Source organism: Rhinolophus hipposideros, assembly GCF_964194185.1.
Source record: "Rhinolophus hipposideros genome assembly, chromosome: 10".
Taxonomy (NCBI): domain Eukaryota; kingdom Metazoa; phylum Chordata; class Mammalia; order Chiroptera; family Rhinolophidae; genus Rhinolophus; species Rhinolophus hipposideros.
The window spans coordinates 41,825,285-42,072,259 of record NC_138056.1 but is presented as its reverse complement, the minus strand read 5'-3'; the positions used below and the strand labels follow the sequence as shown (position 1 = coordinate 42,072,259).

The following is a 246,975-nucleotide window of genomic DNA, read 5'->3' as shown; positions in this document are numbered from 1 at the left end:
AGAAAGAAAGAAAGCCTGGGTCCTTCCTCCTTTGAACAGTGAGAGATTCGAATCTCATAAGCCCATGTACATATGGAGGAACTCTCACCCAGAACTTACACCTTAATCACAGTCAAAAAAAAAAAAAAAGCAAACCCAAGCCTCTGAAAGTGTGAGGTTGCATAAAATCCAGATAATTACTAAACATGTTTTGAAAAATATTTTGTAACTTTATAAGTCACCTCTACCTTTATTGAGTATTGCTATATAATGATACCCATAATGGAAAAACTGGGAAATAAAAACAAATTCGTATTGTATAAAATGCAATGATATATACAATGCATGTAATAAATCCCTTATTTTTATCATAAAGAAAAAAGTATACAATTTTTATTAATAAATCAGTTTCTTTTCCTTTGCTTAATATATATTCAACAAATATTTTTAAGGGATACACTGCTTGGAACCAGAAAGTCCATAACCCATCCTCACCTCAGAATTTAGAAAGCCCAAAATGAATCATTTATTTATGGCTCCCCTTCTGCACCCCCCCCCCCATTTTCTCTGATCCGTGTAAGCTAACATGTACAAAACCTCCTCCCTGACGCTGCCTGAGCCTGATAACAGCATAGCAATTCAGGCCTTAGATTAGGGCCCTGCTACCCCAATTTCAACCAGCACTTCTGAAAGGAAGACGTACCTGGGTCTAAAAATCCCTGAGCCAATGGCGTTTGTCCACTAAAAAAACTCAGGAAGTAGGAGCTTCCCAACCTTCTCCTTTCAAACTCGGCCTACCCGGGGGCCAAAGGGAAACGCAGTGGTGCCACACGGTGTTAAGCAGATGTGAGGACCCTCATCTGGCCTGATATACTATGTAGGCAAAGAGGCTGGAACAGCCCCCTAACCTTCCCATCTGTACATTCTTACCTTGGCTCTAAGTAGAGCCTCTGAAGACAAGATAGGACCAAGGCTGGATTCCAAGCTAATAACTGGTTAATTGTCCTCTTTCACCTGTTGACCCCTTTCAAGGCCAAGCTCCTGCCCCACCTCTTCTAAGCATCCTCCTCGGGATTCCTAGAGCGCTCTCCATCTCATCACACAAGGTCTTGATATCTGGCCAGTTTCCTTCCCCCAAAGCAATCCATGTTAACAATGCCTTGTTTCCAGAGATCAGCAGGGCACTTCCTCCACCAAGACTGGGATCAACTTGACTCCACCCAACAGAACCTGCCCTCCCCCCAGCTCACAGTACAACATTCAGGAAAGATCAGCTGATGAACCTACAGGTTCTCAAAACCCTTCCTCTCCAAGGTTCAATGAAGAGTTCATCATGTGCAAACTGAAATCAATTCCACGGATCACAGAGAAAACCGTAAGCTTCACAATAGGGGCTTTCATAAGACTAGAAACACAAATATAGAGAGTGACACACCCACAGCTTTCCCTGTACAGTGATCCATCTCTACAAAAGGAGTCACACACACTTTGCTTTCCCATGTCGTACTGTCCCACCAGACCTCAAAACCTTGCTCATTAACAGCATTGGGCTCCTCATGTCTCTCAATGACGTAGGCTCCCAAAATTGGTTAAAAATCACACATCATGTTTCAGCCACCATGACTCATAGTAACAAAGAAGCCCCAAGAAGAATCAGCATCAAGTAGCATCTGATGCCCCGTGGCAGGGGAAAATATAAAGTGGGGCAACAGGAGGAACAAATTGCGGATAACATCCATAAGTAGTGCAATTTTCCCCAAAACGGCATCAGCACATGCATGTACTTGTATATGTGTATCTATGTACATGCCTGTTGGAACTTCTTTATATGTGAGTGAGCATATGTGTATAGGAGTGATCGTGTATGTGTATGTGCTTATATATATTAGAGGTATGCTTGTGTATTTGCATGTAAATAATCGCATGTGTGTAGTGTGTGTGTGTGTCTGAGGAAGCTGAGAAGGGTAGGGTAGCTAGACCAGATAACCAGAAGGGAAACTTTGACTCTTGACAAACCCAAGAGTGACTCACTGGTGGTCCCTTCTGTCCCCCACACCCACCCCCTGCCTATTTCCCTAGGTTGAGAGCCTTTTCAGAGTCTGGGTGGATGGTCTTACGTGTGCTGCATCCAACGCTCTTCCATTAGACTGTGAACACAGTGGTTTCGCTATTCCCATAAACTTGAGGGCCAAAAGCTTCCTGGGAAAGGCCAGATGGTCTAGTGAGGGAAAGTGAAAGGCCCTTGGAGCAGATCCCAAAAGGAAGATATATATATAACTGTGGCTGAGCTCGCAAAGATTTTTTTGGGGTTGATGGAATTGTTATATATCTTCATTGTGGTGGTGGTTACACAATTGTTTATGTTTGTCAAAACTCACAGAACCACACTGAAAAGAGAGAATTTTACTATATATAAATTGTACCTTAACAAAAAATGGAGAAAGATCTATTCAATTAATAATGGAATATTTTAGTATTTTTCCCCTGACCGTAAACAAAAACAGAGTCATTCTATCAATTTTCTAGGTTATACCAATCTGCCTTTAGTATGACAGGTAGGAAAAAAAAACACGCAAGAATTATTACATAGAGAAAAATTAATATGTAATTGTTGAAATGATTAAACTTATAATAATGAATTTGACCAAATAAAACAGCACAAGACTTTTAGCACATTAAGAATCAGCTGTAATCAAAATAAACTGAATTCTAAAGTTCAGAGCATTATGTCCTAGACTGTATTTGTGGAATACTTTGCTTTATTCATACATAAGATGTTCTGCTTTTAAGAGTATAGTTTAATGTACTCTGTGACAAGGAAGAGAATTCATTGGGTCAGTAGTAAGTGTAGAGATTACAAAATGATTATTAATAATTGTTATTAAATACAATATATTCACAATAGCCATTAACCTTTTGGCAAATATTGATGAAACGGTTTGGTTGTTTTCTATGAGTCTGAATAAAGGTTTATGAAATTTCAGGAAGAAGAGGAAGAGGAGGAAGAAAACTGCAGTTGCTCACTCATGGGGATTGAGAAGGAGCCTGGTATAGGAACCAGGAAACCGGAGTTAGAATCCTAACTCTGCAGTTTACTCAGATGATGTGACCTCAGGGGAGTCCCTCCTCTCTCAAGTCTTTGGCTTACCCACATCTACAAAGAAGGGCTGGGGTTTCCAATAGCAGCATCTTTAAGAGTCCTTCTATTGTTTTCCTACCCTGGGAATCCCATGATTAGAAAGATGAAACAAACTGCACTTATAGTCAGTTTTCCCATTTTTTATTCTACATTAAGCTGATGTTCAGACCTTTTAATTAGCACAAGATATCTGGAACACAAAGAGTTAATACAATTCCAGTCAAAAGAAAAAATAAAGATTTTTGTTTCTTTCTTTTTTTTAAGCCTGTATAGACTTCTCCTGGGTAAAAATATTTGTCAAATGTTGGAACTGGCCAAAAGCCCCCATCACAATAATCTTCATGGGTTGCCAGGTACAAGACAATATAAAGTGAAGAACTACTGGTTTTGATTCTCAACTGAATGCCTCTGAAGCTGGGATTCAAATGTGTGGCTGGGTCACCCTTTGGCCTGCCACCTCCACTCCTGCCTGTTGCTCACTAAGTTTGCTAAGCTCAGGTTGTGAGTTATCAGCATTTGTGCCACTGACCTTGGGGACCCTGAGGGTAACAGCCAGAGCTGCCACTCACATTTATACAGATTGAGCATTGTCCAAGACACACCGTCTTTGTAGTCATTATTAATTTACATAGTTATTGTGACAGTTTTCCAATAGATGGCAGTAAAGTATCTTAAGACAGGGGAACCTTTTTCTGGGGCACCCAAAATCACAATATGTGGCAACGTGGGGCTGCAATTTCTCTGCATTGCCCAATGTGGTGTTGGTAAACAGCAGCACACAAGAAGTATAACAGGGTTTCACAGAACTAGGAAGTCAACACCAGTTGTGCTCTCTCTCTCATACACAGCTTCTTTCTGTCCCTTTGCTTCCTCCTCCTTCACTTTCCATCCTCACTCATCTACATACTGGATATAGCACAGTATACTGACAAGTCAAGAAGACCCTGAAAGAAAGAAAAATCTTTATATTTTAGTACCTTTAATGGCACTTCCCTTCCCTCCCCCCTCCACCCCCCCCTGGTTTTTGAACAAGGAGCTCTGCATTTCCATCTTGCACTGAGCCCTGCAAATTATGCAGCTGGTCCTAATTATTCTTTTCTTTATTGCAGAGGCTGGAAAGCTACAAACTCTAAAAACTAGAGTTCTGCATGCAAAATAGGTCCCATAAATTAGATGCACTTGCAAGAAATCTGAACGGAAAAGAGAAACAGGCAATTTTCCTGCTTCTTTTGGCAGTGTTCCATGGGCAGGTAGGGTTGTAGAGATGCCAAGGGTCCATCTCCATCCACCCTTGTGGATGATGTGATGGAGTTGCAGTGGCAAAAGTAGCAGGCTCTTGGGGCAGCCGGATGGCTGGCTCAGTTGCTTAGAGTGTGAACTCTGAACAGCAGGATTGCCGGTTCTGTTCTTACATGGGCCAGTGAGCTGTGCTAGATTGAAGACAATGAGCTGCCACTAAGCTCCCGGAGGGATGGCCTGATGGCTCAGTTGGTTAGAGCGCCAGTTCTCAACAACAAGACAAGGTTGCTGGTTCAATTCCTGCATGGGATGGTGGGCTGCGCCCCCTGCAACGAAAGATTGAAAAGGGCAACTGGACTTGGAGCTGAGCTGTGCCCTTCACTAGATTGAAGTCCAACGACTTGGAGCTGATGGCCCTGGAAAAATATAGTTCCCCAATATTTCCCAATAAAAAAAAATTGAAAAAAGTATCAGGCTCTTTCTTCCAGGATCTAAGAAGCAGCAAGGGGTGCTGCCGAGGTTTCAGTCCTGCCTTGAGCTCTGAATCAGCTATAGTGGTGAGTTCTTCAACACAATTACTGCCATAGGAGTCATTCTTGGATCTGCAGTCTAAAGCCTGTTCCTCCAAACTTTCCAGTGATTTTGTAAAATCTAAAATTCCCAATGTGAAGTTCACTTTTTCTTCTTAAAGTATCTAGAATATAGTTGCTTGATAGCCAACTCCAAAACGTTACACATTCTAAAGAAATGTACCTCTACCATAATATCCTTAATAATGATGAAACCACGCTAAAACACGTGGTCAATTTTTAAAAATACAATACAGAATTTGTAAGTATATATTTATTCATTAAACACTTTCTTTACTTAAAACAAACAAGCCTGGAGTAGTTTCTTTGACTACACTGATCCATGCTAGACTGTCCCAACTCAGATGCCAGACTTGATGTTCAGAGCATTTTCAACAGCACTTCTTTTTCAAAGCAGTAATTTGAAAACTTTGGACTCCAATCTGCTCAGGACCTTCTGACAGTTTCAGATCCAGACTTTCACCACTAAATAGAGAAGCTCCCAGGCCCAACTCCCCCACACCCCCCACCCCCGAAATTGCTTCTCTCTGAGTAATCTCTCTTCCCTCTAACTGCACTTCAGCCACTTTCTTACCACCCACTGCCCACCTCCTAGGGACTTTTAGTTTCTGTACCCCTCCAGTGGGATGGGACCTCATCATCAATCTTCCTTCTCATCAGCATAGGTCCTGCCCTCAAAGAGCTAATGGTTAATTAAGAGAGGCTGAAGAGTAAATAAATCTAACAATACTGAGAGCTTTTTAATTCCTTGAGCCGCTGTACAAAAACTTCTGCACAGAGGAGGCCACCTTGTGGTGTAAGGCTGAGATTCCAAAGATTATCTGTTAAGATGGTAGATCCTATTAACTGGTGTGCCATTTGTTTGTGTCCAGCAATTTAGCTAAAGCCTCATTTTAGTTTTCATTCTGCTAGTTTTTAAAAAATTAAATGTAATGAAATTATGTCAACTTCAAATAAGATAGTTTTATCTTTCCCTTCTCAACTTTACACCTAATATTTCTTTCTCTTTCCTTATAGCATCTTACCAAGATCTTCAGTACCAACCATGTCATATAGTAGCAATGATAGAGGGAACTTAATAACGATTAAGTTCCCAGTCTTAAAGAGAATGCATCTCAAATCTTCCATTAAGAATGACATTTGCTCTAGGGTTTTGGTAAACAATATATCAAAACAAAGAAATTTATATAGGTGTCATGCAGGGTGTCACGCGGGGTCTCTGGTCCTGCTCCCCGCATAAGAACTCAGGACATGGTGAGGTCAAAAAGGAACACCCACGGAGCCATAGATAGGGGAGTCATACCACTATACTCTTGCTGGCGGCTGGGTTGGAGACACAGGAAGCAGGAGCCACACAATCTGCAATCCATACTCAGCCGCTTGCTAGCTTAGCCACAGCAGTTATATCAGTGGCTATTGGCTAACCGGTAACAGCTGATGGCCAACTAGTCACAGCTGCTGACCATCTACTACCTGAGTGAGCACCTTTCCACAATGCCCAGAGCCTGTAAACTATACTCCTGGCTCTGTCTCCACAACATGTATTGAGCTTTATCAAAAGTTTTCCTGCATCTATCAAGATGATTTTCTCCTCTTAATGTGGAGAGATTACATTGATACATTTTTGATTTTTAACCACCCCTAAGTCTGGAGATAAATTCTGCAAGTATTCTTGATGTATTTTCTAATGTGAGATGGATTTAGATATATTTTAGGATTTTTGTATTAGTGTTCATAAATGGAATAATTTTCTTTTACTGCATTATTCTCATCAGGTTTTAGAATCAAAGTTATGTTAGACTCATACAATGAACTGGTGGGATTTCTCTCTAGAAAACTTTGCATATGATAGGAATAAACTGTTCCTTGAAAGTTTGTTAGAACTTATCTGAAAAACACCTGGGCTTTGAGAGGCACCGGCCTTTGCAATTCCTTTAATTTTGGTCTACATGTTTTGTTTTTTCTTGTGCCACTTGGAGCATTGTATATTTTTTGTTTTTCTAGGAATTTATCCATTTCTAGTTTTTCCAATATACTTTTTTTTAAATTAAATTTATTGGGGTGACAATTGTTAGTAAATTTACATAGATTTCAGGTGTACAATTCTGTATTACATCGTCTATAAATCCCATTGTGTGTTCACCACCCAGAGTCAGTTCTCCTTCCATCACCATATATTTGATCCCCTTTACCCTCATCACCCACCCCCCAATATACTTTTAACTCAGTAGTATTAAAAATTTCCTGTTGTGTAGCCATTTTTCCTTCTTCAGTCTGCATTTGCACATTTTCTCTTTTTGCCTTGATCAATCTCGCCAAATGTCCTTTTCAAAGGACCAACTTTTATTAATCTTATCTATTGCTGTTTTGTTCATTAATTTCTACTGTTCATTTTTTTCAGGGGCTTTGTTGCTCTAGTTCTAACATACTTGTCATTTTTTAAAATTAAACTATTTAGAGATAATTGTACATTTATATGTAGTTGTAAGAAATAATAGAGAGATGTCACTTTGCACCGAGTTTGCTCCAAAGGCAAGATCTTGGAAAGCACAATATCACAACCAGGCTTTTGACGTTGGTAGTCAAAGTACAGAAAAGTTCTATCATCACAAGGATCCCATATGTGGCCCTTTAGTAGCTACAATTTCTGTCCTACACCCACCTCTTCCTTAACATCTGATCTCTATTCCATGTCCATAATTTTCATCATTTCTAGAATGCTAAAGAAATGAATAATACAGGAGTGGCCGATGGCTCAGTTGGTTAGAGTGCGAGCTCTCCGGTTCAATTCCAGCATGAGATGGTGGGCTGCCCCTTCCCCCCCTCCCACAACCCCCAGGCCACTAAAGATTGAAAATGGCGTCTTGGAGCTGAGCTGCGCCCTCCACAACTAGATTGAAAGACAACTTGGAGCTGATGGGCCCTGGAGAAACACACATTTCCTCAACATTCCCCAATAAATAAAGTTTTTTAAAAAAAAAAAATCATGTTAGGGATGCATCTTACTTAATGAGGAAACACTGAAGAAATTTCAGTAAAGGTCAGGAACAAGGCAAGGATGCTTTCTATGTTAAAAAAAGGAATCATACAGTATAGAACGTGATTTTCTCATTCAGTATAATCCACTGGAGAGTCCTCCAGGTGTTGCATGAATCAATTCATTCCTTTTTATTGCTGAACAGTATTCCATGGTATGGATGTACCACAGTTAAACAATTGACCCCTTGAAGAACATCTAGATTGTTTTCAGTTTGGGGCTACTTTAAATAAAGTTGTTATAAACAGGTTTTTTTGTGAACAGTCTTCATTCACTTCTCTGGGATAAACACCCAGGAGTGCAATTGCTGGGTCATATAGTAGTTGCATACTTTGTTTTAAAAAGAAACCACCAAACTGTTTTCTGGATTGGCTGTACCATTTAACATCCCCATCAGCAATACATGAACGAGTGATCCAGTTTCTCCACATCCTTGCCAGTATTTGGTGTTGTCACTACTTTCTAGTTAGCTACTCAGATAGGTGTGTAGGGATATCTCATTGTGGTTTTACTTTGCTGGTCTCTTATAGGTAATGATGTTGAACATCTTTTCACGTGCTTTGTCATCTATATATTCTTTTTGGTGAAATGTTTGTTCATATATTTTGCAACAAAATATATTTGTAAAATATAGAAAATCCATTTTCTAGCTGGATTTTGTTTGAGAATTTTTATACATTCTAGATACCAGGCCTGTGTCGGGTATGTGGTAGGCAAATATTTTCTCCCACTCTGTAGCTTGTTTTGTCATCCTCTTAGATCTTTTGCAAACATTGTAAATTCTGAAGTACAATTTATCTATTCCCTGTTTTATGGATCATACTTTCGGTGTCAAGTATTAATTGCTCCAGCACAATTTGTTTAAAAGACTCTCTTTTCTCCATTGAATTGCTTTTGCAACTTTGTCAAAAACCAGTTGGATATATTCATGTGGGTCTCTTTCTAATGTTTCTATCCTATTTCATTGATCTATATATTGATCCCTCTGCCAATACCACTGCCTTGATTACTATAGCTATATCAGTCTTGAAATCTAGAAGTGATTCCTCTCACTTTATTCTACTTTTTTGAGATTATTTTAGCTATCCTAGTTCCTTTGCATTTCCATATAAACATAATCTTGTCTATATCTCCAAAAATATCTTGCTGGGATATTGATGGGAATTGCATTCAACCTGTAGCTCTAATTGCATAAACCTATAAACCTACAAAGTATTTGATAAGGTGGATAATTGACAGAATTTATATGTATGGCTTCTGGCTAGACAAAAATAGGGGAAAAAATTTCAACCTACATGTAAGGCTTAAGAGATTTTGTATCTCAGGTAAGAAAGCAAAAAAAAAAATCAGAATATTGAAACTGCAATAAAATCCACCTTCTACACATGTAAACTACAATCAGTGAACGATAACTTACACACCAGAAAAGCTTTGGCCCTTTTGATCGAGTCTACCCATTTTCAAAAAGCCAAAGAGAATTTTAAAAAGATTCCTTTATAGAGAAATTACTATATATGAAAAACTTAGGCGTTTACCAGTACTTACTTACCTCTACAATTTAAATTGCTTTAAGGTTCTCGAAAGCCAACTATAAAAATTAAAGGTTTTTAAAATTTTCTTTGTTCTTAGAGGTGAAAATGTACATCAGAATTTCAAGAGAATATATTTTTATTCAATGAAAGGTTTTAGTATTAGTACAAATACTATATACCATGAAATAAATCCCAAGTACTACATTTAAGTTTTTTTATTCTTATTACATTTCAGTTTGTATTTATTGTCTTAGAAATATTACATTCAAGGTAACAGCTCCAGAGAGGGTCCATTAACTGAGAAGGGAACAGTCCCACTTAGTGTGTGACCTTCCTAGTTAGCCTGCAGGCATCCCCACTCACTACACATACTTCCTCTCTTGTGGTTATTGTCTTAAAGATGTGGCTAAACCTTGACTCTATATCTGGCATCAGGCCAAGTCTGTGAATCCATGAATATAGATAGGTCACCAATTGCATTTAGGGTACAGCCCACTGAACGGTTATTTATTGACAGTCGATGATGAATTTGGAAAGACTGGCCATTCTCTTGGGAAAAGAAAATATAACCCACCTTGACTGACAGTTACAGTTTTCTAACAGAAAAAAATAACCAGCAAAGGGAAAGAATCAATGATAAGAATAGGGAAAATACTCTGAGAATAGAGTTAAGTACAATGTATACACACTGGAGTAAATAGTGAGGCTTCTCGGAGCGGCCAGTTAGCTCAGTTGGTTAGAGCGCGGTGCTCATAACACCAAGGTTGCCGGTTCCATCCCCGCATGGGCCACTGTGAGCTGCGCCCTCCACAACTAGACTGAAACAACTACTTGACTTGGAGCTGATGGGTCCTGGAAAAACACACTTAAAACTAAAGTTTAAAAAAAAAAATAGTGAGGCTTCTCCTGAGTCCAAACTCTTACTTTTATTTTTAAAAGTCTGGTAAAAATTTATTCAATTACATTTTATACAGTAATAGTTAGTGAACTTTGTCCAAAAGGTTATGTTTTAAGTTCATTTGTAAAAATAACAAAAGCTTTATCACTCAGTCTCTGGTCAATAAGAAAGGAAGGAAACCTTGCTAGAAATAACAATAAATAATTTCACACAAAAGGCCAGATGACATAAGAATAGTCTATTACTCAATATATTTTCTTTGTATTTACAGTAAATCCATTTGTTAATACTGTGATAGAAAAAATAATAAATCAGTCCACATTACGTAGTAGAAACAGGCTTTGAGGATGATCATACCTCTCACAATAAAAACATACAAGGATTTTCCCCACAGATGAAGTACTTTTCAACATAACAATGTTGGGTAAAGGTAAAATTGACAGGGTACTTTACGTTAGGAAAGTTATGTCCAAGAGTCAAGCATATACCATTAAGTAGCAGCAAAACGCTGTTTCGTTTTTCCAGGACTATTTAAACAGAGTAGTTATCATGTGAGAAGTTAATTATACTTTGAGTTATAAAAAGTGAAAACACTAAATTGGGAAACTGCATTAATCAAAAGCAGCTCCAAACAAAAAAGCCATCAACAGAAATGAAAAAATGAAACAAGGCATTCTTGTAAGTGTATCATGCAAAGGATAATTACATAATACATACTTTAATGACCAGACTAATAAATAAATGAGGTAAATTTTACAGTCATTGAACAAATAAACTATATTTAACTACTTAAATGTTGCGCTGTCACTGTTTCTGTTTCAAAATATAAAGTAATATTAAATCTAACATCTAAAAACTACATACTTTGAATGTTTGCTTTCTTGATCCCCTTTTGAGATAGTAGAGGGGAACTGTGTAACAAAATATTTCTGAATATAAATTATCACCAATATGATACAATTATCATGTAATCACCATTTTGTATATGCACAGTGGAAATACTGTGAAAACTAGAAAAAAAATGAAAATAGACTGGTCAGAATTTTAAATTTCAGACTAATCCATGATATAATCTAGAACAGCAAAAAACAATAATAAAATTCACTAAATAAATATAACTTGATATCCTTCCCAAATTCAGTAGTCCACTAAGATGCAACTTCTAAACAAATCCATTACCACAAAGAGAAAAAGAGGAAAAAGATGTAAATATCTTTTGAGCTTTAGTTTTAAGTTTATGCTATGAAAGAAGGCCAGTATTAGCCAGAACCACAATATTATTTATAAAAATCTAGAATCTTTGCTTTTGTATATCTATTTTAGTTATTAGTAAGAGATGAGAGAAAAATATTAAAATATCAAGTCAAGGGTAAGTATCTAGAGCCAGTTCATGAATATATTAAATTGAATGAATCAACTAGGTCAAGAATTTCTTACCATGCCGTTACTAATTATCTATAGCTACCCTTGGAATAGTAATTTACAAGATGGCTACCATAACTACTGACAGCATTTTCCAGAGTATATCAATTTTCATTCTCATTTTCTTCTGTCCCTTGACACTTAAATGCGTTATTTTAACTGTCTCATAGGAAATTTTATTTTACATATCCCTTGTTTCAATTACTAAAGAGGTGATTTTAACACATAAACCCGCCAATCCTGAGATGATGATGATGATAGGAAAACTAAAAGCCAGATGATTTTTTCACACAAATTTCTGTTTTAGTTTTTTTTGGAAGATGGCTGGGAGGATAGAGAGAAGAGCCAAAATCATTAGAACAAATACTGAGTTCCAGGAAACAGCTTCCCCTGCTGTTGTAAGCTGGTACAGTGTTGTTCCTGCCTTGATCGCTACAAAAGAGGGAGGTGCGACACCTAAAAATAAAAACAGTAAGAATCATCAATTGTTTTTTGTAATTAAAATTTTCTGCATGTAAAAAAAATATTTTAAGAGTATAGCAATCTCCATTTTGGAAATTTTTAATTTCATTTAAAGCCCCCCAAGTTAATATTTGCATATAAAGAATTACATATTTCATAATCACTTCTTAAGGATAATGGATTTAAAAACCCAAGAAAAGTTCCCAGGAAATTATTTTATTTGTTGGTGCAAAAGTAACTGCGGTTTAAAAGGTTAAAAATAATTGTAAAAACTGCAATTATTTTTGTACCAACTTAATATAACATTTATCAAGAGCCGTAAAAAAAAAAGAATATGCTCTGATCCAGCAATTTCAACTTTAGAAAATAATAGTAAGTATGAGCAAAGATCTAGTCTCAAGAATGTTCATCAAATCATTACAGTAATAAAAATCTGGAAATAATCCAAATGTGCAAAAATAAGACTGAGTAAATTGTCTTCATTCCTGGTAGAAGATACTTAAAAATGAAGTGATAGGTGATACTCAGAAACGGAAAGATACTCCAAATATGAGTAAAAGAATATTTTAAACAGAAGCACATACAAAATGATCACATTTCATTAAAAACCAGAACAAACTGAAAAAAAATGCTTTACCCAAAGCTGAAATTAACTAAATCTCTAGGTATTTCATCTGTAAAAAGTGGACAAAAATTCTCTTCTCATTCTATGAATGCTAACATTATTTTATAAAATCCAAAATTACCCCAATGAGATTTTTAAGTTTGCCAATGAATTTTTCAAAAAGTAACAACAAAAAAATTGATTTTGAATACTTTTCAAAAAGATCTATTCTCACAAGTATTAACTTAAATTTCAATATAACAGACACTCACTATATGAAAAATCTGCTAAACAATTCAACTTAAATCTGAAAGAGCAGAATACTCTTACTAAAGAACCATCAGAATTCATAAAATATATAAATGAATCTTTATGTCCACTGATTAATTTCAAAATTAAATGTCAGCTCCTTGAAAGCAAGAACATTTGTTAATCCTTGTTTCCCCCATACTTTTGGTACTGCCCGTAATAAATAATGGTTTCAATAAAGTGAAAATAGAATCAACTCTCTGAAGTTCAAGAAAATTAAACTGAAAATTAAAGTTTGATATTTCAGTACTTGATTAGAAAACAAAGGACAAAACTATTCAAAAACGGCACCTTGATTTTATTTCCCCCTCTCCACTGAAGGAGAGAATGGAGTTTTAAAATGCTGCTTAATCCTTCACGATTAAAAAAAATATCCAGTAGAGTGCTCTTCTTTAAAAGAAGTAACACAAAAATCAACACAGTCCAACAAACATTTCTGAGCATCTATTTATGCAGGCCAGGCTGTGTCATGGTCCTGGCACGTCTGTAAAGAGTGTGAATTCTAGCCTAGCTGGACATTGGTAGTTATGTACACAATGAGTTCTAACACAGCATAAACCAGGGGCCTTACCTAGAAAAGTGCCAATAAAAAAAACTTTCAAAGGTACATTTATTACAGGAGATGTAATGTTAATAAACCAGTTAGGCAGAAATGGTGTTATTCTCAAAAATATAATGTAGTTAATGAGATGTTCTCTATGACGTTCAACCTGTCATAAAAAAGAAAAGAATTAGGATCAAGATGTAGTCAATCTTGAAAATAAATGCTTAATACAAAATACTTCATTTCAAATTCTCCTCTTTAATAGTTCAGAGTTTATCCATTAGAAATGATCAAAAGAGGAGCTTGAAAATTATAATGAACTACTTATCAAGTGCTCATTACCAGAGCTAAATAACATGGAATGAGACGGTTTTTTTAAATTGTGCTTCTAGCTTAACTTTACACTACTAAAGATGGTTCTCCATTAGCCTATGAGTACATAATGATGGCTCAACAATGACAATTTAAACATAAAATGGCAAATTTAAACTTATGACTAGATATAAAATATATATCAAGTAACCAACATTTTAATGCCTTTAACTTCCTACAATGTAAAGGGCTAGGATAACACATCAATATACCTAGTCTCCAATTTTTTTAAAATTCAGGTAATCTTTATTTCATGTTATTATAATATCACATGAGTGAATTCATTCATTATTGATAAATGTGATTAAACAAGTATATGGAAATATTTAATCAATTAAATATAAGCAATGGTTCCAGTTAACATTTCTTTGAATAACTAATCAGCTCAATTACAGAAAACAGCTATTCCAAAGAAAAGTTACGTGTAAAATGATCTTAATATTCATCACATACGTGGTAAAGTGCGAAGAGCGCTAACCTACAGTCTAGATCTTGCTTTACAAGTAAATGTGATTTGGGGCCAAATGTTTCATTTCTGTTAAAGTCCTAGTCAGTAAAACAAAGAGGTAAGGCTAAGATCTCTAAAATTCCTCCAAGATTTAACAGTGTTTCTTTTGATTCTTTATTAAAATAGGATTTTCTAAGCAATGTGTGTTGGACTTTTCTGTGTAACAGTGCTTATTTTTATTATTGCTAGTCTTCACAGTAATCCTAAATGAAGATAACATTGTTCCCTCCGATGAAATGCTTTATTAAAGGAGCGGGCTGATACGAGTTCTTCAGTGACCCGCTGACAGCATAACTGCATCAACACAAAACAGGTGAGGCGTCGAAATATGTGGATTCCTTTACATTGACATTTTGACTTCTCTGCTCTGATTGATCTTAGTAGGAATGAAGATTTATAATTACTGTCATAGGTACAAAAACTTTGTATTTGAAATTATTAACCTTCATTATTTGCCTACCGCTTGATTTTGTTTTGGCCAAAAGATCATTTTTATTAAAGCCCTGAGTCTGAGTTAATTTATGTAGAACTATACATTAACCTCCCAATTAGCCAAAGAATTACATTAAATAATTAAAAACTACATGTTTACCTGCTGTGACCATTTTACTGCTTTCTCTGTTAGGTATTTGTACACAACTGGCCTCCCAACTAAATACGAGAGCATGTAGCAAAATGAGGCACCGAGTCCAGAACACTAGAAAATAACAAGAAGCCATAAGCATTTTGTGTTTTTTCCATCTTATTCACATGAATGTATTCATTGAAGGAAAAGCTCAACTAGTTTACTTCTCTTGGGGCGTGGGGAGGATACTCTGCATGGCATCCCTTGCAGAGAACAAGAACCCATTGGATCTAGTCCTTTCTCAGACCAAATTATAACTAAAATGAGACCAGCTACAACAAACTGGCATGTGTGATTAAATTTAGTGACTATATCCAAATAGTTAATGTTAGCCTTTAGCCTAAGAATAAAACTTCAAGAGCCGATTTTGTTTTCAATTGATATGCTTGAAAATACCACCCCTAGCCCTGGAACTTAACTCATTTTGCCCACCAACACTCTTGGACTATTTTTACAAAACACAGTAAGGAAAGGTAAAAACAGAGCCTATGAATGCAATTAAGGCTATGATACCCCAATCCTAGGAAAAAACAAACCAACCATAACACCTCCTTATGAAGGGTCTTAGATATTACTTTAACATTAAATACCTCTTAAAACTAATGAGTTTATGCTTACATTGACTAGCAGGATTAGTAATGCCATCCTCCTCCTCATTCTGATTAAAGTATGATTTTTTTTTTCTAGTCTCCCAATTTTACTTTATATACTTACCAAACAAACAAGAAATAAGGCCAGTGGAAAGGGATAAAGAAACCCTGAGAGTATACTGAGGAATATGGAGCCTGGAATAGCAAATGTTTGCAAGCTGTTAACTTTTAAGTTAAGGATTAAAACATAATTAAGTGGAATTTTTAAAAAACAAATCCAACATTTCAGGAAAAAAGTATCAGTACATAAATTAGCATGTTAAGATTATATCCATATTTCAGTATTAAATAAAATTATAGTCAAAAATTTAAAAATATGACTCCTTGGTTGTAATGCCTTTAACTCTAAATTCAACATTTACTAACACGTACCAGATACAGAGGAATTCAGCCAAAAAAACCAGGAATTAGGAATGGGAAGAAAAAAAGAAGACACAGAAGAAAAAGTTCTTCAGTAACCTTTTAAATAATATGCTTCTCAAATGCATCGCATTTACTCCCCAATGTTTTCAGGAAACATGATTTCTGTGGAAATCTAGGTACATATAAGGTATAATAATTACTTATTTCTAATTTAACTTATCGACATTTGCCTCAATTCACTAATTTAAAGAATGGCTTAAAAATACAGTAAAAATCACAAATCTTATTTTGAAAACAATTGTTTTCAACTTTTCTCTAGTTGCTAGTTTTGTCTTGGAGCCAAAACTAAGCAACATGATTTACTTACAAGTCAGACTGAGTGAACTCCCTCAACATCTCTCCTTCCTACTTTAAAATTTCTATCTTCATCCATTAAATCTCCTTTTTTCTCTAGTTCCCACTTTACTCGTATTTTCATGTCAGTTTTCTTCCTCCTGGGTTCTTTCTCCAACTTCTTGCTCTTTCACGGGATCTGTCCTGTATAAAACCACTCAGATGTCCATAAACGAAAGAAAATCTAGGCTTTCCTTGACAGAGGTGTAGCTGTCTCCTTGCTACCCAACCTACTGGTCCACTTCCTTACTGACATATCTTTGCAGCCTAAATTAACGACTTTTTCTCAAGTCATTTTTTAGTGACCCATGCATAGGATTAAACATCCTCTCTCATGAAACTTCCTTTTCCTCTACATTACAGATCATTCCTTCTCTAGTTTTTTCCTTCTCCTCAAATCTGGGGCCTCTCTAACACTCTGTTAGCCACACTCTCCCTTTCCTTTAATAAAGACAGCAATTTCCATGGCTTCAAGTATATGGCCATATATACCGATAACTGAAGTCTCTATCTCCCATTCAACATTTCCAGTCAAACAAACATCTCAAATAACCGTCTTTCCAGTCTCAAATTTTCCGTCTACTGCATACCTCCATTAAAAAATAATTAAAAATAAGCTTTATTAATTTATTACAGAGCTCTTCAGAACTTGATGGAAAGTTTGAAACACATATGAAAGTAGAGAAATTAGTATTATGTCCTATAAAGCCATACAGTTTCAACAATTAACACACAATCTTGGTTTGTCTGTATCTCTTATATTGGATTATTTTGAAGAAAACCCCACACATATCATTAAAAATACACAACTACTATCAAATATAGGTGATGGAAGGAGAACTGATTCTAGGTGGTGAACACACAATGGGATTTATAGATGATAAATTTGTTGAAGAAACCAGGTCATTTGTGGAATTTACCACTGTCTGAATTTTGCCTATTGTATCCCTTAGAATGGTTTAATACATTCCTCTTTTATTTTGTAGTATTAACAAAGCCATTTTTATCTCTGCATGAAAATGTAATTTGAGTTTAACTTTCTAGTTTTATTTAGATCTGTATTTCTTTTCTCTTACATAAAAAAAACTTGGTTCTTAATGTCACAAATACCTATTTGCTTTACATACTATTAAATATATCTTATATAAAATATATACAGTAGTATAGTTCTGAAACTTTTTATAGATTTAAGAATTTCAGAACAATATTACCAACAATGTAATAACTGACAATAGTTTGATTTCTTTCGTATTTATCCCAGAAGGGATGTACAGTCACATTATTGTTTTCAAGGTCATTTGAAATAATTCCTCTAGATAGTCACACCCCCAACAACTGAATATACTGTTAAATTCATCATTTAATTTTGCTTTAGATTTTTAAAAATTTTTGTTTAAAATTTACCATCTGAACCATTTTCAAGTGTACAGTTTGGTATTAGTTAAGTACCATCACATTGTTGTGCAATCTCCAGAACTCTTTTCATTGTGCAAAACTGAAACCCTATACTCTGAAATAACACTCCCCATTTCCTCCTCGTCATAGCCCCTGATAAGTATCCATTGACTTTCAGTCTCTATGAATTGGACTACTCTAGGTACCTCATACACACAGAATTATATGGCATGTCTTTTTGCAACTGGCTTATTTCACTTAACATGATGTCCTTAAGGTTCATCCGTGTTGTAGCATGCATTAGAATTTCCTTTTTTTTAAGGCTGAATAACATTCCATGGTATGTACATACCACATTTTATTTATTCATCCATTAAAAAACACTTGGGTTGCTTCCACCTTTTGGGTATTGTTGAGTAACACTGCTATGAACACGGGTATCTCTTCAAGACGCTGCTTTCAATTCTTTTGATTATATACCCAGAGATGGGATTGCCGAATCATATGAGAATTCTATTTTTCATTTTTTGCAAAGACATTATCTGTTTTCCACAGCCGTTGCACCATTTTACATTCCCATCAAGCATGCATAGGGGTTTCAATTTCTCCATATCCTCACCAAAACTCGTTATATTCTAGTTTTTTTATAGTACCCATCATAATGGGCATGAGGTTGCTTTCGTTTTAAGATTCCTGTTTCTCTTTTCATTTTAATTGGTTTTATAATTATGTGAAATATAAAGTCAAATTTACACAATAAAATAATTTAGAGAAGTTTCACTTTGATCCGTTTCATCTCTATCACTTAATAATATATCCTCGATATAACGCCTTAAGAGCACATATACTTCTCACCCTTTTTAACAGCTACACAGTACTCCAGTGTTTACATTTACTATGGTTTATTCAACCAGTCCGCTATTGATTGACATTTGGGTATAGATACTTCTATTTGAATATTTAAAACTCAGTATATCTTAAATCAAAGTAAATGTTAATCTCCTTTCCCAACCGCAAACACGGTCCTTTAGCTATTTCACTTTTTTCTAATAGGTCAAAAATACAAAGAACTTCCAAAAATAAAACTGGCATATTAACAATTGCTGAAGATAAGTGATGGGCACATAGGAGTTCATGATACGATTTTACTTTTGTGTATGTTTTAAACTTCCAATAGGAGAAATTTTTAAGTTACTCTTAAAATTTCTCAAACAGGAATTCTCAAACAGGAATGAGATGTGGTGACACTTTTACTGTCAAAAGTTCTCAATGACTACTCAATACCAAATGAATATTCTAAATTCCTTAGCGTGGTACTCGAAGTTCTCCATAATCTGAGTACAGTGCCTAGACAATCTTCCTAAAATTAATTCTAAATAAATAAATAAATAATAAAATTCTTAATCCTCCCCTGCCCACACCTTATACCCTACCTAAACTGGATTACTGATCACTTCCTAATCATGCCTGGTGCTTTTAAGCGCTGCTCTAGACTTGCTCTGTCTAGAATGCGCCATATTTCTACCCATAACTACCTATTATTCCAGATGGAAATAGTTCTGCTTTTGAATGCTCAAAACTAGATTTATACTTAGCATATAATTAGTATTTTTAAAAGCTGGTTAAATGAATACATGCAGGGATGAAGTAATTGTAATGTAAAAAGTGATTTCTATATAAGAGTTTGAAGCTAGGTATTATAAATGAAGGTCCTAGGACTGCACTGTTGAGTAAAGCCCACTAGCCACATGCAGCTGTGGAGACGATGAAATGTGCCTAGTCTGAACTGAGATGTGCTGTAAGTATAAAATACACACATTTCAAAGACTTACTATCAAAAAATAATGTAAATTACCTCAGTAATAATTTTTATGTTGATTACATGTTGAAGTAATATTTTTGATATGTTGGTTCAAGTAAAATGTATCATTAAAATGCATTTCAGGTGTTTTCTTTTTACTTTTTCAAATGTGCCAGCTAGAAAAGTTTTAAATTACACTTAGTTCATATTAAATTTCTATTAATCAGTGCTTTACTAGTTATATGCCCTAAGATAAAGTCTTTCTCGTTTTAAAAAAGTATCTTTTTAATACTCAACTTAAGATTCAAAAGTGTAAATAAAAAAAATCATAAAACATTAACAAATTATCTTATAAAAAATCTAAAACATGACGCAAAATCATTACAATTATTTAATTATTAAACAGTAATATGCAATAAAACCTTATGAATGGACACTAATCAATAATTTACAATTTTAAACCAAGTGTATTTTGTAACAATAAACCCATTCCTACACTTCCAACTCACTTTCTACAGGGCACTTTATTTTCTTCTACTAATTTGCAGGCAGATAGTAAGGTAATCAGGCTACAACATTACCTGATAGGTGGTCAATATTCATTTATGCTATCCGGCTGATTGACCCAATGGGTGGGCATTGCCTTTATTCCTCAGCCATATATCCCTCCCTAAACAGGGCAAAAAAAATGATTTTCTAAAGTAAATAGAAACTATATGCCATGTTCACAAAACGTTCATAAAAACTTTACAAAGCCAAATAAAAGAGATGAACCAAGTTTTTTTCTTATTTGGGGAAAATATTTTAATTTATGGTTAAAGAATATAAAGGGAAAATAACCTGTGAGCCTAATGCTAAAGATTTCATAGATAGGTGACAAAATGGAATAGGAAAAGGCAGCAGTTATGTATTTCTTAAACCAGTTTATATACAATTAAAACAGTTTATATACAAATAGCTGCCCCAAGTGACCTGTCAAAAGACAGGTGTATAATAATTATTCTCCAAATTTTCCCCAAATTTGAATTTTTCTAATAATACATAGGGAAGGTAATGACAAAGCACTTATCTACATAAAGTATGCTACCTAAGTAAAACTGTATGTCACCAGCTGAGTAAAAGAGCAATGTTTGTATTAACAGCAAAAGCTTTTGTAAATGTATTTGTCACTAAGATATATATATATGTACATATATATATATTCCAAAAGAAATCCAAGAAAAGAAAATGCTATTAAATTTTATGAGAAAAGGTTTTAGTTGAAAAGTCCAACAAATCAAAAGAAATTCTGGAAACAAAAAAGGGAAGCAAGCATAAAAATAGTATGAGAGAATTAACAAAGTAACTTGCTTTTTTAAAATAAAAGCTGGTTTTAAAAGGACAGTGATTACTGTTACAACATCAAAAATAATGTTTTTCATTAACTGAGATTTGGAAAATAGAATAAAAGATACAAAAAATCAGAAATTAAAGTCCACAAATTGGAAGATTAATTGCTAGTAGCACAAGCAGCTTGAAAATATTTAGAAAGAATAAAGTTATTTTCCTGACTAGTTAAAATACAACACATATGTTTATAAAACAAAGAAATAAGTACTTACGTACTATGGGAAAAAAATCCTTACTCTTTAAATGACTAATTATCCTCTTCGGATTTTTTTTTACAGAAAAAAAACAATTAAATGGAAGAAAAAATAATCACGAGGAGAAATGCATAATATAACGTGTAGAAAAGCAAAAACATTAAATACAAATTATATCTTCAAACCTAAGGAAATTTTTTTAAATTATGGTATGGTGACTAATTCAAAATAATTATTTAAATTAAGACAATCAATTAACTAATAAAATAATAAATAATTATCTCAAATACAAAGGAAAGGAAAATGTTTATAAGTAGAATGAGCAGAATACAATAAAACTGGTAATAAATATCCAGAAATAATAACTGAGTTGAAGAGATAGGATTAAAGATTATTTTACAATTTTTCAATATTCTATTTAATATCATTATACTGCATTAACAATTTTTTAAAGGAAAAAGTTATGTATAACTGAACAGATCTTTCACAAAAATCTTTTTCTTGAACAAAAGTAGAAAACATTTTTCAATTAAAAGGATACAAAATATATGTAGCAAAATATGCTACAAGTACTTGTACATAAAAGGTGTCCTTATATTTGGATAAAACTTTTCCTAGAGCCTTGGCATCATCCATATCTCTGGGAACCTTCATATTCACTCTTTCTTCTCTACAGAAATAAAATTAAAGTGAAAAATTTTAAATCAGAAATTTGCCAAGATATTTAACATTACAGTCAGTCAACTTCAAAACATGAAGTTTTATCCAAAATGATAGTGCCTTGATCTGTAATATGTTAAGTATAAATTCACAATTTTTAAGTTCAAAAGTCTAAAATTGTTTGTTTTTTAATGCTTTAATATAATTAATATAATATAGTGAAACATGTACTCTATATATGAAAACTCAGGATGACCCAAATTAAAACGATTAAAAGCATCTGTTTCAAGGTTAGTGTAAATTTTGAATTAAGAAATGAACCACTGATGTTAGCAATATTTAAAACGTATTTAACATTATTTTGGGTAATTTTCATGATAAGCTTAAGTCAACAGTCAATTACAACTGAAATTAAGTTAAAATTTTATTGAATTTACAGTTTACACCTTTTCTGCAATATTCCACTCGAAGTTCAGATAAAAACTTAAACACTGTCTATGTTGTACATCTGAAACTAATATAATATTGTATGTCAACTATAATTGAATAATAAATTTTTAAAAACTTAAACATTTCCCTTTCTATTGATTTTACTTTATATATAGTTTCTCGTTTGGAATGGAATGATTTCTTGCTCATAAAAACCTCACATAATCATCTTTGTATTTAATGTATATTGTGCCAATTTATTTACATGATAAAATTTAACTGACCTTGGACAATAATGACAGAATGCTGCTTAAGTCTTATAAAAATAGCAGGTAAATGGGTTTTCTCATCATAAATTTAAAAATTGAGAAAACTCTTTATAGGAGTGTGCATGCATGCATGCACACACACATACAACACAAATACAGAAAGAAATAAGCAGAATTATAAAAGGTTTATAATAGCGTATTATACATGTGATGTTATTCTTAGAACAGACTGGGACCAAAGACAATCTTAATCTACACTCTACATCCTTTCCCTCTTTTAAGTCAGCTTTTTATTTCTTACTGTCTGATCAAAACCAGAAAGAATCTAAAATTCAATCATACTAATATTAACATAATACAACATGCCATCCTCCCAAAGGCATTTATCTTGATGCAGAAATCAAAGTACTAGAATATAAACAGGTTTAACTATAAATTTTCAAGCATAAGAAATTGTTAATGAAAGGAATTTAGAGGAAACAGGAACTTCCTGATACCTAGACATAACATTTCAGCCATACATTACCACACCAGGCTGGCCCTGGTTGAAAGTCTAACTACATTTTAGTAGTCCGATACGTAATCCATGATTACACAAGGGTAATATTATTGTGGTTAAATAACCATGGGATATTTTGCGCTATTAAAGTATGTTTCAGGTCCATAATCTCTTCCCTAAAATTCAAGAAACTCTGAAAACCAACAGTTCTTTATAATTTGTCAGCAAAACTTAACCCACACTTACATAAAGTTCTTTATAGTCTTTTATGATGCAGGTTTCTCTGCAAAACTATTAATGTATTTGATTATGGGTTGCTGCCCCAGATCCTGCTGGAGGTACTACATAATGTTATTTTTCAAAAATGAAAAAACTCTTAATTCTGAAACTCATTTCAACCCCAAGGTTTTCGCTAATTGGGGATGTGTACTAGATATACAAGTCTTTTATAAGGTCCATTTTACTGTGAAAAGTACCTATTCAAGACTATATCATTTCCATAGGACAGGAAAGAGAAAAAGAGCTAAGAGACACAGATGTGGTAGGTGAGGAAATGAATAGAAGACAAAAATTGGTCACAAGGAAAAGTAGGAAGGGAGAACACAGGAATGGAAAAGGGAAAGCAGAGACCATCAGTGTTTTTCAAACTGCAGGTCAATACCTCTATGGACTGTAAAACACATTTACTTGGTCACTACTAGCATTAAAAAATAAAATGAGCTCTTCCCTTAAGCAGCCTGAGGTAACTCAAAAAATGGTTCGCTATTTGCCTGACCCAGAGAACCTCACAAAATCATGTAAATCAAGAGGCTCAAATCTTCATGTTCATTTTAAGAACACTCGTGAAACTGCCATCAAGGGTATGCATATCTGACAAGCCACCAAGTATCTAAAGGATGTCACGTCACAAAAGCAATGTGTGCCGTTCCGTCATTACAATGGTGGAGTTGGGAGACGTGCCCAGGCCAAACAGTGGGATTGGACACAGGGTCAGTGGCCCAAAAAGCGCGCAGAATTTTTACTGCACATGCTTAAAAATGCGGAGAGTAATGCTGAACTTAAGGGTTTAGATGTGGACTCTCTGGTCATTGAGCACAGGCAGGTGAGCAAAGCTCCCAAGATGCAGCGCAGACTTTACAGAGTTCATGGGTGGAAGAGGAGGTTGCACAGAAGAAAAAGATCACCCAGAAAAAATTGAAGAAACAAAAACTTATGGCCCAGGAGTAAATTTAACATCAATAAATGCTAATAAAACCATAAATAAATTAATTAATAAAATAAGATAAAATAAAATAATAGTTCAGAAAATATCAGAAACCACCATCAGTTTCACAAAACTTGAACTTAGTTTTGTATGTATATATACATGCAAGTGAAGGGGGAAGTGGAGAAAGGCATAGGCACATGTATGTAGATCATCAGAAAGATGAGGCCTTAACTGGGGGAGCAGAGCTAGGAAAACCCTGCACAGAAAATCAAGAGGCAGAGCTGGAGAAAAGTATTTAAATAACAGTATCAACATGGACTCGCTACAAGCCATGAGAGCTGATATACTACAATCAGCTCTGTTGCTTACAACAGTTCTGTTGCTTAAAATTAGTTTAACTTTTAATCCACTTTCATCTCTATAGATGTCTAGACTTTTGCAGTTTCTTTCAGCATACTTACTCACTAAGCTGAGGAAAATTTTTATATACCAAAAACATAACAAAAGCTGCAGATAAGAAAATGGACACCAATATAAGAAGCGACATTCTTGCTGACCCAGCTTCTACACAGGCTTTTTCTGAAAAGGAAAAACAAAAAAGCTATAATTAAGATAAATATAAAAGACGACAGTATTCCAAGCCAGCAAATAATTTCCTTAAAGGCTTTCCTCCCAAAAAAGTGTTCACACTCTGGCCAAAACACTGTGTCATTAAATTTTAAGTACAACTGTATTTGATGTTTATTAACTGGGCATAGTACTTTTCAGGGCTTTGTCCATTTTAGAAGCACGAAAAAGCAGAACACCAGAATCTCTATAGCTTTGGTTTGTTGAGAAGCCAAAAGGGGGAAAAAAGCATTACCTACTCTAACTGCTATCACTGATTTGCAGTTGTATGTATCTATATTGGGAGCTGACAGCACAAACAGAATGGCCTCTTAGGAAAAACGAGGCATCTGTTATGACTTCAACTGTCATAAGAACCCAAAGATTCGCTAATGCAACTGGTCAATGTTATACTTTCTCTTTACACCAAAGGCTTCAGAATATAGTTGAACCTCAAACGTTCTGGGTGGCTCTGTCTGTAATTCCAGGAATGGGAGAATTTGTTTGCCTTCCCTCACAAGGTAATTCTTAGTGTCATCTCAAAAATTACATGCGAGATAAAAGAAATGAGATCCAGGAAACAGCAAGCAGAAGAATGAGCAGGGCTGTTTCTCCCAGAAGCAGTCAATAGTGGGGAGGCCAGAATACCTTAATACCTAGTACTCATTGGGAAAGAGGAAGAAGTGGGCGGTTCAATTTGTGTTGCCTACATTTACCATTACCCCATGATAACACTCAGGGGATTTTAAAAATATATGTATACTATAATTAGGATTTATTATTTTTAGTTCTCTGAGAATGTTCTCTACCACTGTGCCCCAAACTACTGCCTATGTAACTTTTATATATGCTTTTATGAAGTATCCTAAAAAAAACTATAGGACTGTTCGTACTCTATTAATTTAGCAAATCATTCTTCATGAACATTCCTGAAGGTGTATTAGACAGGTGTCCTTGCCTGCTCTACTTACCGCTCCCCTTCTCTGGAAACTAGCACCTTTTCCATGCCCAAGCATCGCCCTCCCCAAAAACGGCACCAATCTCACTGGCCCTATTCTTACCATGAGATTCCAACACTGCCTCCCAAACATAGAAGGCTGACTCGCCCAAGGTTGGACATCTGATCCAAGTAGAAACAATTCATTATTGGCTAACCAAATTTTCTCTTCAGAATTTAAAGAAAAAGAGATACTGTTTTCAAGGAATAGTAAATCTTGAGGCTGCGGGTCAAGCAGTGAAGGTCACAGTCAATAACATAGCAAGCCAAAGACATGTGCCAGAAAATGTAAGAGGGGAGGTTGGAACAGAAACCCAGAGAGCAGAAATGGGAAAGTTAGCTAACTTACTCAATTTTTAAAATTTCCCACTTCCCTTGAAGCCTAGTGAGATTTCATTTCTTGTTCATAGATACCAGCGAGACAGTCTCTTACATTCTTAGAACTTCCTTTTTTTCTTTGTGCTGGTTTAAACTAATTTCCATTCCTTTTCAACCAAAAAGCCTTAACTTTCATTTTATCCCTTATCTCACTATGGCAATTTTATATACGTTACAACTGAATTAGTAAGATTTAGCTAAATTTTATGTTGAACATAGAGCAGCAGTAACTATCCAGCCCCTTCCTACTCAAAGCGTGTTCTGCAAACTACGTGAATCAGCAAGTATCACCAGTGAGCTTGTTAGAAATGCAGACACTAAGCCAGCATCCCAGACTTACTAAATCAGAACCTGCATTTTAATAAGATACCCAGGTGATTTACATGCACAGTAAAGCGTAAGAAGCAACAATCTGGTTCACCCTACCTATTTTATCAGATGAAAATTTACGTCCGCTGACGGCAGCGTTCAAGTTTACCCTATGTGCTCAAAATATTTTTCCGTCTACTGGGGAGTTCGAGTATACATGCATAAAGCAGTCAAAATATCAACTTTTTTTGTGTGTGGATTTTTGACACATTTTGAAAAAAAACACTTGAAATCAATTAAAGCAGTGAAAGGGTTAAAGTAAATAGAGGCCCAAAGGAGTTTGCACTATCTGTTAAAAAACATACCCTAAGCAACTGAATAGTGTTAAGTATATCTCCAAAGCATTTTACTATCCATTTACGATACATTCAATTTCTGCTGAAACACCAACTGCTAAATATATTAAATATAAATTATTCTTATCTGTTCATTGAAGCAGGTTTTCTGAGACACAATATTAAGTTTATCGCGTTCTAGTGTGTGAATAGTAAGGTTAAAAAAATTGTCTTTTCCAATTTTCTGTAATCTAAACATATTAATCAGCCTGATCTCCCAACTAGTCCCTATCATTTTATCTTTATGTTTCATCTTAATCTCAAAAACGACTTTTACTTCAAAAACCAAGTCACAAACAGAAACTTGCTTGCTCATATCATAGTTCTAAAATTTACTGCAGGAAGAAATGGGATCATAAAATAATACAAAAGATGCCTTCAATGGAATAATAAACTAGGCATCCCTGCCTCCTAATACTCTAGTTTATTAATTCACTAACGTATTTATATTCATGCTTTTTTGCAGAACAGAGACTTTAAACATCTGAGGTGGGTCAAATATGAAAACATCTCTGCAGAATCTTATGATAAATGCCGAATTGTCCACTATATTTCGCCCTGATTATATCAAATTCAATGCCTGTCTTGAAGACTCTTAATATACCATTATCTACTCACCCTAAAAAGAAAAAGGGTAATCAGCCAAAAGTTAACAAAAATTACAAGTGTGCACCAAAACCAATTCAACCAAAGAAACCCCTATTTAAACACAAACTGTTCTCACAAGGTTAAATCGTTATTTTCCTACTTTACTAAATAAAGAGGCACTCTACTAGAAAAGGAATAAGGGTAATACATAAATAGTGAGTATTTAGCACAGGTGTCTATGGATTGACATCAAAGCAAAGACATGTTAACACTGTGTGATGCCTATTAATTCTGGAGGCCTATTAATTCTTAACGGTATGCTACTTTTAAATCTATCTGGAATTAATTTGCCCAGCCCTCACTTTTCATTTGCCTGTTAGAATCAGGTCCAGGGCACAAAAAGTACTGATACAAATAATTTAATATTATGGGTATCTTTCAAACTCTTCAAAACCATTAACAACTTTGTTTTTTGTTTGTTTTTCAGCCTGTAAGTATTTATAGACACAGAATTTACCTTTAAGAATAAATGGCTGATATTTTTCTCCCTTTCTTGGAACTTCTCTTTAGGGTTTCTACTACGCAAGGTATGCACTCAAATGTAGAGTTGCATAGGACTGTCTGCTGGGCATCTGTTATGTACAAAATATTTTGCTCAATGTCTGTTCCCAAGAAGCTATATCCTCACAGAATGGTACAAAGGGGCTTCGAGTTTATAGGAAAACGAGATTCAGAGAGCAGGGGGAAATTTAGTTGAAGACTACAAGACAAGAGTTTACATCCTTCTAACCTGTATTGCAGATAAACATATTTTTGACACTTCAACAGATAACACAGTTCTCAAATTAAAAATTAAATAAGACATTTAGCATGCTGGCTCTAAAATTAAACGATAATATTTTTCTTCCCACTATGAATTCACCAGTCCTAAATAAGGGATCAGAGGGGAGAATGGTATCAAACATTTAACTGAACTATATAGAACACTATCTACCCTGAGAATTCTCTGAGTACACAGTCACTCTGAGTGCTACTTGTCGTCTCAGTTGGATGATGGAATATATACACTTAAAATTAATCCAGGTTAATTTTCTTCACTTTCTAAAATAAGGCAAACTTTTGTAAGCACTGTGTAACACACACAAAAAAAACACTGATAAGAATGCAATAAAACTACGTGATGTTCAATTATGAAGCTCTCTCACACAAACTGGTAAATAGGGAGTGTTGACTATTATGATTCAAAAATACTTCTTGAGTATAATTCTAATAAACCTAGAGGCTAGCATGTAATTCATTTAGTTCTAAACAGAGAGAAAAGGTAAAGATCTTGTTCTAACTATAACTCTACATCTAAGTGTGTAACATACAAATTTACAATGTGCCCTTTTCCAGCTGCATTAGACACATGTGTTATTTAGCCTTTAGAGCTACCTACACCAGTACTTTATACATTCATTAACCTCTAAATCTTCCATCATACTAACTCCCAATCTGAATTATCCCATTATCTACTTTTCCAACCCCCTCCCAGGCCAAAGGTACTGTTAGAGAAAGTCAGATCATCATGCTCCTTGGCCTACAACTAGTTCACATGTTTTTCCATCTTAAATTAAGATTATCACTGGCAAACAATAATCCTTTTACAACACTCTCCAAAAGGGCTATTTCAAGTCTCTTCAAGCTTTTAATTCTACCTTTCCCTACTTTCAACCAATGATTCTGCCTCCATACTTTATGAGCTCCCCAATCTATAACTCAAGGTCTGCTCACAAAATTATCTTCCGTTGTCCCTTTCCCTTATCTTTGCATTAAATGCAAGCACACTTCTGTCCAGATCTTGCTCTCAAAATTCTCCATTCACTCTGTATCTTCAATTATTTCCTCTTACAAGCGCCTTTTTTCTAACTTGTATCCGAAAAATCATAACTTAACCTTAATGCCCCTGCAGTAGTTCCCTGTTTCTCTTATTACTTTCACATCAAAACTTTTTGAAAAGCAAAATCTTCCTCTGCCTACAAGATCTTAGGAATGACTTTTAATGATCGTCTAGTCCACTCGTTTTCAACATTCAGTGTTTCCTAGGCCTATACTTGATCCCACCATAAAGGAAGCAAAAATACATTCCTCCTGAGGACATAACTTCACAGGGATTCTAACAAGTTTTTTAAGGTCTCAAAAACTGATTGCTGTATTGCTGGAAGTAAATTTTATTTCAAGGGCTTTCAAATTTTTTAATTATTACAATAAAAAGTGGCCGTATCGAGTATAAATTTAAACAGCTAAAAATAACTATAAAATACAAAGAATTAACCATTACACACACACACACACAGCATGTTTGTAAGTAGCAGAAGAAATAGCACTACCAATTTGATATAAAAGCTCATTCATTCTCTAAGGTTTATGCCCTGTAATTCTGTTACCATTCAACCCACACACACCCTCACTCATTATCATCTAACCACTTTCAGGCACCTCTCCCAGTTTGCTGAAGTCAGTCCAAGCTTACAGTAAACTTCTTAATAATCTTAAAAGATTCATCATGCATTTAGATGATCCACCCAGCCTCAAAGTTCTTATTGTTATTTCTATTCAACTTTAGCCACCCACTTCCAGGGGTATCCTAAGTTCTCACATCACCAGAGACTGCTCTACTGTGGACATTTTAAATCCCAATATGCCATTCCTTGATCACCTTTATTCTTTGATGAGCTTATCCCTTCCATTTCCTCCCCTCTGTTGGACTCCTCACTTCTCTTCCTTCCATGCCCTGCCTGGACTCTATGATGTATCATCTGAAGCAGCACCTTTGATTGGAATCCTTATTCTTTCCTTGTATCTAATCTAACCCAAAATCGGTGCTATAAGTTCACTTTCTTCAGTCCTACACGAAGATGGTTAAACACAAATAGAGAAAAATCATGAGAGATCCATCATAGAGATCCATGTCTTTGGGAAAACTGACTTAGCCTAATTCCTACTCCCTTTTCTAGGTGTAGGACATGAATCAGGCTGAGCCAATCAGGTTATTCATACCCTCTGACAACAGTGATAGGTTCAGGGACAAGCATTTGATCTGAGGCAATATAATCAGAGTGAATATCTAGACTTTTATTGGTAATGCTAGGAAAAAGTTTCTCAAAATTAACAAGGAAGCATTTACCTGGACCTTCAGGAGGAAACAACTTTAAGGTAAAGCTGACATCAAGTAAGCAAACCAAACAAAGAAATATGACCCTGATGACATCACTGAGCCCCTGGTTCCAGACTAAAGCCAGTGAGTCCCACTTAAGCTCTTGCCTATTTACTTCTATGAACCAATATACTTCCTTTCAGCACGGGTTTCAATTGTGTTTTCTACTGATTATAAGCAAAGGAATCCTGACACCTAATATGTGGGTTGAGACTGGCCTCAACCAATAGGTTGATACCTTGATGTCCAGTTGCCAATTTTAACCTTAGTTCCCAGTTATCAGTAATCAGAGCTTCTTTCTACTTCTTAGCCAGTGTCTTGCTCATAGCAGATCTTCAAAGAGTGTTTGTTGAACCAAATTAGCAAGGTAGGATCTAGAATAGGCATCTGAGAGGGATTAATTATCCAAGTTCGAACAATATTGTATTCTAAAAATAATAAAACCAAATTCAAGACAGTGTTTCTCACTTTTTTTTTTACTGCATTCCACAAGAAGCAATATATCATGATCTGGTACACACAAAATCTATATAACTGAAAAAAAAATTCAAAGAACAATACCTCCACTACATGGAAAGCTATTTTCTCTTCCATTTGAAAAAGAAGGGGAAGGGGGGGAGCTCATCATTACTAACCAAATTCACTTCACATTGCTCGCAAGAGTAATGACATATATGTTGAAAAATATAGTCCTAGGAGTGCCTTGCCCAAGTCTTCAAAGTGGTCCTCAGTCTATAAGGCTCAGTCAGATGTTAGACTCGAGATCAAAGTCATGGCAAAGAACCCAGTATATGTACCAAACACTGCATCAAGCATGGAAAATACTTCAAACATACACAGAATTATTTGTCAAAGTTATGTAGATATCTCAGTTAACAAAAATACAAATTCATTTAAAGTGTCATTACTATGTATTTCTCAATCAAGAGTTACTTAAATTTTTACCTATTCTCCAAAATCTTTCTTTTCTGAATGCCAAGTTAACATCTGCAACTATCAAAGACTGTTTTTCATAACCTGAAAAAAAGGTGGCTAAGTAGTTACTAATGACATCACATCACCAGCTAACTGATACCAGCAAGCAAATCAAACCCTCTTATGTAAAAGGTCCACAAAATCTTTTGTCTAAAGAGAGAATTTCTAACACTAATTAGAGAGAGACAGAGAGAAAATTAGAGAAGAAAAAGAAAGAACTGGGAATTACTAATAAAAAGGAAGGATCAAAAAACGTCCTTTGCTTAGCACTTTAATGCTCTCTATACTACGTATCACACCATTTTGACCAACTTTATCTCTTACTACGCACCACCCAACAAAAATTCTTCACTCCTGACAAGTTACTCTTTACTCACACATAAAAGATTCACACTAACCCTCAAGCCTACTGGTTACCCTGCCCGGAATCCCATTCCCTTCTCTTACCTAAAACCTATTTATCCAAACCCTGCTTGTCCATGACGGCATTCCTTCACATCTACTCCCTCTACCTTCCTATAGATTTGTAGTCCACAGAAGTCATTTGACAACATCATAAAAATAATTGTTGAATGTGTTGTGCATATGATAAAATAAGATAAACAATTTAAAAGCACTTTGGAGATTTCAAGTGTATTTTCTGAACAGCATTAGATTTTAAAAAAGAAAAACCAGTAATAAGTCAACTGACTGTTATCACAAATCAAATGACAATCTTTAGGGATGCCCTACCTGGTAAATACTTTTTCAGGAAACCCTCTCAGCAGTACCATCTTCACAACGTTCCTTTAATTTAGAGTGCATTTATATACATTGAGAACAAATTCATTACGGAGCTATTGAAGTTATTTGGCTCTACTGTCTATAAGTGGGAAAATACCCACATACATAAAGCTTAAAAAAACAAGTAAACCGAGACATTTTAAATTAATTGAAAATTAAATATCATTTTCAGTTAGACATTCTTTTTGCATTTAATGTTTTAAATGATTTGAAAAGTACTTCAGCTGAATGTTAAACTTATTATCTTTATACATATAAACGTTAAGTGCACAATACTTTATTGATGACTATAGTGTCAATGTTGCTTGACATTCTTAAAAGCCCTTCTCTTTACCCATCACTAGCGGTGGATCATACTAGTGTCAGTAAGCTGCAAACAACGTAACCGCCATTTGTTAGGATCTCCTCAAGTTAATGGGCTTTAACAGCATCTACAGAGCTTGATCGTTTCAACTGCTGAAGAGCAATGAAAAACTCTATGCCAAGATGGAATCAAAGTATTTAATTTCTAGATACACTTTTTTTAATTAAAATAATACTTAAAGCCCTGAGAAATGCCAGGATGATGTAGTGTGGAAAACGCTTTTAGAATAAGAGATCTTAGCTATAATAGTAATTGCTAACATTTATTTAGCTTTCACTTCATGTAAGCCAAGCATTACACTGAAACCTTTACATGAATTATTTCACGTAATCCACGCACCAAACTAAGTTGATACCATTACTATCATCATCCGCACCACACAGTTTAGACATTGAGCTTTAAAAGATAACAAGTCCAAAGTCATAAGTAAATGGTAAAGCAAGGCCTCAAACCCAAGTGTTCCTGCCACCTGGAAGTTGCACCTGGACGTAATTAAGTCTCTGCTCTTAACTACCTACTACTCGATTAATGGGGTTTTGTCACTTTGTGCAAGTCACATATCCGTTCTGGGTCTCAGTTTCCTCATCTACAAAAATAAAGCGAATGCTAAAGTTCCTCACAGCTCTGCCTAGCCTCGATATTATCAACTTCACAATCTCCCTGGGTGTCCACATGCCAGTGTCATTCCTTTTAACTGAATTCAACTGAAAAAACATTTACGACGCACTTACTTGGTGTCCGGCCTTGTGGTGGGCAGCGGCCCAAGCCCAGGTCCTCCACTCTCTCTGCTCCCTCCCCTGGGTGCCAACGGACGCCTTCCACCTTCCCCCCCCTCCCCACCCCCCCCACCCCGCAAACCCTCGGGACCTACTGGGGTCCTTCCCCCTCCGGAGCCCCTACCGACACACTCCCGCCTCTGGGCCAGGCCCAGGTCCGGACCCTAAATCCACTCACCCTTCAGGTGGTCCCCGCTGCCTGGCGCCGTGGGACTCTGCGTCCCCACTGCCCGGTCCCCCGCTGGGGTCGTACGGAGTGCCCCGGTCTGAGATCGTTCGGTAAGTCTACTTTTCGCCATGGCTGCTGCGGGGAATGAACAGGGAGAAGGGTGATGCTGCGCCACCTTAACAATTCCGCCTCTGGCTCCTTATAACACACAGGGGGCCACAGCTACAGCCACTTCCGGAGTGACCACCTCACCTGAGACGACCTCAGCCCCGCGATAACAGCGACGCTCGACTGGGACCTGCTCTGCGCATTAGCACTAGGCGCCGCCCCGCACCGCCCCGGAGCCTCGCGCGCTCGCGCCTGCGGAGTAAACACCAGACGAGTCAGGGTGCTGGCCCTGCCCATTCAGTGCCCTGCCCCGCCCCGCGCCTGAGAGGAGCATGCGCAGTCGCGGCTCTGGAGTCACCTGGTGTGACTCGCGGACCCAGACGTCTAATGCGCAGCTTTAATTATCCGGAAGTGAAGTTCCAGCGACTTCAAACCCTCTCTCCCGGTCGCCGGAAGTGCCCGCGAGTGATTAGTGGCGTTTCTCAGTGGGTGCTGATTCAGTGGACTCGGTTCTCCACCAATTCCACAAGCTACTGTCCTGAAATTGGAGGAGCTAAAGAATGCTGGGTCTGAAGAGGTTGGAAAACCTGAAACCTGAGCCGAGTCTCCACCGAGTTTTCGGAAACAGAGGCTCAAGGAGGAGCTATAACCCGTCAAGGTCATAGGGTGGCAGAAATGGGTTTAGAATCTGGTTTTCTTGTTCCCAAGCAAAAGCTTTCTTTTGTCATCACCCTGCAGCCCCTCACGAGTAAACCCAGATCTGCTCATTAGATTTGTCTTCGCTTTTTGCCAAGCCCAAACCTGCTCTTTTTTGACAATTAACATTTTCCATACCTATCTCAGAGCAGGATTCCGTTTACTCATTGGAGAGTTTACTGGAATTCCCTCTTGAAAGCTAGTTGGCAGTGTGTGTGAAAATACTGTTCCGGTCCAGTAATTACATTTCTTGGAAACTATTCCTTGGAAATAACAAGAGTTGCTCTGCATTAATAAATATAATGGTAAATGTGGAAGCAATCTATAAACCCAACACTAAAGAAAAATGTTTAAGTAAGTTATGGGAGATCCACTTAATGGAACTGTTTTATGTGTGTGTCCTCTGCCTACTTCTATTAAAGCCTTTGGGTGACCACTTTAAGAGGTAGTTCTGTTGTGGGAGGCTCGGTTCTTCTTGCCAATGCAGTGAAGAATCAAAAGTCAGCAAGCTGATGAGTATGCCAGCAGGGTTTATTAATGATACCTTCTCAGGAAAGAGAACCGGCCTAGCCAAGGTAGGGGAGAGAGGCCTAGGCCTCTGGTCCCCTAGTACCAACAACACAGTTTGCTGGGTGGGGTGAGGGCATTACATACTGATTTGACAGGAAACAGTGGTGCAATCTAAGATTTGTGGAGGTCTGTTGACTCATCTTGCCCCAGACCACCTCTTCTCATCTGTTGTAAAAACATATGCTGGGGCTGGAGGCAGTTAAAGCTATTTATGAGCTTTTTCTGTAGGCACTATGGACCCCTTCTCACTCCTCATCCATTTTCTGATTTCTACCTAACAGTTCTTCATTTTATTTCCTTCATAGTGGTTCTTAAAAGCAACAATTATTTGGGCCGGCCCGGTGGCTCAGGCCGTTGGAGCTCCATGCTCCTAACTCCGAAGGCTGCTGGTTCAGTTCCCACATGGGCCACCTCAACCACAAGGTTGCAGGTTCAACTCCTCGAGTCCCGCAAGGGATGGTGGGCAGCGCCCCTGCAACTAAAGATTGAACATGGCACCTTGAGCTAAGCTGCCACTGAGCTCCCGGATGGCTCAGTTGGTTGGAGTGCATTCTCTCAATCACAAGGTTGCCGGTTGACTCCCACAAGGGATGGTGGGCTGCGCCCCCTGCAACTAGCAACGGCAACTGGACCTGGAGCTGAGCTGCGCCCTCCACAACTAAGACTGAAAGGACAACAACCTGACTTGATAAAAAGTCCTGGAAGTACACACTATTCCTCAATAAAGTCCTGTTCCCCTTCCCCAATTAAAAAAAAAAATCTTTAAAAAAAATTGTCATGTTAGAATAAAGATAATTTAGATATTAAAAAAAGGAAAAAAAATAAAAGCAATAATTATTTGGATTATTTACTTGCTTATTGTATGCCTCTATCTCTAGAATGTAGGCTCTATGTTCATCATTGTATCTCCCAACAGTTAAGTGGGCATTCTATAAATTTGTTGAATAAATTTTCAACCATAGAAAATGATGTTTATGGAGATACGAACATTGTGGACAATGCTTATTCAAAAACAATTCCAAGAGATAATTATAAAAAACAAAAATATTGGAAGAAATAGACTCGTATAAGCAAATAAATTTATATATTTAGTATAGAGATGTTCCAGAGCAAGACATAAAACCATTTTTAAAACTTTGAAAAATAATATGTAGTAATATTAAAATTTTACTACACAGAAAAATTAAAAATGAAGCGTGACAAAAACACCAGAAAATAAACTCTAAAACTAAGAACAGACTGAGAAAAAATATTTGCTACACAAATAAGAATTACTACAAATCAATAAGAAAAGCACAATGCGAAATGAAAGTGGACAAAAGCTATTAATAGTCAATTCACAGAAGAAAAAGAATGATTTTTAAACGGATTAAAGGATGAGTGAGAATTAACAAAGGAAGAAAGCTTTTCTAAGGTTGGAAGCTACTGTTTATTTTTAAACAAGCTGCAAGCAAAGAGAAGGAGAATGGAAAGAAATGAGATGAAACAGATAAAACAAGGACCTTATGACAAAGTGTTAAAAGTTTGAATTTAACCCTCAAAGATACCCGAAACCATGGAAGAACTTTTAACTAGAGAGGGACATATATTAAGATTTGTATTTACAAAGCTTATTCTGACTGCCCACTGACAGAATTGGAGGAGTGCCACACTAGCAGCAGAAAGAGAAGCTAAGAGGTTATTGTAATAATCCTGGCTTGATCCAGGGTAGTAGACTGGAAGCAAAGAGATGACATCAGATATAAGATGATGTATGAGAAATAAACTATTTGAACATTTATTACTTTAATTACATAAGTACATAGTTATTCCAGAAAAATATTGAAAAAGCAAATTATAAGACAGAAAAACAAAAATCATCTTTAATACCACCATCCATAGATAATCATCATATTTGGGATTTATCCTTCTGGAATATTTGAAATGTTAAGGAAGTAGAATCTAGAAGACTAATGCCCTAATTAGACAAAGATACTAGTGAAAGCGAAGAGGCTAGGTGTTTAGAGAGTTCCTGGCTTAGGAGGCTGAAGGGAATACTTGCTGTGAGGACAGAGCCAGGAGAGCAGTTTCCAGGCTCTAGACCTCACGTGGAAAGGTGCTGGCTTGGGTAGTAGATGGCCATCAGCTGTAACCAGTTAGCCATTAGCCACTAACTGCCATGGCTACCTTAGGGGGTGGGTTGGTTGGCAGAGAAGTGGTTGGTGGATTGCGCATCGTGTGGAGCCTACTTCCTGTATCTCCAACCCAGCCACCAGCGAAACTATAGTGGCATGAACCCCAGATCCATGGCTCTGTTGGGTGTTCCTTTTTGGCCTCATCATATCCTGCATTCTTATGCGGGCAGCAGGACCAGCGACCCCGCATGATACTTGCATTTAAGAGATTATAGTAAGAGGAGTTGGATTGGAGGGAAAGACACTGAATTTCATTTTGGATATTCTCTAACTGTATGTACTTACTTCCTGACTTCTACCACCTTTTCTCAGCTGAAACTGCTCTCGTTAAGATCACCAGTGAGCTTCTTTTCATTGGATTTAGTGGTCAGTTTTTAATTATTGTTACCTCTCTGCATTGCTTAATACATTAACTATTCCCTCTTTCATGGTTTCCATGATAATTCTGACCAGTTAGTAAACCCCTTTGAAAGACACTCTTCTATTCCCCACCCCATAAATGCGGTATTCCTTCCAGAGATCCACTCTCTTCTCAGACAAACTTTTTCTAGGCAATCTTGGCCATGACTTCAATAATCACTTACACATACATAGATGACAAATGTTTCCCTCAAATACGAGAATGACACATAAAATTCAGTAGATGTTTCCTCCAGGGTGTACTACAAGCACCTTTTTAAACTAAAAATCTTTAATTCCCATAACTGAAGTCTTTTTTAAGTAAGGTTTTATTGAGCCAAAAATGCTAACCAAAAAGACCAGTCTTGGGGCATGGATTTAAACCACCAGCATCTGACTAGGTAGAAAAGACAACATGTCCACTATCCCAGTTTTGCAAGCATTTTTATACATCCAGTAGGGGGTAGGGGGATGAGGTAGTCTGAAAGAATTTACATGAACTATAGGCAAAGGGGTGGGAGAAGGTGAAGCTGGGCCAGCTCTGGGATAGCAGAATCCCATAAAGAAATGTCCTCATCTGTTGATTGGCTATGGGCAGTAGTTCGAAATGTCCACGTGTAATCTACAAGTGGTGGCTCCTGGAGTTACGTGGCGCCTGGATACAGTAATCTTTGGGAATAGCCACCTGGAAATTAATCTGAAGTTCCAACAGGCAAAACAGGAATGTGAGAAGACTTTTGTTAGCTGGTCAGCAGCCATTAACAGAGTAGCAGTTCTGCCTCTTTCTGTCACTCTCCACCACTCTAATTTAGAACATCTCAGGATTATTTTTCTTATCAACCTCAAACTCAGGACATCCAAATCTGAAAGCAATATCTTCTTACCTCCTAAATTTTATCCACTCCTTGTATTCACAATCTTGGGAAATGGCACCATCAGCTCCTCTCTTGCTCAAACCTTACACCTAAGAATTCTCATTTAACATTCATTAAATTCAACTTGTTGAATAAATGAATGAATGAATTCCTTCTTGTCTTCACACCCATATCCAAACACCGGGTCTAATCAGATCTCAATTTCCTTATCCTCCTCATTCAGATTTTATGATCTCTCTTCTCACTCACCTCTAAGCAGTTTTTCACATTACCACTAGAGTGGTTTCCGGGAGACAATCTTGAAGCCCTTCATGATTTGACACAGGCTCAAATGGTTTAGCTCACTCTGAAGCCAACATGAATAAACAAATAAATAAAAGAAACCATTCTGACCACACGTAGTACCCTTAGCGTGCCATACATACTCATTTGTGCTACTGTGCCTTTGTAATAGTTATCCCTGTGCCTTAAATGCCTTCTCCCCAGTGTTTTTGTATAATCAATTATTGCTTACCTTTGAAAATTTACCTTAAGGGTACCAGTCTTACTGGTACTTCCTCCCCTCTATTTTAGAAATTATCTGGTTATGTTTTAATTGTATACTTATCTGCCACCAGACTATAAGCACCCTTTAGTGATCTGGCACACTGCCTTTTCTCAATATGTTTTTGTACAATGAATGCCTTTCAGAATGCCTCTAAATGCATATGATCACTGGTTAAATATACAAGTCTGTCACTCAGCAGAAACAATCTGATGTTAAGAATACTGATACTTTTTGAAAAAAGAAGACTGAGGATGGTAGACCTGTACTAGCAGACATAAAAAATTTATAAAGCTATAATCATTGAAACGGGGATGTACCGAGGCAGGAAAAAAAGTAGGTAAACAAATGAGATCAAATAGACCCCTGTAATTATGGGGTTTAGTATATGATAAAGGTAGCATTTTAAATCAGAAAAAAAAGATAATAAATGCTACTGAGAAAATTGTCTAACTAATTTTTTAAGTCAGATTCCTGTCATATACTATATACAAAATTAATTATCAGATGATAATAAAACTTTAAAATTAACAAGCAAAGCTATGAAAGTACTAGAAGATAAAATAGAAAAAAATGTTTTTATTATCTTGAAGTAAAAAGACTTTTCTTAGCATAATGTATAGGGAAGCCTCTGATTTTACACTTGTGCAACCTTAAATCAGAGTTTAGCATTTTACCACACTCAAAAACAAATCCACTCTTCTAAACAATAATGAACAATGTAGAGTTTATGAATTGTTTGAAGAGAGACAGGGAGACAACTAATAAATTCCTTTAGATGTTTCTGTTCTTCCCTCTTATTGTCAGCTCCTTTTTTTTTTCTCTTTCTAATCCCTAGAGCAAACACAGTTTTTTTTCTACTTTTAATTCTGACTCACAGGCCCTGGAAACATAGCCTTTGGGCAATCATTGCAAAATATTTATCTAATAAAAGCTGAAAAGCCTTGTTGAGAATCTAAAATCAATATTGGAATAGAGAAGGCATATTCACAGCTCAACGTGGGAGTCCCCAAATCAAGAAATAGAACATTACCAAAACCCAGAAGACCCCATCCTTCCTTCCAATACACTATTCACCCTCCCCAAGAGAAACCACTAGGAAAACCTCTTAAGCTGTAATACAAAACCCAAAGCCAATTTGAGACTTTCCTGTCTAGCTGTGACAAAGTAATTGGTACCAGACCAGCCTTCCCACTGCAAACAACTAGAAAACTGGACAACATATCTGAAACAACTGTTTTCAGGTATTGAATAGTCAGTCAAGGACTGTCATCCTTGAGAGAAAGGATTAATAAATAAAGTGAGCCTCAAGAGCCTCATTGCTTTCTGCCTAGAGTCACTTTCTGGACCACAGCAAAGGGAGGGGTAGCCCAAAGGGAGCACAGAGGTGTTACTCAGCCAAGGAGAAAGGGGTTGGAGTTCAAGGCTATCAATTTGGCTGGAATTTGCAGGACAGTTTACCAGAGAAGAACAAAAAAGGCACTCTAGATAGTTGTATAGGAGTCTCCTTGGGTCTTTGGTTGAAAATCTGCACAAGCCAGGGTAAGACTATTTGAAGTGGAGCAAAGAATAAATGCTAGGGACATACCAAGTACTGGAAAGTTATAAACTGAATGGAGATTCCAGCATTTACAGGGGCCTGGAAGACATTAAATTTCCAATCAACCAGAGTGAAGAAAACTTGCTGGCTACGTTGGGTATTCAGAAAATACCCCAGAAAGACAAATCCTTAGTATTAGGGCTAATCTAACCCTAGAGGAAAGGCTGCTTTAGACACACACTAATAAAATATAAAACAAGATTCAAAAGGATTAATTTGATGCACAAATAAATTAACTGTGTGTCAGAACAAAGCTCAAAATTGATCAGAGCTCAATTTTTTAAAAAAGAAAATAAAATCAAGATGTTCTGTAGCATGAATCCACAATGCTCAACATGCACTCTAAACTAGTAGGCAATCAAAGAAGCCATAATCAGAAGAAAAAAAATCAATCAATAGAGGGAGACCTAGAAATAACTTTAAAAAAAAAGTGTGGGGACTAAAAAAAATAATACTTTTCCTTCCACCTTCTAAGTTCTTCTAGCTGGGCCAAATATCAAATTAACAAGGAGAAAATAAAAATTTTAATATGTATGCATGGGGAATTCACATAAGCATGAAAATTCCAAAAACAGTAAGGTAAAATTGGTTATATATGTTATTTTGGAAAAAAGAGAAGTGGGGAGGGACAGGATCTTAGATTTCAAAAGTGAGAAAGAGCGATTTACAGGTAATCGAGGAAGAGCAGAACACACTTGGGAAGTTAAATTTGGGGATGGGAGGTGTCTAGTAAACAAATTCCTCAGAATCTTCTGTCAGATGCTAAGGTGATTTTTCTAAGGTTCCCTTTGTGAAGCAGGTTTTTTTCCCCTCTGAATCTTTTAGGCAGGAAACGAGAGGGAGAGTCAAACTTTCTTTCTGAGTCTTTTTTAAATAACCAGCTTAAAAATCAGTATCCCAAAAGGCAAAACTTTTGGTCTCCTTCAAAAGCTATTATGAATAAAGGAAACCATGAACATAATAAGATGGCAAATAAGAAATAGCAATAAAAAATGTAACTCATAAAGCAGAACAAAATAGAAATTCTGGAACTGAAAAATACAATGTCTGAAATGAAAATTTTACTAGATGGGCTTAACAATAGATTAGACACTACAAAGAGGAAAAGGACGAGTTTAACACATGTCTACTTAATTTCAGAAAGAAAGAAGAGAAAAAATTAGGTTATTTGAAGTACTTGAAGAAATAATGGCAAAATTTTAAACTAGATTTGTTGAAAAAAATAAACCCAAAGATCAAAAAGTTAATTGAGCCCCAAGCAGGATAAACATAAACACACTTAGGCATATCATAATGATACTGACAGCCAAAAATAAACAGAAAAGTTTTGGAACAGCCATAGGGAGTTTAGGGGAAAAGATACATTTCATTCAGGGGAAGAACAATAACAACAAATATATATATATGTATATATGTATATATACATATATATACATACACATATATACATACACACACATATATGTATATATGTATATATATGTATATGCAAATAAGCAAAAAATGGAACTTTTTTTAAAGGCTTAAAGAAAAGAAACTGTGAACTGAGAGTTTTAAATTTAGCAGAAATATCTTCAGATATAAAGGTGAAATAAAGGCATTTCAGATAAACAAAAGCAGAGAGATTTGTTATCAGCAGATGTGGAATATACTCTTAAGATTATTGAAGGAAATGTAGATCTACAGAGGAATGAAGAGCACCCAAAATGGTAAATGTGGGTAACTATAAAATACTTTTTTCCTCATTATATAATTTTTAGAGGATAATTGATAATCATACATTATTGGTGGGAGTATTAATGGTACGACCACTCTGGGAAAAGGTTTGGCAGTTTCTTATAAAACTAAACAAACACCTACTTAATGACCCAGTAGTGCCATTGAATTTACCTACAAGGATTGAAAATACATGTTCTCAAATATGTAGTGATGGAAAGAGAACTGACTCTGGGTGGTGAACACACAATGTGATATATAGATGATATATTACAGAATTGTACACCTGAAATCTATGTAATTTTCCTAACAATTGTCACCCCAATAAACTTTAATTAAAAAACCATAACTGAACATTACCAATAAAGTGCTGGACCTCAAAAAAAAAAAAAAAGGGAAATACATATTCACAAAAATGACTTATCCAAATATATTCATAGCAGCTTTAGTGGCAATAGCTAAAAACTGGAAACAAGTGGTGGGAGAACAGCATCCCTGAAGTGGAGAAACCTGCCTGATGTAGGGTGTCAGAGCCCAGGCAGAATGAGGTGACTAGCTCAGCAGAGGGGCTTAAAACTCAAGCAGAGTGAGGAGAGAAAAGACACAGCCCAATGTGGGGTTTCAGGGCCCAAGCAAGGTATGTCAGAGGTCCACAAGACCACCCCCAGGTTCAATGATTGACTAGCAGGACTCAGTACATAGTTATATGCTCATGGCTATGATTCATTACAGCAAAATAATAGAAACCAAAATCAGCAAAGGGAAAGGCACATGGGACAAAGTCCAAAGGAAACCAGATAAAGGTTTCTAAGAGTTTTCTCCTGGAGGAATCACACAGAACGTACAGAATTCCTCCCAGCAACAAATTGTGACAACATGTGTGAAATGCTATCTACCAAGGAAGCTCAATGAGAGACTCGGTGCCCAAAGTTTTATTGGCAGCTGGTCATATAAGCACTCTATGCCTAACATGTACCAAAATTCTAAATTCCCAAAAGGAAAGCAGTCGTTCAACATAAATCATATGATTTACACAAACAGTTTGGGCAAGGTGGGCCATTCTTATCCGAATGGAAATGGTGGGAACCCTCCTGAAATCCAAGTTACAAGATGCCAGCCAAGGGCCAACCTTGCAAGCAAGCTCTTCTGAGGAGTCTCAGGCCTGCTATATTAACACTTTTCTGCACACCAGGTAACAAAGATATCCCTTTGGATGGGTTGATAGGTTGGCTGGTAAAGAAACATGCACGGTCAGGCAAGTTAAGAAAGTTTTTATTGTAAGAGACAAAGTCTATCAGGCAGAGCAAAAGATGGCTACAGCCCAGGCTGCATGTCTAAAGGAGACTTGCAGCCTGGAAGGAGGGGTAGAGGAGGGTTTTATAGGGGCAGTGCTGACAGGGTTGCATTGTTTGAACAGAAAATGCTGACTCCCTGTAAGCCAGTAGCTGTTTTGTGGCGTTTTCTGTTATCCCAAGTTTGGCTCTGTCTGCAGGTGCAGGCCAACGGACATTTTGTTGTTTTCTTGCAGACATGGCACTGTCTGTAAGTCAAGGTCTCTGAGACCTAACATTCAGAGACCTAACATGAAGTCAAGGTCTCTAACATTCAGAGACCTAACAGGGGTGGCTCAAAGTAGGTTTCAAAGCCAGAGGAGGGTAAAGAGTGTCCACACAGGGGGCAATGATGGCATTAGCCAAGAGTCAAAACTAGGTAAAAAGGGCATCTGTATAATGCAACCTGGTGCAAGGTATTGGAGTTCAAGTGGGATAAGGTGGGCATCTGCCTTCGAGAAAGGGTGCAGCAATAAAGGATTGCTTACAAACTGGTAGATTGATTAAAAAATAAGTAGTGGGGCAGACAGGTGACTCAGTTGGTTAGTGCGGGAGTTGTGGGCAACGGGGCTGCCAGTTTGATTCTCACATGGGCCAGTGAGCTGCACCCTCCACAACTAGAATAAAGTCAATGAGCTGCGGCTGAGCTCCTGGGTGGCCAGATGGCTCCGTTGGTTGGGGTGTGTGCTCTTATCCACAAGGTTGCCGGTTCAACTTGCGCAAGGGATGGTGGCCTGCGCCCCCCTGCAACTAACAATGGTGACTGGACCTGGAGCTGAGCTGCGCCCTCCACAACTAAGACTGAAAGGACAACTTGACTTGGATGGAGCTGATGAGTCCTGGGAAAAACACACTACTGTTACCCAATTAAAAAAAGTCCTGGAAATACACACTGTTCCCCAATAAAGTCCTCTTTAAAAAAAAGTAGTAATATTAGGGATAACGTAAACCCAGATTTTATTACCCTCATTAGAGTTAGAAACTTGAAAGAGAGAAAAGTAGAATGAAACTTGTGATATTGGATTGAAATTGAAAAAGTCAGTGTGAAATCATGGTTTTCAATAGATAGATAGGTAGGTAGGTAGATAGATAGATAGATGTTGGAAGGAATATAAATGTAAATGAGTGTGTCCACTAAAAGGGCTTGGGGTCAGTAACACCCCAAGAACAATGATATGTTTAGTGTCAAGATCTTGGTTCTAAATAATATTCTCCATTTCTTAGAAAAATGACTGATTACAGGTTGGTTGGAACATGGAAAAATACAAGATGAGTCTGGAACATCTTATGCAAGAAACAAGTGCTCAAAGAATGACATGAACATATCGAAAGGACTCAAGAGACAGATTGAAGAGGCTTCAATGGCAAAATCAGGTATAATTTGAGCTGCAAAATATATAATAATATTAAAGACTATAACCCATTGACTAAAATAATAAAATCATGAATCTGTATTTTTAAATCGATGAATAAAGTTTGATGAAAACAGAATATTTACATAGTTTCAAAATATCTATCATAAAATATTAATCAATTACACAAGGAAAAAGAGTAATTTTACATATATCAACAACTCACTCTCAAGTGGTTCAAGAAAACATTTCTGTGTACTACTGGCAACAATTCTGAAAGAAATACATACACAAGTCATTATAGTTAGAGATTCCACCACTTATCTCAGTAATTAATAAAATAAGTAGTTGTTATCTATCCAGCTGATTATGTATATTTGTTAAAATTCACAGAAAAGTACTGCAAAAAGTAAATTATTCTGCATGATTTTTAAAATAAAATAATAAAACTTACATAAGTAATAATGGGAGTAGCAAAGTAAATCAATAATCTAACTTTACACCTTAAGTAACTAGAAAAAGAACAGCAAACTAAACCCATAGCTAGCAGTAGGAAGGGAATAATAAAGAATAGATTGGAGACAAATACAATAGAGAATAGGAAAACAATAGAGAAAATCAACAAAACCAAAAGCCAGTTCTTTATAAAGATCGACAAAATTGACAAATCTTTAGCTAGATTGACTAAGATATAAAGTGAGAAAAATCAAGTAACTAAAATCAGAAAATAAAGTAGGACATAACTATAAAAATAAAAAGGAGCATAAGAGAATACTATGAACAATGTGCTTCAAGGAAAGAAACTGGATGGCAGGGAAACAGTGAGATGTTACATTTTGAATTTTGTCTTTTATACATGGATAATATATTTAACCAATAACAGCAAACTTGTGAGCATGAGAACAGATCAAAAGAAAAATAATAAAGTGCATATTATTTGAGCTGCACTTTCTAACATTTTTGTAATAAGCTTGTGTTAACTTCATAAGTGGAACAAAAGATTTTTGTTTTTAAATTTAACAGCATATCAAGTTTTACCTCTTCTTTGACTAGAGTAATTCAGTGAAAACAGCATCTTCTCCTTGACTGTGGGCAGGAACTGGAACTCCTAAGCGTTGCATTCCCAGGTGAGGAGACCAGTCTGAATTGGGAATGGAAAAGTTTAGAAACAGAAAAAGAGGACCAGTTTCTCAGGAAGCCAAAGAAGGAGGATGTTGTCCTAAAAATAGATTGGAATGTGATGGCTGGACTCAGGAATTCAGAACTAATTTTTAAGTCCCAGTGTTCAAGCAGCTGTCAGACAAGACAGGCCAGAAGCCAGTGGGATCAGGTCCCTGGAAGCCAGCTGGGGAAGCTGGAAAAAAGCAGGCTATGGATGTGGGGTCGGCAGGATTAGCACCTTTAAATACTGACCGGCATAGCAGTGAGTTCTGTCCCCATACTAGGTGGGGAAAGGCCTGGGCAAAGTTATAAGCCAGGTCAAACTCCCTGGATTGACATCACTCTTGGGCCAAAAGAACGCAGGGAGCTGAGGCTGCCTTTTCATTTGTGCTGGGTGGAGAGAGTGCTGGACAAAAATCCAAATAGTTCAAAGCTTTGCGGCTTGGCCTTCTGGCCTGTTTCTCTCAGTCCTGCTATTTATTTGCCCAGGCCAATACAAAGCCCTGGTCTCTAAAGAGTCAAGAGTAGCTGAACAAATCAGAATATCATAACTGTTTTTGTTTTAAAATTTTTGTAAAAGTTTATTTGAGGGCAGCTGGATGGCTCAGTTGGTTAGAGCCGGAGCTCTGAACAACAGGGTTACCAGTTGGATTCCCACATGGGCCAGTGAGCTGCACCCTCCACAACTAGATTGAAGACAATGAGCTGCCGCTGAGCTGTGGGTGGGGCAGCCAGATGGCTCAGTTGGTTAGAGTGCTTGAGCTCACAACAAGGCTGCGGGTTCAATTCCCACGTGGGATGGTGGGCTGCGCCCCCCTGCAACTAAAGTATGAAAACGGAGGCTGGACTTGGAGCTGAGCTGTGCTCTCCACAACTAAATTGAGGAACATTAACTGATGTGTCCTGGAAAAACACACTATTCACCAATAAAAATTCTTTTTTGAAAAATTGAAGAATATAATTCAAGTAATTGTGTTTAAGAAAAAAAAGTTTATTTGAGCCAAAACGACAACGTATGTCAGGGAGCAAGATCTCAAATGCCCCAGAGAATAACAGTTTTGCAGCTTCTTTTATGCATTTGAAATTAAGAAGGAAACAAGGAAGGTTACATGGAAGTGAGAGAAGCAAGGCAGGGATTGAATTATAGGATACTTAACAACAGAATATCATAACTCTTTTAAGTAAACCCTTTTATTTTAAAAAAATTATTTTTTTCCATAGGATACTTCATCAATCATCATTATATTATATGGAACATTTGTTTGGATTTTTTGGTTTTGTGTTGCCTCTGCAGTTGGAATGAAAGCTCTGTGAGGACAGGGGACTCTTTCTGCTTCATTCAAAGCTCAGAAGACTGCCTGGCACAAAAAATTGCTTGGAACATTTTTGTTGAGTTACAAAAAAAAATGTTGCCAAAAAATTGTTACAAAAAATTCAAATAGTAAAGATAAAAAAGTATAAATTGAGTCCTTGTCCCTATCTTCATCTAATTCTACTCCCCCAAGATAACCATGATAACATTTTTCTGTGTACAATATGAATCCTAGCACAATTTGTCTCCTTTATTTCTGTAGATCTTAAGCAGAACGCAGTGCCTGGCATAGAAGAAGTACTTGATAAAAACTAGTTAAAAATTCATTGAATGAGTTATAAGAAGTCTTGGGGTTGGGGGGGGCAGCTATAAAACAGTTCGCAGCTATAGGTTATTTCCTCAAACAAGTTAGAGTGAGTTCCTTGAGTTAGGCATTCATCTATACACCACAAGTATACATCACAACCAATTATTTATTAAGCACTTACTCAATGACCCAACCATATAATGAGGAGAGAAAATTGATTCTCCAGCCTGCTACACGACTTCGGGCTTCCTTGAATAAGACTTCTTGCCCTAGTAAACCAGCCCAATGCCTTCCTACCAAAGCGTGCTGGCCCCAAGGCAGAACTCCCAGAGGACATTCCCACAGGCCAACAGACACAGACACCCGTGCTCGTGCCCAGCATGTCTGGATGGAATGCTACCAAGTTAGAACCTCTGAGAGACAGAGATCTGTCAGCATCTCTGTGAGGATGTGGCAGGGGATTTGTCTGAGTGCCAGCTTCTCTGTGGAAAAGGCAGCCAAAGCCAGAAAAGTCAGCGACTCCGTCACACTGAAAATACAATCTTGAAACATTAAGCTGGAATTTGGCAACTTACAGCTGTCACACCACACTCGGTAAGTGAAATCACATTTTGTGCCAGACTTCCAAAGACATAATCACAGGAAAACTATTTTTATTGCCTTGATGCATGGTTAAAAGTAGTTTACCACAAATGTAAGAAAGTCTACCACAGGACCTCTGTTGAGAAGCATAAATACAGAAAGCAAAGTGGTTGTTTTCTATTTTACTTTAGGAAACATTTAGTTATAAATGAAGTGTCACACAAGCATAGAAATGTGACCGGGTGGATTCCTCAATAGTTAATAACTTTATTGAATCAATAAAATTAAATCAACTTTCCTAGAATTCACTTTTATTATAGAAAAACTTCTCAGTAGGCTGGGTACACTTTTAGGCTCCAATTTACCTTTATTTTCTTCTTGGCTTTTGCTTGTTTCCATACCAGGTATTTTACCTTCCAGAAGTTAACCAAAAATCTTCCAATCTTGCATTGTACTTACCATTCAGTTCTCTCGCTAAGTGTGGGGAATGGAGCGAGGGCCTCAATCTCAGTATTCAAACCATTAAAAGTGGCCAAATAAATCTTCAGACCCTTGCACCTGCTAGCCCTCTGGTTTGAGAGGCTCTTTTCCCGAATCTTTGAGTGGCTGCTTCATGTTTTAGTCAAAAGATTAGTCCTTCCAGACTATCCTATTTAATATTGCTCTCCTCCTCGCACTCTGTTTCATGACACTTAGTCTTATTTTCCTCACATCACGTCCTCTGAAATTGTATTATTATTTTGATTATGGTCTGTCTCCTTAGGTAAGACCTAAGCACCATGAAAGCAAGTATCTTGCTGCCTTAGTTACTACAGTATACCAGCACCTTGAACACAGCGCCTGATACACGGCAGGCTTTATATACACATTTATTTATAACTGAAGAGGCAAGTGATTAAGTGCTAGAGCTTTGGAGGAGTAATTTGTTTGAGGATTTAAAAAAGGATTTTTAATTTTCAGTGAATTACCTTCTTGCCAAAAAGAAAAATGAATGAGGATTATCATGTCCACTGCCAACTTCAAGTTGTGCCAAAAAAACACTTTATGGCCCTTATACTAGTGGTGAATTGATATAAAGTAAAAATATATGCTTGCATCAGAGAAAAAAAAATTAACATTAGCAAGCACAGCTATATCCTAAATGTTAAAACTATGACTTTGTTAATATTGCCTCTCTGAAGTCTTAACTAGAGTTTTTTTTTGTCACTGTGGAAATTAGTATGTAAGAAACAGCACCCTTTGAAATAATGGCAATTGATTTAGTTCCTCTTACCTTCACAATCTTCCTCTGTAAAATGGAATTAATAATCCTTTTTACATAGAACAGATAATGTGTACTAAGAACCTAGCTTTAGTAGATATTCAAAAAATATTATTTTGGGTTGTTGCTTTTTTTAAAGTACCTGAAATTCAGAAGTCCTTTGAGTAACATCCAACCCGTTCTCTGATCTCCGTCACCCACACTGCACTCTATTACACACCCTTCCCTAGGAGGTTATTCAGCAAGCAGGTGGGAAACAAGAGGGTTCTGATTGTATCTTGTCAGAACAACAACAAACTCAAGCATCATTTTCAGTCTCCTCTCCAGCATCAATTGTGCCTCAGTAATTAACACTAACGAGGTATCTAAACCGTGCGCATAAGGAGCCGGTGCACCCACCTGGGTGGAGGCTACCACTTCATTAGAGGCAGTAGTAGAGCAAAATGAACAAGAGTAGCAAATTTCAGAGACGCCTCCCCAACAAGAGGGAGCTAGCTACATAAGAAGAGCCCTGACTGTCTCATTCCTCTTCCTGAGCTCTTACTCAAAAACAGGGAAGGGGACAAGGTGTCCCAGGGCATGGCCCAGCCTCCACCTGCCCTCCAAGGTCTAGAGTGGGCGGAAGATTGAAAAAGTCATCCTGTCTCCTCCTGCGGTAAGGCTAGCTTGCATTGGAGAAATCAGAGAGCTTTGAACCAATCATGAGATTGCCATTTTAAACCAGACGGAACTGAGTTAGTAGTCAAATCATAGAATCTGCCCAGGGTGTCGTTAAAGTACCTAAGAGGGGGATTTACCATGTCACAGCTTAAAGTGGTAATCAAAAAAATAATAATAACACCTAATAATTACTGAGTGCTTACTATGTGCTTAGCCTGTCAAGAACTTTGCATATATTATCTTGTCTAATCCTCATAATAACCTTGTGAGGCAGGTCCATTACAACCTCAACCTCCACCGCACATAAGAGGGAACTAAGTTCATTTGCCCCATGCAGACTCCGGCAGTCCTTCTCCAGGAGCTTCCTGACCCATAGGATCTACTGCTTCTTATACCATGATAGGTTGAGATTTCTTTGTCAGCCAGTTACTCATGTATTTGGGACCCACCATATGTCAAGACCATATAATGCGTCAGTTTAGAGTTTTCTCTTCCACTTACGTAAAGAAGAAAATCTCTCAGGATATGAATTTCAAGAAATCTTAGCTTATTCAAAGCAGGCATTTTAAAGATAAGGCTTACTCGGGTTGTAGGATAAAGGCCAAATTCAGTCACCTACCAGGAAAAGTTAAGAATAGCAGAGAGGGCCTCTTCCCTATCTGCTATTGCACATCTCTCACTCCATTTTGAATAGCAAAGAATTTATATCTTTCAATTTATATCTAAAAGTATATAATATCTTTCTTAAGCTATGTGAACTCTTGTCAAAGATCTCTGCACTTCTTCCAGTTAGTTTTTTCTATGATTCAATTTAACAAATATCATTGAGCATGTGAACTATGCAGTGAGCACTGTTATGAAAGGTCCTTCCCTCAAGAATAATCACACTCTACCAGGAGAGAAAGGAAAACACATAACAAGCAATAACTCAACAGAGATTGTAGTACTTACTCTAGTGGCTCTATGCGAGCCACAAGGAGTGAATGCTTAGTCCTGACAGGAGGCTTCATGGAGGAATTAAGAATTGAGTTGGATTTTGATAGGTAAATAGGATTTAGATAGGACAAAAAAGGGGAAACGGCACTCCAGGGAAAAGAAAACCATAAGCAAATCATGGAGATATAAAAATGCATGACATGTCCTGGGAAAGAGATATTTAGCAAGGCTGAAAGGAGGAGGAGGAATGTAGGGTCAAGGCAGGATTTAGACAAGCAAGTGAGAATGGGAGCAAGGCTGAGGTAGGAATGGGGTACCAAGAAAAGGAGCCTAGGGGAGAGGAGAAGAGGTATTGGGAGAGGAAGGCTACAAGACTGGGCTGATGACTACAAGAGAGTATGGCTTACGAGAGGTTCAGTGTGGGAGTTACTGGTGGTTGAGGCTAAAAACTTTGAGACTAGATTAGGGAAAGGAGAAATTCATTTTGGGACGTTTTGCAGTGTTTTCAGATTATCTAGGGGGGATATTCACCAAGAGAGTATAAATTAGGACCTAAACCTCAGCAAAGGTTATGGTTATGAATAATTGTGGAGACAGAGCCCCAGAAAGCAGTTTCCAGGCTCTCGGCCTCATGTGGAGAGGTGCTGGCTCAGATAGTGGATGGCCGTCAGCTGTGGCTGGTTGGCCATCAGCTGTAGCCATTAAGCCATTGGTCACTGATATAACTGCCGCGGCTACGGAGGGGAGCTGAGGAGAGTGAAGGAGGAGACTGAAGGAGAGTAAGGAGAGTCGAGGACAGTTGGTCGGTTGGCAGCAAAGCGGACAGCAGATCGCACGTCGTGTAAACCCAGCCTTCAGTGAGACCATAGTGGTATGACTTCCCTACCTATGGCTCCGTGGGTGTTCCTTTTTGGCCTCACCATGTCCTGCGTTCTTATGTGGTGAGCGGGAACAGAGACCCCGCAGGCCGCCCCGCCGGACACCCTGCACGACAATAATAAATGAGGAAGTCATTGGCCTATGAGTGAGAGAGCAAATTGTGGTATTCAGCAAAAGAGATTCAGCAAAGAGGATACAGCAAAATGAAATGGCCAAGAACAAAATCTTAGAGGTAAAATGGAGAAAACAGTAAAGGATACTGAAAAACGGCTGTCAGAGAAGGAAAAGGAGAACTCATGGAGGGGAGAGCAAAGAGATTCAAGAAGGCAACAAGAGCCAATATGGCAAAAAAAAAAAAAAGCAAGAAGGAAGGAAGGAAGGAAGGAGAGAGAGAGAGAGAGAGAGAGAGAGAGAGAGAGAGAGAGAGAGAGAGAGAGAGAGAAAGAGAGAAAGAGAGAAAGAGAGAAAGAGAGAAAGAGAGAAAGAGAGAAAGAGAGAAAGAGAGAAAGAGAGAAAGAGAGAAAGAAAGAAAATTGAGTAAAAGTCACTGGGTTTGGCAATTAGAAATCAGTGACCTTTGCGAGGGAAGGTTCCGTATAGGAGAGATGTTTTCTCTACAGAAAGTACACAGCAAAGATTATCACTAATTTTCTTTCCTAGTTGTCTTAGTCATTGTCTTAGTAAGCTAGGGCTGCTGTAACAAAATACCCGTAGACTGAGCGGCTGAAACAACAGATATTTACTGCCCACAGTTTGGGAGTCTGGGAAGTCCAAGATTAGGTGCCTGCTGACTCTCCTGGTGAGAAATTTCTCCCTGGCTTTCAGACAGCTGCCTTCTTCCTGTGTCCTCACATGGCAGAGAAAAGGAGCTCTGATATCTCTTCTTCTTCCCCTTTTCCTTCTCCTTTTCCTTCTCCTTCTCCTTCTCCTTCTCCTTCTTCAATTAACCTCATCATGGGGGCCCCACCTTCATCACTTCATTTAAATATAATCACCTCCCAAAGGCCCCACCTCCAAATACCATCACATTAGGGATTGGGGCTTCACCATAAGTATTTGGGGGCTTGGAGGACACAAACATTTAGTCCATAACAGTCATGTTTCTTTTGGTTACAAACGAGAAATTCACTCCAAACTAGTGCAAAGAGAATTTATTTCTCCCAAAGTACTCAGGATACAAAAGGAAAGGAAACAGGACCTGGAAAACCATTAGGAACCGTGATCCTGATAGTTACCATCTCTCATCTTGATTTCTCTCTTCACAGTTGTTCTGGTATCCTCTTTGATGACTAGCTTTTTTTTCTTCATTTTATTGGGGAATATTGGGGAACAGTGGGTTTCTCCAGGGCCCATCAGCTCCAAGTCATTGTCCTTCAATCTAGTTGTGGAGGGCCCAGCTCAGCTCCAAGTCCAGTCGCCATTTTCAATCTTTAGTTGCAGGGGGCGCAGCCCACCATCCCATGTGGGAATTGAACCGGCAATCTTGTTGAGAGCGTGCGCTGTAACCGACTGAGCCATCCAGCTGTCCGATGACTAGCTTTTGATATTTTGACATGAATGTGACCAAATATGGCCAGTCGATAGCTTCCTGGAATTCACTTCCTCACTCAAGCATACAGATGCTGAAGTAAAATTTCACAAGTCCAGTTATAGTTCCTGATAGAGCCTGTATCCCTGAATTCAACTCCACTTTTGTCAGGCTTTAGAAAAGTGAAAAAAATAGCCTTTCCTTTTTCACTTAAGGTTGTCTGAGTTGAGTTTCTGTTACTATATGCAATCGAAAGACTTCAGAATTTTTTATGGTAAAAGTTGTTAAACCCCAGAGTGGGTTCCAAGAAAGGCTTTATTTCTAAAGAAACTCTCCAAGAATTGCCCAGAAAGGGTAATTCTTTCCTTTAAAAGATCTCAAGTCTAGATTTTTTTCCCTATGATTTCAAAAGCAAGCCACCAAAAAGAAATCATTCAATTGCTTCATGATCTCCCTGGGGAGGCAGACAGGTATTATTATCCCAATCTGATAAGTACAAATGGGCACAAAAACTACTGAATTATTTTCTGTTGTTTTCTACCATGTCAAGAGGCCTGCTAGGAATGGAAAACCTTTTCTATCCACAGGAGAATACTTTTCCGTTGAAAAGTGCAACTTACGAACAGTTAATCAAGAAGGAAGGTAAACTTCTAGAGCTCATTTATTCCACTCAAGTAAACACTAGCCACCCACTTAGTCAAGCACCCTGGATAGCTTCAGGCAAATGAACTGCTGAGCAGAAAATATGATTGGGAGTTAATCAGCTCCTTTAGCATTTAATCTTTTTCTCCCAGTTATTTCTATATACCTTTCCTCCTCTGAATAATCTTTCATCATTTACTCTTCAGGAAATCTGAGCATTGCTTTGCCTTTTGAGATCTAGTTGTGAGGCATTTCAAGTCCTTTGGTAAGAGTAGGATTTCTCACTGTGATGAAAGTATCTTACTAGTAAGAGCTATTACCTCTGGGAGGTGGGATTGTGCAATACTTTTACTTTATAAATTAAATATTTCTGAATTGTTTGAAATTTTCTGATGATTATGTATTGCTTTTGTAATTAGAAAAAATATAAACATACATATATATATATATATATATATATATATATATTTTTTTTTTTTTTTTTTTAATGTTCAATGCCGAAAAAAAAGGCAACCCCACAGAAAAGAAAGTTATTTTACTTATGGAGCTCTCTAAGGAGGTAGTGTTTTCTCTATCCGCTAGGGCATTTTTTCCTCTTTTTCTCTTCTAGTAATGAAGTCCTATGCTTTTCTAGAAATTTTAATAGTTCTTAACCAAACTATTATAATAATCTCAGGTCTCTGCCTCCAGGCTTGCCATTTTTAAATTATTCTCCACACTGTTACCAGACCAATTTTTCTAAAACATAGATCTGAGCATGTTATATCCTGCTGCAAATTATGGGACATTCCTCCTCTCCTGCAAGCTCCAGGGACTCCACGAAACAATCCCTACCTACCTGCTTCTCTGGCCCCATTGCCCTTTACCTCTCCTCTTGCTCTTTAAGCTTCCACAAGACCAGATTAAGTTTTAAGAATGGCATCTCAAGGCCCCGTCTAAACCATTTCCATCTCTGCCTAGATGAGGATGTACAGGACTTCTCAAAAAGCTTGACTTTGCTAGGGCTGGACTCAGGTGTGCTCCTGTCAGTAGGATTGAGGTCACAGGAACTGAGACACAGAAGTTGGCATTAAGGCAGATGGTGTGTCATCACCTTTCTGATTGTGTACATCTCCTCATATCCTGTCTTAACAACAGAATCACCAGCACACCTCCACATTCCCTTGACATTGATTTTCTCTGTGATTTAGGGGCTTGACATAACTCTCTGGTGGCTGCTGTGATGTCTGCTAAATGGGTCATCTGGTATTTCTAACTCAGAAGCAACCTAATGAATATTATGAACCTAATGCACCATAATGAATACTATGTAGCTCAGAGGCTGCTGTGGCTTAGCTCTACTGGGCCTCTTGAGTTCCTGTTGTTGCTGAAGGATCAGGAAGTAAGGGTGGGGAGGGGAGAAGGAGGAAGAGAGGTCACAACAGAGTAGCTCTGTGCCCCAAAAGGCTGTATTATCAAAGCCCAGCTGTTCCTTGCCTGAAATTATCTTGCAATATTTGGAAGCACCCCAAGCTTTCAATCTTCTTGGTCATGCACAGTTTATTGAACTGGTGTGCTATAAGAACATAAAGTGTGTGCTAGTGATTGCAACTGGGGTAAAGTCGCAGATAGGTTATCAAAGTCTGAATAGGAATACACCAAAATATAATTAGCAATGTGTTCAGTTAGTGGTATAATAGGTGACTGTTTCTTTTCAATTTTTTTGATTAGTTCATCTTTCAAATACTTGTTAAGAGAAGAGGGAGTAGGGAAGGGGAGAATGCTGTACCCTTGAGACCTGAATTTCTAGGGTCTACTGTAATGCATATATATATATGTATATATATGTGTATATATTTAAACATATACACACGATGTGGCAATTAAGTTCGTGAACTTGTGGCGATGATGTTGCTAAACTTTTTTGATATCAGAGGGATTATTCATTACGAATTTTTACCAACTGTACAGACAATTAACCAAGTTTACTATTTGGAAGTGCTGAAAAGACTGCGTGAAAAAGTTAGACGACCTGAACTTTTTGCCAACAATTCGTGGCTCTTGCATCACGACAATGCACCAGCTCACACAGCATGGTCTGTAAGGGAGTTTTTAGCCAGTAAACAAATAACTGTATTGGAACATCCTACCTACTCACCTTATCTGGCCCCCAATGACTTCTTTCTTTACCTAAAGATAAAGGAAATATTGAAAGGAAGACATTTTGATGACATTCAGAACATCAAAGGTAATACAATGAGAGCGCTGATGGCCATTCCAGAAAGAGTTCCAAAATTGTTTTGAAGGTCGGACTAGGTGCTGGTGTCAGTGTATAGCTTCCTAAGGGGAGTACTTCGAAGGTGACCATACTGATATCCAGCAATGAGATATGTAGCACTTTTTCTAGGATGAGTTCATGAACTTAATTATCTGACCTTGTATATCTCTCATAATAATCTATCCCAGTCTATGAATCAAAGCTCATCCGAATACATCCATGGAATTACAAAGTCATAGAACATCCCTTCAGGGTACCCTAAAGACAGTCTAGTACAATTCTTCCTTTGATAGAAGAAAAAACTGAGATCCAGAGAGATCAAGCTGTTTTCCACACCAGCACAGCGAATTTGTAGCAGAGCTGAAAGGAGAACTCAGGCTTCTTACCATTTATCTAAAAGAAGGAACAATTTTTATTCTTACAATTGCCTTTCAAAATCACTCTGTTAACACTCCCTTTCCAGCCCCTTAACCTACCATGTTTGGTCCCCTCCCAGCCTCTCACCTAGCTCTCAGGTGAGATAAGACATCAGACTCTAAAGCCCACCACTCAGGAAACACAGGTCAGATTGTCCCAAGAACTCTCTCACCATACTCTGTTCTAGTTCCCAGCTACCTTACAGCATTTTTTTTCCATTCAGCACACATCCACCTTGATATGTTATTAATAGTTTGTTTCCCATCCTGACAGCTCCCTACTATTTACCTTCCCTTGACCTAAGAGTGAGAAAACCACAGCCATTTAATAGTTCTTTTCCAAGAAATCCTCACTTTCAAACCTCCTCTCCTTGATTCTCTTTTCTCAGGCCAGTGGGTAATAGGCTACATGTTTCAGAACCAATTTGGGGGCCATTCCTTGAGCAAGTCATGCATTATTGACCTGACATATCTCTTTGTAATATGAGGTACTTGCCACCTATTATTCTAAGCTCTGAAACTAAGGAAACGGAAATCTCATCTAACATCCGGTTACAATTACATCTATTTCTTTCCCAGTTCTCTTTGTTTCTTAATACAGTCCAGCTGAAATTTTTTTCAATTTAATTTTTTATTATGCATTCCAATGAGGAAACACATACCACTTAAATTTCGTAGTTTGTTAGATCCTGTTGTGGGACCAACCTCTATCTCCCTTCTTCCCCTTATCTGAGGCCATTTGATAGCACCAGTAGTCTCAGTCTTGACTTAGTCACTGGACATAATCCTGCACAGAGGCAGGAGGAATTCATGGTGCTTTAGTCCTTCACTCTAGAGTTTCCTATCAAGGCTGATGCTCGTCTGAACTTATGACCCAGTTCTATCAGATAACTGACCCTCAGTCTCATTCTTGAGACGCAGCCCTGCTTTGGACTCTAGACTCAGTCCATGGATTTTAGTGTAATGACTTAGATCTGATTCTAATACTCTGCCCAGTGTCCTGATCCTCCTGCAACTGGGGCACGCCTGCTCCTTTCAATTCCCCACTCCTTGGCGCTGGAATGCCCCTAAACTTTAGTCTCTTATCTCTTCATCTGAAATACTGAGTATCTCCTGGCCTAGATACCAACTGCTTGCCTATGCTACTGCTTGTTATTTGTCATTGTGCCCTCTGAATGGTAGATTTGGCCTGCCCAGTGCTGCTACAACTGACAGTATGTCCCCCTGTGGTATCAGATCCCAGACTCTTCCTCTCACTTGGCCCTAGGACATGATGCTAGGACTCAAGCCAGGCATGAACCATTTCCCATGAGTAGAATATTTTATTATATAACTGCTCTGAAAAACAGTGCAATATTTGGGACCAAACCAGGAAAAGCACAGCCCTGTGTGGTGAGCCCTTGGAGGACAGACAGATCATGGAGTCACTTGCAGTCTCTACTCAGGTACAGTCAACCTGGATGAGATTGGGAATATATGTGTAGTAAATATCCATTTTGCCTGCCCAGCATTTCTTCTGGTCTGATACCATAAATTTTTCTTTCTTTCGTAAATCCATAGAGTTGTGGTAAGGTTAACCCAAACCCCAGCTTTAGCCCTGTCCAGTGAGAGCAACACAATGCTCCTGGGACACAGTGATCGTTTCAGGGATGTGCATGTAACCCAAGCTGGGCCAATGATAGTCTTACCTGGGAATGTTACTGTAGCTATCAGAAAAGAGGCACTATCTGCTGGGGTTAATAAGTTGGTAGAATGTAACCTGGAGCTGCTGGTGGCCATGTTTGTCCAGCAGGTGACAAATAGGGAGAGCCTACCCTGTTTGGCAATGAAGCCAACTCAGGAAAGCAAAATTGAAAGAGAGGCAAATTTGTCACAACATTGATCCAGTCCTAAAGCAATCCACCAATGGACTCCTCGGTTTATTAACCAACATATTTACCTTTATTGTGTAAGTCAGTGTGGGTTGGATTTCTATTCCTTGACACTAATACACCTGGCAAAGAAAGACTGACTAGTATTTCCTTCTGCTCTACCAGCTGGGTAAACCTCCAGGGCAGAAATACACCACAGAAAAGCAAGTTGAAGAAAACGTGCTCAAAAATGTATTCTTTCAACTGCTTCAGAAAGTGGCAAGAACGATGGGATAAGTATGCTCTAAGCAAGGGGGAGAATTAGGAGAAGGATTAATGGGAATGTGTCTTTTACTGCAATAAGTTGTTTTTCTTTCATTTAAACATTCACTGTAGTTTTTGATCACACTTTGTATATCTATATACATATAAATATATAATATCACAAAGATAAAAAATGTATTCTTTCATTCATTCAACAATTACATAAGAACAGCAGCATAATATAGTGAAAACAAGACAAGCTTTGTAGCCTATCAGAGCCCTGTTCAGATGTTAAATCATCTCTTTTCTAGCTATGCGTATGTACTGGCATGTTAATTAATATCTCTAATCCTCTGTTTCTTCTTTTGTAAAATGGGAATTACATTACCTATGTCCTAGGGTTATAAGAAATATATATAATGCATATGATGCCTGGCACTAAAAGGCATTCAAAAAATGGTAGTTGTTTTCATTATTGTACACCTTGACCTGCGAGGACTTTGGGCTAATGTATTCTAAAGGAATTAAAAAAAGAAAAAAAGAAAAGAAAAAAACTCATTGTTCACTACCTCCAGAGATTCAAAATCTAAGTAAAGGAAGAGGCATAATGTTAAAGAGATACAGAAAGAGGGAGAGAGAGAGAGAGAGAGAGAGAGAGAGAGAGAGAGAGAGAGAGAAAAGAGAGAATGCCGTCATGTGACTGGCAGAAAACCTTGATAACTGAGAGAAAGGAGATAATTTCCCCTGGGGTGATCAAAAAAGTCTTCATTGAAGAAAGAGAAACTGGTTCCTGGAATGAACAGAATTTTTAATCAGCAGAGATTTGGAGGAAGAGCATCCCAGAAAAGAAAAAAAATGGAGGGGGCGGGGAAGAAATTCCATGGCTATGTTTATGGGATTCCAAAGCTGTACATTCATCAAGGCTGGAGTGTAGAACCCAAAGAGCAGAAGAAGTCAACGCAGGAGAAGTTAGCTGCTGCCAGACCTGGGGTGGGGAATGTGCTGAAGAATGTGGCCTCTATTCTATTCTCAGAGAACAGAATCTTTGAATAGAACCAGGCATTGGGAAACTTTGAACGATTTTGGACAGTGTTTGTACAGGATGAAAGTTATGATTGATGAGAAAATCACTTGGATCCTCTTTCAAAATGCACACTTTGACCAGTTGTCCCTGTTATAGTGAACCTTTGTAACTGAGCAGAGTGTGTTATTACTCTCAGCTGTGTGTAGGAACATGAAAAATCGTTGGGAAAAATCAGCTTGGAGGCAGAAACACTATCTCAGAGGCTACCGTCTCTGTGTGGTCAAAAGGGCTCCAGGATCAGTAAGTTGCTTGAAAAAAAAAAAAAATGAAGGGGGAGGACCTATATTCATCCCTCTGGAGGCTTTCTCTGCCTCCAGTCTTTCTCTATTCCAAGCTATTTTATATTTTATTTCCAGATTAATCTTCCTGTCCTGATCTTGTCATCCCAACTCCAAAAACCTTCATGACCAGCCTCTATCTACGGAACAAATTCTTCGTGTTTTCATAGAAGGCTCCTTTTGGATGAGGCTGCAACCACCTTTCAGATCTCACTTCCTGCTATTTCATCAGGTATCTCCCGGGCCAGCCAAGCTGAACTACTCAATTGCTTTCCTGTCTCCATGCCTCTTTCATGCTGCACACTCTGCCTGGAATACCACTCCATATTCCCCTTCTCATCTATCTTCATCTTCTCCATCCTTGAAGGCTCAGTTCAAATGCCTTTGCTGACCCCCCTCTCTCCCACCCTGACTTTGATAATGTCTCTCCATTCTGAACTCCCATAGAACTATACCTATATCTCTCTTGTGCGTGCATCATTTGCTTTACTCTGTAGTTGTTTATTTTTTAAAAATCATAATTTAAGACACAGTGTAATAAATAAAATAAAAATCACACATATCCCCACCACCAGAACTACCAATTTTTAAATTTCATATTTGCTTCCATATGTTTAAAAGAAGTGAAACATTATAGATTACTCTAAGTCTCCTTTAACACACTGTCCCACTCAGTCCCATTGTCTCTCTCAAGGTCCAGTGGTGATATAGGTGATGTTGGATCTGCTGGCAGTTTCTGGGTGTGGGCCGGGATCGTGTCTCACGAAGCCAAAGAATGGAAACACGGACCAGGGAGAGGCAAAAAGTTTTTAAAATAGGATAGTTTATTAGAGGCAGGAGAAGAGGTTGCAGCTCCCGAGCGGGAGGGGGTCCTGAATAGGGGATACTGCATGACTGAGGCAAAAGCTCTTACTTTTATACCTTCTCTTGCCTGCTTGGGGAAGAGGAGCTGATTGAGGAAGGGAACTTGTTTAAAGAAGGGAACTGGCGCCTTCTAATGAAATTCGTCTACCATATTGGTTATGCTTGCCCATCACAAAGGAATTAGCAAAGTAACCCACTTGGGGCCGGCCCCGTGGCTCAGGCAGTTAGAGCTCCACGCTCCTAACTCCGAAGGCTGCCAGTTAGATTCCCACATGGGCCAGTGGGCTCTCAACCACAAGGTTGCCAGTTCGATTCCTCAAGTCCCACAAGGGATGATGGGCAGGCCCCCTGCAACTAAAATTGAACATGGCACCTTGAGCTGAGCTGCCGCTGAGCTCCCGGATGGCTCAGTTGGTTGGAGCGTGTCCTCTCAACCACAAGGTTGCCTGTTCGACTCCCGCAAGGAATGGTGGGCTGTGTCCCCCGCAACTAGTAATGGCAACTGGACCTGGAGCTGAGCTGTGCCCTCCACAACTAAGACCGAAAGGACAACAACTTGAAGCTGAATGGCACCCTCCACAACTAAGATTGAAAGGACAATAACTTGACTTGGAAAAAAGTCCTGGAAGTACACACTGTTCCCCAAAAAAGTCCTGTTCCCCTTCCCCAATAAAATCTTAAAAAAAAAAAATGTAACCCACTCTTTATCTAACAGATCTGCTCCGTTTGTCAGGCCAAAATGAATTTTATGCAAGGCCTTGTTACATTATGTCCTGGAGCAAAGGAGTGATTTCAAAACCTGAAGTTTTAGGATATGACTGTCTTTGTTTATTCCACCAGAGACCTCCCTGTCTACCTAGGGACATGCTAAGTCTCCTGTATCAGTGGCAACTGCCACCATGAGTTTGGGGTGGTGCTTCCGTTCCATTACCTATAATTTTATTTGCATACATACGCGAGTATGTACCCATTACCAATGGATTGTGATGTTGTCTGTGTTTTTAAGTTTATATTGTTTATATCATGATGTATGTATCACTTTCATGTTGCTTTTATCACCCAAAGTTGTTTTTGAGATGAATTCAGGTTAATATATAAATATACTACATTTTATTTATAAAAATTTAGGTTGCTTCTACCTTTTTGTTATTATAAATAATGCTTGTTAAGTCATAGGGTACGTACATTTTTTAAAAAGATTTTATTGGGGAAGGGGAACAGGACTTCATTGAGGACTTTATTGGGGAACAGTGTGTACTTCCAAGACTTTTTTCCAAGTCAAGTTGTTGTCCTTTCAATCTTAGTTGTGGAGGGTGCCATTCAGCTTCAAGTTGTTGCCCTTTCAGTCTTAGTTGTGGAGGGCACAGCTCAACTCCCGGTCCAGTTACCATTGCTACTTTCAGGGGGCGCAGCCCACCATCCTTTGCGGGATTCAAACCGGCAATCTTGTGGTTGAGAGGACGCACTCCAACCAACTGACCCATCCGGGAGCTCAGCAGCAGCTCAGCTCAAGGTGCCATGTTCAATCTTAGTTGCAGGAGGCGTAGCCCACCATCCCTTGTGGGACTCAAGGAATCGAACTGGCAACCTTGTGGTTGAGAGCCCACTGGCCCATATGGGAATCGAACTGGCAGCCTTCGGAGTTAGGAGCATGGAGTTCCAACCGCCTGAGCCACCAGGCCAACTGGGTATGTACATTTTTAAAAAATTTAAATTATAGTTAAAGACACATAACATAAAATTTACCATCTTACTCGTTTTTAAGAGTAAAGTTCAGTAGTGTTAAATGCATTCACGTTTTTGTGCAACCAATCTCCAGAATTCTTTTCATCTTGCAAAACTGAAACTCTAAGATTATGTACATTTTTAATATATTATTAAGTGCATGACTTATTCATCTGCTAAACTGTGAGCTTAATAAGTGTGTGATTGTGGCCACGCAGCAGCCTCCCTGTCTGTCTCCTTGTACCAAAGAAAGGAGAGTCTGTGAGAAGGATCCTTTCTGGGACTGTGCTTTACCTTTGTGTTTGCACCTTATGTCTCCCTGTTTGGCCACCAAAAGATGGCTGGTCAGCAAATGACGAGTAAGATTCCCCACGTTGTGGGGGGGGGGGGGGACAACTAAAGCCAGGCACAGTCAAGTGGGTACCAACAGGAGAACCCACGTGGTTCATAGAGTTGGGCACAGCCCCCCATCTTCCCCAGGCTAAGGAAAGCCTCTGCATCTGTGGCTGCATTCCTTCCCAAAACCTGCCAGGGAAGAGATTCAATGATGTGCTCTCCATTTATTCATATGCATATAGGTTGTGTCCCTTGGGGAAGTACAAACATCCTGAGACGTTTCTGCTGCCTGCAGGCCAGGGTGATTGGCTTGAATCAGTTTTCTATTATAGTGTATGGAATTCACAGATCTTGAGATTGACAAGCTTTACCCCCACCTAACTAATAAAAGCTAAAGCTAGTCTGATTAGGCACCCCAGCCCAGACCTTGAGGCCCCGCACTTAAACTCTATTCATGGCTACTGTCTTTTCTTAACCCTTCGCTGCCCTCCTCACTCCCCACAACCCTTGTCCATGGGTCGGGACATGTGATCAACATCTCATTAATTTCTACATTCAGCCTTGGATAGTAGTAGTTTAACAGATAGATTCATAACAGCATTGAGTGAATGAAAGAACCAGTCAATCAAGTGGAATAATATAATTTTCACAAGTATAGTAACTTACGTTTTCCTCCTTACACAGATGAGGTACTGGAACTCAGCTCTGGCAACCTCACCTATTTGGAATATAGCCTACAAATGAAAAAGGACAGCAATGACCTCTGAACAGATAAAATAGCTAACCAAAACCGAAACCAAAAATCAATGCTCTGAAGCATATGCACTTTAAGTAATCTCATCTGTGCTTTTATTTATTTGGAGTCTACTTATTATTTCAAACTGTTATAAACTATGGTATATTTGGTATAAAAATTAGGAGATTACAAAAAAGATATTTTAAAAATCACCCTTCGTTGCAGATAGAGAGATGTATCACTCCAATTCCCACTCAAGAACGCACTTGTTGCCCAGCTGCAGGGAGTGTGGTCAGCTGACAGCTTTCAGCTGTTAACCTCTTGGTCATCCCAGCTTTCTAGCCAAGGTCACTCTCTTCTCAGAGTGGCCCAAAGCAATGACTGTGGCAGGTGGTACAAAGACTTGGCTGTTTTCACCCATCACAGAACACCTCCGATAGGCAGTCTTTGCTTCAAAGTTCTCTGTTGAGCTTGCAGAGATTTTGTATCATGTCTGCCCAGTCCTGCGTCCTCCCCTTTTTTTTTTTCACAGGTATAACTTCCTAACAAACTTTTTTCTTTCCTAACTGCAACTCAGCATTTGCTTCCTAGAGAACCCGACTGGCATACTCTTAACTCTATCATCCTAATTCCCAATGATAAACACCATAGACATTCTGAAGTACTTCTTTATAGTCTGTTTACTATGAATATATGCACTTTTGCATTCTGGTTTTATTTTCACTCATTTTAAAATTGGCATTTTACTATGAAATTAAATAGTTTCTGAAAAGTGTGATTTAAAAAATCATCATGTGGATGCACCATAATTTTAAAAAAGTACTTCATTATGTTAGATAGTGCATCATTGCCAGTTTTTGCTTCTAAATAAATAATCCTGCAATTACTATTGTATATAAATCTTTGCCCATGTCTGTAATTATCACCTTAGAATTTATACATAAAAATGAAATTACTGGGACAATGGGTTTGAATGCTTTTGTTTTTACCCATTTTTTAAAAATTAATGAAGTTTTAAAATATTTCATTGAAAATATTTATTGAAATATTGAAAAACATTTCCATACTTCAATATCATTAAAAAACATATAGTGAAAAACAGTAGTCTTCTGCCTCACTCATTTTCATAGCACAAAGACAACCATTTTCCACTTTTCATTGTTGCTTCAGTTATTTGCCTTCATATTTCAAAATAATGTGTTTATGCTATTATTTCTTGATGTATCTGTGTTAAACATGCTCTATTACCTTCCTGTTGTGGTAAATGAGGATGTAGCACTCTTATAAATATACCACATACCCAAACCCACTTCTCCTTGCCCATCCATCCTCCCAAAGTAGTTAAATCATAATCAATAATTGATATAAACCAAAATTATGATCAATATGAATAATTTTCACAGGTGAGTCAAAAAGTATACTAGACTCCTTTCTTGAAAAACTAGGCTCATGTTACTTTATCTGCACCAACACTCGGTAATGACTTTAAAAACGTATTTCCTTTTTTTAAAAGCTTTTATTTATTTAAGTGTTTTTCCAGGACCAATCAGTTCCAAGTCAAGTAGTTGTTTCAATTTGGTTGTGGAGGGCGCAGCTCACAGTGGCCCATGTGGGGATCAAACCAGCAACCTTGTTGTTAAGAGCACCGCACTCTAACCAACTGAGCTAAGCAGCTGCCCCCTGTGTTTCCTTTTATGACATTAAAAGTAAAACATGCTCGCAATTAAAAATCTATTTAATTCAGAAAAATTAAAAGAAATTTACATCTGCTGTAATCACAGTCCCTGTTTGAACTGCTGCTTGTCACCTCTTTGATCCCTTGTCTTCTCCAAGTGCCCATGTCAATGCTACCTGGGCCCCTTGGAGCATCTGCTCTCTCTGCTGCTGCCATCTTGAATCTGTCCCTGCCAATTTACAGACCTCTACTGCCGGTCTCTCTCTAGTCAATAAGCAAATGCCTGTCCCTTTCTTATGTGTAGCTCTTCTTAGTAGAGACCCAACAGCAGTGTGTGCTGGGTTCATAATAATTCAATTTTTTCAGCATGAACCCAGAAGAGTACCTGGCCCCTGGTGAGTGAGTGTTTCCATTTTAGTATACAGCCTTCTCTTTCCCAGGACTAAGTTGAGCGGGTTCAAATAAAGCTTTACAGAATTCTCACAAACACTGTCCTCTCTAACACTCAGACCCTGTGGCTGATTCTACCCTCCATGGGAACTTCTTCCTCAATATAGGACTTTTCCCTTAAGGAGTCCATTATTCCTTCCTACAATCTGTGTTTCATCAGGTGATGTTCATTTTTTTTACTTAAATGTATTGGGGTGACATTGGTTAATAAAATCATATAGGCTTCAAGAATACAATTCCATAATACATTATCTATATATTGCATTGTGTGTTCACCACCCAAAGTCAAATCTCCTTCTGTCACCATATATTTGACCCCCTTAACCCTTTTCCCCCTTCCCCCTTACCCTCTGGTAACCACTAAACTGTTGTCTATAAGTTTCTATTTGTCTTGTTCATTTGTTGATTTCAGATTTATATCCCACATGTGAGTGAAATCATATGGTTCTCAACTTTTTCTTTTTCTTTTTTAATTTATTGGGGTGACAATTGTTAGTAAAATTACTTAGATTTCAGGTGTACAATTCTGTATTACATCATCTATAAATCCCATTGTGTGTTCACCACCCAGAGTCAGTTCTCCTTCCATCACCATATATCTGATTTTTTTAAATAACTTTTTTGTATCTGACTTATTTGCTTAGTGATCATTTTTTTAAACCCAAATGCTATTTCCCATAATACTTCTGGACCCAAGAAAATCAAGGGAAAGGGCTAGATGTTTTATGCCTTCTGTAACAGCAGCAGTCCAGAGCACACACTGCCTCCAGGTTCTACAACAACGGAGGACACTGATCTCTATACACCACTTACCAGAATGCTGGTTAACGCCTACTCATCCATCACACCACCCAACCCCTTTTCCTCTTCCACCTCTATTCATTTAGTTGCTCCCTCTCCTGTTCATACTTGGATCAGAGCACATATTACACAGTATTATAATTATGTGCTTATGAGTTCATCTACACCCCTCTACTCCCTTCCCCAGCTCTCAGAAGGCAGAAATCTATGTACCACACTGTAAGATGAAGAGTAGGCATAAAATATTTATGGAGGGATGGGGGTTTGGATAAGCTAGACTATACTGTGGTGCTTTAAATACCAGGTAATAAACTCAAACCAAAAGACAACAGGGAGGTGTTACATTTTCCTGAGCAAGGCAATGGCTTGAAGAACATAATGTGCAGTAAAAATATACCAGGTCATTGTGAGTTGAATGGGAATGCGGCAAAACCAGTTAGGAAGGTACCGCGGTGACCCTGCACTGAGATGTTAAGAAGTACAAGGTGGTTGCAGTGGCATGCGGAGGAAGAACTACATCTAAAAAGTATTTTAAAAGAAATAGAAAATGAGATCTGCTGCATTCCTATTATTTCCTAGGCGGAGCCAACATCACCAAAGTGGATATGGAAATACCCCCATTTTGCCCATGCACAAAATGAGGTTCAGTCAGATTAAGCGATTTTCTGGGGATCACACACATGACAAGTGGCAAACTGAGTTTTCAATTTAAGTCGTTGGGCTCTAAGGATCCCGGGCTGCCCGAGGCCTCGGCTGCCCGGTCCAAGGCTACCCACTCTCTGCATCGTGAAGGGAGGGATATTTTCCAGAGCTGAGCGCCTCAGCTCCTCGATTTACTTAGAACGGCCTCGCAGGGCGTAAGCACTGGCGTTCAGGGGACCTTTGCCAATCCCTTTCAGGACCTTTGGGACCAGCACCTACGGGCGGACGGCGGCGCGTCGCGGCGGCGGCGGCGGCTGAGTCACCGCGCGGTAGAGACACAGCGGGTTTGGAAGGGGCCCCGGCCGCCGCCGGCTCCTGCATGAATGAGAAAAGACGCTCGCCGTCCGCACCTTCAGGGCCGTGGGGAACCACCCCTGACGGTGACCGGAAGGGCGGAGTCAGCTCGGGCGACGCCGCGAGGAGCGGCGGGAAGGGCGGACGCGCCCGCGCCGCGCGCCGCAGCTCCAGGGCCCCGCCACCCCCGCCTCCCGCGCGCGGCCTCGGACCCGGCTGCGCCCCCGGCTGCACGCGGAAATCCCCCGCAACCCAGTCACCTCCGCCCCGCTCAGGGGCGGTCTGGCGCGGGTTTGCGGTGATCCCGCCAGAGAATGGGAATCTGAGACCACAGAGTGAAATCTTGAAGTGGCCCCAAGCAGCATATGCAAGCAACGTAGGTTTCAGTGGAGGCTACTGACCTTGGGAAAGGAGACAGAGTACTGTGTCTCCAAGACTGGTTAGATTTTGGAGATCAAAGGGACTTGCGCAGGACCAAAATTGATTTGCCTGACTCAGTTCCAAAATGCAAATGAAACACACACACACGCAATTATTTTTTAATGCAAGAACAAAACTTCAACAACTCCAAGAGAAAATAAACCTTGGTTTCAGAGATAAATTTCTAACAAGATAGGAGCATTGCAGAGGGACTTTCTAGAGGTGCCTGATAAATTTGATCTGAAGATCTTTTGCTGGTTTCTCCCCACTCCACTACTGAGGCCAAAACTACATATATATATATATATATATATATATATATATATATATATATATATATATATATTTTTTTTTTTTTTTGTAAGGAGGGCGCAGCCCATGTGGGGATCACACTGGCAACCTTGGTGCTACTAGCACCATGCTCTAACCAACTGAGCTAACTGGCCCCCTCAGAACCCATTTTTGTATGATAATACTTTATTGGTTTTGTTCAAGTTTCTTTTTTAGTCAAAAAACAATACTATAGAAATTTCCGGAAGAAATCATACCTAATTATAGTCCCTAAACCAGAAACCACGATTTCTTTTGCTTCTCTCAACATTTTATTCACAAGTTTTTATATAGCTGCATCATAGCTGTAATTTTCTATTTTACTGTTTTCAGGAAGGTTACATATACATTTGCCCATGTCTCACAGATCTCCAGGATCATTACTTTAAATAACTGCCTTTTGCTCACCATATAAACTACCAAAATATGTTACGGTTGGCGTGCTTATAGGTTGTTTATTAGCTGGAGTTGATCTTGTCAGTGTTTATCCTCCATCAGGAAAGGTTCTCAATGGGCAAAATGGTGGAAACTTATGAGGAAAAGTGCCAACCATTGCACTATAGGAAAGTTTATTTTTTATTTATCTTTTTTAAAGATTTTATTGGGGTAGGGGAACAAGACTTTATTGGGGAACAGTGTGTATTTCCAGGACTTTTTTCCAGGTCAAGTTGTTATCCTTCAATCTTAGTTGTGGAGGGTGCAGTTCAGCTCCAGGTCCAGTTGCCATTGTTAGTTGTAGGGGACACACCCCACTATCCCTTGTGGGAGTCGAACCGACAACCTTGTGGTTGAGAGGATGCGCTCCAACCAACCTAGCATCTGGGAGCTGAGCAGCAGCTAAGCTCAAGGTGCCGTGTTCAATCTTAGTTGCAGGGGGCGATGCCCATCATCGAGGAATTGAACCGACAACCTTGTGGTTGAGAGCCCACTGGTCCATGTGGGAATCAAACCAGCAGCCTTCGGAGTTAGGAGCATGGAGCTCTAACTGCCTGAGCCACTGGGCCGCCCCACGAGATCTTTTAAACAAAGTTGCATATTTAGAAATTTAGACCTATCTGGGGTAGTGGGACTGAAGGTGGGGGAAAAAGAAAATTTTCAAGAAACTGTTACTTTTCCTCATTAGCTCTTCTGTACCACTTTGTAACCATGCATATATATTCTTCACTTTTTTGTTGTTTTGTTTTGGATGTGTGGCCTGAGTACTCACTTTTGAACAAGCTGCTTGATGGTTCTTCAAACTGAAAATTAATCTGGTTTGGTTTAACAGACACTAGACATTTTCTTTTTCTTTTTTCTGTTTTAGGCACTGTTTTCAACTGCTGTTATTCATTCATCCATTCAATGGCTATTTGTTAACAGGTTATTATGTGCCAGGCACTATGCTAGATACTGAAGACCTTCTTCAAACAGCCTACCAAAACTTGGAACATGTTGAGTACCAGCTACATAGAATGAATTTTTGTTAAAGACTTCTGTGATTGTGGATCTGTGGGCTTATTGCTAGTGAATCTTGAGATGATCTAATAGGTAGCTTTCTTTGCAACAGAGCTGGAACTAGAACATTCTACTTCAAATTACAGAGCCCTGCGCATGTGAAATAAAGATAGGACTGAATTAGGGCCTGGTGGTGTGGGAGTCTCTTCCACTACAACTGCTTTTCTGGAGCTCTGCCTGAAGTTAATGTTACACTAAAGAGCCCTGTGGGCACTTTGCTAGAGAAACTATTTGATTCAAATCAAATCAATTCAAAATTATATATTGAGTGCCTACTACTTACAAGTACTGAGGTAGGAGTGGGAGATGAGCCAAAAATGAAAACAACCTAGGCCTTGAAGCTCATCATATTTTAGGAGTCTTATATCTTCCTGAAGATTGTTCTGATCCAGACACTTGTCTTTTTAAAATTTTTCATGGGTCTCTTTTACTTTCAGATTTTTTTTTTTGTTACAAAAAACACTAAATTTATCTGAGTATTGGACACTATGCTAGGAGCTAAGGATATCATTACAAAAAATTACATTACTGACTGCAATGCTGTTGGTGTGATCTGAGTCACCCACACGTGCTTCCTTCCGTCAGACTGCATTTGTAGCTATAAAATTTATAATTTTGCTATGTATAGTTGCAAGCATCCTAGTACTACTTTATGACTTCTGGTGTGGTTATCCATGAACAAATGCATATTGAAATCCATATTATTTTATTATAAATAATTTCCTTTTATTTTTCTCTTGTATTATAGTTACAGCACTACATTGATTTCTTTAAAAAAAAAGTGTGTATATTTAGGCTATAGTATCTGTGGACCTCATTTAAGAATAGTAGAAAGGACATTACAAAAAGAGACCTGATCGGGTTCAGAGCTACTATCCTAGTCAACTAAATCTAAATGGGTTATCCTGGTGCTTATGGCCATCATTGTCTTGTCCCAGGATTATTCCTCTTTGCTATACCTAAGATTAGGCCAAGTTGTTTACTTGATACTCCCAGTATTGGAGCTGTGCCTTCCACTCCCATGACTCTTGAGGTCACCTTGTTCTACACTACAGGACTCTGTCACCTTTGATACATCTAATTGACCAGCCTATTCATAGTCTGTCCAATTACCCAAGAGTGGTTCAATAGGAATGATAATAATTAACCAAATCAATCAAATTTTCTCTTGCAAAGTTTGAATCTGAGACCCAGACAGTAAAGTAGTTAGTTAATAGCAGAGTCAGAAGCTGAAAGGCACACACAGAGGAAACTATAACTAAAAGTTATGACACAACATAACAATCGGGGAGTAGACAGCATTGTTGAGTATGCAGACACATAACAAGAAGTTAAGTGGTAGTAGCAGAAGCTGTTGATACAGAGAGAGCATCCCTACATAGTGACAGACCATAGAAAGGGATCCAAACAAAACACCTGATTTTTAAGAGCTGCCTTGGATCAGCATAGCCTCCAGTTCCCACACTGAATTTAATCCCGTAAAAGGCCTCAGTCCTACATGATTGAGATTCCTGTCTTCTTTATTTTCCCACAAACCTTGAAAGAAATCTTTATCACTTAAAGTAATATGATCTGTGCAACCAAAGATCTTAACTACCACATTCTCTAAACCATGCTTTCCCATTTCTGTGCCTTTGTCATCTTCTCTGCTTGCAATGTTTTGCCATCACAGTCTTGGTATTACAGGTTATGTATCTAGAGTCCAGCTCAGACGCCACCCCCTCCATCCACCCACCCTGATGTTTCAACTGCAAGTTAATGACTCCCTCTCTCTTCAGAGCTCGTATTTCTACTTCTTTTAAGAGTATTTCTCACTCCCGCCTCTGCATTATGTAAAAACATCATTTCTATTACATTATGAGTATCTTAAGTAAATACAATAGCTATTTCATCTGTTTCCTTCAGAGCAGAACTAAGCATGGAGCCATGCACAAAATAGGTGCTTAATTATTTACTGCTACTTCTATTAATATGTTGCCTTTCTTCTCCCCATTTCTCAGATCTTAATTTTTTCATGGTGTCAGTTATCTTTAAGAACATAGCACTGAACCAAAACTGGTTTGCACATAGTAAAATTTCAATATATGTTTGCTGAATGGAAGATCTAACTTTTAATTGATATCTAGATAATCATCACATCTTGTGTCCTGGGCATCACAAGGATATACACAAATATTTCAAATTAAATGTTTTCAGTAGTAAACATGCCCCTCCTACTGTATTGCAGATTTCTTCTGAAGGCATTACCACCCTCCAAGTCACTCAGGCTTAAATACTTTAAGTTGTCTTGCCACCACATCTGAAGTTGCCTTGTCGTAGTATGTGTTTCCCCAAACGTAGAATATGAAACAATGCCAGTAGTTTATCTGGAAGTATAATTCCAAAGGACAGAAATGAGAAGTGAAATTAGGAAGGAGAAAGATACTAAGAAATACAAAGAAAGGCTTTTGGTTGTCTACCACTAAGGGAGATTGGCCTGTGGGACTGTGAGAAGATTTATGAAATGTATCTCAGAACCATCTAACCAACTGAGCCATCTGGAAGGGGCGGCCGGATGGCTCAGTTGGTTACAGCGCGAGCTCTGAACAACAGGGTTGACGACTGGATTACCACATGGGCCAGTGAGCTGCACCCTCCACAACTAGATTGAAGGACAATGACTTGGAGCTGATGGGCCCTGAAGAAACACACTGTTCCCCAATAAAATCTATAAAAAAAAGAAAGAAGGGAAGAATCAGCAATCATTGCCCATAGGTCAAGGGTTGCCTCACAGACTATTAATTTCCCCACACAACCAGGTTGCACATGCATAAGAGCCAGACATGTTTCTAGTATGCACATTCTGTGATACAGCGTCAGAGAAGCTCGGATAGGGATTGAAAGGCCTTTGGCTAGGCCTGAGGTGAGGCTCAGTCACACAGACAGGTTGCATGAATATATGTTAAGAACTGTATTTGCAAGCCACACTTTCATGGATGCTGACAAGATATGAGACTCCTAGATCAGAGACAAAGGACTTTATTACTCAGGCTAATTAGTTTTATGTTTGTATCAATGCTCTCCATTTCTGGAGTAGTTGTCAATACTAGTAAGAACTAATTGCTGCCCCTCCAGGGAGGAAGGGATCTCATTTAATCAATTTTCCACCAAGTGTCTGGCTGGTCTTCTCAAGGGATAGAGTAATAATGAGGGCTCAGTCTCTTCTGCTGGGAGGTTGGGCATTCATTCAGTCACAATAGCCAGATCAACTTTGGTTAGAAGAAACCCAAATGTTGTACCCATGCATAGCCTTTATTCCTGCTATTATGGCCACTCCATTTATAGGCCCATTGTTTAAGCACTGAGATGGCCAAGTAGAGTGTCTGGCTGATACCCACAGGATAAGTCATCATGCCTACCTGGTTTTTGAGTGCATCTTTTGTAACATTTGTTCTTTGGTGGACATTATAATGAGACACAAAGATCTATACACTTTGTGCCTATTTCTTTAAGTCCATTCATTCATCTTTCCCCAGAACTCCTTATCCCCATCTTCCGATATTTCTTCTTCTGGGACCCTGATTAATCAGACAAAACATTCACCTCTAGGAGTCCACATATATCCATATCTCAGGCTACTTTCTTTCCATACAAAGTGAATGAATGAATATACTGTTCTCAATTCTACCTACTGGGAAGATTATCCTCAACCACTGTCTTTTAGGGTCAGTGTAGAGCTGAAATGCAGCATAGTCTATTTTTTATTAGTACCAACATATTAATTGACCTTTTTGCGAACTTGACCTAAGCTTCCTGTCCCCATCGTTGGAGTGAATTGAAAGAGAGGCTTCAGTGCAGCAGAGGTAAGTGACATAGGAATTTGGGTCATCTGTCATTGTAATTTATTCATGTCTTCTGGTCCTGCTTAGACCCAATTCCAATCTTTGTTTCATTCCTCAGCACCTAGAAGCTTCTATCTGGCAAACCTTGGATGATCTAACTCTGTGTGTGTACATCACGTCCTGAGCCATGTTCTCATGGGAGACCGCCATTACAGAAACTTTCAGGCTTCACTTCTCTACACAGCTCCCTCCTCTATGAACTCTCACTTCAAAGATTTCAGCAATTTCTCTTGTCTTAAACTCTTATCTCTGCCTCCTTAAATCAGTGGGATCCCTGGGTCCTGCCAGAACCCAGTTTGTTGAGCTGGGTTAAGAATTATTGTCAGACAGATGGACAATCGTAGGGCTCATTTTGTTAGTTCCTCAGGGATCAGAGTCTTACACTTTTATTTTCCTTTACCTGAAAATGGATGCCTCACATATTTTGTTGATAAGGCTATTCCTGTAGTTATTCCATTATGGTCAGAAGTGGCATGTGAATGGGTTTGTAATTTACATCAATGTCATTATGCTATACATTTTATTAAGTTGCTTCCTTTTTCACACGACACTGTTTTCAAGACCTGTTTATATTGCTATAGATACATAAAGACTATTGCTTTTAATTACAGTATAGTGTTCCAAGGTGTGAATTTACTACTTTTATCTTTCCACTGCCCTGGTAATAGATATCTGGGTTGCCTCCTACTTCCCCCTACAACAACAAAAAGCTATGAAGAATATACTCTGTAATTATAGACCTAGGACTGGGAGTACTGCCTTACAGTATATAAGCATTGTTTGATTTTGTTAAGTGCTAACAGATAATTTTCCAAAATAGTTGAGTCAGTTTATACTCTCACGTACAGCACGCAAGAGGACCAAATCTTCTCATGTACTTTTAAATACTTGATATTATACAACTTTGTCATTTTTGTCATCCCAATAGAATAAAAATGGCATTTCATTGTTTTATGTTTCACTAATTACCCATGCCCTTGAGCATTTCTTCATGTCCCATTTAGCAATTCAAGCTTCCCCTTCTAAGAATTGCATTTTAATAATATATTTCCATTTTTTGGGGGGGTCTTGTTTGTACTGATTTGCAGGAATTCCACACATATACTTGATAATAATCCTCTGTGGGTTTTAGATGTAAATATAATATCTTTATAGGGTCTGTGACTATTAACTTTATCTATGGTATATTTTATTGGATAGAAATCCTTATTTTCATATAGGCACATTTTTGGTTTTGAGTTTTAAAAGCCTTTCCCTTCCTCTAAGTAAAGAAAAAAAACCTCTTACTCTTATTCTATTAACTTCATAGTTGTTCTTTTCAAAATTATGTCTTTAATCTATCTGGGATCCACTTGTGTGTATGATGTGAGGTAGCCATCAAGTTTTATTTCCCTACTTATAAAAAACCAGTTTTTCCAAAACCACCCACTAAATAACTTGTACTTTTCCCATTACTTTAGGGTGTCACCTTTGTCATATATAAAATTCCCATTTATATAAGTGTTCAGCTTATGGTTCTGTTACATTTCCCTATTTGTTTCTAAGTCAGTGACATGTGTGCATGCTTTTAATTACTATGGTTTTATGGTATGTTAATATGGTGTTATTGTGATTATATCTTATTTTCTATTATCATTTCTAGTTGTTTATGGTTGACATAGGTGAATACTATTATTTGTTTCTTTAAAAATTTTTACTGAGGTGTAACATACAAGTTATTAGAGTGTGCAAATCTTAAGTGAAAAGCTAGATAATTTTTGCATGTGTATGTAATTGTTGTAACCACTATCCAAACAAATACATAGAACATTTCCATCATCCCAGAAGGTTCCTTGTGCCCTCTCCCTATCACTATCCCCTCCAGGAGTAACTACTATTCTGACTTCGACAACCATTGATTCATTTTGTCTATTTTTAAATTTAATATAAGCGATGTCATACAATATGTATTGTTATTGCGACTTCTTTCAACATTGCCAGGGAGATTCATCTATGTCGTGTGTGTATCAACAGTTTGTCCTTTTTCATCACAGTGTAGTAGTCCATTGTATGAATTTATTTATCTATTCTAATAATAGATATTTGGGTCATTTCCAGTTTTGAGCAATTACAAAGAAAACTGCTACTATAAATGTTCTTGTACAAGTCTTTTGATGAACATAAACACTAATTTCTTTAGGGTGTATATCCAGGGTCATACGTATGACTAGTTTTTGCTGGCACTGCCAAACATTTTTCCAAAGTGATTGTACCAAGTTATACTCCACATGCATTTCATGAGAGTTCTAGTTGATCCACATCTTAACCAATACTTTGTATTGGTAATTATTTAAATTTTAGACATTCTTTGGATGAGTAATGCTACCTTATGGTGGTTTTAATTTGCATTTCTTGATGACTAATGACACCAAACATGTTTTCATGTGTTTATTGTTTTTTTTTATTTTTTTAAAGATTTTATTGGGGAAGGGGAACAGGACTTTATTGGGGAAACAGTGTGTACTTCCAGGACTACTTTTTCTTTCCAAGTCAAGTTGTTGTCTTTTCAATGTTAGTTGTGGAGGGTGGCGTTCAGCTTCAAGTTGTCTTTTCAGTCTTAGTTGTGGAAGACGCAGCTCAGCTCCAGGTCCAGTTGCCGTTGCTAGTTGCAGGGGGCGCAGCCCACCATTCCTTTCAGGAGTCGAACCAGCAACCTTGTAGTTGAGAGGACACGCTCCAACCAACTGAGCCATCCAGGAGCTCAGTGGCAGCTCAGCTCAAGGTGCTGTGTTCAATCTTAGTTGCAGGGGGCGCTGCCCACCATCCCTTGCGGGACTCGAGGAATTGAACTGGCAACCTTGTGGTTTAGAGCCCACTGGCCCATGTGGGAATCAAACCAGCAGCCTTTGGAATTAGGAGCACGGAACTCCAACCGACTGAGCCACCAGGCCGGCCCTATTGTCCATTTTGTTTTTGTCTTTGATGAGATGCTTATTTAAGTCTTTTGGGCATTTTTTAATTGAGTTGTCTATTTATTTGTTTGCTGATTTGTAGTAATTTTTACATATTCTGGATATAAATCCTTACATACTTGGATTGATGTATCTTATTAACATGACGCTATTTATTTATTTATTTATTTATTTATAACTTTTATTTATTTTAAGTGTGTTTTTACAGAACCCATCAGCTCCAAGTCAAGTAGTTGTTTCAATCTAGTTGTGGAATGCGCAGCTCACAGTGGCTCATGTGGGGATTAAACCAGCAACCTCGTTGTTAAGAGCACTGTGCTCTAACCAACTGAGCTAACTGGCTGCCCGATTTATTTATTGATTATTTTTAAATAAACTTTTAATCTTAGAGTAGCTTTAGATTTCAAAATTATTGCTAAGTTAGTATAGAGAGTTCCCTTATACTCCATATCCAGTTTCCCCTATTTAACATCCTACATTAGAGTGGTACATTTGTCACAATTAATGAACTGTTACTGATACATTATTATTAACTAAAGTCTATACTTTATTTAGGTGTCCTGTTTTTCCCTAACATTCATTTTCTTTTCTAGGAGCTCATCCAGAATACTACATGACATTTAACTTTTACGTCTACTTGGACTCCCCTTGGTTATGATATTTATTACTTTAAAAAACTTTTCATTATTACGCAATTATAAAGTCACAAGAAGTTGCAAAAATAATACAGAGAAATTCTGTGTACTCTTTACCCAGTTTTCCTATTACATCCTATGCTAGTACAATATAAAAATCAGGAAATTGACATCGGTACAATGTGTGTGTCATAGTTCTATGTCTTATTATCGAATGTGTAGATTTGTGTGACCACTACTGCAATCACGATACAAAGCAATTCCATTGCCACACCTTCCTTGTGCTAACCCTTTACAGTCACACCACTTCTTTTCCCCCTTCTCCATTACCTCCTCTAACCCTTGATAACTCCTAATCTGTTCTCCACTTTTATAATATTATCATTTTGCCACCATTGATTTTTAAATTGACTTTATTTTTTAGAGCAGTTTTAGGTTTATAGAAAAAGTGAGCAGAAAATACAGAAAGTTCCCCTATACTCCTTCACTCCTCTCCTCACAGTTTCCCCTATCATTCACACCTTGCATTAATGTGGTACATTTGTTATCATTGATGAGCTGATATTAATATGTTATTAACTGAAATCCATAGTTTATATTAAGGTTTAGTCTCTGTGTTGTACATTCTCTATGTTTTGGCAAATGTATAATGACATATGTTTACTATTATAGTTTTATATGGAACAGTTTCATCACCTAAAAATCCCCTGTGCTCCACCTATTTATTCTTATTTCCCTCCCATGAGCCCCTGACAACCACTCATCTTTTCACTTTTCTCATAGTTTTGCCTTTTCCAGTGTCATGCGGGGCGGCCTGCAGGGTCTCTGGTCCGGCTTCCCACATAAGAACGCAGGATGTGGCTAGGCCAAAAAGCAACACCCATGGAACCATAGCTGGGGGAGTCATACCACTATAGACTCGCTGGAGTCTGGAGTCACATGATGTGTGACCTGCTGTCCGCTTTTCTGCCTGCCAATCGACCCCTTACTAACTGCAATCCACCGTGTTAACTACAATTTGTGCTTGCCATCCACCATCTACTTGCTAGCCCCCATTTTCTGCTAGCATAGCCACAGCAGTTATATTAGTGGCCAATGGCTCACTGGTTACAGCTGACGGCCAACTAGCCACAGCTGATGGCCATCCAATCACAGTAGATGGCCATTTACTACCTGAGCCAGCACCTTTCCATGTGAGGCCGAGAGCCTAGAAACTGGACTCCTGGCTCTGTCCCCACATCCAGAATATCAATGTAGTTAGAAACATCTAGTATGTCATCTGTTCATAACGGCTTCTTTCACTTAGCAATATATATTTAAGGTTTCTCTATGTCTTTTTGTGGTTTGATAGCTCATTTCCTTTTATTGCTGAGTGATATTTCATTATGTAGATGTACCAAATGGTTTGTTTATCCATTTACTTATTGAAAAACACCTTGGTTACTTCCAAGTTTTGCCAATTATCAATAAAGCTACAGTAAACATTCATGTACAGATTTTTGTATGGACATAAGTTTTCAACTCGTTTGAGTAAATGCAAGGATTGGTAGAATGTATGGTAACCGTATGTTTAGTTTTGTAAGAAAACGTAAAACTGTCTTCCAAAGTAGCTGTACTATTTTGCATTCTCATCAGCAATGAATGAGAGTTCATTTTGCTTCACATTCTTGCTAACACTTGGTGTTGTCACTGTTTTGAATTTTGCCCGTTTTAATAGGCATATAGTGGTATCTTATTGTTGTGTAAATTTGCAATTCCTTAATGACATATGACGTGGAGCATCTTTTCATATGTTTATATGCCATCTGTATATCTTCTTTGGTGAGATGTCTGTTCAAATTACCATTTGTTGAGTTATCTGTACTCTGTGTACTACACATGCAGGGCTTTTGCTAATCACTTGATATATATGATCTTGCACCAACTTAATGATAAAATTGCTGTTGTTCCTATTTTACAGAAGGAAAAATGGAGGCCCTCAGTCATGTCAAAGCTAGGAAGTTGTTGAGTCAAGATTCAACCCACGTCTGTTTGACTTCGAGGATAATGCACCTTCTACTAAACCATAATGGTACTGAGGGTCTGTGGCTGTCTAGAATAATTTTTCCCAGCTAAGAGCTAGGTGCTTCTGAGTTAGCTCTCAATTGGATTGCCTTCCTAGAAAATGAAGGCTACCAAATACCCAAACATAGTCCTCCGTCCTGGGAAATGGGGTAATCTAACCTGAGGTTAGTTTTCTGGATATTGCAGCCAAAGCTATCCCACATGTATTCTGAATTTTTCCTCCCTTTCAATCTGCCTGTTGTGCTAACTCTGAATATTAAAGGACTGTTAAATATGTCCTGCATATTAAAGGATAAAATAAGTAGAATATCTCTCCCACATTATGAGTGGGCAAATAAAAGGAAATTTTTCCATTGTGAGTTAAAAGAATAATCCTGATGTGTGACTTTTCTTTTGATCCTCATGGCTACTCTGAAAACTTTAGGTGATAAAGAGTGTCCACCTGTTCATAGTAGCTAAAAAATTGCAGAGAGTCTATTCCATTGTTTTGTACACCTGAAACTAATTTTTAAAAAATTGCAGAGTCTTCTGCTTCCAACCATGGTGGATTAACAGCGAACACGTCCTATTGTAAACAACTAAAAACTGAACAAAATATGTGAAACAACTGTTTTCAGACTTCAAAGAAGAAACAGATTAAGATTGTGTTCCCTGAGAGAAAGAAAACAAATGAGGTAAGTCCAATAGTTTCCCCAATTTTGTGCCCAAAGGCGCAATTTGAACAATAGGGCAGGAAAGGGTTCACAGGAAGATTTGTGGTCTCACTAAGTCAAGGAGACAGAGTTTAGGGCATTTAGGGAGGCCAAAGTAGATGGAGATAGCAGAGTAGGGTTTTGAAAGGAGGAAAATACACAGAAAAAAAGCACAAGAAATCACAGAGTCCCCCTGAGTCTTTGCTGAATATTAGGATGTACATATATAGGATGTGAAACTTAAAAGATTGGACAAAAAATAACCAAAAAGCTCTGAGTTGCACAGTCCCTAGAATTCTCATAGGTCTGGGACCCTAGAGTTCCCACCAGCTAGACTATAGAGGCCATATTGATCACTTGGGACATGAATAGAAATCCCAAAAGGCCACACCTTAGTTGTACCGTGAAGTAGCCCTATAATAAGTGCTAACTTTGATGTATCCTTAAAAATTTTATAAACAAGACTTGTGTCAAACTGAACCGTAAATAACTTAATTGCCCACCAGGACAAAAACCTAACATTCATTAAAGAAAGACAAGAAAATTCACTCTCTCAGTGACATAAAATTCACAACATACAGTATTCAATAAAAAATTACCAGACCTGGTAAGAAATAGTAAAATGTGACAGAAATTACTAATACCAGGAATGAAAGGAGGGATATCACTATAGATACTGCAGACAGTATAAAAGAGTAATATGTGGATATTATGAATAACTTTATGCTAAAAAATTTGACAACTTAGGTGAAATGGACAAATTCCTCGATAGATAAAAGTTGTTGAAACTGACCTAAGAAAAAGTAGAAAACCTAAATAATCCTATATCTATTAAAAACTGAAATTCACAATTCAAAATCTTTCTAAAAAGAAATCTCCAAGGCGCAGATGGTTTCACTGTTGAATTCTACCAAATATTGAAGAAATAACACCAGTCCTACAGAAATTCTTGCAGAAAACAAAAGAGGAAAGAGCACCTTTTATGAGGCTAGCATTACCCTAATTCTAAAACCAGGTAAAACTATTTAGAAAAAGGAATCTACTGACCTATGTCCCTCATGAAGATAGATACAAATATCCTCAAAAAATTTAGCTATGCATATTGAATCCAGCAACGTGTGAAAATGGTAATACACCATGACCAAGTGAGGCTTATCCTAGGAAAGCAACATGTGAAAATCAATTGATATAATTCACCATAGTAACAGAATAAAGAAGAAAATCCATATGATGATATCAATAACTCCAGAAAATATTTGACAGAATTCAACACCCTGTTCATGTTAAAAACTCTAAAATACCTAGGAATAAAAGGAAACTTTCAATTTGATAAAAAAGAATCTATGAAAAACCTATCGCTAAACAATGGGGAAACAGTAAAACTTTTTATATGCAGAAGACCTGATTACCGCGTTTCCCCAAAAATAAGACCTACCCGAAAATAAGCCCCAGTTAAGATGGTCAGCCAGATGGACGCATTTCGTACGTTATGACGATGTTCTAGAAGATGACTGACGATATTTGAATAAATGTGGATTGTTTTACATGAAAAAATAAGACATCCCCTGAAAATACGCCCTAATGTGTCTTTTGGAGCAAAAATTAATGTAAGACCGGGTCTTATTTTTGGGGAAACACAGTATATACACAAAAAATTCTAAGGAATCTAGAAAAACAAACTACTAACATCAATGTTAGCTTAGCAAAATTGCAAGATACAAGGTCAAAAAATTGTATTTTTAGATATAAGCAAGCAATAAATAATTGGAAAATGAAAATTTTAAATATCATTAAAAATAATATGAAATATTTAGGGATACATTTAAGAAAATACATTCACAATATTGCTGACAGAAAGTTTTTAAATATCTAAATAAATGGAGAGATATACCATGTTCCTGGATCAGAACACTCAATATTGTTAAGATGTTAATTTTACCCAAGTTAATGTATTGATTAAATGAAATAACTATGAAAATCCCAACAGACATTTTTTAAACTAGAAACTAACAAGCTGAATTTTCCAAATGTATTTGGAAATGCAAATAATCTAGAATAGTTTGAGTAACTTCAAAAAGGAGTAACAGGGGCCGCCCCGGCGGCTCAGACGATTAGAGCTCCATGCTCCTAACCCCGAAGGCTGCCGGTTCAGTTCCCACATGGGCCAGTGGGCTCTCAACCACAAGGTTGCCAGTTCAACTCCTCGAGTCCCGCAAGGGATGGTGGGCTGTGCCCACTGCAACTAGAAATGGAAACTGGACCTGGAGCTGAGTTGCACCCTCCACAACTAAGATTGAAAGGACAACTTGACTTGGGGGGGAGAAAAAAAAGGTCTGGAAGTACACACTGTTCCCCAATAAAGTCCTGTTCCCCTTCCCCAATAAACAAACAAACAAACAAACTTTGATAAAAAAAGGAGTAACAAAGTTGGAGGATTTATACTGCTTGACTTTATGACTTACTAGATAGCTACATTAATCAAGACATTGTGATATTGGCATAGGGACGGATAATATATCAATGGAATAGAACAGAGAGTTCAAACATAGATCTGCACATATTTGGTCAATTGATATTCAACAAAGGGGCCAAGGTAATTCAATGGTCAAAGCATAATAAACTTTTCAACAGATTGTAGTATACTAACAGATCCTGGATATTCATATGCAGAAACAATTAACTTCAATACTCACCTCACACCATAGAGAAAAATTAAGTCAAACTAGATCACAAACCAAATATAAATGCTGGAACTATACAATTCCTAGGAGAAAAATCTTTACAATGTTTGGGTGGAAAGATTTCTTTTATAGAACAGAAAAAGGACAGTTATATGAGACAATAAATAAATTGGATTTTACCAAAATAGAATACTGCTCATTGAAGATCAATTAAGAAAACAAAAAGGGCAAAACACAGATTGAAAAGAGATATTCACAATACAGAATATGACGAAAAGAATTAAACCCCGAATATCTTACAACTCAATGGCTGGAAGGCAGCAACCCAATTTTTAAAATGAGCCAAAGATTGAAACAGACACTTTATAAAAGATGATACAAATGGCTAATAGCACATGAAAAGATGCTCAACATCATTAGTCATTAGAGAAATGTATATTGTGAGTAATGACCTCCTGAATCACATACCAGTACATATTCACTCTACCAGATACAATTAAAAAGACTGAGAATTTACTCTGCTGGTAAAGATGTGGAACAATGGAATGCCCATAAATTGCTGGTGGGAATGTAAAATTGTACAACCAATTTGAGAAATGATTTGTCAGTTTCTTATAAAGTTACTACAATACACACCAGTCATTCCATTCTTAGCTATTTATCAGAGAAATGAAAACATATATCCACACAAAGATTTGTACACAAATGTACACATCTGCTTTATTCACAATAGCAAAAACCTTGAAGTGACCCAAATGTCCATCAACAAATGAAAGCATAATTTTTTTATATCCAGTCAATGGAGAGTCGTTTAGCAAAAAGGAGGGTATTACTGATTATACTCAACATCCTGGAAATAATCTCAGAAACATTATAATGAGTGAAAAAAGCCAGACACAAAAAGTACTTGCTGAATGATTCCATTTATATGAAACTCTAGGAAAGGCAAATCAAATTGATAGTGATAGAAAACACATTAATGGGTATATGTGGCCTGGGGTTGAACATGCAGGATTAACAGGGAAGGGCTGATAGAGAAAATATTTATGTTGATTGTGGTGGTGTTACATGGGTGTATAACTTTGTGAAAACCCATTCAATTTTATGTAAATTATACTTTGATGAGGTTGATCTTTAAAATTTTTATATGGTTTTGAGCATAAAATTCAATTTTGTGTAGATTAGTGTACTTAAAAGAATGCAATAACAAAATGGTCTTCATGTGACAATTTCAATACATGATTGTCTTTTCCCTTTCCTTGCATATGCTAAACTTTAGACACGTATGAGTCAAGCTGCTGAATGTGCAGACTTATAGATGCTGGGATGGATTCTCTCCTTTTTTCTTTACTTTCTTTAACTCTCCTTCCTTACCCTCTTACCTTCCTTTCTCCTCATCCCTTTCATTAAAACCAATAACAATTAACTTTTGTATTGAACTTTATAATTACAAAGCACTTTCCAACTTCATTTGATTCTCAGAATAATTTTGGGAGGCTGGAATAGGAATATTTACTCATTTTACAGATGGAAACAACAAAAAAAATGAGGTCCAGTGAGATAACAATTATGCCCAAGGCAGCACAGTTGTCACATGCCTTGGAACATAATCAATAGCTCTTTTCTTAGCTTCCTTGTCTTTTTTTACCCCCTACATTTTAAATTGTTTAGAGTAAAAATCTTACCAAGTTGTAAAAATGAATTCCATTTAGTTACAAATATAATGATTACCTTCATTGAAAAAACTAAACTTTATGAAAATTTTCATCTAAAATGTTCTGGATATCTGAAATAGACCTAACATAGTAAGAATAGGATGTACGGTCTCAGTGATTATGGGATGTCTTGACAAAATCTTGTCACCTCAGATAGGTCAGTCTGGGCCTTAATATGCCTTTGGTATTTATCATCAAGGGCTTTGTCATTGGTGTTTACCCACAAAATTCTACAATGGAAGGCTGTAAAGGGAAGATTAATTCTTACCTTTCTTTTATATTCTAGCTATCATGGTCGTATCCTGAATCCCCATTTCCTCTCTGCTACCTGCAGCCAGATATGTTTTTTCTGTTTGAATAATAGAGCTATCATTTATAAGATCAGTTAAACAAATCATACCTGCATTGATCTTTATCTCTTCTTGATTTTTGTCTAATCCTATCCCAGTTCAAAACCACCTTTGAAAATCCATAGTTTATACTTTTTATACTTTTCTGAATTCCTCAGACTTGCCCAGGGAGGCATAAACATATCTATATTGGCTGTGGCACTGGCAACTGGAATTGAGGGGTGTGATAAGGTTACCTACTTATGTTTATACTGGCCTAATTTAGTGCTTTTCCCATTAATCTTCACACATTTATTTATTGATCACACTCATTTCTGTGTCTTCCACAAAGAGATAGACGTGGTCCTGTTTTGGAGAAGTTCACCTCTAAATTTCCAGTGATATCTGCGTTGCTAGCTTGACAGAATAAAAAGAAACCTACAAATAAGTTTGGTGTGCTAATCTCATTGCCAGGTAAGCTCCTGAAGGGTCCTAAAGCCAAGCTCCTGAGGTAGAAAAAGGAACTCTGGCACCCTAGATAGAGTCCAGTATCCTATGAGCGCTGTTCTATCTGAAGCTGAGACACAGGCCCCGTTCTAGCTGTAGATCTGCAAATCTTGCTGGTTTTCAGTTCTCAGTACTCAGGGAGAGAGGGAATCAACACTTTCGGAGCACCTTTTATGTGTCAGGTGCTCTTACATTGTGTTATGTTGTAATCGTCACAATTCCGTGATGTATAAGTCAATTCTGGAATCTAAAATAGATATGTACTAGAGCAAAGAGGACTGACTTTGGAATCAGGAAGATCGAGGTTTCAGTTCTGGTTCAGCCACTAGTTCATTCATTCCTTTCTTCATTTATTCACTAAAATATTTATAGAAATCTTGGTAAACATTCAAGATCTGTGGTAAGAGATGAGGATCTTAAAGTGCATGAAACATAACCCTTGCAGAGCATTTGAGATCTTGCTTCCAGCAATTGTCATCAGTTTTGACATAAACTCAAATAAACTTTTGCAAAAGTTCTCTGTGCTCCCCTTTCTCCTTTTTGCATTCTAAAAACAATAATTGATCTTTTAGGCTTATGATTCATTTAAATATCTATTGTTAAAAAACAAAATTCAACAGAGTAAACTTGGAGATCCAGTTGGATTTATTTAAGCATTCACGAATCAGGCAGCATCCCATCTAGCAACTAGAAGGTCACTGATGAGTTGTTCAAGATGGAAGTTTTTTATAGGCACAAAGAGGGTGAGACTAAGAAATTAAAAGAGTGTATTATTTCAAGCAAGGACACTTTCTCTTAGGGGAAAGCAGAGGGACTTCCTTCCCAGGCAGATTACCTCACTAGTGTTGATCAGGAAATTCCGAACTGATTGATAAGATTATGTTTTTGGAAGAGGGTGAAATTAGATCAGGTATTAAATCTAGGTTTGGTATCATGGGGCTTTCATGATGACATTTTGGGCCTATGGTTTTCTGTTTAACACTATGTTCACATAACTTTGTAACAAAAATAACAGATGTGAAATTATTCAAAATCTCACCATTCCAGAAAGTCAATTACTTTTACTTGCCAGCCTTGTTTCCCAGTCTTTGTGTATGTTACAAAGCTGTATCCTTACATAAATGTTTTTATGTTGTTACAAGGTATATATTTGTAATTTTATATTTAAATGATATAAAATATTTTCTTATATGTTAATTAGTAATAAATACATTAATATGTTATATATTATATGGTGTGAAATATTTATGAATGGATTCTTGAAACTTGCCCTTTCACTGTGATGGTCGGATATATCTGAATGAATATTTCCATCTGCTGAGTGTGGATGAAAACTTCCAAAAAGGAAGTTTAGGAAAGCAGATGTACATTTTTCTATATTTTTGTGTTTTTCAAGAAGGAATAACAATAGGAAATTTTTATACATAAAAAATGTCATTTATATACAAAGCAGCTCAAATTGTTATTATTAAATGCATATAATAGTCAAAATATCAACTTTTTTTGTGTGTGGATTTCTGAGACATTTGGGAAAAAAACTTGAAATCAGTTAACACAGTGAAAGAGTTAACCATTCCCATATTGCTCGACATTTCTCTTGAGAGGAGAAGTGATTCAGTGGGATGAAAACTTTGAAAATAAATGTCCTAGGTTTGAAATGCTAGGTGAACCTCTTACTTTCTAAGTGATCTTGGGCAAGTTATTTAACTTTCTGAAAATGTTTCTTTAACTGTTTTAAAGAAGGTGGGTTTTAATAGGGATTATGCTTTTATTCTGCATTTATTTTACTCAATAAAAAGCCATAATTTTTTATTATAATAAACATGTTATGTGATTAAATACCTTTTAAACATAAAGCTCATTTAATTTTTGTTATTTCCTTAGGATAGTGTCATAAATGGGATTACTTGGGTCAAAGATTCTAAATATTTTTATGGTATAAAGAAACAGTCTCAAATTGCTTTTCAAAAGATTTCCTTCAATTACACAACTAGCAGCAATGGATTGCATCACTCATTGCATCGGATTCACCTTACAGCCACTACAAGTATATTACGATGTGAAAATTTGCAATTGATTATTTCAATTTTCTTTCTGTAGAGTCTGACGGTTTTCCTTTTTCATTAGCAAGACTTGTCAGTATGAGACAGCTCAGGGCCACGTGGGCTGCCGACTGAACACGTGGACTACATATCCCAAGGTGCTCCGCGGCGCCCTGACAGGAAGTGTCCGTAGCATCTCCCGCCTCCAGGCCGAGGCGAAGAGGTTCTATCCGGGGCCTTGGCGCTTCTCTTTCCTTTCGCGCCGGTTGCCGCTGCGGAGTGCGGCGGGTCCATGTGCGCAGTGAGCGGCGCCCTTCCTGGCTCAGAAGCACCCGAGCCCCGCGTTTGACCGAGTCCGCGCTGCGATGGACCCCAACACCATTATCGAGGCCCTGCGGGGCACTATGGACCCAGCCTTGCGTGAGGCCGCCGAGCGCCAGCTCAATGAAGTAAGGACGCCGGGTTGGCGGCGGCGGGCAGGCGGTCTGTGTCAGGCCAAGCCCTCCGGGCCTGGCCAGAGACGCGGACGGCGTCGCGGAGGAGCCCGACTGGAGGGGTGGGGCGGGGACCTGACGGCGAGTGCCACGCCGGGGCGCCTCAGCCTGCTGCTGCTGCTGCTGCGGTGGCGGCGGCGGCCCAGGCTGCCTTTGCGTCGGATCCTGAGCTGGGCCTCTGGCTGCGGTCGAGGCACGAGGAGCCGGCTGAGGCGAGGCGGGCGTGACCGGCTGGACACATGGCTGGGTCGGGTAGCCGACCGCCTTCTGGCTCATGCCTCGCTCGTTCCTCGCGCCCAGGAGGGGGCGAAACGCACTGGGAGGTTTTTCAGACGTTTCCGGGAGCAGCCTCTCTGGCGCCGGGTTTTGGAGGGGCTCCTGGGAATGTAGAACTTGGTCCCGTGGGAGCTGCGCCTGTCCGCTTGTCCCTTCCCTGGGCTGCACAACTTTGGCCTCTCCGGCTGAGCTGCTAGGGGAAGCTTTCGGCAGCAAGCCCCCGCCTCTCGTTTCGCAGGGTGAGGGTAGTGCGAGATACTCACAGGAGCCTGATTCACTGCTCTTTAATAATGGCTCAGTCGGGAGGCAGGGCGATGCCCTACTGGCAAGTGTCAGGTGAAGTGCACCCTTCAAGGTAGAGCTGCAACACCAATTTCTTTACTGACCTTGGGCAGGTCGCTTAACCTTTTGATGCTGAGTTTTCCCCATTCATAAAATGAGGCCACAGTGTCGCTGTGCCTGTCAGGTGAGACACTAAGACAGAGTGCCTTGGACCGTGCCGAGCTCCCCATCAAGAAGCTGAGGGTGGTGGCTTCTTTTTCCCCACGTTTTTGAGGGACCCTCAGAACACCCTTGGAAAACAGCCTTATGATGTGGGTACTTTGTGCTATCTTTAGTTTCATTCTCTTTGTAGATTTCTGCAACTGTTTATATTTTAGTGAGCATTTTAAATGGTTCTTAAAAGGACCGCTTTGACTTCCTTATGACAGTTAGTTGTCTTTGGTAACCATCCATAACTCCTGATTTTGGCAGCTTTAGTGAGGGTTAGGGTGCTTTTTTTTTTTTCTCACGTAAAAGGAAGGCCTTTAAAATAGAAATTGAATTATTTTATGCTCCTCTTAGTTGGTAGGCAAATCATTTACAAATGTTTATGTTGACTTAGCTTCTGTTACTGGAAGCCGCACGAGTATTCCTAATTGAAGATCATCAATGCACAATGCAACTTTTAGAGAGCTCTGCCTTAAGGAACTTGTATTTTAAGACCACCCACAGACTTGAGACAAATTAAGTACAAAATTGTTTTAAAATAAAGTAAAATCTATTTTATATGTAAGTGAAACCATCATTTGATCATACCAAGAGCTATGCTCAAATTCCGAGTCTCAAAGTAGCTTTGGGGAGGAACTTAGATTTTTTTGGACAGGACATAATGAATTGAAACAAGTTCCCAATTTGAACCATTACTAAACTATGGAGGGACTTAGGGATCACTTATTAGTTTGATTTATTTTGTGATAGGTTAAGGTGAACATTATTTTGTTTATGAAGTATTAAATGCATGTATAAGCCTAGACACTCTAAAAATTTAGTGGTACTTATTTCTACCATGACTTTGCTCTAATAGCACATTGTTTTGACTAAACATACTTACAGGTAATTACCAATTTAAATTATTATTTGAAAGAGTTGGTTCCTTTGTAGAAAAATAAGATAAGTAATACTTGCTGCAAATTTGAAAATTTATTCCTCCAGCAGGTATTGAATGTCTAGTTCTATGCACTAACATCTTGTAATAGAGACCTGGGGTAAGTATTTCACAAGCTACTTTTTGGAAGATGAACAAATAAAATAATATTCAAATCATTTTTTACTTAACTGTTAAGCTGCTGTTAGGGTTTTGGAATACTCTGGAATAGTGAACACTGCTTATCTTTTCTGTCAAAGGAAATTTGGTATCTGGTCTGCATTTGTGTGATTGCTAGCTATTTATATTTTGTAAATTTCTTTTGATTATTACATCTAGATTTTTAAAGTAATCTTCCTAAGGTAACTTTTCTGTTAGAGTATTCTCATCTCTAATCTTCATTCTAATGAAGTGATTCCATTCGAATAATTTTTGCTTTGACTTTCTGTGATGGAAACTTGATTTAGGAAATAGATCCCAGATAGGTCTTGAAGAAGCTTAACTGTAGTAAGAATAGGAAGGTAGTAAGAATAGGAAGGTAACATTTTATATCTGGCAGGGTCTTCTTGCTTTGACTAAGTAAGATAGGATGAACTCGTATTCCATGATGTCTCTACTGAAGCTATATTTTGTTTCATTTAGTTAAAAGAAAAAGATCATTGACATTTGAATGAATCTCTTCAGCTAAGTGAAGTAATCACAGTTCTGTAAAAATTGTAAATGTTATCAAAGTATTATAGTGCAAATAGTTTTTTAAAAAGTGCTCCTGCCTCAGTGATTATTTCTTCAGTTTGAAACCCCTTTTACTCAGTTATCTCCCAGACTTGTTCTCTCACTTCTGTCCCTGTTCCAACTATCTCCATATCACTGAAGAGTTCCTGGACTACCACACTCCCTATCTTCCTTCGCTTGTTTATTCTTCTTTATAGCATTGATTTATCATCATACGTATTTTACTTAACTGTTCTCACTATAATTTTGAATTTCAGGAGGTCAGGAATTTTTGTCTTTTATTACTGCCGTTCTTTGATTTGTCCATGTTAAGCTTCACTACTTGTAATAGATAACAACATAGGCTTTAGTCTGTTATACCACCTCTACCTCAAGGATTTTGGGGGTATTTATATACTTTTTTATATTACATATAGATAAAATTAAGAAAGTTTCATTAAACTGTTAAAGATATTTCTTTGGCATATTTTCAGAAACATCTGACCTAGTATTCCCCACTGACTTACTCTGTAGTATGTTGAGAATTTTTTTTGAACTGCTGTTAAAATTTTAACAAACTTTGCTTCAGAGCCTGGAGAAAACCATTAAAAAGTAGAAGTATTCTTGGAAATATCACTGAAAACCACTTTAGCCTTTTTTTAAAACTACTGAATTCTGAACTAGCTGGAGGATCTTAGGAAAGTTATTTAACCTCTACGTATCATTTTTCCATATATAAAATTATAGTAGTTACAGTATGTATGTCATTGTGTTGTGTGGGTTTAGTGAGATGATGGCATGTAAAAAATTTCAGAAAGCGTTTGGCACCTAGTAAATTCTCTCCAGATTATTTGAACTGTCAGTTGATTAACCAATCCAATATGTCATACATTTTATTTTCTATGTTAGTCTACTAACTTAGTAGTTTGTACGTCTCAATGCAAAATGATCAGCACTAATGGCGAAAGAACACCAGTACATATTCTTTGGACACAGATCACTAAGTAGGTATTGTTATTGTAAAATCTAAAATATGTGACATTTGGTATTCATTCACTCCACATTAATTGTTGTGTTCCAGAGACTATTTGCTCTTGGGTATACAAAAACTGTCCTTTTCTATATGTACACACACAAACTCAGAAATACTTGTTTCTTCGTGGGTGAGATAAAGATAAAATATCTCTGAAGGTTTGGGGCAGATTATGTTAATAGACCTCAGTCTCTGTGGTCTCTTCCTGCTTTAACTGCCAGGGTTCTTTATTGAAAACCTTTCTGTGTACAAACCTTTACTCATGCTGCTCAGCTGTCCTGTTAAGCTCTTATCACCTAAAACTAACATTTTTCCTCACGAATCCTATCTTAAATGCCATCTTTTCCCACCCTGACCTGTGGTGCTGTATAAACTCAAAACTCATCTTTTTAACATGCTGTATATTCTCCTTTACGTTTTATTTTAACTATTTTAATTTTTGAACTAGATGACTGCTGTCTCTTCTAAACATTCATTGACTTTTAATTTGCCTCCAGTAGGAATTTGTAGATCAAGATTTTTTTTTAACCCTGGCGTATTAGCTGAGAGTAGACACTCAACAAGAAATTATTCCTGTTATTTAAAAAATATTTGAGTGCCTATCATGTGGTAAATACTATCTTTGATGCTGGCGATCCTATACTGTACTCAAGACAAAGTCCTGGTGGTCGTGTAGCTCACATTTGAGCTTAAATTTTAAATGTAATGTCAGGAAGTTGTGTTTTTTTTTTTTGAAATACATACTCTGAATGACAGTTCCCACCCTGGTTCATTTAATAGCAAATATCTTTGTCGTGGGCACGGAGCCGAGAGGTAGGTAGAAAGAAGTTCATGATTCCTGCCCTTTTGGAGCTCCATAGTCAACACGGCCCTCATAATACATGCAGTCCAAACTATAATAGAGCTACGTGTAAGTCTTGGATGAGGAAACTATTACATTTGCGTTTGGTTAAGGCAGATACAATGTCAGTATCAATACTCGCTCTTATACTTGCAGCCAAGAAAAATGCCCTAAGTAGAATGCAAAGGCTTACCTAGGAGCCTTTTAAACCCTCAGTTCCTAACTTAATGTGCTAAAAAATGGTACTGAAGGCAGAAATGCTGCTTTCTTGCATGCTTTATAAAAAAAAAAAAAATATTTCATTGGGGAAGGGGAACAGGACTTCATTGGGGAAGTGTGTACTTCCAGGACTTTTTTCCAAGTCAAGTTGTCCTTTCAATCTTAGTTTGGAGGGTGGTGTTCACCTTCAAGTTGTCCTTTCAGTCTTAGTTGTGGAGGGCACAGTTCAGCTCCAGGTCCAGTTGCCATTTTCTAGTTGCAGGGGGCGCTGCCCACCATCCCTTGCGGGACTCGAGGAATCTAACTGGCAACCTTGTGGTTGACAGAGAACCCGCTCCAACCAACTGAGCCATCTGGGAGCTCAGCGGCAGCTCAGCTCAAGGTGCTGTGTTCAATATTAGTTGCAGGGGCCGCTGCCCACCATCCCTTGCGGGATTCAAGGAATTGAACTGGCAACCTTGTGGTTGAGAGCCCACTGGCCCATGTGGGAATCGAATTTGCAGCCTTCGAGTTAGGAGCATGGAGCTTTAACCGCCTGAGCCACTTGGCTGGCCCCAGCTTTGATAAGTTTCTTGATATGTTGTGTTGTCTTTTAAATTCATAAACTATCCTGAGTCACCTCTGGGATCTTAACAGATGATTACTATTACTACTGTGATATATTTTATTTGTAAGTGGTTAATTTGATTTCAATTTAATAAAGGACTTACACATGTTTAATTCATGAAAATCTTAGATCTAGAAAATTGCAAAATCACAGCATGTTTATAGTACAATTTGGTATGTCTAGAAATTCAGCAAAATATTTGTGAGAACATAGTGTATATTTTTAAAGACAGTCGGTAGTCCGAGCAGGTAACATTCCTTAATTAAAACTATCATGAAGTAGATACTGTTTGGAATTTGGGAGAGGGAAAGTCCCTGGATACTTCAGCTGTTAGACAGGAAGTTGACACAGCATGTTAAAGATCTGACAGAGAGCACTATATTAATATTGGTAAGAAAACAATTTTCTTTTTCAGATATATGAGACGTATATATTATTTTACTTGTTTTTATCAGTGGCACATAAGTTTGATTTAAAGTGGGTTTTTTTCTTTTGGTCGCTATGTAATTTATAATTTAAAAGTTCTAAAAAATTTCTTAGTTGAAAAGCATTTACGTATTACCACTATTTAATGAAAGACAGGAGGACACAGTGAAGAGCCTCAGCCTGGTCCTGATTCTACCACTGTGATGACTTAACCTCACTATGCCTCATTTCATGTAGGTAAAATAAAGTATTTGCTTTGTCAAATTCTCTAGTAAAACAGAAAGGTTAGAATTCTTTTGAATCTTGAAATTGTCTGGTTTTATTTATTTTATGTAAACTCTGATGTACCAGTGCCCTTAAATTAAGCCTCTCCCTTATAAATTATGTAAAGTATACCGTGTTTCCCCGAAAATAAGACCGGGTCTTATATTAGCTTTTGCTCCAAAAGATGCATTAGGGCGTTTTTTCGTGGGATGTCTTTATTTTTTCATGTACAACAATCTACATTTATTCAAATGCAGTCATGTCATCTTCTTCTGGAACATCATCATAACGTACTAAAGGCGTCTGTCTGGCTGATGATCTTAACTGGGGCTTATGTTCAGGGTAGGGTCTTATTTTCGGGGAAACACAGTAGTAGCTAGTTGAAGTCCTCTTTGGTTGTATTCCAATGTAGAGAAATAATAAAAAGTTACTTCTTAAAGAGGAAACTTTAAAAGATACCAACATTAGGTGATTATGTTGGAAAATAATGTGTCTAGAGGGGAAACTGATACTGGAGAAAACGTGACTTAAGGTTAAATCTGGTTTGGTGAGCTGGTAAACACCCAGGAGAAAATGTCTAGCAGGCAAGGAATGTGGAATTGTAGTTTAGGGCAGAAAGCAGCAATGGAAAAGTAATTTTTTTTCTGCAGGTGAATTGAGAGGAAAAGAGTGTGATCCAAAGGTGTGGGGTGGACTGAAGGTTACACTTTGGGCCATGCACATTTCTGGGACTGAGAAATAGGAAAAAGGAGACTGGAGAATTGTGCATTAAAAGTAGAACAAAGCCAAGAAAATGAATTTCAAGTAAGAAGGTTGGTTGTGGGCAATTTGGTTTTCTTTTTCCTTAAGTTTCATAAATGTTCTACTGGTGAACATGAATTATTTTTGTAATAAGTAAAAGCTATTAGAAAAAGAAAGCATTGTTGACATTTCTAAATGAGGGAGTTTCAAGTAGAATGAAGACTTGAGGGGCGAAGCTTTTAAAATACTGGCAAACTTGGAGAAAGCAATTTCCAGTTACAGGGTTAGTGTGTGGAATGCTAGTAAAGGAGTGGGGGGAAATTGTAGGTTAAAAGGATGATAGTAGGGTTGGGGGAAATTTGTTTATGTGGATAGGTGTGTTTTTCATGTTTTTTTTCTTTGATGAAATTAGACTTTATTTTGGGGAGTAGGGAAGCTGCCTGTGGAGTAGTTTTCAGGCCTATTACTACCTGTTGTAATAATAGTTTTCCACCTGTAATGTTTTATAGTCATCTATCCTAGAATTACACCCCTTATACTGCTTCAGGACCTTACAGTCCTACAGCATAGATCTAATCATGTAAAAACTTGCAAAAAAAGTTCACACTTACTAGATTTTGATGTGGTCACAATTGCCTATTCATTTTTGTCTTTGACTATTCTCTTTCATTCTCCTAATAATCTCTTTAATATAACACTCATACTTTAAAAAATCCTTTCTCCCCATTTCTGTGGATTTAAGTTCTTTAGGGTCTTACTCAAAATTTTACCTGTTAGTCCAATTAGAATTAATTTTCCAACCTACCTTTCTAGTGATCTTTTATCTCAGTAGTGTCTGGCATGTAAGGATTACTACTAAGTGGAGTGAAGAATTTTCACGAGATGGATTAAGGGAGAATGTCAGATTATCTGGGTTGTTGACAGATAATGCGTAGGTGTACGAAGTTGTCTAAAAAGGTTTTTATGTTATTGTTGGCAGCTTTCAAACTTGAGTATTGGTAGTTTTAGCTCTACGAAATGATGTATAATGGCCCATTCGTTGCTTTAATTCTGGTTCTCTGCTACAAGCCAGAAGCTTGAACAGGGGTAGATACGAGTAATTATAGTGCCAGCATTCAGAAGATACATTTATACTTTGACTCATATAAAAGGTTTGTTGTAGCATCTTTTAAGGCCTCTGTCAGTGTTTGCCAAACTGTTGAGAATACCACAATTACTCAAATTTTTGTGATAAAGATTGATGCTAGTGATATTTATACTTACTTTTTAATTATCATAACACCCCCCCCCCTTAAGCCGTTGTTTCTCAGTTTAGTTGTGTAGGACACAGCTCCCTGGCCCATGCTATTATGAGCCCATGCTATACTGTAATATAAGACCAGCTCTTATATAGTATAAGACCCGGTCTTATGTTAATTTTTGCTCCAAAAGATGCGTTAGAGCTGATTGTCCAGCTAGGTCTTATTTTCAGAGAAATACGGTGCATAGATAACATTTCTTAAAATATGTATACATTTTTTTGGCATCCCTGGTAGATATGCCAGATTTTGCTTTTCCATCTCATCAGTTGATGAACATGTGGGTTGTTTCCATTTTTGATCTATTATGAATAATGCTGCTGTGGAATGTTCAGGCAAAAGTAGTCTTGTTATTTTTCAATTGAGGGATAACTTAGATACAAGTCTCAAAAATATGTACAGCTCAGTTAGTTTTTACCTGGATACCACCATCTAGATCAGGATATATACCAGGGGTGCCAAAAAAATGTATACAAGTGGACAGTGGTCAGCATTGCTCAAGCAGTAGTTCGCTGTAATCAGAAGTGTCTGGATGCTGATGGTAACCACTTTGAGCATCTCTTGTAATTGCAGAAGTCAAACGTGACTTGTAGTCATCTTTTGTTGTGGGTATGTACATATTGAATATTACAATGTTATCGGTGTATGTATATACACCGATGTATGTATATATACACCGGTGTATGTATATATAATAGCAATTTTAATACAGTTTTCCTTTGTTAAAATGTATATGCGTTTTTTTGGCACCGTCTATACATTTTTTTCGCACCGTCTCTATAACATTTGCACTGGCCTGCAAGTTTCCGTGGAGACTTCCCGATCAATACCTTCCTCCTCCAAGTTACCATTATTCTGACTTCTGTTAACTATAGATTAGATTTGTCTGTCCTCCAACTTCATGCACATGAAATCACATGGTATATACCCAGTTAGTCTGGCTTCTTAGCATGTTTTTGAGATCTGTATTGCTTGATTCTGTAGGTGTTTTTTTTTAAGTTACTGTATAGTATTTCATTGTATGAATTGTACCACTGTTTGTTTATACATTCGTCATAGGACAGGTATTGTGGGCATAAGCACTTATTTCTCTGGACTATATAAGGGTGAAATTGCTAGGTTGTAAGGTAGTTGCATGTTAGAAATTGCCTGTTTTCCAGTATGGTTGTACCAATTTATACATCTACCAGCATTGTGTGAGTTCACTTTTTTTACCTCCTCACCAGCACTTTGGTGTATTGCACATATTGTTTTGAGGTAGGACTGTCTTGTCACTTGCACTCATTCTTTTGTATACATTTGCTAATTTTTGTGGAGTGATCAACTGTTGCTCAGGTGTTGCAGATATTTCCTCTTTTTTAAAACATTGTTTTTACTTTTTGTCTACTTGATGCTAACACTGTTTTATGGATGACTTCTTTCTCAAGCCGCCCGCCATCCCCCAGCTTGCCTGCAGTGGGGAGGGCTCCAGTCCGCCCTCCTATGAGAATGTGCGGCACAAGTGGCACCCAGAGGTGTGCCACCACTGCCCCGATGTACCCATCCTCCTGGTGGGCACCAAGAAGGACCTGAGAGCCCAGCCTGACACCCTGCGGCGCCTCAAGGAGCAGGGCCAGGCGCTGGCCAAGCAGATCCATGCTGTGCGCTACCTCGAGTGCTCGGCCCTGCAGCAGCACGGCGTCAAGGAAGTGTTCGCCGAGGCTGTCCGGGCTGTGCTCAACCCCACGCCGGTCAAGCGTGGGCGGTCCTGCGTTCTCTTGTGACCCTGGCACTCAGCTTGGAGGCTGCCCCTGCCCCCCACCAATTGTGCCTTGGCGCCTTGTCTGCCCCCAGCTGTGCCTTAAGGACTAATTCTGGCACCCCTTGCCAGGGGGCTCCCTGAATGCCTGTTTCTCCTTAAGGAGGCCCACAGGGAAAAGGGCTGCGGGCCCTGCCCCAGTCTGCTTGGGAATACCAGGTATTCTTGAGAGCTCACCCAGGCCAAGGTTGGATCCCTCCCCAAGAAGCCAACCCAGTGCCCCCTCCCCATTTCCCCCCACTGACCAGTTGATCCACCTTTCCACACAGATGTTACTGCCTTCCTTCCCTCAGGTTAGGGACTCTCAGCTGTCCCTAACCTCTCCCTCACTGCTCTTCGAATTGCTCCCCCTTCAAGATGTTCTATCCCTGTCCCAGAGGAGCCACAGAATCCTGAGAAGATGAATGTGCCCTAACTTGCCCCCATGTGCCCAGGCCTTATGCATCGCTGACAAGCTCCTACCCCCATCAGTATCGGTAAAAATCTCCTGTGTCCAGTGGGTGGGTGTGTTGGGGGGACTGTTTTATTTCAGCTTTTGGTGTCATGGTTCTTTTTCCCCACCAAGATGATAAAAATACATAGCTTCGTTCCCTTCAAGTACTCTAGCAGTTTTGTTTTTTATATTTAAGCCTTAAGAAGTTAGAAATTGCTGAAAGTCCTTTGTTAATGTAACATTTTTGGAATACCTATTGTGCTGTAGGAAGGTGGAAGTTACAGTGAGTGGTATATGCTCACTTTTAACTTAAATGTATTGTGTCCAGCCAACAAAAACTGGTGCTTTTTGTTGTTTTAACGTGACTCCTAAATATAAACCAATAACTTTAATTTGGGGTTCCAGTAGTAGAAAGTGGTCTTTTTCAACTGAGAAGGAAAAACTGCTTTATTGGGACCTCGAGAGTGTTTTATATATATAAAACTACCTGGGCTGTATTTATGGGTTCTTAAGGAACTAAAGATGAATTTGGCAATATTATTTTTATGCTCTACTGGCTTTAGTATATACTCTCGGAAAAAAATGAAATTCTGCTGTGTATGGGTATATAAACAACATAACATTTGTTGTCTTGTTATTTGCTAAAATGTTTTTTATATTCCTTACAGCCATCCTATGAAATATATTATACTAATTTTGTAATTGAGACTTAGGTTTGCTGAATCAGCTTGCTCAAGAGTTAAAAATGTAAGAAGTGGCATCACCTATATTTATAACCAGGACTATCTGATTCCAGAAGTCTATTCCAGGAGTTCATAATTTGATGCAGGAGATAAGATATTCTGTGATATAAATGACCTAAAAAGTACCATAGTAGTATGGATACCGCGTTTCCTCTAAAATAAGACCTAGCCGGACAATCAGCTCTAATGAGTCTTTTGGAGCAAAAATTAATATAAGACTTGGTCTTATTTTACTATAATATATTGTAGTAATAATATATTTTACTATTATATAATATAAGACCCTGTCCTATATTAATTTTTGCTCCAAAAGGCACATTAGAGCAGATTGTCCGACTATGTCTTATTTTCGGGGAATCACGGTAATAGTGTCCTTTGTGGGGTCATCTGTCTACCCCGTAAATGTAAACACCCTTTTTACTCTATACTGCCCCTGGTTATTCACAGCTGTTTCCAAGGCATTTTTTTTGATTCGTTCAGTTACTCATTTAATAAATTTGTTGAGTATCTTAAATGCCAAGCATCATAGGAGGAATTGGATTTACAAACAATATAGTCCTTACTCTCAACGGAGCTTAAAGTCTAACAGGAGAGGCAGACATAAAGCCAGTCTGTAAATATAATAATTAGAAATATGTAATAAATGTTATGGTGCAAAAAAACCCTGGAGATTATGAGATTAACAGGAGGCGCTACTTTAGCTTGAATGGGTTAGTCAGGAAAGGCTTTTCTAAGGAAATGTTTAAGCTGAAACCCAAAGAATGAAACAACTCTGGTGAAGCATTGGAGAGAAAAGTCTTGATTTGGTAGGTAGAAAGTTGCAGCATGTACAAAGCCTCTGAAATGGGGTAATACGTTTGCTTTTGAAAGAACCTGAAGAAGTTTGGTACAGTGGGGCAGTAAGGGTTGAGAAAGTTTCTTTAAATGAGGCTGAAGAAATAGGCTGGGCAAGATAATACACAACCTGGAAGGCTTTGGAAAATAGAGTACGAAGTTGTCGAAAGGTTGGTTTGCAGGGGATTGGTTTATACAATTTTAAAGCTCATTTGCTGTTAAATAGAGAATGGCTGGGGGCAAACATTAAGAGAAATGACAGTCACTTGGATCAAGATGATGTTAAGAGAAATGCAGAAAGTGCGTATGTTAATTATATAAGCATTTTGGGTATAGAATTGACAGGGCCTGATGAGTTGAATGATGAAAAGTATTAAAGATGACGTTCAGACAGGTTTCAGATGTGAATAATAGGATAGTGATGAGAAAGGAGAAAGGTTGTAAGAGGTGGTGCAAGGAAATAGTCACAGTTTTTAGTGGAGAAGATGCTTTGAACATAGTAAATCTGAGAAGCTTGGGAGATAATGAAGTTAGGGATGTTAAGTAGGTCTGTTAAAGTTATCTGGACTAGAAATAACATTTGACACGGATAGTATGGTATTTAATAGTATTTAAAGATGGGTTGGATGAAATCAGCTGTGGAGTGGAAAAGATAGCCTCTGAATCCTGGCACCAGGTTCTAGCATTTGCAGATTAAAAAGGATGAAAAAAACAGCAAACGAGCCTGAGAAAGGACCAGAAAAAGCAGTGTATGAATTGCATAAATGGCAGGGTGTTTCAAGAAACTGATAGTGGTTAACTGTGTTCAGATCTATTTAGAGTACTGAAAGGGACAAATCCCCTTCACCCACCTGACTATGCCTGTTCAGGTCTTTAAGTATTACTTCTCTGAGTTAGGAGATTCGCCTTTTGATTCTTTTGTGTTCTCTACTTTGTTATACTTTATTGCAATTACCTGTTTATCTTGTTTTCCTTTACTAAATTCTTCCCACGAGGTCGTGAAGTTTCATTTGTCTTGTTCAATCCTGTATTCTCAGTTCTCAGCGTATTGTCTTGCTCCAAGAACACCTACATAAATCATTTTTGGAGTGACTGAATGAATAAAGTGTCGTTCTAGGTTTTAATGTGGAAGACATTTTTTATATCCAAAGGGAATATTTTCTGTTTTGAAAAATGTTTGGGGAGGGGGGGGAAGTATGTCAAGAGGAAACTAAAATAAAAATCACTGTTGTTCATGTGATTACGCACAGAAAAATAATAAAACATGGGCTGGAAGGAAAAGATGACATAGCTGGTGGTTAAATCAGAGAGGGGGTGAAACAAAACATACAAGAAACGATTTAACTTGAATATTGAGTTCTTTTAAAAAAAATCTGAAGTTGAGGGCGGCCGGATGGCTCAGTTGGTTAGAGCGCAGTGCTCTTAACAATAAAGATCCCCACCTGGGCCAGTGAGCTGCGCCCTCCACAACTAGATTGAAACAACTACTTGACTTGGAGCTGATGGGTCCTGGAAAAACATACTTAAAAAAAAAATTAGACACAAATTAGGTTTCCAAAATAAAATTGTTATCGTGGTCTTTAAAAAAAAAAAAATTAGAAGCAAATATGACAAATTTAGGAATCATTAAGTAACTTTTTTGTACTATCAATGAAAGTGACCCATGTTCATAGTATAAAATTTGGAAAATGTATAAAGAATAGCTCCTCCATAATCCTACCACCCCAGAGATAACTACTATATTTGCATTTTCAGTATATTTCATAATTTTCCTGTAGGTGTTGCTTTGCATATGCATATAAAGGTATTTATTAGTTTGTATCCTGCTTTTATTGAATGTTCAATTACTGATTTTTAAATTCTCTATTGAAATATAACATGCATACTGAAAAGTGATCATGAAGGGTACAGATGATTAATTTTCACAAATTAAACACTTATAGAACACAGCCATGTTAAGAAATAAAACATTAATAGCAATGTGGAAACCACCACCACCCCAGGTTGTTAATTTTTACTGATTTAGTTTTGTTTCTAGCCACTTAATAGACTATCTCTATGAAGAAATTATTACTGAATTGGGGAAAATAGGTATCAAAAGATATTGTTTTTGTGCTGCTGCCACCAGTGTAGGTTAAGAATACTAATTGAGAGGTGCAGTGGAATGCAGGCAAATGCAAACATCCAAAATGTTGTAGGGGTTAGGATGTTAAATTTTTTTAGTTCATTTTTTTATGTAGGTGAGTGATGGGAAATAAGGCCAGGACTAATTTATAGAGAGCCTTTTGTGCTAGCCAAGCATTGGAATAGAGTACTTGAGAATAATTGTTTGCCGAAATTTAAAATGTATGTTTTTGATTATAGGCACACAAGTCTCTGAATTTTGTTTCAACCCTGCTTCAGATTACTATGTCAGAACAACTGGATTTACCTGTGAGACAAGCAGGCAAGTTTCCTGAGTTATTTTCTTGGGTGTATGTAAATATATTGTCTAAACGGTTCATAGTTGAATATCAGAAGCATCTTGGGATGGCCCTTCAATGATTTTCTTCCCTGAAAATCAGTTTGTTCTTACGTGTTTACTACAAACAGCAAGTGCCTTGTTAATTGGTGGCAGAATTCAAAGGAATGTGATATTTCCATGAATTAAAAGAGAAGCTGGAAAGAGAAATTGATGAGTTTATTAAAAGATTCTGTGTATTCTTTGTTTCTGTCCCTGATGGATGATTCTAAGATACAAGTATAAAGATACTTTATACCCTGCAATTGTTCTTTACAGATACTTGCTTTTACTGTTTATTTCAACAATTTGAAAAGTACTATATATCTTAGTTCAGGTTTAAGCAAGACAGTGAGCAATTCCTTTAGTATCAAAGTCTGTGAAAATGTGGTACATTATTTCTGGTATTATCTATTGGAATAATGGAATTCACATCCTTACTTCTTACTAATTTGCAGATGTATTAATTTTATAGGAAATACAAAGTACCAATGATTTTACCCTTCTGGAAAAATCAGTTATATTCTGGTGTTATTTCTTTCTGTGCTTCATTTAGTGTATAGTAAACATTTTAAAAATTGGTATATAAGTTGCACAAAAATGGAACATTTCTCATGCTTATAAAATATAGTAATTTCACTGGACCCTGGTCAGCAGTAAATCTTTTTTAAAATTTCTAATTAATTAGATAATGGTTGCTTTGATTGTTTTAACCGTCTTTTTTTTTTTTACTAATGAAGTTGATATTTCTCCATTTGGTTATATTTTAGATAAGAATCTTTGCCTGTAAATCTCAAATTTTTTTTTACTAAGATGTTGCAAGTGTTTGGCATTTAGGAGGGACCTTAACACATTTTAGAGACTTAATTATGTGTATTGTGTGTGTTATGTGGCTCTGGTTTCTGAATACCCTGTGGATAAGTGACGTTCACACTATCCTGTCCTCCACAGCCCTGCTCAGCTCCTGGAGAATAGTGTCTAGCGCTGCTTTAATGGAGTCAACCTATTTCATATTTTGTCTTCCTCCTTTCTTGATGCCTTCTATTTTCCCCAGCATTATTGTCTTTTCCAAAAAATCCCTGCCTTCTCATGATGTGCCCTTCAGTTTTGTCATTTTTTGTCTCCAGCGTTTCATACTTTAATTTGTTCTAGGATCCGCTTGTTCGTCTTTGTGGCAGTCCAGGGTATCCATAGAGCAAAATTAAATAGATCTAGAAAGTTGTTTATTAGTATGTACAGAACCAGAAGCAGCCAAACTACGAAACTGGACAAAAATTTTAAAATTGTGATCATTACTTTAAAAATTACATCCTTGTAATAATTGAATGATACTCTGCAGAGATTATTTTCATTAAATGCAGGTGATTATATCCTTAAACAGGCTTTCTCTCTGTTAATAAAAGGCTATCAGAATCCCAAGAATCCAAAGCCATTGTTCTTAATGAATACAACTGACTGAAATTATCTATTTACAGATTTATAAATTGCTTTAACAGCTTTGTTCGAATGACACAAATAAATATGTATACCTAACTCCTTTGTGCATTACAATAGAAGGAAATACTCAGGCTGCATCAGGTCTTCATTTTGATCTTTGTTCTGTTTTGGAGCTGTAAAGAATCAAAATTCTAGAAGTAGTATTAATCTGAAGCATGTCAGTCCCATTTACGGAGTCAAGTGTTCTTTACTATAGATGTAATTTATCTTAAAACTTTGTTGAAGGGTATTTTGATGTGTAGTCTTTTTTTTTTTGAAACACTATAAGATGGGTATTTTAATTCCCAAGATAAAGCAAAGTAGAATATAAAATCATAGAGTTGTATCAGTTATTTTTATTTAAATAGGTACAGAACTCCAGGTAAGAGTTCAACTAATCAGAGAAGAGCCAGTGTTTTGTAGAATATAGGAATTAATTAACTTAGAATAATTTCCCTTTCCTATACATCCTGTACGTTCCCACTTCCCGTTTGTCCCCACCTTCCTTCCCTCATTTGTGGGGAGAAGACTGGATAAAAAATATTGTTAGCAATCTAGTTCAGTTTGAGTTAACAAGATAGCAGTATGATAGTTGACAGAAAGTAGTAATCTGTAATTTTTGAACACAGCAAATTCTCATAAATAGCATGAAGTGTGATTGTGGTGTATGATTGAAATGCTTAGATTCATAGACTTAAAGAATTAATATATATGCATGTTTTCTGTGATAGAAATCATCTTTGTGTGTATCTTAGTTGGGCTGCTATAGTATAGACTGGATTGATTATAAACAGCAGAAATTTATTTTTCACAGTTCTGGAGGCTGAGAGGTCCAAGATCAAGGCACTGATAGATTTGGTGTCTGATGAGGACCCACTTTCTGGTTCATAGAACCTTAGTTAGTGGGAAGGGAGAAAGCTCTCTGGGGTCTCTCTTATAAGGGCATTAATTCCATTCATGATATCAGAGCCCTCAAGACCTAATCACCTACCAGAGGCCTTAATAGCATCATGTTGGGGGGGTCAGGATTTCAATATGGATTGGGGGGAACTCAAATATTCAGTCTATTGCAGTGTTACTAATTGTAGAAGCTCTTTCAGTGTGTGTCTTTAGAGGCTGCAGTTGGTAAAATTAATTTACTGTTATATAGCTTTCCTACAGAAAATAGGATAAAAAGTGTTATGAATAAATGTGATATATAAAGTCTTAAGAGTTTAATTTGTGGTGTGTTTATTTGCAAAGTTCTCTTAGGCTGTTTAATAAAAACTTTGTGGGTGATTACTGTAGCTGAGTATTAAATTTGTGTTTGATCATCAACTTTAAAATACTAGAATGCATTATTTTGTTTTTAAAAGGATAGCTTTACTAACAATGGTTGATCTGAAAGAAATAAATTGAGGTGTGGACACGTTTATAAGGGATATTCACAGTGCTTTCATAGTAAGTACTCTTTTTTTTGTCAAAATATATTTTAGGTGTTATCTATTTGAAAAATATGATAACACAGTATTGGCCAGATCGGGAAACAGCACCACGGGATATATCCCCTTATACTATTCCAGAAGAAGATCGACATTGTATTCGAGAAAATATTGTAGAGGCCATTATCCACTCTCCTGAGCTCATCAGGTATATGTGTATATATATATATATGTGTATAAATATATATTTTTAAACTTACCCATTGTTGCAGGTATATAATTTGTGGGCTTGGGACAAGAGGGACATTGGGAGGTCTTTTCAGAACATAGAAACCTGTCATTTTGTAGCAGGAAACTTAATAAATGCTGTTACAGGAGAAATTTTTTGTTTCATTTTCTTACTGCAGTTGAATCTTATGTTTATAAAACCAAAAACTTTTAAATTTCATGTATAACTTGTGAAACACTCATCAGATGAAAGGGGGTAAAGAAAACTATAGAATGCTGTCAGTATAATCTTTTGATATTTGAAATAGGAACAGTTTTTGTTCAGTGATTTATTTGTCTAAACAGCTATTTTCTTTGTATGATTTAGCAAAATTTTATCTAGGTAGCATTTCTTCCTCCTTATTGTTTATTGTTGACTTTCAGGGTACAGCTTACTACATGCATTCATCATATCATCAAACATGATTATCCAAGCCGTTGGACTGCCATTGTGGACAAAATTGGCTTTTACCTTCAGTCTGATAACAGTGCTTGTTGGCTAGGAATTCTTCTTTGCCTCTATCAGCTTGTGAAAAATTATGAGTAAGTGTCTCTTTCAATTCCTATAGAGTTTTCAGAAGTGGGAAGAGTTTGGAAAATTTAAGCTAATTTGTTTGAACATCTAAAATTACATTTGGTGTATATATATTTATATTAGTGAATTATGTTTATTTTAATTCACAGTTTTCTTTTTGAAATGGTATTCTTATTTTTTTATTGTTATTTTTTAAAGATATATTGGGGAACGGTGTGTTTCTCCAGGAGGGCGCAGCTCATGTCCAAGTTCAGTTGTCGTTTTCAATCTTTAGAGCCATCCAGCCACGCCCCCCCCCACCCCGCCAGCTCAGCGGCAGCTCGTTGTCTTCCATCTAGTTGTGGAGGGCGCAGCTCACTGACCCATGTGGGAATTGAACCAGTGACCTCTGCGTTAGGAGTACGGCTCTCCAACCACCTGAGCCCCCAGGCTGACCCTGTGCTCTTTTTTCTTAATTATTATGTTTCCCTGTTCAAAAACGGAGTTATCTCTCTAAGTCCTCTATATGGGCTCCTCATTATGTGCTGGTAAAAGTCCTAAAGATAAGCTTTTTTTTAAATGTGAAGGGGATCAGAGTACATTACAGCTCTTTATTCTGGCTTCCTGTGAATTTTTATCTTAATTTGGGTTCTTGATAAGTTTCAAGAACCTACTTCTAATTCTTTAAGAAGAATATGTTGGGATTTCATATGACCATTTTTAATCATTGTGTTTTGAGGGATTTACAGTCACCTGTTTTAGTGTTTGCATATTTGAGCAAATTGTAGTTCATATAAGTAATTGGTATCAGTAAGAAAGATTATTTTAGACCAAGGGATCATTTTAGATCTAGGTTTAGGGATCAAAAAAAAAAAAAAATCTAACCTTAGAAGTTGAGATATGTAGCACTGAAAGTGGTAAGCCAAATTTTGAAGGGATTTTCTCTTATGTGTGTGGTGAAAGTAATGAAATTGGTAGGCAAATGAAAGTTTTAATATTTGCAAATTATGTGGAAGGCATGAGGAACACTTACACCATGATGGTGGCTTTATTTCCAGTGCTAACAGCTACACAGATGCCATTGTGAGCCCTCTAATTTTGGGGCTTGTAGTTAGCCTCCGATACCCTTTTTGGGTCCCAACTCAAAGTAGCTGATGAACTGCTGCTTTTGTTCTGAGCAGGAGAGAAATCATTCCATTTACAGCATTGGTACTGGTGTTTTCTTGTGTTCCCACCAGCTACCCATCTTCCTGCTAAGGAATGTTCCAGCTGTTGCTCCAACCTCTGTCAGAGTGCCAGTTGTTGTAGTTCTGGTAAGTGAGTGACTAAAATGAGAGAGAATAAATAATAAGTTGTCATTGTCATTGAGGAGGTTCAAGTCTCTCCTGTCCTATAATCTTAGCAGGAGAGAGTGTGACAGGAATTTTTTAATAGGAGACACAGGAGGCTGCTACAATATTGGAATTCCAGTTCATTTTCAGCCAGTGTTCGGTTGTGGAGCACAAGGTGTTCACAAGGGATCTGTGTGGACTGAAGCAGTTCTAAGAAAATTCATGGAGAAATTGGAAGTTGTGCCTTCAGGAGCATAGATCCTCAGGAAATACTTGTCAGTTGAAGGAGCACAGAAGGAGCATTTGAAGAGGAAGGCATGTCACACCATGTGGAGTAGTATGAACAAAGAAAGAAAGGTACAGCGGTGGAAATTAGACATTGTCTTTAGTGGGTAGTGAGGTGACTGCTAAATGGTATAGATAATTTCTGTTGAGGTTGGGGATAATTTTGGACTTGAAAGTTGAGACCATGTTAAAGAGGGTTTTGAATGCCATCATGGGGAATTTGGATGTGATCTTTTAGGTACAGATGAATCATTGAAGATTTTTTTTTACAATAGAAAAGCGATGGGCTGGTATTTAAGGATTTTCTATCAACATGGCTCATCAGATTGACACACCATATAGCCTTGTGGTGGTGGGCTTTTATTAATGTGACATTTTCACGGGTTCAGGAATTTTCGGGTCTTATGGAATAGTAATTTGTTTCCTACAAAAAGTTATGTTCATACCCATTAGCTTAGATTAGCCACCAGTACCACCCAGCTCCCAGTTCACCACTCAAATGTAGAGAGAGAGGTAGAAGAGAAGAATGTCTAACATGGAATACCTTGTCAATGTGAGATATCACCTGGGTTGCATAAATGGAGAGAGGTGCGTAATATAGTTCTCAACCTTTATTGTTAAAAGGGAATATTGTCTATAATTATTATCGTTTGTGTAATCAGATTGGAGAGTACAAATGGCTTCCTTTTACAAATTGTTTTATTGACTCAAAGAAATGTACAGATAACCTTTTAAAGTGTATGCTAGATATACTTTCTCATTCTCAGCACATTAAAATACTTAAAATAACCTGTCAGTTAATTGTTTAACAGTCTTAGTCATTATTAGTGTGAACATTTCTCTTGGTGTTTTTTTATTCTTGGAAATTTACTTTGGTTCTCATTTCACCCAATAGCAAAAAAGAATCCAGCCTTTTAAGACTTCCTATCTTCTAAAAATGTGCTCAGATATGTAATTCTTAAATATATTTTCCGTCTTCAAAAAGTCTACCAGTAGATAAAACTGGATTCTGGTAAGGGAAAACCAATTTAAAGCAGTTTATACAATGTAATCTAGAAATAATGGAAGCTGGAGTTTCTTTCCCATGGTTCTAAACTATGAGTTCAATTATTTAATTTCTCTTTTGAAATAAACCAACAGACCTTTCAACAACACAGTTAAAATGTTAAGGAATCTATATGCAAAAATGTCTCAATTAGTTCAGTAATTCTTTACCCATAACCTTGAAGCAAAATGTGGTTTAGAATTCAGGTTTTTTTGGGTTTTAGAAAGGTAATAAGGTTTATATAATATATGTTCTGTGAGTTCCTATTGAAATCTGTACCAGCAACTCAGTAGTCAAACATATTATTATATCTACTATAAAAATATGTGAAGATTCATTCCAAATGGGATAAAGATCATAGATAACCTGTTGAAGTCCCATTTTGTTGCCAAATGGGTTATAATAGAACTTCTGGTTTGTAGTGCTTTTAGAAATAGAATATTTTCTGCTTTGTAGATGCCACTGTGCTTTAATACTCTTGGTATGTAAATTACATAAGGTTAGTAAAATATAATTGATTTCATATCTATCAGCTGCTAATGTTTAAAAGCCAAATCATTGTCGTTCCTCAGTTGTACCAATATTCAGAATTAGATACAGCATAGTCAAGTTGTTAAGAGGGCATCCTTGGATCTCAGCTGCTGAAGTTCATACCTAGATGTATGTATATAATGGGAAAGATATTTAACTTCTGTGACTCAGTTTCCTCAGCTATTGAAGTGAGGATACTAATGGGGCCTTGAAGATTATGACCTCATGATGAATGCTCAGTAAATTTTAGATATTCTATTGAGGTTTTTCTCAAGTTGCTTTTGCTTATTGTTTGGTTACATGGTAGGTTTTTTCCTTCTATTTACTTACAATCGTGTGAAGAAACAAGTAGTTTAAATTTATATCTCATATATAAATTGTGAAATAAAAATAAATTCTTACAGAATTAGTTTGTATTCCTACCCAAAGGTACAAGAAACCAGAGGAACGGAGTCCATTGGTAGCAGCAATGCAGCATTTCCTGCCAGTGCTAAAGGACCGTTTTATTCAGCTTCTTTCTGATCAATCTGATCAATCTGTTCTTATCCAGAAACAAATTTTCAAGATCTTCTATGCTCTTGTTCAGGTAACTTTTATAAAGCAATTTTTATATATAAAAAGTCTGTGTGGCTAGATTAAGTGGATGATTTGCTAGTCAAATATAAATTGTCAAAATTACAAGTCTAATCAAACATACTTTGCTAATTACACAAACAATAAATCTTAAAATATAAATCATTCTTAAGTTCTCTTAAAGCAATCCAACACTATTTACAAAATTAGTAAATTTTTCTTACACCTTTTACCTTAAGAATTCACAAGTCTGACATCAGTCACTTGGTTACAGTTTATATCTAACAAGTACCCTGATATGGCAAATATGCATAGATTGTCCCAATAAATACAAAACCTATTCCTAAGCTTACACAAGAATACTAATACTGTGGGCTGGACTGGCACACAATAATGGACGTCATGCTTGTATATTCTAAGTCTTCCTGGGATAAAGATATCCACTAAGGAAATGATTGTGTCTATATTCTCAGTGGAATGTAATCACTTATGAAACAGTTTTTGATCAGTATTAAAATTCTGGTTCTTTTTGTGGTGTAGAGCCAGAGAAGAATTCATCTCATCTACCAGGATCTTTGGTTCAATTCAGGCCTTTACTTACTTTTAAACCCCATTTGAATAGACCTTGTGACTTTACCTCCACTGAGATTTTAACTGACTCCATTGCTTGTTTGGGTTTTGCATGTCTTTGCTAGATCTTTAAAGACAACCTACTGTATTTTGCCGTGTATAATGCGTGCCTGTATACACACCCACATTTTTTGTGCCCAAACTTTCAGGGGAAAAATCTTTTGTTTTAACTTTTTAATTCAAATTTTTATTTGTTTACATTTAGGATACTTGTTTTTTTGTATTATAAAAGAACTTGGGCATTCATTTTTTAACATTATGGTGCAAGAAATTTTATGTAACAAATAATTACAAAACAGAAGAGCAGATACAAAATATAAGAAATTTTATGTACCGGTAACAAATTTATGACATTTACAAATTGTGGAAGGCCTCTTTGTGGTTGCAAGTTCATCAGAAGTTCAACAAAACCAATTACCATATTCCAGGGTATTATTTTGTATATGGATATTGTTATTGATTTCTAGAGTTACACTTTTATTTTTAAATTAAAGTTTATTGAGGTAACTAGAGTTGCACTTTTAACTCATAAGCATAAATAACAGTTAAAAACGTGTATAGATACGGAATTAGTACTACCCATGTATAATGCACATCCTTATTTTTCCCTCAGAAATTTGGGCCAAAAAAGTGCACATTATACATGGCAAAATATGGTAATGTCTCCCTTAACCTAAAGGCACTTTGCTATTCACTTGGCTCCTTCTTATGTAATTCTTTTTAAAATGATTTGGATAGACAGCATGTATACATCTGTTTTTGTTTTTCCCCCCTAACTTGTAGGATCCCAACTTTTAGATTAAAAATAAGTTTTTTGTATAATATGTTTTAGGGCATAGGGCAGAATACTTACCTGTGCAACAAATTTTTTGAGACAGCATACCCTGATATAAAAATACAGCCCCTTCTCACTTGGGAAAATAGATGTCCTAAAATTCTAAATAGGATATTGATTTTATGAGCCTATTAAGAGATAGTATTTGTTCCAGTACTGTTGCGAGAATGGATCAATAGTAAATCAGTTTCTGTGATTAACTCTTATATGGAAAGGCCTGTAACCATCTTTGAGGGCACCAGATAAAATATTTGATAAAATTTTAGTAACCATTCCTGATTTTTAAAAAAACAAACTATTAAGAATCCTGAAATAGAAATTTCCTTAACTTGATAAAAAATGTTTACTAGAAATCCACAATAAATAATCACCTTATGGTGAAAATAAGATGTATTCCTAGTAATTTGAGAATAAGACGAGGATGCCCACTGTCGTTGTCACAATTCAGCAGTGTAGATAACTAATCAAATCAGCCAGATAAGAAATTTGCCTGTGTACTAAAAACAAGAAATGTGGATTGAATAAAGTACTTTTTGTAGGTTTTTGTAAAAGGAAATGGAATTTTCTTTTGTAAGGATTTTAAAAATTGATTCTTGATTTTTAATTTAGTATACACTGCCATTGGAACTTATAAACCAACAGAACCTGACAGAATGGATAGAAATTTTAAAGACTGTTGTGAACAGAGATGTACCTAATGTAAGTCTCTTTGTGTTTTCTTATATTACTAAACATAAATACTTATCTTTTGAGAATTTTAACTGCTATTTCCTGTAACATTCTTTATAAAAGCATGCAATTTGTGATGTAAATTTTTATAAAGAGACACCGGTTCATTTGTTTACATATGTGCATATACTAAGTAAAAATTTACAAGGGGTTATTTCATATATTAAGTGCTTATACATATGATTATTTCATCCTAATTCTTTTGTTTCTTATCGTCTCCGTTTTTAATTAAGAGCTCATAATATTTATCACTTCACAGTTACAAATTTTTTTCTTGTGACATGAACTTGTTACTCTCTTAGAGATCTCTTAGATCTTCAAATATATAATACAATATTATTAACTGTAGTCACCATGACTATACATTATATCTTATAACTGGAACTTTGAACCTTTTGACCACCTTCCTAAACTTACCATGGTAATCATTTCACAATACATACATGTATGAAACCATTGTGTTATGCATCTTAAACTAATAACCATGTTATATATAAATTATGTCTTAAAAAAACAGTTCATAGCTAGATTGTTAGCCTAATAATTTGTCAGACACCCATGAACGGGAGAGCTCACAAGTTAATCAGACTTCATTGTTTTGTTTTTTTAAATAACTTTATAGAGATACAACTCACATATGATAAAATTTACCCTTTCAAAGTGTCCAGTTCAGTGGGTTTTAGTACATACAAAATTATCCAACTGTGTTATTTAATCACAATTTTTTTAAATAACCACAATTTTTCTTTATAACCTAGTTTTCTAGAGAGGTGAGGAATTTACAATCCTGAATACCCGGTATGTTTTTAGTGCTTTTACATGCTTTTATTTGATCAAAAAAAAAAAAAGAAAAACAGTCCTGCTGAATTAATTTTAAACAGGGACATGGAAGGGTTGTGTAATTTATCCAGCCTAATTTTATTAGTGGCATAAGTAAAGTAAAACTAACCTGTTTGGTAGTTATTGCAGAATTTTTGATTTAAAAAAAAAAAACAATGCAGAAGAAATAAATACGACATTTCTCCCACTCCATAGGAAACTAGTTTGATGAGTATTTTTTTGTGCACACATAATAGAACTATATAAAATATAACTTTAAAAGTTTTCATATATACTGTACCTTTCTTGGTATAATTTATAATCATAAACATGCATATATTATAAGAAAATCGTTCAGTGCGTTATGACAACCATATGCATCCATGTAAATATTTCACCCAGAATGTTTACTCATAGCTGGTTCTAGTCATCCCTACTATCGCCATTCTCATCTCTAGTACCAGTTTTGCCTGTTCTAGCACTTAATATAAAAGTAATTTTTTGTATCTACCTTCTTTTGCTTAATATATTTATCAGATGTATTCATGTTGTGTTGTGGTTGTTTTTTATTGTCAAATAGTATCCCATTGTATGGATATAATACCGTTTATCCATTCACAATTTGATGGACGTCTAGGTGGTTTCAGGATTTTAGTATTAGATAAAGCTGCTATGAATGTTCTTTCACAAGTCTTTTTATGATCACATATTTTCATTTTTTTTGAGTAAGTACCAAAAATGGAATTGGGTCATGGAATAGGTGTATGTTTAACTTTGTAAGGAATTTCCAAACTGATTTCCAAAGTGGTTTTCCCATTGCTTTCACTGTCAATGTATGGGAATTTTAGTTGCTTCATAGTCTCACTTCCTCATCGTAACTTAAAAATATATCATGGATGTCTTAGGTCAATATATAATGACCCAATCCATTCTTTTTTTTTTTTTTTTTTTTTTTTCATTAATTAATTTATTTGTTTCAGGTGTACAAAACAAGGTAATACTTAGACGTTCATCATTTATATCCCTCATACTGTGAACCCCCCTCCCCCCATCCACTATCCCTCCGACCTCACACTGAACCATCACATTATATATATAAAATTATAGTTGGCATTCATTAATGTTTAGCTTCTGATGTACAATGCCATGATCAGGTATCCACAGTATCCCTGAGGTCCAATCCATTCTTTTAATGGTTGTATAGTAGTCTTTTATGGATGTTCTGTAACTAAACATCTCGTTATTAATGTTAAGTTCTTGACAGTTTTTCACTATAACAAATAGTTTTGTAAATGAATATTTTCACAGATATATCTGTGTATTTATACTAATATTTTTGAAACTAGATTTCTGAAATGGAGTTTCTTATCCCCTTTTGATTTGAACTGTACTGGTTTTGGTTAAGCTACTTGCCATGGTCTTGATTTTATATTGTTAGGGTCTTGACCAAAATGTTTGGGTTAAAGCTTTTATAAGAATTTTAAAAAGCATATTCTTTGTAAAGTAGTTGAAGCAGTGGGAATACTTATATTTAAATAAGGGTTAGTACTTTCCCAAATCTACGTTTTTATTATGAATGGCCAACATTGGTGGAGCATTCATTTTTTTGTGTGAATCTGTTCTTACCCCACACTGTTTCTCTTAGATTGTATCATCTCTTACTATCATTAATAAATGTCTCTTTAAATAAGGAAACACTTCAAGTTGAAGAAGATGATAGACCTGAGTTACCATGGTGGAAATGTAAGAAGTGGGCTTTACATATTTTAGCAAGGCTTTTTGAAAGGTAAGCTCCTTGATATAATGATATAAGTTTATTTTTTCAGGCTTTTAGTTTTGTAAGTTGTGATATAAAGCATTATAAAGAAACAATGGGCATGTTAATGTTCTTTTAGATATGGAAGTCCTGGCAATGTTTCCAAGGAGTATAATGAATTTGCTGAAGTATTTCTGAAGGCCTTTGCTGTTGGTGTCCAGCAAGTAAGTCTGAGATAATTTTTCTAAGTAGCAACATGGCATTGTTAAGTTAATTTCTGTCTTGCTTATTTCTACTTTCTTCAACATCCAGAGATTACATGTAGCAATCTTGAACATTTTGAATCCTGTAACAGTTCTCAAACATTTGTGGTGTGGTCTTAGGATTCTTAAATTATTGAGAACCCTAATGAGCTTGCATATATAAGGGTTATACCTAGTGATATTTACCGTGTTAGAAATTAAAATGCCAATACAGTACTACATTTAAAAAAATAAACCCATTACATATTAATGTAGAATACATGTTTTTTTGTTAAAAATAGCTATTTTCCAAAATGAAAAATTTTTAGTAAGAGGAAATGGCATTGTTAAATTTTTACTAATATCTTGAATGTCTGGCAGCTGTATACTTATCTACCTCTGTGTTCAGTCTGTTTTAATTTGTTATGGTGGACAGTTTGGTCTTAGGTATGAGAAGTTGGAAAAGGAAAGAATGTTTTAATAGACTTTTCACATAATTGTGGAAATTCTTTAATATCACATTAAAATTTGACAATGGTAGTTTCTTAAAGGTTAACTGTAGTGTAGAATTTGAAAGTAACTGAACATTTCATAGTCTGTTGCAGTAACACCCATTGGTCTATATTGCACTTTATCCAAGCATGATTTTGTAACATTCTGCAGTGGTCCTTTAGAGAATGTTGACTCGTTGAATGAGTGAAGATTTTCACCATTTCATTTTGCAATTAAAAAATCACATTCGTTAATACCACCACCAATATCATCAGAAATATCTTTAAATACTGGAAAGCTATCAATTGAATGTAACAGTGGGTTTAAAAGTTCGAGAAGTCTAATTTTTCCTTGGAAGCTTAGATTTTAACAACAGTAACATATTGTCGGTTGTTTTCCTTCAAGTGATGGGTTAATTTTGTTCATTTTTGAGAAGAAAAGAAAAATCTGCCATACACACTAGTCTAACCATGATTTGTGTATCAGTTTTTCTTTCAAGTATATAATAGTGTTCAATGGAAGAAGCTACTATTTTAGTATTTCTTCTAATGATTGTCTCTCAGTATGTAGCAGAAGTGCTATGTATGTACTTCCCTGTTAATAATATAATAATTCTGGTCCATTAAGGACATTCTTTTTTTTTTTTTAAACTTTTTTGGTAGCATTAAGGACATTCTTAAGGAAAGCTTGTTCTGTTATTATGTAGTTGTAAAAAATATGAGGACTGCTAGCACACTTCAGGGCCACTCCCTTGATTCATAGGCACAAGAAGTTTTACTACCATTGCTTTTGTACCATCGATGCAAATGTCAACACAATAAAAAGGGCAAATAACATCTTAGCATTGTTATGAAAATAGTTTTAATCTCACTGACACTTAGAGAGGTCAGTGGACCAGATTTCTACAGTCACTGTTCTGAAATATGAAATAGAATGAAAACTGGCCAAACATTAAATAGGTAGGTGAATGGTTTGGGTAAGGTTTTCTTCGAAGGCAATTTTAGCAATACAGAGCTGTCTCCGACTGTTGTGGTACATTCAGTACTTACGTATGGCTTTCCGTTTTTATATTTAATCAGAAAATAGTCCTTTGATAGTGTTACTTCAATTTGTTATTAAATGCCTTGGGAATAAATATGGTTCTGAACCAACATATAATTTTAAAAATTACTTTTTAAAAGTTGTCACTATTTTATGAAGATGACCTTGATATTAAGATAAGTGTCAGGTGTTTTTGCTAGCTTGTAAGTGGTTAATTTTCTACTTAAATTTTGGTTTTTCATCAAAAATTTTTCCCAAAGGTTTTATTGAAGGTATTATATCAGTACAAGGAGAAGCAATACATGGCTCCTCGAGTTTTACAACAGACATTAAATTATATTAATCAAGGAGTTTCTCATGCCCTCACCTGGAAGAACCTGAAGCCTCATATACAAGTAATAATTTTCTATCTGAAATGTTTTCTAGAAAATGTAATGGAAACAACATTAATTACGATAAATGTGGGAAAATGCATTTTTTTGTTGACTTGTGTTGCTTAGTGTAGTTCTGGTAATTGTTTTGAGAGTAGAGAAACAAGACATAATACCTTGACATAAACTTATGGAAGGTATTTTGTGATTATTCAGATTATGTTTGCATTTTAAACTGTTACCTTAAAATTTGCCTTTTTTTCTTACTATTGGATTATGCTTAGTTAACACTTTCATTCTGTAATTTGGAGTAAGCACAGGACTATTTTACCAGATCAGTTTTGAGGATAATTGGCTTATGTATTATTTCTATGAGTAATTTGCTTTATTTAGAGCTGTAGGATTTGATAGACTAAAATTTCATGTTGTATTTTCTCAGAATACTTAATTGCTACCTATGTACATGTTTTATTTCATAATTACTTGTTGCACAGAGGAAAAAATATGTGTACATTGGTAGTTGATCTACGAATGCAAAAAAGCTTTAAAAAATACATGTTATAGGATTATTTTTATTTTACCACTTAAGAGAAATTTGAAGGTTTAAATTTGAAGACTGACTTAAGGTTATTACTTTCTCAACTTCTGAATTGCAGGGTATTATCCAAGATGTTATTTTTCCATTGATGTGCTATACAGATGCTGATGAAGAACTTTGGCAAGAAGACCCTTACGAATATATACGCATGAAGTTTGGTAAGGAATTTGCACTTTTTTAGAAATAAAATATGTCAGTTAAGGTTGTGTATAGGAGGTATTTAAGGCCTCTTGTCTTTGGTACTGAAAAATCTTTGTTTCAATGTACTGTGTTTTGCAGCGTGTAATGCGTTCCCATGTATAGTGCGTGCCCACGTTTTTGGCCCAAATTTTCAGAGAAAAAATCGTACGTTTTAATTTTCCAAGGGATTTTCCAGCAATTTTTGTAAAAATATCAGCTAGATTGCTAGCTCCTGCTTAAAGTGTACAAAGAGAAATGTCATGCCTTTCACCCTATGGTAATAAAGTCGGCATCACCTATCTTATCAAGTCAGGGTCACTTGCTCTTTGGACAACAATATGCTGTTCTTCATTTCATTTCGTTGACTTGTTGGCTGAAATTACTTTTGTTGCAAGTTCGTGGTAAGCTCAACAAAACCAATTATCGTATTCCAGGGTATTATTTTGTGTACGGTTATTGGTATTGATTTCTGGAGTTACACTTTTAAAAACTCATAGCATAAATAAAAGAATTAAAAACATTTATATAGATACGGAATTAGTACTGTCCATGTATTATAGAATGCACATCCTTATTTTTCCCTCACATATTTGGACAAAAACAGGGACATTATACACAGCAAAATACAGTAATTTATCCATTGTTTAGACTTTAGGGGGACTATTCATTAATTATGGCATTAGATAGTGAAAATCTTCATTTTTAGGCGATACAATACAGTAGTGTTATTAAGTTATTAGATGTGCTTCTGGCACATGCCAAAACTGTTAAAAATTCAAGATTGTATCTTAACACTAAGCATTAAACTATACTTTTAGATCCCATATCAATCATCATATATGTGGGAATTAAGAAGACGCATACTGGAAGCTAGAAATACACAGTCTCTTATGGAACTAAAGAATTGTAATTTGGCTAATACTGAATATTAGTCCTTCCTACCAAAATTTTTTGTACTTTTAGTAGTTTATACTTCCATGACCCTATTGTGAAAATTTGTATGAAAGAAAATAATTGTTAGAAAAAAATTGATGAATTAACATTTAATTTGTACAGAAAATACTTGGAATTGGGCTTTTATAAAATTATATGGGGATCTGGATTCATTTTCATATTCACCTCACATGAAGAGTGAGCAAATTTTAAGATCCTTTTTTGTTTTTTACAGAGCATCATTTATCAATTATGTAGAAATGTTTTTTGAAGAAATTACTGTTTTCTGTATTAATTTTAAATTTATTCTCTAGATGTGTTTGAAGATTTCATTTCTCCTACCACTGCTGCCCAGACACTTTTGTTTACAGCCTGTAGTAAGAGGAAAGAGGTAGGTTAAGTACTGTGCAGAATACTTGTGCTTTAATGTTTAAAATTCATCCCAATATACAGTTTTTAATGTTAGCCATTGAAGTCATTTTGTCATTAATGGTTTTTAAGGATTGTTGGTTTATCCAATAAAGTATTACTTTTCTCTTTTAACCTAGGTACTGCAAAAAACTATGGGATTTTGCTACCAGATTCTTACGGAACCAAATGCTGATCCTCGAAAAAAAGATGGAGCCCTGCATATGATTGGTTCTTTAGCTGAAATACTTCTGAAGGTATTTCTGTGTGTGTGTGTGTGTGTGTGTGTGTGTACACATGCACACTCAAGTATTTTAATAGCAGCTTTATTGAGATACAATTCATATACCATACAATTGACTCTTAAAGTGTACAATTCATTGGTGTTTCCTATATTGTGAGTTGCGTAATCATCACCTCTAATTCAAAAACATCTTCATAACTCTATAAAAAACCCTATTAGTGGGTGAGATCCAATATAGCAGATTAGGTAAACGCTATGTCTACTGCATCCCAGAATCACATCAAAATTACAAATAAATGATAGAACAATCAACCTCAAGAATCATCTGAAGACTAGCGGAAGAAGAACCCCTATGGCACCGGATATAAAGAAGATGCTATATCAATACTTTGTGATGTTTTTAAAAGGAGAAACCCTGTTAGTAGTTACTTCATTTTCTCTGAGACATCCCACCCGCTTTTTTCTGAGACATCCATAGCCCAGGCTATGCCTACTCTGTTTTTTTTGTCTCTATAGATTTGCCTGTTCTGGACTTTTCTTACAAATGGAGTGATATAACTTGTGGTCCTTTGAGTGGCTTTTTTTACTTAGCATAATATTTTCAAAGTTCACCCATGTTGTGGCACGTGTCAGAACTGAATTCCTTCTAATTGCCAACTAATATTCCATTGTATTGATATACCAGATTTTGTTCATCCATTCATCAATTGGTGGACATTTGCATTGTTTCTAGTTTTTGACTATTATGAACAATGGAGCTATGAACATTTGTGTATGTATTTTTTGTGTAGGCATAATGTTTTTATTTCTCTTCGGTAATACATAGGAGTCAGATTGCTGGTCAGATTTTAAGAAACTGCCAGACTATTTTCCACAGTGGCTGCCTGTACCATTTTGTATTTTCACCAGTAGTGTATGAAGGTTCCAGTTTTTGTGTCCTCACCAACACTTATTATTATCTGTCTTTTTTGTTAATAGCCATCCTAGTTGGTGTCATATGATTTCTCGCTGTGCTTTTGATTTACATTTCCCTGGTGACTAATGATATTGAATCTTTTTATGTGCTTATTGACCATTGTATATCTTCTTTGGAGAAGTGTGTATTCAAATCTTTTGTCTATTTTTAATTTGAATATTGTCTTTATTGTAGAATTATCAGTTCTTTATATATTCTAAATATTAGACCTTTTACATATATATGATTTGCAAGTATTTTCTGCCATTGTGTGGGTTATTTTTTCAACTTTCTTGATGGTGTCCTTTGAAAGTATAAGTTTTGATATGATTTTGAAATGATGTCCAGTTGATTTTTTTTTTGTTCCTTGTGCTGAAGGTACTTTTTTTGTGTGAGTTTTCATGTTGCAAGATAATTGTAAAATAGTGGTTTTGTTCTCAAACATTTGATCTTTAAGGAAACTTGTGCACATGAATACCTCCTAGGAACGTCATGCTTTTGTGACATATTTCTAATAAAGAATGAATGACTGGATTAGGTTTATCTTTAGTATATGTGCTGCCGAAGCGAGCACGGATTAGGTTTATCGTTAGACTCTTCAACTTAATTGTACACATTGTGTCTGACTTCATAAATAAGATCTGAAATTTGTTTTCACTTTAAAGTTAATAAATGGCCACTATTCAAATTATGAGTAAATATTTAGTCACAACACGTCCACTCCCAATAACCTTGCTCTATGTTCAGCTGTAGTGAATTTGTCACCATTAATTTGTGGGTATATTTTGTGCATCTTTCAGCTTTTCTATACCTTTCTGCCCATCCTTCTCTTAGTTCATAAAGTATAAATTAAAGATAGTAATTATTATTAGTTGTATAGAAGGCTGGGAATCAAGTGAATTCTCTTGGCACATGCAGATTTTTTGTTTTAACTTTTTATTTTTAAATAATTTTAAACTTAAAGAAAAATTGCAAAAATAGTTCTCATTACTCTTCACCCAGCTTCCCCTAATGTTAGCACTTTAGATAGCAAGACATGCCATAATTCTCAAAACCAGGAAATTAATATTGATGTGGTACTATTAACTAATGTATAGACTCCTTTCACATTTCACAAGAATTCCACTCATGTCCTTCTTTCTGGTCCATAATCCATTCCAGCATTCCACATTGCATTTAGTTTTCAGGTCTCATTAGCCTTCAGTTTTGTGCGTGTTTATCAGTTTTTAATGTTGATTTAATATGCAATTCAAGGAACTATTCTTAAAAGCATGTTACCATTTAGGAAAATACAAGTATCTTTTTAAGATACCCAGATTATTACCTTGAAAGCAGAATGTTTGTCAATCTGTTATGTTCATTTAGAAACTTTCTAGAGGTTTTTTTTTATTATAATAGTTTTATAAGAAAAAAGTTTTATAAGGTATGCAATAAGATTAACTACATTGCTTTCTAAACAAATGATATAAAAAAGTTGAAGGATGTATTCAGAGTTTTTTGCTGGTAGAGTTCAAAAATAAGAAAATTGGATGTCCATCCTGGGGTTCAAAGAATCAGAATAAATGTATGTTTTAACATTAGTAGTTATTTTTAACTCTGGTGTATCTATTTGGCATTTGAGATGGTAATATTTGGAACTCTTTCAATAGTAATTTTTGTTTATATTTACAGAAAAAGATCTACAAAGATCAGATGGAATACATGTTGCAGAATCATGTATTCCCTCTCTTCAGCAGTGAACTAGGCTACATGAGAGCCAGGGTATGTTTTAAAGCTGTGTTAATTTATACACTTATGTCTTGTGACGAATGACTGCTTATGTAAACTTTTAAATGGAAATGTTTTAGCATTCACTTTATAAGCAATATTTCATTTTACACTTCTACTTCATGTAAATTTGTAAATGGCTGCTATAATGTGTGCATAGTTTTCATCTGTGTCTGATAGCAGTATCTGTCTGTGTTTTGCATTCAGATCTTGCTATCCACACAAACATGCAGCCAAAGAGTAAGTTGGGATCATAGTACTGGTCTAGTGTTGTCTTAATGGACATAATTTCCCACTGGCCAGCCTCCAAATTCCCACACACAGAACTTTGGGAATAGAGATAACTGTATCTTGGGCAAATCTAATATATATCTATAGTAACTCACTGCATTTTTTTTTTTTTTAAAAAGGCTTGCTGGGTCCTTCACTATTTTTGTGAAGTAAAGTTCAAAAGTGACCAGAATCTGCAAACAGCCTTAGAGCTGACACGAAGATGTCTGATTGATGATAGGGAAATGCCTGTGAAAGTAGAAGCTGCTATTGCACTTCAGGTGTTGATCAGCAATCAAGAAAAAGGTAATGGGGTTTATATCTCAAAAAAAGTACAACGTGCTTAAGCAATTCGTACAGGGCATAGTCCTACAAACTTGACACATTATCTTCCTTTTTATGTGAAAGTATCTTTTTTATTCTTTGGTGTAGGTTGTATCAGGTTTTAAGGAGTTTTAGCTATTTTAGCCACAATTTTTTTCTGTTTTCTTCTTACAGCTAAAGAGTACATCACACCATTCATCAGACCTGTAATGCAGGCTCTTCTTCATATTATCCGAGAAACAGAAAATGATGATCTTACCAATGTAATTCAGAAAATGATATGCGAGTATAGTGAAGAAGTTACTCCAATTGCGGTAGAAATGACACAACATTTGGTATGTTGTTTGAACCATTTATGCGTTACTTATAGAAGTTATTTTCACAGCTTACTATATGTCAGATAACTTGTAAACCCTTGATATATATTTAGCTCATTTAATTCTAACACAATCCTTTGTGAGGAATATTCCTATATTGGGAGAAAATGAGAGGTATAAAAAGGTTGAGTAGCTTGCCCATAGCCAGAATGGACGGGACTGGGATTCACACCTGAGCTGTAGCCTTTACAATGCACATTTTTAACTGCTACGTTACGTTGCATTATGATTGCCTTGTTCATGTGATTTAAAGATAAAGTAGACATAATAGTTATTAAATTTTTTAATGATATTTATGTAAATAGTTATTTTATAAATGGCCTTTGTTTACTATACATAGCCCCAAACATCTGAGAATTCAGTAAATTATTTAAGGGTAATAGAAAGTATGAACATGTACCCAACAAGTATCCATTCCTTTTCTCCCTACAATGATTTATTTGATACAGTTTATATTCCTGCTGAGTATTGAGATTTCAAGAATTTAACTCTTGATATTTGCTGTGGATTTAAACAAAGGCACAGAGTTTTGTGAAAAAGTGTTCTTAACACCTGATGTTAAAATGGATGAGGACATTTGAATAAATGTAGCATTTATTAAGTATGTATATTGCATTTATAATTGATTATTAGTTATGACTCCTCAGAAGTTTATTTCAAAGTGATTGAATATTACAATAAATAAAACCTTGATGATTAATATACTTGTATTTGGCCATTGTCAGATGTCAGCCAGTAATATTAATAAAAATATTCATAATACTAAACAGTCTCTATGCCTTGCCTCATTTAATCCTTGTAATCTCTCTGCAGTTCCCAAATGATGTTAAGGTCCCCTAGTAAGTAGCTGAGCAGTACCATTTGATTATAGAACCCAAGCTCTTTAATGTTTTTTAATCTATTGGGAACATTGATTGGTTGTCCTGTCCCAGTGCGAACATTTTAAAAATCAAAAGTTTTAGACCATAATGTATTTACATTAATTTAATGACAAGCCTAAATTATATTTTCTTGAATCTAGGCAATGACGTTTAATCAAGTAATCCAGACTGGGCCAGATGAAGAAGGAAGTGATGACAAAGCAGTCACTGCTATGGGAATCCTGAATACCATTGACACGCTTCTTAGTGTAGTTGAAGATCATAAAGAGGTAAGAAAATGATCCAGTGTTGTAAAGGTTTTAGGTTATTTCAAGCTATTCTTAATCAACTGTTCTATGTTTTTTGGAGAGTTCTGACATAATTCTTTGGTCATCTTCTCACTCACCTTGATTCTGCCATCTTTTAACTAGTCCCTTTTGTAAGGATAAGATTGGTACCTTACTTTAGGTTCTTTACTATTAGTAGGAAGAAGAACAAGTTATTTGTATTACCATGTGTTTACCTCAAGGCTTAGGAGTTTGGTTTCCTCTTAGGTTACCTTACTCAGATCCACATGATTTCTAGCAAAACATTCTACTTAATTTCCCTTTTCAATAAAAATTGTTTTTAATTATGGTAAAATACACATAACATAAAATTTACCACCTTAACTATTTTTTAAGCGTACAATTCATTGGTATTAAGTACATTTCACATTGTTGTGCAGCCATCATCATCATCTTCCTAGGTTTTTTTTTTTTTTTTTAATTAATTTTATTGGGGTGACAATTGTTAGTAAATTTACATAGATTTCAGGTGTACAATTCTGTATTACATCGTCTATAAATCCCATTGCGTGTTCACCACCCAGAGTCAGTTCTCCTTCCATCACCATATATTTGATCCCCTTTACCCTCATCACCCACCCCCCATTCCTAGGTTTTTTTTATTATTGTTATCCTTTAGAAAGGTAAGAGAATTTATAATCATGAATTTTAAAAATGGAATTTTTAAATGAGAACTATACAGAGAAAACTGTAACCAATACCCTTTGACCAACATCTAAATTTCCTAGATTTTAACATTATATAGTATATACTTTAGACTTTATGTCCAGTAAAACAATGTCAGAGAGATCTAATCGAAGCCCTTAGGGTAGGAGCCACTTCTTACAATCTCATTTCCTTAGTTCCTTTTCTTAGAAGTAATCACTGTCCTGAATTTGGTGTGTATAATTCCAATGCAGATAATTATGTACATAAATTATGTTTTTGAATGATCTACAAATTCCCTTTTGCAACATGAGATTTTAATAAACTTTTATATTCTAGATTATAATTGGAGATAGGCATAATCCTATAGCTAAGCTACCTTATGGTTAACAAATCAGTTGTTTACTATATTTGAAGAGTTCAAAATGTATTAAACATAATAATGTATTTGAGATGGATGTTCTCCTTTTATATCTGATTAGTAAATTTTATCTATTTTCCCTCCCCCTTTCTAAATATCTTAATGAATTTCAGAGATTTGGGATCCAGTTAAAGACCATCCTGGCAATTAAAAAGGAACTTGTGTTTTCTGTCTTATATGACTTGGCCTGGTGCACTGTATCTAACATAATTATATAAATGGAGGTGACTTGAGAATTATTGGGGGTGGTGGGAATAATGCCTTCTTTCAAATAACTTTTCTGTAAAGCATTGACAGTTACTTTTCGATTACAACTGAGCTATACACAAAGATCTAAAGTTCGTCTGTAGAATGGTTGTGGCTCCTTTATTTTCATAATTGTTTGTGTTTTTTTAGGATGTTATGTTTTTCTTTCCTTTTTAGGAAAACTACACATGTTGTTTTGTGTTAGTCTCATTGTAATGGTATTTCATTAAATTTGAATCCCAGGTTGATTCACAATATCAAAGGACAAGTCATTTCAAAGCAAAGACTTAAAATGATTTCTTAACAATATTGACTTTATATTTAAATGCAATGAATTACATTATACATTATTTATTTAGTAATTCATTCAGTGTGCTACAATTCCATATGATTTTTTTTCCTTTTCTTTTAGATAACCCAGCAGCTTGAGGGAATCTGCTTACAAGTCATTGGAACTGTTTTACAGCAGCATGTCTTAGGTATATACCTCTGATTGTACTAACAATTTACTGCTATTTCACATCAGCAAGCATTGTACTAATGACTCAATGTTCTCTTTTAGAATTCTATGAGGAGATCTTCTCTTTAGCACATAGTTTGACATGTCAACAAGTGTCTCCACAGATGTGGCAGCTTCTACCTCTGGTATTTGAGATTTTTCAACAAGATGGCTTTGATTACTTTACAGGTAAGTCAAGTCAGCATAGAAATGTCAGTTGAACAAATACTTTTGAATATTCTAAATGCTTCATTGTTTGGATAAGTTGTCAGTAGTAGTTAATGCTCAAGGACAACCCATAGCATTGATTTTCATTGCATATTTTGATTGAGTTATTAATTTAGTCTTTTGGGTTTTTTTAAACACATATCTCACCCTCCCCTCCCCCCAATCAGTCTTGGTATAATCTTTTAGCTACTAAATATAAAGGAATTCACTTTAATGATGATTCATTACTACATCTAATTATAAATGAATATACCTTAATTAAAAGTGAATGTTAGGGACAAAACAGTCTCAGATAGATTTGCTTTCTTTTTCTAAGATTTTTCAGAAACAAAGCATTTATATTTAACTGATGCTTTTTATTAATACAGATATGATGCCTCTGCTTCATAATTATGTGACTGTTGATACAGACACACTTCTGTCTGATACCAAGTATCTTGAAATGATATACAGTATGTGCAAAAAGGTAGGTCATTTTTAATTAATAGGACATACGATGCTGTTGCTATAAAAAGTATGAAATTGTGACGCTACATGATACCACATTATGGCAAACATATTATATGGGTCTGACAGAATAAGGGCTTTAGAAGTTTTAACTTAAAAAGACTTTGAATCCTAGATGTCACAATAATGGGTTTGATAAGTATTTGTCTTCTGTCTGCCCTCTGACATTTAATTGGGTGTTACATTTTTTTATTTTTAGAGGGCCTGGAGCTTACCTTAGCTTAGTTCTTTAATAGGCTTTGGATCAAAAGAAGGAAAGAATCCAGAACTTGAGGGATTTTTGAAAGGATCAGGAATTATTAGAGATGTTTTATAAAGAAAAATCCTTGGAGGCTGCGGGTTTATGGAGGCTATACGGTAATTATACAGTAAATAACAAGGTTGTAAAATGTGAGGGTTCTTTTAAAAAAGTCAAAAGTACTCTGCCATTTCTTGGAAAAATCATAAGATAAATTTATGGTAAATGCTACTGTTTTAAAAAAAAATGCTTTTCTTAAACTAGAGGTGCATGTAAAATACTTGAATTGGCATTCTTCTATAGATGCAAAAGTTAATATAATTGGTAGCATTTGAATTTCTAACAGTACTTGTTGAGAGGCAGTAGGCTGTTTAACACCAGGCATTTAAAAGCTGATTTTGCTTCCTGAAGTCTTTAGATGTGCTTGTCTTCATTGATATCACAATAATCACCTAGTTATGTTATCCAATATTTATTGCCAATAATATTGTTTATGTTAATATTCTGGGAACACATATTCTCTATACTATTGTATTCTAAAACACTTAATCCGTAACACTTTCAGTTCTCTAGTGCTAATGAGTACCTCAAGTCCATGTTTTTTATTTCTTGTCTGTGGACATTTGTTGTCAACAAGGTGCCTCTTCCTCCACCTCTCCCACTTCGGTGTCAGTAGTTTCGATGTTTTGAAACTTGTGTAGCGAAAAGGTTTTCCTAGCAACATCAGCTTATTTTTTTGTAGCTCTTTACATAAGAGCCAGATGTCCCTGAGAAAGATAATGGCTAAGGTAAAGGTACTTTGGCATGTTTGTATGAGAAAGTAGAGGTTGTCAACATGCTATAGTCCAGAATGGCACTACAGGGGGCTGCTTTAATTATGTAGTCCAAAATCCCAGATTGCTGGAATATGACAGATAGACAGATAACAACTCCATATCCTCACAGATGCTTTAGACTATAGTCTGAACATTTCATTCATTCATATTAATTTAGAATGTCTTAAATACTGCAGAGATACTAGATGGGGATGGAAATTCTCAGGTTGGAAGATTTCATGATGCCTCACTGCAGTTTACATTGTGTTGATTAGGTTCTTACAGGAGTTGCAGGAGAAGATGCAGAGTGTCATGCAGCAAAATTGTTAGAAGTCATCATTCTACAGTGCAAAGGGCGTGGCATTGACCAGGTCAGTGTGGCTAACTAGTAATGATTCATGTGTGAGGCTTCAGAGAACGAATCTTTCCCCACTTTTTTCCTTGCCATTTGTTTTATGTTTTGTACATTATTGTTTATTATGACACCTATATAACATTGGTTTAAAATTTAACCAATATATAATAATTATCGTATGTTTAATATGTATATGTTAAATATAACTGGCAAGTTTTATGTCTACTTGTTATCATGCAAGGTAAGTTTTGACTTAAGATTTTTCAGTATGTTGTGAGAGTATTGCTTGCTACATTATCTATCACTTTGCAGTAAGATAGGTTTAGTCATTAAATTTCTGTGGTCAGTTTCAATAGCAATTTTTTCCCAGCTTTATTGAGATATACTTGAAATAAAACATTGTATAAGTTGAAGATACACGGTGTGATGAATTAGGTGATACATGCATATACTTTGAAATGATTACCACAGTAGGATTAGTCAATAGGAATATTGTGAATCCATGATCGCTATTATGGTGAGGCTTTTAATATCTCAGTGAAGACTTGTTCTTCTCTAAAATTAGATTTCCCCATGAAACACCCAATAATAAAAACTATTGTATCATCTAATGGAGAAAAAAGGGTTAGCTGAGACAACAAGTAATTTAATATGGATAGGATAGTTAGATTGCTGTTCCTTTCAATTTTGGGATATTTTGCTCTTTCTTTCCAGTGTATTCCCCTATTCGTGGAAGCAGCTTTAGAGAGACTGACAAGAGAGGTGAAGACAAGTGAACTTCGAACAATGTGCCTGCAAGTTGCCATTGCAGCTTTGTATTATAATCCACACCTACTTCTTAACACCTTAGAAAATCTTCGCTTCCCTAATAACGTTGAACCAGTTACAAATCATTTTATTACACAGTGGCTTAATGATGTTGATTGTTTCTTGGGGTAAGTGACATATGTTGGACATTCATTTATTTAACTTTGTAAGGAACTCTGTTTATTAAATTAAAAAAGAAAGAAGAAAATCTTTATTTTATTTTATTTTTTAGGCTACATGACAGAAAGATGTGTGTTCTGGGCTTATGTGCTCTCATTGATATGGAACAAATACCACAAGTTTTAAATCAGGTTTCTGGACAGATTTTGCCAGCTTTTATCCTTTTATTTAATGGATTAAAAAGAGCATATGCCTGCCATGCAGAACATGAGAATGACAGTGATGAAGATGATGAAGCTGAAGATGATGATGAAACCGGTAAGGGATTTGCGATGAAGGAAGCCAAACCTATGTATTTAAAAATAGCACTGGATATTTTATTTTGTTAGTCCTTCTCCTCAAGAAATGTGGGATTGTAGCCAAATATTTTCATGTTGTTCATTCATTCATAGAAAGACTAACTTACCTTCCCACTAGTGAAAGGTCCACAAAGGCAGGAACTTCAGCTATATTTCCAACACATAAAGCAGTTCTAGGCATTTATGGTTTTTAGTGGTGGCAAACATCTGTCATTTATTAATGCTAAAACAAGCATCCTAGCACTATATAATTAAGTTAATTGAATGTTGCCTAATACATTTCATCTGTAGACTACAAGAGTATAAATTGATAGAATGTTGGTTAAGATAAATTACTGTAAAGGTTTCAAAATAAGATAGTTATTGCCATTTTTATCTTTTATCATTTATTAAGCTAGCCTTGAAAAAAAATCTTGCAAAATGTGTTCTGTGGATGTAACAAACTCTATTACTTTACTGTTGGTGTTTGGTTTGGTATATAACATAAGGCCTAGAGCACGCCCAAGTCTAAATCTCATTATGCAGTCCTTTTTTAAACCTCTAATATTAATCGTGGTTGGGTTTCTTGGATTTCTATGAGATTTTTTTTTTCTATTTATTGCTGAATATATACTTAAACACCAAGTCCTGGAACTCTTCCTTGAATTTATTCAGTTGTGATTTGTAATTTACTGACAGTTATTGCTGTCAGTTTGTTGAGTAACAGAATATTTCAGTATTAACAAAAGCACCTATTGTATGACTTGCCAGAGGAACTGGGGAGTGATGAAGATGACATTGATGAAGATGGTCAAGAGTATTTGGAGATTCTGGCTAAGCAAGCAGGGGAAGATGGAGATGATGAAGACTGGGAAGAAGATGACGCTGAGGAGACGGCTCTGGAAGGCTATTCCACAATCATTGATGACGAAGATAACCCTGTGGACGAGTATCAGATATTTAAAGCTATATTTCAGAGTAAGTCAACTCGTTATATGGAATTCAGTACCTCTATATAATCCATTTCCCTGAAGCAGTCTGTTTTTATGTCCCTTAAAGGGAATTTGAGTATGTCAAATCCAATGTAGAATGTGATTTAGGATTGTTAGGCAAAGTAACCAAAGTTATTTCTACTGTTGCCATAGTGTGAGAGTATTTTCCTCATCCTATCATTTTATTTTTCTTTAGATTATAATTTTGAAACATTCACATTATAGGAAAATAGTGTAGTTCAACAAGTTTATATAATGACAGTTCCTCTTTCCCACTTCTGATTTTTAGTCTCCCAGCTTTACCCAGAAGTATCCACTCTTCTGTTTGTGTGTTTATGGGTTTCTCTCTTCTTCCCAGCCAAATCTACACTTACCTATTGAGAATTTGATCATTTATAAATAATGGCCTTGGTGTTCCTTTTCTTTTTGTCCTGTGTCACAGTGTGTGTGGCTACAGAATATTAGGTGCAAGTTTGTGCCTTTTTTTTTTTTTTTTTACCATTCATTTACTTGGATTTCAACAAAATATCGTTTCCCTCAGAGTTAATTATTGCACTGTATCATTCTTGTGCATTGTCAACTTTGATGTGTAAAATAAGTTCTCTGATTAGTCTTCCAAACCCATAGCTAAGCAATTTTGATGCAACGTTGCAGAAACACAAAGAAATGGTTTCTGAGCGTGGCAGGCAGCAAGAATTGACTGAGGTGCCAAGAACTACTGTCTTGCTTTTGTCTATGGCTTTGTGTTTTGTAGGTTTAAACACGTTAATCCCTAAAGAATTAAGGAATTAAAATAGAGGGCTCATGCACAGTAAATGCAATAAAGTAGAAATATAAAATCATGTGATTTAAAATCAGCTTTCCCCACAAAATACCTGGCACACCTAGTATATGAGGAAATCAGTTTTCATTCTTGAAATTACTCCATTAAAAAAAATTCTTTTGTGGAAAATCTTTATAGAGAACATTTTCTCTCATTGTCACTGTCTCTCACTCACCACACACACACACACACACACCTCTCTTTGTGTAGTTATTTAATTGAAATAGGGAAATACATGGTCAGACTTGATATCTTTATACATCAATTTATCTAGTGCATGTTTTCATGAAACTTTGTGAGATTTTTAATACCCGGTCTTGTGATGCTGGGAAAATTTGTTTTCGTTTTTTTCACAGGTTGAGTTTGACCATTATTTAGGATATAACAATAAAAATGTGTGAGCATTTCAATTTTAACTTAAACTTAAGCACTGCAGATCTGTCCTTCTATGGAAAGACAGTAGGTGTATTTAAGAAGCGTTTTGAATCTGGAGTACAGAAAAAAATGAGGCATTTATTTTGTACCATTCACCCCTTTCTTGCATCTACTTAATGCTGATTTTTGTTTTGTAACTTGGGGATTTGAGAAATCTAACCAAAGTACCCTTGATTATTTTCAAGTTGCTTTAATTCTGAATCTCGTAAGGGGTCAGATTAATTTTATTTCTTAACTTTCCTTAGTTTGTTACTTATTATATAAGAATGGTTTACGGTCTGAATCCTGATTTGCTAAGGATATGAATCTAATTATGAGAATGATTATATTTTTTGAGGCATAAAGCAAAACCAGAATTCCCCCGCCCCCCATACCATTTGTTTCATAATAACTTATTATTGGGGGAATATAAAATAGGTCAGAATTTTGGTACTGGAGATAGACTATAGGGAACAGGAATAAAAAGGAACTACCAGGACTGTCTTACTGCCCTTTTCACCCGTTTCTTTTCTTGATAGCTATACAAAATCGTAATCCTGTGTGGTATCAGGCTCTGACTCATGGTCTTAGTGAAGAACAAAGAAAACAGTTACAGGATATAGCAACTCTGGCCGATCAAAGAAGAGCAGCCCATGGTATGTTAATTGACCACAGCCCCTCTTTAATGCAACTAATAATTTGGTACAGCTTTAAAATTTTATATCAAATGATTTAAAATTATATAAAAGCTACAGTTGTTGCAGGTGAAAGGAATTCACTCTAATCTGAAGGAATGAAATGAAGTAATAAATTTTGTGTTTGGCTATAGTTTACGGTGTAGTTGAAGACTGCAGGAATTTTCGTAAGGTCACTCAAGCTTATGGTGATAGCTTGATAGTCAAAAATCCTATTAAAAGTAAAAAAAAATGTTTGACCTTATGAAAACTGCTCTTCTATTAAAGAAAATTCTGACATTATCTTGTCTTTTCATCCTCAAACATTACAGTCAGTGTGCATTTCTAAAAAGGACATTTAGATAATGTATAGCCTAACAATTTTCTATACATCTTAATACATGTTAGTCAAACTACTTTTATATTCAACGAAGGGTCCTCCTGTTTTCAAAAAGTATTTTTATGGTTGGGTTTGGGTTTGCTTGCATTAGATTCATTAGCTGTTAGTCCCTTTGAAGATTGGATCCTACTGATTCAGTATTTGACTCAAAAGGGGTATATAAAGATTTTTTTAAAAAACAAATCAATGGGAAGTGACAGCTGACTAAGAAGTCTACAGAATACAACAGGAGAGTTTATCTTGTCTACATAATACTTGCCTCGGCTCCTGTACATTTAGAGGGAGAACTTTGGAACTTCATGCCTAATACTAGTACAGCTACGGTAATGTCAGTTTCTTCTGTTCTCCAAAGGAGTAAGATGACTGAGTGCTCCATTAAACTATCACTCACTTGTTTTCTAGAATCCAAAATGATTGAGAAGCATGGAGGATACAAATTCAGTGCTCCAGTTGTGCCAAGCTCTTTCAATTTTGGAGGCCCGGCGCCAGGGATGAATTGAGTTTCACTTTCCTTCCTGCTGTGTGAGTGTAGTGAAGAGCTTGTGTTCCTCCTAGTAGCGGTTCCAGAACTGGTTCGTGTTATCCACTCTAAACTAATTGATCGATAGATGGACAAAAACCCAGGAGGTGGGACCCGATCATGCAACTTGGCACTGAGAAAGAACCCAGAGGGCTTTGGGGGGGGGGAAACTCGGGGGGGGGTATTTTCTTTATTTTTTGAAGAAAGTAAGATTCTGACTGAAAGTTCAAGTGACACTGTGGAAATATGAAACAAGAGGGGATGTCATGAAGGCAGCTTTTCTTTTTCTGAGGAAAAAATAGGCATGGGCTACAGGACTATTTAAAATGTCTCATTTACAGTATAAGCTCAGAGGTAGATGTAATTTTTACACCTATGAGTATTTGTCCGATTTCTGTCTCTTCCTCACCATTGGGTATCTATTCTTCATATGTAAATAAGATAAGGTAATTGATAACCTTATTCAGTCTTCATCATTTCATTCATCAAATATTGTTCCTATGTAGATTATTGGACATTTATTGTAGCACTACATAAACTGATTAAAACAAATCTGTAAATGAATTAGCACTTTCATATTGAAACAAGCCTGCTAGCCTATGTATAAAATAGCAAAATGTTTGCTGTTTATAAAAAGAAGGGATGTAATGGGGCGGGGGGCAGGGGTAATTTCAAGTTATTAATTTAAAAATGAACTAGCAATTTTGTACCTGGTGACTTTGTGGTGCGCTCACTTCTGATAGTGACTTGAATTCGGTATGTTAAAAGGGGTTAGTGGTATTTCATTGCTGCTAAAAAATGGCAACTCCCTCTGTGTCTTGTTTTTTCTTAAAGCTCTCAGTGTACAAGTGGATATTTGGATACAAGACCCTACTGTAACAAATAAGAAAGGTGATATTTGAAGCATGTAAACTGGATATAAAGTTCTACTCTTAAGGAGTTGATCAAAGTATGGCTAAACATCTATATATGCAATCTATTAAAAGAACTTAATTCGGCTATTATGTCTTAATTCGATTGCAGTGTTTTCCTAATTATGAAAGTTTTCCTCATTGGCTTGTTTTTATCCTGTACCGAGAAAGTGTGCAAAATTCACACTTTTAAAATTTGACATTTAACACCTGCCCACCCCCTTTTCCCCATCTCTCTTACCCCTCTTATTGATTGTGGTATCTTATCTTAAATAGATAGGCTGAAGGCACATGGTTCCCTCCAAAAACCACTACTGATACCACTGCAAAAACAAGCCAGCAACAAGACAACATAGAGAGGTTGGCTTGCTTCCCTCTCTCTTAACTGCATGTTCAAAAATAAGCCTTTATTGATCTTAAACATCTGTCAGATGAGTCATACATTGGGTTATTTTTTTATATACATGTATACACACAATATTTCAAATTGAAAGCAACATCTCAATGGATTAAAAACTATTAAATGCTGTTATCTATAACAGACCAGAAAATTTATAACTGTAAAAATGAAACATGCACATATTGATATTTAAAATGCATAATGAAGAAAACCCATTGGTGTTGTGTTTTTCTTGTATGCCAATAATTAAGCCACTATTGTTGGCACTGTTTGGTTTTCTATTTTAACACTGAAGGAGTGAAAAGTTTCCTATATTTATGAATTTACTATGAAAATCTTGGCAAAAAAAAAAAAAGAAAAAAAAAAGAATTGTCTGTCTAAAATGTGTGGATGAAAACTGTTAATCAAGTGTGTTTCTACTTTTTCCCCCCAAGTTGGACACCATCTGTATACCCTAGGTTGCTTAAGGGGATTTCACTATTATATAAAATCAATAAAATTAAAATGGAGTAGTTGTATATATGCAACATTGTGTACAGAGGGGAGATATTGAATAGTATTAAACGTTTTCGTCTTCCTTTACCTTTTATCCCCTACCTAATACTTAGTCTACTTTTTTAAATTTCAGACTTCACTGCTCTTTGAATTGATAATTCCAGTTTTCACTGTTATTGGAAAACCATATCTAATAAAGGTTTTAGTTATTCCCATGCACAGTATGAAAATTCTCATTTGCTGAGGTTTTGTTTCAAGAAAATGTATTGGTATGTCTTTGAGAACAAGTTTTATTGTTTCCTCTGTCATACAATCCAAACTAATTTCCATTTATGGATTTTAACTGAAATTAAAGACCTTAAAATTAAACTTATATTTAATATTAAATAGTGTTCAAATGGTAGTTTCTAATGCATCAAATATATCTCAGTTATTTTCTGTATTTCTTAAATTTAACATCAAATTATTTTCTTATAGATTATGTATCTTGATATGTCTGTTTCTAGATAAGGTTATAGGACTTTTGATAACTTGAGTATATTTACAAACATGTAATTCGTTGCATGTAGATTTTTAACATATAGCCTTTATCACGGTTTCACTAACTTATAACTGAATTTTTAATTCACAAATTATGATTTTGTTTGGGTTTCAGTATTTATCTTGGTGGCTGACACTAGCATAAAATCTTTACTTTTTTTGTAAACTTAAGCAATCCATCTTTTAAAAACCTATTCCTTTATCAGTAGTCAATAAAGGAAGTTCGTCTGTGTCTCTGCAGGTTATAAAATGGTAATTACTAACCTACACACTTTTACCAAGGTGGTGACCACTATGCTCACGCCTGGAAGAGACCAGTGTGTGGAGCAGGCTTGGCCAAACCACAGCCCTATGGCTGCATACTGCTATTCAGCCCCAGGTATACCCCGAAAGCAAGCATGAATAAAAAGTCATTAAAAATTGTATTATTATGACTAAACCAGGTCTTTGGGAAGAGCTAGCACAATGCCTTAAGCATAGGCATTCCATGATTTGTAAAATGAATAACCTAAAGTTACATTAAAACTTACCAGTTATAAAAATGTCAGCTCTGTTTATGTACGTTTTGGTGAAGATTATCTGTGACTATATGATAGCTACCTGCCTGAATTTTAGGTTTCACCCTTGAAGTTGGCCAACCTTGCAATACTTCACACTTTGGTTGCCTGTGTTTCTTACAAAGGGAAAGTTGGTACCCAGCTAGAAATCCAGGGTTCTATCATTATGGAAGGAATAAATAGCTTATTTTTGGTGTGTGGTAATCCCCCCTCTAGGTTTTTTAAAGCACAGGTGATAATTCCTTTATATATTTACAGATTGAAATTTGTCAGTTATATTCAGTGATTCCTATATTTAAATGCTCCCTCCTATCAGTCTTTTGATGTTTCCTTCAAAATCCTTTTAATAAACTCAAACTAGAAATACAGGGGAACTTCTTCAATGGAAGTTCCTAAAAAATGCATCTACCAAAAACCTAAAACTAATGGACTTAATGATAAAAGACTTAAAACACTTTACCCCTTGAGATCAAGAACCAAAAAAGCATGCCCCCTGTTGCTTCTTCTATTCAACATTGGACATGAAGTTCTAGCCAGTGCAGTTATGCAAGAAGAGGAAAAAAAGACATCCAGATTGGAAACGAAGAAGTGAAACTATATTCACAGGTGATGTGATCTTACATGAAACTCTAAGAATCCACAAACAAAAAGTGCTAATGACTTCAAGGATGCAGAAAATGAGATCAACATACAAAAATCAGTTGTATTTCTATATAGCAATGAAATGAAAGTGATACTAAAATTCTATGTACAATAGCATCAAAAAATACACAGGAATAAGTTTAAAACTGAAAAACTTACATTCTCATCTATTGAAAGAAGAGACCTAAATAAATGGAAAGATATCCCATGTTCACGAATTAGAAGACAATATTGTGAGGATAGCAATACTCTCCAAATCGACAAATTCAGTGTAATTCCTATAAAAATCCCAGCTACCTTTTTTGCAGGAAATGATAAACTGATTCCAAAATTTGTGTGGCAATACAAGGGATTCAGTAGCCAAAACAACTTCAAATGTGAACATGATTTAATAATCCTGACAGTGACACTGGAATAAGGATAGACATACTGACCAGTGGAATAAAATTGAGTCTAGAAATAAACCTTAAATTTGTGGGCAATTGATTTTTTGACAAGGGTGCCAGACCATTCAATGTAGGAAAGAATATTTTCAACAAATGGTTCTAAGACAGCTGGGTATCTGCATGCAAAAACATGAAGTTGGTTGGACCCTTACCTCACACATATTTAAATACAAGATCTCCAACTGTAAAATTTAGGAAAAGATGTAGGCATAAATTTTTGTGACTATGAATTAGATGGTTTCTTGGATATAACACCAAAGCAAAAGCAACAAAATAGATGACTTGGACTTCATCAAAATTTAAAACTTGTGCATCAGAGGACACATTCCAGAAATGGTAAAGACAGTCAAGAGTAGGAGAAAATATTTGCAAATCTTTAGTGTATAGGAACACTTACAATTCAATAAGATGATTGAAAAATGGGAAAGAATCCAAGTAGACATTTCTCTAAAGATAAATGACCAGTATCATTGGAAAAGATGCTCAACATCACGTCATTAGGAAAATACAAATCAGAATAAAACATTTCACACCTAGCATGTCTATAATCAAGAAGGTAGACAATTGCAAGTATTGGTAATGATGTGGAGAAATTAGAAACCTCATACATTGCTGATAAGATGCAAAATGTTTATTGTGAAAAAGTTTGGCAGTTCCTCATCAAGTTGAAAATAATGTCACACATCAATTCCACTCCTAGACTATACACACACTCGCAAGGTTGGACAATTAAGTTTGCGAACTCATCCTAGAAAAAGTGCTACATACCTCATTGCTGAATATCACAACTGTTACCTTCGAAGTCCTCCCCTTGGGAAGCTATGCACTGATGCCAGTGCCTACTCCACCCTTCAAAGCAATTTTGGAACTCTTTCTGGAATGTCTATCAGAGCTGTCATCTTATTAACCTTGATGTCCTGAATGTCATCAGAATGTCTTCCTTTCAGTATTTCCTTTTATCTTCAGGTAAAGAAGTCATTGGCCAGATAGGTGAGTAGGGAGGGTGTTCCAATACAGTTGTTTACTGGCTAAAAACTCCCTCACAGACAGTGCTGTGTGAACTGGTGCATTGTTGTGATGCTAAGAGCCATGAATTGTTGGTGAAAAGTTCAGGTTGTCTTTTTCACGCAGCCTTTTCAGCCCTTCGAAATGCTAAACTTGGTTAACTGTCCAGTTGGTACAAATTCATAATGAATAATCCCTCTGATATCAAAAGGTTAGCAACATCATTGCAACAAGTTCGTGAACATAATTGTCAGCCTGTGTGTCTGTGATTAGGACTGGCTCTGAATATATTCAAGAGAAATGAAACACATGTCCACACAAGAATTTTTGATTATTCATAGTAGCATTATAGCCAAAAGGCAGAAACAACCCAAGTAGCTGTCAATTGAATCTATAATATGTGGTCTGTCCATAAAACTGGGTATTTGGCAATAAAAAGGAATGAGGTACTGTTACATGCTACAATGTGAATGAGCCTTGAAATCAGTGAAATCACACAAAAAATGCAGTTAAATGTCTAGGATTGGCACGTCCACAAAAATTACATTAGAGGTTGCCAGGAGTAGAGGGGAGGAGGAAATGAAGACTGCTAATGGGTACAGGGTTTCTTTTTGGGGATGATGAAATGTTTTGAATTAGATATTGGTTATGGTTGCACAGCCTTGTGAATATACTAAAAACTAAAGTATATACTTTAAAATGGTGAGACTTATTGTACATGAGTATCTCAATTTTCAGTTTTGTTTAAAGAAAGTCTCCAATTTGGTTCAAGTTCTCTAAAATGTAAAATGAAATGTTTATTTAATACAACTAAGTTTTACTTATGGTTGTGCAGGTGTTACCCATATTAGAGGGAAAATAGATTGTATTCCCCCAGCATTTTGTTTTGTTACTAGTTTGTTTTTTAAATCCTATTAACCTATCAAACAATCTAAGGTGGTGCCAAACTTTTGGTTAAATTTTGGGGTACCCTTAAAATTCCTTTTTTCTGTTAATGTTGCATCTGTTATATCTTTCAATTAGGAATTTTAAGACTAAGCCAAACTTCCCCCCAAAATTACAGCACTTAGTGTTTTTCTATAAAGTGGTATCAACCTTACTGCTTGTTTGGAGACATGATCTTCACCTTAAAAAAAAAATTCTCACAAGTGTTTTCCCAGAAGATAAAATCATGTTGAAAACTGGTTTCATTCATGGACTACCCACTACTTAACTCTACTGCCAAAAACACTGCAGACTTATTATGTATATTAATGAAACTTGGTTTTCCCTTTGTCTGGAATGCTCTACTTTAGATTTAAGCAAATGTAATTAGAAGCCAAAATGATAACTAGAATCTTTGAAGGTAGCCAGTTTTAAAGGGACACCTGGAATCTTAAGGGGCTTTAGAAGATTTGTAACCTTTTGTAAATTAAGGGTACATTTCCCTCTTAGTTTGCCACTAAAATTTAGCACACATTAACCACAATTGGTAAGCCTTTGAGCTACTTGGGTGATTTTTCAAAGATATAATGAATGGGGTTAACAAGTGGTCCAAGGGTAGAGTTGGTAAAATGGAAATACTGCATTCATACCAGAATTACTATACATCAGCTTATGAGGGCAATCATGCCATTAGCTACTAACATTATTAGTTGTACTATAGCTATGCTTAAGTCAGCATATATACTGAGAATCATTTATCTGAGATTGGAAAGGAACATTTTAAGTAACCTAATCATCCCAACACTTCCAAAATTCTAATTAAGCCCTCATCAGTGCTTTCAGTGTGGAAGCTAAGTGAAATTAACTGAATGAGTTTAGTCTACAGACCAAGCGAGGGCTCTAACTTTGGGTCCATGAGCCCTCTGAAACCATAAACTTTAATATCTTTTTCAGTTTTCATCCAAAATCTCAAAGGAGCTATCAAAGTGCTCAAGAACCACTGCTATAGACCATTAAAGAGAATTGGAGAAAGATGGGCTACCATTTATTAAGCACTTGAATGCATCTCTGATAGGAACTGTGCTAGATTTGTTTACCTACATTCTCATACATCCTCCCAATCACACTGCGGCATAAGTGGTTTTACCTTACATGAGACAACAGGTTTTGAAACAAGTGACACATCTACAGCCACAGCTCCCAATGGAGAGCAAACCACGAGTTTGGTTTTAAATTCCTCAGTGTTTAAAAAAAAACCCTACAAATTCATGATAAATTCAAATTTATTACAGCAACAATTTAAAAAATCCAAATCACCTATAACACCTCCCATAATTAATGCATTTCTATTTTTCTATACATATTATATAGGTATACATATACATATTATGTCATCGTACAAATATGCTAAAGTCAATTCTCCAGAAAGTTTTGAGTTAATGAAGGAAATGTTTTTAAAAAAACGTGATGGTAATAGTTTTTAAATGGGGCTAGAAATGTTAGGCTATCTAGAAAATTGGGCAAATAGTCCAGCTTTAAGAGCCTAGACTAGCATTGGTTGGAAGTGAAATACTTTCAAGTCGCTGATTTAAGATACAAGATGTAAGGGTCAGGAGGTGATTTGGGGAAAATGTGAAGATTATGAATGCCTCTGAATATTTTCTACATTTGAACTCTGTTCCAGTCTCTGGTAAATACTGTTAATACAAAGTTCTATTACCTGTCACAAAATCAGAATTAAAGTCTCCCAGAATCAGATTAGAATTACAGCGTCCTATTCACCACCACTGCCATTCAATTTTTACAACTACTTAGTAGTCCTGGGGATGTCCTGTAACTGCAATCTGCAATTAAAGGGTTATTTTTAAATTCTTTTTCAGGTTCTGTATTAGTGTTTTAACGAGTAGACTACAGGCATGGGACTTAGTAATACAGATATACCATCTGGAAGGTACAGACAATATAAATTAAAATACTTTTCATCCGAACTCTGTACAGCCCTAGGACAAAGGGAATCCATTGGATACCACACTGGTTTAAGGGAGCCATTCCTCCAGTTTCAAGTAACCTAATCCAACTTTGTCACATTTTTCATTTTTATAAGAATGTAAAAAATAACTACTTTAGACTTCTAAAGAATATGTAATCAAACAAAACTCAAAGTTCTCTCTTCCTTCGAATGGCATTTACACAATGATTGTGCAACTATAATTTGGTTATAGTCAGCCTGACGCCCCCACTCTCCACCAAGAAGAAGGTAATGTTAAAATCTCAAACTAAGCTCAATTGTAAATCAAAACATTTCAATTATTCTGAGAATGCCACCTTTAATTTACTTTTGATTTAACCCCTTGGCTATTCCAAAATCGTCTGAAATGCAAAAGACAAACCTAACATCATTCAGCTCTCGCCAATTTTTGCAAGCAGACAGAATACAAACCTGTTACCACCGGCAAGCCTCCGCATTCTTAGTAATTCAATTCCTCATCTGGAATGCCCGATTTAACAAACCTTTGGTCTATACACTTATCTAATCTTTACTCAGCCCGCTTGTCAAAGCAAACGAGTACTTAATACTACTGAAATGGCTAGTATTTCCAATAGTATAGAAAAGGTTTGGGTTAAGACCTACGAAAATAGTACTTAAACTTCACAGCTAATTTATATCCATTCTTAATAGGTTTGGGGAGTCCAAGTCAACGCTTTTCCCACCCTTTTGACTTTCCTTTAATTCGCGACACAAACACAAAAGGTAAAAGGTCAAGTAAAGTAGCGACATCATTACAGACAACTTCAAATTCTGAATTTAAACATGAAAGCACGAAAAAATCCGCAGTGTCTCCCAGCACAATTCGAGACCATCGCCCAGGTGCCAAGCTGCGCCGAAGCTTCGGCAGAGGCAGGAAGCTCAACCTCCCACCGAATGGTGATTCCCCGGCGACTGCAGAGGCAGGGCAGCCAGTGACCGGCAAACAGCAGCTCTCGGATAAGCACAGCCCTTGCCCAAGACCAAAGGCCTCAGCTGGCATCGAGAGCCCCCAGGGAACTGTTAGGCTTTCCATCCTGTCCTAGCCCTCCCACCCACGTCCCTCCCAACGGGCGACACTCGGCAATCGCAAGGCAAAGCCTAAACCAATCGCCAGAACGCTCTCCAACAAGCCCACCGGGAGGCCCAAGGCCATCTCCTACCCCTGTGGGGAAAATGGCGCCAGCCACCCCTTCTCCCTCCCGGCTAGTCACAAGGACCAGCCTCCCTCCCTCGCTACAAAATGGCGCCTCCCGTTGGGGCCCCAGAATCGGCATAATTCACTTGTCTGAGAGGCGGTGTCCGTCTGGGATGAGCGGTTCTGCTAACCAGTCAGACAGAGGAACTTTGATTCCGCACTTTGCGCAAGCCACTCAGACGCTGCCTTTAAGGCATGACGTAACGAAAATGGGGCGTGGATAAGGCGGTCTCCCACGTAGCCTAAATTTGAGCCAATGGCAAGCAGAAACCGTCCAGTGAGTAACGTAGTGATAGCCCAATGAAAGCTGGGGGTGGGCTTCAGACTCTCTATGCGGGTTGCGGGGCTTGGGGGCCGGGCGGCTGTTTCCTGTCCTGGTGCATGGTGGTCGGACGAAGGAATTGTTGGAAAATTTTCTCGGAGGTTCGTATATAAATGTGTTTTTACCCAGTGTGCATTATTCTCCGCCCGGCCGCCGCCCTTAGCGCGGCGGCGCGGGCCCGCTCGGGCCCCGGCTCTGACTCCGGCTGCTCAACCTCCGCCTCAGGCCTTGCCGATTCTACGGCCGGCCGCTGGAGCGGCGCCTGGGCAGAAGCGGAGTTTATTAATAACCCGCGGCCGCCACTCTGGGGCGGCGGAGCTTTTCTCGCTGCGGACGCCACCCCCCCACACACCTTGTCTCAGCGCGCTGTGCCCCGCCTGTTCCCCTCTGGGGACCGCCGAGGGGAGGGAATGAAGGAGGGGAGGGTGGAGCCCTCGGGAGCCTGGCGGCGCTTCTCGGCTTGACCTCCGCGCGGAGAGAGTCCCCAGGCGCTGCTGAGGCGAAGCTCCTCCGGCTGGGACGGCGGGCCACAGCCCGCACTAGGCCCCACCTGGGGCGCCGGCGTCAGGACTGGCCGAGGGCCCGCTGGGGCCCCACCTGCGGATCGTACCTGGAATTGCCTCCAACCCAGATCGTGCACAGATCACTTGTTTCCCTCACTTTTTTTTTTTTGTTTGTTTAATTTTTAGGTCACTGAGGCCTAACATCGAATGTTAGGAATTACCCATTTTATCATATCTCCTTTTTCATGGTTGGGGCCAAAGAGGGAACGAATCCTTCAGTTGCTTTTTAACATGTTATTGTGGAACATGAACGAGTTTTTATTCCCTCCCCTGATTCTTTTTTTTAACCTTTAACCCCCGCGTTAACGAAGTTAAGGAAGAAGTTGGGAGAAACCATTGCTAAACCCATTATTTGTTTAAAACCAATGTCAACATTTAGCTTGGAAGTGTCTAATCAGCTGATATAATCAAGGGGGGACATGGTGTAAAATTGTCAGCTTTGCCCTGAATCTTTGGAAGATGCGTGAGTTTTGCTGTAGTTGACAAAAATCTGTACTTAAGTTCATTGTTAAGTTTTTAGTAAGAATAGGTGATGCGATCACCGAAAACCCGATGAGATTCGTAACTAATCCAGGCGTATAATTCCATAGCCCCCCATTATTTTTTTAAAATAATAGTTTTATTGGTATAAGTCACATACCTTACAACTCACCCATTTAAAGTACGTAATCAAGTTGGTTTCGTATATTCAGAGTTGTGCAACCATCTCCACAGTCAACCTAAAACATGCTTATGACTCCAAAAAGGAACTACCCGTTAAGTTACTCCCCATTTCCCCTTATCCTTCCTCCCCTCCCCCAACCACTGATCTGATTTGCTTATTCTGAACATTTCACATGAATGGAATTACACGGTCTGTGGGCCTTTGTGACTGGCTTCTTTCACTTAGCATATTTACAAGGGTCATGTTATAGCATGTGGCAATACATTTCTTTCTGTTGCCAAATATTTCATGTAGAGATACAACGTTTTATCCATCGGTTGATGGACATTTGGGTTTTTTTCCAGCTTTTGTCTGGTATGTGTAATGCTGCTATGAACATTTGTGTAAAAGTTTTTGTGTGGACATATTTTCATTTCTCTTGGATATATATACCTAGGAGTAGAATTTCTTGGTCATATGGTAGCTATGTTCAACCTTTTGAAGGACTGTCAAACTGTTTTCCAAAGTGACTGCACCATTTTACATTCCTACCAGTCATGTATGAGAATTCACAATTCTTCATATCCTTGCCAACACTTGTTATTAACACAGTCTTTTTGATGGTAGCCATTTTAGTGGGTTATGAGTGGCATCTCTTGTGATTTTGATTTGCATTTCCCAATGACTAATGGTTTTAAGTATTTTTTTCATGTGCTTTTTGGCCGTTTGTATATCTTTGGAGAAATGTCGACTTGGATCTTTTCCGTGTTTTTAAATTGGATTGTCTATTATTGAGTTGTAAAAGGTCTCATTTATGTACAAGTACCTTATCAGATAGTGATTTGCAAAATGTCCATAGCCTTTAAAAAAAAAAATTTTTATTGGGGAAGGGGAACAGGACTTTATTGGGGAACAGTGTGTACTTCCAGGAGTTTTTTTTTTTTTTCCAAATCAAGTTGTCCTTTCAATCCTAGTTGTGGAGGGTGCCATTCAGTTTCAAGTTGTCCTTTCAGTCTTAGTTGTGGAGGGCGCAGCTCAGCTCCAGGTCCATTTGCCGTTGTTAGTTGCAGGGGGCGCAGCCCACCATCCCTTGCGGGAGTCAAGGAATGGAACTGGCAACCTTGTGGTTGAGAGCCCACTGGCCCATGTGGAAATCATACCGGCAGCCTTTGGAGTTAGGAGTATGGAGCTCTAACCGCCTGAGCCACCGGGCCGGCCCTGTGCATAGCCTTCTGCTGCAAGTTGAGATAGTGCTGTGAAGTAAGGATTCATTGTGTTCTTCATGGAAAGACGACCAAGCTGGATTCGGGAATTGTGCCTCCTACTGTTACTTTAGCTGTTATTAATTATGTATAATGTATATGCAGTTTATGATTATGTGAGGAAGACTTTCTGAGTCCTGAGGTTTTCATCCTTACTTAATTTGGAAGTTTTTATCTAGTTTTTGTTTTTGTTTTATAATGTGAGGTTTTACCTAGTTCTGGGTCTTTTTGCTCCTGGCTGTATTTCAGGACAAAATGTCCTGAAATAAAACCAGGAGTTGGATGCGTTACTGCTCCATTCTGTCCTTAATTAGTGACACAGTGTTTTAAACTTTATTGTACTGTCAAAATGATTTTGTTTTTAAGATGGATTTAGACTGAGAAATCCCCCTCTCTCATAGAAAAGAAAATTTTGAAAACAATGATAAAGTTTTCAACATACTTGCCCATAACTCTAATTCCGTTTTAAAACTTCATTGCAGTAACAAACAACTCTGTCCATTAATAACTTGTCCATTAATGTGTAGACCCAAGCATTTAACTCCAAACTACATTTTTTTGTACTTAAGATACCACTGTACTCAGCACTTAACTTTGGCTAAATGATTTTTGGGGTGAATTAAATGGCTTTTGGGGTCATTTACATATATACATAAAGTTTATCTTAACCACAAACCTAAGTCAAGTACTGGAGTAGTTACCCCTGTTTTGCAGGTGAGTCAACTGAAGTTTAGAGTAACATGTCCAACTGCGTATTACACAGCAAAGCTGGGGCTTAAATCTATGACTGACTCAAAAGCCCAGTCTCAACTGAGTTATTCAGTCACCTACTACATACCCAACTCTTTAACTTTTAAAATGTAAGATGTCTGTATTTCCTAGAATGATAACAGTATTTTAAGTACTGTACATAATATTGGCATAGGATGGAAGTTATTGTACCTTTTTATTTATCTTAAGTTAAATGATGAATGCATTTGGCCTCATATTGAAAATACAGAGATTTGTATAGTATGAAGTAATGGTCACAAGAAGTTGGCATCATTTAAATTAATGGTAGTTTGTACTTGCTATAGCCACACAATATAGTAGTATGTTATAAAAAGTGGGACAGTGAAAAGAGCACTGGGATAAAAGAAAACCTAATCTTTAATCCCGTCCGTGACCTCATACAAATTGTATTCATTTGTTCAACAAATATTTAGTAATCAGATACCATGTGCCAGGCATTCTTGTAGGCACTAGGAATTCATGGGTGACTAGGACAGATGGGGACCTTGTCTTTGGGGAACTTAAGAGTTAACTTAGAAATTCTGGTAAGTGAAATTCTCTGTGAAGGAAATAGTCCTGTGATAGAGAATAAGGAGATGGTGGTAGAATGGATATTTCAAGTAAGAGGTGACACTGAAATATATGTGCAAAAGCAGGAAGAGTTAGGTGTGTACTAGTTACTAGAAGATCAGCGTGGCTAAATATACAGAGGGTGCCAAAAAAATGTATACACATTTTAAGAAAGGAAAACTATTAAAATTGTAATGCTCAATATATATATTGATGACTACAAGTCACGTTTGACTTCTGCAATTACGAGAGTTGCTCAAAGTGGTTACCATCAGTGTCCAGACACTTCTGATTATGGCAAACTACTGCTTGAGCAACATCGACCAAAGTGTCCACTTGTATACATATTTTTGGCATCCCTGGTGTATAATGGATGATAATTGTAAAGCACTCTGCAACATGAGGTATTTTAAACTCATTATATATTGAGCATATAATCTTGGGAGTCAAAATTCCAAAGACCCATAGGACACAGGACATACCTTAGAAGGCTCATAGTCTAATTGGGCAGACTAGATGTAGGAGTTAACTGGTAAGAGGAGAGAGGAGCATTAGTTATCAGGAATGAGAAACCTTTCAGCCAAGAACAAGGTTCTATAAACCTCACTTTCCTCACCTGTAGAAAGAAAACTAGCACAAGAATACATCTTTAGTGCTAAGGGCTTTACATACATTATTTCACTTAGTTCTTACAACAGCCTTATCAGGTGGGTGTTCTCGCATTTCTTCAAAAGAGGAAATGGAAGCTCAACAGAAGGTTAATTGCGCAGGAGCTGAGCAGGATTCAGATGTGTAACCCTCCAGCAAATTATAAAGACATATGCAGATAAATCTATGATAATAAAAGCGATTAGTAATTCAAAGTGACCTGGGCCAGAAGTCAAATAACAGCAAATACTATAGGATTCAAATGATGACTGAAATGGGATAGGGAGGAGCCAAGGCACCTTGGAAGAGCTTGTGGTAAAGGTTGTTCCCTGTGCCTGGCTGCCTTTCTGCTCATCCTACTGTAGGGAATGATGATTTTTTTAAGCCCAAATTCACATGCCCTGTCTTTGCATCCTTGAGACAAAGTTTAGGTGCTCTTACTCTTAATGCTTCTGTTTATATGAAAGTAACTAGTTTTAGTTTTTAAAACGAACATAATACAAGGTAATTTTTTTAACTTCTAGAAGGTATAAAGTAAAAATTAAAATTTCCACCCTCATTTCCTAGTCCCATTTCTGGGAGGTAACCATGTGAATTGTTAAATATATATACAAGCATATCCAGATACTTATATACATTTTTAAAAACATGAATGCAGTCATACCATATATACTGTTCTGCAATTTGCTTTTTCCTTCTTACAGTATATCTTGGACATATTTCCCACCATTTCATATAGATCTATCCCATTCTGTTTTATGTCTGCATGTTTCATTTATGGATGTCCTATAATTTATTTAACCTGTCCTTTTTGATGAGTTTTTAGATTGTACTATTTCTTGCTTTTATAAATAATATAACAGTGAACTTTGCACACTTAAGAGAGGATCTGTTTAGTGAACACACAATGGGATTTATAGATGATGTAATACAGAATTGTACACCTGAAATCTGTGTAACTTTACTAACAATTGTCACCCCAATAAACTTTAATTTAAAAAAAGAAGAGAGAAGGGTCTGTTTAATACGTTCCAAGTAGAATTACTTGGTTTAAGACTTGTGTTTAAAATTTTGATAGTTAGTGCCAAATTGTCCTAATTGTGGGTTGTTTTTTTTCCACATTGTTTGGTTTGTTTGTTTGTTTTCCAGTCTCAATGTGGCTTTATCTTTATATTCTTAGTTATAAGATTTCTGTTTAGCTAGTTGTCAGGTGGTTCTCAAGGGCAGTGGTTCTATAATTTAGTTGTAATTTTGATGTTGTGAGAGGAGGCAAGCACAACGTTTACCTACTACACCATCTTGACGGAATCACCATGTTGTGTTTTTTTTTTTTTAAAGATTTTATTGGGGAAGAGGAACAGGACTTTATTGGGGAACAGTGTGTACTTCCAGGCCTTTTTTCCAAGTCAAGTTGTTGTCCTTTCTATCTTAGTTGTGGAGGGTGCCGTTCAGCTTCAGATTTTTGTCCTTTCAGTCTTAGTTGTGGCAGGCACAGCTCAGCTCTAGGTCCAGTTGCCGTTGCTAGTTACAGGGTGCGCAGCCCACCATCCCTTGCGGGAGTCGAGGAATTGAACTGGCAACCTTTGTGGTTGAGAGCCCACTGGCCCATGTGGGAATCGAACCGGCAGCCTTCAGAGTTAGGAGGCTGGAGCTCTAACCGCCTGAGCCACCAGGCCGGCCCCCCATGTTGTGTTTTAATGATCTGTTTTTACATGTCTGGAGTAATGGAATGAGTTTCTGAAAAGCAAGGACCACTTTTTTTTTACCTCTCTAGATCTGTAAAGGCATACACATTGTCTGATATGTGTGTGCATACACATACATGTGTCTGTACATACATATACTACTCAAAATATAAATCCTGCACATTTATTCAACAAACATATTTTTTAGTAGTTTGACCATGGTAAAGGTAAAGACCTAAAGGAGAATAATAGGAGATGAAATTAGAAGGATAGGTAGGGGCCAGGTTGGAGAGTAGCATGAATGTCAGACTAAGGAATTGGACTTAGTCCTGTAAGTGATACAACTATAAAATACCAGAAGGGGAAAAACGTTCAAATATGGATGGATTCTATCTTTAAATCCCTTTGCAAAGATCTTAAGTTCTTGCTCTTCTTTAAAGTAACCCCAATTGGAATTCATCGTGCTACTGATTTTTGCAAAAAGTCCATGCTGAACAGATCCACAGACCAATTCTCAGAGTAAAGGCCTTGGCCTCCTAGCAAAAATTAGTGAATGAAATTAAAATATTTAAGGTATATGTCATTTTTAAGCTTCCCTTTAATCTTTTTGACTAATCATCCATGTATTCTTATAACAGAGCAACCTTCTAGTATAATATCCAATGCCACTAAAGATGTAACAGGAACATACTCATTGTGTTGCTGGTGGCAATGCAGTTAGCACGACACTTTGAAAAACTAATGGCGGTAAATTGTCATAGCCATAAAAATACTCATATTTTTAAATCCAGTAATCTTAATCCTGGGAGTTTATTTTAAGAATGTAATCTACTCTACCCCCCCTCACACCAAAAACCTAGTAATAAGAGAAAGTAGAATAAGACAGCGACACGGAACTGTATAAATCTCTTCTCATTTAGCTTAAAACTACTCATAAGCATTAATAGCAAACATATGTAATATCAGGTGCTATCCTAAAGGATTTATATTTATCCTAATAACAGCTCTGTGAAGTACTCTCCTTTTACAGATAGGGAAACTGTGACAGAGCAGGTAAATAACTTGCCCACGATCTCATAGATAATATGTGGAAAAATGAGATTTTGAAGCAGGCTGTCTGGCTCCAGAGTCCTCATTCTTAATTATAATGTTCTATTACCTCTTACAAGCATTCCTTCCTAGGTGTAACCCTCACTTTCTAATCTAACTATGGGGCATCCTCCTTAGGTAGTTTGTTCTAGTAACTGCTTACTGTAGATAATACTGCTTCCACTCTGGAGAAAAACGGGTAAAGTAACTGTGATAAATGTTATGATAAGAGTATAGACAGAGTATCACGGGAAATCCGAATCATTCTGACCCAGTTTGAGGAGTTCACGTAAAACTGTCTGGTGGACTCTGAGACCAGAAAAATTTAGCCAAGTAAAGAGAGCAGGAACAGTTTTCTAGATGGTGTGAATAATAATGTTTGGAAGTCTAGATGCAATCCAGTAGCTTCTATAACAGTTGTTGAGCCAAATGGTTAGAAGGCAGACTTTGCCACTTATGTTGTGAAGTTAAGGACATTTAACCTTTCTGATCTTTGTTTTCTTCATCTGCAAAATTAGGATAAAATGGTACTTAATTCATAGGATTGTTAGGAGGATTGAATAAATTAGCCATAATGCCTGGCATATATTAATTTGGCGTAAAAGTCATTGTGGTTTAAAAGGTTAAAAATAGTTTCAAAAACCGCAATTACTTTTGCACCAACCTAATAGTATTATGGAAGGGTTAGTTATCATTATCATTTTCTATTTAACATATTTGTGTTATTAACATTATTATTAAATGACAATTATCATTAACTACTAGAATTTTAATCATATTGTTGGAGTATAGAAAGGGAGCAGGTTTTGGCTAGAACAAGACTGGAGGGATATAGTAACCAATTTGTCTTGATTTGCCCAATGCTATCCCAATTTTAAAACAAAGTGCATTTTCCCCTCCCCCCATACCCCAAACAAAACAAAACAAAACTGAAAGTCCCATGTCCCCAGAACTTCCTCAGTCTTAGGCAAACTTGGGTTATCCTCCCTAGTGGCGAAGTTAGTCGAGTCCAGATCATGGTATTTTGGTTTTTGTTGTTGACTTGTACAAGTGCTCTATGTATTCTGGATATTACGTTTGCTACATTTCTGTAGGGGTTTTCTTCTGCTGCTGATGCTCACATACATAATCACTTTCCAGAAAGGCAGGAGCTTTATTACACACATTACGTCTTCATTGGAGATTCCTAGTGCTTCAGGACAGCCTCCTCTGTGTCCCATTTTGGCCCATTAGTCTTATTAAAGCGCATGAAATTGACTGCCTTTCACAAGGTGGCCCTTTCTAAAGATGTCATGTGCCTCTTACATGCTCATTTTCATACAACCTGGAAATGTTGGTGACAGAAATGATCAAGACATGGTGATGGAAATGGTGTGAACAACTGTAGAGTGTTTTATCTCTGGCTTGTTTATTCCTTTTCTTCACTCTCAGATTTTCCCCATTGGGTCATTTTCTAACAAGGCATTAATTGTATCACAGAGTCTTTTTGAGAACTTTAAAAATAAGATGGTCCATGCACCTGCCATCACTTAGTACCTCTGGTAATTGTAGTGCCCGTTTGAACTCTTCTGAATCCTTTCTCCCTTCGCTACTCCTTGCCTTGTATTTGCCAGCAATTTGTGTCCAGAAAACAGCTGTCTCATCTTTCAGTTAGAGTAGATTTTTTCCCCATTAGGATTGAAACTATAGGTTAAAGAAATTTAACAGTTGACCAGATTTCAAACGAGAGAACTTTTATTTATTGCAGATATGCCAGCTACCTACTGATGTTACATATTGTAGTTATTTGGAGATTTATAAATAATTGAATGAAAAGGACAAAGGCTTGAGTTACGATTAAACCTTAGATATTTTTTAACTTCATGACCCAAATTACCTTGTAGTCTGCCTCTCTTAGATGAATACTGCAAAAATCATGCATTGCTTACTGCATCTTTATAGGTGTTTTCCCTTGCATTTCCTTATCTTAATTTATTTCTGTTATATAGTGATAGTAGTTGTTCTGAAAATTAGCTTGTCCCAATCCTATACTCATCAAGCATCTAAACAGCAGAGTACCAGTGTTACTTTGAGACTTCTCTGTCAGCCCTCAGAGGTAACAAGAAAGTGCAGTTTCAGTCTGCTCTATGACTCTTTCAGGGATCCCTGAAAAATCAACCCTTGAGTGACTTTTAGCACAGCACTATTATCTTTCTGTGAGTCTAAACCACAGTCCCTGGCTTTAGTCCAAAGAGGGCACAATTTGTAGAGCTTGTAAAACAAAAATCTCCAACTAGTCCTAAACATAAGTATAACTGAAAATTATGCTTTCTGCCTATTGCTTTTTTAAATATTGACACTGAAAATCAGATCTTTAGACCTGGAAAGGTCCTCAAGAGATACTCTGGTCCGGTTCCCTGGCTTAAAGCAGCTAAGTTATCCCAAATCCTCTGCGATAACTCAAGTACTTTTTAGGCACTTGAGTCAGCAGCGAGCAAACAGGGAAAAATCCCTGTCCATTCTAGTGCAGGGGGAAATAGATAAGAAACAAACAAACAAGTAAATACATGTAATATGCCCAATAATAAGTACCATGTGGAAATATGAAGGAGGGAAGAGAGATAGGGTATATCATGTTTGAGAGGTGAGAGGTGCAGTTTGAAATGAGGTGAACAAGGAAGCTCTCATTGAGGTGACATGGAACAGAGACTTTAAGAAGATGAGGGAATAATAATGAAAATGCTGGAAAGAATGTTTCAGGCATAAGGAACATAAGATATAAAGATCCTCAAGCAGCAGAACACTTGTTTGAGGAAAAGCAGGGACACCAGTGTGGCTGCAATGGAATGAATGAGATGGAGAGTAACAGGAAATGAGGGACAAGACCATTGGCTTCATAGGCCAGTGTCAGGACTTTGGTTTTACTCTGATGAGAAGCCATGAGGGTTTGAGCAGAAGAGGGACATGCTCTAACAAAGGGCACTCTGCCTGCTGTTGAAGAGACTGTGGGGAAGTCACAGTACAAGTAGGCAGACTAGTTAGGATGCTTTGCAGTAATGTGGGTGAGAGATGTAATGTGGGTGGTAGGTAGGCTTGCACCAGGGAAGGAATGGCGAAGGTTGTGAGAAGTGGCCGGATTCAGGATAGATTTCTGAAGATTGAGGCAACCAGGATTGCTCATGGATTGTAAGTTGGAATGTTCAACTGTACTAAACCCAAAGAATTCTAATTATGGGAATTTTAGACATGATACAAAACCAATAGGCAAGACTGATAGGCAGTGTGCTTAATAGTACTGATGAATTATGAAAAGCATGCTTTGGACTTTGGGTTAATACTCTTTTTTTTTTTTCTTGCAGCATGGTTTTTAATAGCAAATAAATGAAATAGTAAAATAACCATGAGTAGAGGGCTTATCAAATATATTAGGACCTGTACTCAGCATGAACCACAACACAGCTTTTAAAAGGAGATATTTCTATTTGTGTGGACATGGAAGTGTTACCAGTTCAAAGTCTCTATGCCTGACACTTCAAAAGGCCAAAACTCAAAACGTCAGAGTTTGGAGTAAGGAAAGTTTTATTGATCTAGAAAGTGCCGATGGAGAAGATGGGGGCCCTAGTGGTATTTCATATCCATCTTAAGAAAGCACAGAGTTCAGGCTTCTTTTACGTCAAGGGAAGGGGAAATGGGAAGGGCAAGAAGTGACTCGGGTTAATACTCTTAACCTGCATATTAAGTGAAATTTCAGCTTATTTCAAACACTGTTTACTTTCTTAGCAATTTTTTATGGTTCTGAAATGTGCTTTGTAGCTTTTTTTTCATGTGCATCATTCTTTGTTCTCAAGTGCCTATATTTTTCTTCAAGGTAAAAAATGTTGTTAGCCCAAATAAATCGAGATTCTCAGGGAATGGCCGAGTTTCCTGGAGGAGGAATGGAGGCTCAGCATGTTACCCTGTGCCTGACAGAGGCAGTAACTGTGGCAGGTGAGCAGTCTTGTTTAAAGGGACGATGTGGGTTTGAAAACAGCATTTGTCTTAAGGGAAATGAAAACTCACTGTGTTTACTTCCCTCTTCCTGGTATAGCTAAATGCAAGCCAAAGCTAAGCCTTTTTAGGAGCTTTCTTACCTTGGTGTGGGTGCTGGGTACAGTAGGGCAGGGAAATATTTTTTGTAAATGCTAGAAGAAATTCTATTTGAGTCTAAGTTAAGCAATCTACCTTTTGCCTAATTTTCATTTAAAAAAATTAAACAGCATGCACATATAATAGTTACCTAAAGAAAATAACTATCTTTTTATACTAGATGGTGACAATTTGGAAAATATGGAAGGTGTCAGCTTGCAAGCAGTGACACTTGCAGATGGTTCTACTGCTTACATACAGCACAATTCCAAAGGTATGTGCCTCATATACAGCCCATTGGTTAATACTAGCAATGCATAACCTCAGAGTTAGAGCGCTTAGCAACTCTACCCCTTCCCAATCCCTCCTAAAGACTCTATTGCATATTTTAAATAGTTTCAGTTTAACTTAAATTTTGTTTTGATAATTTGGAGATAACCTTTGAGATATTTGAAAAATGGGGAAGCGGAAGGGAGAGTATCCCCAGCCTGTTTCTAGTAAGACCTCTCTTACTTTTTTTGGTTCAAGTTATTATTTAATGTTTTTATAAAATATGCATAAGAGTATAGACATTTGATTTTGCTTATATAACATTGTCTCTGAATCACTGTTTAACTTTGCTCCAAGAAATAGTCTAATTCGCAAACTACTTGTTTTTGTGGAAACCTACTGAGCATGTGTATATGTAGTCCAAGGACTTATGCCTCCAGGGATGAGAATGACAACTAGCCTCACATTCACTGACATATCTGTTTATTCTTCCCAGCTTCAGCTTCTCAATGGTCAGAGTCACTGTTCCTAAGTGGCTCTCAAAGGTATATAGAGGTTCAACTCATGTAGCCTGCTGTGATGAGCCACTCTTCCTCTTGAACTTGTCTAATTGAAAATTGGAGGGGAGGAAGGATGGCTGAGGGAGGATTTTCTGCTTTCTGTAGGATCACTGGATGTGTTATTGAATTGCCTCAGAACATTGAGGGAAGAATCAAGATGAACATGATCTTAAGTAGTGTATGTTTTTATAGTTGATATCATTTTGAAATTGTATAACGTTTAAAACTTTCTGCTTGTGCTAATTTATTGGCTTAAATGTTGTGTTCCAGATGGAAAACTCATAGATGGCCAGGTCATTCAGTTGGAAGATGGTTCTGCTGCCTATGTTCAACATGTACCCATACCTAAAAGTAGTAAGTATTTGATACTTATTTAGCCTTTTGCTGCCTCCAGTTCCTCTACTACTTAAATTTAATCCTGAGCTCTAGTCCTCCTTCTGAAAGGGAAGATCAATAGATGTCAAAAAGAGCATCTAAAGACCTTTTTTTTTTTTTAATTTATTGGGGTAACAATTGTTAGTAAAATTACATAGATTTCAGGTGTACAATTCTGTAATACATCATCTATAAATCCCATTGTGTGTTCACCACCCGGAGTCAGTTCTCCTTCCATCACCATATATTTGATCCCCCTTACCCTCATCTCCCACCCCCAAGCCCCTTACCCTCTAGTAACCACTAAACTATTGTCTGTGTCTATGAGTTTTTGTTTCTCATTTGTTTGTCTTGTTCTTTTGTTGTTTTTGGTTTATATACCACATATCAGTGAAATCATGGTTCTCTGCTTTTTCTTTCTGACTTATTTCGCTTAACATTATACTCTCAAGATCCATCCATGTTGTCACAAATGTTCCTATATCATCTTTTCTTACCGCCGAATAGTATTCCATTGTGTATATATACCACAACTTCTTTATCCATTCATCTATCAAAGGACATTTTGGTTGTTTCCATGTCTTGGCCACCGTAAACAAAGCTGCAATGAACATTGGAGCACACGTGTCTTTATGTATAAATGTTTTCAGATTTTTTGGGTAGATTAAAGGCCATTTTAATTGAGACTTTCTCTCAAAGATAAAAGAAAAGAAGTTACTAGACTACACTTGAGATAAATGTGCAACAGTCCTAAGTAAATATTTCTATTATTTGAGCAAAATCTTGCATGTCTCTCGTTTTCTTCTTTTTTGTTCCTTCTTTCAACTCTCCTTATCCCCTGATATATTCCTAAAACAAGTATCTTAATATCTTTTTACCTTTAGACACTTATTCAGAGCAGCTTTACTGAAATTACTTAAATGTTCAAGGACCCATAAAGCAAGTGTAGTTTTTATAATGTGTTTAATGATTTATTTGCTCTGTTGTTGCTGAGTTGTCAGAAAACATGGGATCTAAATGTAAGCATTGTTCTCGAGCAGGGGACAGTTTACGTCTAGAGGATGGTCAAGCAGTACAGTTAGAAGATGGAACTACAGCATTTATTCACCATACCTCCAAAGGTAAAATAGTTTTGGAAATATGAATAAAATAAGGGAGAAATGGCAGTGTGGGAAAAGTAAGACCTGCCTTTAGTTACTGAAGTGCTGTCATGTAAAAGAATTGTGCTTGTTCTCAAGTACAAGATGGCAGATTTTTGCAGAGTCTAAGGAAAAAATTTCTAATAATTTGAACTGTCCAATGCCAGGTCTGAATAGCAAACCCCTGTTGCCTGGAAGACTTCAAATAGAGGCTGCTTTTAAAATATGAAATTAAATATTTGAAAATTAAATTGTTGATTTTTTTCTTCCCCTTAAATGTAACTTCTTTAGCAAAGTCCTTTGCTTATTGTATTGATCTTTATTAAAAACTAAATAAAATTTTTAAAAATATCTAAAGCAAATATGGCAAAATGTTAACGTTTGTTAGCTTTGTGTGGAGAGGACCACGGGTTTGAGATGGAATGCATCAAAGTAATGAGCATAGCTCTGCAACCAGAATATCTGTATTCAAATCTTGGTCTGCTATTCTTTAGCAGTATGACCGTAAGCAAATTACTTAACCTCCTTGTTCTTCAGTTTCATCAGCTATAAAATGAGGATTATAATCAGTATCCACATCATAGGGTTGTTGGGACAACCGAATGTGCAAACATCTGTAAAGCACTTAGAATAATTCTTGTCACATAGTAAATGCTTAATAAATTACCTATTGTTATTTATAAAATATTTTATTATAGAATGATGTAACGTTTTAGAAAAACTGTTTAGTTGTGAAACCAAAGGGAGAAATTTTTTAAATTTGTAAGTAAATTTGCTTATTAAAAATGAGAAAAAGTAAACTCTGAAATTTTTCTTTAGCTGTGGGAGTAAATCACGGGTTCATTGTAATTGTACAGATTTACTATTTCACAACACTGTATATAACTTGGTATAGTTACTTAGAGGGCAAAAAATGGACTTTGGAGTCACACTGACATGAATTTGGATCCTGGTTTCTCTACATACTGATTTTGACTGTTAATTGTTAGTTTTATTCATTTCCTGGTTCCTAAGGAAAGTAAGCTTACTTCCCCAAACCTCAGTTTCCCATTTGTACAGTGGGGGTAGTACTAAGTATACCTGTCTCCCAGAATTATAAGGATTGAATGAAATAACACATGTAAAACAAATGGGCCAGTGCTCATGTAAACTACTCAGTAAAACTTCCTTCTCTTTTTCCTTTAAATACGTAACTGCTTATCAGACGCTCTTTAATGCCATTCTCTTCCACTCCCTCAGATAGTTATGACCAGAGCGCATTACAGGCAGTTCAGCTGGAAGACGGCACCACAGCTTACATCCACCATGCAGTGCAAGTCCCGCAGTCTGACACCATCTTAGCCATTCAGGCTGACGGTACAGTGGCAGGTCTGCACACTGGGGATGCCACGATCGACCCCGACACCATCAGTGCTTTGGAACAGTATGCAGCAAAGGTACATCATTTTACAATGACAACGACGTCCTTTTTTATTTTTCATTAAAAGAAAAGAAAACAAAAATACATATTTTATCAAATAAGAAACTAGCAATTCAAAGTCAAAATCAAACACAATGCAACATACAGATGATGTATAATACGTTATAGATGATGTATTATACACTTGAAACCTATATAATCTTATTAACCAATGTCATCACAATAAATTTAGTTAAAATTTTTAAAAAAAGAAAAATACCAGAGCAAAAAAAGGAAGTCAAAATCAGACAGCATCAAGAAGATTGGCATTTATCTTAAAAGAAGTGAAATGTAAAAAGAAATACTGAAAGATAAATAAGGTGATGGGATAAGAGCTTATAGAAAAGAAATGTGTGGCAGGTAACTCACAAAAAGATATATTTGAGGATGAGTGCCATAAGAGAAGTATAGATGGAGCTGTTTATGAATTAAGAAGTAGAAATTAGAGATTGGAAAAAGGGAAGGAAAGTCTCAATTAAGTTTTACATCAAAAGGGCAAGGTTCCCCCACCCCACCCACCTCCGGCATAGAATATATATATTCTATATAATTTAAAAGGTTATTTCCCAACTTTTATTATGGAAATTTTCAAACATACACAAAAGTAAATGATAATGAATCCCTATGTACTTATCACCCAGTCTAAACAACTATCAAATGGTAACATGTTTTTAAGCTTTATTTTATTCCTATAGGTGTCCATTGATGGAAGTGAAAGTGTAACAGGTGCTGGAATGATCGGAGAAAATGAGCAAGAGAAAAAAATGCAGGTATGTAAATCTACTTTTTTACATTAGAATCTCTTTCTCTTAGCATTTCTAGGCTTTTTTATGGATGAAAGCCAGAATAGGGAACTCACTACCTTTCTAGGAAAATCTTACCCATTCAGAAAAACAGTGTACAGTATGTATTAGCAGCTTTCTGAAACTACCTCAGGTCTCAGGATTCATCATATGGTTGTTCAGTGGCACTGAAGAAATAGAAATATCACAGAAATCCAGCTGATGTTTTTGTGCTAGAAACCAAGGCAGCTTTGGAGACCAGGTGATCTAATTGCCCCTGCCTGTAGCAGTTAGTGGATCCTTCTGGGGCTTTGTCATTATTATGACTAACTAATCCTCGCTACTTTGCTTTTTATATCTTTGTTTCTTTTGCTTCCGATTCCCTCCATACTTTCCTTTTCAACTCTTGGAGAGAAGGTCCAGCATAGCTGGTTATCATTGTTCCTACTGGGCAAAGCTGTTTGTACTTTTTGTGCCAGACTGCTTCCTGGGCTGCAGATGGCCGTGAGTTAGCTGCATTTGATTCACATGCTCACCCTGGGTCCAGTCATTGGCTAACCCTTACCCAAATAACAACTTGGAACAGCAGTGCTTCTAAAAGTTTTGTAGCAAGTACCAAATAGTACAGATACATTCTGGGAGATCGACAATTCAAAACTTCAAAAACTTGTGTAATTCAAGACTCTGTTTAGAATTATGTGGTTTTTTTGTTTTTGGGTTTTTTTTTGGAATTATGTGTTTTTGTGTTTGCATGAGTGGGTGTTCTTAGAGCTTCTATAATCATTGTAGCATATTCTTGCTCTAATGCTGCTCCTTATTGTCTAGGAAATTATCTCTGATACTTTGCTGGCTGCTCCCTTATCACAGTGTTTGCATTCTTCTGACAGTTTTATCATATTTAACTCCTATTTTAAAGTTACTGCTTCAGGGCCACACTTAACTTGAGCATTAGCATCACCACTAAGTGACACTGAGTGATACTATTAGGGATTATCAAGAAGGTTTTACGTTTATAATAATAGTAAATGATAAAATAACAGGAATCACTGAAATCACTGGTAGAAATTTGATGCCTCTAAACGTTGCTGAACAGCCAGTATTTCTGTTTTTCAGCTAAAGTGGTGCCATGAAGTGGCAATAAACACTATTTACAGTTCACTAAGCCCATCAGCTTTGAAACTATGTGATTCTTGACAAATTTTTCAAGTCTTTGAATTCATAAAATGAGACTTTAATATTTTTTATATGGCCGTATGTCATATCCATCTAAGTCAACCTCTACTAAAGTGCAAACATAATGTAAATATATATAAGAGATGCAGGTCCATATCTGGGTGTGACCCAGTAAGGGTTCTATTTCTGATTAATGACTAATAGTTATTATATAAATGTCTAACAATTATGCAGTGATCCCCCAATTAGTCTAGTACCCACCTGACATTATACATAGTTGTTGCAACATTATTGACTCTATTCTCTACTTTACAGCCCCGTGACTATTTTGTAACTACCAATTTGTATTTCTTAATCCCTTCACCTTTTTCATCCAGCTCCCGAACCCCCCTCTTTCTGGCAACCATCAATTTGTTCTCTGTATCTATGAGTCTATTGTTGTTTTGTTTGTTTATTTGTTTTGTTCTTTAGATTCCACATATAAGTTTATGGTATTTGTCTTTATCAGTCTGACTTATTTCACTTAGCATAATAGCCTCTAGGTCCATTCATGTTGTTGCAAATTGTAAGATTTCCTTTTTTATGGCCGAGTAATATTCTATTGTACATGTGTACCACATAAGTACATTTTTTGAAATAATTTTCAGTCCTCATCACAGGTTATGAATTCTACCTTACTTCATTGTTTCAGCTTAATTAAATTAGATGCCAAGCCCTTGATGTATATTTCATACCAGAATTAAAGCTTCTGATAAATTGGCATAGGAGGGAGCAATATAGCAACAGAAAAGATTCAGATGTGAGCCTCTCCAAGATATGCGCTGCCACAATCTAGTCTGAAAGTATGAACTGTTGGGTTTAATCTGTCAGACCTGAGAAGATGATAAGCACACTCACTTCTCTGGTGCTGCTAGAGAAGTAGAGAGACTAGCAAGAACTCTCTTCTCTTTCTTTGGAGTCTCACTTTAAGTAGTATCTGCCTTTAGAATTCATGTAAAGCATAATTCCAATTCTGCTAAGATAAAACTACACACAAATATATGTATATTTAGAAAATACTGAATAGAAATCCATCATGATGTTAGTAAAAGTTTTCCCTGGATGGTGGAATTACAGTTCCCTTGAACTTCTCTTTACTCTTTGCAATGGTATCCAGATTCCTCCAATGTACTCTTACATGGATTACTGTTATAATTAGAAAAAGTAATCATGAACTTTGAAAAATAAGAGTTAATTTTTAAAGAAGTCATAGAGGCTCTTCTGGTTTTTGAGAAATAAACAGAAACTTTCTTATTCCAATTCCAATTTATTTCATATACTATAAAAGTCAACCATTTAAAGTGGTAAACCGCAATGTGGTTTTAGTAAATTCACAGAGTTGACCAATCATCACTACAATCTTAATTTTAAAAGTTTCTAACACCCCCCCAAAAAACCTTTCAGTTCCTTTTGATTCTGTTCATATATTTAGTGACATGAATCTTTTTACCTAGCACTGTGAGGTATGAAGGCAGATAAGACACAATCCTTGACTTCAAGGAGCTGTTAAACTAATAGGGAAGAGAAGGGAATACAGATAGTTTTAAAATAAGACAGCTGATCAAGTGCCGTGTCAGTGATCTAAGCTAAACATTACAGAGATGCTGAGGAATTGAAGAATCACTTCTGTTTGGAATGATGAGAACATACTTCGTGGAGGTAGGGAGATGGAATTTCCTAGGCAGAGAAGATGTGGAATTGTATCATTCTTTGTAAAGACACTTTTCAGTCTATAAGCATTTCCCTTATAACTATTGGGAATTGCGCTCATATTTTACCTAAATGTTTTATCAACATAGGCCTACCTTTAATCAGAAAATTGTAGTCTTCAGCATTTAATGGATACACTGTAATACATGAGTATGGCTAAATTAATGCTTGTACTTTAACAATTATATTGAGATCTATAGCTTGTTTTTTTAGTTGATTTGACAGTTTCAAGGAAAAACCTAAGGTACATTCTGTATAGCCACCAGTGTCCATATTAGGCATACTGAACCACCGTTTTCTATGCTGTTACCTAATTCTGGGCACCTCTAAATCCCCTAACCCTTGTTCTAGCCTCAGTAATTGTCTACTTTTTCCCTTTACCATTTAAATGTGTGTTACTGTGGTCAAATGGTGAGGACCTGACACATTCCCAGAGTTTCAATAACTCTATTCAAAGCTAGAAGAATGATTTTTTTTTTAATAAGATTTTATTTGGAAAGGGGAACAGGACTTTATTGGGGAACAGTGTGTACTTCCAGGACTTTTTTTTTTTTTTCCAAGTTGTTGTCCTTTCAATCTTAGTTGTGGAGGGTACCATTCAGCTTCAAGTTGTTGCCCTTTCAGTCTTAGTTATGGAGGGCGCAGCTCAGCTCTAGGTCCAGTAGCCGTTGATAGTTGCAGGGGGCGCAGCCCACCCTCCCTTGCGGGAGTCGAGGAATTGAACTGGCAACCTTGTGATTGAGAGCCCACTGGCCCATGTGGGAATCGAACCAGCAGCCTTTGGAGTTAGGAGGCTGGAGCTCTAACCGCCTGAGCCACCAGGCTGGCCCTAGAAGAATGATTTTTAAAAGCTGTTTTGTCACATGCAGTATGATAAGAAATAAACAAGTCTTTAAAAAGGATCTACCCTAAAAAAAATCTTATGTAATGTAAATGCATAATGTAAATAAATTAAATGTGTTAAGTCACAGTTTTATGCAGATAGAAAATATCTGGGTTTACCTGAAAATGAAGGAAACAATGATTATTTTAAAACCTAAATATTTAGTAATATAAGTAAAAATAATTTTTATCAGTTCTCATACTGACACAGATTCAGTCAAGCACATTCATTACCTTAAAAATGGAGATAGAAAGGATCAGGCAATTAGAAATATATGTATGAAATTTTTTTTTAAGATTTTATTGGGGAAGGGGAACAGGACTTTATTGGGGAACAGTGTGTATTTCCAGGACTTTTTTCCAAGTCAAGTTGTTATCCTTCGATCTTAGTTGTGGAGGGTGCCATTCAGCTTCAAGTTGTTGTCCTTTCAGTCTTAGTTGTGGAGGGTGCAGCTCAGCTCCAGGTCCAGTTGCCGTTGCTCGTTGCAGGGGGCGCAGCCCACCATCCCTTGAGGGAGTCGAGGAATCGAACTGGCAACCTTGTGGTTGAGAGCCCACTGGCCCATGTGGGAATTGAACCGGCAGCCTTTGGAGTTAGGAGCATGGAGCTCCAACCGCCTGAGCCACAGGGCCGGCCACAGGGCTGGAGTTTTTATTTACCAAAAACTCCATGTTGATCTGCAGCAGGTGCTGTATGACAGAATCTCTTTGGGAAATAAGAGAGTTCTCCTTAACAGAAACCAAAGGGATTCTAACAGCTCTTTGGAAAAAAGGGTCATCTGCTTAATTTTATTATGCCTTTTATTTTTGGATTTCTCTTTCAGCCTTTAGCATCTGTAGTATCTCCTCAGTCATGATGATCTTTATTCCTCCATTATTTTTAATTTTTTTGCAATATACAAAAGCTTTCGGAAGAGTCTTTTTGCGCCATGTGTCACAACCTGGGATGTTGCAACACTATTACCACATTACTCACAGAGGAGAAAGTCATTCTTCAATTTTTATATTATCTTAATTTCTAAAATAGATTATCATCTTTAAAAAGCCTCTAAAATCAGTGCAGTTGTTTGAAATCATGTGGTGTCCATTTCCAGAAAAGTGATTTCTGCTGAATATAAGTACAGACTAGGATTATATGGATTGTAATGTGTCCCACAGGTGACCCAAATGACCTAACACCTCCTTTTTCATTGCCTTTGAAATTGAAAATGCTTTTTACATTGTTTTTAGGACACGTGCTAAAAAATAAAAAAAAAGCATGTGTGTGTATATGCACGCATGTGTGGATCCCTTGAGTATGTCAGGGAATACCTGTATATAATGTGAATGCCACTTGGGTTGATTTTTCTAGAGTGGGAATACAGAATTCCCTTCCTTAATTGCAGTTTCAGTTACTTGTGGTCAATTGTCCAAAAATAGTAAATGGAAAATTCCAGAAATAAACAATTCATAAGTTTTAAATTGTGTGCTGTTCTGGGTAGCATGATGAAATCTCACACTGTCCTGTTCCATCCTGCATGGGAGGTGAATCATTCCTTAATCCAATGTATCCATGCTGTACACACTACCTGCCCTTGAATTAGTAGCTATCTTGCTTGTCAGAATGACTGTCATGATATTGTATTACTTGTCTTTAAGTACTTGATAGTATTTTACTTAATAATGACTCCAAAGCATAGTAGTAATGATGCTGGCAATTCAGATATTGCAAAGAGAAGCTGTAAAGTACTTCCTTCAAGCAAAAGTTGAAAGTTCTCAACTTAATAAGGCATTTTATCATCTCACATAGTCATAAGAAAGGTGATTACAGTACAGTAAGCTATTTAGAGGGAGACCACATTCACATAACTTTTATTACAGTATGTTGTTATACTTGTTCTATTTTGTTTTTAGTTATTGTTGTTAATCCCTTACTGTCCCTAATTTATAAATTAAACTTTATCATAGGTATGTATGTATAGGAAACAACATAGTATATACAGGGTTCGGTACAGTCTGTGATTTCAGGCATTTCCTGGGGGTCTTGGAATATGTCCTCTATGGATAAGAGGGAACTACTGCAGATTTGTGAGCTCTTGCTATACCCCCTCATGAGTCTCCTTTCAACTTCTTCCAGAACTGCTGACTTCAGCCGTGGAACAGAATTAGCCTAACTGGCTCATGATAGAGTCTTCATAAAATGACCTGAGTCTGGAAACCTACATCACAATTTTTTCTTTTTTATTCTGAAAATAGTAATTTCTTCTATTTTATTTCTGTATAAATAATTTAAATCATACTTTTTGTTTCATCTAGATTGTCTTACAAGGACATGCAACAAGAGTAACTGCTAAATCTCAACAGAGTGGAGAGAAGGCATTTAGATGTGCATATGATGGATGTGGAAAATTATATACAACAGCTCATCATCTTAAGGTACACATAAAGAAATGCTGTATCTAGTTATGAGAGACCTAGGATATTAAACGCCAACATAATATATGTGTAGCATTCAAAGTAAGCATTCAAAGTAAGTTGTTTTCCCCCACTTACCAAGGTACAGACACACATTCACTATCATACAAAGACACACAAAAGCCTATGCAGATTTTAGAAACTGTCAAGTCTGAGGTCTTGGACTGTGTTTACTTCATCTCTGTCTCCCTATTGGCCAGCATACTACCTGGCACCTGGCACATGGTAGGGACTCTGTATATTTGAATATGTTTTTTTGTTTTGTTTTTTTAGTTTTTATTGGGGAATAGTGTATTTTTCCAAGACCCATCAGCTCCAAGTCAAGTCATTATTTTCAATCTAGTTGTGGAAGGTGCAGCTCACTGGCCCATGCAGGAATTGAACCTGCGACCTTGGTGTTATGAGTACGGCGCTTTAACCAACTGAGCCAACTGGCCACCCCAATTTTGAATACATTTTTGTCAAATGTGAAATGTATATAATTATATGAGCAGTGTGTATAACTCGTTAACAGTGATATGCTGAAATCTAGTAGAAGTTGGGATTGATTTGTTCTGTTTTCCAAATATATAGGCCAAGTACTTTCTTTGCAACTAAACACAACATATCATTCATAAAAATAATAGTAACAATCATTGAATAACTTGCAGTGGGTCAAGAAGTGTGCATTTGGCATATTTGGAGTAGCAGCCTGAGAGCTCATCTCTACTGCTTATCAGTGTGTAACCTTGACATGTTACCTGACTTTTTAGTACTTCATTGTCCTTATCTACAAAATTGGATGATAAAAAGTACCTCCCTCATAGAGTGGTTGCAAGAATTAAATAATACTATACATGTAAAGTACTGAAAACAATGGCCTGGCATGTGGTAGAAGTTCAGTAAATGTTGGCCATTGTCATGATCGTTGATTTGTCATATCAGCACTCTGCAGCAGATAGTGTCATGTCCCCACTTTACAAAGAGAATTTGGAGGCTTAGAGAAGGCAAGTGCCATGGCCACACCATGGGGAAGCTTTGCCTCAGAAGCTTTGCCTAGCTGCAGCCTCCCCATTCTTACCCTTACATTGTGTAGCCTCTCCCTACACTCGGCTCCTAGCTCTCACCATGTATATATATTCCATACAGACACCTTTGACCAGTCCAGAAGACCAAACCTCCAGTGTCCCTGTTCCTTATTTAAAATGAGTACTTCTTAACATGGAGCATTTTGGTTTATATTGAGAATTGTTGGGCTGTAGTTTTTGAGAAAAGTTATCTTTTGTTTCTCAAAAATAACATACAAACAAAATAATTCAGCAGTGAATAAAAAAATCCATAGGCCTGTGTTGACACCATCTCCCTGAGGAATGCCTGAAGGAAATAGAATCATGCCTATGTTTTAATGACAGGTCCATGAGAGGTCACACACAGGAGACCGGCCTTACCAGTGTGAGCATGCAGGCTGTGGGAAAGCATTTGCAACAGGTAAAGACGTGAATTTTCTTTGTTTTTTGGTTCCACTTTGGGGGCAAGTAGAGACAGGCCAGAGCCAGGAACTGGCCCCTTGGCTTTGTCTGAATTAGCAGATACACAGCGACCAGTTTTTCAGTCTCTCCCTTAACTACCTCTTGTCCTGCTTGCTCTATTATCTCTCTCTCTGTTCTCATTTTTCTCCTCAGGCTTGTTTTGTTTTGCCTACTATGTTCGGTGTTTCACTCCACACCCTGCTTTCTTTTAGCAGGAAAAATAAAAGCCAAGCGTTAAAAACGGAGACAGAATTGAACATTAGGACGGACCTTAGGGAACCTTAGGGAACCATAGGGAACTGGGGCTTAGTAGTGGGACGGGGCCTGCCCAGGGGGCGCATCGCATCCAGCAGGACGAGGACCAGATCTCCTGGCTTCCACCCTGTTCCTCATTCCATGTCTCCATCCACTTCAGGCTTTTGCATTATGAGTTGTGAACATCTAATAAGATTGGGGCACTTTATAAAAAGAAAAACACACGGCCTCTTCTAGACAGCGATGAAACTATTGGATTTTCAGCATGACAGTCCTGAGCTGTCATACTCTTGTACGTTTTTAATAGTTATTCTTTTGTTTGCCTAGTATTATATCCTTGGTGTTTACTGTATTTTTAAATAGCTTCATCTCAGTGGGGATGCTTAGAGGGGTCTTGTGTAATTAAATTTCTTTTATATTTTTCTTAAAGGTTATGGATTAAAAAGTCATTTCAGAACTCACACAGGAGAAAAGCCATATCGGTGTTCAGAAGATAATTGTACTAAATCTTTCAAAACTTCAGGAGATCTGCAGAAACATATCAGAACTCATACAGGTACCGGTGTGAACAAATATATCAAGTCCAGGAGTTCTTACCTGCAGGGAGGGGACTTGGAGAAGGCGTCTTTGAAAGAGTTTCAGAGAGTCATTGTCAAGGGCTTGTCCTGAACTCTTGAAATTCCATTTGCACATGTATGCTTCTTTCCAGAATGAGGGCCCATAACTTTGTTAGATTCTCAAAAGGGTCCATGTCCCAAGAAAGATTAACAATGGCTCTAGACCACCAGCCCTCTCAGTTTTCAGGAATTATCTAAGCAACAGGCTTATTTAAGGATTACACATCTATTTACTAGCCCAACTGAGACCAAAACCTAAGGTACCCAATTCCTTCTCAATGTAATATTGTTTCTGAGACATTAAGCTGCTGCTCTTAAGAAAGCATCTGAACCCCTAACAGCCCCACAGAAAGAAAGGCGTGTTGTTTCCTGTGATCATCTCCTCTCCTTTACATTTCCTTCTCTCCTTTTCCTAAAGGGTACTTGGAAACCTCCCTTCCTCCCCTCTCTTCTTAGTGCTTGATTATTTATGGAATTAGTGTTATAAAGGTAATTATTTGCTTTGGGTCAGAGCTTGAAGAATTTCAGAAACTTGATAAGAGATGCTGTTATAAGCTGTTGACTAAGAAATATAGTATAAGAGAAATTTGTTTGAGATTTTACAACAGATGTGTTAAATATAGTGTGATAAGTTTGTCCCCAAATAGTTACAAGCATTCTGAAATAGTTTAGCACATTTCCATGGAGGATTCTTCCAGTCATTAAACTTTTAGTTCAAATATGATCTGAAATTGGCTTTATTTTATAATGCTCAGGAGCAAAACTGTAGATCTCTGCTTCTATTTCATTCATGCACTTATTTTTATTCATTATATCAGAAGCAAGTGTTTCCAAACTCCTGCAAATTTTGTTTTGATTTGCTACATAATGTCAACTTTTTTTATAAAAGTTACATAAAATCATAATCTAGTTCTATTAATATTTGGTCAAAACCTCAAAATTGCGCTTTCTTTGATAGTACTCATCCAGCAAACCACGTATTTATGTGGTTTTTAAATCATGAGTATTTTCATTGGTATAATGTTGTATTGAGTAAGGGGCTTCAAGGGACTTCTGTCATAAACACAAGTGATTTCAGTGCAAAAACAAAGCAAGGTGTTACAGAGTCAGAGGAGTTGTGCATATATAGCACAATGAAAAGTGTTAAAATGCCTGGTATCATATCATAGCATGTCAGCTGGGAAAACATCAGAGGTCATCTAGAGCCTAAGAGGAGAAGGGATTTACCCCAGGTAAAACTCTTTGTTCTCCTTAGGTTAATGTATTGAACAAAACTCTCATTAAAGAAAGGATCAAGGATTCCTGTTCCTGTTCCTTTTTAAATGACTTCATACTTGAGAGCAGAAATCTTTGGGAATGGTTTCTACCAACAAGAAAATCCTAATTTCACTTGACCAAAAGAAAAATGTGTATAGATAAATACCTATATCTGTTTATCTACACATACACATTGAAAGAGAGAGAGAGAGAGAGAGAGAGAAATCTTTTTTTCTGTCCCAGAAATTGTTTGCTTAATTTGAGCTCCTTCAAGGAAAGGGCACATGGGAATCAAAAGCAAAGGCTGTTTTCTCCTTGACAGTTTAAAGGCCCTTTGGCTTCTGAAGTTGTTTAAAGCAAATATGAATGAAAGGAATATAATTGGCAGAGTAGACTTTTTTGTAAGAGTATGAGAATAGTAATATACTCAACCAGTAATTTTATTATGTATATTATATGCTAGACACTTGATTTTTAAAAGACCAAAAATCATTTTTCTTCAAAGTTTTATGGAATAATAAAGTGGGAGATAAACTTTTAGGGAATTCTAGAGTTCTAACTTAACCTAGGGTTGTTCTAACTTAATCCTGTTCCTCACTCTATTTTTCTTTTGTATTTCTTTATATTTCTTTAGTTGCTTTGCTTAGCCTATTTTTTAATATGTCCATCTGTTTGATTCCATCTTGAAGAGTCATGTAATCATTGATGAGTTTTGAATACTATTCAGGTTTTCCTATGTAAATTTAAGTTTGGAGTAGACTATTACAGGAAAATAAAACAAAACTGAAAGGGAAGCCCAAACACAAGAAAGCTAGAGCCTTGAGCATGATCCTAAGCAGAAGTGAAAGATAAGACATTTTAATTCTGTATGTATTTTTGCACCATTTAATTTATTCCCTTTTATGTTTTCAGGAGAAAGGCCCTTTAAATGTCCCATTGAAGGCTGTGGTCGGTCTTTTACAACATCAAATATCAGAAAAGTGCATATTAGGACACACACAGGAGAAAGACCTTATTACTGCACAGAACCAGGATGTGGGAGGGCGTTTGCCAGTGCAACCAATTATAAAAACCATGTGAGGATACATACAGGTAACAAACAGTCTCTGATTTCTTGATCTTTTAACTTTCAAGGCTTTGTTTAACTCCTGCTTCTTTCATAAACCGTTTCCAAGTAATCTCTTCCCTCCTTCCTACCACTTGGCATGGTGGAGAGAGATTAAGCAACTTAAAAAAAAAACTTCACCTTAGCTTTTGTACATTCATTTATTTAGCAAATAATTGTTGAGCATCTGCTGCGTTTTGCCCTGTCAGGCATCAGAGATACAGAGACAGATCAGACATTGTCCAGGGCAGGTGAGGTGGGAAGAGATCGTAGACATAATTGCTGCAGAGTACAGAGTGTCTTCCATGTGCATGAACAAGACACTGTGGAAGAAGAGAGGGGAGCAGCCATTTTTGTGGGAGAAGCATTCAGGGAAGGTTTTACAGGGGAATTTGACTTTTAGAGTGAGTCCTAAAGTTTGCTGGGTAGAGGGAAGGTATTCCTGGCAGGGGAAATGCCATGGGTGAAAGCACAAAGGTACAAGAAAGCATGACTTATTTGGAGACCTGGGTGGCTCCTTATGACTAGAGGCCCAGCACTTGGAGAAGCATAGTACAAAGTGAGGTCGGGGGTGGGAGGCGGGGGCCTTGTGTGTTTGCTGAAATGGTAAGAACGTTTTCTTTTTTTTTTTCCTAACATTTATTTAAGTGTGTTTTTCCAGGACCTATCAGCTCCAAGTCTAGTAGTTTCAATCTAGTTGTGGAGGGCGCAGCTCACAGTGGCCCATGTGGGGATCCAACTGGCAACCTTGTTATTAAGAGCACCAAGATCTAAGGAACTGAGCCATCCGGCCACCCCCAGGGGCATTTCTTAAAGTGGGTTTTGTGGTGCTTGTGGGACAGAGTGGGAGGAGTGGTCTGCGGATAGATTCTTTTTTTTTAACAGCTTTATTGAGATATAATTCACATAGTATACAATTCACCCATTTAAAGTATATGAGTCAGTGTTTTCTAGTATATTCACGGGTTGTACAACCATTACCACAATCTGATTCTAAAGCACTTTCTCATCCCACCTAAAAGAAACTCCATACTTAATTAGTAGTCTTCTGCTGCCCCGACCCCGCAAGCACCTTCCCCAAATTCTGTGTGCAAAGATTCTAACGTAATTTTACTGGGGTGAGGCGCAGGTACTGGTATATATTAAAAACTCACCAGGTCTTTTATATGTATACATGATTGAGAATCATTGAAGTAGAGAGATCCAGTAGGTAGTTATAAATGTTGGTCTGACTCGAGATAGTTCTGGGATGGAAGAAAGGATTGGCTAGTGATCATCAAGTGTGTAAAACAGTAAATGCCCACATTATGCTGTCAGTGGAGTGTAAAGATTAATGTGGTCCGCAAGGTTGATCAGATGACCCAGTTGAGCCTTTGCCCCTGGCCCATAGGGAGCTGAAAAGCACAATGTAAACCCATTTAATGTCTTGACTATGATTTGGTGCCACCTAGTGGCGGTTTTTGCTCCAGCCTGAATATGAATAGGGCTAATTTCCCAAGTTGGAATTGCCCATTTCCTTGCCTGGCTTTGCCTTCACTGCGCCTTCCCCACAACTATTCTCCAAGATAAAAACTTTAACCTGCCCTGTTTTTTGAATGGGACTGGGCAGAGGATGGAGGCAAGCTCCAATTACTTTATGTCCAAGACTTATATTACAGATTACATTACTATGAAATTTTACTATTTGTGAGTGGTTTACCCAAGGAAGGTGTAAAATGAGAATAAAGTAGGACATGCACATGTTTACACACATGCATATGCACATTTTAGAAATAATATGAGTTTACACCAATACTTCCAATGCATTTTATCCAACAGAGCTCTTTCTTTTTCTTCCCCATTCCATATTTGTATGTCCCTTTGTCTATAGCAAGAGTTTTGGCTTCCAACAGCATTGACACATTTACTTATTTGCTTCATATTTTTTTATGTCTCAAATAGTTTCAGAATCGCTTTGCCCATACCACTACTAAAAAGAATTGAAGATTTGTTTGCTGTTCCCCCCAACCCCACAACCTAGTCCAAGACTGAGCATGTTAGTCAGATACTGTATGTATGAGTTACTTTAATTAGTTTATTCTTTCTCCCCAACCCCAACTCTTTAAGTGTGGTTAAAAGTATTCATTTAGGGCCGGCCTGGTGGCTCAGGCGGTTAGAGCTCCATGCTCCTAATTCCGAGGGCTGCCAGTTCGATTCCCACATGGACCAGTTGGCTCTCAACCACAAGGTTGCCATTTCAACTCCTCGAGTCCTGCAAGGGATGGTGGGCTGTGCCCCCTGCAACTAGCAACTGCTGCAGGACCTGGAGCTGAGCTGTGCCCTCCACAACTAGGACTGAAAGGTCAACAACTTGAAGCTGAACGGCACGTGCCCCTCCACAACTAGGATTGAAAGGACAACAACTTGACTTGGAAAGAAGTACTGGAAGTACACACTGTTCCCCAATAAAGTCCTGTTCCCCTTCCCCAATAAAAAATCTTAAAAAAACAACAATAAAAAAAACAAACTATATAGCCACACTTTAAAAAAAAAAAAAAAAGTATTCATTTAAACCACAATTAGGTTAATTTTTTCTAATTTTCTTTGTTTTAGATACCCACCACCACCATGTGTTAATACTGTCTAGATATTTTATGTTATTAAGTAATTATTGTTAATTTTGTGGGTTTTTTTAAAGGCTCCATCTTTCAGATATACAGTCTGAAATATTTATAGATGCAATGGAATGCCTATCTGGAGCTGTTTCAGAATAATCCAGGGTAGAAAGAAGGGGCGGGGAATGTATAGTTAATAAATGAAATAATATTGGTCATGAATTGCTAGTTAGAACTGGGTGATTGGTACATGGGGGTTTTTACACTGTTTCTCTATACTTTTGTGTTGTTTGAAATTTCTATAATAAAAAGTTTTGGGGTGGCCAGATAGCTCAGTTGGTTAGAGCATAAGCTCTTAACAACAAGGTTGGTGGTTCAATTCCCGCATGGTATTGTGGGCTGTGGCCCCTGCAACTGAATTGAAAATGGTAATTGGACTTGGAGCTGAGCGGCGCCCTCCACAACTAGATTGAAGGACAACGACTTAACTTGGAGCTGATGGGTCCTGGAAAAACACACTGTTCCCTAATATTCCCCAATAAAACTTAAAAAAGAAGTTCTAAAAATGGTTGTATTGTACATTGTTCTCAAATTGTTTCATGGAAAAAGATTTACAGTTTGTTCTTCCCTTTGTATTGCCTAGTTTTTAGTGAACATTCAGTAGCTTTTGAATGGATGTAAGAAGTCAGGTGAAATTAGTATGAAACATGTATGTCCTTTTAGATTTACTGAGATGTCCAAACTATATAGGCTTTTTAGAAAATCCTATTTTATTATCCTTATCTTTAGGATAAACTGCATTAGTTGTAATTGCATTTATTGTCATTATTAGTGTAATATCATAAATCATATCTAGATTATCTAGTAAAAGGTAACAATAAATCATCAAAGCTTAGAGTTAAACTGGGCAACATCTCCATCCTCAATTTTCTCATCCCTTGAAATTAAGGGAAAAGTGGTATTCAGACACAGGACAACACTCAGGATGCAGACTACCTTTTTAGCCAAGTCAGAATCATTGTTAGGGAGTTTTTTCTTGTGTGCTGCCCTATGGGGATAGAAAGGAATTTGGCAACTACTTATTTTTGCCATTGTAAGCTTTTTCTTTTTTTTTTTTCCTTTCCGGGGAGGTATGGAATGCTTATGTCTTCATATGTAAAAGTTGACTTTTTTTTTTTGGTGCTGTTGTTTACTTAGGGGAAAAGCCATATGTTTGTACAGTCCCTGGGTGTGATAAAAGGTTTACAGAATATTCCAGTTTGTACAAACATCATGTTGTTCACACTCACTCCAAACCATACAACTGTAACCACTGTGGGAAGACGTACAAGCAGATCTCCACGCTGGCCATGCACAAACGGACGGCCCACAATGACACTGAGCCCATCGAGGAGGAGCAGGAAGCCTTCTTTGAGCCTCCCCCAGGTGAGGGTTTTGTCTAGTACATCTGTCTCTGTGTCTGAGAATCCACAGTAATGAACATCATTTATGATCAGTATTTTCTCAAATCATAAAGTTTCATTCAATATGTGATTATTCAATTATTTCATTCAATTGTGTGATTATTCATTCAATAATCACACGAACGTATAATTTATAACTGTGATACGTGCTATCAAAGAAAAGTACTTGTTGCTCTGGGTTGTATAAGGAAACTTAGTCTAGTCTAGACTGTCAGAGAAAACTTCCCGGAGAAAGTGAGTTTTGGAGAGATCTAGAAGGCGAATAGGGGTTAACTAAGTGGAGAGGAGGCAGGGGTTAGGGTGAGCGGAAATAGGGAAAAAAGGCAAGAGAACAATCCAAACAGAAGGAATGCACATGCAAAAAGCCCTGAGGTTGGCAAGAGCAAAATGAATTGGGGAGTCTGAAAGCAGCCTGGCCAGTGTGGCACTTCTCCCTGAGAAGGTGGTGTGAAATGAGGCCGGAGTGAAGCAGGGCGGCTAGACGATTGGGTGTGTTGAGGATGTTGGTCTGAATCATCAGTATGCAGCACTCCCAAAGAACTCTTGGTTCATTCACTCATTGGTGCTATTAGGTAGTATTGTACAAAAGAACAAATCATAGGTTGCCTTCCTGTTTCGTTGAGTACCTCCTAAATGAAGTAAATTTGAAAATTAAAAATAAAATTTTTTCCCCATTCTTAACAACTGATACTGATGCATTGAAAACATTTAGGTGAAAAAAGTTGGTTGAAGAATAAGGGAAAACAGATCACTCATTACCTGCTCAGGTGATTCTCTATAGTTCTAATTTGTCTTTTCATATCTCTATCATGTGATAGTAAGAAAAGAACAAATCCTTCACTCTTGAATGCTGTATTATTTTTTAGACAAAGCACGGTGTAAGTGTGCATGGTTACATACTACAACAACTGCAGAATCCTGGCAGTTGGAAAGCAGGCTTTGACGATGTCAAACTTAGATTTTAAGACTCTTCCCTTTTTTAAGCTTCCTCAGTCTTTTTCTTAAATGTTGATATTTCAGATCATCAGAATTTCTTGTATTCACGAAAATAGTCTATAATATAATATAATATACATTCTATTAATTAAACAAGATTGTTTTTCCAAGAATAGGGATGGATTTGTTTTCCTTTTCTCACATATGATCCCCTAAGTTTTGTAACCTATTAGAATAATGGTATATAAATAGCTGTGGGATAGGACCGAAAAAATGAAGTAATGAGTACACCAGAATGACTATAGCCATATGAGTACGTTCATCAGCCACTAACTTCGGGAAGTACTCTTTTAAATTAGCATATTAAGTCCTTCTTTTTTTCTTTTTCCCCCCTTTTATCCCCACCCCTTCAAGCCGTTGTTTCTCAGTCTAGTTGTGTGGGACACAGCTCCCTGGCCCATGCTGGTATTGAGTTGCCACCCCCAGCTGAGGCAGTCGGGTCACCAGTCGTAGGTCAGCGGCTCACAGCAGCACTCAGCAGCCCACAGCAGCTCACCTCAACCTCCAGCTTGCTCATGGCAGCCCAGCTTCAGGGAGAGCCGTTGTTCACAATCTTAGCTGTAGAGGGCGCAGCCCATTGGCCCATGTGGTCCTCAAACCAGTGTCCTGGATGATGTTAGGAGCAAGGGGCTCCAACCACCTGAGCCACCAGGCCGGCCCTAAGTCCTTCTTTGAAGGAAAAAAGTACATTATGTACCTTCTTTCTGCCTTCATGGGAGGTGACACATGACGGAAGAAGAGAAGGATCAGTAATCTTCCTGGTTGCCAAATATAGTAGTAACGGACTGTTGAAAATGCTATTTCCTTGCTGGTTCTTTATGAAATACGTGCACGGTGGTTCCTGTTCTGTCACTTATTAAATGATGAACCTTACCTCAGATAACATGCCACTGCGTTGTCTTTACACAGTGATGTCATGTACTGATGACTTGCAGTCACTTGTGTTAAGGAGTAAGTAACTTATTACACCTGAAACTGAGAAAGAGGTAAGGAGCTTATATTAGTAGATTGTGTTTACACAGTGTTCCGGATTTGAGGTTAATGCTTATGAAGATTGTCTTATCATTTTTAACAGCTTCTTAAGTGACTGCAAGAACTTAGTGCATTGCGTACTTGCCATATTGGAAGGGTTATTGGGCTGTTAGTTTTCAAAATTACAACACTTTGATGTGGAAAGGTTTGGTCTGGTCAGCTTTGATTTGGTTTGGCTTTGCAAAATGGAGGTGGAAGAATTAGAAAGAGGTGCTAGAAGCCATTTCATTATTTAGAATATAATACATATACACTTTAATTTGTATACACTTCTCTATGATATTTAAAATATCCTCTGCTTTCTACACATCTTGGTTGGTCGGTCAAATAAATAATTCATTTGTTTTCAACAGGTCAAAATGAAGATGTTCTTAAAGGGTCCCAGATCACGTATGTTACAGGTGTAGAAGGGGACGATGTTGTGTCTACACAAGTGGCCACAGTAACCCAATCTGGGTTGAGTCAACAAGTTACACTCATATCCCAGGACGGGACTCAGCATGTAAGTATCCACCAGAAGCCAAACAAGTTAAATAATATTTCTCTGAACCTAGGCTTGAAAGTCAGGTTGGGTCCCAATTGAAGAAATCCTCGAATATCAGGGCATAAGTGTGGACTTCAGCTTGTAGGCTGTGCTAGCTTTCCTGAAGGTTTTTCAGTAGCCTGCTGAAAGAGCCCACATGCGAGGAGATTGGTAGAGAGGGAAGATGTGTGACTGTAGGTCTCTGAGGTGTTACTGGTATAGTTCAAAGGCGAGATGATAAAGGTCAGAACCACAGTGAAACTGAGGGCTTGAAAAATAGCAGATCCATGTGAAGCACAATTCAGGGAAGGGACAGGATTTGGTGGCTGATTAGATCCAGGAGGTGGGATTGGGAAATCAGCAGAGCCTTAGCTGAGTGATGATGGCGGCAACATTCAAAGATCCTGGGGAGTCAGTGATGGCCAAACCTGTAAAATAGTGTGGCTTGCTCCATATCTGGAATGATGGGAGTTTACTCAACTAGTTTCACAGAATTAATATAACAGGTATCTTGATTTCTCCAGGAAAGGCAATGTAATGGTTGTTCTCCAATAGGCAAACTTGTTATTGTTTTCTACATGCCACTGTTTTCTAGAGTCTAAAATAATTCAGACTCAATATCATTTTTAAGCTCTAGCTAAGGTTGTCTTAGTGCCTGGTGGAAATAGGCATATATGGTTCTTTACCCTTCTATATCTGCCTTTTCCATGGAGAACTCTTGGCCTACCCATCTCTCTCAGAGCTTTACCTCCCATGATTAATCTGCCATTTGTGTTAGTGACTGTGAAGATGTCAGTGTTAGGTAGGACACAGAACATACTGAGGATTGGAAAATAAAAAGGTTTGTACTGTCCCGCCAGCTCCCTCCCCCTCACTTTTTCCGCACTGTCCTCTTTGCCCACTGAGTGGCATGCAAGATTAAACATAGTTACTAACCAGTTTTAATTTAGCTTCAACCCAAAGACTTTTTCTTGAATTACATCACCACAGAGGCCCTCTGTAGGTCATTTGATCTAACCACACTCCTTATACAGGAGAAATTCCCTCTAAAGCAGACCCAAACAGGTGAGGCACTTTCTCTCTTAAGAGGCAGCCTGTTCCATTCTTGGGTGATTCTGGTGTTTATCACACTGGAACCTATTGCTGTGTCATCCACTCATGGCTCCTCTCTCACCATCGAGAATGAGTCCAATCCCTCTTCATGTGTTCCAAAACAGATGTTTTCCCCATCCCAGTGTTATATTTTCTCTGGACGTAGCCTTCCTGTTTCTTTCTGTCATTAGGTTTTTGTTCATTCCTTTAGTCAATTAAATAATCAACATTTACTCAACATCTACCCAATGCTAGAGATTTTGGTAGATATAGTGTGGGGAGTATAGGAAAGGGGTATCATAATCTAATAAGAAAGACATTCTTGGGGTGGCCACATGGCTCCGTTGGTTGGAGTTCGGGCTCTGAATGGCGGGGTTGCTGGTTCAATTCCCACATGGGCCAGAGAGCTGCGCCCTGCACAACTGGACAGAGGGACGACAACTTGGAGCTGATGGGCCCTAGAGAAACACACTGTTCCCCAATATTCCCCAATAAAACTTAAAAAAAAAAAAAAGGAAGAGACATTCCTAAAATGAACAATAATGTCTTATAATAGTGAGTATATAATTCAGGAATATGTAAGTTCTGTGGGAGTGTGGAGAAAGGAGTAAATGATTCTTCCTGAAGGAATCTTGGAGGCCCTTACAGAGAATGGCCATTCAGTTGGATCTTGAAAAGTTTTCATAAGCTCACCAGGCAAAGAGTGAAGGGAAGGGCAAAGTCATGAAGATAAAACAGAATATAACACTCTCTGGAACTGGAGATGGTTGGTTGTGCTGGAGTGCCAGATGCTGGTCTGAAAGTAGTGAAAGATGAGTCTGGGGAAGCTGTGAAAGGTTATGTATGCCACGTAAGAAGTCTGAACTGTAGTGACGGGGAGCCTCTGGGGATTTAAGCAGGCAGCGTAATGAAATTTGTTTGTTTTTTTAGAAAGGTGTCAAGGTAGAGGATGGTTAGGGAAGAGTTAGGCTGGAAAGAAGTTGTATTATTGCAGAAAGACAGATGAGAGAAAAGTAAGGGTCCTAATTGGCAAGAGAGATGGAGAGGAGGAAATGCATTTAAGAAATACTCAGTTTGGGGCCAGCCTGGTGGCTCAGGGGGTTAGAGCTCCATGCTCCTAACTCCGAAGGCTGCCGGTTCGATTCCCACATGGGCCAGTGGGCTCTTAACAACAACAACAATAACAAAAAAAAGAAATACTCAGTTTTTCTGATGACCTCTTTCTAAAAGTTTATTCCATTGTAAAATGCTTTTTTGTTCCCATAGAGTGGATTTATATAGGGATTACACCTAGTCCTTAATAAAAAATGGCAAATGTAATAAAAAACGTTAACTGATTTGTAAAATGCATTATATTTCAGGTCAACATATCTCAAGCTGACATGCAAGCCATTGGCAATACCATCACAATGGTGACTCAGGACGGCACGCCCATCACAGTCCCTGCTCATGATGCGGTCATCTCCTCAGCAGGAGCACACTCTGTTGCTATGGTAACTGCTGAGGGTACAGAAGGGCAGCAGGTAAATGCTTTTTTTTTTATGTCAATCAAAACATATCAGCATCAACGCTGTTACTAGATGGTACAGAGTGATATAGCAGTTGAACACACAAATTTCATACTCAATCCTACTGTGTTTCCCCCAAAATAAGACTTAGCCGGACAATCAGCTCTAATGTGTCTTTTGGAGCAAACATTAATATAAGACCAGTCTTATTTTACTATAATGTAAGACCGGGTCTTATATAATATATGTATTATGTTATATAACATAATATAAGACCCGGTCTTACATTAAGTTTTGCTCCAAAAGATGCATTCGAGCTGATTGTCCAGCTAGGTCTTATTTTCGGAGAAACAGGATAGTTTTACAACTTCTTAGCTATATAACCCTCTGAGTCTCAGGTTTTCATCATCTGTAAAATAGGAGTGCTTGTTGCATCTGTTGACATAAAGATCGAATGAGATAATGCACAGAAACTGCTCAGCCCAGGTACATATTAAGTGTTCATTAATGATAGCTCTTCTTGTCATCATCATCATCAGATACTTAAGGGAAAATTCATTTGCAAAATTTACTTTAATTTTTTGAATATGTAATATAGTTCACATAGTTCAAAAAAGTAGATACAGGTATGCATTGAAAAATCTTTCTTCCCCCGCCGCCTCCATCAACCTAGTTCACCCACTTCTATTAATTTCTTACATATTCTTCCAACAATTCGTTAAGCATGTACAAACAAATACAAATAAATAGTCATCTACACCCCCCTTTTTTCCAATGGTAGTAAACTATACTGTTCTTCACCTTGGTGTTGTTTTTTTTTAACAATATATCTAGAAAAATCTTCCTATTCCATTATATAGAGAGCTTCCTTGTTCTTTTTTTAAGCTGTATCATATTCCTGTATGGACATGAAATAATTTCTTTATTATTTAGCTATTTCAGACAACACATAATCTTGTGCACATGTGATTTTGTATGTGCGTGAGTATATCTGCTAGGTAAATCCCTAGAGCAGAATTGCTGGGTGAAATGATACATACATGTGACAAGTGTTGCCCCACTTCCCTTCGAGGGAATGCCAATCTACATTCCCACCTGCAATTGAGAATGCCTCTTGCTTTCTGCATAGTCAACGTAGTGTATCAGACTTGGATTTTTGCCAATCTGATGTATCTCTTTATAGTTGTAATTTTTCATTTCCCTTAAAATAAATGATATTAATACATTTAAAAACTTCTTGTACAATACTGTAGGCAGTGTTAAGTTTCACTGCAGCTCTCTTACCCTGTTCAGTGAAAGAGTCTGTCAAAATTAGTAGCTCTCATTCTTCCTAAATTAATTTATAGATTCAAGACCATTACAATCAAAACTCCAGCAGGCGTTTTTGATGATATAGATAATATGATTCTAAAATTTACATGAAAATGAAAAGGACCTATAATAGCCAAAACAACTGTGAAAAAAAGAATAAAGTTGAAGGTCTTCTATACCTTGAAATACAAAACTCAGAATCATAAAGTTTCTTAAAAGAAAAGTGAACCTTTTGCAACCTTAGGGTAGAGATTTCTTAGAGAGGATACAAAATGCACTAACAAAAGAGAAAAACTGATAAATTGGACTTCATCAAAATTAATTCTGCTCACCAAAAGACACCAGTAAGAAAAAGATTAGATAAGCCCCAGTGTGAGAAAAAGATATTCACAGTATATATGACAGCAAACTTGTATTGAGAATATATAACAGACATCTGTAAATCAACAATAAAAAGATGGAGAGCCCATCAGAAATGAACAAAATAATTTTTTTTAATGAGCAAATCATTTGAATGCTCATTTGAACAGACCTCTTACAAAAGAAGTTACATGAATGGCAATAGCACAAAAAAGTATTTAATATCTTTAGTCATAAAAGAAATGCAAAGTAAAATTACTGTGAGATACCATTTCAGACACAGGAAAATGACTAAAACAAGAAAGAGTAACAAAACCAAATATTGGCGAAGATGTGAAGCAACTAGAACATTCATACACTCTAGTAAGAGTGTAAAATGATACAACGACTTTGGAGGACTGGTTAGCAGTTTCTTAAAAAGTTGAACATACCTCTATCCTATGACACAAAATCCTCTAGAATACATACTGTATGATTCCACTTATATGAAATCCAAGAACAGACAAAACGAATACATGTGATCAAAATCAGAAAGGGCTGCTTGGCTGGGGGATGGAAATTGATGGCATGGAATATGAAGGAACTGTACTGTACCTTGTTTTAGGTGACAGTGTCACAGATGTACCTAACTGTCAAAACTCAACACCTAAGATGTGGGCGTGTTTGTTGTTTGCCTTATGCCAAAACAAAAAGCCCAAGCACGAGCTTTCAGGCCACCTTATGGAATGGTCCCACCTAATCATTTTGCAGCCATTTCCAATGCTCTAGGATTCCTGGATGGGATTATAGTCCAACTTGGGTCAATACACTTTGTACTAGTCACAGTTCTAGGTCTGGGAAGATAGTGACCCGAAAGCAAACACTCTTCTGTAGCTTATTTGTAGCCTGTGGGTTGGGAAAATTCTCAGGAGAGAAGGCTTTGAGGACTGGAAGGAAATCAGGCAGCTTCCAGTAATGGGGATATCACAGCAGAGGTGGGGTTTCACTTGAGAAACACTGCTGCCACTCCTCCTTCTGCTGCAACTGTAGGCCATAGGGCAGATGCGGGCCATCCGCACGGGCTGTTATGAGTTAACTCAGACGCCACCTATGAGTTATCTGGAGCATCTGCTTTAGCATTATTTGTAGTACAGCACCCCCGAACTTGGTGGGATTGAAACACTGAATTCTGTCTCTCCTGTGGTGAGTACTACTAAACTCTCTTTGCAGCGTTTTCAGCCTTCCAGCTGCTGCTTTTTACCAGATTTATTGGAACCTCCCACACATTTGCAGTTCTGGGATCTTAAGGAATTGAGTATTTATACACAGATTTGGGGATCCCCCCTTTAGTTTTCTCCTTTCTAAGATATTTCTCCCAATGCGTAGCCATTTTAGCACCCCTAGACTCCATTATTGGATACCTTCAGTTGCCCTGTGCTGCTCAGACTGGGGAGTGCCCTCACTAGAAAAGCTATGTAAAAACTGATGGGACCCAGTGTGGTTCCCTTCCTTTGAAATCCCCTCCAGTTTCTGCCTGCTTTTCCTCATTCGCTAATCCCTTCGAATAACTTCTTTTTCATATTTTTGTCCACAATTTATGATTGTTATCTGCAAGAGGGGTTAGTCTAGTATAAGTTATTTTGCTCTTGCTGAGCTGAAATCTGTTAGAAGATTACGGAACATTGCTGGAATTGATCCAAGATGGATATCTATTAGCTTTAAAAAATGTAGCATTCTTAATGGATTAATGGCCAAGTAAAATAGAAATTTTAGTTTTTAACCTGTTCTTCCTCTGAGTTTGACTGAATGAAATTTTAAAACATCCTATATCAGAAGTAGTTGATACCATTTTCTGTGTTAGCTACATAGAAAAAGCTACATTTGTGATTTGAGAGGCCACAAAAGCACTTTTAACCACTCTAGCTGGATGCTTCAGGAACAGTATTGAAAGATTCCATGGAATCTAAAACAGGAAATGAGTATAACAAGATATGTTGCTATTTGTCAGTAATGCTAATGGTCCTTTCCTAGTTAAATGGAAATCTAATTTTAAATGCAACAGATAAACAGGAGAAAATAGTATGTTATGTAGATAACATACCATTGCTCCAAACGAGAATAAATACACATTTGAGATGTGAATTAGTCCATATGTGTAACTCCCCAAGCAGCCACTTAGGGCTAATGCAACCTAGGTTACATTAGTAACATTTCCCCTGGTCAGTGGAGCCTGGTATAGAGGGTCCACTGCTCCAGAGTCCTCTGCTTTGTTTTGCCATTGGCTCCTTCATAACCTTAGATAAATCCTTTCTTTCTGAGCGTCAACTTCTTCAAATGAAAAGGAGGAGTCCAGAGTAGACAACACGTAAGGCCCATTACAGCTTTAGGCTTCTACAAGTCTATGGTCAGAAGGGAGTTTTTCCTTTTGAATTTGAAGACGATCCTTCTCATTAATGGATTTTAATCTATTTAAATTGTAGTTTTAATTCTTCTGTGTATTTTTTAAGGTTGCAATTGTGGCTCAGGACTTGGCAGCATTCCACACTGCATCATCAGAAATGGGGCACCAACAGCACAGCCATCACTTAGTAACCACGGAAACCAGACCTCTGACCTTAGTGGCAACATCTAATGGCACCCAGATTGCAGTTCAGGTGAGTACAGTGGCAGCTGTCCTCTGTCAACAGCAGCGCTTCTCTCATCTTTGTATACTGTGCTTTATGAATAACCTTTACAAGAGGCAGGGCACAGAACAATCTGTGTCACTTAGCCACTTGAGGGAAATTGCTGTGTCTGAGGGGGGTTCAAAGAGACCAACGCTTTGTTCTCTACTACCTTTGCATATTCTAGGGGAATTTCGAGCAAGAAAAATAAAGCCTGTGGTATATATCGCTGTGTGCACCCAGCCAGCTATCTTAACTCTCAAAATAAAAGCCTAATTAGGTAGGATTCTACACAGTACTTAGGAGCTGCTCCATGGAAATGAACCTAGTGTAAACATAGACCATAAATCTGAGAATCACTGCACAGCCCTGCATAATTACAAACTAAATTATGTTTTACACTGGAATGTCAGAAGACTAAGAAGAAAACCATTCTCTGGGAAGTCACTGGATTTAAGCAGAGAATCTAGAATGCTGGGTGCAAATTATCTTTCCTTGGGGGGAATTGTTTGTGTATTTACTTGGAAAAGGGTTAGAACATACTCGGGGAAATGACAGCTGTTGGTTTTAGTTTAGTTTATGGGCATAGAAGCTAAATGCTCAGGAAGCTCTCTACATATCTCCATTGGAAAACATGAGCATCTTTTGTCTCTTGAGTATGTGAATTATCAAAATCCTAAATAAAGAAACTGCATTATTCTGCAGGAATTGGTTTTTGTGTTCTTACTGATTGAATCAGCGGTGATACCTTAACAAGCCCATGTGTCAGAATCATAGAGAGAAATTCCACTTCCTGCATATACTGTTCTTTGCCATTCTCTTGACTGTGGGTTTGTGTATGTTCCTATTTCAGCTTGGAGAACAGCCATCTCTGGAAGAAGCCATCAGAATAGCATCCAGGATCCAACAAGGAGAAACGCCAGGGTTGGATGACTAATCCTGAGAACAATGGAGCAATAAAGCAAGAGGAGCCGTTCATCTTCAGGCAGCAGAGATCCATGAAGCCCGGGCCCAGGGAAATGAGAAATTTTCCATTCCTGAAACACTGTACACATTTTTATGCAAGAGTGGAGAACGTTTTATTCTTGACACTTTTGTGTATATAACTCTTGGAATAGGTTCCCAAACTGATTCGTTGTGTACGAGGAAGTATGAAATTAGGGCAATACAGTACATTTTCATGTTACTCTTTTATCAGATCACAAACTCCCAGAGTCTTCATGCAAAACCAGTGAAGTCTTACGGAGCCTTTTGATGGATTTTTACCTTACTGTGAAAAAAATAAAATAAAGGCTATATCTAAAACATTAAAGGTTCTATATGTCAAACAATCATAATTCCAAAAGCCATCATGGATAATAAAGGATGTAAAGCCTTCAAATATTTCCCCCAGTTTAGTACAGTGTCTGCAGTTTTTGTTCTACTGTGTACTTGTTCATTTTTATTTGTATCTCACTGTCTGAAGACTATCCATTATAGTTTTCTATCCCTGTTAAATACCAACTCTTTAAGCTGAAATGCTAATTATATTAGCACTACATTGGATTATGTATAAAATTACAAAGTTACTTAAAATTAAAAAGTTCAATCCAGTGCTTTGGTTTTGTTAAAGACTTTATTTAGTGTTCAGGTTTTTGTTACTATTTTTTTAAAATAATGAACTATCAAAGTTCGACCACAGGCCAGAGCCCAGATAACAGTGCTGTAATTGGAAATGGCTTTACTCTGAAAATTAGGTTAGTGGGTTGGTGTAAATTATTTATTTTTGCTTATGTACTTTTGTGTTAAAGCTTATTTACCCTACAGTTTGTTATTAATTTTGAATACAGCAATTTTTAAAATGTTACGGTTATATTTGTTTTATTAAATTGGTATGGGGTGGGGGGAAGTGTTGCAGAGAATACCACAAAGATAATAAATTATAACCCAACCTATATATATTGAGAGTATATTGTGTATCAAGCACAGAATAAGTACTTTTCTATACATTTTTATGTATCATAACAATTTTTGTGAGATACGTGGAATTTACAATCCCTGTATTTGTACAGGAGGAAAGTGAGTGTCCAGAGAGGTTAAGTGCCTTACCTGGGCCATACAGCTGTGAAAAAGCGGGGAAATACTTGAGAACCCAGACTTTCTGACTCTCAAGTCCAGTGCTTTTTTCACCATGGCACAACTGCCTTCTCCGATGATAATTTGTTGGAGAGATTATGAAGATGAGCTTTGGTTTCTGATTGCCTAATAACGTGAGCACTTGAAAAACCATCTCTAATGTCAGAAATTCAGCGTAGAGTCCACCAAGATCCAAAAGAAGGGGGGTCGTAAAGGGTTTTCCTGTAACAATCAGTCCCTCACTGTCGTTCACCATACTTTGTTTACCAGGGAACTGAAATGGGGCTGTTTTTCATTTCCAGCTGGAGGCCTCCCTTGGGGAAGGGAGCTTCATTTCCAGCTTCATAGTAAAAAGGAAACACAGGTTGTGTTGTTTAATATAAATGTTATCTTTGATCAGGTTCTTAGAAGTCTTACTAAAAAGGGTCATGACTTAGTCATTTGAAATGGGAAACCTTTCCGGGTTGGGCAGGGGATTGGTCACTTGCCCTTCAAAGCTCTTAACAGACATAAAACATTAGAAAAGGTCTTAGTCACCCACAGATCCAGTCTTCATTCTTGACAGGGACATTGAAACCCCCAGAACTCCCAGCTGAGGTTCAGAAAGGGGCTGGCATGGGGGGACAAGAACAGAATCTGGGAAGTCACAGGGCAGTGCTCCTGCCTCCCGGCCACTGTCCTGGCTGCTGACAGGGAGTTCCTCTCCTGGGTCCAGCCAGGCCTGCTGTGCTTCCCAGGACCCAAACCCAAGCTGTTGACCTCCCTGAGCCTCTAACATCTGCCTTTGCTCTGATTCCAGGCTGTTTCTGCCTGGCCCCAGCTCCTTTGCCAGCTGGACTGGGCAGGGCTGAGCTGGACGGTGCCAGTGGCCTGCTTATCCCTCAGCTCAAAAGAAAATGCCTTCCTGCTGGCACCAGAGAAAAGGGCAGAGGCGTCTTGCTGGTTTGTCTCCTACCTGCCTTCCTGGGAGTGCAACCTCAGGAGCCCAGGCTGGGGAGGACTTCCCCAAGGGAGGCCTCCAGCTGATGTGCTGGCAGTTGCTACTCGGTAAAGCTGATGTGGGTTTTTTAAAGTGCAGGATGCAGAAATAGCCCTCCAAAGCTGAAAAGCCCCTGAAAGTCACTTGAGGAAACAAGAGTACACTTCAGCAAATGGAGCCGGTGGGAGCATAATTGCAATACGATCCAGACAGTGCTCAAGACAAACCTTTGAGCCCAAGGAAAACACCCCATTTTATCCCAGACACAGCTCCAGGCCACCATAAAGGAAAAGTACATTGCCTACAGCCTGCACTTGTAAGAATTAAGGAAATAGAGGAAGATAAGGGCTTGGCTTCCTTAATCCTCTGCAGGTGGCAGCTGCCCAGAGGGCTGCACAGCCTCCTGCCTACCCCCCAACCCCTGCCACCAGGCCACAGGAGCAAGCTAACTGGGCGGTCTCACATGCTTCCTTCCTGTATGGCAGCCCTGGGACTAGGTGAGTAACTTAGGAAACCATGCACTTGGTGCTGAAATGGACGGGATTCCATGTATCGTCCCAAGGAATTTATGGTCCAGTATTTCCTGGCTCAGATACGATTGAGACCAGTCAAGTATCAGCAGACCTCAACAGTGAGCACGGAGCAGGAGGGTGAAAAGGAAAGGCACAGGAGAAGTCTGTTGTGAAGGAGGGAAAGGAAGCATATGGGAAGTGGAGGAAGGCTGCCTCAGTCCCCTCTGAGGTCAGCACTTCCTTGCTGAGGTTTCCTTTAGGGATGTGGGAATCTTTCAAAGAACGCTCCAGCCAAACACCCTCTCTGTTTTTGCCTGAGGAATAGGCTGCTTTGTGGACATGTGACCAATGCAGTTGAACAAGATTCTGCACTTGGGGGTTAATGCACTGTAGTTGTAGTCTTGAAATTCTTAGTAATTTTTTCTTTGAATCTGTGTTCTGTAAGTGAAGTCTCACGGAACGGAGCAGGCATTAGAGCCTTGGAGCCTGGACTGACAGAGTCCCACCCCCGAGGCCTCCCTGGATGGACTCTCACGGCCACTTCCCCGCCTGGCCTCCCCCTTCTCACCCTCACCCTGCGAGTGCTGCTGCTGCTGTGCTGTCTGCCTCTGGCAGGGGCCTGGGTGCCAATGCAGGAAGGTCAGTAATAGGTGCATCTCCCTGTGGAGTGGGGCGTGGTGATAGCTACCCTCAGCCCAGGCTGGCAGCTCCAGTGTTCCTGATGGATGGCCCACTTTAGCCTCTTGCCCATCCCCGTGCTGAATGTGTCCCAGCTCTGAGTTTTGAAGATACCTGGGAATAGCCCGGTATCACAACTAGTCTGTTGTGAGTTGGGGTGGCAGCCTTGTGGAAAGGGGTGAGGAGATTGTCAGGCTCAAGAGAGCACTTGCCCCAGGCACCTGTGAGGGCCCATGCCCTGGAAAGTTCTTTCTCCAAGCTCTGTGCCCAGGGGTCCTCGCTTCGACCTTCCCAGAGTCTGGCTCATGTTTGCCTCTTCTAGCCAGCTGGAGGTACCCTCCTCCTGGGATGAGGCACGAAATTCCAACTGTAATTTCAGTGGTTCCAAATACAAGTTAAATACTCTGTTTTCATTTAAAATTGGCATTAGGTAATATAAAGATGAAGGGTAAAATTCATACTAAAAATTTATTTTTTCTTAGAATGACATTAAATAGTAAATAACGCCATGAGAAGTAGACTATGTGGGGGGGGGCGTAAAATATACACAACATAAAACTTACCATTTTAACCATTTTTGAGTGTACAGTTCAGTGTAATTAAGGACATTCATATTGTGCAACCATCACCACCATCCATCTCCAGAACTTCATCTTCCCAAACTGAAACTATACCCATTAAACAATAACTCCCCACTACTCCTCTCCCCCAGCCCCTGCAACCACCTTTCTGTGCATTTGACTGCTCTAGGTACCTCATATAAGTGGAACCATACACTATTTGTTCTTTTGTGTCTGGCTTTATGTGTACCTTTATCAGCACTTTTCCCCCTGCTTTTTGACCAAGAGATTCCACATTTTCTTTTTGTACTGAGCTCCATAGATTATGTAGCCTGCCCTCCTGAGGAAAGCTCTTCTATTAGCCCTTCTCTTTTTGCTGTCACATGAGTGTGACTTGTATTTTAGAACTATATTATCTGCTTCTCCTTTTAGATTATGGGCTCCCTTAATATAATTGGCAACTTCAACTTCCCCATAACTCCAGGAGGGCTTGGGGAGCAGCATGTCATCTCTATCTGTTATCTCTGGCTCTAAACTCACCTGGCTTGATGGGTTCAGAGAATCCTCCGTCCCCCATGCAGGAGTTTCATTTGCTTCCAGAGCACGGCTAAAACTGAAGGACAGCGGCCGGCCAGTGGCTCAGGCGGTTGGAGCTCCATGCTCCTAACTCCGAAGGCTGCCGGTTCGATTCCCACATGGGCCAGTGGGCTCTCAACCACAAGGATGCCAGTTCAATCCCTCAAGTCCCACAAGGGATGGTGGGCTGTGCCCCCTGCAACTAGCAACGGCAACTGAACCTGGAGCTGAGCTGCGCCCTCCACAACTAAGACTGAAAGGACTCAACTTGACTTGGAAAAAAGTCCTGGAAGTACATACCCAATAAATTTCCCCAATGAAGTCCTGTTGCCCTTCCCCAATAAAATCTTAAAAACAAAACAAACAAACAAAAAACTGAAGGACAGAAAGTCATGCTGAGGCAAGTAAAGAATTGCTCAAGATTCAGGATAATTGCATGAATAGTTAAAATGAAAATTATCCGGCAAAACTTTTTCTTGACACTTGCCACATTCAAGTGAAAGAAAATGGGATTCTTGCTCTAATGTCAATCCCAAATCTCTCCCTAGTTTGCCTCACTTCTACAAGGTTTCCCTGTATACACTGGAGGCATCCAAAAGCCCTCCACAGACTGCCCTTTACTACTCTGTCCAAAAGCCCTGGCTCAGATAAAAGCCTGAGAAAGGTATGTGGAAAACAGATCTAATCTGGGTTACAGACTCAACTGCAAAGCCCTCCAGACATATTCTGCAATTTCTATGAAAAAGCAAAGACATACAATCTCTGCTGTTGCAAGGGGGTTGCCTTATCTTTGTAAATAAGAGACTTCTTTGCTCCAAGCCAGTAACAGGGCTTTTTGAGGACCCTGGGAGAGCAATAGGTCCCAGCTGGGAGCAGCTCTTAACATTCAGCAGTTCGGTTAGCCACAGAAAACTCATCAGGAAAGCTTTCCCCCACTGCCTTAGGGCTTTTCTAACGTCCTGAAATTGCTTAATGTTCTTTGAAGCAGAAAATCAGAAACAACAGAAAAATGGACCACTTTTTTCTGCAAAGGTGGTCTTCACTTTTGTGAAACTGGTGAAACCTTGTGGGTGTTTCAAAGTAAAAAAGGAAAGGACTAGTTGATGAATGAAAGGCACTATTGGTGAGTCTTGGGGTCAGCCATCAGCAGGAGGCGCTGTGTAGGATCAGGGAGCAATCCACAACCACACACCACTTGCTTCCCCACTTGCTTCTGGAATAAATCAGCTGTTCCTGGGCAGGGGCCGTCTTTTCTCTAACCTTGAAGGAAATCATGTTGGGAGAAAACAGGGTGAGTGATGGGAAGAGAAGGATTCTGACTGCCTCCTCGGGTCACTGGGATGACACTACGGAGGAAATAAACGCCCACACCAGACCTGGAGACTAGTTTTGTTCCTTGCCCAATCTGACAACCACTTTTGCTTTATAACCAGTGTTGACCAAAGAAAAACCTCTGAGGGCATCTCAGATTCAGTCCTGAAATGCCAGTTGACATCCTTGGGACTAGAAGGTGCTGAGGACTAAATATCATTGTCACACATACACTTACAGGGCAAACCTCTGCCACGCCTAGAGTCCTAAGCCCTCATCACTTATTATCACCAACATCCAACACTCCTAAGCCCAGTCTTAATGAGTGGACAGGTTGTTGGCAGTATTTGGCATCTGCACCACACCCTACAGTCTCAGGGGAAGGTCGATAGGGCCACCTTCCTCCATCCCCACAGGGAGAGTCACTTGCTCCCAAAGGCAGAGCCCAGTCCAGAAATCCAGGTCAACCTTGACCAGAGACAACAGGGTGCCAATAGCTTCTATTCCGTGTTCTTAGACAACAACTGTTGGGCTAAACACCCTCCTCTGCCCTGCCTGTGGATCCAAGTCTAATAAGTGGATCTGATCTTGTCCCTGAGGAGTGAATCTGCCTTGGTCAGCTCTCCTGGATCCCAGACGTGTGAAGCTGTGTCTGTGGTTATCAGAGCAGAATGCCAAGGGACTCTTCTTGCTGTTGAAACCCAGCCTGGTATCAGGAGTCTTATTCTGCCTGCCCCTGAATTCTCCATCTGTATCATCACTCTCCAGGTGGGCTTTTTTTTAGTCATATGACACCACTTTTTTGCTTGATTGCCACTATTGACTATAACTTCAGATATAGTGTTTTGCGTGAGGGACTAATAAATCACAGGAAATAAATGGAAATGGAATTTTAAACATATGAAAAGATACACAATCTCACCTATAGTAAGAAAAAATAATAAAACTATACTAAAATTACCACAAAATTAAGTTTAAAAAAAAAGTTATACCAAAATTGCATTTTTCACCTGTCAAATTGGTAAATCTCAAAAGAGTTGATCTTTTGGCAAGGATGTAGGGAAATAGGGTTAAATAAAGTGCACATGTCCTTTGACCCAGCAATTTTACTCCTAATAATGTCCCCTAAGGATGCACTCACGTGTGGAGAAATGATGTCAAGAATACTCATTGCAGCATTGCTCCTAATAGCAAAAGTTTGAAGAAAACCTGATGGAGTACCGCTTAGATATATGTTGGGGGAGTCCTGCTGCCTTGGGCTCCTCTGAGCCTCTGCACTGTGTGAGAAGATTCTGGGTGGGGTGGTCTGGGGAGTCTCGGGATGTGGTAGGCTGAATAATGCCCCCCCCCAATATGTTCATGTTTTAATCCCCAGAATCTGTGAATGTTAGGTTTTATGGCTCAAGGGACTTAGCAGGTGTGATTAAGGATCTTGAAATGGGGAGACTGTCCTGGATTATCTGGTGGACCTGATGTGGTCTTATAAGAGGGAAGAGACAGTCAAAGGAGGTGACACTGTGGTGACAGAAATAGAGATTGGAGTGGTGTGCCTTGAAGATAGAAGAAGGGGTCACAAGCCAGGAAATACAGGTGGCCACTAGACACTGAAAAAGACAAGGAAATGGATGTTCCCCTCAGAGCTTCCAGAAGGAACCAGCCCTGTTGATACCTAGACTTTAACTCAGTGAAATTAATTTCTGACTTCTGATCTCCAGAAGTATAACAGAATAAATTTGTGTCGTTTTAAACCACAAGTGTGTGGTAATTTGTTACAACAGCAACAGGAAACTAATACACCTGGTATCCTAGCCTTGAGAACTCAGAGCCACTGGTCCAGCCCAGTCTGGCCCAGGGACCAGACCAGCTTCTGAAGGAAGAACTGCGGTCCCATCGGTGTTCTGGTTCTCCGCATCCCCAGCCATGCAGTAGCATTGGAGCTTGACCTCCTTCAGGAGCAAGGTAGTCTACAGAGAAGTCACACCACAGATAGCCAACCCTCTGAGAAATGGTGCCGAAAGCCTCCATCCACACTGGCCGCTCTCACAAAGGATCTGTATCAAATGGCCTGTTGGCATTCCACCTTCTACAAAGATTTCCTCAGGCTTCTGTTCTTTTTGGCCCCTGAGTTTAGATTTCCAGAACACACAGATGCTTTGGCTGGATGATCATCATCTCTTGGCAAGTTGAGTCACATGGACCCTTCCTGGCAGGAGGGAGGGCACCATCTCAGGGAGAACTCAGGATGACCAGGTGGTGACTTCCTTCTGCAGTTGCACTTTCCCCAGTGCCGGTCTGGGAGGGCCAGCACCCTGCTAGCTGGGGCCAGCCTGGTAGGGAAGGCACACAAGCCCTCCCCCTCCTCTCCCAGGGCTCCGTTTTGATCATGCTGTTTATCTGCTCTCCTCTCTTTCATCTTAGAGATGAAGAGAACAGGAGCCACCTAATTAATTTTTGACTGGAGAATTACTGATTTTGGAAATAAAAATATAAATGAGGCTGTATATTAACACTAACAGGTACATAACTCTCAGGTTAAAACTGAGGAGGAAAAAAAAAGAGCTTGAGGGGCCGGCCCGGTGGCTCAGGCAGTAGGAGCTCCGTGCTCCTAGTGCTGAAGGCTGCCGGTTCGATTCCCACATGGGTCAGTGGGCTCTCAACCACAAGGTTGCCAATATGACTCCTTGACTCCCACAAAGGATGGTGGGCTCTGCTCCCTGCAACAAAGATTGAACACGGCACCTTGAGCTGAGCTGCGGCTGAGCTCCCGGATGGCTCAGTTGGTTGGAGCGCATCCTCTCAACCACAAGGTTGCCGGTTTGACTCCCTCAAGGGATGGTGGGCTGAGTCCTCTGCAACTAACAACCGCAACTGGACCTGAAACTGAACTGCAACTTGACTTGGCAAAAATCCTAGAAGTACACACTGTTCCCCAATAAAGTCCTGTTCCCCTTCCCCAATAAAATCTTTTAAAAAAAAAAAAAAAAAAGAGCATGAGAAAAACAAAAACAAAAAATGCTCTAATTTTGGAAGAACAGGATCAGAAAAAAATCAAAAAATCATTTTTCACACTGTATATTTCAGTGTGATATTTCCCATTCTGGAGCACTAACTATGGACAACCTTTTATTTGAGACAAGATAGTAGTAAGTAGAACTGAGGGAAAATATGGAGAAATGAAAAACCACAGCAACGGACCAACCTATAGTATTTTCACGTTCTGGACCATGTGATGACCCTGCTACCATTTGTTCTCTCGCAGGTATGTATCCGGCTGCTGCTCTCTGTTCCATTGCAGGCACGCATGCTTGGACCATGGGTAGAACAAGAGACACACACTCTCTCATCAGCGCTGACCATCAGACAAAAGAAGGGTGCCTGTCTGAGATGGTGTGTTAGTAAATATGGAGAGATCACCTGCCTTCTACCTCCTGTTTCCCTCAGGGCAGTCTGTAGCCATTGTGACTTAGCTACTGTCTATCGTGACCAGCCATCTTCTGGAGGAAGAGAGCAGCTGTTTGTCCATCTCCTCTAACCTACCTATTGTTGTTAAGACTGTGCTGCTTTTCATGAAGAGAGAAAGAAGGAGGGACAGCAAGCAGCTCACTGGCAAAATGTTCAGGATCTCCTATTTCTCACTCCAAAATCAGAGCAGCCTTGAATGAAAAGGAGAATAGCTGCTTTTTAAAAGAGAGGATCGATACCACATTAGGTTTGAAATGCTCTCCTAACATATCTCACCATTCTAAATCCTATCCAGTGGATAGTAAATCAAAGGATCACAGCCCCAGGAAATGTTAAAATAAAGCAGTGAAAAGGAAAAACAAAGTTTAATGAAAGATTAAAAGATAAATTATGAGCATAAGAAAAATTTTGGGGGTTGTAGAAATATTCTAAATCTGGATTGTAGTGATGGTAACAATTCTATAACTAAAAATAATTGAATTGCATACTTTCAATAGGTGAATGTTATGGTATGTAAATTTACTTCAATGAAGCTGCTTAAAAAAAGAAAACAAACCTTTTTTAAAAAGGTTTGTTCATCCAGACAATGGAATACTATGCAGTCTTTTAAAAGAATAAGGCAGTATTATATACTTTAATATGAAACAATCTCCAGAAAATATTAAGTGCAGAACAGTATGCATAATATGCTACAATTTCTATTAAAATAGTTAAAAGATTACATCTATTTTCATAGGTCATTTCTGAAACAAAATACAAGAAAATAATAATGTTGGTTGCCTCTGGGGAATAGGCTAGAAGTTGGGGGTGAAAGGGAGACTTGCTTTTCACTGTATACCTTTTTGTGCCTTTTAAATTTTGTATTATGAACTTTTTATCTATTTACAAACAAATAAAAGTGTTGTTTTCAAGAAAGAGTCCCAATGCCATTATTGAGGCCCTTTACCTCAAACAAACAGTACTTTGATAAAAATGTTCTGTTTGCTCATCATATTTGAGCTATAGGCTGGCTGGTACAAGTTGATTATAATAAAATAGTTTGAATTTAGGCTTCAACATTAAATTTGAATGGAAAAGTATGATTGGCTTTTAGTGATATATTCTTCAAGGACTGGTGTACTACTTATCTGGGCTATTCATCCCTGACTTGCTCATTGTCAGGAATGCACTCAGCTGCTCCCATAATAGAAAGGGCCCACCTCTCCAGGACAGCCTGGGGGAAGGTACATGCACAGGGACCTTGCCCCTGTTCACATCCATGATGGACGTGCTGTGCCTCCCTCTAACCTGACAGGGAAAGACCTAATTTCTTTCCAGTTTCCTTGGCAACTCACAGGCTGACAAGGCAACCTCAGCCCCTTTATCTGTAATAATCAGTTTGTGCTACTACTCTGGAAGAGTTAAAAAAAAAAAAAAAAAACTGTTTGGAAAGGTTAAAAAAAAAACTGTTGCCTTTAACTGCCTTCTTTGGCTAGCTTTCTTCCTCTTTCATCCTTATTGGGTGTTAGAAGAACCTGAGGAGGGAATAAAGCTCACTGAGTCTTGCTCATACAATATGTTCTGTGAGGAAACACCTGCTCTTTCAGAGGAAAAAGAGCCCGAAACTAGGAAGTTAGTCCTTAGTCAGCCTAATGTGCTCAACCACTAGGAAAACTTTTCGAGTTCTCCTAAACAACTCCTCATTCAATGGCATACCCAAACTGAATTACAGGCTAGTTTTAACTATACAGCAATGAGAATGTACGATCTTCAACTCCACGTAAGACTACAGACGATCCTCACAAACAGAATGCTGAACAAAAGAAACTAGACACAAAGGAGCATAGGGAAAACTATCCTTGCCATATGAAGTCAGGATACCCTTGGTGGGAGGTGGGGTTAGGGATGGGAGGAGAGCCCGGAGGGGTATGGCAGGGCCAGCTTCATGGGCACAGGGTGCTGCACTTAGAGAGACCCTGCTCTGCTGTCCCCATCTTAAAGTTTTTAGGAAGATCTGAACATTGCATTTTCACTTCTCACTGGGCCCTGTAAATTATATACCTCATGCCTGCTGCTGGTACTGTTCTGTTTCTCAATCTGGGTCTCGAATTTGGGAATAGTCACCAAACTGTACGTATTTTGATATGTTTGTATAGGGAATATAGTCGATAATACTGTAATAATGATGTATAGTGTCAGGTGGGTACTAGACTAATTGGGGTGATTACTCCGTAAGTTACATAAATGTCTAAAAGCTACACTGTATATATACCTGAAATTAATATAATATTGAATGCCAACTGTAATTGAAAAAAGTTTTTTTAATAAAAAAAAAAAAAGAAGTGAGCCTATTATAAATCAGAGGGATCCTGGAAGCCCTCTTCCTTATCAGCGCCTCATCATAGACTGCAGCCAGAACACAAAGCTGCTTGTCTGAGATGGGCAAGAAGACCACTCCAGATGAAGTATCCAGGCTAAGAAAACAGAAGCACAGTCTTTGCTCCCAAGAGCAAAGCTGGAGGACGGAGCTAGGGATGTGGGGAAGTGAGGAAAGGGAAGGAGGGCTCAGGCATCAGTTACCTGCAAGAAGAGCTCCAAGTACATCAGGAAGGCAAGGGAATGGGTCTTCAGGACTTATGTCATACTTCTGTCTGCCCTAGCCTGTTTTAGAGGCAATGATAAGACCCTCCTCCTTGCTGTCTCTTTAGTTGGCACCTTGGCACTTTGACTTGTTCTCTCATTCAATCCGTACAACAACCGTTAAAAGTGAGGTTTTTGACAATTTTGTGTATTTCTCTAGATGTCTTCCTGTGGTAGACATATTTGCTTTAGGTTACTTTTCTTATTATTTTTGTTTATTAAATTTATCCGTGTGATGTTTGTTAGTAAAATTATATAGGTTTATGAGCCGGCTTGGTGGCTCAGGTGTTAGGAGCACCCTGCTCCTAATGCGGAGGTCACAGGTTTGATGCCCATATAGGCCAGTGAACTGTGCCCTCTGCAATGGCTTGAACCGAAGTTGGGGGTGAGGCAGAAGAAAAGGGGAAAAATTATATAGGTTTCAATTTATTATTTTTTAATGGAATCATTATACAGTTTTTTGACTTTTTAAATTATATCTTATATATATTTTTATTTTCTACACATGGTTTTCTCATTTTGTGAACTGTGGTTACTTAGTATTTAATGCACATGTGGGTAGCTTCCTATTTTTGGTATTATAGGCAATGCCTGGAATACAGTTCTCCAGATCTCCATTTGGCTGATTCCCTCACTTCATTCAGGTTCCTCCTTACATGCCACCTTCTCAGAAAGGCCTTCTTAGCTCACACTATTTAAAATAACACTTCCCTCCAACCCTCACCACTTCTTAATCCTTTACCCTTCCCCTCTTTGCTAATAGAACTTGTGTGTGTGTTTACTTAAGTATTGTCTGTCTCCATCAGAGGTCTCAAAAGTTTCATGAAAGTAAGAACTTTGTTTTGTTTCATTGCTGTGTTTCCAGTGGCCACAGGAGAATCTCATGAAGTATTTATTGAATGAATTAATACAGTGATAAACATTCCTTTACTTATTTTTGCAAATATTTACAAATGTTTTAAACGTTTGCTAGGTCAAAGAGTATCAACATTTAAACTGTAACAGAAATCATCAAAACAATCTTTTAAAAATGGTACCCATTTACACCCATCCCCATAGTAGATAAGAATGCATTTCCCTGGGTGGTGAACACACAATGGGATTTGTAGATGATGTAATACAGAATTGTACACCTGAAATCTATGTAATTTTACTAACAAATGTCACCCCAATAAATTAAAAAAATAATAATAATAAATAAAAAAGAAAAAAATGCATTTCCCCCATACCCTCCACAACACAGGATACTATCAATTTTTGTGATCTTTCCCCTTGATTTTAGAATTTAAAATGCAAGTGGGTTTTATAGTAACACAGAAAAGTAAAGGTGCAAGTCTGACTCCTTCTGGATCCCACATCCCTCATTCATAACATACATGCTGTGTGCCCTGCTGTCCACAGGACTCCAGCATGACACTGCATAATGGGTCTGGCCCACCAGCTGGGTCCAGTGACACTGCTTTCATCAAGTCTGCCAGTTAGTTCACACCTTGACTTTACTCCATTCTCGCTGGGGTTCTAGAAAGAGCTAGTCTTGAAGTAAGTAGTGATACAGTCTTAGAAACATAGCACTGAATACTAGCTCTATGACTGTGTGATACAGGCATTCAACCTATCTGGATTTCATTTTCTTCATCTGTAAAATGTGAACAAAAATACCTCTCTCAGAGGGTTCCTGTAAAGATTAGGTAAATGTGTAAAGCATCTCACTCAGTGCCTACCTTATAGCTGGCACTATATTTTTCCTAGTTCCCTCAAAAGCACCCCAGCTTTTTGTCGTACTTAGGACATTTCTCATATTCTGACCTGTATAAAGGTAATGGGGAGAGGGTAGGACATGGATGGTGCCTGAACATAGTAGGCATTCAGCAGATGACTGCCAAGTAAAGTTGATTTCTGCTTTCAGGGATTAGTTCATCCTCACTGGCGTGTGTTTCCATGTACATATTTACACCACCAATCGGCTGATTGTATCACACACTACCGAGTAGTCTTTATCCAATTAGCTACTGGATGAGCTCATTTCTCAACCCTGTCTAGCTGAACGAGGCCTTTTACAGAACTTTAAAACTGACTAACTACTGAGTCATCAAAACATAGAAATACCCAAACACACTCCTGTTGCTACACAAAAGACCAGCATGGGATGTCTGCCTTATCTCCTTTCCCTGTCTGTAATGAGACAGGGCCCCTTGACTCACTGGAGGAGTCATCACATCTTTTGTACGGCAGTAATCTGAACAAAGCTGGTCTGAATAACCAGTGTGGCCAGCAAACAACTGGCCGTCCTTGTGGTCCTGCAGGTCATTTCCTGTTATGTCACTAACCCAAGAGAAGAGGCAATTCATTAATTACCTGAACGTGTATTGAGCACTGGCACTCCCTTATGATTCTTCCTATTTATAGCATTTCTGTTTAGTGACCTTTTCAGTTATTGATACTCATTAAGCATATAGATAAAAGCAGCCTTTGGGGCCTTTGTAAAAAACATAAAAAAGGAAATTGGAGAATATGGGGCTAGTTGGTTCCATTCCAGCAGAAAGGAGTTTTAAAATCGCAAATAGGAAGCATGATGTTTTGGCTAACTGCTTCACAGAACTATAGTTTTAAATATGTTGGTTGAGAACTCCTCTTATCTAGGAATGATATGGTCAGTGGTCAGTGTTTTCTCTTGGGAAAAGTCTTGAAGTTAGTATCATTGCCACAATGCTGATTGCAGTAGACTGTGAAGTTTTTCAAGATTAGGGGGCCTGTGTGAGGGCTAAGATCACTGGGAGAAGGCCTGAAGAATTCTTTCACTAATAAGGCTGGTGATCGCCAAGGTTTTGTGTATGTACAGACACAACTTTGAAGTACCCTGGCATGGTTCCTCATAGCCAAAGACCCCAAGCAAAAATGGAATGATTATCATAGGTCCTCAAACTTTTTGCATGTAATCTGAATAATTGATGTAATCCATACCTAAAGGAAATAATGAAATCTGCCCTTGATTATATAAATGTTAGAAACATAAACAGAAATAGTATGTTAGTAGTCTTTAAAGATTATTTAGACATGACAAGAAATACGGTTTATGTCATTAACATACAAACTCTCATTGGTCACTCTTCCTGAGCTATGCTTTTCAAATTCTTATTATATCAATACTATCTCTGTTCCGATTCGATTATCCTCACTGGTTGTACAGAAACTCAACTGTCTACCTGTATTACGTAAGCAAATTTATTTTGTGGATATCAGGAGTCAAATGTTGCATTTACTGACTACAAAGCCATTAACACGTGTGGAGTATTCTCCAACATTATTATAATTAAGAGCACACATAACATTTATGGAACACTATTTGTAAGGGACAATGCTAGTTTCCATTTAATTCTTGGAACAACTAAGGAGAAACCGAATTTGATTATACAGTATTGTATTGTGAGGGTGAGCTGATGAATATGTGGCGAAATGGTCAAATGTCATCCATCAGAGGGTATTAAGACAAGTGACAGAGCAGAGAAATTTATACCTGGGAAGTCAAACAGGAGTAGTGGTAGGGGTTATACCACATTCCAGTCTGAGATCTGGATTCCTGGGACCAACCGGCAGTTGGTAACAGTTAGAGCTGGGCAGGAGTGTTTGGTTACTGAGAGAACCAGCAGAAGGGGGAAGGTAAAGATAACAAGGAAGATGAAGAAAGTTAAACTTTTTTAGCATATTATTTGGTTTTTAAGTGAAAGACAAATTTGATTAACATGACTTTTTTTTTTTTTTAATTTAGGAATCTGTCAGAATAAGCTCTTGTTTCGAGAGTTATTTCTCTAGAATCGAAAGCATAAACTAGAAAAGATTCAGCTTTAGGGAAAGCCTGGTTAGTTTTATGAAACATTTCTACAGACTGAAAAATTAGTTCCTAGTTCTGAAGGATCCTTTATTCGAAAGTGCATTCTTATGTTAATAATATGCACATATATTCATGCTTGTACAAAAAGTATTTGACAGGGTGATTTAGGAATCTCAATTACAAATCTTTAGGGCAGGACTCTTGCTTATTTTGCTAAGGAAGGTGAATGGGCTGACAATAGTGGTATTAAAGTGCTAAATCATCTGTTTAAAGGAGACAAACAGGTTAAGTTTGTTCTTCCAATGCCTAGGGGCAAGATTTTTACTCACTTATTACAACTTTACCACAAGCTCCTGGATTCTGCAAAAGTTGCCTAGCAACTTTATAGTTAGAAATAACACTGGGTGGGGAAAGAACAGGAAATTTGAATTAGATATGCCGTGGGGCAGGTGGGCGTAACCCCGTTTCTCCAGTACAGTGTGTGCTGTACTCAGAAAAGCATGAAATTTAAAAAATCAGAACAATCATTTAGAATTTCAGTTAGGACGTTGCTGCAGTTAAAGCACAACACTGTGCCATGTTCTCAGCTGGAGGAGGCAGGTCCAGGGTTCCTTACTCATTTTGGCACTTTAGTTTTAAAGAACACAAGATTATTATTCAATTATTCCAGAAACATTTATTAAGTACCTTCTAGGAAGGGGACTTGGGCTGGGGGCTGCAGGGGTAGGGGGGAGACTTCTGTACCACTGAGAAAAATAAACCAACAAATATTTAAGTAAGGGCTCTATTATCACTAAGAAGATATTGGGCACCCAAGCCACATCAGAATACTGCAATGACAGAAGAGGTCCCTACACTCGGGACTTCATTTTGTAGAAGGGGATAGTAATAAACACACTTTGAGACAGATATAACCTGTTAAGGAAATAAGTAGGGTGTTGTGAAAGAAGGAAGGGGTGAGGGGACGTGAGCTAGCACCGATGGCAATCAGGGATAAGGAATTCCTATGTAGGAGGGGCTTAGGAGCGACAATCTTGGGGAGAAGTGTCTTTGGGGCTTGAAACTTCCCCTTTACTTAGGAAGTAAGCACACTCGTTTTACATACAACTCACATTACAGATTAGTAAAGAGCAGAAGTTTTCTAAAGTTATTTTTATTTACCCTTCACATGAAGTTGGGAAAATGTTGACTATCCATATCAAAAAATTATATTTGTCATTAGGAGAGAGGAGGCATTGGAGGGAGGGTGCTAAACACCAGTCCTTGGCATTGGTCACCGCGAATCAGAGACTGCTTCTCCTTGAAACACACGAGAAGGTAGATGTCCTCTTTCAGGATCTTAAAATTGAATTTGGATTAGCATGCAAAAAAGACACTTACACCTCAGTGAGCAAATGTTTGTGGAAGACAGTGGTTTGCCCTTCACCGCATCTTTAGGGCATTCCCCACGTGACGAGTTCTAAGATGTTTCCATTATTCAACATGCAGCTTGAGTTTAGCCTTTAATAAGTGTCAGCACGACCTATGTGGCCGTGTTAATATTCATGCAGTGCTACAGTAAGAAAAACAATAGAAATAAATGTAAATGGCCATAAGCTCATGGAAATCTGTCCAATATCAATCAAAACAACAAATCTGTTAACTTTAAATACCCACTGGTGTTCAGAATTCACTAGAGCGTATTCTAATCAACTACTAGTGAGAATGTAAGTTGTTTTTTTTTCCGGAGGGCAGTTTATATCCTTTGACCTAGTAATTCTTACTTGTATAAACATATCCTAAATAATAATAAAACACACACCACAGAGAAAAAACATGAGTCTATTAACCATGGGGTTACTTATAACTGGAAAATTAAGAAGTCTGTGCGACACTAAGTGACAAATTACATCCCAATTTGATCAAGCACTAGGCTCTCTTTCGTCAAGTTGCCTCTAAGTTGGCAGCAAGCCGGGCCAGTCCCTTTTGCCAACACTTGCCCACGGGCTGGCAGGCAATCCCCGTAGTCGCCAGGCGCGCACTGGTTTTGGGACAGGGCCAGTCGCCGTGCTGTGTATTCTGACTCTGGACAAGCCTGGGTGGACTGCAGGGGGGACCAACGCCTGGGCAGCTCCTCTCGCCAGACAGCCCGTCCTAACAGCCCCAGAGGCCGCTCCCGCAGCCGGTGTCCTCGCCTCGAGAACCCGCGAGCCGGTCCCCTGATGTCGGTGCCCGCCTGAGCAATGGGCTCCCACAGGGCGGAAAGGTCCCGAGGCCCGAGTCGACATTTCCGGCTCAGACCTCGACCGGAGAACGTGACTGCCCACAGCCACGCCCACAACACCCGGCCCCAAAGGGACGCAGCACCGGAGGCCCGTCCCTCCGGGAAGCGCCCGAGGGCCACGGCGGTGCCGCCTGTGCCCCGACCCGCAGGGACCCCGTGGTCCTCCCCGGCCCCCTGTCCCACTTTAGACCCTGGAGCGCCGGAGGCAGGGCTAGGAGGGCAAGTGCAGACCGGCGTTCGGCTCGGCCGAGTCAGGCTCGGCTCCCGTCGCCCCCTCCCTGAGGCGCCGCCTCGGTTCCCTAGCTCGGCCTCGTCCCCGCGGCGCCGGGCCAGACTCCGGGCATTCTCGCTCACTCATTGGCCCGCGGCGCCGCGCCCGTCCTACCCCACCCCGCGCCGCGCGGGGGCGGAGCCAGCGGGTTCGCGCCAAAATCACGTAACTAATCCCTCCCCCGCGGGCTACGTCGCGCCCTCCTTTTTTTTCAAACCCGGGGCTGGGCGCGGATTGGTGGACTGGACACTCACGTGGTTAACGGTCGCGGGAAGCCGCGGAGCCCGAATTCGCGGCTGGACCTGCGGAGACCTCAGCCTCGGCGCACGGGCCGCCCCGCCTCTCCCGGATAAGTCCGCGTTGCCGCCGCCACCGTCGCCCGCAGCCTCTAGCGCCCCGGAGACCCAGCTCGCCGCCACGCAGACCCGCCGCGGCGGCCACCGGACGCGCCCTGTTGCACGTGGCAGACCCGCCCCCTGGGCCGACTGTGTCCTGGACGCCGCGGGTCCCGGCTCTCCGGTCCTCCGCCCAGACCCCGGGAGCGCGATGAGCTTCCTGAGCCGGCAGCAGCCGCCACCGCCCCGCCGCGCTGAGGCCTCCTGCACCTTGAGGCAGAAACTGATCTTCTCGCCCTGCAGCGACTGTGAGGAGGAGGAGGAGGAGGAAGAGGAGGAGGGCAGCGGCCACAGCACCGGGGAGGACTCCGCCTTTCAGGAGCCCGACTCGCCGCTGCCGTCCGCGCGGAGCCCCTTAGAGCCCGGGCCCGAGCGCTGCCGCTCGCCCGACCCGGCCCCTGGCAGCCCCGGGGAGCTGGAGGAGGACATGCTGCTGCGGGGCGCCTGCCCCGGCGCCGACGCGACCGGCGGCGGGGCCGAGGGCGACTCGTGGGAGGAGGAGGGCTTCGGCTCCTCGTCGCCGGTCAAGTCGCCGGCGGCCGCCTACTTCCTGGGCTCGTTCTCGCCGGTGCGCTGCGGCGGCCCGGGGGACGCGTCCCCGCGCATTTGCGGGGCGCGCAGGGTGAGCGAGGGCCCGTGCTCGCCGCCGCCTGACCACCCCGGCACGCCGCCGCACAAGACCTTCCGCAAGCTGCGGCTCTTCGACACGCCGCACACCCCCAAGGTGAGAGGACCCCGGGGCCGGCTTCCCCGCGCCGGCCCAGCCTTTGACAAAGGCGGCGGCGCCGGGAGCGGGCGCCCCCCGGGTTCGGTTACATAACTGCCCGGCCGCACCCCCTCTCGCTCGCCGGCTCCGCGACCGAAGTTGGCAGGCCCCTCTTTTTGGCCCTGCCCCGAAGTTGTCCGTTAGGATTATGTAACTGAATAATGGGCCTCGTCTGGAACTTCTTCACCTTGCAAAGGGGCTGCCGACTGAACGCCCGCCGACTAGGGGCCGCCCCGAGGGTGTCGGACCGGCGTGCGGCAGCGATAACGGGGTCTGGGAGGACGCTGGAGCCGTGCTGGCCCGGCCACCTGACACTCCCGAGCGCCGCAGCCGGATGGTGCCTTTTAAACGCAGGGATCGGTCCTGTGATTTGGGCGGCGCACACGGGAGTTCGGTTAAAATAATTTTCATGCGTTTATCTTGACTTGTCATGTGGCCTTAAGGCGAGGGGGGGGGTGCCGTAGGGAGGGAGAGTGCACTTCGACGGAGGAGAACAGGCTGGCCTTCCAACCATTTACAGCCTGAAAAGACCTGTAAATAACTCAGGGTAGCATTTAAACTGATTTCCAGACAGAGCGCTTTATTGGGTCAGCGTTTGTTTACACCCGTGGATTTGTAGCTCCCAAGTGTGGTCAACCTAAGTGTGATCAGGAACATCCAACTGGTAAAATGCAGCGTTGGGACTGGTGCTTGGACCCTTGCGCGTTCACACTGTTGATAAGGTATCGTGAAGAAGGAGGTGTTCGGCACCTGTTTGTTGAGTGGCGACAGTATGCAGATTACTACTACGAGTACTTGAGAAGTAACCATAAATTTTAAAACGGACACTTCCCGAGATTAAGACCGGTGTCGCATTTGTAACATGAATATGGAAAATGCACCTTTTTAATTGAGTCAGTGTCAGTGCTTTTAGTCCTAAACCTCAGAAAGATGTTTACTTTTGCGCTTTACTGTTGATTAGCCCACTTGCCCGTGGCAAGATCCCTCTGGAAGTCGGGGGAGGAGCCCAGAGGAGGTGGCTTTCAAAGCCCTATTTGGTGAGGGGTGGGGGGAAGGGGCACTTTTATGGGCCTTCCTGACTGCTTCCTATTTTTAGATGGATAGAAAGGGTTTGTTAACTTAGCCTCTAGAATGAACTTAATTTTAATATGCATTGGTACTCCCTGCTCTTCAGGGCTAGAGACCTATTTTTCTTAGCTATCTTTTTCAGAAAAGATGGTTATTATCTAGCTACAGACTCCTAAATTAACCACTGTTTCTTTTGGTTGAAATACTATAAGAAAGGCTTGTGTGTTGCTTTGACCTACACATTTCAGCCAAGTGAAAAGCTTGTTGAAAGTTAGGTTGTCTGTGGGACTTGAATTCTAAAAACTTATTTTTCCTCTCCTAGAGTTTGCTCTCCAAAGCTCGAGGAATTGATTCCAGCTCTGTTAAACTCCGAGGTGGTTCTCTATTCATGGATACACAAAAATCAGGAAAAAGGGAATTTGACATTCGACAGACTCCCCAAGTGAATATTAATCCTTTTACTCCAGATTCTTTGTTACTTCATTCCTCAGGACAGTGTCGAAGAAGAAAGAGAACATATTGGAATGAGTAAGTTAGTTATTATTCAACCATTTGTTCCCCAACCACCCAAGATTGGTTTGGTACACTTAACAAAATTTAATTTCAACTGAATGACATGGAAGTTTATGCTCTGAAATTTTTCTTTATTACTAGCACCTAATTCTCAACAGAGATAAGTGGGAATCAATCAGCTGTGGAAAAGGAGTGGAATGAAAAAGGAAGGAATAAAAAACCTGGATAACTTGGTGTCAAACGTCAAAAATGAGGCAGGCAGAGACAGTTAATTTAAAAAGGCTTTAATTTTGATGTGTGGTGGTGGTGGCTTCTGTTTAATGAGCATATCTCAGCAGGAACCACATTTTCAGGAGCTGAACTATATCTTGTGATCATAAAATTAAATAAATGCTTTTCTGTTATTAAAATTTCATTTCCTTATACACCTATCAGATAAAAGTTTTAGATCTCTAGTTGATCTTTCAGATATGTTGATGGAGAAAATACATTATATTTTTTAGTTCCTGTGGTGAAGACATGGAAGCCAGTGATTATGAATTTGAAGATGAAACAAGACCTGCTAAAGTAAATACCTTTAAATTTTCTTGTTTCTGAAATTTGAATTTCTACTTTTTAACAAACTGTATATAATGTTAAACAATAAAACATAATTTTTAAATTTCACTCATAGTGCTATCATAGCAAAAAGTCATTTTCATATTTTCGTGTGCATATACACATATATATGTATACACATACATTTTCTTTAAATTTATTGGGGTGACAATAGTTAGTAAAATTATATAGGTTTCAAGTGTACAATTCTATAATACATCATCTATATATCACATTGTGTGCTCACCACCCAGAGTCAGTTCTCTTTCCATCACCATATATTTGACCCCTGGATATACTTTTCATTACAGAGAATTACAATTACTGAAAGCAATATGAAGTCACGGTATACAACAGAATTTCATGAGCTGGAGAAAATTGGCTCTGGAGAATTTGGTTCTGTGTTTAAGTGTGTGAAGAGGCTGGATGGATGCATTTATGCCATTAAACGATCAAAAAAACCACTGGCTGGCTCTGTTGATGAGTATGTATTTAAAATTTTGTCCTTTGTTCCCTGCAGTGTTACAAACATTAAGGTTTTAGGTGATCAGACACTGAATTTAATTCTCTAATTTTTGAGAAGTTAGAATGATTCAATCACATCCTTCTCATTTTGTACTATTCTTATTGGACTTGGTAAAATAATGAGTAGTCTGACTTTGGAACCTAACTTAAATTTCTTATTTCTAGTAGCATCCATGAATTCACAGTAAAATGGAGTTGCATCTTTCCTGATTTCTAGGTCTAGTAAGATTTCTTCTTTCTAACTGACATTCTTTAATGGAAGTCTTTGGAAAAAACTGCAATAGAGTCTTAACTCTCTCTTAATTAAGCAAGTTGTTTTTCAGCATAATGATAAATACAGAAGTCAAGTTTCTTTACTAGATTTCAGATAAATTGAGTTTAGGCTTGAATAAAAATGATTTATCATTCTGTTAATCTCAAATCTCTCCTAGGCAGAACGCTTTGAGAGAAGTGTATGCTCATGCTGTGCTTGGACAACATTCTCATGTAGTTCGGTATTTCTCTGCATGGGCAGAAGATGATCATATGCTTATACAGAACGAATATTGTAATGGTGAGCAGTGCTTCCCTTGTAAATTTGTGAGCTCAAATGAATGAACACTGAAGAAATGTTTTTATCTCAAATCTTGCTCTATTCTGTCTCTTTTATCTTACGAATTCAAAGATCAGAAGCCTAGCATGAATTTCAAGTGCAAGTAATGCTTACCTGGATGTTAAATAAAGATTGGAAACCTTGTCCCTTCCGCCTCTGTAGTGGAACAGTACAAATTATTCACATGCCAGTTACTCAATTTAAACTGCTCTTCTTGAGAGGATACTGGTCTTGCCATATATATTTTGGTATTCCTAGCACCTAACATAGATTGGGATATAGCAGGCTCCTTGTATCTAGCCTTCCATTTCATTTTATGAGCTGCTGAAACTGATGTTGGTTACTAAGAAAAATGACCGTGACTATTGATCTGGACTCAGCCATTTGTTAAAGGCATTCTGTAATCTTGCTCTCACTCCCCTCTATCCTACCTAGTTTACCACTAGAATCCACTAAGACTTTTCTATTAAGTTGTTCTAATTTAGCTGAGTCTCCGTTCCTCTTTCCCCTTCATAACAAAATAAACACCTTTAGAGGTTTAACTTTGGATCTGTGTATAGCTTTCAATTTCAGCAAGACCTTCAAGGATGAACTTGGGTCCCTCCTTTTTTCTTAAACTTTTACCAAAATCCTGGTCTCAATTCTGATTCTTGTAGACATCTGTCATTAAGTACTCAGATCTTGATACATAATGGATTTTTATTTCTGTAAAGTTCTGTGAATATTAGAGAATTTAGAATTTAGTAAACACTTGAGGTGATAGCAAAGATTTATTTTGTATTATTATTTTTGTTCATTCTCATTCTTTCCATAAACAAGTTCAGCCACCTCAGAGATTGTGAATAAATAAGTAGATGCAGTTTTTCTGAATTTAAAAGTGAACAAAACAAGTAAAAGATCCAGTTCTGAAACCTGATTTCTCACTGAGTTGTCATTTTGTTCTCTATACTTGCAAGAACAGGAGCGCTCAGTGTGTGTGTGTGTGTGTGTGTGTGTGTGTATATATATATATATATATATATATATATATGGCATTGCTGCTAATTTGTTTCATATATCTCATGAAATGTTTCTGTTCATACCATCAAAATATTTATGTAGCTATCTCCCATGACCTTGTAAAATATTGTTTCTTAACCTTTACTTTTCAGTTAACTGCATGTAATGTAGTACAACTCAACCATAATGTCTCCTCCACTCCATTTTTGTTAGACACCATCACCTTTTTAGTTTCTTCCTCCCTCTCACCTTTTTGATGTGGCTGATTCTCTTAACAAATATTTCAGTAGTACTCCAGAGATCACAAATTTGTAACAACCTATTAAATATATGGTTGTGTTATTCAGATGATTTTGAGAAAACTCTTGGGTCTGAGAAAACTCTTGCTACTCTTTCAGATTACAAAGGTCTTTTCCCATACTAAAGTTAGATTATAACTTTTTTTTTTTTTTTTAAACTTTTTATTGGGGAGTATTGGAGAACGGTGTTTCTCCAGGGCGCAGCTCAGCTCCAAGTCCAGTTGCCGTTTTCAGTCTTTAGTTGCAGGGGACACAGCCCACAATCCCACGCAGGAATTGAACCAGCAGCCTTTGTTGTTGAGAGCTCACTGTCTAACCAACTGAGCCATCGGGCCGCCCCTTGGCAAACTCAGCTGTGGCTCGTTATCTTCAGTCTTCATTGCAGGGGGTGTAGTTCACTGGCCCATGTAGGAATCGAACTGGCAGCCCTGTTGTTCAGAGCTCGCACTCTAACCAACTGAGCCATCCGGCTGCCCCTATAACATAATCTTTTGAAACAGTTCATATCATTTTAGAGCAGTATAAATACAGATCTTTTAAAAGTAAACAGACCTGGGGCCATCTAGCTCAGTTGGTTAGAGCGTGGTGCTAATAACACCAAGGTTGCTGGTTCAATCCCCACATGGGCCACTGTGAGCTGCGCCCTCCACAACTAGATTGAAACAACTACTCGACTTGGAACTGATGGGTCCTGGAAAAACACACTTAAGAAAAAAAGTAAATAGACTGCCTCTTTATATTGTTTATTCTGCTTAGAAGAAAGAAAAGGCTATCCTGGTACATTTGAGCTCTTTTCTTTGGTTCCCTTTTCCACCATTCCTCCATGGAAAGTTTTGAATGTACTACTAATAGGCCTGATCTTCAGATCCTTTTCCAGTTTCACAGGGAAAGGATTCTGTTATTCATTTATACATGTTGATTAACTGATACTCTTTATCAGTGATTAAGCTTCCTTATTATCTCAGTCATTTGCATTTTAAGCCTTTTGTCTTTGGTTTGGTGATAAACTGAAATGTCTACCGTAGATAAGTGTAGAAAAATTTTGATGAACAGGGAAAAAGAACCTGAAAATCAGATGAATGTTTTGCTCTTCTAACCTGTCTTGCCTTTTCAAGCAATGAGATAGACAGGCTCAGCTATTGTTGCTAGATCCACTAAAAAGCAGCCATATTCTTTCTTATTAAACTTGATCTAAGACTTCAAGCCTGTTTGTCTGACAGGCTTATTGACCTGCTTCTTCTAGAACCCTATTTTTTCCTGCCCGCAGTTCAAGATTTATACAAGTTAAGTATGGAGAACACACTTAAGCTTAAGATACCCAGGTATATGATTTATTTTTGTTTTAAAAACACATTTGACATTTTACTCCATCTTGCTCAAATTGTAGGACCTTTCCTAATATTTCATTGACTTTCCTGCTTTTATTATTCCTAATTAAACTTTAAACAGAAATGGTTTGTTTTGGGCTTTTTAAAAAAATATAACTCCTTATTTCCTCTGAGATAAAGTTAAAAACTTAAACAAGTTTTATTAAAAACTTAAACTTTATTTAAGCCAGACTAAAAACTTGTAAGTATAAACTTATAAAAGTATAAACACATTAGGTGATTGGTTTGGCTGATTGTATAAAAACAGGTTTTATTCTAATACATAGTAAGAGCAGTTTAAATTAAAATTACTAAGATACTGGTTTTTACCTATAATATTTATAGACTTGTCAAGGGTGTGGGAAAACAAGTATTCTCATACATTAATGATGGGAGTATAAATTGGTACAGCTTTCTCTATGGGGGACTGTGTGTGTGTGTGTCCGTCCCAAGATTCACATAGGCACATGCTAATAGAGTTAGGTACTAGCCATTTTGAAAACAGAAACTGAGTGCCCTGTTATTTCTTTATGTGAACTTTTCAGAGACAAGTCTTGCTCCTAATGATGGTGTGAATACCAGTGCTAAGCTCCTTTGCAGAGAATAAACAGAGAAATGGCCCTGTCAGCTACAGAAACTTGTTCTAGATGTAATAAAAGTAGTATTACACACACACACACACACACACACTATGCATTCATATATTACATTGTACATACCCTTTGACCCGGCAGTGTGTCTCTAGGAGATGTACTAAATATATGTGAAATGGCCAATGTACAAAGTTATTCCTTAGTTCATAATATATATAGTAGCAAAGGCTTGGAAATTATTTTTAAATGTCCATCAATTAAAAGATTGGTTAATGTATTACTATTCAATTATACAGTGGAATTCTGTGGAGACAAGAAAGAAAGGGGAAGTTTTTGTGCATTGGTAAATTATCTTCAAGATAATGAAAAGATGTTACCATTTGTATAAAAAGGAGTTGAAAAAGAATGCATAAGAAACGGATAAAATTGGTTTACTCTGGGTAAAAGAACCAGGTGGGTTGCTGGGCTATATGGATGAGACAAAGACTACATCATATTTTGTACCCATGTGAGTGTATTATCTATTGAAAGAATAAAGTTTTGATTTCATAAGCAGGTTGAAGGAAATAAGTCCTATAAAATGTCCCTTTCTTGGTTAAGTCTGGTCATTCAATAAAGATAGAAGAAAATGCTAATTTTTTTCTTGTTTGTTAGGTGGAAGTTTAGCTGATGCCATAAGTAAAAACTACAGAAGCATGAGTTACTTTACGGAGGCAGAGTTGAAGGATCTCCTTTTGCAAGTTGGCCGGGGCTTGAGGTATATTCATTCAATGTCTTTGGTTCACATGGATATAAAACCTAGTAAGTATTACAAATCCTATGACCTGTGATTTTAGGATTATAGAGTAAATGATTTTATTAAAACAATGTGAAAACATACATCTTACTATTTTTTTCATTGTTAGTTTAAAAGACCTTTAGCCAACTTATTGGTATTGTTTTAGGATTTCCATTCATCTCTTGTTATCCCCAAAGATTTGATTTAATGAACTCATCAAAAACGGGAAATTTTGAGGCATCTTACGCAAACTACATAGTCTCGAAGTGGGACTCTTGTGCTAAGACTAAGAACCTGTGTTTAAAGCCCCTTCTACTAGACAATAGGACCATAATTATAAATTAATGCTGGTACTATCAGGGTTATTAGAATAAAATGAGAAATGTGAAAATGTTTTGAAAACTTAAGTGCTATACAAATGTATTTCTAGTCTGTAAAATAAAGTTGTATGACTCAGAAAACAAAATAACAAATATTACGATTGTAACTTTATAAAAAAGATTGCAAGTGAATCAGGGTTGGAGATTGCAAGTGAGTAGGAATATAGTGGGTTTAGTTTTTTTCTCTTTACCGTTAGGCTATTTTTCAGCTAAAAACCCGATTTATATATATATAAATGGCTCCAGTAGACTTGACCATACTATGGCTCAGACCAATATAAGAGTATTATTTCAAAGGCTGATGAGACTTCGGACTGAAGGGAGCAGTGGTACTAACCAAAATGTAGGCTTAAATCTTAGCTTAAATTGAAACAATATTTTATTACATAAGCAGTAATGAGCACATTGTATAAATATTTTTAAATATAAAGCCAAACTGAAAATTAAATAGCCACTCATCTATTAGTCTCTAGAACCACAGTTATAAAATAATGTCATTCCTGCTAACAGGGTTATTAAACTAAACTGAGGTGTGGAACTGCTTTGAAAACTTAAGTACTTGACAAACGTGGTATTTCTAGCCTATAAAGTACTGTGAAAATGGCTCACACATTATGATTATATTGCACTTATGATTATTGCATTTAAAAAAGGATGCAAGTGAATCTTACAATAACATCTTAGTGCAAATCCCTCATTTAATTAAAATACCATAACGTACACACCGTTTTAATTTATTTTTTTAAGTCAGTGATCTCTACCTTTCCATTTCAATAAGTTTTCATCTCATCAATACCCAGATCATATTAAAACCCAAGTCCTTAACAGTTAACCCAAGTCCTTAACAGTTGATTTGTTCAAATTAGTATCCATTTCAGGACCATGCATTACATTTGATTATGTCCATTTTTCTTAGGTGTTAACCTTGCCCTGCTTTAAAAAATAATAACATAGATACCTTGCAAAGACATACATCCTTCTGAATTTGATTGGTTGTTTCCTTGCATCATTTAGCTTATTCCTCTCTCCCCTATATTTCCTATAAATTTGAAGTTATAACTAAAAAGATGGATTCAAGTTAAACTTTTTAGGAAAGGTGTTTTTAAGTTATATTTAAAAGTTTGGGGTTTTATTTATTTTTTTACCTGTGGAAATGTGTAATTCATGGGAATTTAAGTCATTTTTACACAGTTTATTTCAAATCTATGAGTATATGAAGAAGTTCTTATCTGTACTAAAACAGCTCACTAAAATTTTTATTTTCAAAAAGAATATATTTGGACTGATCGCAGTAAGTGTGACTTGTAAAGTTTGCCTACACACAGTCATATCTTGTATTGTGTGTCAGACAAACATAGTAGACCCTTATGTTGTAAGTACCGAAGTTGAAAATACTAAGGCATGTGAAGTTTTTAAATTTTCAGTTTACAAATACCACCAAAAATAATTTGTCCTACAAAATAAAGCAAAGCTAGAAAGATGACTCCAATGAATAGAACATTTATAAATTCAGTACTACATTGTTAAACTATTAACATGACTTTGGCACTAAAACTTATGTTAATCATGAGTTTACCCAAATTTGAAGCAAAAAAGTGTGTACATCAAAAATAGTGGACCATGAAGCCACATTGCGATATAGATGCTGTATGGTCAGCCAAACTCAACAGTTACATGACTGTTCTCTTCACATCAGCCGTGTAGCTTAGATAAAATTTGTGCTTTGGCAGCTTTACAGATAACTGTTATTGCCCTTTGTATTGTTTCTAAGTAATTAAAATTGATGATGATGAAGAGGCAGATGAGAAGGACCTGATGCAGTGGTTTCTAAGTGCTCAAGGACCTGTGCTAGGCCCGAAAATACATTCTTAGACACTATAGCCTCGGTTCCTATCCCCTGTGATTCTTAATTCTCATTGGCTTTGGGGTAGAACATAGGCAAATCTCTATACAGTGGTACCTCAGTTTTCGACTGTCTCTGTGACGAACGCCGTAAATTTTATGGATCTATGGTATCAATAGATAGTAATATTTATACTAAATTTAGGGGTTGATTTTAAAGGTCTGGAATGGATTAACCCATTTTGCATTATTTTCTATGGGGAAACCATGCCTCAGTTTTTGAACATTTCAGAACTCGAATGGTCTTCCAGAACGGATTACATTAGAAAACCGAGGTACCACTGTATATACCGGGGGTGCCAAAAAAAATGTATACACATAACTTGTATTCATCTTTATTATCAGTGTATATTGAGTATTATAATTGTAATAGTTTTTTCCTTTAAAATGTGTATTATATTTTTTGGCACCCTCTATATTTACACGCTTTCTGGATGATTTTGACGAAGGGCCTTGTTTGTGAACTTTGGTTAGACTGTTCATTGTTAGCGTGGCTTATGTAAGTGACTGTTTGACAGGTAACATTTTCATATCTCGAACCTCAATACCAAATGCTGCTTCTGAAGAAGGAGATGAAGATGACTGGGGGTCCAACAAAGTTATATTTAAAATAGGTAAGAAAGAAAGATAACCAGATTATTACCTTTAAATAAAGAGAGAGGCTGTTGTGTTTTAACTCTTGGCTGTATTTTTTCAACACTTCTAGGTGATCTTGGGCATGTAACAAGGATTTCTAGCCCACAAGTTGAAGAGGGTGATAGCCGTTTTCTTGCAAATGAAGTTTTGCAGGAGGTAGTTTTTCTCTTTTAATAATGCCATTTGCTTTGTAACATTTATTAGTTGATAGAACATAAATGCGGGTGTATTAAGATTTTAAGCTAGTAACTAGTACATGGTAATATAAAATAGGAAGTCTAAACCACCAGCTGGGGTATTTAACTTAGCAAAAGTCAGTAAAGGCAAAGATTTATAATATTCAACAATGGTGGAGTTATAGTAAAACAGAAGTTGTCATACAGTACTAGTGTAACTTTAAAATGGCATAGCCTTTTTGGAGATCAAAGTATTAGTATCTCGTAACATTTTAAAATCACGTACCCTTTAACTCAGAATTTCCATTTTTAGCAGTCTCCTATAGAAGCATTCATATAAGTAAACTGAGAACAATGAACAATGTGAATAAGTGCTTAGCAATACAGAAATAATTAAGTAAATTACGTAGTTAGTAGTCATCACACTCTTTTGAAACATTCGAGACATTTCTCAATAAGTTTTGAATGAAAATAGGACAAATAGAACAAATAAATTGTATGACGCCATTATGCTTTTTATGTTTGTCTTACGTGTATATGTGTATTTGTAACTTGTCAACATATGTATGTTTTATGTTTTCATATGAATGCCCCTAAGAAGGATGGGAGTTTGTTTTGACAGTTGAATTGGTCTAGTGATAAAGAGGAGACGTTTCAGTTTTAGAAATTTATTTACCACTCCCCCACCCCAGAGTGTTTATTACTTTGTAATTAGAATAATTTCCCCAAATTTAGCTTGTTCTCCGAATAGGTCCTGAACTTAAAAATGGCATTGGCCATTTTAACTTAGTCCTATTTCTCACCGAAATCATTATTGAGTTGTAATCTTACTTTATTTTGACCATTTTTATATTTCCTTGATTTTATTTTGTTTTTAATTTCACAGAACTATACCCATCTACCAAAAGCGGATATTTTTGCCCTTGCCCTCACAGTGGTATGTGCTGCTGGTGCCGAACCTCTTCCCAGAAATGGAGACCAATGGCATGAAATCAGACAGGGTAGATTACCTCGGATTCCACAAGTGCTTTCTCAAGAATTTACAGAGCTGCTAAAAGTGAATATTTTGTACATGAAGCGCGTTTTTGACATGGTTCAATATTTTACTAAATCACATGTCTTTACCTTAATTTCATATATATATTTTTTTAAGGTTATGATTCATCCAGATCCAGAGAGAAGACCTTCAGCAATGGCACTGGTAAAGCATTCAGTATTGCTGTCTGCTTCTAGAAAAAGTGCAGAACAATTACGAATAGAATTGAATGCTGAAAAGTTCAAAAATTCACTTTTGCAGAAGTAAGTGAGGGGTTTTTGTTTGGTTTGTTTTGTTTTTACGTGATCATTTTTTTACCGCCTCCCACTCACCCACCCTCCCTCCTCACCCCACCCCCACCCTATTGCCCCCCCAACTCTGATTCAAGCCGTTGTTCTCAGTCTAGTTGTGGAGGACGCTGCTCCCTGGCCCATGTTGGTATTATGAGCCTTGCGCTCCATCCGGCTGAGGCAGTTATTTCGTTCTCCTGCCGATGGTTGGCGGCTCCAGCCTCTCAAATGCTGGCCATCAGCCGCTCAGGGCAGCCCAGCTCCAGGTTGAGTCGTGTTCGCAATCTTAGCTGTAGAGGGCGCAGCTCACTGGCCCATGTGGGAATCAAACCAGCAACCTTGGTATTGGGAGCACAGCGCTCCAACCACCTGGCTCCAACCACCTGAGCCGCCTAGCCACCCTTTCTCATTTTTTTATTCACAAATTTTAATGAGAGATGATTAAGCCTTTCTGTCAGTGAAGGACATGGTGATTTGGCATGTTACACAGTTCAAATTTGGGGATTTCTGCCTTAAATTAATATTTGACCTATAAATTTATGTTGTTTCTAATCATTGAAATTATAGACTTAAATCTTTTTAAGACTAGCATATATTTGCAAGTCGTGGTAATCCCCAAGCCCTAAATCATAGTAAAAGCTAAGTGAGCCTGCACTGTTTCCCCACTTCCCAACTTAGCAAAAATTAACATTTTCCTGGAAATATTCTTTTCTACTTATTTTTATGAAAGGATGAAATTAATGTTTATTAGGTTAATCGTTGATTCTCATGTGATATAAATGACCTTTCACATTTTCAGAAAACTCGGAATAATTCTAATTCATTTGCTTTATTGCTATCCTTTTGATTCTAACCTAATAAAACTACTTGGAATACAAGGTTTATTTGCCACTAGTTTGATAGCCATCATTGTTCATACAAATAGGAAGTAGAATTTTCCTTTTACCTGTTATGTAAAGGTATTTTCACAATGTAGAGTTCTATTTGAAGTTATTTTTAAATTAAAACCCAGTCATTACTAGTTTTTATTACTTGTATTTAAGTGTAAATATTTTAATTCTGAAAGTACAAAGTAAAATTGTTTCATAAGTGTAAGTTTGAACAGAAACTAAAATTTCATATTTTTCCTGCCTTATTTGCATCTTAGAATAATGACATGCAAAGATCTCCCCTGATAATATAGTTTGTGTTTGGCCTCTTAGGATCCCTTCCTAGGATTAATACAGTATGTGAAAAATCTTGTTTCCTATTTTTATGTTCTTAGAGAACTCAAGAAAGCCCAGATGGCAAAAGCTGCAGCTGAGGAAAGAGCACTCTTCACTGACCGGATGGCTACTAGGTCCACCACCCAGAGTAATAGAACCTCTCGACTTATTGGAAAGAAAATGAACCGCTCTGTCAGTCTTACCATATACTGAACTACTCATTTCCCACCTCCCCCAAAAAACTGTGACAAGAGGGAAAATAGGTTGAAATCACTGCTAGAACCCAGTTACAATCATTTTCTCAAAATCGGTATCAGTTGTTTACCTGAAATATCTTTTAGGACTTTTATTTGTGAATTACAGTTAAAAGCTGTATTTTGACCAATGCTCTATCAGGCTTTCATCTAGTCTTACCAGTCTGTCTGGTAGGGTGTCAGTCATGTTGGATGTTACATCAGTCTTTCCAGGGTTAACCACTATGGTTGTGTGCTGCTTATAGTTTGCTGTTGGGTTGTAATAAAAGGTATCATTCCCTACAATGACCTGTAAAAAGGACTCAAGGGCTTTATTGCAAACATTCTCCCTTTGAAAAGGAAAATGGTAAGAGACTCAGTTACCGGCCTTCAATGTACCTGTGTGTGTCAGTCTTATATTTCTTTTTATTTTTTATTGTGAATTATACTTGTATATCCAACTGGGAGCACTTTGTAGGCACTGTATGAACCATGGAATGATAATTCTGTGGAAGTATTGCCTTGTGAATTTGCTGCTATTTTAGTTTTGTTTTTGCTGTAAAATTGTAGCATTAAACAATCATCATTGTTAATAGGCATTCTTTTGAAAACAATTATGTGAAATATATAGCTGTTTTTGATGAAAAGCAGCTATTTGTCTTTCTTTTTCTTTGGACTTTGAAGCTAGTGCATTGGAGAAGTGCACCTTTCCCCCCCTTTGGAATGCTGTATTAATGTAGTGTAATTATTACTGGTTTTGTAATTTTTCCTGATAATGCCCTTCCCAGACTCTTTTTAAAAAATGTTGCCTCCTTCCACCCAAGTTTTGAACTTGATTGTATTGTTAATCTGTTTTTAACTGTTTTGCCCAGTTTCTCTTCAATATTTGTGTATATAAACTAATCTTGGTGATACTGTACATAGATGTTTGAAATGCCAGAATGACTTCTGACTATTCCAAGCTTTTCACAAAATATGTTTTATCTGTGATTAGCCATTTGACTAACAATACTGGCTAATAGATGTTGGAAAAAAAGAATTTGTCTATTGTTTCCCTGTTAATTTTGGTGTAAGACATGTTTGCACTTGTCTCTTTGACTTGTGTTTTATTAACATTGATTGGCATATTAAAAGTCACTCTGAGCTTAACTGTCTAAATCTTTGTGATGCCTATTTTGTACTATTTTATCTCCATTATTACTACACTATGAAATTAAGAGTATAGTATATGTAAAGTACTAAAGGCAGAAGACACATTTTTGATAGAATATGAAACATTGAATATTTAGTGATGAGTTTTAGTCCACGTTAGATATATTTTGGGGATTTTTTAAAAATTTGCCCATCAATGAATATTTTTACTTAAATATTAATTTTTTTACATCACATTGCATATTGTGCTTTTGATGTGCTAGTTAGGTAGTATAATACAGTCTAAAATAGCTTTAGATTTTTAAGTGAATATAATATGACTCATAACTTAATTTGAACTGAGTCACAAGAGAGCTGTAAGGTGGAAGGGTTTTAACTCACTAAGCTGGATTGTAAGAAGTGAGTACAAATTTAAGTGATAAACAGTGCTAATTCTTAAGTGACATTTTTCTGATGTAGATTTGAAACAAAGCAACAAAGGCCTTTGAGCAGATATAGTGGATGTTGCAAGATCTTGTGTTTTTTGATCGTGGCTCTATTTCTCTTGATTAGGGTCTATTCCTGCCGTAAATATTTCTAATAAGCTTGATCGTTTTAGCTTTCTAGCCTAAGGCATGTTAAAAAGCACAACTTGGAGGTGTGAGAGGAATTGGTGCAGACGGGTCCATTAGATATAAAAGCTGATAGTTGTGGGTGACAACCTTAAAAGCGTCATAGGCTGGAGCAGATAACACGTTTCAGGAGCCACTGAAGATAACTATAAAAGTATGATATAGGGTCATTAGGCTCACTCCAAGTCATTAAAGTTTCATTTTTCTAGTGCACTAGCTTCAAAGAGAAAAATCTGGTGTTTTTCATCAAAACTAGCAGTAAATTTTTCAAATGTTTAAGAATATTAGATAAAGTAGAAAAATAATCTGGTTTTCAAAGAATTCTTAAGCCATCTGGAAGCTGCTATGAGAACTGGGCTCACATCCAACACAGGATACTTACGTTGAGTGCCTTCTGTGTGCTAACTGGTAGACCAAGGACCAGTAAGAAGTAGTCTTGGCCCATTAGGGACTCAGGATAAAATAGAAGAGACCCATGTAAAAATAAAATGACAATAAAATGTCATAAATGCTATGTTGGAGAAATCCTGCAAGGTAGAGTGAGGGCTCAAGGGACAATAACTAGGGCCTGAATGTAGAACCCATGTGAATGAAAACAAAGGAATCGGGGTTTCATTAGATGAGAACAGCACATTGAAGTTTTTATTTTTATAACAGTGAGAACTTAGGACCACCAACCTGAAGCTACAAGTAAGTGCTAAATACTGAAGCATTTTCCAAAAAAATTAAAATGCAGAGCCCTGTTACTGTTTGGGACAGAACTTAACATTGATAAAACTACTTTTTTGGAAAGCTGACTTTAGTAAGGAAGAAAAATATTAACTATGCAGTTGGATAGGAGGAATCCCATATTGCTGTTGACTGCAAATTGAAACTTGCCTTACCGTTAACTTGCCAAGATTCTTGGATGGATCTTGCCAAGAATCCATCCAAGGCAGTCCCCCTTTAATTAATGAATTAATGTCTTTTGAAGAACCAATTCTCAAGCTTTGATTTTAACTCAATTTTGTTCCAGAGGTCAAGAAATAATGGCATTTAAAAAATTGATAAAAGCTGGGTTTGGGTAATACTTGAGGCTGTCTCCTAACTTGAAAGCAGCAGTATCCTGACAGAGTAGTTTTTCTTCTCTCCATTCAGCTCCGCAGAGCATCTCATTGATTAGCCATGAGATCCAACAAGTTGTTGCATCTTGAAGGTATTTTGGGGAAATTTTTGAAGACCAATTAAAGTAACAAGGAAGATGGATCAAAAAGAATTTTGGAAATGTTTTGAATATTGTGAAAATCCTAAATGAAGCCTGGAACTAGGAATTTGGAGGAAACTATTTTGAAGGCATTTGTATTACTGTAGAACGCTTACTGTATCAGTTTCTATCACTGAAACTGATAGATACTGCAGAGGGAGTAGAAGTTTCTCCTGCAAACCGAGTTGTATTAGAAATTTCTCAGAAGCCCAGCAAAGTAGATTTTTATAAAAATGGAAGAATAGACATCATTGAAACTCTCCCTCTTGCAACTTTCAGCTTTTATAAACTTTGAGAGGCATTCATCTGAACATCATTGAACTTTATTTTTCTTTGTGGCAGATGACCCTAATTTTCAATGAAGTTCAAAGGTCTCTGGGGTAAGGAAAAATATCTACTCATAAGTATGTTCTAGGAATATTTACCAGGGAAAAATGGCATGTTCTGTTCAAATTTCATTAAGAGTCTAAGAAACCTCAGCCAGTCCAGCCCATAAAGAAAAGTATCTCAAAGGCACATTTATATCATATTTCATATTATTTACTTTATATGGTTAATAAAGATTTTGAAGAGCATATTATTTGTTTTGAATTTTTACATTCTTATGCTATGAAATGGTTCCCAGGCCTGGAATTCCAGTTTATGCCTACTAATCTGTTCCTCCAATGGGAAATAAAAGTTCAGTTGTACAATGACTCTCTTTAGGATAATCATCCAGGAGAGAAGTCACCTTTTTGCAGACGAGACTGTGTAGGCTCAGGTGAGTTAAATAATTTAGAGACCCTGGTAAGTACGTAGGAGAACCAAAATACCAACTCAGATCTTATAACAAAGAATCCTGCTTTTTCCAGACATGAAAGTCTTGAGGACAGATATTAATTAAAGGAGAGAGTGAAGGCAGCAAAGGAGAGTGAGAAGGAGTGAGAGGAAAATTGGGAAGATTCTGGTCATGGAGACCGAGAGAATTTTGAAGGAGAAATTGCTTAACTGTGACTATGCACAAAGATTAAGAAGTGACTCAAAGCTCCGTGAAGGCATCTAGAGTTTATTAGGGGAGCAGTGTCAGTAGGGGAGGAACAGAAGGCAGATTACACTAAATTGAGGTGTAATGGTAGATGAGCAAATAGAGACAGCAAGTATACATCATTTTCCAAAAACACGGCTGGCTGAAAAAGGAGGGTAAGGAAGGAGAGGGCTGTAGCTAGAGGGGAATTTTAGGGTTTTGTTGTTGGGTGATTCACCCATTATGTGCTAAATGTTTCACATACATAATGTAATTTAATCCTCGTAAGAACTATGACAACATCCCCCTTTCACAAGTGATATTCAGAGAGGTAAAACAAATTTCCCAGATTACACGGCTATGAAGTGTTAGGATTCAAAGTGTATATCTGAACTACTAGCCAAATTCATAGCAAGTCCTCAGCCTAGAGCAGAGGAAGAATGAGTGTGGATGAGACAAGTTTGGAAGCGTTTGTAGGAATGCAGGAATACTCATGGGGGAGGGGAATTCCAGTTTGATGGCCTCATCTCAAGCTGGAATTGAGTCCTATGAACTGAAAATGCCTGAGGACAGATGCACACATGAGAGGAATGCCATCTCCACTGCCTTCTTCTGAATGAGGTGGTTAAAACAGTTTTCAGAGTACAAGGTGTAGCTATTTAAAGCAATGTTTCAGGAGTTTTTGTTACTTGGGGAAATGCATGTTATAATGTTAAAGTGAAAAGGTAAGCAAAATTGTATATACAGGATTTTTTCTTTTTTTAAAAGCATTAAACAAAAGAACAGAACACTAACAATGGCTGTCATTTGAGTGGTGGGATTATGGGATATTTCCTACTCCTTTTTCTTTTCTAACTTTCTACATTTTAAACAATGGCATTTGAGTAGTTATTGAAACCTTGGGTGTGAATGAGATAATCAAAGAAGAATTTGTAAAATGAGAGAAATAACCCCAGGGCAGAACCCTGGAAACAGCAATATTTATGGGGTTGTTGAGGGAAAAGGAATCAGTGAAGAAGATGGAGAAAGAACTCCATCTGGAGTTCTTGGAGAAACTCCAGATAGAGAACTCCATCTGGAGTTCTATGGAGAAATTCTCTTCTATCTGCTTCTATCCAAGGAGATAGAAGAAAATAAGGGGTGACTGGTGTCTTGGTAGCCCCAGGAGAAGAGAATTTCAAGAATGAGGAAATAACGTACAGAAGAGGACTACAACCCATAAGATAAGGGCTGAAATATCCCTCTAGTTGAGCAACACAGAAGTCTCTGGTGACTTTGAAAAGAGCAGATTTGGTGGTGTATTAGAGAGAGAATCCAGATGTCAAGGGGTTGAAACTGGAGACCCTGGTACCAGTCCAGGGAATTTTCCCCACCACAGCTCAGCAGTATGTGGTGACAAGAAGATGGAAGGATGCTAGACAGAAGAGGAAGTGAGGTAGAGATGGGAGAGCTGCAAGAACAAGCAGCAAAGTTTGGAGAATGGGATTTTGTCAAAGGATAGCACTTCCAGGTGATGACAAGGCTCAGAGGGGATGACAAGGCCAAGGAAATGAGTGACCCAAGTGGTAAGAAGGGCAAAGTTCATTGGAGATGAGGGAAGTTGGAGATGAGGGATAGTGTTGTTTTTTAATCAGAGATGCCTACCCTAATCAAATTCAAATAGTTAAGTACTATTACCTGTTGTTCTATTTTTCCTCTTAGCATTATCGCCATCTTATAACATGTAGACCGTCTGTTCCTCTCCATGAGAACAAACTCTTCAAAAGCTATTCATTGAATGAACAAAGATCACCATATTGCTGTTCAAAAGAATTGTATGGAGCTATGGTGACTTTATTATTTTACCACTTTGCCAACATTATGCATTACAATTTTAAAACATTTTTGCTACTTTAGTAGATGTAAGGTGCTATGTCAAGGTTAAGTTTAAAATTTTTAATTATAAAGGACTGAACATTTCATGTCCTTGTTTACTAATTTTATTTCTCATTGTGAATTATGTACTTATCTTTTTTATTTATTTAGCTACTGGTATCTTGGTTGTTTTCAAATATTTAAACAAGCATTTAAACTTATACATTATTGTGATATTTTTCTGCTTGTTTTTTGGTGCAAACTTTTTTTTCAAGCTTTTGCTTTTTTAAAATGCTCTCCAGTTTTTATATTTTTGAATGTTAGTCTTCTTTTGTAGTTTCTTCTATTGTTCCAAAGATGACATTTAGCCATAAATATAACTTTTATCCTATTTAAGCTAGTATTTCTATGACTCTTCTTTAAAGTATTCAGCATTTTAATCCACTTGGAGTTTATTTTGATGTATAATGTGGAACTTACTTTTCCCCCCCAAAATTTTCATTCATTTATCTGAAAATTCCTTATTAAGTAATCCCTCCTTACTGCTGTGTTTGGTAACACTACTTTACTATCATCAGGAATATATATGCATAGAGTGCCAAAAAAATGTATACACATTTTAAGAAAGGAAAAAACCATATTAATATATACCGATAAAAGATAAATATAAGTCACGTTTGACTTCTGCAATTACAAGAGGTGCTCAAAGTGGTTACCCTCAGCATCCAGACACTTCTGATGGTGGCAAACGACTGCTTGAGCAACGTGTTGACCAAAGCATTAACGTCTCTTAAGATGTGTGTACATTTTGGTATATACTTATTTGTTCAGTCTCATTCCTTTCACTTGACCTCAGCTTCTATTTTTGGCTCTGTACCCTAGCAGAACTAAAGGAACATTTCGCCCCCTGCAGGCGGCCATTGTCCCCACGGACCTGAAAGTGGGGTGGGGCAGGGCCTCGGGAGCGCTCGCCTCCTTTCGTCCCCCTCCGAACCCGGGTAGATGTATCCCGCTGCCCAGGGGAGGATCTGCGGCCCATTAGACCGTCTTCCGTCTGTCCAGGTCTCCTGGGGTCTAGAGCTTCGCTGATCCCATATCTTTAGGACCCAGTAGAGCCGGGTCTATACCCACCTTCGGGTGGGGGCTGTCCCCTTTGGTCTCTGCCCTTCGTACCTTTCCACCTCCTGACCCCGGGATCCGCAGCGGAGGGATTTTGACCGTCTGTGCGGAATTCCTCGGCACCCTGGCGGGCGCGGCGCAGGAATAGGTTCTGGCCTCTGACTTTCTAGCTCACTCAGAAGCTGAGCGCTAGGCCCCCATATTTCCCTCCACTTCTCCAGCTGTTCCACGTTCTTCTAGCACATTGCTGACTGTACCTGCTGTTGGAAATGTTGAAGCAGACACGGTTCAAACATAACAAATAAAATATTTTATTTATCCAGCTGATGCACACATACCTAATGTGTGCCAGATACTGTTGTCAAAAGAGTCCCAGATTGAGGCCGCCCTCGGCGTCTAGAACCAACCAGGTTTGGTTGCCAAAGTCGAAATCAGGTCTTTGAACATCTCGGGAAGAGTACAGAGCTGAGAGTGATGGGGTGATGGGTTGTGCTATGCCCCCTTCCACTCGCTATCGCTCCCTTAAGCTGCGATCCCCAGGGAAGAAGGTCCCCAAGGACCGTCCAGCGCGAGGCCCAGGCTTGTCCTGAGCCGGAATTCAAGGCGCCCGGGCGGCCCCGGGGCCTGAGCGCGCCCGGTGCTGGAAGGCGGTGCCCTCCACGGGTCTGGGCCAGGCTCCCGGACGCGCCCAGACGAGGGAGCTCCAGGGCAGGACATTCCGCCGGTTGCCGCGGCGGGTGACAGCCACCCACGCCCAGGCCCCTCAGGGACTCCGCCCATGGTCACCCTTAGCGACCTCAATGGCTGCGTCTCGCGCCCAGGCCCACGTTGGTAACTATTTGGACACGCGCTGACAATACACGTCTGGAAAACCCGGTCATAATTGGAGAGTAAAACTTCAATACACGTGAGCCAGCCAGCGGTTGTATCATTTCCATTAAAAAAATCCCCTGAAAAGCCGGGGTCGGTCCCCGCGGGACCTCGGATCCACCGACGTGGCCGTCCGTTGCCCTGGGCCCTGGGGCAGGGGAACGGCCCGCAGGACACTCTCTTGGAAGAGACTCTTGGGAGACAGCCTTGCGGCAGGGATAGGGGGTCCCTCTCAGCACGCTCCTGCACCTGCACAGGCGTTTACTGTCTCTCTGGAGAGCATACATAACAATGACAACGGCTCTGAATTCAGTATTTCTTTTCATTTGTATCAATTCATCTCAGTCCTATCAACAGACTTAAACAATAGCATACATGTTGTAAACATCGTATGTAAGACGTTGTATTTACTCAAGCCCAGCAGGGATTCTTAAAGGTGGGTTACAGGGACAAGTAGGAGTGTCAAGGATTCAGGGAGTCCACGAAAACCCTGAAATTGTTTTTAAAAATTGGACTGATACGCATTTTTCTGAGACGAAGTTCCGTACATTTTATGATTACCAAAGAATTCATTACAGTTCGGTTAAGAAATGCTGGCCTTTCAATGCTCAGTGGGTTGTCTTTAGAACCCCTTGCAGTAACACTGAGGCACCGCTGAGGACCGGAGGCCCATGAATCTGGACTTCGGGAGATTCACTAGAGCCTGGATTTGACTCTACCTCCCAACAGAAAAGCCTCCCCCCACCAAAAAAAAAAAAACACACACAAAAAAACAAACAAAAAAAAACTCCAGGAGCACGGGCCAGTTTCCTTTTAAAGCCAAGTTAGACTCAAATAGATTTACTTCTGCATTTCTCTGGGCTTAAATAGAAATATTCTCTGGTGGGTTTTTTTTCCCCCGGTTAGTCATGCAAATGTTCTATGCCTCACTTACCACTCAGTAAGGGCACGAGCCTGGCCCACGACCCCTCTCTGCTTCGAATGGGAATCTCTGGGGGAACTTGGGCGTTGACTTCACTGGGCTGGGATTTTCCTCAGCCAATGTGCCCAGGGAGTTAAAACCTGTTCCTTTTATGGAAAAAAAAAAAAAGAGTACAAGTTTTTTTTTAATTGTGAAGAAAAAAATTTTGCAAAACTCCCTACAATCCCACTAATAGGCCTAGAGCAATAACTAATTTTGTTTTTTATATCAACTCTTCCTATGTATACACATTTTGCATTGCTGTGATTATAGTAGTTCAGTGATTATATATTAAGAACTGTTCTATTTTGCAATCTACTGTTTTTCCTTAACATACCATAAACATTTTACTGTGTCCATAATTAGTGTTTTTAATGGCTGCATACTTTTCCACCCTACAGGCACACTTCATTATTTCCCTTGTTATATATTTGCAAGGGTTTCAGATTATGCGTGTGTGTGTGAGTGTGTGTGTGTGTGTGTGTGTGTGTGTGTGTGGCGTTATGCCACGAACTTGTGTTCAGAGAGTTCATGCTGAGGTCTCTTTTCTCTGGCCAATTTCTGGTGTCATAATGAAACTTCAAGCTCCAGAGAAGCTGTGTTTATTTCATTCATTCATTTACCCAGCAAATATTTAATGAACTGAGAATAGGGAAGCGAACAAAACAAAATCTCTGCTACTGTGGAGCTTGTAGTCTAGTCAGGGAAGACAGACAATAAACAAATATTTATATTTTATTTTATTATATATATATTATAATGTCAGGCAATAATAAGTGCAACAGGGAGAAATGAAACAAGGTAAGGGAGATAGGGTATAATCTTTTTTGTAGAGTAATCAGGGAACACCTTTCTGACAAGGTGACATTTAAGCAGAGACATGAAGAAAGTGAAGGAATAACATTTTTGCAAATCGGGGGGAAAGGGCTTTCTTTTTTTTTTTTTTTTTAAGTTTATTGGGACGACAACTGTTAGCAAAGCTACACAGATTTCAGGTATACAACTCTGTAATACATTATCTATATCTCACATTGTGTGTTCACCACCCAGAGTCAGTTCTCCTTCCATCACCATATATTAGACCCTGTTTACCCTCTTCTAGAGCCCCACTACCGCCTCCCGGAAAGGGCTTTCTAGGCTGAGGAAACATAAGTGCAAAGGCCCTGGGGCAGGATTGTGCTTGGCATGTTGTAGGAGGCCAGTGTGACAGAAGTGAAATGAGTGGGGAAGAGTGAAAGGAGATGTGAGTAGAGAGGTGGGTTGTACGTGGTGGGTGCCACATCTTGTGTGAGCCTACAGACTTTTACTCTGAGATCAGGAACCATTAGAGGGTTTTGAGTGGAGGAATAAGATGCTAGGACTTACCTTTTAAAAGAATGAATTTGGTCATGTGGAGAACAGACTGTCAGAGTTCAGAGGTTGTTGTAATAACCCAGGTAAGAGAAGAAGCGGTTCTTTGGACCAAGGTACAGTGGTGAAGGTAGTAAAGATAGCCTGGGGACGGATCTAACAGGACTTGTTGATGGTTTGAATATGCAGTTTGAAAGCAAGGATCAAAGATGACTTAAAGGTTTAGGAAGAATGGAATTGCCATTGAGTTCTTTTGTTTTGCTGTTGTTAGTTCATTTGTTTATGTTTGTAGAGGGAGACAGGGAATTAGGAATTTAGTTTGGACATGCTAAATTTGAGGTGTGTGTTAGAAAGGTAAGTGAATAATCAAGTAGGCAGTAGAACATAAGAGGTTGCCCCTTAGGGAAGAAGTTAGAGCCGGTTTTGGAGATGTCAGTGAATACTTGATATTTAAAGCATGAGACAGCACAAGGTCTAGCCCAGACCTCTCTTCCCAATCATTTATCCAGATGTCTACTTGACATCTCATTTGGAGGCCTAAAAGCCAACCCAAGCTCAATGTATTCAAACCCAAACACCTACTTTTACCCCCCACCTGCTTTACCCACAGCCTCCTCCATCTCATCTGGTGATAGTGCCACTGCTCAGACGAAACCCTGGGAGTCACATTTTACTTTTTTCTCACCTCCCACCTCCAGTCTGTCAGGAAATCCTGTTGGCTCTGCCTTCAAAATATATCCAGAATCTAATCGAAACACTTCTCACCACCTCCACTGTTACCATCCTGGTGAGAGCCGCTATGAGTTATTTCTTGCCTGGGTTGTTACTGCAACAGCCTCCTAAATTTCCTCGGCTTCTATCATCCCACCCTAACCCCTCCCCTCCCCCACCAGTCTATTTCTTAACACAGGAGCCAGACAGATTCTTTTAAAACATGTCAGAGCAAGTCCCTCCTCTGCTTAAAACCCTCCAACAGTTTCACTCAGAGTAAAAGACAAAGTCCTTGTAATAACCGAGGAGGGTCTACGTTGTTTGACCCAGGGCCTCTACCTCTGGCTCTCCTCCTACTGTGCTCTTCATGGTTCACTCTGCTCCAGGGACACGGGTCTCTTTGTTGTTCCTCAAACATGCCAGACACACACCGACCTCAGTGCCCTCTGCTTAGGATGCCCTTCTTTCAGGTGTGCCCCTTGTCTTGTTCCCTCACCTTCTTAAGATTTTGATCATCTCACTTTCTCAATGAGACTCCTCCTGAGACCCTTTTAACACCTTTCAGCCTGCACCTGATCCTGCTTTCCCTGCTCTACCTTTTGGTTTTTTATATAACTTTTCACCTTACAACATATGATATAATGTATTTATTTGCGTGTGAGCTCTTCCAGAGAAGGAATCCTTGTTTTGTCGTTTTTGTTTACTGATATGTGCCGAATGCCTGGAACAATACCTGGAACATGGCAGATGCTTGATACACGCTTGTTGAATGAATGAATACATGAATGGTTGAATGTAGAGCATAGGGAGATGAGTCTGATGGTCTCCAAGGCAGATTGTGATGTCGGAGTGATGGAAGTTGCCAAGAGCAGATATAGGTATAATGCTGAGACTCCTGGGCTGGGTGAAGGCTACAGGTAAAAAATTATGAGGTCCTGAACCAAGGCAGAGAATGGAGGCATATTAAAAGAGTAACAGTCTTAAAAAACTAAGTTAGAGAGACCATGTAGTCATTTGTTCATTAATTAATTAATTCATTTATTCACATGCTTTCTCTGTACCTACAATATGGAAGATACTCTGTGTCTAGTCCAAGCCTTCTTGAATTAAAAGGTCGAGTGTCCAAGAGGATGAAAGAGGTGGTGTATTCTTTGAGCAGGGCATTTGTCTCATAGGGTTACCAAGATGCTGTAGGAGCTGCCAAATACCCCGAGGGTGGGAAAAGTAGAAGAAGAGTGAAATGAATCCGCTGGTGCTTTTCTGGCAAATACTGCTTGCTCTTTTGTTGCCCAGGAGCTCTGGGTCTGCCTTGGGTCAAGGAGGGCACAAAAATGGAATCAGAGCTCTAAAGCTTCATAAACAGCTGTGTAAGGGCAGCTGTGTAGGCTGAGACCCTGCTCAGCCTTCCCTTCTCTCCTTTACTTCTGTAAAATGCCTGCGGCCACTGGGGCAGGATGTGTTGGCCAGGGGAGGAGATTCTGGGAAGACCTACCAATTAAACCTAATTAGTGATTTGTCTGGGTTAACGAGCAGGGCTTTCAAACATATAAGTCCCCAAAAGGACTGAGATGGGTGGGAACTAGTGTTAGCAGAACTCTGGGATGGGAAATCAGCCTGCAGGGGCTATGCATGTAGTTCATTGCGCCCCAAGTCCAGAGGCAGCTGGAATCACACAAGGGTGTAATAGTTTCATCTTTTACTACCCTGAGTGTGTGTACATTGTGTGTGTATATGTGTGTGTGCCTAATTTACTCCATGGCCACTTGGGGCCTAGTGTCATAAAAATCATCCCATTTTGTAACTGGTTGCTTTACAGAAACGAGGTTGGATGGAACAAAGGGGCTAACCTTTCAGCTTTTACACTTTGGTGTTATTTGAATTCTTCAGATGAGCAGGAGTTATTTTGTTATTTTAAAAATTGGTGGTGGATGGGGACTGGGTAACAAAATCACTCAGTGTGGGGACAGCGTTCCAGAGAGCAGTTTCTAGGCTCTTGGCCTCACGTGGAAAGGTGCTGGCTCTGTTATTAGATGGCCATCAGCTATAATCAGATGGCCATTAGCCACTAATATAACTGCTGTGGCTACGCTGGGGGTGTTGGTTGGTTGGCAGAGAAACATACAGTGGATTGCGGCTAGCTAGTGTGGTTAGCAAGCTTGGATGGCAGATTGCAGATCATGTGGATCCTACTTCCTGTGCCTCGCCTAACCGCCAGCAAGACTAGGGTGCAGGAAGACCCCTTGTTGGGGTACTGGTGGATGTTTGCTTTTGTGTCTCTACCAGCCGCCATCGAAAATATAGTGGGATGAACCCACCATCCAGGGCTCCATTGGTGTTCCCTTTTGGCCTCACCATATCCTGCGTTCTTGCGTGGAGAGCAGGAGCTGAGACCCTGCATTACACTCAGTTTCAAGGAGGTCCTGCAATTGAGTCCTCAGTATTGGGACTTAGACTTTCAGCAAGTTAGTCTTTTTTGTTTAAAAGGAAAATAGGGATAAAAACAGACATGCAAATAAACCAGCAGGTGTCAGTATTGCTGACATCTACCCCCTCACCTCCACCCTTGATGCTTCTGCCTTGGTTTAGGCATCATTGCCCTTCTCCAGGCCTATGAACTCCACAGGGGCAAGGCTGTGGTTACTATTTGATTGCCGGATCATAATACAGTTCGCAGCACAGAGTGGCTAGTCCATCAATAAATACTAAAAGTGAATGAACTGTGGCAATATTCTCCTATTGGTCTCCCTGACTGTAGTTTTTTTTTCCCCCCTGACTCTAGTTTTACATTTGATGATAATTAAATTCAGCAAAGACTCTTTGATGCACCTACTATAGGTCAGTTATTTTGGGCTATTGTCTTTAGCAAGCAGTCTTCAAACTTTTGAGTATCTTGTATTCCCCCAAATCAGTGTTAGAATGTATACTGTAGGTTTAAATAATTTCGAAGGATATAATTTCTGGCTGATCGTATATACTGACATTTAAATTAAAAAAGTATCTAATGGAATCTAAATACCATGGCAGCTTGATGCCCACCATTATCCATTTAAAAAAAAAAAAGACAAACAAGGCCTTTTTTAATGTGGGAATTTTGTGCCTTTTACTCCCTGAACTGGTAGAATCCATTGCACTTTTCCACATAGAATTTTACCCTGATATAACATATTTTTTTCCTTGAAAGTCTTTTATTGATTACCTTATTCTTTTCTGCCATAACAAAATGTATATGAATTGAAATAAAAAATATTTCCTTTGATCTTTAGATTATAGATGCTAAATTTCTTCTGGACTGAATTGGTGTTATTATAATTATTAGTACACAGTTGATTAAAACAATATAAATGTGTTATAAATCATGATAAATAATTATTAAACATGAAAACAAAATTTTAGTGAAAATGTCTCTCTTAATGAAATGGATGGAACTGTGTTTTTGTTATTCCATGTCTTGGTGGTTAAATATTACCTTACCCAAATGAATAAGTAAATGAGAATGGAAGAAGTTCTGTTATTGCAGATTTTGTCAATTATTTGAGCCCCTTTTGAATTATATGCCAAAAATCACATAGCAATTATTAACTTTTATCAAAAATTATTTTTAATAATCTGTCAGCTGATAACTCAATTTTCAGTTTTGTTGAAAGCAAAGGAGTTGGAAACCACCCGACTTTCAAAAGGATTTGTTAGCCAGTTAGATTTGTTTACTTTCCAGTTTCTGGAAGCAGAAAGGCTTTATCAAGCCTTAACAAATTAATGTTACTTATATCTTTCATTTGTTTATGTAGAGGCACATTATTTAATACAATATACTTAGAAAGAATTGGGAACATAAAAATATTAATTTTGAAATGCTTTGCTAATATAATTTTTTAAATGAAATTCTTTTATCTTATTATAGGCTTTAAGTATAATTTGTCAAAACTTGGACCTACAGATTTGACTCATTCAAATTGAAGGGAAATGTCTGGCATTAAGAAAAACTGGCAAAACCAGTGTATTATCAAATTAATCAGCCAGTCAGGCTTCATTTTTCAATATCAATAAATATGTTGTGTTTCCCACAACAAACATATCTCATCTGAATTCTAGTTCTAAATTGAATGGCTAGACAAAGCAGAGAGACTAACCCTGAGTTTGCACCTGGAAGGTATAAGGTGCTGTCACTCAGTGTTTCCTCCTGAACTTCTCTTTGCTTTGCTCTCACAGGATTCTGTCTCTGAAGAAACGTATTCAGAGATTTTACAGCAGTCTGGAGATGGAGGAAGGAATACAGCTTGTCATTATTCCCTGGTCCCATTCTATCACATATTTAAATCGGAACATCTCAAAAGTGTTCTGTTACCCTGTTTCCAATGTGATGCTTCAAACTTAACACAAATATGTATAAGAGGTTTGGGAACAGAGTCCCAGAGAGCAGTTTTCAGGCTGTCGGCCTCACGTGCAAAGGTGCTGGCTCGGTTATTAGATGGCCATCAGCAGTGACTATTGGCCATCAGCTGTAACCTGTTAGCCATTGGCCACTGATATAACTGCCGTGGCTAAGCTAGCAAGGGCAGATTGCAGTTAGCAAGGGGGTTGGTTAGTTGGCAGAGAAGTGGATTGCGGATTGTGGCTAGCAAGCGGGGTTAGCATGCATGGATGGCGGATTGCAGATCATGTGGATCCTACTTCCTGTGTCTCCCCTGGCCGCCTGCAAGACTGGGGTGCAGGAAGACCCCTGGTTGGGGTACTGGCAGATGTTTCCTTTTGTATCTCCAACCCAGCCGCCAGAGACTATAGTGGTATGAACCCCCATCCATGGCTCCGTTGGTGTTCCTTTTTGGCCTCACCATATCCTGTGTTCTTACGTGGAGAGGGGAACCAGAGTCCCTGCATGACAACAGGGAAAGACATGAAGCCTACTATACGTGTCCTGTTTAAAGAGATAATTTTTTTATAGCCTGGCTCAATTCACAATATAAGATTCAGGATGGGTGAGAGATATACTTTTTTTTGTAAAGAGAAGGGGTGATGGGAAAGGACAACAGGCATAGTGGTACACCCCGAAGGTGCATCCTTAGATCAATTTTAGGCTAAAGTACATGTGGAAGTCAAGGATCCCCTTAAATTGATCCCCTCAAACTGTCCATGCCTGCATAACCCTGGCAACCCCAGTTTAAAGACTACTATCTTAAAGCACAGTTCTGATCACCAACTTGCTGGTTTAAAGATGGAGGGGGCAACATGACTAGGAATGTAGGCAGTTTTAAGAAGCTGACAGAAGCCCCTGGCTGACAGCCATCAAGGAAATGGGGACCAGTGAGCCCTCCAAATACAAGGAACTGAGTTCTGTCAACAAACTGAGTGAGGTTGGAAAATTTACCTCCAGAATCTTCAGAAAGGAATGCAGTCCCTCCAACACATTGATTTCAGCCTCTGTGAGACTTTGCACAGAGGAACCAGTGGAGCCATACTGCACCCTGGGCCTGACCTGCAGAGCTACAATGAGGAGATAATCGGTGGGTGGGTTTTGAAGCCACCTAGTTTGTGGTATTTTGCTCTGGCAGCAATAGAAAATGAATACACTACAATTATTTGACTTTATCATATTCTACGACAGAGGCCCCACCATTTTCTGACTTTATTACTTCCTGTCTTTTTAAATTTAGACTCTATAGTCTGCTAATGTAATTATTCCCTTATAAGTATCCTTAGCTCTTTTGTTCTTGTATTGCAGTGTTGCTCAGACTTGCCTGGGTATAGCACCAGAATCACCTGAAGGGCTTGTTAAAACCTTTTGGTGGGCCCTACTTTCAGAGTTTCTGATTTTGGGGGGCAGCCGTGAGGCCTGAGAATTTAAATTTCTTACCAGTTTTCAATAATTCTGCTGCTGCTGGTCAGGAGACCACACACTGAGAACCCTGCTCTGCTCCCGTCACCCTGACTGAACTCCAGTCTGGCTTTTCTGCACCTGCAACCAAGCAGCTGGATGCTGCTCAAGAGAAGTTACCGACTGGGTTGCCTGCTTTCATTTAAATTTGTAATTACAGACCTCAAATAGGCCCTCAACTGCCTAGCTCTCTTTTCACATTTCCCTAGTAAAGTCTGTCTTTCTCCACATTCTGTCTGTCCTCTCTTCTCAAAGCTCCCATATCTGTTCTCCCCTTAGTATCAGCAGATAACCTCATCTCCCACATGTCACTGAGGAACTAGAAGACAGGAGAAGGGAATTCCCGCATCTTTCCACTAACTAGGCTCTAACTCTGCTCTTTCCTCCTGTTCAGTGGGAGGACAGATCTCGGCCCATCACAGCCAACCTCTCCTCCTATCGTCTGCATCCCATTGTGCTCACCTCTCCAAGAACTCTGCTTCTTCAATCCCCTCCTTTTTCCTGTGCTATTGGTTGTGCAATCTAGATTCTTCCTTGTATCTCCATTTTTAACCATCTCTTGACACTGTATTCTCTTCCAGCCACCATTCCATCTCTCCGTTCCCATTCACAGTAAAAATTATTGAAAAAGTTGTTAACTTCCCCTGTTTCTACCTCCTCACTTCGCATTCATTCTTTTAAAATATGTGTGGGAGGTATATTTGTTTTCCGAATAAATACTACACCAGATACTTGAGTATTATTCGGTGGTCCCCACTCTCATGAGTTTGTGGACAAATTCCTAAATATGGAATTTATAGCTAGCAATGAGTGCTGCACAGAAAACGGAGGAATGGGGTAGTTTTCATGATTCATAAAGACATGCAAAAAATATGCACTGAGTGCCCATAATGCACCAGGAGCAGTTGTAGGCACTGAGCACACATCAGTGAAGAAAGCAGACGAAGGTGCCTGTCTGCATGGAGTTTACATTTAAGTGGGAGAATGTAGAAAATAAGCCGAGACAACATAAAGTAAAAAATGTATATTAGATAGTGATACATGATATAAAAAAAATAAAGCAGAAAGAGTCAGGGACTGTATGTAGGGGGATTGTAATTTTAAATAAGGTGGGCAGATAAGTTCCCAATGAGAAGGTGCATTTGAATAAAAACCTGAGGGAGGAGAAGGAGTTAGCTGGGCAGATATCTGGGGGAAGAACATTCCAGGCAGAGAAAATAGCAGGAGACAAGACCTCAGGGCAAGAACATTCTTGTGGCAGTAACCACAAGAAACTGTAAGAAATAAGAAGCAGGCCAGTCTGCCTGGAGCTAGATGAGCAGAGGGAATGACCAAGGGTAGGAGAGAACCCCAGGTCATCAAGAGGCCAGAGGACGTAGGGCAGAGGTTAACAACTTTTCTGTAAAGTTCCAGATAGTAAATATTTTAAGCTTTGCAGGCTGTATCTGGTCTCTACTACATACTCTTCCTCTTATTTTTTATTTTAAAACAACTCTTTAAAATTGTAAACGTTTTCTTTTTGACAGTAAGTACACAGATCTGAACCACCTTAGTTTGCCACCCTGTGGGATCTTGAGGCTGTGATAAATATTTTGGTTTTACTCTGAGTGAGAGGAGAACATTGGAGGATTCTGAGCAAAGGAGTAAGAGGACCGCTCATGTTTAAAAGGAGCTCCCCACCATTGTGTGGAGAACAGGCTGAAGCGGGTGTATGTGAAGGAGGAAGCAGGGACACTAGAGTTGAGGTCATTAGACAACCAGTTCACATTGTGGCAAAATAAACTACCCTTTACAAGAGGCTTAAATAACAAACTTTTGTTATCATTCGTGGTTCTGTGGGCCATGAGTAATTTGGACCGAGTGCAGGAGGGCTAGCAATTTCTGCTGGGCCTGGAACGTCCAGTATGTGTTCACAAAGAGTTGGGGGCTGGTTGTGATGGCAACACTGGGGTCATATTCTCGCAGTTTGGTTCTTTCCATTGGCTGAAGGCCTCGGTTCACCTCCAGGTGGTCTCTAGTCTCTTCTCTCCCTCTTCACGCAGCCTCTCCAACTGGTTAGTTAGCCAGACTTTTTACATGGCAGCTCAAAGCTTCTTAAAGTGCACAAATGGAAGCTGCCAGGCCCTCTGACGGCTTAGGCTCATCACTGGCACGCACCAGTTCTCATATTTAAAGTAGGATATAGGGCCAACCCAGGTTCATGGGGAGGGACCACTGAAGGATGTGAATACAGAAGCTATGAGCAGTTCAACTAGTTCACTGGAGGCCTGCAAGTGACAGTCCAACCCCACTGAATTGAAAGCTATTTCAGTAATTGAGGCAAGACATGATGGTGATTTGAACTAAGGTGTTAACAATAGAGATTGTGAAAATTCACTGGCTTCTGGATGTGTTTTGAAGGTACAGTTGAGGGGATTTGCTGATAGCCTTGTATATGAGACAGAAGAGTCCAGGGTAATTCTGAGGTTTCAGATTGAGCACCTGGAAGATTGGCATTGACTGAGAAGCTGAAGAATGAGTGAGGGGCAGGTTTAGGGGGATTATCAGGAGTTGTGATTTGGAATTTTAAGTTTGAGATTTCTATTGGATACACAAATGGAGCTATCAGAGAGCCGCTGAATACGCAGGTTTGGAGAGGCCCGGTATGGATATATTATTTGCACGTTGTCAGTGTGTAGATGATATGTAAAGCTGTGAGGCAGGATAACATCACCAAGACAGTTTGAAAACAAGGAAGGGAAATTTTCAAGTGCCAGTAACCAACAAGGAGCCCACAGCTAATATTGTAGGCAGAACCGGAAGCTGGAGCAGGATAGGTCTTAATCCTGAGGATGGCATTTTAGTGTCGACATGGCAACAGGAGATGAGAGTTTGACCTTGATATGATTTGGAGCTGGAATAAAGTATAAAAGAGTTCACTAAAAGTATAGCAGAGTGAATGAAAATTGGTACTCCATGGAGAAATTCCAGAACAGGGTGGACGAGTAGACGTTTCTAAAACCTTGCAGAGAGAAACAAGTTTTCTATGAAGGCTCGAAGGTCAGAATGCCTCTGAATGCTCAGCTTTCTCATGGAAAGCTAGGAGGCAATGGCAAAATGCCTTCCAAATACTGAGGAAAAAATAATTTTCAACTTAGAATTCTAACCTTACCAAGCTGTCAAGTGAGAATAGAAAAAAATATTTTCAGACATGCAAGGTCTCAAAAAATGTTAACTTTCAATTCACTGTTGGGACATAATAGGAGACTTTGCTCCATTAAAACACAGAGTAAGCCAAGAAAGTAGAAAGAAGGGGAACCAGGAGACCAGGTCTTCATCACAAAAGAGAGGAAATCTCCAAATGATGGTAAATGGAGAATCCAAGATGACGAGGGTGCTGCAGCCGTAGAAGAAAACCAGTTCCTACCGGAGAAATCAGAAGGTTCCAGGAGAGGCTTCATCAAGCAGATGAAATAGATAAGAGTGCCTAATGGGAATAAATGTACCTGAGAGGAGATTTACACAGCTGGTGGAAAGTTTGAAGATACATTATGATAGAACATAGAAAACTATGCAAACACAAAGTTAGACTTTTTTTTAAAGGGAAAACAAAACTAAAAATAAAAGTTGCCAATTGATTGTTGCATCATGATTTCAGAGATGTTAACAAATGAAGAAACATACATGTTAAAATCAAAATTCAGTAGTTCACTGAGTAAGGGCCACAAGTGGTAAGTACTTCCTTAGTTTTTATATACTGAAGTTTCCCCACTCCCCAATGCTCTTGAATAATAATTTGGCTGAATGTAAATTTCTTTCATTCCTAAGGTTTTTTATTCAATTCTAGGGGAAAAAAGAACTCTGTAATTTTCTCTTTCAATATTGCTTTTTCTACCATTTTATTTCTCTTTCTCTGGAACTCCTATTATATAAATATTTAAACTTTTTAATCTGTTCTCCATGTTTTTAACTGCTGTTTATTTTTGTTCATTCTGAGTTCCTCAATTCTCTCTTCCAGTTGTCTAATTTACTCTTTGAGGGTATTTAGTCTAGGGTTTCTAGGGTCTTTTAGATTCAATTAGGGTAATTTTCATTTCAAGGATTTCTAATTGGTTATTGTTCATATTGTTTCATTTCAGTCTAGTTTTGCTTAATACTCTCCTTTTGAAATGGAAGATGTGCATTCATTTCTGAGCATTTTCAACCTACTATTTTAAAGTCTTTCACAAGTTTCCAGAGGAAATTTGAGAACATTTCTGATCTAATTGTTAATTTCAAGGGGTATCTTTCTCACCAGTAGGTTCTTTCAGATGTTTTGAAGTTCTGGTTTGCAAATTCTTTTTGAATGACAACATATTTGTTTTGTTTAATTTCTCTCTCTTTCTTACTTTCCTCTCATCCCTTCTCAGGATGCCTCTGTCTGGCCCTCTGGGCCTCGACCTAGATCATGATTCTCCATCCCAGGATATTAGGGATATGACAGGTCTAGTCATGGACCAGTAGGCAGCTTTAGACTTCCTGGTAGCAAGATGTCCTCTGTTCCACCCCTCCCTGGGCTCTAATAAAGCCAGGGTCCACAGATTGACAGCTGTTTTCTTCAGCTTCTTTTCAAACTACATTGTGGGGAGCATATTTTACCCCCACGGGAGTTGAACTTTGCACAGCTGCCAGCGTCCAGCTTCCAGACTTAGAGCCCACAAGTTTTTGTCTTCAGCTCCACTGATCTTTCTTTGTTTCTATTCCATTTTTGGTTCATGAAGATAAGTAAGAGTCCAGTTGTGGTTTTTTTTAGATCATTTTTATGTTTTAAGTGTCATGGCTGGCTATGTGTTTGAAACAAAGGGGTTTTTGGAGACATAAACTCACTTCCTTGTCTTGACGTCAACCTCCTCACACCTGCTTTTCCCCCCACCCCTCTGTTGAAAGCCACCAAGTCAAAGTCACTGGCGATCTCTAGGTTACCAAATTCGGTGGACATTTCTCTGTCCTAACTGCACTTGACTCTTCGGCAGCTTTTGACATAACCGCTCTGTTCTGAAGACTTCACTCTCTGGCTACGCAGCATTTTCCTGGATCTCATTCTTATTATCCTTTGCAGCTCAATAGATCAGCAATGTTGAGATATTCCTTTGTCTTCTGGCATTTATTGTTGCTGATGAGTAGTTTGCTAATGTTTGTCAGTCTTTTGTAGGTAGCTGGTCTTTTTCCATAGGTTGCTTTCAAGATTTTTGTTTCTGATATTTGATTTCTCCAATTTTACCAAGCTGTCGAGGTACGAATTTACTTGTACTTTGCTCAATATCTTGTGGCTCGCACCTAAAGGATAATGTGAGTTCAGGTCCCACATTGGTGTAGAAACAGGCTTGGGGTTCCAATTTATTATAGATGATTCTTTTCCTCCCTGTGACCCAGGCCAATGGCAGCCTTTCTTGTTCTTTCCCCAGCCTGGTAAGCAGAGTTTTCTATCCTGTGGGGAGTAAATGGGACCTTTGTTTCAACTTCAGGTCTTGTCAGGGCTCAAGGCCTCATCTCTTGTTGTCTCATCAACATTAAAATCCCTTTTTAATACCTATCCTGTTTTAGCTTTGGATTCTGCTCACCATGCTAGTTTTGGGTTCCCTTTTGATTTCTGGCACCTCGGAATTTCCCTTTCTTGCTTTCAATCCCCTATATGTCTTCAGAAAAAAAAAAAAAAAGAAGTATCCAGCATTTCTCTTTGTGCGAATGGTGAGTCTTGCTTCCGTTCTGTCAGCTTGCCTTATTTTAAGACACTATTCTGGAACTCAAAGCCAAGGATTTGACTCTTTCCCCTCACTGGGTTCTTTTGAGTCCTTTTTCCTGTACAGCTAAGATAGCCTAAATTGAGTTTCAGTCAATTGAATCCAATTTTAATACAGTGGGGTTAGGGAATTTCTGGCCTTCAAGACAAAGTTCAAGTTCCCCAAACATTCTGACCTGAGATATGTTCCTAACTCTATTTCCTATTATCCTCTCTAACACACCCAATGTTTTTGACAAACGAAAGTACTTGCTCTTGTCTCTGTACCCCTGAGCTTTCTCACTTTCATGACCTAGAACGTGATGCTCCCTTTTACCCGTAATACTTTTGCCCTTACTGCAGGCCAATCCAACCTGTCTTTTAAAATTCAGCTCAACTGATGTTCCTGTGAAGCCTGGCTAATCTTTTCAGCCTAAAGTTTTCTGTGCTTCCTCTGGATTTCTGTGACTGAGAGAGGCAGCTGTGGGGCAAAGGACTGAATCTGCAAATTGACATCAGGACCTGGTTCTGCTACACCTTAGCAATCTCTTTTTACCTCCCCGATCGTCAGTTTTTCTTATAGAAAACAGAGATGGAAATATCTACCCCCACAGAGTTCAAGTTTCTTTTATCCCTCTTTTGGTTTTGAGTGACAGAAAACCCAACCCAAATTGGCTTCTGACAAAAGGGAATTTATTGGTTTATTGAGGGGCAGAGATGGTTTCGGGCATGGTTGAATTTAAAGTTCAAATGATGATATCAGGATTATCTCTCTCTTCTCTCAGCTCTGCCTTTTGCTCTGTCACCCTCAGACTCAGATTCAAAGAGTGGCTAGATGGCTGGCAGCAGTTCTAGAACCATGTTTTTCACTGCTTTGTGCTTTAAATTCAGCAGTTTTTGTGTTTCAAGTCCAGGAGACAAGTGTGAGAACCTCTTTCTCAGAAGTCCTGCTATATTTGCGTTGTTCTCATTGGGTCAGGTACCCATTCCTGAAGTGGTCCCTATGGCCAGGAGCATTTGACGTTTGGATTGGCTGGGGCCTAGAAGACTTGTCCTACACAGACCCTGGGGTGCAGCCCTGGCAGCAGCACATGACATGGGAGTGAGTGGGTGGTGGCTCCCCAGGGAGAAGTTAACCTTTCACTGAAGTCATAGATAAGTCAGCTCTAGCTTTCTTCCATAGTGGGTGGGTGAGATAAATAATTTCAGAGAGATGTGTCCTCGCTTTGATTGATTTGTTGACTTGGCCAACTTAAGGCTCTTCAGAGAAAAGGAAAGTCCTTCTGGTTTATTTATTTACTTGTTTATTTTATTTCTGGTTACTTTTTCTCCTTCTGCCCTCATTATCAGGGGGTGGGCTTCAGGAAAGTACAGACTGAATGAAAGAATTTCCCAAAGGCACTGATCAGCAGGGCAGGTTTGGGGCTCCCTACTTAAAGCGTGAGCTTCCAGGAAGTTTTGAGTTTAATTAAAGTAACTCAATATCAGATCTAGTGGAAAAGTTGGCAGCCCGGCCCAGTAAATCTGTTTTCCCGTGTCTTGGTGAGTTATGCTGACTTCCTTAGATTTCCTATCTGAACATGGAAGCTGGAGTTACTCATGCCATACTGGAGTTTGGGAAATGAACTCTTAAAAGAAGGAATGAAGGACCCAGATCACCTCTTGAAATAGGCTGCAGGTGGCCCCTGCTTCAGAGTTGGACAGAAGCTGGGTTGTGGCTGATTTTGCAATAAAGACACTAACTCTTTGCAGCCATAAGTGTTAAGTAGGAAAGGTGATGAGGCTTAACATATAATATATTGGGGCTGTAGGGACCCTGCGGTTTTCAATTTGCCTTCTCTTAAGTTGTAGCAATGATGCTGTTCCAGGAACCTGGGCCCAAGCAGGGAAGAAACAACAGGGACACTTTTTTAGATAAGGAAAGGTCCATGATTACAGGTATTCTGAACATGGACATAAACACTTGACTAAATTGCAGTCATTGTTGGAAAGTGTTTCAGTTCCTGTACATCAAAGACAATTAATTGCTAGAGGGTGTGGGAGTGGGAAACAGAATTCCCCAAAGGCATTGTTAGCAGGTCAAGAGTCACCAAAGAAAAATCTGAGCTGGGTGGGCCAACAGCACCCAGCCTGGTGTTTGGGAGGTTGGGCAGCAAAGCTGGGTGTTGCTTAAAAGGAACTCCCTGTTCACTATCTTCACTTCCTGGACTGTGCAAGTCAGTGCACACTCATTTCTGGAAGGATATCCCTTGACTTCCAGGTTCTGACCTTGCCTCCCCTCGTGTCTCTGTCTTTTCCCCAGTGAGTATCTTATCTGTCTTCCTGACAGTGGCTTCCTCTTTGGGCCTCAGCAATGCTCTCACCACTTTTTTGGGTAATGTTCTCCTTGCCTGAACCGGCCCTTTGGTCTCTCTTCCCCATAGGCAGTCGCAGGTGCTCGGCCAAGGGACTTGTAGCAACAGGGCCTTATAAAAAGAGGCTGGACTTGGAAGCCACACTGAAGTGAGTTCAAATCCTTGCTCTGCCATTTATTAACAGGGTGAGCTTGAGCAAGTTATTTCATGTCTCTGAGGTTCAGTTTCCTCATTTGTAAAATGGGGATAACTGATCTTATTAGGTTTCTATCAGGATTTGAGAGGATAAAGGACTTAGGACAGCGAACAGGTTGCTTCTTTGTAAATGGCAGCTCTTATTAAGAGTGAAGAGCAGGCTGGAGAAGACACATCACACTGACAAGACCTTGCCACCTCACCAGTGATAGCATCTGACCAATAGAATCAGGCGTTTACTCTGGCGGAAAAATCCTGTGTAGATGGAGCCTCCACTTCCTCATTTGTAACCTGCTCTAATGTTTCACAGTCTGTTAGTCAGAACATTGTCCTTAATGTCTAACCTAAGTTCCTCCTGCTACTATGTGTCATATCACACTTATTTTAAAATACTGTAACACACAAATAGGCCCATGAAAATGAGCAGATTTTTCTCTGAGTCAGAGGCATTCACAGGCCTTAGGATTACTCTTCTTGTCTTCAAGAAACCAGGAAATATTTGTTGTATGACCACTGCAAACAGGGGCTGTGCTGGGAAGCTCCAGAAATGTGTAAAAAGACTCTCGAGACTCATGTCTCTCTTGGACCAGCAGTCTCAGTCTCTCTCTCTCTCTCTCTCTCTCTCTCTCTTATTTTTTTCAGTTGTAAGTGGATGACTGATTCCTAATTTATAAAGCCTAAAAACACAGCAAAGGAGTTTAGTAGGACTAATCGCATTCGTAGTTAATCACTGATATGCAACGTGCTTTGGCAAGTATTGAAATGAAAACTGTGTGTTGGCCCTCGCAACTGAAGGATGTGACACTAGCCAGCTCCATGCAACAGATCATTTCATTCAACTCTGCAGGTGCAGTTTGCTGCTCATCCTTCTTGCTTGGTTCTTACTATGAATCACATCTTTTTGGTTACATGGCCCAGAATCTGCGTGCCTAAGAAGCTCTTGTGGGAGGAATATGTGTGCCCTGCCTGGCAGCACAGGGCCGATGTCTCGGCTTTCACATAGATCCCCTCTCTGGACATGGTCCAAGCCTATGGGCTGAGGTTGCAATGACAGCCCGTAGACCAGGGACATCCTGTAGATGTGTTCTGTTTGGTCCCACAGTGTTTTGTTTTTAAATTTGAATTGGTGTCCCTAATCTAAAACTTGATGGATTCGCACGATCCAGGTTACTGGCTTTTCTTGAAAAAGGGAAGATCTGGCAACACCGAAGTTGCATTTCCTCACAGTAACATCACCTGGGGCTGAGTGGAGGTCATTCCTGTAGATGGGTGGTCTCTGTATCACTGTTTCCAACTGCCTCACTCTCACTCACTTTTGTTCATGTATAGAAACTGTCTGGGTCCTGAAGGCATCTGAACTGGGGACTCTCAGCCTGTGAAATCCCCTTTGGTCACCGATAAAGAGCACAGTGGCTAGTGATCTTTTCCTTTGGGCTCTCTAACTTCTCTTTCTCCACAGAAATGATACCACAGAAATCAGTGTTTGTGAGTCCTGCAGATATGCCTTCCCTGAGTTTCTATTTAATGCCACTGTTGAAAACATGTCATGTAACCTGTGGGTTCTTACATAAGGATCAAGGGGATGAATCCTTCTTTGAAATTTGCCTCTTTGCACTGTTTCTAGGTTCTTTAAAATCCAGGGGTCTTCTATGTGTGCAGTGGAACACTCGCTACAACTTCCAGTATAACTGATGCTCAGTTTATCAAATGTATATGCCTAATAAACAAAACTTAGAAAATAAAAATTTCTTAAACTGTATTTTTACATTTAAATCTTGATTATAAATTTTACTTCTTTTGGGTGAAACTAACAGAAAGCCCTGAATCAAAATGGCTTCAACAGTACAGAAATGTCTGATCTGACATACCACGAAGCCCTGAGGTGGGGTGCGCTTTTGTCGCAGTATACCTGGCTGCAGTTCCACATTATTCTGCTTCTCTTGGCTGTGCCCTGCTCCGTGTATTGGCAGCACCTTCAGGCTTGTAGCAATGTGGCAACTACGATAATATCATATCCAGATGCAACAATTCAGAGGAGGAAGTGGGACTCTTATTTCTCTTTTTTGGGGACTGTGGAAACCTCTTCCGGAAGCCCCACAGTGGACTTTTGCTGACATCTCATTGGCCAGAGTTGTGTCACATACCCATTCCTAAACCAATCACCTGCAAGGAGAAGGAGACTGCCAGCTGGCTTTTACTAATTGTCCCAGAGTGGAATGATGTTGGGGTGTCCACCATACTGATCACTACATAACTTAATTAAATTCCCTTAAACAATCCAAGTTATAATCATAAATCCAATAAGACTGATTCCTTGAACATTTCCAACATCCCAACACACCAAAAAGCAGACAGAATCACGAAAATAAAATAATCACAAAGGCGATAGCCACATTTAAATATAATTTACAAATAATAAAACCATGGATTTAATTTCTTTTTCATTGCCTCTATACTTATTCTTGTAAGTAATATTTATTTTGATACTTTTCTAGGGTTATAGTAATTTTGTTAGACTCCAAGTTAAAATACCATCTCGTGCTGGCCAACGTAGGTTATTTATTTTAGGTTATTTATGTAGGTCAGGGTTATTTATACTTGATTCTTGGCTGGAGTAGGGGATTTGGTGGCACCTTATAAACCTGAGCTGGCAGGCATCAGGTAGCTCACCCCCTTTATAACAGCTTTATTGAGATAAAATTCCATCTCATACAATTCACCATTTAAAGTATACAATTCAATGGTTTCTGGTATATTCACAGAGTCGTGCCACCAGCACTACAATTAATTTTGGAACACTTTCATCACTCCAGTGAGAAACCCATTAGCAGTCATTCTGCATTTTCCCTTTCCTCTAAGCCCTAGACAATCACTAATCTACTTTCTGTCTGTATGGATTTACCTATTTTGGACATTTCATACAAATGGATCATATTCTATGTGAAGACTGAACCTCTTTTATCATTAAACTTCATTTGCTCCATCAGTGCCTATACTTTTCATAGGGGATTTCCTGAAATTATGTATTTTTAAACTTTTGCTTGGGTAGTATTAAATAACCGATTGTGCTGCCTTTGTTAAATATTGACCCAGTTGTTTGGAATGATTGGAAATATAAACGTGCCTTATATATTGGGCATTCACTCCCTTCCTTTCTTCCTTCACGCCTTCCTTCCTTACCTCCTTCCACAAATAAGCATTGAGCATGTTCCCTGTGTCAGGTATTGTGCCAAGCCCTGGGGATACAACGATGAACACGCAGGTAGGCCCTTCCCCGCCGGGACTTACAGTTGGGTGGAGGTCCTGTCCCGTCTGCTGATGACATGAGGAGGCAAGGCCATGTGGGTGCTGCTGAGTTCCCATTCCAGAACTGTTCAGCTGACACCAGGTAGCTTCCTGCTCCTTCCCACATTGCCAATCTTTCCCCATCTCTCCTACCACCTAACCCTTGACATACTATCTTCAGGTATCTAATTATCCTCATTTATGCAAACTTTTCCAAACATGCTTAATTATCTTATTATCACAACTCATGAAATATGTATCACATTTGTTTTATTATCAAGTTTTATTTGATTGCGAAAATAAACTGTCCATTTATTTCATACTTATACCGAGATTCTTCCAAAAAAGAATTAAAATTGAAGCAGAACACAGGTCATTTATAAATAGCCAAGGTATAGATAATAACAGCTCACTGGAAAATCTGTCTTACAGTTGAGCACTAATTTACCTTGGACCAAAAAAAAAAAAAAATGCAAATAAATCGGCATCTATGAAGAGACTTCTGAATGATGCTAGATGACTCAAATAAAGATTATGAAAGGGATTATAAATCATCGATTTGGTGAGGGGTTAAAAATTAAGGAAGTATATATTATACTAAGGAAATAAATTATTAGAGAAAAAATAATTTAGAATTGGATAAAAATGGAAAGTTTTAATGAAAACTGATGGACTTGAAATATATTCTTCCAGGTCTGTCACCTGGAAACAACTTTACTCACTCCCAAACATTGATTTGCACACTGAACATCCAGATATTGGATTCTTCTATTCTCCTTAAAAAGAAACTAGGGCTTTTTGAAGCATAGCCAATTCCACTTCTTGGAGCATGGAAAAATCAGGAGGGGCTCGTACATCCAAGAAAAGGATGCTTGTAAAAATATTTGAAATAGTGCTGATGGGACAATGAAGCTAATATAACAGGGTTCTCACTGGCTGCGTGATTCTTTTGAGCATCAGAAAAGAATAATTACAGTTAATTATAATATTTGTAAAGTCCATGTATCAAAGTGAAAAGTTTTGAAGAAGTATATGAAAAAGTAATTATAATACAAAAATAGGATAAATACAATAAAATATATTTAAATTCTTGTTAATTTTTAAAATAGGTGTTAATATTTTTGGTTGCTTTGTTTCTTCTGTTAGGTACATTTTTGTGTATAAAGTATAAATATATATTTATCTCTGTGTAATGAGGGAAGAGTATATACAAGGAAATGTAAGTAAGCCAAAGAGTTATGTAAAAGTAAGGATTGTATCAAGAGCAGGAAAAATCATTTAACACAATGGTCACATAATAAAAATGGTCACGTAAAAAGAAGGTCTGAAAATGTGTTCCAGGATGATGCACTAATCAATTGTCATACAGAAAGAAAGCCAACTCAGCAGATTCAATCCTTTGTTTGCTGGAAGCTGAAATCTTTGGATGATTCTGCTAGTATATTAAAGACTAGCTGATGGGAGAGATGGGGAAAGATTGCCAATGTGGGAAGGAGCAGGAGGCTACCTGCTCCTGAACAGTTCTGGAATGGGAACTCAGCAGCACCCACATGGCCTTGCCACCTCATGTCATCAGCAGTTGGGACCAGACCTCCACCCAACTGTAAGTCCCAGGGGGGAAGGGCCTACCTGCGTGTTCATCGTTGAATCCCCAGCGCCTGGCACAATACCTGATATGGAGAAGGTGCTCAATGCTTATTTGTGGAAGGAAGAAAGGAAGGAGGGAAGGAAGGAAGGCATGGAGGAAGAAAGGAAAGGAGTGAAGAATGGAAGAAAAAACAATTTTTAAAAA

General features: G+C 38.1%; 4 protein-coding genes and 1 pseudogene across 12 annotated transcripts; 4 read left to right on the top strand and 1 right to left on the bottom strand.

The window, feature by feature from the left end:
• Positions 1-9,637: 9,637 nt before the first annotated feature.
• TMEM41B (transmembrane protein 41B) lies at positions 9,638-34,470 on the bottom strand. Of its 4 annotated transcripts, none has more exons than XR_013994127.1 (9): positions 34,298-34,418; positions 34,055-34,180; positions 24,971-25,088; positions 21,464-22,115; positions 20,444-20,532; positions 15,975-16,045; positions 15,228-15,332; positions 13,783-13,921; positions 10,632-12,292 (listed from the first exon to the last, which is right to left on the bottom strand). XR_013994127.1 is itself a non-coding variant. In XM_081061801.1 (8 exons), the coding sequence occupies exons 2-8, from the start codon at positions 34,173-34,175 to the stop codon at positions 12,123-12,125; spliced, it is 876 nt and encodes a 291-aa protein (XP_080917927.1). In that variant the 5' UTR covers positions 34,176-34,177; positions 34,298-34,470; the 3' UTR covers positions 9,638-12,122. The 4 variants fall into 4 exon arrangements, 2 of the variants coding, with proteins under 2 accessions (XP_080917927.1, XP_080917926.1); XR_013994126.1 differs by having other exon boundaries at positions 10,639-12,292; positions 34,055-34,177; positions 34,298-34,470; XM_081061801.1 differs by lacking the exon at positions 20,444-20,532 and having other exon boundaries at positions 9,638-12,292; positions 15,975-16,068; positions 21,987-22,115; positions 34,055-34,177; positions 34,298-34,470.
• LOC308503043 (large ribosomal subunit protein uL22-like) lies at positions 22,525-24,529 on the top strand (annotated as a pseudogene). Its single transcript has one exon. The product of its transcript is annotated as a large ribosomal subunit protein uL22-like (transcript).
• A 53,851-nt stretch (positions 34,471-88,321) lies between the features above and the next one.
• Positions 88,322-135,458, top strand: IPO7 (importin 7). 2 transcript variants are annotated; one of them, XM_081064731.1, is made up of 26 exons: positions 88,322-88,600; positions 102,639-102,720; positions 105,726-105,879; positions 106,323-106,481; positions 110,074-110,230; positions 112,292-112,381; positions 114,922-115,016; positions 115,126-115,210; positions 117,022-117,156; positions 117,789-117,888; positions 119,158-119,234; positions 119,392-119,508; positions 122,122-122,211; positions 122,628-122,793; positions 122,986-123,146; positions 124,210-124,338; positions 126,120-126,186; positions 126,270-126,395; positions 126,803-126,900; positions 128,270-128,365; positions 129,064-129,284; positions 129,389-129,594; positions 130,386-130,592; positions 132,383-132,499; positions 133,320-133,439; positions 134,272-135,090. In XM_081064731.1, the coding sequence occupies exons 1-25, from the start codon at positions 88,517-88,519 to the stop codon at positions 133,415-133,417; spliced, it is 3,117 nt and encodes a 1,038-aa protein (XP_080920857.1). In that variant the 5' UTR covers positions 88,322-88,516; the 3' UTR covers positions 133,418-133,439; positions 134,272-135,090. The 2 variants fall into 2 exon arrangements, with proteins under 2 accessions (XP_080920857.1, XP_080920856.1); XM_081064730.1 differs by having other exon boundaries at positions 133,320-135,458.
• A 7,423-nt stretch (positions 135,459-142,881) lies between these two features.
• On the top strand, positions 142,882-185,190 carry ZNF143 (zinc finger protein 143; the record flags this gene model as incomplete). 4 transcript variants are annotated; one of them, XM_081064760.1, is made up of 16 exons in its annotated part: positions 142,882-143,008; positions 153,999-154,100; positions 154,420-154,512; positions 155,339-155,422; positions 156,481-156,564; positions 157,822-158,018; positions 158,737-158,811; positions 164,923-165,042; positions 166,473-166,548; positions 167,275-167,400; positions 169,631-169,810; positions 173,615-173,842; positions 176,262-176,410; positions 178,885-179,046; positions 183,189-183,335; positions 184,198-185,190. In XM_081064760.1, the coding sequence occupies 16 exons, from the start codon at positions 142,882-142,884 to the stop codon at positions 184,279-184,281; spliced, it is 2,034 nt and encodes a 677-aa protein (XP_080920886.1). In that variant the 3' UTR covers positions 184,282-185,190. The 4 variants fall into 4 exon arrangements, with proteins under 4 accessions (XP_080920886.1, XP_080920885.1, XP_080920884.1 ...); XM_081064759.1 differs by having other exon boundaries at positions 142,913-143,004; positions 153,982-154,100; XM_081064758.1 differs by having other exon boundaries at positions 142,923-143,004; positions 153,982-154,100; positions 156,484-156,564.
• Positions 185,191-200,649: 15,459 nt separating this feature from the next.
• Positions 200,650-220,449, top strand: WEE1 (WEE1 G2 checkpoint kinase). The gene is made up of 11 exons (XM_081064260.1): positions 200,650-203,638; positions 205,071-205,276; positions 205,765-205,828; positions 206,170-206,342; positions 206,815-206,936; positions 210,888-211,034; positions 213,812-213,907; positions 214,000-214,085; positions 214,992-215,162; positions 215,259-215,404; positions 216,696-220,449. The coding sequence occupies exons 1-11, from the start codon at positions 202,208-202,210 to the stop codon at positions 216,847-216,849; spliced, it is 2,796 nt and encodes a 931-aa protein (XP_080920386.1). The 5' UTR covers positions 200,650-202,207; the 3' UTR covers positions 216,850-220,449.
• Positions 220,450-246,975: the final 26,526 nt, after the last annotated feature.

Excerpts from the sequence above, each read along its gene's own strand:
- IPO7 (XM_081064730.1), top strand. The coding sequence starts at position 88,517 with ATGGACCCCAACACCATTATCGAGGCCCTGCGGGGCACTATGGACCCA. Across the intron at positions 102,721-105,725 it reads TTTACCTGTGAGACAAGCAG|GTGTTATCTATTTGAAAAAT; the intron begins GCAAGTTTCCTG and ends AATATATTTTAG. Across the intron at positions 123,147-124,209 it reads TAGAAATGACACAACATTTG|GCAATGACGTTTAATCAAGT; the intron begins GTATGTTGTTTG and ends TCTTGAATCTAG.
- TMEM41B (XM_081061801.1), bottom strand. The coding sequence starts at position 34,175 with ATGGCGAAAAGTAGACTTACCGAACGATCTCAGACCGGGGCACTCCGT. Across the intron at positions 16,069-21,986 it reads TATTTTGCTACATATATTTT|CTTGCAAACATTTGCTATTC; the intron begins GTATCCTTTTAA and ends AAAAGTTAACAG. Across the intron at positions 15,333-15,974 it reads CCTTATTTCTTGTTTGTTTG|TGTTCTGGACTCGGTGCCTC; the intron begins GTAAGTATATAA and ends GTTATTTTCTAG.
- WEE1 (XM_081064260.1), top strand. The coding sequence starts at position 202,208 with ATGGGCTCCCACAGGGCGGAAAGGTCCCGAGGCCCGAGTCGACATTTC. Across the intron at positions 205,829-206,169 it reads ATGAAACAAGACCTGCTAAA|AGAATTACAATTACTGAAAG; the intron begins GTAAATACCTTT and ends TTTTCATTACAG. Across the intron at positions 215,405-216,695 it reads AAAAATTCACTTTTGCAGAA|AGAACTCAAGAAAGCCCAGA; the intron begins GTAAGTGAGGGG and ends TTATGTTCTTAG.